General features: G+C 28.7%; 15 protein-coding genes and 1 long non-coding RNA gene across 23 annotated transcripts in view; 8 read left to right on the top strand and 8 right to left on the bottom strand.

Moving 5' to 3' along the window:
• Window positions 1-84246, top strand: part of LOC123306146 (laminin subunit alpha-1) — a 188129-nt gene extending 103883 nt beyond the window's left edge. Inside the window, exons 9-29 of the mRNA XM_044888045.1 lie at window positions 68343-68449; window positions 69529-69712; window positions 69786-70159; window positions 70221-70445; window positions 71276-71823; window positions 72295-72577; window positions 73287-73680; window positions 74058-74363; window positions 74481-75000; window positions 75600-75844; window positions 75908-76210; window positions 76911-77385; window positions 77615-77923; window positions 78005-78158; window positions 78342-78770; window positions 80611-81077; window positions 81350-81659; window positions 81756-82040; window positions 82114-82282; window positions 83613-83987; window positions 84051-84246. Coding sequence (XP_044743980.1) covers window positions 68343-68449; window positions 69529-69712; window positions 69786-70159; window positions 70221-70445; window positions 71276-71823; window positions 72295-72577; window positions 73287-73680; window positions 74058-74363; window positions 74481-75000; window positions 75600-75844; window positions 75908-76210; window positions 76911-77385; window positions 77615-77923; window positions 78005-78158; window positions 78342-78770; window positions 80611-81077; window positions 81350-81659; window positions 81756-82040; window positions 82114-82282; window positions 83613-83987; window positions 84051-84190 — 6602 coding nt within the window. The 3' untranslated portion in view covers window positions 84191-84246. The remainder of the gene's footprint in view (window positions 1-68342; window positions 68450-69528; window positions 69713-69785; window positions 70160-70220; window positions 70446-71275; window positions 71824-72294; window positions 72578-73286; window positions 73681-74057; window positions 74364-74480; window positions 75001-75599; window positions 75845-75907; window positions 76211-76910; window positions 77386-77614; window positions 77924-78004; window positions 78159-78341; window positions 78771-80610; window positions 81078-81349; window positions 81660-81755; window positions 82041-82113; window positions 82283-83612; window positions 83988-84050) is intronic.
• Window positions 84247-90848: 6602 nt separating this feature from the next.
• LOC123297625 (lysine--tRNA ligase) lies at window positions 90849-94128 on the top strand. Of its 2 annotated transcripts, none has more exons than XM_044879379.1 (3): window positions 90849-91062; window positions 91316-92912; window positions 93980-94128. In XM_044879379.1, exons 1-3 carry the CDS (start codon window positions 91028-91030, stop codon window positions 94067-94069), a joined length of 1722 nt encoding a protein of 573 aa, XP_044735314.1. In that variant the 5' UTR covers window positions 90849-91027; the 3' UTR covers window positions 94070-94128. The 2 variants fall into 2 exon arrangements, with proteins under 2 accessions (XP_044735314.1, XP_044735306.1); XM_044879371.1 differs by lacking the exon at window positions 90849-91062 and adding an exon at window positions 91084-91253.
• Window positions 94129-95942: 1814 nt separating this feature from the next.
• Window positions 95943-97021, bottom strand: LOC123305264 (deubiquitinase OTUD6B). Its single transcript, XM_044886930.1, has one exon. The coding sequence runs from the start codon at window positions 96875-96877 to the stop codon at window positions 96020-96022; it is 858 nt and encodes a 285-aa protein (XP_044742865.1). The 5' UTR covers window positions 96878-97021; the 3' UTR covers window positions 95943-96019.
• A 3376-nt stretch (window positions 97022-100397) lies between these two features.
• Window positions 100398-116026, bottom strand: LOC123294663 (cyclin-G-associated kinase). Its single transcript, XM_044876140.1, has 14 exons — window positions 115791-116026; window positions 115656-115714; window positions 113552-113726; window positions 111324-111986; window positions 110508-110814; window positions 110081-110426; window positions 106914-107279; window positions 106690-106847; window positions 105655-105854; window positions 105456-105580; window positions 103661-104174; window positions 102873-103315; window positions 102651-102812; window positions 100398-102114 (listed from the first exon to the last, which is right to left on the bottom strand). The coding sequence occupies exons 1-14, from the start codon at window positions 115921-115923 to the stop codon at window positions 102004-102006; spliced, it is 3762 nt and encodes a 1253-aa protein (XP_044732075.1). The 5' UTR covers window positions 115924-116026; the 3' UTR covers window positions 100398-102003.
• Window positions 116027-118140: 2114 nt separating this feature from the next.
• LOC123304996 (probable rRNA-processing protein EBP2 homolog) lies at window positions 118141-119435 on the bottom strand. The gene is made up of 3 exons (XM_044886620.1): window positions 119294-119435; window positions 119143-119229; window positions 118141-119081 (listed from the first exon to the last, which is right to left on the bottom strand). The coding sequence occupies exons 1-3, from the start codon at window positions 119351-119353 to the stop codon at window positions 118266-118268; spliced, it is 963 nt and encodes a 320-aa protein (XP_044742555.1). The 5' UTR covers window positions 119354-119435; the 3' UTR covers window positions 118141-118265.
• A 177-nt stretch (window positions 119436-119612) lies between these two features.
• On the top strand, window positions 119613-123654 carry LOC123306137 (ribosome biogenesis protein BRX1 homolog). The gene is made up of 3 exons (XM_044888034.1): window positions 119613-119858; window positions 119928-120826; window positions 123636-123654. The coding sequence occupies exons 1-3, from the start codon at window positions 119751-119753 to the stop codon at window positions 123652-123654; spliced, it is 1026 nt and encodes a 341-aa protein (XP_044743969.1). The 5' UTR covers window positions 119613-119750.
• A 963-nt stretch (window positions 123655-124617) lies between these two features.
• Window positions 124618-134243, bottom strand: LOC123298013 (choline transporter-like 1). 2 transcript variants are annotated; one of them, XM_044881037.1, is made up of 12 exons: window positions 134052-134243; window positions 133847-133989; window positions 133553-133789; window positions 133329-133495; window positions 130787-131016; window positions 128476-128643; window positions 128186-128324; window positions 127966-128098; window positions 127014-127154; window positions 126784-126946; window positions 126504-126725; window positions 124618-126035 (listed from the first exon to the last, which is right to left on the bottom strand). In XM_044881037.1, the coding sequence occupies exons 1-12, from the start codon at window positions 134163-134165 to the stop codon at window positions 125901-125903; spliced, it is 1992 nt and encodes a 663-aa protein (XP_044736972.1). In that variant the 5' UTR covers window positions 134166-134243; the 3' UTR covers window positions 124618-125900. The 2 variants fall into 2 exon arrangements, with proteins under 2 accessions (XP_044736972.1, XP_044736210.1); XM_044880275.1 differs by having other exon boundaries at window positions 124620-126035; window positions 127966-128110.
• A 3203-nt stretch (window positions 134244-137446) lies between these two features.
• On the bottom strand, window positions 137447-150132 carry LOC123302777 (solute carrier family 35 member E1 homolog). 4 transcript variants are annotated; one of them, XR_006536825.1, is made up of 7 exons: window positions 149702-150132; window positions 147234-147442; window positions 145394-145519; window positions 144623-144862; window positions 143021-143207; window positions 140717-140979; window positions 137447-138520 (listed from the first exon to the last, which is right to left on the bottom strand). XR_006536825.1 is itself a non-coding variant. In XM_044886330.1 (6 exons), exons 1-6 carry the CDS (start codon window positions 150060-150062, stop codon window positions 138495-138497), a joined length of 1149 nt encoding a protein of 382 aa, XP_044742265.1. In that variant the 5' UTR covers window positions 150063-150132; the 3' UTR covers window positions 137447-138494. The 4 variants fall into 4 exon arrangements, 3 of the variants coding, with proteins under 3 accessions (XP_044742265.1, XP_044742106.1, XP_044742392.1); XM_044886330.1 differs by lacking the exon at window positions 140717-140979; XM_044886171.1 differs by lacking the exon at window positions 140717-140979 and having other exon boundaries at window positions 137447-138157.
• A 2645-nt stretch (window positions 150133-152777) lies between these two features.
• LOC123296517 (coatomer subunit gamma) lies at window positions 152778-158160 on the top strand. 2 transcript variants are annotated; one of them, XM_044879086.1, is made up of 13 exons: window positions 152778-152907; window positions 152994-153124; window positions 153185-153579; window positions 153640-153775; window positions 154115-154263; window positions 154336-154438; window positions 154504-154789; window positions 155360-155790; window positions 155859-156020; window positions 156535-156563; window positions 156826-156985; window positions 157044-157218; window positions 157646-158160. In XM_044879086.1, the coding sequence occupies exons 1-13, from the start codon at window positions 152868-152870 to the stop codon at window positions 158110-158112; spliced, it is 2664 nt and encodes an 887-aa protein (XP_044735021.1). In that variant the 5' UTR covers window positions 152778-152867; the 3' UTR covers window positions 158113-158160. The 2 variants fall into 2 exon arrangements, with proteins under 2 accessions (XP_044735021.1, XP_044734358.1); XM_044878423.1 differs by lacking the exon at window positions 156535-156563 and having other exon boundaries at window positions 155859-156027; window positions 156813-156985.
• A 59-nt stretch (window positions 158161-158219) lies between these two features.
• Window positions 158220-161517, bottom strand: LOC123300992 (guanine nucleotide-binding protein-like 3 homolog). Its single transcript, XM_044884057.1, has 4 exons — window positions 161380-161517; window positions 160845-161324; window positions 159481-160457; window positions 158220-158488 (listed from the first exon to the last, which is right to left on the bottom strand). The coding sequence occupies exons 1-4, from the start codon at window positions 161396-161398 to the stop codon at window positions 158225-158227; spliced, it is 1740 nt and encodes a 579-aa protein (XP_044739992.1). The 5' UTR covers window positions 161399-161517; the 3' UTR covers window positions 158220-158224.
• A 1716-nt stretch (window positions 161518-163233) lies between these two features.
• LOC123301878 (methenyltetrahydrofolate synthase domain-containing protein) lies at window positions 163234-173279 on the top strand. Its single transcript, XM_044885095.1, has 7 exons — window positions 163234-163455; window positions 163525-163748; window positions 165056-165170; window positions 165246-165448; window positions 169522-169712; window positions 169772-170036; window positions 171666-173279. The coding sequence occupies exons 1-7, from the start codon at window positions 163374-163376 to the stop codon at window positions 172116-172118; spliced, it is 1533 nt and encodes a 510-aa protein (XP_044741030.1). The 5' UTR covers window positions 163234-163373; the 3' UTR covers window positions 172119-173279.
• A 4351-nt stretch (window positions 173280-177630) lies between these two features.
• Window positions 177631-181399, bottom strand: LOC123306129 (nitric oxide-associated protein 1). The gene is made up of 8 exons (XM_044888021.1): window positions 180734-181399; window positions 180195-180663; window positions 178872-179045; window positions 178689-178811; window positions 178418-178593; window positions 178199-178356; window positions 177882-178102; window positions 177631-177825 (listed from the first exon to the last, which is right to left on the bottom strand). The coding sequence occupies exons 1-8, from the start codon at window positions 181397-181399 to the stop codon at window positions 177647-177649; spliced, it is 2166 nt and encodes a 721-aa protein (XP_044743956.1). The 3' UTR covers window positions 177631-177646.
• Window positions 181400-181673: 274 nt separating this feature from the next.
• Window positions 181674-186712, top strand: LOC123306121 (glucoside xylosyltransferase 1). Its single transcript, XM_044888009.1, has 8 exons — window positions 181674-181732; window positions 181870-181998; window positions 182055-182253; window positions 182312-182443; window positions 182504-182693; window positions 184814-184963; window positions 185028-185200; window positions 186548-186712. The coding sequence occupies exons 1-8, from the start codon at window positions 181674-181676 to the stop codon at window positions 186710-186712; spliced, it is 1197 nt and encodes a 398-aa protein (XP_044743944.1).
• A 147-nt stretch (window positions 186713-186859) lies between these two features.
• On the bottom strand, window positions 186860-189200 carry LOC123305087. The gene is made up of 3 exons (XR_006536829.1): window positions 189030-189200; window positions 188328-188613; window positions 186860-187010 (listed from the first exon to the last, which is right to left on the bottom strand). It is a non-coding gene; the product is annotated as an uncharacterized LOC123305087 (long non-coding RNA).
• A 19-nt stretch (window positions 189201-189219) lies between these two features.
• LOC123295532 (endoplasmic reticulum transmembrane helix translocase) lies at window positions 189220-201400 on the top strand. Its single transcript, XM_044877294.1, has 9 exons — window positions 189220-189350; window positions 189590-189843; window positions 189917-190006; window positions 191801-194225; window positions 195375-195571; window positions 195633-195775; window positions 197225-197372; window positions 197442-197585; window positions 198225-201400. Exons 1-9 carry the CDS (start codon window positions 189281-189283, stop codon window positions 198330-198332), a joined length of 3579 nt encoding a protein of 1192 aa, XP_044733229.1. The 5' UTR covers window positions 189220-189280; the 3' UTR covers window positions 198333-201400.
• Window positions 201401-207312: 5912 nt separating this feature from the next.
• On the top strand, window positions 207313-236657 carry LOC123299505 (sodium-coupled monocarboxylate transporter 2). Of its 2 annotated transcripts, XM_044882146.1 has the most exons (11): window positions 207313-207362; window positions 226522-226778; window positions 228338-228497; window positions 231800-231865; window positions 231973-232024; window positions 232463-232530; window positions 233610-233764; window positions 233831-233971; window positions 234543-234761; window positions 234834-235017; window positions 236144-236657. In XM_044882146.1, exons 2-11 carry the CDS (start codon window positions 226537-226539, stop codon window positions 236609-236611), a joined length of 1755 nt encoding a protein of 584 aa, XP_044738081.1. In that variant the 5' UTR covers window positions 207313-207362; window positions 226522-226536; the 3' UTR covers window positions 236612-236657. The 2 variants fall into 2 exon arrangements, with proteins under 2 accessions (XP_044738081.1, XP_044738875.1); XM_044882940.1 differs by lacking the exon at window positions 207313-207362 and having other exon boundaries at window positions 226709-226778; window positions 228294-228497.
• The last annotated feature ends 7884 nt before the right edge of the window (window positions 236658-244541 follow it).

Genomic DNA, 244541 nt, shown 5'->3' with positions numbered 1-244541 from the left:
TTTAGTCATTTTTTAAACTTTAAAAAAATTTAAATTAATTCGATAACAGGTTATTTTTCCTGTCTTAATTCATAGAAAATCATTTAAATTATCGCATTATCATATTGTTTTTTATTTCTCTACTAATATTGTTGACGCATGAACGTCCTTAATCACTGAAAGATAATAATAATTCCCTGGATCCAAATTTTATATTAATCAAGTAAAAGAAGCAACTTCTTAAATATTCAGTGCCTAATTCAAAAATATATAATAATCAAAGATAAAAAACAAGTCAGATTCTGTATTCGTATGGTAAAAGAGTACATACATATTAACGCCTACACTCAATCAATGAAATATATATTGGAAAAGAATACATTTCTTTCACCCGTCTTATTCTACTGGTCTGGTTTTTGTATAAAGAAATATTACACGAACGAAAGATCTTCTATCGTGTGTCCACACATACACACACATAGCAAGGATACAAAGTTATTAGAGTAGTAGGCCTATTATATTAACTATATCTACCTTCTTGTAACCGCATATCACATCTGGAAACTTTATTATTAAACATTTGTTCTTGCTCATAATTCTGAACCAAATCGAATTGTATTCGTGCTTGATTTTAAATTATTGTCGGTAGACAATTGAACCATATTTGTAAATAATCAATTTTCAATACCTGATACTAGTTATTATTTATGAAACACGAGGTTTAGTCTTTTACAAAAGGACTATTGTAACAGGAAAGGAACTGGAATATTCTAACTATTCTAAAAGGAAAGGAATGGGAACTGCTATCCAAGCCTGACATATACTAAAAGAACTTTTCAGTAAATTCTGTTAGCTAGAACGTAATAAGAATCCGATAAAAGAGCTTACGATACCGATTAAAGGCGATTAAGAGAGACCAATACGATTTTGATACACCATTGATTACTCTATTCGGGGCTCCAAGGTCTTTTTTAAAGTGACTAGTGAACGAAATGAGTACATATTTGCTAGATTAATGTTGAAAAATATTGAAACATTGTTACTGAAACTATAGACATATTCAAAGTTTTTACCACCACAACCCATCAAATGTTATGCTAATCATTTGGAGACAATTAAGGCTTTGAATAATTAAGGACGCAATTAAACTGAAGAGTGAAGCTCAAGCTAAGCAAAGGCTCAAACAAATTAAAAATATACTGAAAATGGGTTTTTTAAACACGCTTTTATAAGCTTGATATGAATCTATATAACGGAATCATTGAACGTGATTTTAACCCATATGGATCCAAGTTGGACCCAGTTGGACCCAAAACATCGGATTGAATTGAAACCTTGCACACTTATTCAGGTCAGGGTCTCAAGGATTAGCGATTAACCAAAAAATCTTTGACGGTGGAAGCGCAAATAACATTCCATAATATTAATAAATTATATTTTAAAAATTTAAAAATCACGGTTTTGTGGGTAGCTGAACTAAACAGTTGAAAATAATGATAGTTTAAAAAAACTAAAAAACATGCTTTTAAAAACAAGAAACAATTTCTGCAAGTTAAAAAAAAATTTAGTTATTAAGAAAAAAATCATTTTATCGTGAAAAAACGTGGGATGCTAGATTTCAATTATTGTAAATATTTTATTGACAGATATTGGTAAAAGTAAAGTCTAAAAGCACCCCACGCTTTTTTTTGTGGATAAAATGATTTTATTTTCTTACAATTCAATTCACTCTTTTTTTAAAGCTACATGTTTTCAACTCCCTATCTTTTATAGTTTTTTTAGAAAATGTACACCAAATTGTTGTTCTCTCACCTAATTCGCGTTCACACGGAAAAACTATATTTACGAAAAAATCTTTCAAACAAAAGTTGTCTAATTTTTTATAGGAAATCACTTATAATTTTATACTTTTGTGCTGACTCTTACGGTTTACAAAATGGGTCTGTGGTAACCATTGCTGCTCATTTACGAACTCAAACTCACTTTTCTTCAGCACGCTATGAAAATTTCAGCTCTATATCTTTTTTCGTTTTTGAGTTATCGTGGTGACAGAAGGATGGGCGGAAGTGCATACGGAAATGCACTAACTAGATGATTTTATGAACACCTATACCAAAATTTTTCATGCAGCATCAATATTTCTAAGCTTTAGATACTTGGGACTAAAATTAGTTAGTATACATTAATGTATTGAGACATTTGCTTTTCTTATTTACTGTAAGGGCTTATAGAGCTTTTTATCTTATAACAGCAGCTTAATTTATTGAAACTGCTGAACTGAAATTGTTGGACAGAAGATACTTTTTAAAGAATCGTCGATATCATTTCAAGTCTGTTTGTTGTAGAATTCACACCTTCCTCCAACAAACCGCTCGCTGCTTCACTATTATTATTATTATTACTATTATGACTTGACATCTTTAGCCAAAGATTAGTTGAGTTGCATGTGTGTTTATTGCTTAAAGCTATCTTCATATACACCTAGAGGCGATCAATCAAAAAATTTATTAACTAGTTGTATAGAGAGAGGTAGTTGTTATTCTAGCGCATCGTTATCGTAACGTAAATATCGTAATTTATAAATCTTTAATATTTACTGCACAATATTTTTAATAAATTATATACGAGTATGGTATGGAAGGTATATCGTTAACAAACTACTTGACTATGGCAGAAATGACAAGGCAAATAAATATCGAATTTATGTTTCACTGTTATGTTATGTTATGCATATTATGTATAAACAAATTTCTAGGTTATAAAAGGTCATCATATTTGAAAAGAATTTTAAATGGACACTTTTGGAAAAAAAGGTGTGAATATGACAGTTTTTTTTGTTGATAAATATTGTTATTAAACTTGTACTTCAAAATTAGATAAACATTTTAATTTAGAATTTATCAGGTTTTTTTTGGTAGCCTAAAGCCTGTTATGTACAATTAATGCAATGAAGAAATGAAGATTTATCTTTTGAAATTGTTTATTACTTACCTAATAAGACTCACATTTTCTAAATACAAATTTTATAAAATATATACTAACTAGCTTAATACCTGCCCGCTTCGGTGGGATTAAAAGTAAAGACCACAGCGTTATAGCAATCACCTCCCTTGCTTCACTTACCCCCCTGCAATAACTCTTGATATTGGGATATTGATTGTTTTACACAGATAAAAGTATATGTACAGTTTTCAATTTTTTTAAATGCCAATTAGTCATAATTCATTGAATATATCAGGACAGATTTCCACGAATTGTATCTCGTTTACCATTTGAATTTTTCTAAGGTCATAAAATATATACTTCCCAGAATAGGAAGTTATTGTAATGGGTCCGATTTTCGAAATCGATATTTTCAGCATATGTATTTTTACGTTTCATGGTTAGGACAAGGCATTAACATTAATTTGGAGCAGAAGTTTGTGTGTGTGTATGTGTATGTACGTACGTTCGGGGGCATTTTTTTCTTGTACAATATCGTGTGAACGAAAACCACATCGACTTCGCTGATGTTTTAAGCGAAATTTACTGGCGATATGATCCGAAAAGAATTTCATAACATTCGGTCGAATCGTTTTCGAAAAAGGAGTCGAATAATTTATTTTTTTTATTTTTTTAATAACTTTTTATTATACTGGGATCTTCTTCGTGTGGACCTCGAGAGTCGCATCAGACCCACTGCACCCACGGCTTGTTTATTTTATATTTTAAGAACATTTTGTATTATCCACCATGATCAAACATAATATAAAAAACTCGTACACTGGCAATATTGCTAAATGTAGTAAAGTCGATATTAAGAATACCTTGATATTCATATTTCAGTCTGAAAATTTCAGTTCAGTTCAATCATCAATTTTGTGCAAAATCTTCCAATTCTAAAAAATATTTTAACAAAAGTGGTGTGAAGCTGATTAGTGCCTAGTTGAAAAAAAATCTCAGTCCTGGAATCAAGAAAAAATAATCAGATACTCTCATTGTGCTTAGTCGAAACATCTTTAATTTATCAAAAAATTTAAAAACGATTCAAAATATTAAATTATTTTTTAAATAAAATTTCCTTGTTTAAAAAATAATTATACTCAAAAACGTTAACTTGACATCATTTTGGCTATCAACTTCTAAGCCATCGTATATATTATTTCTCTAGAATGTTTTTTTTTCTGCCCACTCGTTATCTTTCTCTATATTTCTGTATGAAATTTCATAATTTACCCCTAATTTTCAAGCTTATCGTGCTGGCTACAAACATAAAATAGAATCACTTAATCTGAACCTATTGAACTATTGGATGATTTCTATCCAATAAAACTGTTTTATTTTCGTAGATTAACAGTTGATTTAAAATATAATACTTATTAAAAATATCTACAAATTAAATAAACATTTCTGGTCGTTGCGTTGGTTGAGTCATCATCAAACTCTTTATTATATCGTTTTATACCCAATAATTCAGATAAAAACTTAAAATTTGTTGAGAGATTAATTAATTTTAATGGTTTTTTATCTTTTAGAATATAATAAATTTAAGTATCTACCTAACGTAAATAAATAGAAATCTAAAATATGATTCGTATAATAAGTTCTATTAAAAACAAAAATTGTAATTTACAAGTGAAAATAAACAGTTAACTGAGTTAATTGTTGAATTACTCCGTAAAGACAGTACTGAATATCTGTGCTTGCCTTATTTTTTATAAATAATTTAATTTTACTTTTGTACTACACATAACTGTTTTCTTTTAAATTTTTCGAAGTATCTTATAAGTTAAAGCTACCTACAAGTTTTTAACTCTCTATTTTAGAAAATGAAAATTAGAAAGTTAAAAGAAAATTTAAAAATTTCAAGATAAAAAAATATTTTGAAGATAACATAATATTTTGAATATACGACTTAATTATTCAAAATTTTAAAAACCTTTATTAAATTACAAATTTTTTTTTAAATTATGGTGCTCTCAAGCCACATATCAAAAAACAATTTTCAAAACATAGAAAATTTTAAAATAAAATACTTACAACTTTTGCAAATAGTTTCTTAATCATGTTTCTGGAACACAAATCAGTTATTAGTCTTGTATGAGTAACCAAATTTCTTGTCATATTCATCGGTTTGTTAACGATTCAAGTTTGGTAGTTACGAAAAAGAAGAGCTTTGAATACAGAAACCCAGAATCTAAAAATAAATCACTTCATATTTGTTAAATTGTGAATATGGATGGAAATCAAAATTGTAGAAACAAAATTTTACGTTCTGGTTAAAATTATATAAAATAATTGTGGTCTTATTGTTTTTATATCATGTATATATGAAATATATCAAGGTGTACTAACTTTAATCCCAAGTATGTAACGCTTAAAACTATTGATGCTACAAAAAAATTTTGGTATAGGTGTTCTTGAAATCCATTTCCGGTTGGCCGTCCATCTATCTGTTTTTGGACATGATAACTCATAAACCAAAAAAGATATCGATTTCGATTGAGATCGAGTTAGTAAATTAGTATCATAAGTCAATTTGATCTTGGATCCGTAGATCCCATCCACTAAACCGTTAGAAATAGAACAAAACTTTAAATATACAAAATATTTCTTATAAAAAAAGAATCAACTTTTGTTCGAAACATTTTTTCTTAAACATCACAGTTTACCCGTGAAGGCGCAAATTATTCGCAAAATGTATATTATGTATTATGTGGGAATATCAGTTATATGTGTGTGTGGCATGTGTGTATGTGTGGCTATCTAAGAGTGGCATTTTTCTTTACTTGTATTAGATTAGATGTATTTTTATGTTTTGTAGAGTAAGACGTAGAACCTACCGTCAAAACTTTGAATCATTCTGCGTCTCTCAGCATTTGTATGGAACTGGAGATATTTAATAAGTATGCAAGTCGACTGATAACTATTTGTTAATATGGTTTTATTGTAAAATTAACTAAAAATTAAAATTTTTGTGCGAGAAAAGTAAAAAATTGTCGTTCTTCTGATTAACTGTGGCCTAAAGTATACTGTAACAATTATATGTTTTCATAAAATCGATGGAAGTGATTTTAAGTATGAGACTAACGAGAAAATGAGCCATGGAACCATGTAAGCGTGTGAACCTTGGAACATTAAAAAACTGTACCATGTTCCATAATCATGTACCATGGTTCTCACGCATTTTATTCGATAGTTTAGATTGCGTTTAAAATTTAGATTGCGCTATATTAATGCTATGCTTTAAAAAACACATCAATGTAAATTTTGATACTAGGTAAGGTACTACACCTTCCTTTATATAAAAATACAATTTAAAATATTTATGTTAAAAATGATTTAACTGTAATTTAATGTTGTTAAAATATCATAAATATCAAGAAATAAAATCGATGAAATAATTATTTACATATACATTGTAGGTATTTATTTATATAAATATATTATTTTATTTATAAACGTATAAATAAATATGTATGTATGTCTTCTTATTATAGATCACATAACAGACCGTGAGTTTATAATGATGGGAACTGTATATCAGGCATAGGTGAGGTTTTTTAAGTCGAAGTCACCATTGTTATAACTTTATTGTGTGCCATAAACTTTATTGTTTGTCTCTTTATCCAAGTCCGCATTGCTCATAGAGGTGGAAGCGAGACGGGTATACGACTCTTCTACCTATCTCAGTTTCTCTAATAGTAATGAGATAGGTAGAACAAAAATGTTGTCTCTGTCTTACTCGTATTTTTGGTTGTCACTGGTTTGGTTGTCACTGTCTTACTCGTATTTTAGATACAGAAGTATGAGGGACTTCTCTAAGCAACGTTTGCCAATGCCTGCTGTATATGATCCTTTTTGTCTGCCACTTACTTTATTGGATTGATAAAAGAGGGTTATATAGAACATCGATATCTTAAGCGCCGATAAAGTATCCATATTATGCAAATCGGGTGTTTCAATTTATTTTATTTAAGTTATTGTAGAGAGGAGCTATGAAAAACAAGGCCATTTTTCGACCATTTTGACAGTGATAAATTTCCTGCCATATTTTTGAACGTATTTGGTTGATGGCTTCCTTTTAATATGTATGGCAAGCAAATTCTTGAAAGAAATAAAAATCGAAAAACTCGGTCATAAATTTCACACTAAAACCTTGTTTCAAACTTTCTTTTATCAATCCTCCAAAAAATAGTAATTTCGCTCTATTTTCAACTCACTGTCTATAAGCAGAAAATGAACATTTATTAAGTCAAACATAAAACATGATAAAATGTTGCTTAAAGCTATTATCAATTATTGTTATTATTATATCCAAATACATTTAAATTTAGTTGAATTATGGTTTTGCATTAAGTCCCATTTACATCATACTATAAACTTGTATAAAGTCGATTCTTTGAAAAAATCACTTTTCTTGTATGTGCAACGATTGTGTCTTGTTCCTACTGTCCATGATCTAGTGTTCAGTGATAGGAAAAACTTCCGCAATTTTCAAATTTACTTCCAAACGGTCCAAGATGAATGGCTGAAATTTTTATGAGTTCAAGAGAACTATAACACGAATCTTTACGATATCATGCAGTCCCTTGGGATGAGGCAAAGTTACGTTCTTATAAATGGACCTAGAAGCCGAATGATGGCTCATTTTGTGTTTTTCAAGACAAATACAATTAAATAAAATTTGCTTTGCCTTTTTTCGTGGGCTTACAATAATTTAAATTATCCGGTTTTAGTAGTTTTTTATTACATTAAGCGTATGATGGTAATTACTGTAGTTTCCCTCCTTCTATTTAAAGAACATATATTTGGTTCCGAAGTTTCCCAGTGAGGAAGCTCGTAAAAAGGCCCGTAGTCCGTATTATCGTCTACTTGAATTCATAAAAATAGTCCCTTTATCTCGATCTCGAATTGTTTAGAAGTTATTTGAGGGTTGTCGAACTTTATCTCGCACAAGATCTGAATTTAGGGTCGACCTTCACCCATCTGTTTTCCAAATGAAAGTTATTTTTTATGAAATGTAAAATAATAACAAATATCTTTGTATGCCTTAAAAAAATATGATCAAGACTACTTTTAATAAAAATGCCAAACCTTGGAATGCTTGTGAATTTTATTTTTTGCCGGATATTTCGTGGGCAATCATATACCACCGTATTTTCAATAAAATTATCTGTATTAAGACATGCGAGTCAATTAGAAGCGATAGTTGACGAAGATCATCCGCTTTATGAAAAATTAATTAAAACTAAAACAACCTTGATAGCAATTAAAAAAAATTCAGTTCCTTACGCCTCCACCATCAATAAAATTCCTCTGCAGTAACGTTTCTAGTTCTTTTTAAAATAAAGGATAATATTTTGAATAAAACTGTATTAAGAAATTCGTGTTATTGATACTTAGTTATTCATAAAAATATTGACAATGATTATTGAACTCAATAACGATACTGTTTAAAAAATATATATTTTAATCTGATTTCATTAGATGAAAAAATGTATGGGTCATTCTATAAAAGTAGTAAGTATTTACCATACTAATATAATTATATAATTTAAGGCACTTTTTCAATGGTTTAAAAAAATTCATTGATAAAAAAATCAATGCTCGATTATTTTTGACAAGAATTCTCTGTAATTTAAGCTTTTGGGAATTAGCGAATTGTAGATTACATTTTCCGCTTTAAGGACCAACAAGAAACAAATGCATTCATGTTCAATAAACAAGTCAAGATTCAGCTATATTATTCATTACCCATTAACGATTTTGTGCCTATTTCTTTTTCATTCCTAGCTATCTCTACTTACCCCTAAAAACTTCTTTGATATCATGAGCGCTATTTCAAATATGACAAATGATAATCTGAAGATACAAGAAATTCTTGACTTAAATTAAGTCTGTTAATCGAGCTTCATATGAAAATATAACATTATTCATTAAGCCATCCTTTTCTATTTGTAGTTTCGGGTAAAGTTGGTATATACCACCTATCTTATTGGTGTATAAAACCGTATAAAATTATACTATTGGGCCATTTATTTTGCTACATTAAATAAGGGAACTATTTTAAAGACGTCACCCAGAAGGGCAGGAAAAAGCAATAGCTCTTTCATTAAGACTTCAAAAATTTAACCAAAAGCCATTCATTGTTTGTCAAATTTATTACCATCCGAATTGACTTTCTTATCATTTTTTGCCTTGGCGAATGCCTAGAATTATATTTTTTTCATTTTCAAAATTTACATATTCCTTATTTTACAACTTTAGATTTTATCAGTCCACCATCCTGCCCCCTGTCTCACTGGCTTGCAACCATTTTAAGTGATAAAAACTAACCGGTAAATTGGTTTAAAACTAGAAAGGAACTTAAGTAAAAGGTTGTTTTAAACTGTGGAATAGCCCACATACATTATATTTCTTTTATTACATACAATTCGTTTCATGTGCTCATAAATATTCTAAAATTATATTTAGAGCAGATAGATAATTTACATAAATATTATTTAAAATAAATCAGAACTTAGGAAGTGTGAAAAGGTTAACTTTGATGGGTCAACCAGCCATTCATAATAATATTTTACCATACAATACAGTATTACACAATGGAATATAATTACTATTAATTTTTATTTTTAGTATGTTCAATGTTTAGTTTAAAAGATATTACTTTTGTTGTAGACTTTTAAAAATTTTTTTGTAAATTATTTAAATTCTTAGTTTGAATACGGTTTGATAAGAAATTTCTATACAATAAATTATTATTTCCTGAATAATTTATCAATAAATATGTGCATAAAAAATTGTAGTTTATAATTAAATATTTTTAAATGTAATCTATAATTATTATTTTATACTGTTTTGTCCACCTTTCAATAATGCTTGTTTTCTTTTAACTATTTTGTTTTACTTAGGGACATTATGAAACATTGGGACAAAAAGAGCTAAACGCAAAAATACTGTTACTTATTTTTATACCATGTATATATGAAATATACATAGTATATTAAGTTTAGTCCAAGGTTGTAAGCTTAAAAATATTGATGCTATGAAAAAAATTTTGGTATAGGTGTTCATAGAATCACCTAATTAGTCCATTTCCGGTTGTCTGTCCATCTGTCCGTTTGTCTGTCAACACGATAACTCAAAAACGAAAAGAGATATCAAGCTGAAATTTTTATAGCGTACACAGGGGGTTAAAAATAAAGCCGAGTTCGTACATGAGCAATATAGGTCAATTGGGTCTGGGGTCCGTAAGACCCATCTTGTAAACCGTCAGAGATAGAACAAAAGTTTAAAAGTAAAAAATGTCCCTTGTAAAAAACTAAAGAACTTTTGTTTGAAATATTTTTTTGTAAGCATCACTGTTTACCCACGAGGGCGTTAATTAGGTGCTAATTTTATAGTATGTATAGGAATATCAGTTATGTGTGTGTTATCTTTTGTTATTTACGTAACGTCAAAAAAAAACTAACGATTGCGTCATCCACACTGTCTATACATGGTATTTTAACAATTATCTCAGTCAATTGTTTGTTTTCACTTGTTATTTCATAAAACTTCATCATCATCTCCAAAGATTTGATCCAAAAATGCAATGAGAAATTATTGTGCAAGAGAAATAGTAGAGAAAAATATCGGAATGATTGTATTGTAAACTAAACAAACTAAACTAAAAGCAATAGATTATTTATGAACACACTTCCGATCAAGTGATATTCTTCTCGTCACCTCCACCATTCAAATTTCTGGTTTTCGTAACTATTAATAACGAATTATTGTATTGTTATCAGATCTTAATCAATCTGAATAACTGATTATTCAGATTATTCAAATACCCGAAGGTGAATGAAGGAGATAAATTCGTGTGATTTTTTCTCTAGAAGCTTAGTTTTCGAATTAAAAATTCTTGAAAAATTAAAAATGCAATATTCGATTTTTTTAATTTTTCAATTATTCTCATAAATGTGTCATTTTTTCAATCTCTTAAGACAGAATTCGCTTAGCTAACGCAGCTGCGATTTTTTTTTTTCATATTATGTTGTTAATAAATTTGTTTTGAAAATTTCATTACTTGTGGGATAATATATACATAATATGTAAGAGACTCGATTATCACACTCCACTCGATTATGGATTAAAGGTCTACATTTTAAACTCAAAGATTTAATCATCGTATTTCAAATAAGGCTAAAGCTGAATTACAATTATAAAATGTTAAAAAATTTAAAAAAATATTTGGTAACAAAATTTATTTTTAAAAATATAGTAGTTTTTATGTTTTCTTATAATAGCTATAATATTTAAATTATTTTACACAATGACTATAATAGACAAATTTTGTGTAAAATGAATGTGAATTGTTTTCATAATTAATTAGTGTTTATTAAAAAACAAACATATACAAAAAATCTAAATTGTTTTCTTACTTATTATCATATGTAATTTTGTTCTATGTCCAATGTACAGTATATGATGTTCGACACCTTTTGGTGTCTTAAATAAATTGAAGTTTGTATGGAATTCGAAGCAAATCCTACAAGAAAAGTCCATGTGGGAGATCAGAGCACTTTCACAATATACAAGAAGTTATTAGGTGCAATTTTGTAAAATGTAAATTTCAAATCAATATTAATGTTGAGAATTGTCTAAAAAAAAAGGTGCCAACGACAAAACTGTAGAATACATTGTGGAGAATAAATTAAACAATTAATTTAGATAAAAGTGCCCAATATTGTTGAAGACAAAATAAAAAAAAAAGTTTCAGAATACCAAAGTGAAAATTATAAAACACACAAATTATTGTAGAAGATCAAAAAAGTTATGTAGAATATTCTTCTTCAATCCTTACATAGTTTATTGGCTCGACTCCAACGTTCGTGAAATATACATTACTTCACAAAACCAAAATCAACAGCTTAAAATTAAAATTGCTCGTATATAGAAAGGTTTATACCACTACCAAAATTTGCATTCCGTACCTAGTACAAGACGGAGTAGATGATGAAGACCACTAGGTTCTTCACCAGAGAATCCCATTGCTTAGATGCATTGCTTAACGCATGTACTCTGTCATACTCGGGATAGTTATATGCCTAGATGTAAATTTATGTAGATGTTTTTGTTATTTGTATAATGAAAAAATTGGCCTAATTTACTTTGGATACGTTGAATGGTTTATTTTTAAGTCTAATTTTCAAGAAGGTTATGTCAAAAAGAGATTATGACTTCAAACGGCTGAGCCGATTTACTTAAAACATAGCTAAGAACACTCTAGATCAAATTACCTCTCCAAGAAAAAGAACTAAATTGAATCATCAGTTTACGAGCGATGCCACAAACGAATCGATTAGATCTGTATTTAAGTCAGGGGTATCTTTAATCTACAGAAGTTATATCTCAATTCAGCACCCGTTTAGATCTCAATTATTTTGCCGACGATATCGACAACCTCGCATATCCTTAATTTTGAGAACTTAAGAACGTTGATTTTTCAACGAGTTTTCTTGTTGATTTATAAATAATTATAATGTTTGAAAACATAGGTACATTGTTTTCACATTGTGAAGAGAGTTAGTTATAGTATGATTTTATGTTTACATTACAGTTAAACATGTATTGAATATTGATGAGTTATTGACAGGCTATTTTATTAACTAACTATGGCTTAAGCTTATAGAGTATATTAGATACAGTACAATATGTCTCAAATAAAATGACCTCATTGTTGTTGTGAAGTTTATAAGTAGGTACTGATTGTTTTTATTATGTGTGAGTCATTTATCAATTTATATTAATTGTTTAAATAATTAATGTTTATATTAAAGTTATTGTTTAAATATCCTTTGACGTATACTTAAATATTATAACTTACAAGGACAAATACATAAATTATAATTTTATTTCTAAAACACCGACCTTATTCAACTGACCATATGTAAGTTAATTGGATTAGCTGTCTAAAAATAATTTATTTGATATTTTATATGCAAAATTCAACTAATTATTTCGTAGATGGCATTCTTATCACACTTTACATTAACTCTAATTGTAAAAAATACTGTAGCAAAATATTACCATTATTTATTTCTATCCTATTAAAAATATAAATGTGAAAAACGGAGCAGTTCAATATTAAGAGTATGCATAGTTATCGACTTCGCCAACAAAAGAATTGGGATCTAAATAGATGCTCAATTGAGATCCAAGTTCTGTAGATTATTTTGAAATGTATTTATAAGAACATACAACATTCTACAATAAATTTAAATAATATTAAATTAAAAATTTGAAGAAACGCTAGACATGAAATCAAGTCTGATCGATGCGTTTGTGGCATCGTAACTAGTAAACGGATGATTTAATTTGTTTTTCTTTCTTTTAAAAGTAAATTAATCGGGAGTGTTCGTAGCTATGTTTCAAGAAAATTGGCTCAGCCGTTTGGAGATTATATCCTCTCTTTTTTAGTTGTTATCGGGTACGAAGTTCTAAACTCGCACTTTAAACATAGCTAGGAACACTCTCGGTTAAATAACCTTTCAGACCAAACCGAATATACGATGTCATAGACAGAGACACAGATACACAAACACTTTAAACTTACAACACCCCTATTTTTAGTCGGGAGCTTGTTCTTTTCTGTTACAACAATGTTTGTTATTTAAAAATATATCTTCTTAAATTTGAACAGTCGAATTATTTACACAAAGCACATAACTTAAAATAAATTAATGCTCAAGATTTGACTTGGCTAATTTTTACCAGATCTTACATATCTTGTTCTTCTAAACAAATTTTTAGAAGAGTAAGATATGTTGAACTTAATAAATATAAAAACAGTGTATAACAATGTATAACATAAAGAAGACGAACTGATTAGCAAAATATCGACTAACGTATGTAAAAACTAACCAAGCCAAACTTTAATTTTTTTTCAAGTAATATATTCTTCAAGTTGTATCTGTTTTGTATAAATAATTCGACCGGTTAAATTTAAGATGTTATATTTTTAAATAGCAAGCATTGTTGTAGCAGAAAAAACAAGCAATTGTTTTTTAAAATTTTAGAATATTGTATTTTCTTATACATAAATTTCAGAATTATCAAACAAATTCAGCTGGAAACTAAATTTCATCTTTCTCGGTCATCTTGAATTGGGTTTGGTATTTATGAGCTATATGTCAATGAGTGATAAAAGTAAAGATTTTAAGAGTTCAAAAGTGGCTCCAAATGGTGCGTGTTGGCTGAGCACGCTGCCAAGTGGCTAGATTATCGTATTGGTTTGAAACGCGGAGTCATCTAAAAAACTAAATATAGCCCTGATGAAAGTACACTAACGTAATATAAATTAGGCTGTATTTTAATTTCATTGGATGCAAAATTGGATGTATGCCCAATTTTGAATATTACAATCCGTTATGTTTGGAATTCTGATGAAATGAAGTATGTTCTTTTGTTATACTAGTGTATACACTATTTACACTATGTTTAAGTAGACAAGTGAAATTTACAAAATTTAAACAACCTTCGACAAATGTTTCGGATACGGAACCCTAAATTCGCACTTGAAACATAGCTAAGAAAACTCTCCATTATATTGCCTTCCTCCTTACAGCCTTCTCCAAGCTGAACCGATTTGGAAGATAATCGCCTTTTTTTTAGTTTTTTCGGGTACGGAATACTAAACACTTGAAACGTAGCTAAGAATACTTTTCGTTAAATTTTCTTTCAAATAAAGCAAAAAAATCAAAATCGATTTACTATTAAGAAGCTGCGAATCCACAGACAGACATACATACACACATAGCGATCAAACTTATAATAACCCTCCTCTTGGTTCGGGGGTTAAAAAGGGCAGAATTATAATCGTTGAATAGCAATATATTTTTTTACTTTTACTGAGTGCATACATCTTCTTATTTCCAGAATTTCTTTAATGTCATTCATGCCAATCAATGTAAGTGATTAACCATACTATTTTTGAGACTTATTAGTGAAAATGTTATATATAATTCTAGCAAAAAATTGAACCAATTCCGCCTAGGTGCAAAGTTTTACTATGCATTTTCAATTAAAGGAAAATTACAGTTTTACTTCTTAGGCTCACAATTTTACGGCCAGTTATTAATTAATTATAGGTTTTCTTACACAATTATCAAAATTTCGATTAATCTAATTTTATCTTTTTTTTTTTCAGGTAAGTTGCCTCAGAAATAATTTATTTAACAATTATACGAATGTGGTAAGCTTTTTTAAGATAATATTAAAAATTATTAGTTGAGTGTAAGTATAATACTAGGATAGAAAAGCCATATCGACAATAAGTTATTGTCAATAGGCTATAAAAAAAAAATTAAATAATTCAAACAAGAATAAGCATTTCATATATTTAACAATATTTAATTCGTATCAAAAACAATTCAAGTCAAGAGTCAATTTGCCAAAAATTTTAATTGTTTTCAGTTGTTTTTTCTTGACTAATTATTGTAATGAGTTGTTTTTATCGAGGAATAAGGGTGGGCATCTTATCAATATTATTATTTATGCGTTTTTTAAAGTCATATTTTACTAAGCTATTGATAAAAATGTGTGATCCATGGTAAATGATGTGTATTCTCTTTCAGCGTCCAAGAACAGCTTCAGTTGCTATTTTTATTGACTTGAAATGAATGGTACTCCTTTTCCCGACTTATTATTCGCTTAATTATACTTGATAGCCCATAAAAACAAAAATATAATTTTAAAATTTAGTGCATACATATTAACACGTATAATGGTACATTTTGTTTCTATATTCAAGGTACTCGAAAACATTTTATTTTTTCGAAACTTAAACATCTCAAAATTTATGTTTAAAACGGGAATATAGTATAACAACTTACCCACCTATAACCAATAATTTACTTTGGACATGATTTGTAGATCAATATGCTATGCAGCTTGTAAAGAGACAGTCGGAAGATTTAAAATTTTTATTTTTTTCGACAAAAGATTGTATTTTTAAATTATTCGAAAACAAAGCCACATTGACAATCAGTCTTCAGGCTACTTTCTTTCTGATAAAATAATAATAATAAATAAATCTACAAAATAATTCAAAAGTACATAGATATGACATCTTACCCTTTTTCTTGCTTGGACAAGACTACTTTGTCTGGCCAGCTATTATATATGACAGTTCACGGTTGTCCATCTAATTTTCATTTATTTGTTACCTAATTCTACAAAAATGATCGAACAATTATAGATTTGTGCTCCGTTTAACTGAACTTATAAAATTTAACACCTGCATCTTTTGAAAATGAAATAGAAGAAACATAGGGAGCAAGAAAATAACTGTATAACGTTGACTCACTAACACTCAACCTAGACATCCAGTAAAAACATTTAATTTTAAGTTCTTTGTTAATGGTATCGTTACACGTTATAAGTACCTAACATAAGTCGTCGTCAGTTGATTATAACAATTTTTTTGTAATAAATAAGACGAGGTTTACTTTTATTGAAAGTAGAAAAAAAGAGCCTTTTAATTGTATAATTGGAATGTTAGTGGTATAGTAAAAGCATCGTGTGTATATCATGAAGGTTTGTCTTTACTTTTTACTCACTAAAGAAAAATATCGCAATCGGGGCGTATTTACTTAAGTCATTTGTTAATTTTAAGCATCTTTAAATCCAGTGCAATTAGCTTAAAACATTGGGATGCACTTATTCTGAATGTTTAGACGTATGAATTTCTTAAAATAAAAGTTTAAATCGTCGTTATTAAAAGCTGTTCTAGCATTAAAATTTAGAGAGTTTTACTTACCACCCGAGATTTGCTTGCTAAATATTGAGAAAAAAACTGTTAGAGCTTAATGGAAATGCATTTGGCTTTGGAAAGTAGACCAATTACATTCTTTTAATTTCAGATTTAAATAAATATAATAGGTTAAGATGTGATAACTAAAGTGATCGAGTTTAATGTACTTTGTGTCAATACGTCGCTTCGCGACAAAATTACTATTTACTAGACCGCACTCATATTGAAAGGAGAGTAATCTATCAGAATGCGTGTAGGCTGAGGACTGATTGCCAATGCGGCAATGCTGATTGTCGAAATTAGTTGGTTATAAAATGTTCAATCTAAATGAAACGATCAAAATTTATATACTTTCTGTGGTTAACATTAGTTAACTCATTAGAATGTGATGCAGAAAGACAGGATGATTTCATTCTGAAATATCGACTCTTTATGGCTAAAAAGTCATATGACTAGTGCTAAATGAAATTTTGAATAATATATATAAATATAAACATATACAAATTACAAGTTTCTAGAGCAAATTAACTTGAATTGGAAGCAAATAAAGTTTTATACAAAAATCAAAGCAGAATCAAATTTTCAGTAGAAACTTTTGTAAGATTTAGGCACAATCGTTCTATGTGGTTTGTTATAGACTTGAAGGACAAAAAATTTACACAATATTCGATAATTTCGTATAATTTCAGGTTTATAATTATTCAATTATTTTAAATGTTCTTTCATCTCTTACAATTAATGAATCCGAATTGACTTAAAGAATGATTTTGACGAATATAACCCTCCCTCTGTGCACAATTTTGCGCTCTAAGTTTTGTAATTGCTTATTTAAAAAAAACTTAAAACAGACAGTTTTGAGATTAAAACAGACCTACTATATTGTTCTTTTTCAACATAATATAGAGTCAACAAATAGCAAGCGCATTCCACTGTTTTTAATCAACTACTACTTAAGTTGATTACCCAGTAGGTACTCTGTATAGGCTATCAAGCCGTATATCTATCTTTCAAGAGAGAAAAGTGGTTATTTAAGATGCATCATATACCCACCTGGTTATATAAAATATAGGTATGTATCAATATTGCAAATATTTTTAGTGCCTACTAATAGTTTCTGATAAAATGTAGTTTTTATGTTTTTCAAATAAAAACTTGAGTCCCATTTTTTAAAAATTTTTAATGTTGAAGGTTTCAAATTTGGTACAAAATATCTCCTCATCTCAAGGTCCTAAGACTGGGGAGACTAACAAGTATAACATAAAAGCATGCAATTTTTAACCCCCGAACTTAAAAAAAGGGTGTTATAAGTTTGAGCGCTATGTGTGTGTGTCTGTCCGTCTGTCTATGGTATCGTAGCGCTTAAATGGCAGAACCGATTTTAAGTTTTGGTTTCGTTTGAAAGGTAATTTAATGGAGAATGTTCTTAGCTATGTTTTACATGCAAGTTTAGGGTTCCGTACCCGAAAAAATTGGCGATGATCTTAAAAATTGGCGATGATCTTAAAAATTGGTCCAGTTTAGAAAAAGCTTTAAGGAATATGTTAATTTAATGAAGAATCTTCTAAGATATGTTTCAAGTTTGAAATTAAAGGAATTATTTTCTACCTTTTGTTCAGCTAGTTACAAAAACGTGTTTTTTAGTTTTTTAGACTATTATTTATTTAAGACTATATTGTTTTTCTACATATATTGACTGTCTTTTCTAACAAAATTTTTGTCTATTTTTGCTTTCAGTAACCCTCAAATTCTGGTCTCACTCTAATAAACTTTGATTTGTTTTGCCTATATGTATCAGGCAAATATATTTTGGCTAACCTACTTTCTAAATGATCAATAATTTTATAAATTGCGATATTTCTTTCTCTTAAAGTACGTTGTTAATATGCATAAGTATTCATAAGAAAATATTTGTTTTACAAACAAATACGTATCTATAAAATTATATGTTAAAGATGCATATTAGACTTAACGTCATAGAGTATATTTAAGAAATGAATTAAAAGAGATGCATCCGTACCTTTATCCACGACTTTTACCCATACCTTTATCCACGATATTATATTATATTCTGTTGTCTATCTCATAGTTTAAACTTATAGTTATATTAAGAGTTATGTTTAGGGCAAGTTTAGGATTCCGTACCCGAAAATTTTGTCGGAAGTTTTTAAAATTTTGTAAATTTTACTTGTGTATTAAAATGTTTTCAAACGCCATTATCCAAGATACCTAATGGGCTATATTAATTTACACTTCTAGCGTAGAATTGCGGATCATCAATTTTAGCAAGGTTAATTCATACAAAATCGTTAAATTTTTTCAATCTGTGTTGCTAATTATTTACTTAAGTAATTGTAGTAAGAATTTGTTGATTGTAATATTAAAAAACATATAAATAAAAGATTATTATCAAAGAGATAATATTTCAAGATTGTTAATTGTTCAGATTTAAAGATATGTTTCTACATATTGTCTGAAGACTATAACATAACAAATAATTATTAGCATTAAAACGCATGGAGAACAAGAACAACAAAATGAAATAAATAAGTAATAATGCTACAAACATAAAAAAGACATTCTACAAGTCCAAGTATAAATAAATGTATAAAAGTACATACTCTGACACAATTATTATTAAAACATAATTACAACAACACATTATTACAATTTTAAAATGTAAATTATTATTGTTATTATTATTATTACTATTATTATTGCGAATATTTATGGAAATATTAATTCTCTTACATTTTTACTTAAGAGACTAATGTCTTTTGTTCAAAAACAGTGTCTAGTGTCTCACTAGATACCCGTCTCATTTAATTTTAATCCTATATTACCTGCAATCTTAATTTTTTAATATTTTTAATTCCTTTGGGGAAGTTAAAATTTCTTATATTTACGTATATTTTTCATAGTATTCCACGTCTAATTCAAAAAACCCCGTCCTATTATAGCTTACAGGCACGATAGGAAGAGGATAAGAGGAATTCATGATAAGAGGATCTGTTATAATTTTTATTTTAGATGAAGTTTTTCCCTTTCCCAAAGAAAAAAGCTTGTGCTTAGATGATAAGGATAGTTTGCCAAGTCAAATCTCATTTTCCATATTAATAAACAAGCTTTTGATAAATTTTAATCGATTTCTTGCCAAAAACTTTGGCACACTTCATAAAAAAATAAGAAAAAAGCAGTAGAGAATGAGAAAACTTTATTATTGCGAATGTGATATTTCTTTATTATAATGTATACCTGTCGTTCATAAGATGACGACTATACTCCTCATTTTCTAACCGTCTATCGAGACATTCACTGACTTACGTTAGAGTGGCACAAAACTTCGATTGAAATAATGCTATAAAATGTCAAAGTGGTAGCCTTTTAATTAGAACGTTGATTATCTGTAGAAAATAGAAAAATTAGAGCTCACATTTCCTACATTGCAAGAGCGTATTTGACAAAAATATAGGTTTTGTTAACATACCGTATTATGGAGCTTTATATCCAGGTTTCTATTTTAAGTGTCTGATAGAAGATTTGCTTCGAACTTTTTTGCTTTTAGAACTTTGGGAAGAATTAGTTTTGACTAAGGTAGATTGCAGAATAGAAAAATCATAGCAGACTTTACTGTACGAATGATTGATTGTAAGAATTGGTTTATACTGACTCAAGATAATGCGTTGTTGAGTAAAAAATCATAAGCTTTTTTCTCACTTCGTAAATTAATATCAACATTATATATATTTACGGTTTAAGGTTATTATTTACGGTAAGGTTATTTGTGAACACTTTTCTTATTAAAAATATCCATTGATTTAAATCTACGAGATTATATATACTCTTGTAAATTCTTTCTTCAACAGATGCATTTATCAGTCTTATATAAATGTATTTATTACAAATAAAATAATAAACATCGATAATATTGCGTCCATTAGACACGAAAGGCGTTTTCAATACATGAGATTAAGAGTTTTTACTCTTCAGATATAAATAATAAGTCAATCAAATACTTAATAATATAATCCATAAACAAATTTTTTTTGTAATGTCACACCACTGCATTCCAGTGACGTACATCAGTAATATTTATTTACAAATGGACTGTAAAATGAATATTGTACCTTCAACCATTTAATTTTTTTTTAAGTATAGATCCCTCGATGTATTAGCATTTAGCTTTTCCCGTACCTTCAGTTAAACAGTTGCAAACGATGAAATCAGACGGAAAAATGAACCGTCTTAAACAACTTTGCAAATTTAAACGTGAGCCAATAATATTCCTATCAAAAGTTACTCTGCAATATGAGCTGTAGTACCAGAAAAGTTTTTTCTCATTCATAATTATGAGCTTATTTTTTGCTCTGATGATCCAATTAGCCAAATATCGTCTGAATCAAAATAAAAGGCTGAAGTAACCAAGTTATGAGAAACATAAATACAGCTGTTATTTCCACATTTTGGTTGAGGTATTTCAATCGCTATACCATAAAACTAAGTCGCACAAAATTTGCTTCTTTCTTTTTAGGTACTCAATGCTAGATAGCATGAGACTCCGTAAATTTTCGAAATCTTCTTGCTACGGCCTGTACACAGTGCCGTGCTGTTTTCGAACTACTTTTTTCATACATGATATGTTTGACTTTTAAATGGTAGCCCTACATGCATTAAACTATTTTTATATGATTATATATTTCAATTGAATTTTGGTTTTGAACTGAACTTTCGTAAATTTAATACTTTTCGTAGAAATAGTTTATCGTTGGGTATTTAATCGTAAGAATAATTTACCCATTTTATGAAGTATCCACAGTCAAAATTGATGACATTTCACCAACTGTCACTCTTCCAAACATGTTTTATAAAAAATTGTTATTTGTTGAGTTGAATAATTAATTTAACTATTTATCTTTGCAGTTTTATGTCTTGAAAACTTCAGAAAACTCGGTTATATAGCCTTATTGGAATGTAGGGAGCACTTAGCGACATTTTACCTAAAGCTAAACATTTAGCTCACATTTCAGAAAATATGGTTTCTCGATTTTTTTAACATTATTTTCTATTAATTTGAAAAGTGTTAAAAGTTTAAAAAATAGATATAAATAAGTTGATTATTACTATTATATTTATTATGTGTATCAAAATTACGATTCTGCTAAATAATTCACATAAATTACGTCTGCCTTTCTGTGCCGAATACCGATGAATAACAATCATATTTTTAACAACGGAGCAGGATGAAGGTGTATACAATGCAAATCATATGTATCAAACAATATTATTTAAATACGGTGCAAAACCTGTTGAAACATCATAAGTTCCCTTTTAATTACAAAACATTATACAGTAGTTTTTTTCTATACAATTTTTCCTCTTCAATAAGCATTTAGAACTTTTGTGTTATTTGGTATTTTAATATCGTTATTTGTAATTAACATGTGGGTATGGTGATTAGAAGTCGAGTATTTCTTCGATTCCCACCCAGATTTATACATTTTTAACAACCGAGCTAAAAAAGGGTGTTGAAAGTTTGACCACCATGTATGTGTGTCTGTCTGTGTGTCGGTGGCATCGTTGCGCCTAAACGGATCAATCGATTTTGATATTTTTTGGTTTTGTTTCAAAGGTAATTTAATGGAGAGTATTCTTAGCAATGTTTCAAGTGCAAATTAAGGGTTCTGTCCAAAAAAAAAACAATAAATTGGCGATGATCTTCCAAATTGGCTGAGTTTGGAAAAGGTTTTAAGGGAAAATGCAATTTAATGGAGAGTGTTCTTAGTTTTGTTTCCAATGAGAGTTTAAGGGAAGTTATTTCCTGTATAAACTAAGTAAATTTTATTATATTATTATTAAACTCATACTTACTAACAATAGATAAATGAGGGATCGGAGGAACGTAAAGTTTACTAAATTAGTTTTGTCGTGTTAAGTGTCAAAATAACAAGGTATTAAGACAGTGTAGACTAATACCACCACGTGATAAATTACGGGTGTAGTAGAAGGCTCATTCTCGATAAGATATCAAGTATTGAGATTTAAAATTTCATACCGTTTATGAAAGCCTGTAAAATTTTAGTAGACATATGGCATCGTATATTTAAGACAGTTAGATGCATAATTGCATATCATTACTATTATTATTATTATTATTATTTTTATTATATACAACAGAAGAAATAAATGTTATTATCTGTGATAATCTTTGATATAATTCCTAACATACTTCCATCCACATCTTACGTAAAGAGAATTTGTAAAATTTTGAGAATGTCGTTTAACAATTGAGATATACCATAAAAATTTTCTCCTAAAATAATATACGTAGTGAACATAAGCTATATTGTCTGTACATAATGAACAAATGTACATATGAACATAGTGACCATATATTTTTGCGCTGGGCAATTTACAATAATTTTTCCGAAAATGCGAAAGATTGGGAATAAGCAAAATATACAAATCGGTTTTTTTTTTTCTCTAAAATGCATAGTTTTAAAAACACGGAAAATTGTTAAACGTTGATGTAGGTTAGGTTAGGTTGGGTTATATTCGCTGTCCACGAAGGACACACTTAGGCTATAAGGCCCATTGTGATACCATATATGTGTTTTACCACCTTTTCCGCTGATAATTTCATTTATCAGTTCCTCAGTTTCAGAGGCTGAGTGTACCTCCTTCATCCATATTCCATGCACCACACCAGCCCAACTATTAATTAAATTAATTTTTGTTGCGACGACGGGAATTGAACCCGCTAACCTATGCATACCGCGGACGGAACCAACTGAGCTACCAGGGCGGCACATTGAAGTAGATTTTTCAAAAAAAAATGAAATATAGGAAAAGTGCCTGCATACAAATTGATCAGAAATTTTACACCCCCTCTGGACTGACCTGTTTTTTCTCTTAAATGCATAGCCTTCAAGTAATATGGAAAAAATTGAGAAAAAACGTGGAAAATCGTTGAATTTTCCGAAATGACCCTTTTTTTTGCTGCACACATGAAAATTTTTATACCATGTATATATGAAATATACATAGTATATTAAGTTTAGTCCAAAGTTTGTAACGCCTAAAAATATTCATGCTTCACGAAAAAAATTTTGGTATAGGTGTTCATCACCTAATTAGTCCATTTCCGGTTGTCCGTCCGTCCGTCTGTCCGTCCGTCTGTGGACACGATAACTCAAAAACGAAAAGAGATATCAAGATGTTCTTTATAAAAAAATAAACAACTTTTGTTTGAAAATTTTTTTTGTAAACATCACTGTTTACCCACGAGGGCGCTTATTAGGTGCAAATTTTATAGTATGCATTAATATGGGAATATCAGTGTGTGTGTAGCTATTTAAAAGTGGATATCTTTTTTTATTAACGTGACGTCAAAAAACAAACGATTGCTTCATCAACACTGTCTATACATGGTATTTCAACAATTAACTCAGCCAATTGTTTGTTTTCACTTGTTATTATGTAGGTTCAGATCTTAAACTTGGCATAAGTGGCTTTGTTGTACTCAAAACTTCAGTTAATCACATTAAATTTCACCTGCCTTGCTGGTACTACAGTTACTAATCCTATAATCAATATTTATCCAACTACATGTACAACCTGTATGTTAAGGTAATACAATAATAATATTATTTATTTATATATGTAGATATTTTTAGCAGACATCCATCCATTTGTAAGATAACGCCGTGATGATAATGATTATTCGACCGTAATATTATTTACTTTTCATGTTATTTTTATTATAATATATTTTTTATTTCATCATATCTGGTATAATACATTTACGGTTCATTACACATGTATACATTTTTTGGGCTTTTTTTATTATGATTTCAATAATAAAAATTTAAATACTTTATCTGGCCATTTCGAAATGCATTTTGTGATTTACATGAAAGAAAATCATACACACAATACTTTATTGAAATGTTTTATTTACGAAAACCACTTTATAAATTAGAATCATGAAATCAAAACGATCCACATTTTAATTTTCCTAAGTGTGAAAAGACGGCAACAACTCGATTTTTTAATAAGTTTGAAAGATTCCAAAATTCTTTTTATACCATGCATATATGTAATATGCAAGGTATACTAAGTTTAGTCTCAAGTTTGTGACGCTTAAAAATATTGATGCTATGAACAAAATTTTGGTATAGGTGTTTATAAAATAACCTAATTAATCCATTTTCGGTCCATAAAATCACCTAATTAGTCCATTGTCCGTCTGTCTGTCAACACGATAACTCAAAAACGAAAAAGATATCAATCTGCAATTTTTACAGCGTACTCAGGATGTAAATAGTGAGGTCCAGTTCGTAAATGAGCAACATAGGTCAATTGGGTCTTGGATCCGTAGGACCCATCTTGTAAACCGTTAGAGATAGAACAAAAGTTTAAATGTAAAAATTATTCCTCATAAAAAAATAACCAACTTTTGTTTTGAAACATTTTTTCGTAAACATCGCTGTTTACCTGTGAGGGCGCAAATTACTCGTAAATTGTAGAGCAAGTATTATATGGGAATATCAGTTATGTATGTGTGACATGTATGTATGTGTAATGTGATAGAGTAATGAATACTCTCTATGCATGGTTTTTCAACAATTAACTCAGTCAATTGTTTGTTTTCACTTGTTTTTGTTTATTATTGAATTTAAAATTTGATTGAATCAAAAGGACAGAAAGTTGAAATCTGAATTATTCAATTTTCTTTTGCATTCATTCAATTATTTTCAACTACAATCAGAACCGGTTATAACGCAAAAATGAAAATGTCCTCACTGAATCTCACAGAAATAGAATAGCTATAGCGACTACTGCATGTATGCATACTCTTGTAACATATCGATAGTTTTTCAGTTAAGGTAGTACCAGCATGAAATCACTTTTCGACAGATTTGGCCGAATTTTTTTTCTCGGGTTTATAATAGCTTTATTTATGAATTCCTAAAATTTCATAATTTTTGACCGTTTAGATCGCGAGATATTTAAAGACAAAGTTCGCGATTTTGAGGATCATGTCCCATTTAAAGCATGTAAAATGTCCGGTCTCTCCAACTATTTTTTATGATATTATTATATATTGAAGAAAAAGTAGAAAAAAATGTTTATACAATACAATTCTAAAAAAAAAATTTAGAAATTAATTTTCACTTTCGAGATATTAATTTTGACGTAAATTGATCGAAATTGGGACGTTGGCATAATTATTTCCCATTTTAAACGGTCAAAATTTCTGAAACTTTGGGAATTAATAGTAAGCATTATTAAATTCTTAAATTTAATTTTTCGTTAAATTCTGTCGAAAAAAAAATTGTACCATTGCTTTAACATAGAAACTGCAAATACCATGCTGGAACTACGTTAAGCAAAACAACTATACATAATACTATTTTGAACCCTGTAATGACCTTTTGTTGATTCTTATTAACGTTATTTTAGGCATTATTTTGGCATATATCGTTTATATTGGCCAAATTGAAAAAAGTCAGCTATAACAAGCAAAATTTGCACATACTTTATACTTTCACCTTAATATAAAAATGTACATATCGCTAGCTAAAAATAACTAGCTTCACTGGGCTTAAAAGTGAAAACCAGCGCTTTATATCTTCCACCTCTGTTGATCTCACTAATCCCCCTTCCATAACACATATTCACAGTTTTCAATTTTTTTAAGTGTAATATAGTCATAATTCATTATATCTATAAATTATAGCTCATGTGTTATTCTGATGTATGAGCTATATAATTGTTAAGTTTCAATCAAATACATTCATTAGTTTTTGCGTGAAATCGCAACAAATAAACAAACAAACAAACAACCTGACTTTCACATTTACAATATAATAGAGATAGGGATAGGGAGATAGGGAAGAGATGATGACTTACCATGGACATTAGTTACGTGAAAATTAAATAAAAATTAATATTTTATATAAAATGAAAATAAGTGATTTATTAAAATTTGTAGATTTTTAGATAATAAAAATAACATCTTTCATTTTAAGTGCATTTTATGTAAAATAAAGTTTAAATAAAATACAGATGCTTTATAAAAATAAACTTAAATAGTTATTTTAGAAGCATGTTCAGCGTTCATTTAAAGTCTAAAGTTACTTGCAGAGTTTCTTCTCTATCCTGAGGTTGAAGCACTTAAGTAAAAAGAAGCCAAAATTTTTCCAGTGTTAGCTTACACAAATAAACAGCACGTTTAAGTCATAGTCCTAAGAATTAAAAAATCTTGCTGAACCGATTTGAAAATGCTCAAAAAATTTAAAAAAAAAATTAAAATCGAAGCATTAGTGAGGAGCCTAAAGGTGGCATTTGCTTAATGTAATTAACTTGAATGTGGGTGTTATTCCTGCCTTATAATTAATTAACTTTTCTAGAAATATTTTAATTTTTTTTCCTATTTATATATTTTCTTTTTTGCTAATTTTCAATTCCGTCATCCATAGTTCCCAACAACGCAAACAATGAATATGCTGTTTTCACAATCTATAAAAAATAACATCAAAATCAAATATTAAAGAAATAGGACTGAGCCTGGTCAAAGTTTTTTTTTATATACTTTTTATATATTTCTGAATAATATAATTACCTTATAAAAAACTTTATTGCCAAACCAACAGTACAGGTATATTTGAGACAGTATTATCATTTGGTACGGCAGTAAACCATACAATTTTAGATCAGTAATTGATTGAATCTAAAAACTTTCCGACTTTTTAAAATGATGGCAGACTTCCGAATTTACTTTTAAAATATTTCGTCTTCAAAGAGAAGAGTCCTTTGCTTTTGTTCAGTTGTTAAAAAGAAAAATTAATTTCATTTTTAAATTAATTTTCATTTTCGGTCTCTACAAGATAGAATATTTTAGACAAAAAACTGATTTTACAGACCTTTGATAATATAAAAGTGTTGGCACAAAGCACAAAAATACTGCCTGAGAATTGAGCTAGTAATGCATATTTGAATGTATTTTCAAAATCCTTTAAAAAACTGAAAAACGAAATATAATTAATTGCAATGACCTGCATTGCTTTTACCATTAAGGTTATAAAGGTGATTGTTAAAACAGGCTTGCAGCATATTTACATTTTTGGGGTATCGGACACAGAGATAATTGACAAAAATTATTGATAAAATTATTTTTGTATATATGTTATGTAATACAAATGCTTCTTATGAAATTTTTTCGATAAACGTTGTTGAGAAAGCAAAAAAAATAACACCATTGACTTTTTTTGAGAAATTTTTCAGAGAAAAAGCCAATGTTGCTCACATTTGAGTAAATTTTCATCAATAACCATCCTAGACTTCAAATTAAAAAATTTACATTGGAAACAGTCATTCCGTTACGATGCCTCAGATCGATACAAAACAGACAGACGTTTTACAATTTAACATCGTTTTTTTTTTTAATTAAAACCACTGCAAACTGTATACGAATGTATTAATCGAACTTACGAAAATATTAAATTATGATGTTTTATACACTTAACAATTTCCTCATGGATCTCTTTATCCAACTCTGGGTCAAATGCTTCAATTTTTCTAAGATTGGAATTCTTCAACCTTCTTCTTAAAGTTTCTTGATAAATATTTTGAAATGTATCAGATAAGACATCATATTGACAACAAGCAATTGCTAATAAACTGGCAATCGATAAATCTATGGATGAATTAACATATGCAATAATTGGGACACCTTAAAGAGAAAATTTGGTCATTTAATTATCAAAACTCAAGTTATTATATTTAAGTATTACTTAGGGCCTCCCAAATATAAGTTATCTCAAAAGCAGGTGAATGCTCTGTATTAAATGGAAACCATCCTGGATAAGGCAGTGCATGAACACGTTGTAAAATTGGCGTTAATCCTAACAATGTACAACTAAATGTCACACTAGAAAAATATCCATATGTAATTTTTTTTATACCAGATATATTTTTGGTGATTAAATTTAGCTGATCTTTTGTATGTCCGTTAAATAATTCGGATTCGAGTGTGTCTAACATTCGCGTCATCTAAAAAACACTTTAAGACTTTAAAAATTTATCCCTGTATTTTGTATTTGTTTACTTACTAAATTTGTATTATAGAGCAGGAAAAATGCCTTAGCTAAACAAGCTGTTTGTTCAACAAGCATGTTTAGATTATCTGCTATAATATTTGGATCGTCCACCATAAAAATATTCACACATTGTGATATAATAAAAGTATATCCAAAGAAAATTTGTATAAATATTCCATAACACCAATATATTTTACGCCATTGTGAATTTTTTGGTGGTAAACCTCCTACAGATTTCATGACAAATATAGTCAACCACATACTGTTTTTTATATCAGTTTTTTTCGGAGTTCCTAGAAAACAATTCCTTTTAGAGCCAATTAAACATATCGGCGTGGGTAGGTATATAACGTATTATTATATTAGGGATATGGCGAGATATATAGAATTTCGGAAATCAGTGAAGATTTATTTTGACTTTCCGGTTTTAAGCGTTTTTAAAGAAAAAACTAAAAAATTTACTTTATAAAATTCTAGAATACATTTTTGAAATATTTGGTTTTACCTTCAATAATTGTCATTTTTGGTAAAATATTTAAACTTATCTATAAATTCGAATTATTTTTTCTCAAAGAATGCTCGAACTCCGTTTTATCCCACTTGAAACATAATAAAGTTAATTTTATAATTAAAAAAAATGATTATTCAAATTTGTTCAAAAAAATCAATGCGGACTAGTCAATTATGGTTAATATATGCAAATTTGGTCATTAATCTTTAATTTGTAATAATCATGGTAATCATTTGGTAACATGAAAACAAGAACCAACTATGTATAGAAGACTTTGATTAAAGGGTTTGTCTTATTTAAACTGTCAGATAGTGGCAGAAAAAAAGTCAATTCTTTACGTCTTACTCAAAAGCAACAAAACAATGTATAAAATAATATTAAACATTAACATTTTCTTGAAAAAAAAAACAGAACAACAGAACAACTTTTTACAGTCTGCCATTCAATTGAATAACAGGTAAGAATGTTCAATACTATATATATTCAATAATAATTAGTGTATTGAATTATCTTGCCTTTTATTCAAATGAATGGCAGACTGGCTGTTTTTTTTACAAACAAATGCTAATGTTTAACTACGTAACATACGTTATGTATGTTATTTTATAAATTTGTCTGTTGCTTTCGGCTCTAAATATATATATATATATATATCCCCTACCATAGGCAGACTGTAAGAAATTGATAATTTATTTCTGTCACTATCTGACTTTGTATTACAGAGATAATAATAATATTGGCACTGGTATTGACATTATTTTGATTGATTTACCGTTTTTGTAACTATGTCTTATCGCCTTTGTGCTTACAATGCTCGCTTCTCATGCAGAAGGCCATCAAGTCGAAACGTATGCACTTCCAGTTATTTTTAATTCTACTACGTTAAATAACTTCGAGTTCTGATCTTTGGTAACTTCTGCTTGCTGTTCATGGACGGTTTTTGACATTTATTATAAAATTTGAAAAACATATTTTTGTGTCACAGAGTGTACATATTTTACTTATAATATATAATATTTTTATTATATTGATTAATAATTAGATGTCTATTTTCATTACTTGATGAACGAAAACTTATAAAATACAATTTTAATACCATTCCTTCATTGTGCTTGTTGTTCAATATAACACTATAACGAACGGAGCATAGTTCCTACCGGGTTTCCCACGTTACCTCTCGTTCAATATGTGCTTTGACCAACTGAGGGCAATTTTTTGAGTGAAAGTTCATTCGAATTACATCCAAAAAAATATCCAATAGTCTTGTGATTTTTTCTACCTACTCTTTGTTTTTCACTTACACAAATTTTTACGTTTTTGACACAATTGATATTTTGAAAGTTGATCGAAAAAATCACGAAGCCATTTTCTCGAAAATGTTGCACAGGCTGTGTATGGTGCAAGCTACTACATTCTTTATTTTTTGTATTATTTAAAAGTACCAAATTATACTTACTTTTCAATGAAATTTAAAAAAATTATCCAATTCAGCTGATAAAATATTCTGTTTATATTTTATTTAATTTCTATGATCTTTATAAGTTAGTTTGAAATAATTTATGTTAGTTAATATGTGTCTATAATTACTTTATAAATATTCAATGAAGCAAAAAAGTATGCAATATCGAAAGAAACCCAAAATGTCCCCGAGTAGTTAAAATACTCACTAGAGACGAGTTGCTCTAACCGTACCGCTTGATTTAATAATATTACCCTATTGATGTTTTATTCGTCAAAAGTTTTTTACAAAATTAACAGAAGTTACATAAAGTATAGGAAATTGTATAATAGGATGGTTATGTTTTAATAAGCTATTACTTTTTAAAATATGTATTTATTTTAAACAATAAAATTTGAGTTTGTCTATATTCTGGAGTAAACAATTTATTTGTAATAACAAATTTTTTTTTTTTTCTTGAATTCTTCAAAAGGTTTGCTTTTCACCCATATCTTAAATAGTATCCCGGTATAATGCATAGCATTGGTGGATACCCCAGCATTGCACTTACGTTGTAAAAGCACAAGTTTAAATCACTTAAGTTGCGTATACGACAAGTTCAAAATTCACTGGCAATGAAAATGGTAAAAATTTCAAAACTCCGCTTAGACGGATTTCATATAATTGAAGTTAAAACTTGTTAGGAATTACTTCAAAACAAATACATAACAACACAATTAATTTTATTCAATACGTTATTTTCTTAAATTTGCTATAGTTTGCTAATTGATTCTTTCTAGAACGTTTTCAAAATCGCTTTCTGCTCTGCACCAACCTGTATATAATATCATTTTCACGTTGTGTTATAAATGTCTATTTTATAAGGATTAATAATTTGATATGATTTATGTATTAATTTATTTATAAAAACATAAATTGAAACAAGGTTAAACATTTAGTATATATGTATTATATACATATAAAGAAATACCAGATGATTAGTTAAAAACTCACATATAAATTGCTTCCCAATTGCTCTCACAGTTTTACATATATTTTACGACCAATATTTGAAAACTATACATTCAATCGTTAAAATCGTGCCTACATGATGGTCCTTTACTTAATTCAAAAAAAAAAACAAAAAACAAAAAACAAAAACAAAAGGTGTCGTGAGAAACTGTGTTCTTTTCATTATAAATTTTGTACTACTCGTTTTATAGCCCCGAGATGTAGCATCCCCAAATTTTCGACCACAAATATTTGTTCTTTTTGAAATTTTTTTATTTGTCATTACCTGAATTTAATTTTGCGAGGATCACACGTCTCTTGTATGGTATTCTCAAAGACTAGTAGTCTCTTGTCAAAATTCATCCACATCAGTAGATAATTTTAATTTTTAATTTTAAGTAATTAAATTAAAAGTACATAAGTTATGTCGAAATGAACATAGTTAATTTTAAATAAATAGTGTTTGAAAATGAAAAATATCTCAAAAGGCCAACTTTCTTTTAAATTAACTTAATTTATTTTTGTTTAGTACGAACTGATATTTTTTTATCTATAATAAAGTAGTACTTTGGGAATTGTTGGAATGTCTGAGTTCCTCTCTCATTCCTCAATTGAATCGTAAAAACCATATAACCACAAATTAAAGAACTAGTCGAAATTCTACGCAATTTTGCCAGAAGTCCTATGTTTTTTAAAGAAATACCTCAATTTTGAATACGAAGCAAAAAGGAATAATGCCATGGTAGGAGAAATAGTTTACCTATGAAATAAAATTACGAAGGATATAAAACGGAGAATTCTCATAAAAAAAGACTAAACGAGTTACTTTTGCGGTCATATCATTTATTTATCAGCGGGTTTCATCTAAATAAAATATTGTTGGTATCTTGTTTGAATTTATGTACTACAAAGCAACCATATGTATAAGATATTTAAATTTTATATCTGTCAAAGATACTAATAATAATCAGATTATAGATAATTTAGATAAATTTTCATTTAACAATATGCAAATAATATTTTATCAATATATAGATATACTGGGTGTTCCAAACCACCCGTCCAGGCTGATTATTCTGAATAGTTTTCAAAAAAAATTGAAACGAAAAAACACGTATCAAATATTTTTTGAAACTCTATCTAACCATACCAAAAACACCCTCCACCCTCAACCCCTGTTAGGGGTAGGGGGTGTAACTTGAAAAAATCAAATGGTAACCCCCATTTTTTTCTGCAGATTTGAATTCTTCATAAGAAAAGACAAACATTTTGTCTAAGAAATTTTTCCCGATTTTCGGTAGATCACGCTACAATCGACAAAAATCGTTCTTTTAGATTTGGCATTAGAATTGCAGTTCAAGTGAAGGCGAGAAAAGTTTTTTGAGTCGAGAATAGTTATTTTCAATTTTGTTTTTGTTTTTTTGAAGAAAAGACTATTCTGTTTTGTTTTTCATATTTTATTATGATTTAGAAAAATTATTTTTGTAAAAATGTTTTTTTTTATTTTGGAAAGTCTGAAAAAAAATTAAATCTAAAATGATTCATATCTAATTCTTTCTAAGAGCTTTATTTAGTATCCTCCCAATTGTCTAGTGGTTTACCTCAATTACCGCAATTCGACATTTTCGCTTCTCTTTTATTTTCGTTGAATTTCTAACTTTTGTGTTGCTTTTGTTTTGTTTTTGTTTTGATTCTGTGTGTTTGTGTTTTTATTTTTTTTTACTTTTTCGTTTTGATTTTTGTCATTGAACGGAGCGGGCGCAATTCTTATGCCAAATCTAAAAGAACGATTTTTGTCGATTGTAGCGCGATCTACCGAAAATCGGGAAAAATTTCTTAGACAAAATGTTTGTCTTTTCTTCTGAAGAATCCAAATCTGCAGAAAAAAATAGGGGTTTCCATTTGATTTTTTCAAGTTACACCCCCTACCCCTAACAGGGGTTGAGGGTGGAGGGTGTTTTTGGTATGGTTAGATAGAGTTTCAAAAAATATTTGATACGTGTTTTTTCGTTTCAATTTTTTGTAAAAACTATTCAGAATAATCAGCCTGGACGGGTGGTTTGGAACACCCAGTATATACAATGTATATGTATATTATATTATTGGGTGTAACTTTATAACATAAATTTCATTATTTCAAAATCAATTCCATTCGATGACAAATAACGAATTTAATATAAAATGTATATTTATTTTATGTAAATAATTCTTTCATGTAATGCTGCACTTTGCTTTGTCATCTCAATTATCTTTTAACGAAAATTGTTCATTAAACACACGAGAATAGTCGTTTCATCCGAAACAAATCATAATTTTGAAAAACTGAGCAAAAACTATTTCTGAAATTTTCGAATATAAATAAATTTTTACTTTATCATGTAAAAGGGATATATAGCTTAAATAAAGTAATCATGCCAAAAATAATTTTCAGGTTTTCTTGTTTTCTGGATACCTGGTCCAATGTTTTAGAGATATAAATTTGGAGTTTATGAAATGTTTTAAGGTCTTTTGGATTTATTTTTCATAATATCTATGAATGTATCATTTTTCATGATATCTATGGGTGTATCACTTATTTTATATTGATTTTGGCCAAAATCGGGAGAGAGGACCATTAGTTTACAGGAGATCCAAAATTGAAAACTTTTAAACGGTGAAATTTGCAGAAAAATTTCTAAAAATAAACAAAAAACTTTTGTTTGGAAGTTTTTTTCACACAATCAATATTTTGAAATAGAAATATTCGACTTCATTCTATTTTTTTCTTTTTGCATACAGTATCTTATACGTCTAATATAAAACTATGTCGAGGAGAATTTCCACTATGGAATGGCTACTAATTACTATCATGGATACTGAAAATTTCAGATCTAACTAAAATGTATTCTTTTTAAATAGTTCCATTTAATATAAAAAATTTTGATTTAAGATCATTCCCCGAAGTTATCTTGAATTAATATATTATATTACTGATGTCCTTCAAAAAAAGCTAAAATGAATGAACGTTTTTAAATTTTCTTAAGATTAATTTAGAAAACTATAATATTCGCTAGACAAAAAAATGACAAATTGTTCCTACAAAGAAAATGTAAGGAGAACTCGTTTTCTGACAAAATATGATTCATTATAACGGGTCTGAGGATTTTTTGAGTCGGTGTCAGCCAAGGAAACAGCTCTGGCAGAACAGTTTGCTATATTAGCTTGGTGGACACCGACTCCAAAAATAACAATAATTTTAACTACATTATATTATCGTTATTTTTTACTTTTTAGTGCATATTAGTTTCTTTTGGAAAAGTTTTTCTTTTGAAGTCGGTTTTCTTTTTGTTAAAAGTTTTTATTTTTTTTATTTTGTGATTTTTAGTGAATCTAAAGTACTCTAACTTATTTGTCACTAAAAAAAGAATAATCGAAATTGGTTGGCATGATATTGAGTTATTCGTACTCTTGTCGTTCATACTTTATACAAACTTAAGACTTTTATGGCTTTCTCAAGGATGCCGTTGTCAGAACTGGACCAAAATGAAATGGGACCACATGGGAAGCTCCAGCTTTCAAATAAAGAATCATCAAAATCGGTTCACCAAGTCGAAAGTTTTGAGGTAGCACACATAAAAAAATACAGTCGAATTGATAACCTAATCTTTTTTGTCGGTTAAAAGACGCATAACGCGGCTAAAGATGTTTTCACTTCAAAAAAAAAAAAAAATTTAATACGAATATTGAATTCATTTTGCAATTTATACACAAAAGTATTAAATTTACATACGATAATGGTACAAATATTTATAACACAGAATATGCATCCACCCTGTAATCTGAGTATAAAATCTGTACATGCATATTAATATTTATGTCATATTTTATGCCAGTTGATAGAGGCGTTTAGTTGTGAAAACTCTAACATTTCATATTTATTTCTAAATTTTAATTCATATTTTTATGATTTAGTTTGTTGAATGAATTTTAATAATAACAAATTTCTTATCAATTCAAAACATTCTATTTTATTAGTTTGACCTAAATATTTTTCACTTTATAGTATTTTATTCTCAAAAAATAATTGAAAATTCTACAGCTGTATTTAGTGCGATGCAATATATTCTTTCTTGTCAATTAATAAAAAATATCAAATGTTTTAGTCTTTTTTAATAAAATTACGTATTTCCAATTTTTATACCATGCATATATATAATATGCAAGGTATACTAAGTTTAGTACCAAGTTTGTAACGCCTAAAAATATTGATGCTACGAACAAAATTTTGGTACAGGTGTTCATAAAAGCACATAATAATTTGTCCATTTCCGGTTGTCTTTCCGTCTGTCTGCCAACACGATAACTCAAAAACGAAAAAAGATATCAATCTGAAATTTTACAGCATACTCAGGACGTAAAAAGTGAGGTCGAGTTCGTAAATGAGCAACATAGGTGAATTGGGTCATGGGTTCGTAGGACCCACCTTGTAGAGATAGAACAAAAGTTTAAATGTAAAAAATATTCCTTATAAAAAATAACCAACTTTTGTTTGAAACATTTTTTCGTAAACACCACTGTTGACCCGCGAGGGTGCAAATTAGGCGTAAATTGTATAGTATGTATTACATGGGAATAGCATTTATGTATGTGTGGCATGTATGTATACTTAATTGCACAAAAAATGCACTTTTTACATATAATATTATATGTAATCTGTACATCTGTAGCATTTTTTGTGCACTTGAGATATGTGTAATGTGATAGAGTAATCAACACTGTCTATGTATGGTATTTCAACAATTATCTCAGTCAATTGTTTGTTTTCACTTGTTTTTAATGTTTTTTTTATAAAATAAAAATTAAAAATGTAATTTTGTCCATCTCAATATTTAAAACATACGTACTAAAATATTCACTGTATACAATTCCTTCCACCGACTTTGGAGAGAGGTTAGATGTCGACGTGACCTACGAAATATTATTTAACCGAATTCCTGATGGTCAATAATGATAGGATAACATGAGTATTAGTATGGCAAGTATACTTATTTCAAACTAAAAAAATTCGTACTAATCTTAGAACTATATGTAAGGATGTCTGTAATGGGTGTTATATAAGGTAACATATTTTTAATCCAAAATTTCAGATTGACCTCTCGATAAAGAAAATACTAACTTGAGTATTTAAAAACTGTTTTTTTACAATTCAAATGAGTCTAAATTTATCTATGACTATATTTAATTACATTTAGCTACAGTTTTGAAAGTTATTTTGTGAAACGTGAAAAAATAATTATTATAAATTTCTAAAATAATTTCTAAATAATTTTTTAACGTTCAAATTTTATTTTGCTTTAAATTTTCTCTTTTAACCTTTCGAATGATAATGTTTCTTTAAATATTACATTTAAACTTAAACAGAGTCAAATGAACCATTGGTTGAAAAATGAGCTTGATAATTCATAAAATACAAAAAAAAAGCTCTTTTGCCACGGTGTAGCGGTATCTGTGACGAGAAAATTTTAGTGATGGGCAGGTGGGAAAGGTTGTTAGAAGAAGAAAATTTTGGGTAAGGTTTTTAAAGTTAATTTCATTTCTAAAAATAAGAATAAAAAAGCTATAAATATTTTAAATTAATAATTTTTTTTAAAGCATTTTCTATTGCAAACTTTTTCTACGTTTTTTTTTTTATTATTTTCGTTGATTTCAGGTGAATATGATTTGAAGTTCGCTAATAAAACATATGTTGTAGTGTATAACAAAGTTTATGCCATTTTTCATTTGATATTAAACGATAATTAAAATAAATAATTAGTTACAGGTGAAGTGAACTGATTCTCATTTTCAAGATAGTTAGTTACAACATTAAAACACTTTAGTGTGTAAATCTTGTTCTTCAATAAATAAATCGCTGCAGGCACAAGACAATTAATTTTAATAGAATTAATATATTTATAACAAAAACAGATTAACAATGTTCAACCACAATAATATAACAAACATCCCATTCAACTTGTACGGATATTTAATGTGTGAGTGCTTATAAGTTATACACAATACATATACAGTGAAACCTATTTATATCAAATTTATAGATCGTCACCTTAACGATAATTACTACATCACTTTGAAACTGTTGGCAGAAACGACTAGTTTCCTTAATTTTTCCTCATTTGCGTTAATCTTATAGTCTTTTTTATTGTTTTTGCTAACTTATAACTTAAAGATACTTCAATTATAATGATTAAAGTAAACTGCAGAAGTGGTACAATTTAAAAAAACAAAATATTTTTAAAGAAACGATGAAATAAACGAATAAATAAGCCTTAAAAATTAAGCACATTTGAAAAAAAATTTTAAAAACGTTTGATTTGCAGTTCAATTTTGTATATTGCGTATATTTAACTGACCCTGTCCATGGGATTTAACATAAAAATGATAAAAATTTTTAGACTACATAGCCAACCCTTTCCTGGTAAGATAGAGAATTTAAAGAAAATTTAAAAAATCAGGCATTCATATGTTGAGTGTATCTTTTTGCAACAAATCATTTTTAGATTAGACAAGGTGTAAAGGCAGTGTGTTGACAATTCACTAGACAAGCTGTAGACAATTAATGTACTTTTATCCCCGCTATTAAAGAGACACTTTGTTTCAACATCTATGTAACGAAACGACCATGGGAAGTGCACAAAGATACCCTCAAAATGACTCGTTCATGTTAATATTATAAATGCAAAAGAAACTCTGTCTGTTTGTATCTTACGCAATCGCGCCTAAACTAATGAACTAATAAACAGTAGTCTTTGTATTTAAAATGGAAGTTGCCTTTATCCTTTTTTTAAAGAACCCAGATAACTAGAGACAGAAGAATATCATCAATTCCGCATAGAATTTTGACTAAAAACTATAAAGGATCAATTTTGTGGAAATTCGCTGTAGAATTATTGGATACCCCTGCAATAATAGTTGTCTTGGGCATTATACCATGTTTAAAGAAATATATCAAGGTACACTAAGTTTAGTCCGAAGTTTGTAGCGCTTAAAAATATTGATGCTATGAACAAAATTTTGGTATTGGTGTTAATAAAATCTACTTTCGGTTGTCCTTTCGTTTGTGCATCTGTCTGTGAAAACGATAACTCAAAAACGAAAAGTGATATCAAGCTGAAATTGTGTAGCGTGCTCAGGGCGTAAAAAGTGAGGTTATATTCGTAAATGAGGAACATGGGTCAAGGTTTAGGATCTATAGGACCCATCTTGTATACCGTTAGAGATAGCACAAAAGTATAAATGAAAAAGTATTCCTTATAAAAAAATTAACAACTTTTGTTTGAAATATTTTTTCGTAAACATCACTGTTTACCCGTGGGGACGCAATTTAGCTTAGAAACATAATATTATATGTATATACAGCTACTTATTGTTTATATTTTAGTTTTATATGTTACATATATTATGTATGTGTTTGTTTGTTTACCTTTCTTTACTCACATGACGTACAAAAACAAACTAATACGTAATCAACACTGTCTATACATGATATTTGAACAATCTCAGTTAATTTCTCAGTCAGTTTCAATCTCTCAGTCAATTATTTGTTTTCAGTATAGTTATGTATACTTTTACCAACAAAGCTATGATTTGCATACCTACATACTATGAGGTTCAACTATACATAGACATCCAGTCTAATAAATCCTATTATTTACTATGGTTAAATATACATTATGTTTAGTGGTATTTTATATTTTACACCCACCGTTTTTTTTTTTTCTAAATCTAAATAATGGTTTAGTTAGATAAATTATTGTATATCACTAGCCATATGTCACTATAATTTGTTTTAAAATAATTGCAATAATATATTTTAATATAAAACAAATGATCACTTTAATAGGTGTAGGAATTATATCCTATCTATATGCCTTCTAGTGGTGTAACTTTACAAATTTAATATAATCTGAAGTACCTACAATAAAATATAAAAGAAAACTTGAGATGATTTATTTATATATGAAATGAATATATGGAAAGTTGTTAATTTGGTTTTTGGCATTTATTCATATAGCTATTTAGCAGATATTTTGTTTTGTATGAAGTTTTATTTCATACAAAGACATTTATTAATTAACAGCAGAAGTCTACATACTGGTTTTCTAATTAACCAAATACTTCCTTGTAAAATCGAAATTTTATTTAAATATTATTAGTAGAACGGTAAAAAGACAACTAAAGTGCAAATATCATCGGTAGGATGAATAAAGTGGTTTGATACTAAAATTAAAACAAGTGAAAACAAACAATTGACTAAGTTAATTGTTGAAATACCATGTATAGACAGTGTTGATTACGTAATCGTTTTGTTTTTTTGCATCATGTAAGTAAAGAAAGATAGTCACTGTTACACACACACATGAGTATCATAAGTAATAAGAGTATCTTTCTTTTCAATGCCTCAGTGGATATAGTAATCAACAAACAAACACATACATAATATATGTAACGAATAAATTTAAAATATATACAATACCTTTATATATACTATATAATGTTTCTAACCTAATGTGAAACCTCACGGGCAAACAGTGATGTTTCAAACAAAAAATGTTTCAAACAAAAGTTGTTTATTTATTTATTTTTTTTTTTTTTTTTTTTGAAACAAAAAATCTATCTATCTCTAACGGTTTACAAGATCGGTCCTACTGACCCAGGACCCAATTGATATATTAAGCATAAGTTTAAATAATGCTTAAAAGTATAAAAATTAAATTTCAATATCAGCATTCAATTAATAATTAATTCTTATTAATCCCCAACAAATGCGATGAACAAGTAACAACCTCCAATCAACTTAAAATTTTGGCTTTGGAGACTTATCTTTACAAGTATACAATAGAATAAGTTTTCAAAAGAGTGATTAATACTTGTATAGAGTAAATAGTGGAATCGTCGGAAGATACTACACAAATTTTTCAATTTACACTTTTTTAAAGATATTCTGCAAAAACTTATATAAAGTGCTTAACTTATATAAAGAGGTGTCGTGGCAACCGATGCCAACTATGTCCTTTTTGCTATAATTTATGATTTTTAATTTCTTAAATTTAAATTAAAATTTAAAAAAATAACCTCAGAAAACCAATGAAAACCAATAAATAGATTATCTATTCTTAACATCTGTCAAAGTTCCGCATGAAGACCGAACTCCGTAACCATAAAATCATGGCCTCATGTAGAATACTATTAATTCAAAATAATAAACTGTGCTTTACAAAGGTGTTGGTTAGTCGTACGGTAGTCAAAAACGCACGGTAAGATCGATTGTATGGTCGTAGGGTAAAAAAAGGATCGGTATTGGAACCTTTTTTGTCCAGAAATATAGTTTGAAAAAAAAACTGTAGGACCGCAAATAATGCTGTTTTATTTTAAAAAATTAAGAATTATTTCTTTAAAAAAAAATTAAAAAAATGTATGTTATTTAATCAATTAGAAAGACAAAAATTAGAATATCCTTATATTTATTAAACAATTTTTTGCAAATATCATTTAGTAAAGGAAATACGGTTTAATTATATTACTGTAATTATTACTTACTTTAAAATTTACATATAAATACACTGAGTGATATAAAATATAAGACACATACAACTTTAAAAGAAGCTTAGTCTTAAAAAATAATTATGTTCAATACGTAGCCAAATTAGCACTAAATTGAATATAAAAATTCGAGCCCAAAAACATTTTACTTACAAACAAATGAAAACAAACAATTGACTGAGTTAATTGTTGAAATACCATGTATAGATAGTGTTGACCACACATACATATATGTCACACATATATAACTGATATACACATATATAACTGATATACCTACCCATATAATATAATACATACTATACAAATTGTGCATAATTTGCGCTCTCACGGGTAAACAGTGATGTTTACGAAAAAATATTTCAAACAAAAGTTATTTATTTTTTTATAAGGAATATTTTTTACGTTTAAACTTTTGTTCTATCTCTAACGGTTTATAAGATGGGTCCTACAGACCCAAGACCCAATTGACCGATGTTGCTCATTTACGACTTGACCTTTTTACGTCCTCAGCATGCTATAAAAATTTCAGCTAGATATCTCTTTTCATTTTTGAGTAATCGTGATGACAGACGGACAGAAAACCGGAAATGGACTAATTAAGTGATTCTATGAACAGCTATACCGAAATTGTTTTCGTAACATCAATATTTTTAAGCGTTACAAACTTGGGACTAAATTGAATATACTATGTAAATTTCATATATACATGGTATAAACATTGCTTTTGAGCAGGGTTAGTATAATGCTTGAAATGTTCAAATCGAAAAAAGGAACTAATTCAGAATTAATTTATAAATTAAATATTCTAGAATCATTTATCAAATTGTCCTAATTTCTTGATCATTAAGTGTATATCTAAATTTAACGTAATACAGGAAATATTACTGCGATAAAGTTATCGTTCGTTATGAATTTAAAACTGGAACAAAGTAATATTAAATATGGACTGTGACTGTGAAGATGACCCAAACATAAACATATCAAATCTAATATATTTTATTTGATGTTTTTTTAAATATTATTTAGTCAATATTTGTTTAAAAATTCTTTTCACTTTAAACTTAACTATTGAATTCTTTCTTTCTTCTTTATTTTATTTACACAACTTGTTTATAAAAAAACATTTCATAGATTTTTATCAATTTTTTAAAGTTCGATAATTTTTTTTGAAAGTTAAATGTAACGTTCATTGCATACAAAATTTTCAAAATATAACAACTTGACTGTGGAAACAAAATTTGATCACATTATCCAGCGTATCAGACCAAAATTAACAATAATTGAATATTATTAACAACTAACAAAAATCCACAGAATTAAATAATATGAACGATTGAAATCGACAGGAGTAGCTTTCTTTTAAGATATTTCCAGCATGGTATTTGCAGTTTTTATGCTTGAACTACTGTTAGACTCACTTTTCGGCAGAATTTAACGAATTTTTTTGACAGATTAAAAGTAATTCTTACTATTAAATCCCAAAGTCTCCGAAATTTTGACTATTAAAAACAAAAGATAATTAATGCCTCGAAAATATCTCAAAAATAAAACGACGCGGTGCCTTTTTTTTCAAAAACAATTCTTCTCTCCTACTTTTTTTCAATTCTGTTCAAGCTGTAAATACCTTGCAAGTGAAATTTACAAAATTTTAAAAACCCCCAACAAATTTTTCGGGTACGGAATCCTAAACTTGTATTTGAAACATATCTAAGAACACTCTCCATTAACCTGCCTATTTCCTTAAAGCTTTTTGCAAACTGAGCCGATTTGGAAGAGTATCACCAATTTTTAGTTTTTTCAGGTATGGAACCCTAAATTCGCACAAAATAACACTCACCATTAAATTAACTTTCAAAGAAACCCAAAAAATTAAAATAGGTTCATCCGTTTAGGCGATACGATGCCACAGACAGGCATACAGGCATACACTCATAGCAGTCAAACTTATAAAACCCCTTTATTTTTAGTTAAAAATAGAAACTATTTGAAAGCAGAATTATTTAAAAGTATAGATATCCTCTACATTATTAATCTAGCAAGTTTTTTCTGTCCTACCCTTATCTTCCTCATTCCTTTATCAAATTCCATAATTCAACCCTCATTTTCAAGCTTATTATGTGTAGATTCGAAGAAAAATATACTCAAGATCTAATGTATCATTTAGGAAAAAACACGCTAAACAAATAATTTGAACTAAAAATATCATAAATTTAAATGAATTTAAAAAGTTTATTAGGCAAACATATTATTTATTACAGGGGCTCTTCTAATACTCTAGGCATATAATTACTATTTTTAATACATTTTCTCCTAATATTAATTTAATAACTTTTGATTTGTTCACCACTTTTCTACGAAATTTGTTTTTGTTGTTTCTTGGCCGCGGGTTACGGTAATTATGAGAGCGGAATTCCGCACAGATGTACAATCAGGATTATTTTTCTGTTAAAGGATGTGCTTTAAGGATTAATTTTAATTTAAAAACAAGTGAAAACAAACAAAAGACTGAGTTAATTGTTGAAATACCATGCATAGACAGTGTTGATTACTCTATCACATTACACATACATGAATGTCACACATATATAACAGATATTCCCATCGAATACATACTGTAAAATTTACGCCTAATTTGCGCCCTCACGGGTAAACAGTGATGTTTATAAAAAAATGTTTCGAACAGAAGTTGGTTATTTTTTTATAAGGAATATTTTTTACATTTAAACTTTTGTTCTATCTCTAACGGTTTACAAGATGCGTCCTACGGACCCAAGACCCAATTGACCTATGTTTCTCATTTACGACCTCACTTTTTACGTCCTGAGTACGCTGTCAAAATTTCAACTTGATATCTTTTTTCGTTTTTGAGTTATCGTGTTCACAGACGGGCGGGCGAATAACCGGATAACCGGAAATGGACCATTTAGGTGATTTTATGAACATCTATACCAAAATTTTATTCGTAGCATCAATATTTTTCAGCGTTACAAACTTGGAACTAAACTTTGTATTCAAATTGTTCAAATCCATTTGAAAACCTATCTACCAAAAAAAGCAAATCAATAGGTCCTAAAATATCAAGTAAACGAACATGTTTTTAAATTATGCAATACTTTTAAATGACGTTGATCATTTATCTGTCCCCTTAAACATGAGTAAAACATCACGATAAGCATCATGTAGAATATGAGTAGATTTATTTAACTACATAATAAGTATTTTCTTTTTTATTGTTAACAAATAAATTATTTCTAATACATTTTGACGTATTAATGATAAATAGTACAATTTTATTTTTGAAGTTTTTTTTTCGCTATGTGTGTGCTTGCATTCATAGACCGAGAGCTGTTAACAATAAACATAATAGTCAATTTTTAAAACAAGGCAAAATATAATAATAATTATAATTTTAAACAATTGAAAATGGTTTTTCTAAACTATAAATTCAAACGCCGTCAACACATCGTTTTTAGCAACGACATCGTACGGAGAAATGATCGAATAACATGCAAAATGATAAATGGTTTATTTCTAAACTTGCTTTCTATATATTATAACATAATTTTCCATAGAAACAAGCAGAAAAATGTATCGTCATTCCGATTGACTCACTGTTTTATTAATAATTAATAATATAACTAACTATTTCTTATTAATAATTAATAATTCCATTTTATTAATTATTAATTTTTAATTTTTAAAAAAGTTATACTTAAATATACTTTAGATGAATTATTTGCTACACAGGGTCATTAAGTTCAATGTTCTACTGAGATCTGTATTAATACATATACCGTTTAACGCCTACAATTTTATTATCCATTTTTGAGATTTAGCAATAAATCTATTGAGTGAAAAATAAAGAAATGTTTAAAACAAAAGCGGTTTATTACAAAAAGTCAAACATTTTTAATCAAAGAACTTGTTGCTAAACCAAATTTTCGACAAAGCGTAATATACTTTTTATATAACAATATTCGTTTTTATACAGAAACAAAAAAGCCTTATGGACAAGAACTTACTTGGATTTACATCAACTTAAAACTCAAACGTTTATCTTTTTTTTAAATGAAAATCAGAAGGTAAATCGTTGAAAAATCGTATTTTAGCCAAAAACCACACTTATGATTAAATTTGAATTTGATTATTATTCAGTAGCTTTCAAAATAAACAATATACAGAATGTTCCATTTACATCTAGGCACATAAATATTACAAGTATGATAGAGTACATGCGTTAAGCAATACATCTAAGTAAGAGGTATTATAGGTGTTATATGAAATTTAAAAAGTTACTTGTATCGTGACTTATCTGTTGTGGTCCATCTATTCAACTAAGAAACTCCCACTCTCCACGCGTCTTACAACTATCTCAACGCATATCGAAGCTTCAACACATGTATATAATCCCTCTCACTTAGATGCATTGCTTAACGCATGTATTCTGTCATATTCGTGATATTTACAATCAAACATACTGTATATAAAACTTTAATATTATATAAAGAAATTAATTTACAAATACAAATACAAGTAGATTTGCTTATTACAATTTGACATTATTGATTTTTGATGGCTAGTATGTGACTTAAAATCGATTAGAACAACATGATTTTACTAGAGCAAAACCCATCCAAATTAGATAAGAAAAAGACAAACAACTAACTATTTCCAAACTTAGACACTAGAAAGAAAATAAGTATCAGATCTTGAACTATAATATTCTAGCAGATACAATAATGCATTCATCTATCCAAGATGATGGCATTTATATATTTATTATTAATAAAAATTTATAATGAAGAAGAATTAATATTATTTATTGCTTAAATCTATTATACACGATTAGCTTAAATTTTATACTCATTGTTCAAGTCACGATTTTTTTTTATTTTGTTCAATTCATATTATGTACACAAAAATATTTTAATGTCATATTATTGAGTATTTACTGACAAAAAAATAATTCAAACCTGTTGAAAACTCAAGGGTAAAGAATTGTTTTTTGTTCCGCCTGATAATTTTCTTTGCAGACAAAATATCACTAATTATACAGTATTTCATATTTAACATACTTAGGGAAAGCATACTGGTCTATAATGGCCCCCCTAAGAAAAACTAAAATTTATAGTCAAACTATTCGACATCAATCAATTTCTTTTGATACGTTCAAATTCTTAGAACTATTCAGTATTTCTCTAAAGAGATCGTTTAGACCGACGTTGAAAGAATACTGGGTAAAATGATCCCATTGCATTTTTTATCAAACAGTTCACATAAAATATTAACTGTTCTTTTACATTGCATCAACGATTAATATAAAAAGAAAAACCACTGATAAATTATTCTAAATCAATATATTCAACACCCGTTACATGACGGAGGATCATTTTATCTATTATAATTTTACACACAAAATAGAGATCATTTTAGCCTATATAAAGGGAATCATTTTATCCCTAACGACATATTTGAATATCCTCATAAAAACTGACCTTAAAATTTATTATACGCCTATAAAAATGTGTTATAATATTATTAAAAGTCAACAAAAGTCAAGAGTAAAACTGACACCCTGCAAAAACTAATGCAAAAAAAGAATTTTAAGTTGAAATTTGTCTTACCATAAGTCATAAGCAGTAAAATTAATATTTTTCCTACTACATAAATTAACTTATAACATTACCATAAATCTTTGTTGAACAATTTATCGATAAAAATACTAAAAGGCTTAAATGGTTAACTTAAAGCAACGAGGGATAATTTTGCCGTGAGGGATCATAATAGACCACTTTCCCCTACAATGTATATTACGCTAAACTTTCCCCGTTAGTCGATCTTTGGCACAAATATTTGCAGCTTTAATGATATAAACTTGATTATTATCTAATTCTTCGAACCTGCCCGACTTGGAAAAGATGCATTTGTATAAATAAAAAATTAAACGTAAATTACTTTTTACGTTTAAGCCCCTTTGTCGAGTTTACTCTCAAAACGCTTTCTGTTTTAACAGACTAATATATATTTCTATGGACAAAATTTTCTGGACTATAATTTGCACACTTTTACAACGGTACACTTTTTAGTCACTCAAGACAAAAGATAATTTTTTTGACGTAACTTGTTCTGAATTCAAGTTCCAATTATTTTCTCATTTTAATGAATTATATTACTTGTAAAAGTTAGGGAACATACTTTTTTCATACCTTGCATTAAAATACCATAATCTTGTGTGTACAGTAAAGATGTAAAATTAACTTATATATTTTTCTGATAATCAATCAAATGTCGCTTTTAAATATTTCAATAGTTAATCATGAATACATATTTTTTTTCTAAACTTTATAGTTTATTTAAATGATGATTTTCAAGTTTATGCACTCATATCTCATCTAATAATTATTAACATGCATTATAATAAATATTACTGTTACTTTATGATTTTTAACCTACAATATAACTACAATTTACAGTGTGATTATCATAAAATAATCTAGTCAATGAAAATAAATAAACCAACATTTTTTCCCAGCCATCCCTAGTTTTTAACCCCCGAACTAAAAGAAGTGGTGTTATAAATTTGATCGCTATGTTTGTGTGTCTGTCTGTATGTCTGCCTGTCTGTGGCATCGTAGCGCCTAAACGGATGAACCGATTATAATTTTTTTGGTTTCGTTTTAAAGGTTATTTACGGAGAGTGTTCTTAGCTATGTTTCAAGTGCGAGTTTAGAGTTCCGTACTCAAAAAAAAAAAATAAAAAAAGTGGCGACGATCTTCAATACTTTAAGGAAAAAGGTAATTTAATAGAGAGTGTTCTTATATATGTTTCAAATGCGAGTTTAGGGTTCCGTAACCGAAAAATTTGTCGAAGATTTTTTAAATTTTGTAAATTTCACTTGTAATTAGACCTGATACAAAATGTTTCTAGAGATGGATACTAAACAATGTCATGGAACCAATTGCTTTCTTGAATTCCGGGCATAAACTGGCTCGAAAGGGCGCTATTTTTAAACACTACAAAAAATTATTAAACTTATACTTTATATATTTTTAAATACCTATAATGTTATTTTTTATCTTGACTCTTTAAATATATATCTTAAAAGTTTTTTTAACAAAACATGAAAAGTTCTATAAGTTTTCTTTCCGAAACATTTTTCAAAAATTGTACCCAGTAAAAGGCATCATTTCTGAGCTGTAAAAATTGTTTTGTAGGCAAACCAAATTTCAAGTGAGTTGTTCATTCGGTTGGATCTAAAAACCCAAACCAATGCATTTTTTTACACATTATTTTATGCTCTATTCCGTCTATATCTAAACAGTAAAAATGGTTTTTTTTTCTCAAGAAAACCATTTCTTGTCACAAGTAAATGTCTTCTCGCCCCAAGAATGTATTCAGAAAAGAAGTGTTTTTGTATTGTTATTATTGTTATTGTTAATGTATTGTTATTCACAAGATTCGAAATTTGAAATTAGATTCAAAAGATCTCGAACGTTTTTACAATGTTTCATTATATTACTGTAGTTATATCTACCACATTTTAGGTCTAAGTTTTTACATTTTATGTACAAATAGAAATAGCACAACTTAAAATATTATGGACAACTTATAATAAATACATGTTTTAAAAAGGAATCGCCCATTTAGACATAAAAGCTGTAGCTCATTGTCCATAAAAATAAAACAAAATATAGATACCATGACCTTATAATAAATATCATAATTTATACATTTTATCATCAATTTTATTAGAAATAGATGTGATTTCCAGTATATAAAATTGCTTCTCTACTATTTTTATAGACTTTTAATAACATTTCGATTTAAAAAAATCGAATGTTGTTACATTAATGTCATGTTCAGTCACTTTATGGACAACATTTATATCAGTTGGTTACTTATAATAAGTATATGTTTGTGACTGACTATAAGAGAGATCTCATTTTACGTTACGTGGTCGTGGAGGCGGTCAAAACTCTTTAACAACTTTGTTCATTCTTTAATCTGAAACTATATACAACACGGTCAAAGAATTAGATGATGTACACTTGAATTTAAATAAATTGAAGCAATGTTTAAAATGGCTAGTCAACATTAATGAAATCTAGTTTAACTTCTGAAATCCAGAAAAAAAAAACTTAAAGCGTTTTACCTTGTGAATTATGTATGTATTAGTATTATTCTTTTCAAGTCAAAAGAAGCTGTTACTGGGCACTTAGAAAAGAGGGAGAGGATTTCAATGTTTATGTCACATAACTTCTATAATAAATTAGAGTGAACCAAAGTACAATAGTGAATGTTATACATTATTATCTTGTACCATGGATCACATATAAAAATATTAATAAAGTATTCATCGAGAACTGTTTAATATTAAAATAATCACAAAAATATATAGTGTGCTGGAATAATGATGCTAGCTTTAAGATAAGATGATAAGAAAAATGGCTCTGAAATAAACAATTTAAATTTTAATACATTGTAGAAAGCTTGCGTATAGTATTACCGAGGCTAGTATAAGTAATCTGTATATCGCACTGATGCCATTATACTTGATGGCAGAAATCGAAAAGCTGGGAGCTATAAAGATATTAGTTCACAAAGTCTACTCAAATTTTTCAGCTTTTCCAATACTATTTACATATCTTCTTCCATAAATTTAAATTAAACACATAAACTCAGTTAAAAAATATGTATTTAGTAGGAATACGAACAAAGACCATACATTGAAATATTTACAAAATATTTTCGCTGTCATAGCCCAACATTTTAATGGTATAAGTGGTCATACAGAAAATCTACGATAGAAAGGCGTACGCGTTCTCTTTTTTTTATGTAGAGCCCTCAATTTTAGACGTATCAGAATCACATTTTTATGGTATGTAAGTAACAGTATAAGAAACGAAAAGAAAAACCAATCGAAGAAAAAAGTGCCCATATAAAACCTTGAGTTTAAAATTTTAATATTTATATTGTAAAAGAATAGGGAAATAATACATTATAAATTAGTATATAACAAAATCAGGAAAAAATAACTCATGGTTTTCAAATAGTTTATATGATTGCGGTACTATTACGGTCCATCAGTTCAAAATGGATAATTCAGAAAGCTTTTGATCTGGTTCCTAAACTTCATATCTATATATATATATTTATATATTTTCTTGCTATACATTTGGATGAATAGACCTCTTTCATGAAAAACAGAAATGCTTTTTGTTAATTTTTTATGAAAATATAGGTCGAGTAGAGCCTGTACTCGAAAATTACGCATTTTTAACAATAAAAACACTATGAAAAAAATTGTAAAAAAGTAACAATATTTGAAATAGTTTAAAACAATTTTTTTTTGGCTACATCGCACACGTGTTCTGTGATGTCAATTCGAACAATGACAATAAAACAGTGTCAACAATCGTAATAATATATCATTATTATCAAGTTTAAATGACGTCCTAACGACATTCGTGTAACTTCGTGTGTTTCCGGATCGTTTTCGCCAATTTGAATTTTAATGATTTTCATTGTCTGTATTCTCGGTCATATGGCTCCAAAAAAAAACGGGGAAAAAAATTAACCCATTTATCAAGACAATTACTTTCATTTAAAAAAAAGGAAAAAAATGTTAATAAGGTCTATTGAATTATTTTGATTGAAGGTGTACATTGCACCTAGAGATAGATGAATTCATTATTACATTACATGCATATAAAAACGACTGTTATAGGTATACACTTCTTAAAGATAACCTGTCTAATATGTTGTCGTCCACCATACTGCCAGTGCCAACTGAATCTGAGATGTACTTTAGTTTGTTTTTATTTTTTTATTTATTTAATACATTTTATTTTAATACAAAGAGAATCACAAATACAAGAGGTCACACTAAAAGGGCATTCAATGTGAATTTTTAAATTCAATTACTTCCTGGTATAATCAATTTAGTTGTTACGTTTTCTAGAGCAACAACCTGCTGCTTCTTTCTATAAAGACTTTAAAATGGTTTTAAAAACATTTAATGAACACGACCTCGTAACCTCGTGTAAGATTTATGGTTTCTTTTCAACAAAAATATAAAATGTAGGTTTTCATTCAAAATTATTATGAATGAAATCTTATTAATCAAATATTAGTTCCTCTTGGATAATTTTGCTGATTTCCAGCTATTCATCAGAGGAGATTCAAATATCATTAGGATCAGTGCGTATTTAAAAAAAAAATTAAAATTTATATAAAATAAAAAAGTTCAAAAGTGAGCGTAGACGTAGGCTCAGACAGTTCAACAACATAGAAGAAGTTTGCAATTGGATCAACGATTTTCACATACTTGAACAGACAATTTTCTTTTTGCATTTTGAGTGACCAACCCGACAAAACGAATACCCGTTGTGCGGAAAAGTAAAATTTTTGAAGTGTCAGAAAATAAAATAATAAAATTTATCCTCTTATCTGCGTTTCCACCAAATTATTTATTGGGAAAAGTTTTTAGAGCATCATCATAAAATTAATTGCCTTCAAAAATGTCAAAAATTATTATAATATTAAAAAGTGTCTTATTTAATCTGAACCGCATACTAAAACTGTTATTTAAGATAAATTATTTTTGAACCAAAAATATTTTTGCATTTTGAAGAAAAAAAATACATATATTCTCGGATCATACGCCGAAAAAATTGAATTTCTTATCACAAATATTTTTTTTCTAATCTTAAGAAAATTTTTGTTTTTTGTTCTAGCCAAGAAAACCATTTTTCTGTATATACTAGCATATTATTGTCAACCCTATAGTAGGTCAGTTGGTGTAACCAATTCCGTTCGCGGTATGTCTAGGGTAGAGGGTTCGATTCCCGCCGCCACAACAAAAATTAATTTAATTAATAGTTGTGATGGATTGGTGTAGTGGATGGTATATGCATGAAGGAGGTGCACTCAGTCTCTAAAAATAATTGAGGAGCTGATAAATGAAATTATCAGCGGAAAAATGGTAAAACACATATATAGTATCAATAGATGGAAAAAAAGTTGAGTTTTAAAAAATACATAAAGCAGCTAAAAATTTTCCCTACATAAAATTTTAAATTAAATTAATTTAAAAATAAATATAAAAAAATTTTTTTTTTGAAATTTTTTTCAAGAATTATAATAATTAATAATTAAATACTATTTAATTAGTTTATAAAACATATTAATTATAACAATAATATATAATTAATTAAATCAATCAATAAGATAGATATATATATATATATATATTTAATGAAATTATTATTAAACTGTTTTTTTTTCAAAGGAGAACAACTTTTTTTTAATCTTTAAAGCTACCATTAAAACTTTTCTGTTAAAACAATCAAAATGATTCATTAATCGCAGCACGATTTATCAACATTCCGTACAATTAAATTTATTCCAAAAAAACTCACTCATGCACCGTGCGAATAGTCTGTGCAAATAAATAGAATCAGTAAATATCACCTTAAAACTGGTAACTTTTTTAACTTTCCACTATACTTTAGTTCTAAATATAGTATATAAATTATAAATTCTAAGTATAGTAGAATCTCATCCAAATCGAAATTTTCAATATATCTTAACGTTTCATGGTTAGGACAATGTATTAACATTACTTTTAGAATGAAATCTTTGTGTTTGTATTTGTCTTTGTGTGTCCAGGGACGGAATTTTTTACGATTTCTCGTAAATGAGAGGTAAAAGTTAATATTAAGAAAGTGCAAATTTTGATAGTTAGTTAAGTTGTAGAAAATCTCTTAAACAATGTTTTTGTTCCTAACTAATCATGGCTTATTGAGAAAAAGAGAAAATAAAAACAAAATACTATAGTAACTGAATTCATTACTGTCCTAGTGCGGAAATGATTTCATTATTACAATAGGGCGGTAATGAACTGTTTTCGCACGCATATTGAGTGAGAAAAGTACAATTCTTTCTCACAAGTACCTATAGATAAAATATTTTTCCAATGCCGAGCACTGATCTCAATAGTTGCATAGAAAACGCTTATTTAGCTTCTTAACTACGCTTATCTGTGGCAATAAAATAATTAATATTGAAATTTTTAGGAAGTTAGGGGAAATTAGTTTCTTCATCTGGGAAATTGAATATGTGGACCATAAGTACGCATTCAACAGAACTACTAGTTAAATTAATGCTAAAAGTCTTAGCTGTTTAGAAAACATATTAATTCATAGAAATACAAACGAATCATTTGATTTGTACAAATAAATATAGCTCAATACTTGACTAGTTTTATATAAGTATAATAAATAAATTAAATTATATACAAATTAATAATAGATCAATAATTTGTGATCTGCTTTGATCACCGTTATATTTGTTGATTCTTTTCTGTGTGTAATGTGCATGTATCTAGATAGATATTCAGGTCCTCGCAGCACAGTATATATGATATGGTAAAATAAAATGAGACTACTGGTTTTCATGTTGTTAATAATGCCTTTAGCAATTCAACTAATATTTTTATGCCTGGCTTAGAGATCAATTATCGAAAACGAAAATCTAAGAAATTTTAATTTTATCGATTATGTATATATTCTGATATTCACTATATTGTGTACCAAATAAGTTTTACGCTTTGTGTCATTTTAACACTTAAAATGCAGTGTTCGAAAACTACCATAGCAGTGATAAACAGTATGTTCCAGTACTCATTAACCACCTTTTAATCAAACTTTTCTGTCAAGGTAAATCGGATAAAAATATTTCAGGCAAAAAAAGGTTGAGGGAAGGGATCATTTCGTAAGCGCTTTGGATTGAACCTTGACCTTCAAGTTTACTTAAGAGACAGTCTATCACAACCCCTGGCCCCCCGTAAGGATACCTACGGTAATGTTTTAGATAAAACACACTTTATATTCAAATTAATTTTAAGGCATTATCATATATTTATTTTTCGAAAAAATATTAATGTTTGAATAAGAAACATATTTTTTATTTAAAGTGCTCTTACGTCTTACGAAAATGAGTTGAAATTCAATTAACCTTGGAGGTCAAGGTCTAATTCGAAGTGCCCATGAGATGTCTCTTTGATATGAAAAACTTTTACTTTAATTATTCTGAACCTGACTTACCTTAGAATAAAGATATCAATAAATTAAGGAATGCTAAGCCATATTGTATTCTAAGCATAAAATTTCTTAAAATTTTAATCTTATTCCTAATTCCTTTATCAAATCTCATGATTTACCCCGCATTTTCAAACTTATCGTGATGGCTAATGACGATAAATTGACTCACGGTTCGCAATGTATCACTTAGGTAACTTCGTTATGTAATTTGTATATGGTATCTGTAATAAAATTGCCTATAAATAAAAATAAATTAATTTACTCATTTATATATTATTTATCTAGCCTGTTTTTAACCACGTGCATACAAAGTAATATAGAACAAATATAAAATCATCTGATAAAAACTGGTGGGGTTTGTTTGAACTACTTTTATAAGACTTGACAAAAGAAAAGTTGGTGGAAAAGTAGATGAAAGTTTATGGATACATTAAAATAGATCATTTGAAAAACTACTTAACCAATTTTAAAAATTTTTTCACCTATAGAAACCTGCGATCATTTCAGTTAGCCCATCCACATGATTGCGAACATCTTTTTAAGAGCCTACTGTTATCACAAATTTAAACGTATAAAATGACCAAAATTTCATTTATAAAATATAAAAATTCATCGAAGACGAGAAAGATTTAGCAATAATGAATGGTGGTTTTTTTTCATAATAACTCATACTCCAACTTTACGGCAAACTAATAATATACTATGCACCCGCGACCCAGCTTAGAGTTTCGTCCTTCATATAAAAGCTGAACTTTAAGTTTTTTGTTTGGTACACCCAATTAACTTAAGTACACAGATGTTTTTAATATTAAATGATTATGTAATACATAAAAATATTTAGTATTTTCTTTACATTCATGTATCTATAAGATAAATTTTTTTTATCTTTATTTACGCCTTTGATGTTTCATATTTATTTCATTCTTTCAATCGTAATAAAATCAATTGGTGTGTAGTTGCGTTTTGTAGTTTTTTTAAAGTTTATTAATTTATTCACATGTGTGTGTATGTATGTTTTTTTTTTATAGATTATTATCAGTTGTTATACCTTGATCATTTTATGTTAATTGGAAAACCTACACACAATTTTGTGTTCATGCTACATCTTAAATTATCCAAAAATATTCGTCAAGTGTGAATTCAAATTGATTATATAGAATTTAGTAGTACCAGTACTCGAAAAAAAGATTAGACACTGTGGGAAGGAGCATCACTGCTGATCGAGTCCTGCAACTTAACCTAATCTAAAAGAAATTGTTTAATACACAGGGTAATTTTTTTGTAAATTTCCACCCTTATAATTCGAAAGCGGTATGGATCATTTTTAAGAGGAATGCAAATACAGTATTTAGTTTGTTTATACGGGGGAGCCTTAATACTGAAATAGGAACGACTTTTCTTTTTTTTTTAATGGAATATATATTTTTTTGTAGCAGTTGCTTATTATTTTCGCAAAAAAAAAGTGTTCTTCTCTACTATGCTGTGTGTATGTATCGACTTTGAAGAGTGAGACAACACATGCAAAAAAACATACCCTTAATAGTATCTCTTTCTTATACACATGACTTAATGTATACATATGTATGTACTTTCTCACACTCGTGGGATCCACTATGCGAAAGTATGATTCAAACGCACAGTATAATACGTACATATCGCCTATACTGTTTGAGTCAAAGAGATTATATATATAGAGGGAGCATTCGGAGTAATTCATGTTCCAAAATTAGGAAGAGATACAAAGGAAGTTACGGTAGAGTTATCTCTGTCATACGTCTATAATCACCACCCAGTGGAACAATGCTAGCTTTACAGAGGCTGCTTCTTTCTTAAATTAGCGCAACTTTTCAACATAGAAAGTATATGCATCGCACCGTCTAGTATTACTATGGTATTACTATGTCTATGGTTTGAGTTGAGTTGTTGCAAACATAACCTATGGAATTTCTAATTAATGATTTTATCAAAATTTATACGTGAATTATGTAATTATGTTTGATTTGATTAGTTTTTATGATGCTAAATGCTAAAACATATTAGTAAAGATAGGTAAATATAGATATATTATTTTGGTAAGGATCCCTAAAATAATATTCCTACACTATCTAAATATGCGTGTACTATGAATAAAATCGTAGGTATTTATCTCGTGTAACCTGAACAAGAATTGCCAAACGATAATGAGAAATTATCAGTATTTCAAAGAAAAACATATTTATATTAGAAACAAATGTTCAAATTTAAATTGAATTAATTAAATCTACTTTATATGTAATTTATATTCTGTTTATTTAAATTCAATGTTTACTTATGGCATCAAAGGTTTCAAATAAAACCGATTTTCCTGTGTTTTTTTATCTTAATTATTTGTTTTGAAATAAATTTTTCTTACATAAAACAGATTATTTATCCTATGATGATCATAGTTTTGTTTTTGTAACAAACGTATTAGTGTAATTTATCAAGGATCCTTTTGTGATTTTAACATTCTGTTCTGTAGTTTGATATAAATAATGTACTAATGTAGACTAAATATATATAAGGTTGTAGAGGATATTTAAAAAAATCATTCTTAGCCTAAAAATGTAAGTACCTGCCAAATGTTTCGTTTTCAAAATACAGAATGTTAAACTTTTAAAACACTAATATAATGGTAAGCAAATTATTATTTTGTCTTACTGAAAATGATAAAAAAGTGCATATTAAACTTAATATTTCATTTTCAAGTCAAAGACGTTGAATTTTCGAGATTACTACTGCGGAGTGTGAGGCAAAAACCTTTAAACTTTATTATCGTAAGTCACAAAAGTGAATCTTGAAAACGAAGCATTTTAGTAATTTAATTTTTGGGCTAAGAATTTTGGAGCCCCTTCCCTCAAACCCTTAGAAATTTAATGGTGTATTTATGAAACGTCGACCAACTCCGTACGCGGTATGCCTAGAGCAGTGGGTTCGATTCCTGCCGTGACAATACAAAAAGTAATTTAATTAGTAGTTGTGATGGGTTGTAGTGGATGGTATATGCATGAAGGAGTTGTATCCAGTCTTTGAATATAATTGAGAAGCTGATAAATGAAATTATCAGCTGAAAGGTGGTAAAACACATAATGGTATGACAATGAGCTTTATGACCTAAATGTGTCCCTCGTAGACAACCAATACAACTAAAACCTAACCAAACCTAACCTTTTATGAAACACTCTATATCAGTGCCGGATTAATCATTAATCGGATTAGGTAACTGCAATCAATCATTAATCGGATTAGACAGAGCCTGTAAGAAAAGTCAAAATAGAAAAAGGCTAATTTGTACGAGAAGGGCGCCACAAGGAGGTGCCCCGGAGAAAGACAAATTTTTATGAGAAAGGTAGCACATCAGGAGGCGCCGTCGGTGATTTATGAATACTGAAACAAAACGACGCCGTCTGATTTTTGTATTACCTAGAGCCCCGAAGAAGGCACTCAAGGGACGACTACTACAAAATCTATGGTTTCATTTACTAATAATTCGAAAACTATGCCCCTTTTATTCAATTATCGTTATTATTTAATAATAAGCCATTTTATATAATTCTAAAAAAAATTGACTTTGACGCTGCATATAATAAAAGATTCTAAACAAATGAAAAATTTTTATAAAATGATAAAATACATTTGTTTTGGTCATATCGCAATTAATATTTTTACTGATATTTTTTTGAGTGCTCATTAATTAAAAATTTATTGCTCATATAATTTTACCTGCGCTTCCACCAAATATACATAATTATCACATTTCTTCTTCACATATTGTTCACATATCTCAAATATCAACTTTTTGCAACATATTTGAATATCTAAGAATAAACGAGAAAAACTATCGGAGTCTGTTACTTCTATTTTCTGAGACTTTGAATGAAAGCATTCCGTGAATCATTTGATAAAATACTCAGAGAAATAATTTATTTTAATCGGATGGGTTTTATACCATAGAATATAATAATACCTTCTTAAATAATTCAACGAAGCACCAACTTCAAATAACCCTAATGCCATTAAAGTAACAAACATTCCAACATTGCTGATAAAAGTTTTATTAATTTTTTGTATAAGTGAGTGTGTTACAAACAATATGAATCGAAAATTTGTATCACTATCACTTATAAAAAAAAAAAAAACAATATTGAATTATCCGCAGATGATATTACTTTATGATAGTGATACGAAAAAAGGGTTGTTGTTACGATCTGATGCCAATATTGAAACGAAAAAGGGGTATCTAATTATTGAAACGTAGCGATTGCTGCCAATATTGATACAATGAGAAAATTTGTTTTAAAAATTGTAACGAGATTTATAGTTAGTTGATATTGGAACGTTATATTAGTGTGAAATGAACAAGTACTAATAAGAATGGTTGTTAACCGAGATATTCTCTCGAACTAGATTATTCTAGCCACGAGTTAACCGTACTCAATCTCATATATGTAACAAGTTCAATTCATTCATAAATGTTTACGTGGAAGCGTGAAAATTAATTAATCTGAAATATAAATCTGAATTAAGAGAAAATAATGAAATCAGTATTTAAATTTTTAATAAATTGGACTTTTATTCTTTGCTAATAAAAAAGATTAAATTCAATTTCGTAACCAATATTCTTTCACAATAATTCAAAAAAAATAGTCCATACAAAAGCAAATAACAGAATTATATATACAAGTGACTTGATTCGACAAATTGCATACCGCATTCAACAAGTTCAAAAATAATGAAGTAAAAAAAAAGCAAAAAATATTACAATGAATGCATACCCCAATTTGTCAAACCAAGCGACCGTTTTAGTTTATACAAAATGATATAGTCCCTATAAAGGAGAGTTAATCATATTTTAAAAGGATTAAAAAAATAATCCTAAGTTTACTTAATAAACTCTATAAAATATTAAAGATTAATGACATAGTCAAAAATACAAAATGATAGCGTCTCTATAAAGAGAGTTAACCATATATTAAACGGATTAGAAGAATCCAAAAGTTTATTTAATAAACTTTAAAAAAAAGAGAATAAATACATATTAATGACATCGTCAAATAATCTAAAATGATATCGTCTCTATAAAGAGAGTTAACCATATATTAAATGGATTAGAAGAATCCAAAAAGTTTATTTAATAAACTTTTAAAAAAAGAGAATAAATATATATAAATGACATAGTCTAAAAAAAATGAGTTAGTCATATTTAAAAGAAACAAAATGTTCCAAAAAAAAAATTAGCAAGGATGATTTATGCAACAACAAAAAAAAATAATTAGTTACAAATTTCTCATTTAGAAAAAATAATATAACAACAAAAGGTTCATGTTAAACTATATTCTGGAGTGTTAAATTCATCACACACCAAGAATACATGAACTTCCCAAAAAAGTTACATAAATCATTCCAATACTATATAAAATAACATTTTTATATCCTCTATCTAAGTTGCTTGCAATTCAATAAAATAATCTTAATTGATTGTCATTTAGCACTTAGATTGATTTAAAAGAACAAATATCAAACTTATTAAAGAAGTAAGATAAAGTTCAAAATGAAATTAAAATATTTAAAGTTTTTTTGAATATCTCACCACAACATTTTGAATTTGAATGTTAATTTAAACGACGTTTATACATATCCTTGTCGTTCGAAGAAAGATGTATATATAGTTTTCTTTATTCCATGTTGTTGAGTATTAGATTGATGTCATCCTTGGTTTTGTACACACTGCTTGACTGTATACAATGTATAGCTTTTATATATGAATTTAAATAGCTGTCTCTATAATTTATATGTTAGCTATGTATACATCTTTCCTTGTCCAACTATTACTTATTTTTTTCCTTTTTATGAAAAATTTATACATATAAAAATATTGTAAGTATTTTTAATATTTCAGAAATTAAAAATGAAAATAGAAAATATTAATATTTTTCATAACATATCATTATAAGGATTTTTTTTAAGAAAATTAATTTAACTTATATATATTTATCTGACATCTGTGCATCGGTAAAGTAATTATTCAACTAATGATTGGAGTCTTAGCTAAAAGTGATATTTCAATGTGTTTCACTCACCACCTCTAAAAAAAGTTCATCTTATAGCACTTCAGCACGTTTCAAGTGTGTGACATGTGTTCTAGATAATTCGTTAGTTTTTGGATCAATTAATTCTACACTAACTGGAGTTGTAAAACGGATGATTCTTTTAACATCGCTGAATCGAGGTGAAAATTTTCTGTCTTCGTCGATGTTTGATGCTGTAGGTGGTAGTCTAACCCGTACAAGTTGATTAACGTGGAATTTAACATCAGTTGGAGCTTGATGTTGTCGTGCTTTTCGCATTACAGTAGCTTTATGCAGTGCCTGCTGGACCATATCCACACTAGGAGGTTTTTCCATAGCCAAAATATCGGTGGTATTAAGTAATAAATCCAATGGTTGATTCCAAGTTCGCCCCAAAAAAACTGTTGCTGGTGAAGCTTTAATAATTGAGTGATATGTCGAATTGTAATTGAATATTATAAATGGCAATATTTTATTCCAGTCCTTATGTTTCATTTGGTATTGTTTGATTACGCAGGTTAAATTTATTTTTATATTCCTGTTTATTCTTTCTGTGATATTCCCTTGAGGACGGTAAGGCGAGGTATATCCAATGCGAATTCCATTTAATAATAAAAATTGTGTATATTTATTAGACTTGAAGCTTTTAGCATTATCGCTAATTAAAACGTTTGGAAATCCAAATACCATGAATAGTTGATGTAAAATTTTAATTACCACTGCTGACGTTGCTTTCCTAGTGGGGTAGGCCCAACAAAACTTGCTATAAGCATCTGTAATAACAAAAATATATTTGAAGCCATTATCTGCAGAAGGTATTAGGGGTCCAATAAAGTCTACGTATAATTTATTGTACACATTTTTTTCACTAATTGATGCATCAGGTGCTGAGATTTTATAGTTAATAGGTTTACAGGTAGCACAAACACTACACTTTTTAACATAATCTACAGTTTTTTTATATAAGTCAGGATATGAAAAACGTTTGGCGATTTCACGATAGGTTTTCGTGACGCCTGAATGACATCCAAATACTGAGGAATGAAAGTAATCTAATACATAGTCCAATAAAGAATCTGTGAGAACAATACGTTTATTTCTATTGCGCCCAACAAAACGAACTAATAAGCCATCGCGAATTGCAAAATTTTGTACATTTGAACCTGATTTAATTAATTGGTAAATGTGTCTACAATCTGGAGAAGCTTTTTGTTCCTTTTTTATAGATAAAAAACCTTTGGGGTCAGTTAATATCTGATTAAGAAGTGTAATTGGTTCTATGTTTTTTGATTGAATATTTTCCTCAATATTTGTTTCATTTTCACAAAATAATCTACTTAAACAATCGGCTACTACATTTTCTGTGCCTCTAATATGTTCTGTTGTAAAATTAAATTTCGAGATAGTTAATAACCATCTGGAAAGTTTATTAAAACGTTGTGGTGTATTAAATAAATACACCAAAGCGTTGCAATCAGTACGTAATATAAATTTTCGATCTAAAAGGTAGTCTTTAAATGTATTTAATGCATGTAAAACAGCCAATAATTCCAGTTGGTATACTGGGTATTTTGATTCTGCTGGATTAAGTTTTCGCGAACAGTATTCAATTGGATGTAGTTTGTTTTCAAATTTTTGCATTAGACAAGCACCTACACCTATAGAACTTGCATCTGTAGTTACTATGAAAGGATGTTTGTCATCAAAAATAGGAAATCGTAAAATTGGTGCCGTAGTGAGCACTGTTTTAAGTTTATTAATAGCATCCACATGTGTTTGCGTTATAATGAATTTAGCATCTTTCTTTTTTAAGGCATTTAAAGGTGCCACTATAGTACTAAAATTCTGTATATATCTAGCGAAGAAGGCTGCCATTCCAAGAAATGATTGTAATTCCTTAAGGTTTTTAGGAATAGGCATAGTTCTAATTGCTTCTACTTTTTCAGGATTAGGTATCCTACCTTCGGAAGAAATTACGTGTCCTAAGATTTTCAAACGTTGCATAAAAAATTTTGCTTTATTAGGATTAATAGTTAGATTAAGTTTTTTAAAACGCGCTAGTACTATTTGTAAATGTTTATGATGTTCTTGAATATTCTCCGAAAAAATAATAATATCATCATAATAGATTACCATAATTTTATTTATTAAGTCCGCAAATTCTTTTAGTAAGAGCCTACAAAGGGCTTGACTAGAGATACTGAGACCATACGGAATAACATTAAAGATAAATTGACCAAATTGTGTTATGATAGCCGTATAAGGTTTGCTGCTATCATCCAATGGCACTTGGTAGAATGCATTTGACATATCAATTAAACTATACACTGTGGCGTTTCCTAAGTTTGAAAATATATGATTAATTGATACATTACTTATTGGGTCAAAAACAATCTTTTTGTTCAAGAAACGATAGTCGGATACCATTCTAAATTCATTATTAGTTTTTTTTTTTACAAAAAATACCGGACTTGCCCAAGGAGATTGCGCTGGTTTAAGAATATCTAGATTTACCAGTTCATTAATATGATTTTTAAGTAATATTTCTTTATCAGGTGGTAGATAATACGGAGTCTTATGAATTGGTTCATTGTCTTTAATAAATATAGTGTATTCAAAATTACGCGCACGTCCCGGTGTTTTTGTTAAAACTATTTTATATTTATTTAATAATGCATTTAATTTATCTTGATTTAATTTATCTAAATTTATTTGAATTTCGCATATTGTATTAAAGGTAATCTTAGGTTCAGTATCAATGAATGGAATATTAAGATAACTAAAGTGATGAAATGATAATGAATTACTATTGTAATTCAATAAAATTCCACACTTATGTAGTGTTGGTATACCCAAAAGAATATCATATGGTAATGAATCAATGATGTAAAAATCTTGTTTCCAAGTTAGATGATCAATTTTAAAAGATAAATTAATTTTATTATGTATTTTTAAACTATTAGATCCTGGCAAAGATGCTGTTAAGGGTGAATTTATAATTTTAATTGCGAAAATTTTTTTAATTTTATTGTAGGCCTTTTTTGTAATAGCATTAATTGAACTACCTGAGTCTACTAATGCATGAAATTTAAAGTTACCGATGTTAATGTTTATAACAGGCAAATGTTTGGTGAGATTTTCTAGTTTTTTGAAATGTCAGATTCGGAATTGTGAATATCAGCTTGGGTAGTGATATTATTTACAAAAGGGTTAGTATTTTCAGTTTTTACTTTTTGATTTTTTAGTAAAGAACAAAATTTAATTGTATGCCCTGATTTTTTACAGTGAGTACAGTTATACTGACTTTTATACTTTAGTTTATCACCATTATTGGTGTTTAATTTTTGTGTGTTTTGTTGATTTGAAATAGAATTATGTAAATTTGATTTTTGATTTTTATAAAACTTCGATCTAGCTGTGATTTCAGAAATTTTTCTTCCTAACTCATTCAACTTTACTATTGAATCGGGTGGATCCATTAATTTTATTAATTCAAATGTTTGGGCGTTTACATGTGCAAAGATTATATTAATTATACTAGAATCAGTAGATTCAGGTTGTAAAAGTTTTGCGTATTTTGTAATATCAGTAATAAATGATGAGAAGGTTTCATCATCTTTTTGTCGTCTGTTAACAAAACGATCTTTTGCTATTGTTAATTGAGAAGCTGATAAATAGTTTTCAATTAAATCTTTTTTTTATAAAGTTCCAAGTTCTTGCTTGTTCTAAATAATTTGCCCAAAAATCTTTTGCATTTTTATGTATTTTAGTAAATAAAAATTTTAAAAGAAAATGTTCTGAAACGAGATTTAATTTTGCTAGATTGTCAGTTTCAAGAGTGAAGCTAACTATACTATCAGGGTAGAATAAGTTTAATACTGGTATGTCTTTGGTAATTATATTTAAGTCAATTTTTTGAAATTTGTCATCAATAGAATTTTTTAAAGTAATTTTGGTACTTAGCTCCGAAATTTGATTGGTGTTATGCAGTGTTGCTTCGGAAATTTGATTTAATACCACATTGGTTTCCTGGATCAAATTTGAGGTTCCTTCCAATTGTGCTCCTAAATTTGTCCATAATTCATCCAAAGTTTCTTTGTCCATTGTGATTTTAAATAGTTGTTTGAATCTATAATGAATGTCCCTTTGTTCTTCAGGAGAAAATCCATAAAATTCCTCAACACTATTATCTGAATCTGAGTTCATAAATCTGTGAACAATAGTCTAAATACCCTGTTAAGATTTAAGAAAAATTATGAAAGAAAATGTTACGAATTTCAGAGGTGTAAATCTTGTTTTGTCTGCTACCAATATTGATACGAAAAAAGGGTTGTTGTTACGATCTGATGCCAATATTGAAACGAAAAAGGGGTATCTAATTATTGAAACGTAGCGATTGCTGCCAATATTGATACAATGAGAAAATTTGTTTTAAAAATTGTAACGAGATTTATAGTTAGTTGATATTGGAACGTTATATTAGTGTGAAATGAACAAGTACTAATAAGAATGGTTGTTAACCGAGATATTCTCTCGAACTAGATTATTCTAGCCACGAGTTAACCGTACTCAATCTCATATATGTAACAAGTTCAATTCATTCATAAATGTTTACGTGGAAGCGTGAAAATTAATTAATCTGAAATATAAATCTGAATTAAGAGAAAATAATGAAATCAGTATTTAAATTTTTAATAAATTGGACTTTTATTCTTTGCTAATAAAAAAGATTAAATTCAATTTCGTAACCAATATTCTTTCACAATAATTCAAAAAAAATAGTCCATACAAAAGCAAATAACAGAATTATATATACAAGTGACTTGATTCGACAAATTGCATACCGCATTCAACAAGTTCAAAAATAATGAAGTAAAAAAAAAGCAAAAAATATTACAATGAATGCATACCCCAATTTGTCAAACCAAGCGACCGTTTTAGTTTATACAAAATGATATAGTCCCTATAAAGGAGAGTTAATCATATTTTAAAAGGATTAAAAAAATAATCCTAAGTTTACTTAATAAACTCTATAAAATATTAAAGATTAATGACATAGTCAAAAATACAAAATGATAGCGTCTCTATAAAGAGAGTTAACCATATATTAAACGGATTAGAAGAATCCAAAAGTTTATTTAATAAACTTTAAAAAAAAGAGAATAAATACATATTAATGACATCGTCAAATAATCTAAAATGATATCGTCTCTATAAAGAGAGTTAACCATATATTAAATGGATTAGAAGAATCCAAAAAGTTTATTTAATAAACTTTTAAAAAAAGAGAATAAATATATATAAATGACATAGTCTAAAAAAAATGAGTTAGTCATATTTAAAAGAAACAAAATGTTCCAAAAAAAAAATTAGCAAGGATGATTTATGCAACAACAAAAAAAAATAATTAGTTACAAATTTCTCATTTAGAAAAAATAATATAACAACAAAAGGTTCATGTTAAACTATATTCTGGAGTGTTAAATTCATCACACACCAAGAATACATGAACTTCCCAAAAAAGTTACATAAATCATTCCAATACTATATAAAATAACATTTTTATATCCTCTATCTAAGTTGCTTGCAATTCAATAAAATAATCTTAATTGATTGTCATTTAGCACTTAGGTTGATTTAAAAGAACAAATATCAAACTTATTAAAGAAGTAAGATAAAGTTCAAAATGAAATTAAAATATTTAAAGTTTTTTTGAATATCTCACCACAACATTTTGAATTTGAATGTTAATTTAAACGACGTTTATACATATCCTTGTCGTTCGAAGAAAGATGTATATATAGTTTTCTTTATTCCATGTTGTTGAGTATTAGATTGATGTCATCCTTGGTTTTGTACACACTGCTTGACTGTATACAATGTATAGCTTTTATATATGAATTTAAATAGCTGTCTCTATAATTTATATGTTAGCTATGTATACATCTTTCCTTGTCCAACTATTACTTATTTTTTTCCTTTTTATGAAAAATTTATACATATAAAAATATTGTAAGTATTTTTAATATTTCAGAAATTAAAAATGAAAATAGAAAATATTAATATTTTTCATAACATATCATTATAAGGATTTTTTTTAAGAAAATTAATTTAACTTATATATATTTATCTGACATCTGTGCATCGGTAAAGTAATTATTCAACTAATGATTGGAGTCTTAGCTAAAAGTGATATTTCAATGTGTTTCAATAGTTTGTATAATAAGATGTAACAATACACATGAATAAGAGTATAGTAATAAAGAATTAATATGGCTGGAGGCAAATGTATACATTAGTGCGAAAACCATTAAAGCATTATTGGTTGATATTATCTTTAAAATTCATCAGAAAATAACTACTTGTTATTGAAGTGTTTAACAACATCATCACAAAAACCTTAAAAAATTAAGTTATTTTAAATACTTATAAAATGCTTGTCACTTAAAATAACTTCGTTTACGACAACTTAACAATTTTTATTATAGTTTAACTTGAACCTATTTCTTACCATTTGTTTAAAGAAATTTGAAAATTAAACGTATTTAAACTCAAAATAACATCTCTGGGTTTTTAATTTTAGAAAGATTGGTAGGAAAGGGAAATCGCCTTGATATAAGTATCGTGAAATTTGGGTCGCATAATGTCAACGAATTAACTTATAAAGTATCCGGACTCCCGTGTCAGACTCTGGAGCATATCTAGAAGGATAATCGCCGATGAACTTTGTAAAGAAACCACATTTTCACGCCAGTCATTGAAAATACATCTAAGAATTACTAGACAGACTATCTCTCTTAAGGTTTGCGTCATGTTTGCGTTAATAACACCATGGATAGAAAATAGACATAAACTATTATGCTAATCATTAATTGTTCCATAAAATCAAATGGATCAAATTCCGACAATATTAACATAAATCTGAAAAATTACTTTTATCCGTATTATTTTTTGTACAGGGTTACTCAACAAGATCTTACCACTTTTATTGTAATGTCTAGGTATTAATTTTCTATCGTTACAGACGAAATGTGACAACCGAATTGTCTTTGGAAGAGAGAAAAAAATGGACGCTTAGAAGGTCAACCTGGAATGTTGTCATTTCCCTTCTATGTGTAAAGTTCAATTGAGTGGCCACATTTTGTCTGCAACGATAAAAAAATACAAATTATTTAGTATCGTATATAAACATCTGATTTTACAACCGCGTATATTAATTAGTTATTCAATTGAATGTGTAATATTTTTTGAGATTAATAATCGTATATTTCATCCAAAAGTAAAATTAATATAACGCCATTTACAGCGCAGCAGAACAATTTATATTTATAGAAATTTACATTCATTAGGCTTTTCAAAAACAATTTTCAATGAACTTTATTGGCACATTTTTTAATTCTTAAAATATGAAAATTTATTAAGTTAATAAGTTTGGTTATATATGGTTTTTTTCAGAGCGAACGTGATTCAAATTCGCTAGTAATGTATCTCAATATCGTACAAGTCATTACTCCAGAAGGTTTCTGGCAGAAGCTGTCCATAAAAACCGTAGACAAATCATACTTGACTGAAATCAAAATAAGATAAAATACGCTCCAATAATATACGCCCCAAAAACGTAAAAAAAACTTCCCAAGTCAATTATGACAATAATATTGTAAACAGTGTCTTGAATACACAGATTTTCAAAAAAATAAAAATTTTAAATTTTATGTTATAGGTAGTTTATAATTTTTTACTTCTGTTTTTACAGGTTGTGGGTGTAATTTACTTGGTTCAGAGCTGGCAACCTGTGACATTGTGACCGGAAAATGTCGTTGTAAAGCCCATGTTATTGGTCGAACGTGCGATCAATGTGAGGTAAATATTTTCCTTATTTTCAAATCAAATACAAAGTGAATTTTTCTAAATTTAAAAAACACAAATTGTTATTATAATTTTGTTAAAAATTAATATATTTTTATTGTAGAAGTGCTGGGCAATAATAAATTTTAAAAATATTTTATTCTTCCCTTTAATATTTTTGCTACTAAAAATATAAACCCTTTCAACCCTCCGTTGAAAGCGGCAAGGAGTGATAAAAATTTTTGAGCAATAGCTTCCAAAACTAGGGAATACAAGTTTTCTAATAAGCATGATAAGATTTTAGATAACGCCTTTTTTTATAAAGTTGGGGCCAGATAAAAATGCCTAAAATATGAAAAAAAAAAAACTGTTTTTTGAGATGATTTAAAAACGAAAAACAATATGTTAGGACTTACAAGAGGGCAGTTTCAGTTTTCAAGTAAAATTATAAAAATTTAAGTGCGATGATTATTTCCGTTATAATATAGTATTTTTAATCCAGAAGCGTCAATTTTGCTTGGAAAGCAATCATCTTGATCCAAAAAGCTCGTACGGAAACTTTTTTTAGCTCATTTTCAAGAAAAATAAACAAGTTTCAAGTGTTCTTAAAAAGTTTGATGTAAAATAATTTTTAAAATTTTGGCACGCTTCTATACTTTATATAAAATTTAGTGATAACTTTACTCACCCTTTCCACCCTCCTTGCATAGCGACGAGGTGTGATAAAAATTTTTGAGCAATAGATTCCAAAACTAGAAAATACAAGTTTTCAAATAAGCTAGTTGTTATAAATTCGATGATTTTTCGCAGAAATACAGCTGTATAAATTTTGTGTTAAAAAAATTTTCCTTTAATACTTTCGTTCAGTATATAACAAAATGTTAAAAATTTTGTTATTGTTTAAAAAATCCTTAGTTTTTGGAAAAAGAATCCTAATTCTTAAAATTCTATTTAAGCTTATTTTATGAAAAATTTATACTTCTGTACAGAAAAAAAAAACTAAACCATATTTAATACATAAAATTTTGACTTTTACGATTAATCTTGCGGCTTTCAAATGCTTACAGTTATTTATATTTTTGAATTTTATACAGCCTGGATTTTGGGGAATTAATTCCAATAATGGATGCGAACCATGCAATTGTGATTCAATTGGCAGTATAAATGGTACTTGTGATCAAGAAACAGGACAATGCTACTGTAAGCCAGGAGTCGGTGGAGCCAAATGTGATAACTGTTTAGATCGATATTATGAATTTTCAGAAAAAGGATGTAAAGGTATTATTTTTTAATATCTCTAAAAATGATATGTATTATATAACAAAAAATACAAACTCTTTAATAATTTCAGAATGTGAGTACTGTGAAAAACCAGGACATGTATGTGATCCTGATACAGGGCGATGTGTGTGTCCTCCATTCAGTCATGGTACCGATTGTAATAAATGTACACCCAACTCTTGGGGTTTCCAACCTCTTAGAGGATGTAAACCATGCCACTGTGATCACGTAGGATCATTGCGCTCTCAATGTGATCCCTTTATGGGACGTTGTTCTTGTCGTGAAGGATATACCGGTGACAAATGTAACAAATGTGCACCAGGTTATTATGGATTTCCAAGATGTAGACGATGTAACTGTAATATACAAGGTACATCCGAACATGCCTGCGATCGAAATACTGGTTTATGTTCGTGTAACGACCAAGGATTTTGTCATTGCAAAGTAAGTTTTTTGAAAGCTTCTAATTTTCAAATTGCCTTATACATATATTAATGTTTTTTAGTCAAATGTGGAAGGTAAAAAATGTGATACATGTAAAGATGGTACGTTTGGTTTAGAGAAAAGTAATGCTGAAGGATGTACGCAATGTTATTGCTTTGGACGAACAAGTCGTTGTACTCAAGCTGGTTTAACCTGGGGACAAATACGTTTACCACAAAGTCGAGTTATGAAAATTGAAAAAGTGTTGCCTTCTCGGCGTCCTGTGAATAATATTGCCTATATTTCAGTAAGTTCGATTTATAATATGAGCCTTAGGAATTTAATTCTCTTGTTTGAACATCTATAAGATTTTTAAATAAAGTCGTTTGTTGCGTAATGAAAAATATTGAATCATTGACAATTCTACACGATTGCTATAGAATTGTGTTGCTCATAAAATCACCTTATAGTTAGTTTATTTTCGGTTGTCCGTCTGTCTGCCTGTCTATGGAGACTCAAAAACGAGAAGAGCTATCAAACTGAAATTATAGCGTGCTCAGGACGTAAAAAATGAGGCTAAGTTCGTAAATGAGCAATATAGGTTAATTAGATTTTGGGTCCGTAGGACCCATCTTGTAAACCGTTAGAGATAGAATAAAAGTTTAAATATCAAAAATGTTCTTTATTAAAAAATTAGGAAATTTTGTTTGAAAAATTTTTTCGCAAACATCTCTGTTTACCCGTGATGGTACAAATTAGGTTAGAGCATTACACATGTTTGTATTATATCAAGTATACATTTATTGTATGTATGTCTTTGTTTATTAATATTTCCACTGAGGAAAGGAGAAGAAAGATATTCTTTTTACTTTGTGTGCAAGAGTGGATATCTTTCTTTACTTACATGATGTAAAAAGCAAACGATTGCGTTATCAACACTATCTATACATGGTAATACAACATCAGAGCTACGATGATATAATTAGCATTACCAACACACAATGTGTCTAAACAAACTGACTAGTGACCTGCTATCTTATTCTTGTGGATATCCCGTGTTGGATAACAAATATTTGATTGTCTTTGTCTCAAGAAACGTTTTGTAGAAGAAAAAAAATTAATGATATCTTTTTGCAGCATACGGTGTACAAAAAACCCAAATATCCAAGTCCATACTACTATCAAGCATACGAAAATAATTTGGAAACGAACACATTAAACATAGAATACTTAAATGAAACGAAAGGCCTACAAATAATACCAGGTCTTGATGGCAACATAACAATTGGAGCGTATGAACCATTTCAAAGTCCATTATATTGGAAATTACCAGATTCATTTTATGGCGATCACGTGGTTTCATATGGAGGTTACTTACAATTTAATACATACACAGAAAATAACAATAATTATCGTCAATTCTTTCCTCAAACAATCCTAAATTCGTATCCATTAATATTGATAAAGGGTAATGGAATTACATTAGCTCATTATCCATTATTACGTGGCAAGTATGAAGTAAGATTTCATGAATCATTATGGAACATATTTAATGGAATTGATGGATCTGAGTTGAATCGAATAAAGGACACGAAAGTATCCAGGAATTTGTTAATGATTGTTTTGCAAAATGTTCAAGAAATTTTAATACGAGCAACTGATGTTGAACTGTACACCAAGGCTGTGTAGGTAGTTAATTAGTTTGCAATTAAGGTAAAATTTCGGAATAGCTTGTCGTGACAGCAACCAGATACGCGACAAAGGAATGAGTCGAAATAGGTTGCTTTAAACAGTTTAAGATATAATTTTTTTGCTTTAAATAGTTTAAGATACGAACCGTAGAAAGAGATTCGTGAAACAGAAATTCTCAGAATGTGGTTTGAACTAGCATGAAATTTTTTTAACAGATCGCATTAGATGAATAATAGCTATCACTGGATAGCTATGGAAACTGGATATTCATTGTTTTTTCATATTCTCTCGACCCATATTATTTTACGATTCTAAAGTAACGCGTAACCGTTGCTATATACAGAACATTTGCATACAAATATATAAACCGTCTTGGCTTCCTATTTCAATCGTGCGTTCCCAATTTTTACCTTTATAATTCCAATTAAAACATTTTTATTAAAACTTATCTTTTTTGAATATAGTTTAGTAGATGTGACAATGGATACAGCAATTTTAGTATCGGGTCAGCCTCCACCGTTAGCTAAGGGTGTGGAATTATGCGATTGCCCTGAAAAGTATAATGCAAGTTCATGTCAAAATCCAAGTATTGGATTCTATCGTTATTACAATAACCATACAAATGTCGATGGTCAAATTATAATCGATGTTGGAGGGGATGATATTACAAAGATCATTGGAGATGTCATCCCTTGTAATTGCAATGGTCGTAGCAATACTTGTGATATTGAAACTGGATATTGTACGGTAAGTTTTTTTGGATAAATTATGGAAATACAAGCGTAGTAATTTAGTATATCCTTAATAATCACTTAAAAAAAAAAACAAATGAACAAATCTTGAACAAATTTATTTTAAACTTTTAAAATTAAAATTTATTTTAACGTTTTATCCGCTAACATATGTATATTTAAAGGAAAAGTAAGGGTGAACGGTTTCATTTCTTAATCGAGGAATTGAAACCGAAAAAATAGTTTGACCCAGAAATGGACCTGGCTGGATTTTCATGGGAACCGGTGGAAAATGTTTGTCTAAAAAGAACTCAACAAAATCATATTTATTCGAATTAAAGTTTTTTCGATTTACACCCATAAAACGAGATTGAAGTTCCCTATTTCCGAACCGTCACCGTTTTCGAGATATAAGAATTTAAAAACAAAAAATTGGGATTTTAGCTGAAAACTAGTTATTGACGAAAGTAAAGATTATTTTATAGGTCAGGACAAAAATTTAATTTGAATGCAAGCCTTAACGTTTTCGATGTATAAGCGATATACAAAGCGTTTTAAAAATACATTGCACCTGGGAAACCGACCGAAAACAAAAACTGGTGTAGCATTAACACAAATATTCTTACGGCATTAACACAAATATTCTTCTTCATTATAGAGGCTGAATTACTTCGATTTTCTCATAGGCCATCTTTTAACAATAGAAACTCTTTTGATTTTTACAGAATTGTAAAGAAAACACAGCGGGGCACCAATGTGAAACATGCGTGGAAGGTTATTATGGAAGTCCTGACCACATTGATGGATGTTTACCATGTCCTTGCCCATCTTCTAGTCATAATTTTGCACGCAGTTGTCAACAAGATGCCGTGAGTGGTATTTTCCGATGTGTTTGCAAAGAAGGTTACAAAGGTCACCGTTGTGAACAATGCAGTCTGGGATACTATCGCAATCCAGTGACTGGTGGTTGTGATTCATGCAATTGTGATATTTATGGACGTGCAAGTGAAGAATGTGATCAAGTCACAGGACAATGTAATTGTAAGCCTGGTTTTAATGGAACCGATTGTTCCAAATGTGAAGCGTATCGTCATGTGTTGGATAATCAACAATGTCGCCGTAAGTATGAATGAGATCATTAAGATCAATAACTCTTCTTTTTTTTTTATATGCATATTTCTGAACAAAATTTAACGTAAAATTCTATCTCTACTTTATCTAGACTAGTATTCATTTGTTTAGCCGAGATAATTTCATCTAAGTTTTTCTCACTGTTTAGAAGCAATGAGTCTATCGGCTCTGCGATGTTATTTTCCATACCTAGCTTTAAGAACCCGTCCATCTAAATGTTGCCCTCAATGCGTTTTGGCTAATTAACCAGCAGAGATTCACTTAACTCACTTTGTATTCATATCGATAACTCCTAATTCATTATGACATTTTCAATTTAACTGGACCTATAAATGGTGTAAAATAATATGAAAATTTATTTTCAGCCGTGGACGATTGTACAGCTCAATTACTAAACATAATTGACGAGATGAATTACGATTTAGACACAAACACTGAAGTAATCAAAGATGGTAAAATTCCAGCACCATATCCAAAATTAGAGGACTTGAATATGCGTACAACTCAATACATAAACGATTTATACCAAATAAAATCGAATATGCAAAATGTTATGAAATTTCCAAAAGAACCACTGAATAATGCGATCGATCAATTAAAAATTTACGACACACGATTGAATAAAATTGTTCGTGAATCACATAATGCATCGAATAAAGCTGGACGTATACGTAAAAAAACTGAAAAGTTATTTAATCACTTACGTCACATAAATCAATCGATTACCGAATCTGTAAATGTTTTAAATTATTTTATAAACAGTGATAAACATATTAATATTAAAAAAGCTGTGCGTAATGGTAAAAGAATATTGGAATATATCAACAATGTCGATTTTAATGACGAATTAAATGACGTCACTTTAGTTTTATACGATTGCAATGTACTTCTAAAGAAACTTTTAAAAATCACTGGTGATTTAAGTGAATATTATGAACGATTTAATGATATTAAACGTATCATTGATTATACAATTGATAAAATTGCTGAAACTGAACGATTAAATCAACATAATAAAGATAATTTCAAACAATTAAGAAGTATAAACGATCACATTTATGAAGAACAAACTAAATTTGAAAATACTATACCGGATCGTACAAATTTAGATCAACTGAACGATTTGAGTATGGATATTGATACGACACTGAAAGATTTGAAATTTAGTATCGATGAATTGAATGATTTAAAAAAACAGTTAGAATTAGATTTAGATGAAGACTTTAATATTACGGCAATACGTTCGCGATTGAATGAAGCCGTTAATTATTCGAAATTTTTAACAAATTTAGCTGATAGTTACGAAGAGTAAGTATTTTTAGTTGCAACCTAATACCCTATACCGAGCCACTGATTCTAGAAAAACTGGATTTTATATCAAGATATCCCCGATGATTTTTTTTATATAAAAAATGGAAAAACTAAGATCATCGATCTAGTTACATCTTAGTAGATGTACACTTGTTTATCTGTGTAGATCAGTGGAGATTTACTTTTTACCTTTTTTTATCAAAAGAAATCATCGAAGATATTCTGATATTATAATCCAGTTTTCCCGAGGCTCTCTTAGGCAAATTAATGGCAAGACTAAAGCGCACTTAATACCAAACCTATTATATAACTACTATGGACAATAATTCTGAATTTGTGTTGTTATCTACATAAAGAAGAAATATATCACGTTTAATTCTGCTTCTAAAATTAACATAATGTAATTTTTAATATTTCATTAAAAAACTTCACAATTTCGGAACCAAAACACTTCCTTGCGGAACCCCTTTCGTTAATTTTTTACTACCAGAATGAATGACAATAACTACGTACCTCTTTTACTTCTGAAAGTGAATTTATTGTTTCGTTTTAAATTGACAAAACAATTTCAAATCTTTATTTTATTCTTATTTTAGAAAATTCAAATCAACAAAAGACAAAGCCTTACGCTCGGTAGAAGCAAGTCAAGTTTATAAAAATATTAAAAATAATATAACAAGTGCTCAAGATAAAATTAAAGAAGCTTTGGATCACATTCGCTATGTAAATGAAACGCTTAATCCACAATTTGAAATATCCTTACTCGACAATGCATTAAACACTTTATCCAGATCGAATCGAATTAAACAAAAAGCAGAACAACAAAAGAATGCTGTTGAAAGTAAGTTCAAAAATATTATTCATAACGTACACAAACTTTTTAAAATCATCACTATTTTTTTAGATCTGTACAAACAACAATTACGTTTAAATTTTACACTGGACTCGGTAAAAGATGCATTGTGGACCACTGGTTTAAAGGATAATAATATTTCAAAAACATTAGCTGATTTTAATTCAAGTGTTACGAATTCCATGAAACGTGTTCTACAAGAAGCGACACAAGAATCGGCTGACATGAAAGATTTATATAATCAAGCGAAACAAATTCAAGACGACAAAGCTTATAAATTATTACCAGCATTAAACGATTTAAATGCAACTGAAGCTAATATATCAGTTACAGTTTCATCCTATGAAGAAAAATGTAAGCAACATACAATAGTTATTACACTACAAGAGTAGAAAGTTTAAGATTCCTGAATGGCGCGCAGTTCAGGCCTCCCAAATTTTCTGCCCGTGTGACGTATAGGTACTATTTTTCTTTATTTTCGGCCGAAAGTACAAACTTGCTGCTTCTAATGGGACGTAGAAAATCCCAGAAAGTACGTACTTTCGTGCGTGGATAAAGGAAAAAATTTTTTTTTATTATCTAAACTTTCAAAGCAACAAAGTCGGTAATGATTACCTGCTAAATTAGCTTTAAAAATGTATGTCTCTTGGATTTTTTAGAATTTATTAATTTTCAGGGTTCTCCAGAGTGTATTGTGGTTATTTTTCGTCTCCATTCAATAAACTTGACTCTAAAAAAAGTAGTTTTTAGAGTCAAGTCATTTATATAACGTAAAAATCTTACGTCAGGAAGTGGGAAATGAGTCAAACCTGACTCATCTGAGACTCATATCTTACGTAAATTATGACATTGCGTGATTCAATTTGACGTCATTCTGATGTCATATTTACGTCGTTGTCTTCACTGGGGTATGCCTGGTGTTACAGAAGTCAAATAGCCAATTTAGTTTAGAACTGACTATTTACAATGCTTGGGTAATCTTATCCCAAGCATTGTAAATAAAATCCCTTTAAAAGTCCTTGCTTGAATGAAATTAATTGTGTTTTTTTTACAGTGGCTGAAGCACAAACTCGTCGCGATACTTTAGACGCCCGATTAGAAAGCCTGCAAATAATGGCAAAGCATCAACGAGACATAATTAATCACTGGAATGATTCATTAATTGATAAATTGCAAAATTTAAAGAATAAAATTGACCAAGCTAGACGTTTAGCTAGCGAGGTTCGTATCCCATTGACAAGTCAAGATGAACAAAAATGTACCAGAGTATACCGACCATTCAGTGTACCCATGGGAAATTCGACATCTACTACAATTTCATTTGTATTTTCACGTGTTTCCGATGTGGAAAATTCTCCAATTATTTATTTTGGAAATACCAATAAACATTTTATATCAGTTGACATGATCAATAAAACGATACGATTAGCATGGAAATTAGGAGATGATACAGGAATTGTTATACATCCTGAAATTATAGAAAAATTAACGAAGAATTCTGGATACTATTATCGTGTTCAAGTGGAAAGGTAACATTTTTACCACATATTTTAAGAATCATCCAGAAAGCTCTAAAAGGGGTATTTCTCCCCATTTTTTAAGCATAATATGAAAGGCCATTTAATGTGAATTCACTCTAAACTTGAGGCACATACTTAACGGATGATACTTAAAACTCGAAATTCCATTAATTAGTGAATAATTGATAACATTCAATTAAATTTATTGAATAAATTTTTGCCTAATTTTTTCTCTTAGGATACGCAATATTGGAACTCTATCGGTTAATAAACGTTACTTATCGAATGGTACTACAGTTTCATCACAAGAGTGGAAACCATCTGAAACAAAAACAACAAATCCACGCTATACCATATTTAATTTTGGATCGGTGACCGATGTTTGGGTGGGCGGAACACCAAGCAAAGCACAAAAGATTCATCCCATTTTGTTAAAAGAACAAGGTTTAATGTTATCAATTTATGATTTAATTGTTAATGAGAATCCAATTGGTTTATGGAATTATCATGAAACCCAGAAAGGTGCATGTAAGAGTGACACATATTGGTAAGTTGATATATCTCGATTTTATTTTTCATCATAATTTTCACCGAAATGTAAGTAAAAAGTTCATTCTCTTTTCTTCAGGACATACTCTTTGAACGAATATCAATTTAATGGTGCTGGGTATGCTGTACGAGAAATGAAAAATCAATTTGCTTCAACCAGAATGAGTATTACTTTAACGTTCAAAACATTTGATGAAGATGCTTTACTTATTGCTGTAGTGAGCCCCAAAAATGTAAGAAAAATAATATTTATATGGATTCAATACCAAATTTTGAAATTTTTGGTAATTTTAGTCACACAATGTCACATTTGGTTAACCCCCCCCCCCCCCTCCACCTTAACAAGTGGCGTAATTAATGAATGGCCCCTATTAAGTTTCATCTAGTTATAATAATTTCGTTTTTTATATTTCCAGAATAGTTTTCTTTCAATATCTTTGGAAGAGGGTTACTTAATTTACTACGTGCAATATGTAGGTGAATCACAATTAAAAATACGTACAGATGAAAAGTACAACACTGGTAAATTAGTAAAAATTGAGGGTAGTCGTGAATTTAATCGGAAAAAACAGGAGAATGCAATATTACGAGTAAATGGTAAATTGTATAGAAATAAAACTGACATTCCTGTTAAGAAAAAAGAAGATTTACCAGATTTAAAAACAGCAAGATATTATTTGGGTGGTTTGTCGCCAACATTAGTGCGTAATATGAAATATATGGTTAGCACATTTAAACCGTATGATTCTTTCTTGGGATGTATGTTCGATATTGAAGTGGATCAAGTTTTAATTGACCCAGTGGATACAGAACATGATGGTGTAGATTATTCATGTTCAGAAAGAGTAAGTATCCCAATTAGCAATGCGATGAATCGAGTAATTTCCTTTAAATTTACCTTCAGTTCTATATTCAATAAGTGCAACAACTCCAGATTAAGTTCTGGTTTGTGTCCAACCATTGGAATCTATTTACTAAAGCGAAACTGTATATATAATATTTACAGGGTGGGTCATTTTAATCTATAATATCTCGTTTTGTAGTTAACCAATCAAAAAATAACTTGCACAAAAGTTGCACAGTTTGAAAGGGACATCATGTTCGGGCATCAGATTGGACTTAGTTCTTCGGATTTCTTTAATAGCCAATTTAGATCCTAAATAAGAATTTAATACTTTAGATTAGAAAGTTGATCGTCATAAAAAACTAACATTTTTCATCTAAACCATTATTTCGAAAATCGTCAGCTTTCGGAGGAAATGCGACTTAAAAATATGTCGTCATTGCATTTAATCGAAAGAAAACACCCAAACTGCGGAAAAATACTTTAACCAAAAGTTGTCAAGGGCAATAGAAGATATTCGCCTGTGTCCATGATTTTGATCTACAATTATCGATAAACTTTAAGCGAATTTTCTTTCGATTAAATGTAATAATGACATATTTTTAAGTCGCATTTCCTCCGAAAGTTGATTTTCGAAAAAATTGTTAAGATGAAAAATGTTATCTTTTTTATGAACTTTCTAATTTAAAGTATTATTATATCTCTTATCGTTTAGGATCTAAATAGGCTCGAAGATAGAAACTCGAAGAACTAAGTCCAATCTGATGTCAGAACATTATGCCCCCTATCAAACTCAACAATTTTTATTTAAGCTATTTTTTGATTGGTTAACTACAAAACGACCTGGTATTTATTATAGATTAAAATGACCCACCCTTGAAATTCGAAAAATAATGTAACCATCGATAAAAATGCTCCAGACGAAAAATATTGGGTGTGTAGGCGCTCATCTTACGCAGGTATTAAACGTGATCTAAGTTTTGAAGCTCACTCTACTCCATAACTGATAATCGATAGATGAACACTTTAAATTAGAAAGCTGTTATAGATTAAAAAAGAAAACATTTTTGTTCGAAACATTTTTCCGCAAACCGTACAGTTTAGGCAAAAACGGACTGAAAAGTTTTACCAAAAATTGTTCTTTCGTATAATTGTTTCTACGTAATCTAAGCACTCTTCGAAAAAAAATTTCCAATAAATGCAATAAGTGGTTCGTTTTTATTGAAAACGAATAATCAACAAACACATAAAAAGCTAGATTTTTGCCTATTTATAAAGGACAACTTTCTAATTTAAAGCGTTCATCTGTTTGTCAGTTATAAATTCGAGTGAGGTTTTAATTGAACCTAAAAACTTAGATTGGATTCGATGCCGGTATAAGATACCTTTGAAACTAATATTTTTCGTTTGAAGCATTTTCCTTGATTAAAGTTATCGAGTTTTAAGCATATGTCAACTTTAAAAAGACATCCTGTAAATGGTATATACCATATACAGGGGTCAAATATTATTTTTTGCTCGGAGCGGCTAAATAGCTAGATCGGGCCGTGCTTTAGCCAATATATAAAGTTCACTACAATCTAAATTCTGTAAACAACAAATTTCTACAATTCTACAATTCTACACACTATAAGTCTTGAAATAAAACATTTTATGATTGAGTTTAGAGATATAAAACTTTAAGACATTTCATTTTATCATTGAGTTTGTCTACTTGGCTGAAACTTAATTTTTTACCTGTTTTGTAATAGATAAAATATTCTTTTTTTAAAGACTACTGATCATGATATCTTCCTTCATTATTGCTTTAAACTTAAATATTATTTAATATTTCTTTTTAGACATTGAATCGAGTTGGCTTCTTGGGCCTAGGATACGTAAAGTTGGGTCTAAAAGCAACAAAGAAATTCGACTCCTTCAGTTTCATTTTTAATACACAAAATGAAAATGCATTATTAGCACTATTAACTTTAGTGAGTGAACAACAACCCAAAGAAATTTCATATATTCTAGTCAGAATGAAGTCAGGTCAAATTGAATGCGAAATTAAATTGGGAAAATCAACAAGTATATTATTATCTAATGAAAATTATAATGATGGATTTGCGCATGTATTTTCATTGAGCAAAGGACCAAAACATATGGAGTTACGTATGGATGATGTCCTGAAAGATCAATTAGGGCAAAAAATCCATGGACTTGGTGATATTGTTTATTTTGGAGGGTTCCCAGATAAATATTTAGGAAATACTGTCATTCATGAACAATCATTTGAAGGAACTATTTTGGATGTTACCATTAACGATGAGTAAGTATTTGTCAATCTTAAAATATTTCTGTAGAATTTCCAGATGGAATATGGGAAGAAGATGGAATTTAAAATTATTTTAATAGACTCGTTTTTAAGTTTTTATCAAATATTTGAGATTTTTCCAATGAGTTTGGCACATTTTCAAAGTATAATTTTTTTTAAATATTTACAAATTTGGTATATTTTTGAACATACACTGTCATTTCTTTCAAAATTTTATATTTTAGTAAATTAAAATATTTGTAATTTATGAATAAATATTTTTCTAGGCTAATTTTATTTAATTCTCCATTGGCCTTTGAACATGTCCGAATCGGACGAAACGGCCCTTCATACACACCAGCACTTACAATGGAAATGCCATCAAATACACCACCATTAAGTATGAGCTCATTGGACGATGGAGCTTGTAATAAAAATGTAAATTATTCTATTGAACCTGGGGCATTAAAATTTGGTGATGGTCCATATAGTCATGTTCAACATCCATTAAAAATTGCAGATTTTTGGCAAAAAAATTTTCGTTTAGAATTTGATTTCCGTACATTCTATCCGAATGGAATGTTATTTGTATCACCTGTAAGTAATTTCAAAAACTTGCTAAATATCAATTTCAGATACCTAGAGATTCTTCGTTTGATCTTAATTAAAATTGAATTTTTCTGTTTTCAATAGGGTCTTCAAAAAGGCAAACAAAGGCATCATATTTTATTGCAGATTAAAAATAGCACAGTACAACTATCAATCAAAGGCAGGAAAAAACGTGAATTCCATTTACCTATTAAAGTAAATGATGGAAAGTGGCATTCAGTTCAAATTCAAAGTACGGATAATCGATGGACACTAACTGTTGATGAAAAATCAACACATCCACAAAAACGACCAAAGAAATTAAATGTAGCAAATAAAATTTATATTGGTGCGTGGCCTGAATATGGAAATCGCTTACCAACCAGTCTTGTAAGTTAATTAAATTTAACCAAAATAATTTATTTCTAATTAAATTTTCACTTCTTACTAAAAATGAATTTAGGTTCAAGACTTGGAAACCTTTAAAGGATGTGTTCGCCGTTTAAAAGTGAATGGATTTCCACGCGATTTGACTAGTAATAAAACCAATGATGTTCTTCATAATACGGGAGAGTGTTTTCCACATATTGAAAGTGGTTCCTATTTTAATGGGGATGCATTTGCAATTTACAGTACGTATTTATTTATATCTTTTTATATTATCATTCTATTAAAATTTCTTTTATTAATCTTCCTACTAACAAACGACCTTGTACATATAGAAAGCTACATTAACAAAATCAAGAAGAGAAAAAAAGCAAAATATTAAAATAATGTAGCATAGAAAAAATGCTATTTCGAATTTAGACCATGGATATAGCGACAAAAATTACAACGAAACTATTTATTACCTGCCGCTTCCGATTTTTCAGTATATTATATAGTTTATTTTATTGTGCACCTTTTTAACTTTTTTTGGATAACGAATTTTTTTAATATTAAAAAAATTATTTTTCCTAATTTAAAATTTTACCACTTTAACTAGTTATTGACCTAACGTATGTGTGGTTCCTCAGACGTTGATATTAAGACTTACGCAGATACCCACCCGCTCTGCTGGGCAGTTTCAACTCTAAAAACAAAAACTACCATGTTATAGCCCTCACTTTCCTTGATCTCCCTTATGTTCATAATTTTATGGATTTTAATTTTTTGATGCGGTGCCCTAATTTTTTTGAAAATAAAATTAAGCTCGTGATACTCGCTGATAATGTAACTTTTTATATGTGAAATAATTTTAGGCTGTCTTGGTATAATTATGTTTAGAATAAGTATCGCTGTAAGTATTATAAAATATAAAGTACCAAAAAAATAATAATTTCACGGAAACATACTATCGGGATAAAAAGATAATGCTATGTGTTAATCCAGGTTATAAGCTATCTGTGCTCCAAGTTTCATCCAAATCCCCAAATCGGTTTAGTAGTTTTTAAGTGAAAAAATAACAAACATCCTCACAAACTTTCGCATTTATAATATTAAGTAGGATAAACTAATAGATTCACAGGAAACTTGATCTAGGAATATGAAATCAATACATTACATTTTATTCAGTTGGACGTTTCGTCTCTTTATTGAGACTTCTTCAGCCACTTCAAATCTTTGTCTTAACTAATTTTATCAATGAAGAAATGGAAATAAAAACATTTTTTATTTCTGCTATGTAACTGAGTGGTGTAAATAATTGGACATTGCGTCGATTATATAGAAAGTAGTTACGAAAGCCCTCTTAAATATTTGTTACGTTTACTGTTTAATACCTTATAGTATAATAATTTTACGAGACTCATCGAATTAATTATATGGCGCTCATCGAATTCGAAAAAATTCTCATTTGCCGAAAAGTAGCTTTTCAAACTCTGATACCCGAAGATACTACTCAAGAAGAAATATTTCTTGCATCTACGGCCTAGAAGTATTTTTCTCATACAAACATTAAATGTTATTTTCTTTTCTTTACAGGAAAAAATTTCCAATTATCTACCTCGTTAGAGTTTAGTCTTGAATTCAAAACAACCGAATTAAATGGAATTCTATTAACAACTGCCGGATCAAATAATCCACCAATGTTTTCATTAGAACTAAATAACGGACGTGTAATTTTGTCAGCTCAAGTCAATTATGAAAAGCCAATTCATGTAGAAGTAGCTTTACCATCTCCCTACGACATTTGTGATAATAAATGGCATAAAATACGTGGATTTTATTCGGAAAATGAGCCGATTATTGTAAAAATTGATGATATTGAATCAATGCCATCATATGTTTCCCTGGGTGAAGTCAATAATCAAATACGCATCAATTTTGAGAATGCTTTATATATTGGAGGACTACCAGGTGCGTAAAATACATATTTAATGCATTTTTTAAAATAACTATTCCAAATAAAATTTATTTTAGATGTTTTACCAAGCGGAACATTACAAACACGTGACAATTTCCATGGATGTATTAAAAATATAGCAATTGGAAACGAGAAACGTGATTGGACTGATATGGAAGAACTATACAATATTTTATTAAGTTCATGTCCAGTTTAGAAAATTATTCGAATTAAATATTTAAAACATCGAGCAAACTACAATCGATATTAGAGTTGAAGCGTAAATTATTTCATTTTTTATATGTAAAATTATTGTAATTTAAAAATTTTAATTGAATTACTTTTCTGATATCGCAAACATTTTATGCTTATTCATAAATACTGAACTCTGATAAACAATGTTTGTTACTTGTGGATCTTATCATTTTTATCCAATTGGTACAAATAAACAAAAACTCCTCTGCGACACTATTAGGCGTATATAGATTTACTTTTTTTTAAGGAATTACTTCACGATTGTACTTTACATTTGAAAAAATTTTCAAGATTTTATAGATTTAAACATTTTTGAATTTTTATAAATCAAAACAAAAATGTCATATTTCTTACATTTATAGCTTCAAGATGCATAACTGAATAAGAAATAGAATCTTCTCCTTTCTTCATTATCTACTTGTGAAGAAAAAAGTCGTAAATGGCATCTTAAATATAGGTATTGTCACTGTTCTCTTATTTGTATTTTTTGGGATTTAACTCATCGGAAATTATAACTAGAGGACGATTAGGAGTTTTTGAAATTATTCTATTGGAATCAATTGGAACACTCAATGCAAGATCCATTGTACTGAAGATCTCCTTGTAAAATATAACGCCATAGAAATAACGTACAAACTTAAGTAAATTTGAATTTATTGTTAATAAATTCTTACTTTTACATTTAAAAACATCGTATCCAGAATTTCATTAATTTTGGTTAAAGTTAAAGGTTATTATTATCAAAATATAACGCAATTTAAATTTTCTATTATCTACCAAAATTTTTCAATTTATATTAAAACAAAATTAAAACATAGTAAGCAAAGTAAAAATGTTAATGAAAAATATTTCAAGTACATTTTACTATTGTCGAATTAAAAAATGCATCTTGATTTCGGCACGTAATATGTGGTAACAGGGCCTATTGTTTAACTTTAACCTTTACTTGTGAAACCGGATCCTATAATATGTTTTTTGGATATTGTTTCAAAACATGTAACAATGAAACATTCGTCGGGAACATACCAAATTTATTTTTAAAATAATAATATTTGTTGCCATAATTTATTATATTTAATGAACGTATTGCGTAACGTATAACGAATATATTTTGTACATATTAGTTTTTAATAAAAAATGTAACTGCCATAAATGTAACGAATTTTATGTAATTAAATTATAAGAGATATTTGTATTTATGTATTATATTATTTATAAAAAGAAAATATCATTTTAATTATTTGGTTTGTGTTTTTATAAGTCTGTTATTTTTCAGTTGGAAATTAAAAGCTTAAATAAGGGGGAAATGAAAAATGGTATGTTCATCAGAAATTTAAGGAAAATTAAAAACAGATTTTATTACATATTCGAAAATATCTAAACTTAACTTTTTATTTATAAGGTTTCTCCGCTGAAGAAGTTGATTAAACGGCAGAAATAATATTTTTTTTCCAGAAAATTATATAAGTTTAAAACTTTTATCAGGCAAAAAAGAATCGAAGACAGAATAGATATACATCGAATCCAAAATCTGCAAAGAAAGTTTGGAAAAACTTATAGAATAGCTATTTTTCTTCATTCTCTGCACTTAATTTGGGACACTCTGACACTATTTTGAATAACTTTTGTATAACTGACACTATTTCAGAATAACTTTTGTATTAAAGTCTGTCAAGTTTGATCAGGTAACTATGATGAAATGGTTTCTATGGTTATATTTTTATGTTTGTAGAAATTAAGAAGGTTTTATGTGATACATAAAACGTTTTTGTAATATTCATTGCCTATAATATTTAAGTTAAGAGCTTGAATCTACTTGAGTGACATCTCTTAAATCGAGTGATAAGTTTATGGAGCTCACATGGTAAAAACTGTTCAAGTTTCCTATCTATGTTATAATTTATTGTCTATGATGCAGAGTGCAAATTATTTTTGACAGTCAGGAACTGTAAGATTAATAAACAATTTTTTTTTTTTTTTTTTGTTAATTACTGAAAGCTCTTTATAGTACAACTAATAAGCGGGGAAAGCCAACTAATAAGCATAGGAAAAGCGGGGAAACAGCACCGATTTTAATGAAACTTTTTGTAACGTGTTTAGAGAACCCCAAGAAACATTCAGCCAACTTCACCTAGTCAGAAGGGAGCATAGGACCCCAGCAGAAGGCATATATAGCCCAAAAACCTTTTTAAATGTTTATTTTGGCTTATATTTCCGAATCCGATGTCAGATTCCAAAAATCGTGCCATTTTTGACCCGAAATTCCACCTTTAACACAAAAACGGAAAAGTAAGTATTTATCGCCCAAACTGTTATCAAGGACGTATTTTTAGTCGCCGTGTAACCGGTCATCGAATTCGTAATCAGCGGCCAAATACTTCTTATATAGCCAAGTTTGGACCGTTTTTATGTCAAAAAAGCGAAATTCTTGGCAAAAAATTGCACGATTTTCGAAATACGTGAATCTTAGAATCCATTTACTTGATATCAAATTCGCAATCAGTTACCAAAAATACCTCCTAGATAATATTTTGGACGATAAATACTTAGTTTTCCGTTTCAGAAGAGATCATGAGAATTTATGCAGGTAATTTGTCGATATCTTTATTAATATCCTGGCTAGTTATTTAAACGTATGCATACTTTTGGTTCAGTCTATGTATAGATATCTAATCTTACTTATAGTAGAGATTAGTTGGAAAATTTGTCATACTTGTACATCATACATCATAAACTCATAATTCATTGAATTAAAAAATAAACAAAAAACAATTAATTTCGATCTACATTGAAGATTACTTGGCTATACCTAACACAAAACAATATTATTATTAATAATAATTTTAAAACTATTGAGTACTCCATTACTGCAGTGCTCTGCAAATTAGTGAATGATCGGTGAAGCGAAATGTGACTTTTTTGCAAAATGACAAAGGACCTATTTAAAAACTCATTCGAAGAAATGCTTAAAAAAATAGACGCTTATTTTAATAAAGTGGAAATTTCTGATAAACTTAAATGTGCTTTTAATGGTTTGAAAAATGTTGATGGTAAATATACTATAAACCATCTACCAGAATCCGATATCCAAAATCGTATAAAATATTACGGAGAAGTATTAATCATTCTAAAACAATACAATTATGAAGATACTGCTAGCGACACGTTAATTAACGGTTTGTTTCAAGATATTTTAATTAATTTAGGCCATGAACATTGTAATTTAGGACAACAATACTTTGAATGTGATGATCCAGATTCAGCATTTGAAAATTTCAGTAAATCAATTGAATATCTTCTTCAAATTGACCACGAATCCAATATAAATTTTATTACGGAATATAATGTTTACAAAATTTTATCTACAAGCTACGAGAAAAACGGAGTAATAAGACGAGACACAAAATCTTTTCAAAATGCTCGTTCGTATTATGAAAAAATTACAGAATTAATAAACGAACAACTTGACCATATGAAAATGATTACTTCCAAAGAAACAATTCAAGAAACAAAGAAACAAATTGAAACATTAAAAGAACAAAAACAAATCATTGAAAATTTGAAAGAAAGATGTAGACTGATGCAAGCATCTATTGCCTTATCGTGTGATATAAGAACAGTTCAAAGAATGCCGATTGTGAATAGGGAAAATACAATTAAAAAACACAAGCATACGACATTTTGTTGCTTGATTTAAATTCGCTTGATGAAAAAGGCCAAAACTGCAATTTTTTATAAAATTTACTCCTTTAACGTCTCCTGAGACCTTAAAGTTTTAGTCAAACGAGATGACTACAAACGAGATACATTAGATGACGATATGTAAACATTATAGCTATATATAAACTAACATAACGTCACCAACACCAAGTGCAAAAAACTAACTTTTGAATTTTGTCCTATACTACATACTGTTAACAATAAAGATTAAACAATAAAATCGCGATATTTAATATTACCCTTGTGGAAATAAATTTGTTCTGGAACTCGAGCAAAGAATACTTAGTTTGAAATTCAGAAAAAGAATGTGTGAAGTAAAACTATCTCTGAAAAAGTCAGAAAAATTCTAAAAAAATTATATAAATCATTAATCAATCATTTAATGGCAGAAAATGGCAATAGATAATGACATCTTTCGGAAGAAATATTCTGAGCACGGACGTATATATATACGTCCGTGATTCTGAGTTACTAAAAATATTTTCAGAAATGTAGTAACTTAATTAAAGTATAGTAGTAACTCTTTAGTGGTAAGAATATTTCTTCCGGAAGAGTCTCAATCTATTACCATTTTCAGTCATCAAATGATTAAAATTTATTTAATATTTTCAGACTTGTATTACATTATTGATATATATAATATGTCAAAAGTGGAGTAGTGAGTAGCCCAGTCAACTTAGATTACAGAGTACCTCGGTTCGTAACTATCGTTGCCCCGATTAATTTTTAATTAAATATATTATAATGCCGAGATAAAGTCATTTTTTTAGATAATTGTTATGAGAACCAAAAGCGACTAATAAGTAAGAGAGCAGGATATATTTTATGTTATTTTAATTCCCACCCTCTGATAGAAGAGTGATTTATGACATAAGTAGGGTAGTGGGACTAACATTAATTTTTTTTTTAATAAATAACATGTTCTCCTATGACAACAAGAATAAATAGCATGTACAACAAAAAAGGCAAATAAAATAAGTATTTTTTTAAATATTTTGTAACAGGCGAATATGTTATAAAATAATAATGACATGTTCTCCTATTAAAAAGTTTCAAAATTTAGCATAACCAAGCCATTTTTTTACATACTTTTAACATTTTGTAACAGGAGAACATAATTTTAAAGAGTGAGATATATTTATGATTATTTAAATTCCCTCCTGACAGAATAGTGATTTATGACATATGTATAATTTATATCATTTGCAAGAGGGCGGGATAATTTTTAAACTATAATAAAATAGTGGAGAATTTTTAACATCAGAAAAAATTCATTTAGTTTAAAAGTAAAAATGTTACCCACACCAGGATACGAACCAGCGTCACTAGTTTTCATAGGCAATAAGCGCTATACCTACACAGCCACCCGGCTTATTAATAACTATATAATTAACTTAATTAATAACTTATTAATAACTATATAATTACCTTTACTAAATAATTTATTAATTGATAATTTTGTTCTGAAAGAAAAAATAGTTATTAAAAATAATTTTAGTATTTTGAATGTTATATTTAAATTTTTGAAGTACCGATACCTAAAAATCTATGGAGGCGTTGTTATATAAATTGTTATTTTAGTGATTAGGTACAAAGTACGAATCCAGCAGAGGCCTCTAATTTTTCTTACTTTGAATTTATTATCATATGTAACTCTTGTTGTAATTACGAGTTGGGTGGGTTGAGTTTGGCGACTCTAGAGGAGTTTGTTGGGCTCTGATATTTTTGTCCCTTGCGTTCTAAAATGTGACACCATTAAAGAAAACGGAGATATAAACGATATCCACCCAATATTTTTTTGTGCAAAGATATTATTATATAAAGAAAGTCAAATGAATAATGTGCAGTAAAATTAAATAATATGTATTAAATTTAAATCTAACAAGTGAAAAGAAACAATTGACTTAGTTAATTGTTGAAATACCATGCATAGTCAGTGTTGATTTCTTTATCACATAACACATACAAAAATGTATAGACAGTGTTAATGCGCAATCGTTTGTTTTTTTGACGTCACGTAAATAACAAAAGATATTCACTTTTAAATAAACACACACACACACACTGATATACACTTATATTAATACATACTATAAAATTTGCACCTAATTAACGCCCTCGTGGGTAAACAGTGATGTTTACAAAAAAATGTTTCAAACAAAAGTTTTTTATTTTTTTATAAGGAACATTTTTTACATTTAAACTTTTATTCTATCTCTAACGGTTTACAAGATGGGTCCTACGGACCCAAGACCCAATTGACCTATGATGCTCATTTACGAACTTGACCTCACTTTTTACGTCCTGAGTACGCTGTAAAAATTTCAGCTCGATATCTTTTTTCGTTTTTGAGTTATCGTGACCACCACTGAAATATAGAGATACTGGAACGCTCACTGCCTATAGCGCCCTACGAGTGGTAAGCGAGGACGGTGCAGCATGATTCGGGCGGGTATACATGTTTCTTTCTAACTCTTCTGCTCATGCGCATTGATAAAGAAAGCATGTGACATACAGTCAACTAAGACTGTACGAGAAAGACATGTATACCCGTCATTTCCTTTCTCTGTCTCCTCGCTCCTAGCGAGCTAGAGAGCGTTCCAGTATCTCTATATTTCAGTGGTGACCACAGACGGACGGACGGACGGACGGACGGACAACCGGAAATGGACTAATTAGGTGATTTTATGAACAGCTATGACAAAATTTTTTTCCTAGCATCATTATTTTTAAGCGTTACAAACTTGGGACAAAACTTAATATACTATATATATTTCATATATGCATGGTATAATAACATTTCATTAAATTATTTTATTAATTCAACTAAAATTTATCCTGTCCCGAGACGCTCATTGTCTTCGAGTAACTGTCATTGCCAATTTGAAGAAAACAAAATTCCTAAGCTCGTAAACGAAACGTGGTGATTGGTAAAAACTATATTGTAAAATAATATACGATTTATACTATTTTTACAGTATTTATTTAATATTTTAAATTACGAACAATTTTAAAACCTATAGTACTAAATTTGTAGCTTTGTGAACAAATTATTTATTTATTTTATTTAATTTAAGAAATGGCAGATGAAAGTGGTGAAAAAATATCAAAAAGGTAAATTTTCATCTAAGCATAAGGCTTAATTAAGGAAGGCACTTTATAACCACGTGAGAATTTTTGAAATTATTTAAACTACCTACTCAAAATCGCATAAACATGTTACAAAAGTTAATAAAATTGCCGGTAATTAATATAAGTTCAGAAATTCGAAAAATTTCAGCATGTTCTATTAGTTTAAGTAAAAGGTTAGCCTTATTTTTGAGGTTAGCATTAAACATTTTTGTAATTATATAAAATTGCATTCCAGTGAATTAAAACGTCGTTTAAAGGCTGAGCAAAAAGCCAAAGAAAAAGCAGAGAAAGCAGCAGCTGCCCCACCAAAACCTGAATCCAAAAAACAAAATGAAGAAGAGATAAGTCCAAATGAATTCTTTAGATTACGAACATTAGCTGTGGAGCAATTAAAAGCCGCTGGTGGTGAGGAACATCCATATCCACATAAATTCCATGTTTCAATATCGTTAGAAGAATTTATTGAAAAGTATTCAATACTAAATGAAGGCGAAATTCTTGAAGATGAAACTGTAAGTGTTGCTGGGCGAGTACATGCAATTCGAGAATCTGGTGCAAAATTAATTTTCTACGATTTACGTGGAGAAGGTGTTAAATTACAAGTAATGGCAAACGCACGCTTATACGAAAGTGAAGCACTTTTCGAATCGGATTTATCAAAATTGCGTCGTGGAGATATTATTGGTTGTATAGGGAATCCGGGTAAAACTAAAAAAGGAGAATTGTCAATAATGCCCAAAAGAATTAAACTATTATCACCGTGTTTACATATGCTACCACATTTACATTTCGGATTAAAAGATAAGGAAACACGATTTCGACAAAGATATTTAGATTTAATTCTGAATGATAAAACACGTAAAACTTTTCAAATTCGAGCTAAAATTATTGCATATATACGTAAATTTCTAGATCAACTTGGATTTCTTGAAGTAGAAACTCCAATGATGAATATGATTGCTGGTGGAGCATCTGCTAAACCTTTTGTTACACATCACAATGAGTTGCATTTAGATCTTTTTATGAGAATTGCACCAGAGTTATACCATAAAATGTTAGTTGTTGGTGGTTTTGATCGTGTTTACGAAATTGGAAGACAGTTTCGTAATGAAGGTATCGATTTAACGCATAATCCAGAATTTACCACTTGTGAATTTTATATGGCTTACGCGGATTATAACGATTTAATGACAATCACGGAAGAGATGGTTTCTGGAATGGTCAAAAGTATTCATAATTCATATCAAGTGAAATATCATCCAGATGGTCCTGATGGGGAAGAAATTGTCGTCGATTATTCACCACCATTTAAACGTGTACCCATGATTCAAACATTAGAAAAAGAACTAGGTGTAACGTTTCCACCGGCCGATAAATTAAATACTCCCGAAGCGAATAAATTTTTAGATGAACTTTGCGTAAAAAATAACGTTGAATGTCCTTCACCAAGGACTACAGCTCGATTATTAGATAAATTAGTTGGTGAATACATAGAAGAAAAATGTATTAATCCAACATTTATTACAGAACATCCACAAATTATGAGCCCCTTAGCTAAATGGCATAGATCAAAAATTGGGCTAACGGAACGATTTGAAATGTTTGTACTGAAAAAAGAAGTTTGTAATGCATATACAGAATTGAACGATCCTGTAGTTCAAAAGGAACGGTTTGAACAACAGGCAAAAGATAAAGCTGCTGGTGATGATGAAGCACAAATGGTGGATGACAATTTTGTTACAGCTTTAGAATACGGTTTACCTCCAACTGCTGGATGGGGTATAGGAGTTGATCGACTCACTATGTTTTTAACTGATTCAAATAATATTAAGGTATTTTTTTATTTTACAACTATAATGTTAATGAGATTTCCTTACAATCATATACATATAGCTAGCCTCTTATGAATAGGAAAATTTTGTAACACATTGTGCGTCTATTTTCATTTTCTGTAATTATCTCAACAAAAAAAAAAAAAAACGCATTTCGTTGCAGTTTTTTATTTTTATAGTCAATTCGTTTTTTTTTTTTTTTGTTTTTTTTTTTGGACAAAAATTTTTTTTGCGGAAATGAAGAAATTAAGAATTTTGAATAACTTGTAAATAGATTTGTCTTAAGTTTCCCGTTCTTGTCAAGATTTGAAAACTTCCCTTTAAATAAATGAAATACATAAATGGCCCAACCTCTTGCTTTTACTCATTTTCCGTGAAAGTACGTTCGTTTTGAGAAATAAAGAGCTGCTTAGCTCTTTTGAAAAAATTGTAGTTCCACAGATTTAGATATTGCTACCCGATTTTGCCCTGGATGCTTGTAATGATAACTGAATTCTAATTGTGTTTAACGAACGTGATCAGTTTGACACCAAAAATCTTGTTGAAAAAGATGTCTTACCTCTACTCCAGTAAATATGTACGAAAAGTATTCGAGGCGATATACCTAAATGCCGTACTGAAATAAATCACGTAGGGCTTCGTAAATTGACGGGAGAAAATTTTTTAAACTTCTGATACACCGAAGTTATCGGATTTATTTCTTTATGACATTTATGTAATTCTCTTCAAATATTTATGCAGAATTAGTATCCAGCAACGCCGTATATATTTGCTGGTGCAGGGGTAAGACATCAAGGGGTGTTAAATTCATATTCTCCTCAACTGTACCGCGCAAAACTGACGCGATGGTGCTTAAACTTACTTTTAGATATAGGAGCATCTTTTTCAACATGATTCACCGTGGGTCATTTCACCCAAAAAATTTTAGCATGGTAGTCTAAAATCTTATGTATATGAATCTTAAAATTTGTTTCTGTTCCGAAATTAAACTTTCCTATATGTACTCGATAAATTTACATTTTTAAATATAGTTAATTTGCATTAATGTATTTGTTTTCAAATTACAGGAAGTATTATTATTCCCTGCAATGAAACCAGATGATCCTAATAAACCTCAAGAAGAAGATTCTACAAAACCAGTGAATGGAGCTGCATAATATTTACGATATATTTTAAAAAACGAATTAGTGATCTGTTTTTATTAAATAATGTTTCAAATTGTTACAGTAACAACAGTAATTTATTAAAATATTCAATTATTTCTAAAAACTTGCAAAAAATATTTCTGCCAGAATAAACCCTGGCACACCTACTCCATATTGTACCTATCGTTAAATAGTATTGATTCATATGCGAAATTTCGAAATCCGTGTAAGTGCAGTTAAGTGTCACGAGTTCCAGGACTAGAAATTGTATTTTTTTTGTCACAAATTCATATATAAATGAAAGAATTCATCAAAAGTATATTTTTTTAATTATTAATAAACAAGTGAAAACAAACAATTGACTGAGTTAATTGTTGAAATACCATGTATAGATTGTGTTGATGATGCAATCGTTTGTTTTTTTACGTCACGTAAGTAAAGAAAGATATCCACTCTTAGAGAGCCACACACACACATAACTGATATTCCCATATAATACATACTATAAAATTTGCGCCCTCGTGATTAAACAGTAATCCCTACTATGCTCTCTGCCACTGCACAAAATTACGTCTAGCAGAATTTTTAAATCCAATTATCCGATTTGAATGACTTACAAACTGAAAGTTACATTTTTGGTTTAGAATAAACAGACGTAAAGACTAATTAGACGATTTTACTAACGCCTATACAAAATTATGTTTCTATAATAAATATTTCTAAGCCTTACAAACTTTAGACTAAATTTAATATACTCCTGACTTATATTCTGAACCAAATTCAACGCCGCTAGAGGAGATATTTATTTAACGTAATACTATCCTGTATTTTTAAATAATGATATTATTTATAAATATAGGCAATATTATTAAATAAATAATAAAATCATTGTGTGAAAATAATATAATGAAACGATATAGAAGTTATAATATTTCTGTGAGAGGAATTAACGAACATATGTACTATCTATCAAAAGTAAAATGGAAAGAAGTGCTCATTAAATAAAAATAAGAGATCATAACACTATAGATTGAATATTTCGAAAACGGCTGTGTTTGGTGTACAAGCAAAGAGCCCAGCCGTTGTAATCCTTTTTTTTTTATAGAATTTTTTAAAAGAAAACTGCGTTACGTAACAAAATAAAGTAAATCTTATTTCTAGGAAAAAGAGTAGCACGTTTAAAATAAATAATGACACTTTTTAATCGACTTCAAACAAAAAAGGAGAAGGTTATGAATTCGACTGTATTTTTTTTTTTTTTTTTTTTGTTTATTACCTCAGAACTGACTGGGTAAACCGATTTTGATGATTCTTTATCTATTTGATAGCTAGTGCTTCCCGTGTGGTCCCGTTTCATTTTGGTGAAGTTCTGATAACGTCATCCATGAGAAAACCATAAAAGTCTTAAATTTGCATTAAGTATGCACGACAATAGGACGAATAACTCAATATCACGCCAACCGATTTCGATGATTCTTTTTTAGTGGAAAATTAGTGTACTTCAGATTCATTAAAAATCACAAAATAAAAAAACTAGAAAACCGACTTCAAAAGAAAAACTTTTCCAAAACAAATTAATATGCACTAAAAAGTAAAGAAATAACGATAATATAATGTAGTTAAAATTATTGTTATTTTTGGAGTCGGAGTCAGTAAAGCTAATGTAGCAAAGCTCTATCATAGTTGTTTCCTTGGCTGACACCTACTCCAAAAATAACAATAATTTTAACTACATTATATTATCGTTATTTCTTTACTTTTTAGTGCATATTAATTTGTTTTCTAAAAGTTTTTTTTTGAAGTCGGTTTTCTTTTTGTTAAAAGTTTTATTATAATCAAAATATTAATTGACACTGTAAACGACAAAATATTTATTTGTTTTAAATTTTAAAACAATGATATTGCATTTTATTAATCCTTAAACATTATATCTATATTACACATATCGTACAGAACATTTATTTAAAAATCATCTTGTGCTTCTTCAACCACGGCTGCTTTTGTAGAATTATAATGTTCACCAAGTCCATACATATGTCTATGATACGTTAAAACTAATGGAGTAGACTTTGTAAATTGATCACCCAATATGGTAGGAGGACCAGTCGCTTGTAAAATATGTATTTGGCATTTAAGTATTTCAGATAAGGCAGTTAATTCAAGTTGTCCACCCCAAGCTTTAGTGGTTTCAATACGATTGCAATAATCATCAAAACCAATGTCAGACATTATATCACCATCTTCCGTAATCATAAACGGTATCATATCATTTTTATGTTCACGCATGTATTTTGCGGTATCCCGACGTAAACTAGCAACTCCTGGAGTACTTAAACCATTTATTTCTAATTGATGATTAACTGCTTGATACAAGCAATCGCCATCTGATGGGATTGTATGTAATTGCAAACCCTTAGAATCTAAAATTTTTTTTATCGCTAAAGACTCTACATTTCTAGGGCCTGCTTCATTTTCAATTTCTTGTTCAGCAATACGTCGTTGATTTTCTAATTCATGTTGAGTTTTCTTATTTCGTCGACGTTGTGCTTTAGATATTTTTTCGCACTGTTGCGGAACTTCTTCAACTTCTTTCTCGGAGCATTCTTTATTTGTATTATTATCAATAGTTAAATCTTTTAATTGATCTAACTCTATTTGCTGTTGAGCTTTTAAATCTGCTTCCAATTGAGCTATTTTTTCAGCAGTTTCTTTTTTCTTTTTTTTATCGGCAGTTTTTTTAATCGATTGTATTTTAGCTTGTAAATCTTTACGTTCTTTTCGATGTTTCTGTAATAAATCTTCAGAAGTAATAGTACTCATTTTCTAACCAATATTTCTAACTCTACTTGTTGATTTAAATGTTATAAAATTATCATATTCAAATATTTATCCAAAAATATGAAAGTTTAGAAGGTAAGGATCTCGCCGGCTTTTATTCTAAATTTTGTATTAAAATTATTTTTACTAGTAAATACTTTCAAATATTGACAATTCACATTTTTTACTTTGATACTTTAAAAACCAGTGACCTCCATCTAGTCGATGTAATTTCAAGCAGTGAAAATAAATGTCTCACAGACTGTATTAAATATAGACTGATCATAATACAGTTGCTATAGCTCATAGTGATAATACCATAGAACTGTATAGAGACATAGGAAATGTAATAAGTGAATTCTTGACCAGGTGAAAAAAGATAGAAATTGTAGACGTTCTTCACTGTCTCTCTTGCAGCCAATAATAATTACATCTACAAGCAAGCGCGCAGATGAAAACACATGTTGTGTATATAATGAAACCATTGTACTTATTTTATTGCGATTTCCATAGAATATTATACATAGAGAACGCGAGGGATCTGTTAGCCTGTAAGTGGATGCGATATGATTAATGAGAGAGAAGACTGTCAATGAGTTTCCCCGTATCCTTGCCATAATAATATGAACATATATACTTATTATATGTATTAGCTTAGATCATATATTTTAAAAATTTTCAAAGTGTATTAGTAAGTATAAGTATATGTATTAGACAAGGGCACAGAGGAACTTATTAGCAGTATTCTCTCTCGCTTCGCATATCGCATTCACTTACAGGCTAGCGTTCTCTATCTTCATATCTCTGTGACGATTTCATACGAAGTATAAATTTGTTAAATATGCGCTTGGGCAGTTTCGTTTTTTTAAATTATATCTACTCATTTAGAAGCGCTAGTTTATTGGATTTTAACGCTAAGATGTCAGCGCCACGAGTAAAAAAAATGTAAACTATTCTCTTTACACTCAGCTGATTATTTCAATGATTAAAAAGGCAGAAGATATATGCTTTATTATACATTTTAATGTGCACCATGCTATATTTGCTCCCCGCGTCTTTAAGATAATTTTCAATCACAGTGGTGTATATACCATAGAACTCTATAGACATAGAAAATGTAATAAGTGAATTATTAGCAGTGAGAGAGGTAAAAAGAGAGAAATTGAAAGAAGACAAGAAGAGGGAAATTGTAGGCGTATAAGAGAGACGAAGACAGCTTTGCGCGCCTACTCTACATTATGCCTTTGTTCTTAAGTTATTTCAACGAATCTATGTGATTGTTTTCGTAGTATCTCTGCCTGTCGGATTCTTTACTTCTCGAATTTTGAATTACGCTATAACTTGAAAACATATTAAAATCGAATAACAACATTTGGGTTTTGTACATTATTTTCATGTGCAGAAGACACTTCTGTAATACACAAGCCTTAACATAACATTTTTATGACCTTCTACATTTCTCTAAGACCATCACCTGCGAGGATGGAGTTCTATAGTCTATTTACCAAATTTCATTTGGGTTTTGTCTTTTTGTTGTCGATCAAAATGTTTCTTATACTACAACTGAAAAATAAAGCCGTAACAAAAAAAAATCTCGTGGGTATTAGAGCACCATCACTAAAGTTATACTTACCTCTCATAATATATTTCTTATATTAAAATGTTTTTTATTGAAATGGGATTTCTTTCTTTTCGTTAGAAAGCCTTAAAACCACAATTTTTTAATATTAAAAAGAGGGAAGGAGACCTGAAATGTTGACATCCCAAAAGGCCTTCCTTGACGCTAAACCAACCTGCATGCCAATTTTCAATCCTCTAGCTCAGTTTAGAGACTGTACAGATTTTCAAATACATAAAAACTGCGAAAAAACTTAATATTTCGACATAAAAAGGAGCTGGAAAGTTGACAAAAAAACAAACAATGCGAAATGCATAATTTCGTGGTCAGATTGAAATCGGTGCTAAAATTTAAAAAACGATATTATTACTATTGATAACTGGTAAGGGATCAGATGGTCTAAATTAGAACTACTTAAAAAGTTGTAAGTACAGGTATTGCCATCTGGTAATCGAAATTGTAACTACTGAATTCGGGTCTTCTTCTTATTTTAATATGTACGAATTATTATCGCCAGTTAGCGAGTTTCAACTCCCACTTATCAATAAAATATAATCCTTAAGTGATTTGTAGAATTAGAAATTGGGAAACGGATGAGAAAAAGAGAAGAAAATAATTATTCGATGAGAAAAAACATTCACTTTTTAAATTTTAGCAGATTTCTATAAGAAATATTCGAACAAAAAAAAAATTGTTTTAATTATAACCATTTCTTTATTTCAACACATAATTTACATTTGCACGTAAATTAATTGTAATTTTTACATATTACTGACTAATATTGCGTATATTTATAGTTTTTTTAATGAATAATAAACAGAATGAAGCTAAAATTGAAAAATATATTTTAATTATTTTTAAATAATACTTACAATTTAGTACAATCTCTCTTCCGATCAAATTGTAAATGTAAAATGTTTTTTTTTTTTATTTGTACATTTCCTACATAAAATTATTTGCTTTATCAAGGAATTTTTGAACTCCAAGTTGAGCATTGCGATATTATTGTAAATTCCTTGATAATTTACATTCAAAGAAAGGTTTTATCACATTAAAAAATGTGTATTTATTCGAAATATCACATGATTGAAGTGAAACATCTGTAGTTCATTTACTTGAATTTGCTTTTAAAATTAAAATGAATTATTTAATTTTTTGTATTAAAATAGCAAATAGTTTTTAAAATATTTTGCTTAGTTTTAAAACCTAATTTTCTACTGTTTATCCTAGAGAGTAGATAAAGAGTTGCAAAATTGGATTCAGCACTAAATAAAATATTGGAAGTTTTAGTTTTTGTAGACGCAGAGCGTTACTTCCTACCGATACATATCTAAAAGTTGTTAGTTTTATCGATCATTTGCTACCTCCGTTATTACGATTTTTTTATAAACATTATTTAAGTATTTAAAAAAGTTAGAAGTGTATGCATAAGTGATATTTAAGATGGAAATTAAACTTAAATATTTCTTAAAACTTAGGCCGGAAGCATACGAGCGTCTATAACACTTCGGAAAATAGAAAAGGGACATTTTTTAAGATAAGGTCTAAACAGAAAAAACACGTGTCAGTGACGGCTGTTGCTTTCAACAATGATTTTTAACGCTTACGTATTCTCGATCTTAGATGTTAGCCACATCAGCCATCCGTGTAAAAATAATTTTTAAAGAAATTAAAAGTTATTATTTATAAAAATTTATAGAAAAGTTTTTTACTAACAGAAATTTCACTTCAAAAAACAAAAAATAATGTATTTATCATGGTATAATTAAATTTAAATATATATTTATTATAAACAAAATAAATCGTAATACAATAAAATAAAATACTTTTTCTTCTATAAAAAAATTTAAACATTTTTAACTTACATATAAATAAAATTATTATAAATTATAATATCTAGAGGGCAAAAAATAAAACGAATTCGTCTTAGTTCAACAAATGTATTTAATTAAAATAATCAGAGTGACGATCGAAATGATTTTACGTTATAATTTTACGATAAATGGAAACGTTCTTGCAATTTTTGAACAATTTAAAATAAAAGTAATCTTTATTGTAATTTTAGATATAGACTGGCAACATTATGCCCTTCAGAATGTTGATAACTTGAAAGGTCGGATGACAAACCGCAACCTTGGAACATAGACCATACAATTTTAGAACTTTACATCAAACCACGTGTGATGTACGCCAAATTGATATTAAAAAAATAAAAAGCAATGTAAAATTGGCATACATATATTGTGGATCCTTAATTCCTGCTGGCTTAAATCAATAATAAAATAATTAATTACCTTTTAAATAGAAGCTCATTAAGCGATGTCTTAGAAAATTTAATTTTACTCCATGAAATAAAGTATTACATTAAGTTTAAAATAATTATATATAGAAACGTTTAAGTTCTGTAGACCATTAAAAATAAAAGAGTTATACATAAAATAATCATAGTTTCCATTATCTTAGAAGTATTTAGTATTTTTCGGTTTATCAAATCGATTGCCACTCTATATGTAAAGTTGCAATAAGAACTTGAAACTTTTTTTAATATATCCCAAGGAATAACAAACCGTGTTTATTCAATTTTAATATCAACTATATTATTATTACCCAAAATTGAATTGTTTTCTGTACATTTTTCGTAATTCAAAAAGTCATGTACGTTTTTTTTTTAAATATTTGGTGGCGAAATTTTTATAAGCTAAGTTTCGAATTAATATATAAATACCGTTGCATTTCAATTGTGTGCTAAAAAAATTGTCTTTGCTCTCCTGGGCGAACTATATTCTAATAATGCAAACTATACACTTCTAAACTTAAAATTAAATGAAAATAAATAAAGTAAAAACAAAATTGGCACTGAAATGTTTCGTAATTTTCAACGGTATTCGAATATTCTCAAAAATTTGTTCGAAAGCCAATCTGTGCTAAATAAAAATATAGGCGACGTGTAGGACATTTAATTTAATTCTAATTGACATTCTTAAAAATTTCGTTTGCATAAAATAGTATACTTTTAAGAAAAAACGTTAGGAGTATGTTAACAATGTTCTATTTAGGTAGACAACCGTCACTTGTGGATTTGAATACGCACATTGATTGATCTTTTAGTCACTGCTGTGTCCTGATAATACACTTCCCTTAAAATTATCGTACAATTAATTAAAATTTAGCTGAAACTGAAAATTTCACCAGTGACATTTCAATCTTATCTACTTATTGCTCTTCATTTAATAATAATATTTTTAAGCAGTTGAATTATTGTTTAAAATAAACTTGTATTAACAGCAAAGTAGTGAAAGAAGTCCTGTACAAACTGACTTTCGAGACGAATTTCAAACATTTAGCTGAATAGAGTAGCACACCGATAAACTATATTTGAACTTTATTAAAACAATTTTATAAATAATTTAATTAAATATTATTGGAATGCACAATGAAGTCAAATATTTTCTTGTTTTAAGTAGACGTTGAGATGTATTATTTGAGCTAAAACTTGGTATTTTTAAACGAATTAACTCGCAAACATATTTTGTTGTGATGCATCATTTTCAAAATCACTCCATGCATTATTTAATTCCATAAAAATCAATTTTGCTAAATTTTCATTTTCAGTATCCATTTGCTATAATCAAAATACAAAATATATAAATAACTTCAAAGTTACGAAAAAAAAATTTTTTTTATCAAGTAATAGCACATTTACGTTTTCAGTATTCTTACAAGATTCACGGATTTGACAATTCCTTAAGTATATGGAATTTGAAGTTTCAAAGTTCAATGAAGGTTCACAACCATTTAGAAAAGAACACTAGAGAAGAAAATAAAAGAAGATGGGAAGGTCTGGAAGGGATTCAACGAAATAATTAACTATGTCTATATCTTATGTCTTATCAGTTATGAAATGGAGTCGACTTGTCAATAACTCATTGAGTTTAGGCCAAAAATTGGCATTCCATCGTATGCACTCCTTCGAATCTAACAACTTTCTGTTTTTGTAGGTTATAAAATGAGACATAACACGAATTTATAACTCATCTACACTCACTACCCGATGACCTTCGATATAGTCCGTAAGTCTACATTTTCGGCGAAAATATATCATGTTGACATGTTAGAATAAAGTTAAAGAAAATATTATAATTAAATAAAGATACTTACTTTATCAGGATGCACTGCCAAACATGCTTTCCTATATGCTTTTTTCACATCCGCCGGTGTTACCAACTGATGCATTTCACATTTTTTCCATTTACAATCTTCCCAAACGACAGTGTGCATTGAACATAATAAAGCTCGAATATTATGAGTTTTTCCTTCCGTCTAAAAAATAATTATTTCAAGTCAATAAATTCCATAGTCATTAAAATAATAAACATTTACCCATTCAAGTATCTTTAATTTCTCAGGATCCATGTCTTTAACCAATTCTTCTTTTCTCATATCATTTATAGTACGTGGTGAATTTTCGCGTTTTGATGCAAATTGATATCCCTGCGAGCCAAGTAAATCACCAAAAACATCACCGCTTTTTGGTTTTGTTCCAGCATTTTTGTTATTTTCATTAGCATTGGCATTTTTATTACCACCAAAAGCGGTATCAAAATGTGATCGACTGTAATCAGGTCGATTTGGGCCCGTTGAGTCTTGTGGTGAACGAGTCGTTGAATGTTGAGGTGATGTTGCATTACTACCTTTTTGTGGTGAGTATGTACCTCCAGGTCCAGGGAATCCAGGTTGATGTGCAGGACTTGGTCCTGCAGTTGGATTTGGACTTACTTGATTCGATGAAGACCATGAGTTATTTAAAGAACTACTCAAATTGCCTGATAAAATAGACGAGATAAATATATGTAATATTAGTCAAATTTATTGAAAATAGGAATAATTATATGGATTAATTACGGGCTGATTTTATTTTACTGGAATTCCTCTGGAATTTTCAAAATAATCAGGAGGAAATGTGAAATTAAAATTTGGATATGTGGCGGAAGTAGTAGCGATTTTTCAGCACTTTAATATACTTTCAGAATTTAAAACTCTGTTCTTTTTTTAATAATAAACTTGGAATTTAATCTTAGAGAGCTCTTGGGTCATTAGCAAATTCAAAATTGATAAAAAGAGAGCAGTTTTTTTTCCATAAACTGAAGATTTTTTACAATAAAACTTACCTAAATCAGCAAATGGATCCTTCTGTTTTGGCGGAATTTCAACATTCTTTTGCTGTGCATTATATAAATTATTCATACTGCCTTTATTCACAGTATTGGGTGCACTCATAAATGAATCCCAACCACCTAATAAACTGTCAAGTGTGGATCCACCACCCCCTTGTGGCTGACCAGTCTGCTGTTGTGTTTGGGGTATCGTTGCAGTATTACCAAATGGATCAAATAAGTCATTCTGTTTAGTTGTACTACTAATGAGATCAGGTTGAGATTGTATTGATGGTGCATTATTTGTTGTAGCAGCCGTTGAAGAAGGTATAAATGATGAAAATGTATCACTTATTGTGCTTGCAAAACCACCTAAGAGATCAAAACTCGTTTGTTTTAAACTGTTTAATGTATGAGTATTGTTTGTTTGTGCTGTTGCAGATGGCGGCGGTGATGTTTGATCCAAACTTAAGTTTAATAAATCAACAGTTTCTTCTTTTGTTTCAACTGGAGATGATTGTTCTGGAACCTATAAAATTTGTTTGTTTTAATCTTAAGTAAATATAAATTACTTCATTTACTAAGGGAATACAATTTCGAAGCCTGTGGATTATGCTTTACTCTCTCACAAATTTAGTACAGGTTCTTAGTAGGAATACTTTCCAATTTGAAAATTCAGATGTAGGGTTATCCCGACTTCGAAAATTGACTTCAATGAACATTTTAATAAATATTACCCTCTCTAAAAACATATCGACGATTTAAACCCTAAGCTTTCAGAGGCCGTTCTCTCTGAATGCGTTATCGGCCAGTTTCACTGTAAATCTTATATAGATGCAGTTTCCTATTCAGGTATCACAATGAGCCTTATGACCTTGTGTGTTTTACCGGGACAGTCACTGCAAATAAATCTAATTTATAAGATGTCAAAAATATTAGCTTGGAATAGAGCCTGAGTCGTGAGTTTAATGTATTATTGTGAAATTTTTCACAGACAGCAAGACTCAAACACGTTCTTTGTGGATTTGGTTACCGAAACTTTTTTTTGAACTTTGAGAAAATGTTCCTCTCAATTTCTTATTAAAAAATTTCAATGGGCTCAATGATCGATCGTTCAATGTTTATACGTTTTTTATAATTATATTTAACTATCTGTTACATTATAGTTACAGTTATATGTTCACATCATAGTATACACATAATTAGATAAGTTTTTAAAGTTTCCACCCCGTTATTTCGAAACAGATTAGAAATTCAATAAACGGTAATGGAACGGTATAAGAATGAATCGAATTTGTTTATACGTTCCTACTCATTTTCAAGGTCAAATAGAGGTTAACTTTGTTTTCTTAAATGAAAACACATTTGCTTACATATTCTTGTTCTTTGCCTAAAATAGGCAAGACTTTTTGGTACCTAATTTTTATTCTTAATGTGGATAAAAACCATAGTATAAGTACAGAGATAAAAATTGTTCAGGCAAACGTTTTATTTTTGCGAGGTATTTGCGAGAATAAATTTAAATGGATTAAAACTCTTTAAAATATCACCTGGTATAGTTTGAGTCAAGAATATTTGTTATACATATTACAGAAATACAAAATACATATTATGTATCTTTGAGTATATTGGATATTTTGTTCAGAAAGTTGAGGAAAAAGTTTTTCCAAAGTTTCAAAAAAATCCATTTGAAATCAAAACTTGTACAGAACGGGATATCTGACTATTTAGATAGATACCTCACTGCTAGTGAGGATTATAATTCAATTCACTACCAGTGGTAATATTAAATTTAAAATTAGTGACTTACATTTGACGAACTAGTGTTTTCATTGATCCGATCTGATTGAATTGTTAATGGAGGGCTAGGTTTGGCTGGTCGTGGTGGTGGTGGCTTTTGTGGCATTTCCTTTTGCACCGGCGACGGTCTGCTAACTGTGTGCATAAAATGGAAAAAAGCATTATACAAAGAAAATGATTTATTTACTTACAAAGTTATAATTATTTACCAAAGTTATCTACACATTCATCTTGTTCAATTTGCGAACTAAATAATACCGTTGGTGTTCTTTGTTTGGTGTCGTTTGTCCATGGTGCAGGTCTAGCAGGTCTACGTTCACCATCACACACAGATACATCCAAAAGTACATGAAAATTACCACCAAAGTGCTCTTGTTGGTGTGACTCTGTCATATCATCTAATTCTGACCTTAAAATGTTAAAGATACAATTTTACAAAATGAAATAAACTGATTTATTTATTATTTTATGTTTTATTTACTAGAATTTTTATATAATTTTAAACGTCGTTATTACTAATAAAGATCGGAATTTTTTTTAAAGTTTTTTTTTTGTTTTTTGTTAAACTTTAAATAAAAGCATGATGTTTTTATCTTAGATGGAACCTTAAATGTTACGATTCTACGTTTATTTAATTATACAAGAGTCAATTGTAAAAGAAGTTAACTTTATTCTTAGTCTATAAACAACAATTTTTGCCATAGTGTCATACGTAATATTTTTGACAAATTTACCTGTGTACACTTAACTGAAGATCATTATTTGTTTATAATTTCTTGATAACAATTATTTTCTACTTTTTAGTATTTAGTATTTTAGTTTTTTTTTCATGCATTATCATCCAGTTCTTATCTTTGTTTAAAATTAAATTTCTAGCTCATTGGAAAGTTTATAATAAATTAGAAAATTTGACCCGAATAGACATAAAAACGTGGTAACGTGGTAATAATTAAATTCACTATTAATTTGTTTTGCATAAAATAATTCTATTAAACAGGTGTCACATAAGTACGGGACAATAACTTTCTAGAAAAGCAATTTTTTTTAAATATGTTTTAAATAAAAATTTTAAAGGTCTAAAACCTAAATGGAGATCCCTTTTTTTTATTACCTGCTCGTGTTGAAAATTTACATTTTATTTAAAAGCATACCGGGAATTTTCTAGCGAAAAGTTAGTTTACTGATTAGATAATAATACAATTTTTATTAAAAGGCCTTATTTAATTAATAAACAACCTATTTACTTGTCATAATTAATTGTAGTTTCATGCGGCTCTATAAATCCTGTATGAAATTGTATACTACATATTTTGATTCCAGCAGGTCGTCCCAGCGAATGGCGTGCATGATATATAATAATACTGACATCACCACAAACTGTAGCCTCCAACGGTAATACCACCTACAATTGAATACATAAAAATTAACAGATTTATTATAATTCGTATAGTCTGTAACTAAAACTAACCTTTCCTTCGGCTATATTAAATACACGCATACGTTCATACTCTTTTAACGTAGATAAGACACAACGTTCACCACTATAAATTTCAACATACGGTCTACAACCATCACGTACTTTTGTAAATAATGGTACTGGTTGTAATGTAATCGAGACTAAAAGTATAGGTTTATAATGAGGTTTTAAAAATTGTGTTGTCGTTGATTGGTTGATAATTGTTGTAAGATAATAGAGGTAACGTAATTCAGCTGCTCTCATATTTGGTGGTTGTCGTTTAACGGCAAATAATTGTAATGCATCTTCTGGTACATTAAATAACCCTGCATACAATAATAATGCACATGCTATTGTAGCTGAGGTTGCTTTTCCATCCTGAAACAATGTAAGCCTGGTATAAAACTCAATTGATTTACACATGCAAAGATATAACTAAAGAAATTCGAAGCTTTGGTGGCGTACTTTTATGGTCACTCAGACAGCATTCTGAAAAATTTTAATTTTGTTTATACACAACGCTGAAAACCATATATTAAATTTGTAAGTTAATAAAAAGCATACGTTCCTCCCGTATATATTCTAAAATTTGCCCATTTGTTACTCCATCACTCGAGCTTCACTGATTTTACATGATTCTCAGGTACGCTATCTGGTCAGGTTTTACTATACATTTGGTTAAAAGGATAACGTAATTTGCAATGATCCAATCTTTTATACATTATGGATCATAAAATATATATTTTTATATTGTTGCGTTCACAAAGATTACATATATTGTAACGTTGTAGTGAGAAGTTAGTGTGTAATTTGAAATTATTTATTTTGCGTCCTCCTGGGTGTCTGAAGTGGGAAGTTGTAAAGAGAGTCAAATTCGGCTAAGAAAGATCAAGACAGTGTGGTAAAAGTTGCGAAAATAGAGATTGATAATGGAAAAGTGAATCGATTTATTGTACCAAAGATTATTTCTATTTTATTCGAATTCGAGCGAATTAGCTAGTTTTATATTAAATATTCATTTTTTTTCTATTTCCACCAAATTCATGCGAAACAGTTTTTTGTGTTTCTTACCTTTTTATAAATAAAACATATCGATAATATCGAGAGAGCATTAACAACTCTAAATGTTTACAACCTATTAGTTTAAACCTATTATCTCTTTTCATTTTAAAATAAAGCGGATATAAATATTAATTTTGGTATCATACGTAAAAAACTCGTGAGCAGCAGAGCTCCATCACTAAGGTCATTTCTCCTTCGTAAGATGCTTCTTCTTATTTAATGTTTTCTATTGAAACAACATTTTTGTCTTTTTATGATTTTCAACACATGAAATATTTACATAAAATGGTTGGAAAAATCGGAATGTCGACACTAGCAAAAGGACTTGGTTAAATAAATAAATCTAAATTTTAGACATTGTGAGGTTGCACAAAGTTTAAAACCCGCTAAAGTCCATGATTTTTCGACATAAAAAGGGGAAATGGAAGTTGGAAAATTGACAATTCTCTTTAAATAGCTGAAATCTACCTCCACTGTGATAATACCAACCCGTCTAGTAATTAAACATACATACCACATTTTAGAACATTTTAACTAAAGGGAAAGGGCCGCTGTAGATTCCAAAATTAGTGGGGAGAAAATGGCTATATAATAATAGGTTGGCTGATAAGTCCCCGGTCTGACACATAGATGGCGTCGCTAGTATTAAATGCATATTATTTTTATATAGTACCAACCTTCAAATGATTCGTGTCAAAATTTGACGTCTGTAAGTCAATTAGTTTGTGAGATAGAGCGTCTTTTGTGAAGCAACTTTTGTTATTGTGAAAAAAATGGAAAAAAAGGAATTTCGTGTTTTGATAAAATACTGTTTTCTGAAGGGAAAAAATACAGTGGAAGCAAAAACTTGGCTTGATAATGAGTTTCCGGACTCTGTATTTTTTCCCTTCAGCTAACAGTATTTTATCAAAACACGAAATTCCATTTTTTCCATTTTTTTCACAATAACAAAAGTTGCTTCACAAAAGACGCTCTATCTCACAAACTAATTGACTTACAGACGTCAAATTTTGACACGAATCATTTGAAGGTTGGTACTATATAAAAATAATATGCATTTAATACTAGCGACGCCATCTATGTGTCAGACCGGGGACTTATCAGCCAACCTGTTAGGTATACATATATTACAAATCTCTAAAACATCCTAAATAGTGTTCTAGTGATTATAAAACGGATTTATAACACACCCCCAGTCCTCTCCGTTGACGTTTGATACAGTGAATAAGTTTATATTTTCGGAAAAAATATTTTTAATACCCTTCACAGACTTCAATAAAAAATGTTAGACAATTTAAATTTAAATATTTTGTATTTTAGCATCGTCTGTCTGTAGCATCGTAGCCCCTAAACGAATGAACCGATTTTTATTTTGCTTTTTATTATTTCAAAATGATTTTATCAGGAGTGTTCAGGTTAGAGTGATTCGCAGATAAAACAGCATTTTTCGGCGTTTAATGTAGTGTTGAAAATTTGCATGTAGGTTTAGCTCCTAAAAAGTACCTATTGGGGCTGTCATGTACTCCGCACATTCACCCTCCGTTTATATCGAAACACAATGTTTTTTTATATGCTTAATGGTTTTATTACTAAAATATAAAATTAAAATAATTATAATTACAAAGATTTCCTGTCTTGCTGAGGTTTATAAAGTTTGTAAATTTCATTTGTTAATGATGATTCTTATCGAAATAGCGTTACTGCAATGGCTATCGCATTCACATTTACTCTACTATAAAACTTAATGGTGGTAACAATAACTGAATAATGTCCAAATCCTCCGATTTTCCAAATCCGATTTTGAAGGTCGTCGCCCCTGTTTTAATTGTTTCGGTTAAAGAACCCTAAACTCGCACTTAGCTAAGAACATTCTCCATTAAATTACCTTTCAAACAAAACAAAAAATATCAAAATCCGTTTACGAGCTATGATGCCACATACACACACACACATACAAAGCGATCAAACATATAACATTCCTCTTTTTGGTTCTGGGATAAAAATTAAATTTATTTGAATATTTTTATTTTTATTGGAGACAAAAAAAAATAAAATTATTTGCAAAAAATACTTGTTACGTTTCCATCACCTAAAAAGTTGCTAATGACTTTACTTACCAAACAGTGAATAACACAAACATTTCGTTCATCAGCGGCAATATATTGATAAATATCTTCACAAATTTGATACAAAGCATTCAATGTTGGTGCTTTACAATTATGTGAATATGCAAATGCACAATCTATAACGCGCACACCCGGACCAAAACGTGTTGCTTGATAACTTTTACCAGATAAATTGTATATAGAATATTTTCCATTTGGATGACGTGTTTCTAAGAATACCTTCACATCTTCAATATGATTTGTTTTATATGCCGATTCAAGACCTTCGGAAGGAAATGGCATTACAATTATTTTTGATGTTATATAACTTATATCTAAATCCGTTCGAGCAATTGATCTATGGAGAAAACAGACATAGAAAATAAATTCATCAAATAAATAAAATCAAATTCATTAAATTTTAAATAAAAAAACTTACTGTTGCATAGTTTGCATAACTTTCGATGACGTATCTTTTAAGTTCTTAAGAAAACTACCAGCGCCACCTTTAATTGATGAAAACAAACCACCCCCACCACCTGCGGCTGGTGGTACAACTGGGCGGTTTGGTATTTGAGCCATACCACCAGTATTTATCGGACTTTGCTGTGGTAACTGAACGGGTGCGGGTCTTGGAGGAGGTGCATTAACCGGTGGAGTTGGTCTTTGTGGTGGTTCATTTGGCTTTGGAGGTGCTGGTCTAGCTGGTGGAGGTCGTTGTGGCGGTGCATTATTTAAATTATGTACTAAAATAAAATTTATAAACAAAATTATTATTTAAATTTTATAGATCATATTATCATCGTATAAACCTATCTAGACATAAGCTTAATTTTAGAGTATATAGTAATGAAATCATTTTAATTGATTTAAAAAATGTAAATATGTAGTTAAATTTGACAAAACAGCGCAGCAATATCTCTATTGCAGATAAAAACAAGATGCAGAACTAACAAAATATATTCTTAAACAGAAACCGGCACGTTTTGATAGGAGAATGGCTTTCAGCCAATGGTCTTAAAACCCATTGGAACAAGGTTATTTAATAACTCTCATGGATACGAACAATTTTAATGATCGAATTACAGTCGGCCAAAAGCATCAGTTAAAGTTCAAAATACTAGAATATTTTTTTAGTTTTCAATCTCCTCGATTTTCTTAAAACGAAATTTTGGGGCGTTGAATCGCATATAGTAGCTAAAAGGTTAACTATTGCATCATCGAGATCTATTTTCACGATTGTGTAAATACTTACTCGGACTATTATGATTGCTATTATTAATATTTCCTGCGCTATCTAAACGTTTACCATCCAATTTTAATGGTTCTTTTAAGTTATAGTTTCGTGCTTCAGCAATAGCTGCTAAACGTTCTAAAATTGCAGGAACTGTTAGTCGTTGTTCCGGATTTACTTGCAAACATCCACGAATAATGTCATGAAAACATGAATATTTCGCATCTCCTGCAGGTATCGTATAATTTGCATTAAGTATAGCTAATTTAGCACCATCTTCAAATGGATGTTGCATATAACACAACATATATAAAACACATCCTAATGCCCACACATCACTTGCACACGTAATCGGTCGATTATCCCATGTATCAACCATTTCTGGTGCACGGTACATGGGTGTGGTAAAACGTGCCATTAATTCTTCTAAATTTGTTCGTTGTGACATTGACCAACTATTTTGAGGACAATATACTTCGACTGTGGCTGAACCAAAATCACATAGTTTGATCATACCATCAGCACCAATTAACAAATTTTCAACTTTCAAATCACGATGTGTTATTGGTGGTGCTTGATTGTGCATATGGGCAACAGCTCGACATGTTTGATAGAATATTCGACAAATTACATCAACTTCTAATGGTGTGGTACGATTCCGAAGTACATCTATTAACGATCCACCTATTTTTCAAACAAATTATTATAAATAAATGAAAAAAAAACTTAATTGAAACTTTTTTAGATTACTAAATAATTTGATCTTTTACTCCCGCTTGTTAACAAGGTTAGGTTAGGTTAGGTTAGGTTAAAGTGGCTGTCCTGGGGTGGGACACACTAAGATCATAGGGCTTGTTAACATAGTGCTGTAATTTTTAGAAAAATTGCCGAGCAGTTTCCAATATTACGTTTACATAATATACAAATAGTATATTCGGTTTCTTGGGTTGCACGACGTAGCCACGGAAAAAAAAAAAGATATGAATAATTTGATACGTTAGTACGATATCGTAATTATTCGAGAACAGATGGTGTTGCCACCGACAAGCATATAGTAGAAACCTAATTCACTAATACATGCAGGACAATATTACATAAACAAAAAAATATTGGATTACAAGATTACAATAGGGGATCGGACTAAATTTTTGTTATCACTTCAGATGAAGAATTCTCACCGTCTCTTTGAAAATATTATTGTTGTTCAGTAATAAAGGGTGTGCAAATTACTATTTCATGTATATTTTTGCATCATTATCTACGATTGTAGAGTTGTATGTAAAATGAAAATTGAATAATTTTGAAACGGTAAATTGCATCGTAAACTTTTTTTTTACTAATAAAATTTTAATTCGCTGAAAAAATCATCAATAGCAAGTTAACAATGAGCGTCTTTACTCGTTAAACCAAGTGAAATTTTCTTTTTATAAAATAGTTTTCTTTAAAAAAATTTCTATTGTTATAATATACTTGTTTTGAATTTTATGCAGAATATTTGTAAAAAACGTGAAAACAAACAATTGACTGAGTTAATTGATGAAATACCATGTATAGACAGTTTTGATGACGCAATCGTTTGTTTTTTGACGTCACGTAAATAAAGAAAGATTTCCACTCTTAAATAGCCACATACTCAAAATTGATATTCCCATATTAATACATACTACAAAATTTTCACCTTATTAGCGCCCTCGTGGGTAAACAGTGATGTTTACAAGAAAATGTTTCAAACAAAAGTTGTTTATATTTTTATAAGGAAGCTTTTTTACATTTAAACATTTGTTCTATCTCTAACGGTTTACACCCCAATTGGCCTATGTTGCTCATTTACGAACTCGACCTCACTTTTTACGTCTTAAGCACACTATAAAAATTTCAGCTTGATATCTCTTTTCGTTTTTGAGTAATCGTGATGACAGACGGACAGACGACAGACAGACATACGGAAATGGACTAATTAGGTGATTCTATGAACACTTAAACCAAATTTTTTTTGTAGCATCAGTATTTTTAAGCGTTACAAACTTGGGACTAAACTTTTTATACCATGTATATTTCATATACATGGTATAAAAAGTCTATAAAAGGAGTAAGAATTATAAGTTGCGTGACCTAATTATAGGTATTTTTACAAAAATATGACGGAAAGTGATTTGAGAAGAGGAGGTATGCTTAGTTTTAACGGTATGATTTTTTATGGACAGTCCCTTAAAGTTTAATGTTTTACTTCCCCTATCATATTGACTCACCTGTACATAATTCGGTGAGTACAAGATACTCAGATTGACCATGCGTAGACTGACTTTTATCTATATACGATCCAGATATGAATCTTATAATATTTGGATGACCACTTAATTTTTTTAATATTTGAATTTCACGGCGTATATTTTCATTCGCTTCATTATCAGCACCAAGTAGTCGCTAAAATATTTTATCTAAGTAAAAAATATAAAAGTGTAAACCTTTTCAAAAAAAATAAATTAATTAAAAATAATAATAATTGTATGTTTAAACCATACAACCGTGGACAAAGTATTCCTAGAATAAGATAAATAAACTTTTATTCAAATTAAATTATCAACCGATGTTATAGTTATCCGAAGGGATAACCCACGGATATAGTAATTATAGTAGGGATGTAGTATAAAGTGCTAGTTTAGACGAGGGGGGGGGGTGTATCACTCAGGAGAGAAGCAATGTGCCTACTTTTGATTGGCTGCGGCTGCGGGAAATTCAAATAGAATGATATTAAATGGGTCGCAAATTCTGCGTGTGTTGTAGATTAGTCCGACCAAAAAATCTTTTTTTTAATCTTCTTTTTAAATTAATTTTATATTTTAAAAATTCTATAATACGTTGAAATTTAGTATTGAAAATTAGTCGACGTATTTTCGAAACCTTCTTAAGAATTATATTAGTTAACTTATAATAGTCGTAACTCGTAACACAAGGATTGAAGCATAGATATGTATGATATCTGTGGATTGAAGATTGAATATTCACTAAATTGAATAGAATATTGGTTACGTTTAGGTTACTTATATCGTTGAAAAAATTGTTCAGTTTAAGCACTTTTTCTTAAAAATCATCCTAGTAAATTTTACAAATTTTACTTTTCTTTTAAATATAAGATTATTTATTTATGTTGTCCACATACGTCAACCATGTGTCAAACATGTTTCCATGCTTACAAACGAATCAAAAACACTTAAAGAAGGCTTTGAGCATACTTTCAGCATGCGAATAGTTAACAGCCAATAGAAAATAGGTACAATGATACCCTACCTCTTCCTCCTGAGTGAGACTCACCCCACTCGGTTATACTCCATCCCTTTTAAAATATTCCTATATCCATGGGATAACCACTCGACAAAATATGTTGTCAGTTAGCTCTAGAGTTTTCGCCACTTAATAATTCAAATATTTTATTAATATTCTGATTATTCAGAAGTTTGAACATTCTAATTCGCATTTTGCGTAAGGAAGTTTTTCAACTTTTACCTGAGCTAGTTCTATTGTTTTTCTGGCAGTCGAAAAAGATAATAGATACCATGTGTGCAGACGTACGCCGACAACATCAAACACTTTTGTATCACGTTAAAGATTAAACGTCAAAATTAAGATTAAAACAAATATTTTATTTACTGCATTATGTGACTAGAATATAAATACGACGCTCACCCCAAAGAAAAAGATAAGCTGAATTTGCGGTCTACATCGTTCTCTCACTATTTCAATTGATGTAGACATTGCATGCAATTACAATTTTCTCATTTTGATGAATTATTTTATTTTTAAACTGCTAGAAAACGGATGTCACAGTTCACTAACTGTTCTTGAGTTAAAAGAATAGTAGTAATAAAATTCCTTGTTCTAGATCGGTATATTTTTACGAACGACGCATAGAAATGAAAAATTAATACATTAACAAACATTTTTTCTTTATTTAAATATACTGAAAAGTATTGAATTAAATTAAAAATTGCTTTGCAGTAATGTTAAATCTTATGTTGGTTTCGACTGCTTAGAATTATAAATTTTGAAGTGCGCCATCGCGTATGTTGTCTATATTATTGTTCTATATGGCGTAATATCTGACAGTACTTTTTGTATACAACGTGATACAAGATACAATTGTTAACAAAATGTTACAAATTAAAAATTTATTGTTTATAAAGTTTACTTCACTATCAATGAATAGAAATGAACTGTTTGAAATGCCAGAAATAAACTTATATTAATTAATTAAGAATATTAGCATTGCTAAACCACATAAAATATTTGAAAATTATCATAAAATCTTGTTATTTTGTTATCTAATTAAAAATTTCAATAAACAAATTTAAAAACCTTTAATGCAAATTCGGCTCCTTTACTATTTTGGGCAATGAAAACAAATGCAAAACCACCTAAAAAATTAAACAAAAGAAAACAGATGTTTTATCATAATGAAAATTAATATGGGGGCGTAAAACAGACACATACCCTCAGCGATCACTCTTTTTATACGAAATTTTTCATCCCCTATTTCAACAATTTGTCCGACGAATTCATTATCAACAGCCCCATTATTGGTTGAACCAAAATATCCCATCGCCGATTTAAATAAATCACTCATTTTGTCGTGTTTTTTTATTTATTTAATTACATATATTTTCTAAAATAAAATTACGATATCATTATTTTTATAAATTTACTACTATCTTCTGTCATAAGTGTCAAATTCTACAATCGACTTAACATTTTATTTAGATACTTTTGTTTTTTGGGTAAAATTGATTTTTCTAACATTTAGGGTCATTTTAGATTTTACTTTTGCATGTTGGCGATTGGTCAATGTTGACATTTACTTCCATATATAAAAAAAAAACTATGTGGAGTATTGAGAGGTATATTCGATTGTCAAACTAATAGACCTTTTCATTTAAAAAGTGATTACCTTTTGTTTCGGAGTTTTTTTAAAAACGAATGTGATAAAATGAATAACAAATATCTTGCACAGATTATAGTTTTTATTTATGTAATAAATTATAATCTGTGAATATCTTGTATAGTTGTCCAACTTAATACTGTCTGTACGAAAAATAATGAATTGAAATGAAAAGGTCTATGGAAGAATCGTATTTAACTTTTGATTTGAAAGAAAATGTTTAGCTTCATTTCGACGTAAAATCCTTACGTTGATTATCACTAACCAATCAGAAGCCAGCATTTGTTACGTTGCGCCATTTGTTTAAATTCACGAACTTAAAATTGTAAAATGCTTCGACTGTGAAATTGGGGAGATTATAAATAAAACACAAAAAGTAAACAAATTAGCCAATCATATGTCTTACGTTTTGACGGTCGGGAAGATAAAAAACCTAATTCTGATTGCCCAATTTGCTTACGTCTTATGTTTTTTTATGTGATGGTCATCAATAGTCATATACTGCGTTTTCGAATAAGAATTTCGTATAAGAAATTCTTATAATTTGTTCTAAGCCTATAACGTCTATTATACCTATCGCTTTTTTCCTTTCATATACTGATTATAAAGATTTTGACTGCATGCCTACATAAGTAAACAAAAAAACAAAAGTTTTTTCATAATGAATTCATATATTTAAATACTGTAACGACGTAATAAGAATTCTGTATTGAATAATGTATAATTGTTTAATTCACACATGGTGGCCAGGATTCGTTGAAAATTTTAAGCTTTTAATTAGGACAGCGGTTGCCCAGATAGACATTTATTCGTTGTACGAGTACCAATATGATGTGTAATTTTTCTCATTCCAAATAACAATTAAAATACGACTTGATAGATTTCATTTCGTTAATGATCATATATAATTTCGTATTAAAATGATATAATATCGTTTATTTCAAAAGTCCGCCTGTTCATCGTCACGAAAAAGTTGAAGACTTGAATTCAAAAAAATTATATAGCTGCGTTTGAAAACATATTTAGTGTAATTCAGAAAAACGCACTGTTCTATCTATAAAATGAAAATCAAGACAAAAAGCCAGCACATAAATTCCCAATGATTTATGTAGACAACATTATCACGTTGTGTTTTAAAAAAATTTTACGCGTAATACTCCCAGGAATTTTTGTAATCCTATTTTGGAACTACGTTCCTTATCGCACGTTATCATTCTGATTTGGTTGGGAGGTAAAACCAAAAAAAGTGCAACAAAAAATGACACCAAAAACCGACATAGGTTACCTAGGAAAACTAAAGCTTTTTCATTAGATTTTTATAATCTAACAAATTTGTTTTTTTTTTGGTCAAAACTTTATGTTTCGTTAATTTAAAAAAAAAAAAAAAAAAAAATTGACTTTTGAAAGTTATCAGAAGTTAAAGAACAGAAATAATTTAAAGTAAGTACAAGGAAATTTGTATGTTATGTCATAATAAATATCCTGATCAAACCAAACGTAATATTGGATTCACTACTAAATTAAAAGAATAACTTTTTACAACTAATATTACAATTAATCCATACAGTAAAAACTAAAAGTACATACATACAAAATTAAATTTTTTAAAGAATCAAACAAGTGTGTGACTTCTAAAATTAATACCTTAAATTTTCAGAAAAATACCTTGTAAATAAAAAAAGCGCTATATTTATAAAGTATCAAGGTTCGAAAGGAATATAGTTTCTACAGGGTATCCCACGACACCTTTCGTTTTTTTTTTTTTTTAAATGAACTGGTTTAAAGAAATAAATATTAAATTTGTAAAATATGTTTTTATTTACTAAATATTTACAAAAATAAACCTTAAATAATGCAAAATAACACTCACTAAGACTAAGTATCATTTAGAAATATGAAACACAAAGATTTAGTGTTCGAATCTCGGTAGTTATGTTTTCTAGAAATACGAAACACAAAGATTCAGTGTTCTAACCTCGTTAGTTATGTTTTTTTTTTTTCGATTATAAAAAATACTAAATTTTACAAAATTATTTTTTTCCCTTACTTTTCATTTTTTGTCGTCTATTTTTTCCTGGTCGCTTAGCAGGACCACCTTTACTTTTAAATGATTTATTAGCTCCTCGTTTTAGATTAGGTTTACCCGGCATTTTATAATCACTAACATCTGCCGAACTATCTTTAGTATTCAACTTACTACCTTTCTTCTTACCCCCAAAACCAAATTTAGCCATTTTACGTTTTTCTTTCTCTATTGCTTTCTTTGATTTAACAATACCATTCTGTGGTTTACCACCTTTATTGTCATTCAAAAAGCTTAAATCTTTTTTAATTCCTTTTCTGTATTTCTTAACTTGATCTAACATTTCTTTTTTATCAGCAGCTTTTTGAAGTTTTGCCTGAATTTGTAAAGTTTTACCCATTTTTCGTTGTGCCCGTAACTGTTTAACGCGTTCACTTCGTTGAGCATCTGCTTGTTTTTTAACTAGATTCTCACGGATTTTTTGCATTTGTTCGTCAGTTTTAGCCATCTCTGCAAAGAAATCATCCGGTCGTTTGGTTTTAATTCCTAATTTTTTTAATTTCGCTATTCCTTCCAACACTGCAGATTGAGCTTGTCGGTGAAATAACATTTCTCGTTTAAAATCATTTAAAACTGGATCATCTACCGGTTTGATTTGGGGTAATTTTTTATTGTTTTTAATTTGATTCGCTCTTTTGTCTTCCTGTTCTTGTAATTGTACGGCCATTTCTGGAGCAAGAGGGGCTGGTGTATTTATGAGATCCAAGGTTTCGATCCATGGCAGATTTAGCTTAAAATCACTAACTTTCCGTTTTAATCCGGCCTGAAAAAAAAATTAACAATTCAAACCTAAATTACCTCATGAAACACAATCGAATACATACCACATTATTCGTATATTTCTTGATTTCTTTTTCAACCACTTCATTTAAACCAGGTTTTAACAAGCCTTTTGAAAAAGCTGTTTGAAGCTAAGAAAAAAAATTGAAAATTAATAAAATTATCTAGTAATAAAAACTACTTAAAATTAAATACCTCTTCGTCAGAGTCTTCGAATTCCGATTCACTCTTCATTTCGAAATCCGTCATTTTCATAAATTTAACTGAATCCACGTGGGTTTAGGTTAAATTTATTTACAAATTTGTTTTGGAATATTTTGGTAGCTTTTATGTTGGTAGCTTTTATTCTCTTATTCATACTTCATAGTGTGCGTTCAATGCGATATAAGAAGAACTCGGCAACTGAATCTGCACTGAAAAAATATAATTTTTTAAATATTTAGATTTAATGTGATGATTTTGTAAAGAATTCACGCGATAATATTTGTACCTGAATCCACGCGAAAATATTTTCCCTTTTTCTATTTAATGTTAAAAAATTTTAGAAAAAAGTAGTCCTGCTTGTATAACGTTCTGTGAACTCTCCCAATATTCTAGATATATATCTTGCATTTTAACCTAAACACGTGGTGGATGAATCTTCTTGACAATCATGGCTAAAGGAAAACTACAAAAACGAAAACTTTCTGAAGTGGAAAAAGAACCAGAACCAGAATTACCTCCAGCTACTAGATCTTCAGATGAACCTCCACCAAAAAGAGTAAGTTTTCTCCTATTTTATTATATTTAATTACATGTGTCCAAAATTCATGTATCGGTATGTTTTTAGTTGAAATGGGTAAACAAACAAAGAGTATTAGTCTTTGCCTCGCGAGGAATTAACCACCGTGATAGACATTTAATGGAAGATATAAAGAAATTGATGCCTCATCATCGACCGGAACCTAAAATTGAACGCACTAAAAATTTATTTGTCGTAAATGAAATGTGTGAAATGCGAAATTGTAATAAAGCAATTATGTTTGAAGGACGTAAAAAACGAGATCTATACATGTGGATATCAAACGTTCCACATGGTCCCAGTGCAAAATTCCTTGTAGAAAACATTTATACAATGGCTGAATTAAAATTAACCGGTAATTGTTTACGTGGTTCCCGGCCACTTTTATCCTTTGACACTAACTTTAATGAAAATCCCGAGTATGTGTTATTAAAAGAAATTTTCACGCAAATTTTTGGTGTACCAAATCATCATCCCAAGAGTCAACCGTTTTTCGATCATGTTTACACATTTTCGGTTTTAGACAATCGAATATGGTTTAGAAATTTTCAAATTTTATCCGAAGATGGTGCTCTGGCTGAAATTGGACCGCGTTTCGTGTTGAATCCAGTTAAAATATTTAACGGTAGTTTTGGAGGAGAAACTTTATGGGAAAATTCACATTATATAACACCAGCCAAATATCGCCAAATGATATTAAAAAAAGCGAATAATAAGTATATGAATCGTATTACTCAAAAAGTACAAGCGGAGGCAACAAAACCAAAAGTTAGTTACAACTTAACGCCACTAAACGATATATTTGCTGGGGATCCTCTAAAAACAGCTAAGAAAATTAAAATTCAAGAAAAATTAGAAAGTGAAGCGACAGTTAATACGAATTCACCATCAGTTAGAAAAGTGAAAAAGAAAATTAATACAAAATTGGTTGAAAAACAAAATAAAATCAAAAAGAAATTTAATAAAAATAAAAAAATGAAGAAACTTAAGGTTAAAAAGAATATTACAACTTGATATTTGTATAATTTTTATTTTTCTTATTGAAATTATAAAATATAAATAGTAAATAATGGTGTATTTTGTTAATAAAAAAAACATTAAAAATTAGTTTTGTATATTATTTTTAATATTGTATGTAAATAAATAATCTTATTTCGTGTTAGTTGAAAGGCTGAGCCCGGCTTAGTTCAATATTAATTGCAATAGAAAACAATATCGAGAGCTAACTAACTAATAAGTCATCGCTTTATCGTTCTTTATGATTATTTAAGAGCTCACATCCTTTTTTCCCCTTTATAGTTTAAAATAATTAGTAAGCTTACAATTTTTTAAACACATTATACAGGATGGTATAGTAACAGCAGAAACTCGTCAAATAATAGATAAAATAATGTTAGTTCTTTAATACAATAGACCTTTTTCACATTTTTTTTGTCTTTTTTTTTTTTTAAATGAAAGTAAATGTCCTGATAAATAGGCTAATTTTTTTCCCCAATTTTTTTGGAGCCATATGACCGAGAAAACAGACAATGAAAATCATTAAAATTCAAATTAGCGAAAAAGATCCGGAAACTCACGAAGTTACACGAAGGTTGGTTTGACGTCATTTAAATTTGATAATAAAGATATATTAATAGGACTGTTGACATTATTTTACTGTCATTGCTTGTTGGATTGACATAACAGATTACGTGTGCGGTGGAGCAAAAAAAAATCGATTTAAATTATTTCAAATAATGTGACTTTTTTACAATTTTTTTCATAGTGTTTTTATTGTTAAAAATGCGTAATTTTCAAGTTACAGGCTCTACTCGACCTTTTTTTCATAAAAAATTAACAAAAAGCATTTCTGTTTTTCATGAAAAAGGTCTATTATAAAAATCGTCTTTTTTTAAGAAACAATGGTACGTCCCTTAACGTTTGCTGGGTGTCAAATTTTCTAAGAGTCAATTTTCACAGTATTTTCTCAAGAAAAATTTAATATCCTGTATCTATCTAGAAGCTGCCTTATTCTAGACTATAAGTGTATTGAGAAAAATCTATTTCAACGTTATGTATCATTTTATGAAGCTCTGCTACTATAAATTAAACCACACTGTATATTGAAATGTAATTGAAGAAAAAGTTTTCAAAAATTTTCAGTTTTATCTGTTAAACTTTTTCCCTGTAAATACAAACGCTAAATATCAGTTCTTCGTCTCTTTATGTTCAGTAGAGGAAAAAACTAATACCAGTCGTTAGTATATATTCACATTAATGTTTGGAAAACTACTCTGTAGATTCCTCAAAAATTTAATTAGTCAAAAAAAAACCGCATTAAAATCAATGAAATAGATTTGTCTCTTACACCTACCGTACTAGAAATAGGGTCTCATATTTTTCAGGAAAACAGTCACGTTAGAAAGGCGTACAATTTCGACCGAATTTAATGTGATAATAACCATTTTAAATATAGTCCAAGATAATTAATGGTCGTAGTCAGATGATACTTCGCTGCATTCGCACTTTATAAAAGCGGCCGCGCTCTCTGTTTTAGCCCCCCCCCCCCCCCCGTACATTGATAACTTATCTTTTTCTTACAGAAAAAGCATTAAAGTTTCTACCATGACTTTGAAGCCGTCATAGCTATTGTTTTTTTTACTAATAATAATAGAGAGTCGTAAGATATCTGACAACATTGTTTCTACAACTTTAAGCTAAGTTAAATTTTACGCCTTTCTAACGATACTGCCTCAAGTACTACTGTACTAGTTAGAAAAGTGAATCCCCATTTCATAGACATATACGTAAGATTTAAGAGAGAAATTGACAAAAATATTGAGTTTTTAAAACATAGAATTCCAAAGCTAGTATGCAATTTTACTGGAATGTAACTTATAAGTATTATGTGACGGAAACTTTTACGTCATGGGCTCTGGCATTATGCTATTAATTAATTAGGCTCTATCAATTCAATATTTATTATACGAATCAGTCATTAAACATTTCCTAATCAAATTACAAAAGAAATACCTTGCATAATTTCTTTTACTAAATATAAAATTTTAAATGTAAATATTCGGATTTCAATATTCCTAAATTTTCAAGAATAGAAATTGTATTTTATTCATTTATTCATACTTTTTTTGCAAAAAAAAGAAAGGGAAAATTATTGCACAAAAAATTGTAAGCCTATCCAGTAAAAGTGAACATTATATCAATATCAACAAAATTTGATCAGAAATTTTATTTTCACAAAAAAATTGATTTAAATTCAAATTGACGTATTGGCAATAAAATAAAACACAAGAGATAAACGTAATCTATGTTTGAAAAAATTTTGGAAAATCACAATATGTTTTAAAATATTAAGATAAGCTCATTTTATCCCCTCCTTAACGGCGGTAACTTCTATTCCGATAACATTAGGAGACTTTTGCTGTATAATCTTGGACAGCCTAAGAAAACTTGTTGACAATTTTGAAGGTTTATTAAATTTTAGTGTTTTGTTATTAAAACTTCGATTTCACTAGGCGAAAGTCAGACATAAATCTTGGCACGAATTCCTTTTTTTTTGCTTCGGTTTAAATCTTGAATGTTAATTATTAGAAGCGTACAATCTCAATCGTATACAGTCTGCAATTCTTTCCGATAGCTATTTTTAAATATAGACACGCATTGTTGTGTATATTTGCATGAAATGCCTACGTAAGCTTTTGTTTATAAGTATGTTTTAAAAGTACCTTTATAATAATAATATTTGTTTTCATTTTATAGAACACATTTTATGGATTAAAATTATTAGAAGTTTTTCCATTATGCTTCATATTTTAATTATATATCCTTAAAAGTTAGAAATGCATCTTGAAGTAAGTAATCGTAAAAATATTTATATATTTAACTAGAATATTATCAAAATTTTGAGCTTTTTATTGACAAAGTTGTAAAAAATATTTTATACTTTCTTGTTTTATGCGTTATAAAAACTGGCATTCATGAGGTAAATTGGAAGATCATAAATAAAAGGACAAAACTGAATGTATAAGTTAATCTAGGAGTTTCTGTTCTACTACACGAATTTTATTTAGCATAAAAAACGTTTAGCTAACAAGAACTTGATTAATTTCAACATGTAACTTTGTGCCATGCGATTACTCTAATTCTCACACTTTGAAATTTTAAGCAAAATTAAATTTAATTATTTCAAAATATTACAAATAAATATTCTATGGTTTTTGTTCAACATTTTGTTCATCGGTCTTCTTATAACTCCTAGTTTTCCATATTTTGTCATAGGAGTAGAGTACTCCGCATATAATTGGCGATAGAGTTCTAAAAATTCTAAATCCGATCTTGTTTATTAGTTAGTACCAAAAATTTTAGGCTGAAATTGAGAGTAAAAATAAATTATTATGAATGAAACGAAGACGAAATCGTTCTCTTTTCGTTGTAAATAATTAAAACTAAAAAAATAGCGCACCTTAAAAACTAATTAATACTTTTTATATTGTACTACTAAAAGAAAAATTTGTTTAAAAATAATAATAATTTGTGCATGAAAATAATTTCTCTATAAAATCTACTAAATTTTGGTTTAGAACAAAAACAATTTATATAGACAATTTCAATTCTATAAAATCTAATAAATTTTCTAACAACTAATTTTCCTATTAAAAAAAAAAATTAGTTACATAAACATATAATTAATTCATTTGAAAACGTGCATATAAAATTACTTATGGAAAACCAATGTATATAGATACCTAAAATATATTTTTGTTATTGTCTTTTGCAAATAAATGTAAACAAAATTCATTCCATTTACAAAACAGCAAGTTTAGAAATTATAAAACTATATCGATTGTGTAGTGTACAATAGACATTATATAATTGATTTTTGTAAACCTCATTTGGACGATTATAGTTCGAATTATACATAAAAAAATATAAGGGTTAACGTCATTAGTAATTTTAACTTCAATAAACATTAAATGATATAGCACTTAGTTTGATGTCTCGAATCTAGAGGCTTTACCTTGTGTATAAGTCTGTGATACATTTATATCTAATGTACACGTTTTTTTTAGATGTATTTTAATGTATTATCTCCAAGAAACCTTAGGCAAACAAAAGAAATTGTGAAATTGTTATTTCTAGTGCTAGCCTATCTCGTCGGCTTCAAGAAAATACTTCTATATAAGTACAAACGACTATATTTATGACAGTAATGATCTTAAATATGAGATCTGTAAATTACATAAGCTTTAAATTACATTCAACTATTGAAAATATTTTGTGTATGAGTCAGTCTTATGCTAGATGTGCCTAGTTTGATCGGTACTTGGAGGTCCTAAAACTATAGACACGTTATAGTAGGTAGGGTATATTTACATAACTTCAGAGCTATGTTCTTTTGAATCTAAAGTGATAAAAACAGAATTGAGGTAATTGCTTATGTTTACGTAAAACGCAATAGATCAAGATAACTTTAAACTCAAAAAAAAAAATTAGAAGATTTGAAACAAAATTTATAGAAAAAGTCTATGATTTCATATTTCGTTTCCAGTTTTTATAAGATACATATATCGAAAAGATATAGTTTAAAACAGTCTTTGTTTATGAAATTGTTTATTTTAGCTTTTTGGTGTTTTATTTTGGATTTCAAAAGTTTTGTTCATAAATATAAAAGTTTAAATTAAAAATAAGATACTAAGGTACACAAAATATTAAGAAATATGTGTATTGTATGTGATGCACCCACAGAATTTAATTCTAATGTCTAATGATTTTCAATACAACTCGCATATGCATAAAAAATCACACCCAAACAGTGAACAGGTACAAACAAATTGTGACCACGTTTCTAAACGTTACATATAAAATAATTTTGTAAATGGAATGAAAAATAAAAATATCTAGTTCATTTTAACAAATTGTAAAGATTGTCCGCGGCTGTATAGCGTATTTTGCAATTTATTGTAAAAATTGCATGTTTTTTGTTCATAGTAAAAATTTTTATATCGTGTGCAAATCAAAATCTTTTTAATCATTTGCCTCTCTGATTGGTTCTAATTCTGTTTGCTGCCTCTTTTGCCGATCTGCACTACCATTTGTTGATTCCACTTGCATGCTATCACCATTTTGACAACGGCACAAGTATAATGAATCCAATACCATCTGTAATAGAAATACATTTATATTAAAAAAAATTATGTCGCAAATAAGTAACACCTACAGTTAGCCATAGGTGATATCATTAGCAAGCAGATTTTCCTCTGTTAGTTTTGTTATTTGTTAAGATGTTTTTTTTTTTTTTAAATTCCACTATTAGCTTACTTTGCCAGGACTATTTCAGTTGGTCACCTAAAAGCCAAATTCGAGTACAAAATCGCGGGTGACAGTTACATTAAGTTGGTGGATGCCTTAAAAAATAATAAAAGTCACAGATTCTTGACGAACGAGAAATTTTACTTTGAGGAATTTATCCACGATTAACATTATTTTAAATTAATTCTTCGTCTTTGGAGTTTTTTTTTTTTATTAATTCTATTGATTACACTGGTTTATATTCTGAGAAAATCTGCCGATTTGCAACTTTTTGAATGACGTGTAAATAAAATAATATAAAAATTAAATAGTACTTACTTCGTACAGAGACAGAATGCAATGTGCAATAAAGAATGCAAAAATACATGTCACAAGAGTGGGAGCTGCATAAAACGTAAGTTTTTCATTTCGTTTAAAGAAATATAATCCGACAGTTCCAGTAATCGCAGTAACAAAACATTTGCCTAAGAATAAAATAAAATCGCCAACACTATTAATTGTTGCCACTGTTAACGCATTTGCAGACAGAACTTCGAATGCCTATTAAAAAGATTAAAATTATAAAATTTTTAATTAAAAAGTATCATAATATTATTACCGTAGCAGCGGCCGAACAAAACGGTACACCATCTATAGCAATAACAGTATACGCATTATGATTTAAATATCGAATAAAACGTTCTAAACAATAAAAACAACAAATACAACATCGTAAAAAGCATTTCGCTATCTCACTTCCAGCATCATTATGTTTTTGTAACCTAAATTGTAAAAAAAATGTAATTATTTACTCTCAAATATATTTAATTAACGTTCAGAGAAACTTACTTTGCATATAAATACGTTAAAATCAATCGTGGAATTTTGAAAAGCGTAATTAGAAATGAACCTTTTGCAACTGATCCCAAATGGTATTTCATTAACTTGCAAACAGCGTAAGATACATGATCACTATTTTTGTATCGATTCCTAAAAATACACAAAGTAATGGATTCAAAATTTCGAGTTAATTTTATTGCTTTAAGAAGTTTGTTAATAATTTTAGTAGAAGCTTTTAATTTTTTTAAACATGAAAATTTTTATATCCAATGATATTGAGAGTTAGAAAATTTTAAATTAAGTTTATTTTTTCCTGTTGCCATATTTTGTTATTAAATACTGTTTAAAGTGATCACTGAATTATTACAAAGAAATTAAAAAAAAAAAAGAAGCATATTCTAGTCCTGTTTAGTCTGTAGCCTCTTTAAATTTCTTAATACATTTTTGTTTAAATATGGATAATTTTAATCATCTAACAATTTAATGAATTCCGATGTATTATTGCATCCACGTTCAAACGTGTTCTGAGCGGTTTTTTAGCTCCGTCGTTGTTAAAGTTGAAATAAAAAATTTGAAGAACTATCATTTTCTGAGTTAAAAAGCTCCAGGAATTTTTCATTTTTCATGGTACTTCAATATTACCCTTAATTTTCATTGCATAAAACTATTAAAAAGGTATAATTTGGATACCCTGTAATTTGAGTTCACAGTTTTTAAGTTTTTTACAATATTTTTCTTCTTTTATTTAAGCTTCAGGTTACACTTGGATAATGAAGGTGATGGTAAATTTTGTGGACTAAGAAAATAATATGTTACTTATGGCTAAAATTTAAAAAAAATGATTTATCCAATATAACCTTAGCTCAGAAATAAAGACAGGCTGGAAAACCTTTAAAAAAACCCATGAATTTGGAAAACAAGCTATTGAGACACAGTTGAAAATATTATGTTAGAAAAATACCTATAAAACCAATGTGCCACAGCTCCAGCAATAACCATTGATTGACAAGCCATTATAAACTCTGCAGTCCAAATAAGGCCAATAAAATAAACCCACCACATATATTTAACCCATGTTGGATCAGCGAACTTCACTAAAGTATAAGCTGTTAATTAACATTTATTTATTAAAATAGGAAGAAATTTTAAGATAGGAAAAAGATATTTGGAACATTATTTACTTTTAAATTCATTTGCTGCAATATTTCCAGTAGGAGTAACACCGCTGACAGTTGGTTTAGTGACAGGGAACGAACCAAATGTATCACTATATGGGTTTAACTGGTCAATATTCATGTAATTTGATGTTGCTAAACATAACTGTAAATTTTTTTAATGTAACATTTATACTTCGTTATATTTTCAACAAAAAAAGAATAAAGGAACATGGATTAAGTCTGGAAATAAGGGGAAATGGAAATAAATAACATACAGAAGAAAACAAAGAAAAAAACAATAAAATTAAACTCACAACGACTAATAACCAAAATCCAAAGAATATTAAAAGCACAACAAATGTAATTAATGGTTGTAAAAACAATCCTGGAACGGCTCCTAAACATTTTGCTGTTTCCTTGAATAGTTCAGCTAGCACATCAACTCGTTTACACATTGCCAACATTAATAATAATAAAATGATCTGGAAATTAAATAAAAGTAATGCCCATAAATAACAAATATGCATTTTTTCTAAAAACAGACGTGGCCATGTAATAAGCCCCACTTACTGTATGTACTTACTGTAAATGGTATAATTTATTAAAAATTATTACTATAAATTTAAAGTTAATGCCATAATAAAAATTATTCTTTAATTAAAAAATTTCTAAGAATACAAGTGATATTTATAAAATTAAAAGAAAACTCGACAAATAAAATTTTTCTTTGTAGCTCTCTCCAAACTGAACCAATTTTCTTGAAATATATCTTAGAACACTCTTCATTAAATTACCTTTCAAAAATGAAAATCGGCTCATCCATATAGGAATTACGATGCCACAGACAGGCAGACAGACAGAGACACACAGACATACACACACATAGTGGTCAAACTTATAACATCTCTCTTTTTCGTTGGGGATTAAAAATTTACCGTAAAATATCGACAGCGAGGTAAAAGCGGACTATTCTTACGTCTCCATCATTTCCCTAAATATTAAGATAGCTGTAGAACTCTTAATTGACTGTAGAACACTTCCTGATTGAGGTTATCAAGAACGAAACGAAAAAGCTCTTTACCAAATTTTTATATAAGACCTTATTTTCGATAAATTGTTATTGGAAAAATTAAAAAATCCATCTATTCAAAGAGCATTGAAATTAAGTGAACTTATTAGGCAAACACTTGTTTCTATAGAGGAGATTACCAAAAAACTGTAAAATAATTTAATTGCTAAACTGTCAATAACTTGAAAACGAGACGAGAGCTTTACGAAAAAGTCACAAAGGACCTTTTACCTGAAATGACTCAAAAAACGTAGGGTAGATTTACTTGGTTCAAAAACTTCTCGATTTTTAATTAATTGACAGTTTAACAATTAAATTATTTTATAGTTTTTGGCAGAACTCTCCATATAAACAAGCCTACTTTCAGTGCTCTGTGAATGGGTAGATTTTTAATTTTTTCAATGACAATATATCGGAAATTAGGTCTCAGATCGAATACTTAGAACTTCGGGATGTTTCTTTTCAAAGTATCCAGATTTGGAGTTTTTTTGGAATAGAAAGGAGTAACTGTTTGTTTAGATAGTCTGATTTCTTATTGTTCATTGACTAATGTAGTGGATTCCTTGGTAAAATATTTTTTTTTACGGTTACTTTGGTTGCTTTATTGGATTTTATAGTAGCCATTTAGCTTAATATCTTGCTTTTTAGCTTGCGTCTTTATATACATACTTGGCATTAAGGAATATATTTACCCAATTTTTAAGTGTATTAGACTTCGTACAGAATGTTCAATAAATATCGCATCTCTTTCCAATATCCTAAATAAAAGGTTTTAGAGGACTATTGCAAAAGTTGTTTGATTCAACGAAAGAAATCTGATGGTAGCCTTAACTTTGACCTTGATCTACAGGTTATTGTAAAATTTTGATATTTTGTTCGAAATATTTTTGGATACCGAATGGATTCGGTAAAAACTTTATGTAAATTTCGACTTATAATTATTTCGGATATCATTTTCCTCGAAAGATCTTAATTTCTTAAATCAGAAAGGAGGTCAGAAATTTTTTTTTTAATTCTGTATAAACTCTGATACTTTTTAAAATTAATAAGGTGAATTGGGAGCTTTGATATTTGATATAGATACCTTTTATTTTATTATTTTATTGTTGATTCTTATCAAGACTTGAATACGTGGTAAAAATTTGATGCGTGTATCCACTTTGTTCACATTTTTTAATGATAACTTGTCCTGTCAATTAGGAGCTAACTTACTTTTTAGTGATAATAATAATAATAATAATAAAACATAAGAGGAGTGCCGCAAATGGGTCCCTAGCACCTAGAACAAAGGATCCTCTATGCCCCCCTTGAGAACAACCTGTCACCCGAAGGCGAAACGTTTGCGGGGACTTTTTAGTGAGTAACAAAGAAAAAAATTTTGTATCATACTTACGGTACAAACATTTTTTCTTTTTAGTCTCTCTCTCTCTCTCTCTCTCTCTCTCTCTCTCTCCCCCTCTCTCTCTCTCTCAATAACTGTATTGTCCTAATGCGGTCATTATAGGACATTCTAATTGTCGCATCTTATATTCTAAATAAATTTAAAGTTTACTTACCGTTATCACAGTGGCAATTATAGAATAGGTCAAAAATGCTGATTCATTTCGAACAGATTCTAGCAACATTCGACCTTCTGGTGTTACATCTAACTTTCCCTTAATTTCAAAATATGTGTACCATAAAAATCCAGTGCCACCAATACTTGTAACACATACTAAAATCATTATAATCACCGATACTAACGTAGCTAATAAATGTAATATCGATACAGTGAATAAGGCCATAACTAAAAAAAATTTTTAATCAATTCGACTTATTATTGAAATTTTTCAATTTAATCTACAATGAGAGATGTGAAAATCTTTCTAAAAATAACAAGAAAAATCTACGCAGTAGTAGCAAATTTTTCTAAATTTTCTTTCAATTATGTTATCTTTAAAATCAATTTTGGTTAGAATAAAAAACAAGAAGACATCGAGTAGGGTATACTACGGTATTTAAACACTCCTTATAACAAAGTTAACTATCAGAAAGAAGTAAGCAGCACTAATGATAGACAAAGTCGGTGAAAGTGCATAGAAAATTCTGGACACTCAAAACCTTATCCGCGAACCTTTGTAAAATATTGAAAAGAAAATTTCTAGGGATAATTTTTTGAGGATTGAATGATTAAGTAGGTATGAGCATAATTATTGAAATAAAAACAAAATTTGCCATAGCTAAAGCATTTGAAAAGAATGAAGCAGGGGAGTGATACAAAAAAACAATTTGAATAATTTCTCAGTGAATGTTTACTTATCCAAATATCATTTTTCTGTCATGGCAATGTCGTTTGATTTACACCACGGATCTAGTAATTATAGTAGGGATGTAGTATATTGTCCTACTTTAGACGAGGGGGATGTATCACTCAGGGGGGAATGTGCCTACTTTTGATTGGCTGCGGCTCTCATTTGCGGGAAATTCAAATAGAACGATAATATTACGTGTGTTTTAGATTTTGATATTTCTATATCCATGGTTTTAGATTGCCTCAAGCAATATGCCTGCTTTTGATTGGCTGCGGCTGTTCGCACTCTCAATTGCGGGAAAATTTAAATGGGTAACGAATTCTGCGTGTGTTAAATGTATTTTTTTAAATACAATTTAGAAATTAATTGCAAATATAATATTTTTAACTAATTACCCTTGGATGAAGGAATATACCTTTAATATTCCTATGACCGACTAATTACCTAAAGAATATATCGTAAATAATTCGTAAAATAATAAAAATAAAACTTCACTTATTTAAATTAAGATTAGGTTCACGGGTAAATAATTAAATACATAAATAAGTAATAATTTCCCCAAATAAATTTTTACATTAATTTCATATTTTAAAAATTCTATAATACGTTGAAATTTAGTATTGAAAATTAATCGAAGTATTTTCGAGATATTCTTAAGCCTTCTTTTGAATGTCATTAGTTAACTTATAATAGTTGTAACATTAGGATTGAAGATTGAATATTCACTTAATTGAATAGAATATTGTTGCGTTTAAGTTACTTATATCGTTGAAAAAATTGTTTTAAAACAAGCATAAATACTTCACGTATTTATTTTTCTTTACAAATTTTACTTTTCTTTTGAATATAAGATTATTTATTTATGTTGTCCACACACGTCAACCATATGTCAAACATGTTTCCTTTGAAGAAGAAGGCTTTGAGCATACTTTCAGCATGCACCTAGTTAACAGCCAATAAAAAGTAGGCACAATGATACCCTGCCTCTTCCCCCTGAGTGAGACTCGCCCCACTCGGTTATACTCCACCCCTTTTAAAATATTCCTATATTCATGATTTACACACATCTCATCTTCTACTCCGATATTGATAATGTAAAGATTTCACGGTTTATTTATTTATTTATTTTTTATACAAATGATAAAGACTATAAAACTGAGACTGCGTTTTCGTGTATTTTGGGGCAGGAGGTACTATTAAAGACAAGCCTTTGTATAGATAATAATTCCAACTCTTTTTAAAATCCATTTTAAATTAAAGGTAAAGTGATTGACTCATATGGCACTTATCAAACATTTTAAATTTTGTATTGACATAAATAGCGATTAAATTTAAGAAATATTTTTAATCGTTTTATTTCGAATTAAACTAAATTATCGGGGTAGACTAGAAATAAATTTGAAAAAATCCCAACAATTGATGTGAAATTTTATCATCAAGTTGTGTCCGGAATGGAAACCGCTCTAGTTAAAAGAATTCTATGAGAATTAACCTATGTGACGTAAAAATTAAATTATTTCTTCTAGAATAATAACTTCAAAAACAAACTTTCGCCACTGTGTGGAAGTTGAATTGTTTTTACTCAACTGTTCTGCTTTGGCTAGCTTGGTTATGTAACGAAAATCACATGTTTTCTTAGTTTTAGAACAAGTTCTTATGAGTTTATTTTTCGAATTTTTTATCTATTTGTTACATCATTTAAATGGAAAATATGGCACCTCACATAAAATGGTATGGCACTACATAAATCTTTAATTCTCACAGCTCTCATAAATAAATAAAAATTAATATTAAAAAAAATATTTACTTAAAGCAAAGACAGATAAAAATAATAATTCTTTCCATGTATTGTACAAGTCACCTAAAATTTGTTCTAAAGTATCCCAGCTATTTAAAAGACCATAAAAATCACGGAGAACTGATTCAGCAATTTCTTTAACTGGCTTTGGAACGCACCGATTTAAAACTGGAATACTATTAAAAAAATTTTTTTAAAGAGAACTCCTTATCAGTCTTGTAGATATAATTTACCTTTCATAAACAGGTAATTTAGGACATGGTCCCATTGTTGATGTTAAGGCATCTTTTTGTATGGGTGTCAATTTATCTAATTCATTAAAATTAAAATCATATCTACATAAATTAGTTCCAGTTTCCTTATAAAATGACCTCAAATCTTCTAATGTATTCAAGTTGCGTGTGGGACATTGTTTAACACAAATTTTAATTGTTTTGCGCAGCTCACGAATATCCATAAAAAATAGAACACTAAAATTTAATTTATTAGCTATTTATCGTTAAAATTGCAAAGTTTGGAAAACATACGATTTATCAGTCATATCTAAACCGGTTGGTTTCATCTGACCAATTTTTGAATTCTTTGTTCCACAAGTATTTCCAAATGAGTCATACCCATTAATTAATCGTTGAGGACTTCCATAAACAAAGGCAAATGCAGCAATTAAAATCTAAACAAAGAAAAATTAAAATTAAAACAAAATCTCTTTAAAAAATAGTCATTAACACTAACCATTAAAAACCAAAAACCGATAAAAAGGCATAACCACAATACATCGGTACATCCTCGCACTGTAGGAGCTTCTTGACTATTTTCGGCCTCCACTTTTGAGACACAACAACCCATTTTTAAGCAATTTTTTGCACTTTTTACCTGATTTTCTTTAAACAATTAAAATATCATTTTTGACATTTACTACTTAATTTGAATATTTCAAACTTCATACAACACTAAAAACAAAACAAGGTGTTGCATATTTAATTAACAGGGATTTTTTACTTAAAATTAAATACACTAAATTTTATAAAGACTAGTTAGCATTAACAATTATTTTTTATAAAGGCTGAAAACATTATTATATACTTGAGCTATTTTATCGAGGCCAATTTTTTGAATTTTAAAGTGTGCTTTCGAGCCTAATAGTACAATTTAATTGATTCGAATTTATATTTTTTCTAAATATAAGTTATTTTAAATAAAAATTAAAATATTCAATTACTTAAATTAAACTGTTGTGCTTTATAAACGTACTTTGTTTTTTAAATGTTGACTTCGATAAAATTTGGGTAAAATAACTCAAGTATATGTCAAATAAGAGAGACCATACTACACTAATTGAATTTTAACTAAATTTTTATTTCAAGATTTAGTCTAAAATATATTATCTCATTTACTTCGCTTATATATCTTATCCTGGTTTATTAAGTTCTGAAAATTTAACATTGAAATTCAGAAAGTTGATTGAATTTAAATTTTGTAACAAGACCATAGGCATTATAGGAACAAAGACTCGAGAGCTACATTCTTTTATGTTTTGGAAACATTCAAAAAAAGCCACAGAGATGTTTCAGATAATCAAAACGGAATTCTGCTCACAGTTTTGCCAGAGTAAACTATATTTTGTAATAGTATAAGTAAATGCCACTTATGCAGGCATTAATTGGTTTTAGTAACCACCATTAATAACTTTTTACCTAATGTGATTATTGTTTTGAGTGAAAAGACCTAGATTTAGATTTCGAGGGAGAAGTTAAAAAATGTTACCTAGAGAATTTTAGATTTCACCCCCAGCCAACCCAACTTTGAAATTTCAAATAGCAACCCCTACCTTGTTATACAATCATTTGAAAGGACATACAATTCTCTCTTCAACCATGATAAAAAAAATGAAATCGATCGATTGGTTTTTAAGATAGATTTCCATAGAAGAACGAATTTTTGTAAAAATTTTGAAGAGAATATATTTTCAGAAAACTGACCTTGAATTAAATTTATTTTCGAATCATATCTAATTTCTAACATAAATAAAATTTTTACTGATAAAAAGTCATAATCATATTTTTAGTGGTGACTAATGCTTGAAATTCTAACTAGAATGAGTATACTAACTAATTTATTAATAAAGGTTATTCTAGGGAAAGATAAAATTACGATACGGATAAAAGTTTTTACAAAACAATATGCCAGGGTTTAAAAGAAGGCAGAAGACTGTTTAAGTTTTCGAATATGTTATGAAATAAATTTCAGTGCCATGATTATTTCAAAATATACAGGATTTTAAATCCAAAGCGCCAATTTTGCTTGGAAAGCGAATGTCTTGGCCCAAAAGCTCGTACCGGAATTTTTTATAGAGCATTTTGTAAAATAATTTTTTAAATTTTGGTAAAAGGGGTTAAACAATTTTTGAGCAATAAATTCCAAAACTAGAAATGAAAAATTTTCAAATGAGCTACTGCGATTCCATTTTCGATGATTTTTCGCGATACAACTGTTTAAGTTTTTAGTAAAATTTTGTGTTTAAAAAATTTCCCTTCCTTGAATACTTTGGTTGAGTATGATTATCATCCAATATCACAAAAATGAAATATTTTGAGCTAATGTTTATATGAACATTTTTTCTTATTTTTATGATAAGAATCGCTGATGGAATCCAAAAAAACATTCACTATATTTTTTATCGAAACTTGATCATCTCGTATATCTCGAAAACGAAAAGGCTATAATCAATATAGGTGAACTTATTTTTTGACAAGGAATCACGACTTAGGTAAACTTTTTAGAAATATTAATGGGAACAGAATTAGCAATATAATGATCTTGTTTTTTAAGCAATATTTGTAGAAATTGTAATTTAGTCAAAGATAGTATTTTTTCATTTCCCTAATCTCTAAGGAATCTCTGATACATACTCGCAAAACTACCATCACAGCTTGAACGGCCCTGTAGAAATAGTTCTCAATAATTCTCTGGCAAATTTTTATCCTAAAATTAAAAAAAAAAAAAAAAAAAACTGAAAGCTTCACGTAAATTTTATGAAACTAGTTTTCATTTCTGTTAATTTTAATTAAAAATTGTTTTTTTTTTCGTCCAGTTGCGTTTATTTTAATAGCCACTATAAAAATTCTAGTAACTAAGAAAACATGTTGGCGCAGCTTTTATTTAGTACATCGCAATCAGAAGTAGAATGTACAAATATTTAAAACGAATGTTTTGTATTTTTATCAGAAATCTCTTTTGGCTCAGGTTTATGCTCGAAAATCGATTGCATTGAGTTTTTAAAAATACCTATAATACTTTTGATAGCGATAATACCTTACGTTATGGATTCTAGATTTTTATTAATTGAATCATAAAAATTTTTTAATAAGCATATCAAAATTTACTATAAAAATATGTATTTATATTTTAACAATTGTTTTGAATTTATATGTACAGATATTATCAAATATTTACATTTTATTCATTTATAAAATGATAGTCAAATAATGCACATTAGTATAGTTAAAACTATTATCTTAAATATTTGTTTTACTTATCAGCCACTGCACACACGAATTCACATATTAAATTTTATTTGCTGAGCTGTTTATATACAATTCAATTGATCGTGTGAGCAGCAGTTAATTTTATTATATAAATATTAACAGCATTGTCTAAATCAACTGTTAATTTAATTATTTATAATATGTTAATCCAATTTTCATGTAATTAAATTTTATCATTTTCTATGTTAAAAATTTAAATATACAAAAATAATTTCCAAGTAAAAGAATAGAACTGAGATATATTTGCTATTGTGAGAAACGCTTAAGCATGTCTGTTACTATTGGTAACATAATTTTTACTTCTCCAGTTATTAATGCAGTATTTAGATGTTAAGTATTGCAAAACATATTTTCATAATTTATAAACCTCCTGTAATTTTACTAAAATCCGCAGGAATTTTTTCAAAACTAATCATTGCTCTTTATTAAAAAATTCTTTGCATAATGGATACTTTTATATTTAAGATCTATGATTATTCTAGACTAATACAGTTTATGTAATGCATTAACGTATAACATATTTATGTTAGAAGTTAGGTTATTTTATAAAAGTTATATAATTAACTTGAAAATAACGTAACATTGAAAACAACGTGTTGATCCGTTGTGTTACTACAACACACCAATAAAATTTAACTTCTTGTTCTGGGATATAAATGTTATGCAATACTTCAACATTCACTTATTCAACTTTCGCATATGATGTCATGGTAAAATACTAACTCATTAGACTGAAGTCTCATTAGTTATATCACTTATTTCTGTAAATATGCTTGATTGAACAAAGTAACGCACTTTCGTTCTACAAAATATCAAAAGTTTATTTAGCCTAAATTTACAACAGGGTAGTTGACTGATTTTTTAAATTTTTAATTTAGCGGTCATATTTTAAACATGAATAAGCAAAAATTAATCACAAATTTGTAGTAAAATTATAGGTAAAGCTTTCTGACATAACTTTTAAGCAATCAAATTTAGGGGTATTAAAAAGTTTTATTATCATTTGTAATGAAAATATTGCTATTGAAAAATTGCGTGTATAAATAAATTGCTTCAGTTTGGATTTTATGACATATTCTAATTTTTTTTATCATAACGAATATAAACACGAACCTGTATTTCTCAAGTGGACACATTATCACATAAACTTTCGAGATGATATAGCGGCGCGGCTTGTAGATTTATTCATCCTTATAAATTACTTTAAGCAGTAAATATTAATTTATTGAAATGTTTAAAATCATTGCATAATTTTATGATGTATCCATTTAGAAATTGCAATCTTGTAGCATTCTATAAATATAAATAAAAGGAGGATTTAAATAAAGAATATTTTCTGTTAAAAATTGTAAATAATTAAAAGTACTATGTAAAAATTATCAGAATGAAATTCCATGAGTATAAAAAAATAAATTTTATTTACAACATCGCCCAATAAAATAATTTCGTTTTTACAAAACTATTTGTTTCTACATCTTTAATAGTCAACTACTCTATTGTTTAATTTAATAATTGGATCCACAATCCTAAAATCGTTTATTGTATTTTAAACATAGGCGTAGTCGGGGCGTTTGATTAAGTCTTTCTAATTCTTGTGTATCTCTGTTTATTCTTTTATGAATTTCAACTTTCACAACACGTGATTACGCCTTTCGCCTATAATTTTAAAATAAATATTAAGCATTATACATATATCAAAATAATGGGAATTGAGATCATTTTATTCATCTAATGGTAAATAAATTTAACTACTTCCCATTCTTTCGAAATTGAATCCACGTGTAATTTCATTTGATAGTAAAATTTAAATCGTATACACAAAGATGGGATCAAATGAACGTCATAGTTTGCATTCGTTAAAACTATTGAATTTCAACGTTTTTTATTTAATAAAAATTTTTTTTTAACTTTATTTCTGTAGTTTTGCTTGTAAAATAGAATTGACTTTTATTTTGAAAAATAATAATCCCCTGTTTTGATTCGGCCGTATAATATTATCGATATTTTAATATGCTAATTTTACCATCCGAACAATTAGCAGCCTGGTTACAAATTATATATTTCACAAACACATTTTTATGAATAAAAGCCATTTCAACTGTATCATTTGGCAATAGTTGATAGCAAACTTATATCGTATCTTAATAATCAAAAAAACATTCCATAATTACAAAATACACGAATGTGTGAATCATAAAATTTCCACCATCTTAAAGGACCTCATTTTTAATTAAACCAAAAAAAATTTCTTTACTATACTTATTTAAAAAAATAAATATCAATAATTATAGCTTAAATTATTTTAAAAAAGTGTTAAAGACTTTGAACAATAAGATTCATTTTGCGCTACACTATAGGTCATGAAGGTTATAAAGAAGGAGAACGATCGCTATGTACTAAAGCATTAGCGCACCTGTCCCTGAAAATTTGTAGAATTTATAGTTCATTTTCAGCCACCAGCCGCGCTGTGTTAATGATACAACTTAGCGATCCCAGCGCCTCACTTATTTTTTCAAAATATTGGGGACAATATTTTCTATTGCGATCGTTTTCCTTCTTTATAACCTTCATGCTATAGGCTGTCATATCATTTAACGATTAAACGATGGTCTTGGATTTAGTTAACATCATTTAGGAATTTAAAAGATCTATAATTAAAATTCCAGCAATACATTTGAATAATGCAGGTACTCAATTAAGAAAATTATTTCAATATATGTATTCAAATTTTACACGAGGTTGGCACGTTTTAATTAACTAATAATTTAAATCTCACTCATAAAATCACTTCCGTATCTTAAATTCTTTTTCGACTAGAAAATCAAATATATATTTCTTTACAATGAAGTTTTTCTTTATACAAAACTATAAAAAGTTTTATTTTTGTGAAATTATTTCGTTAAATGACGTTTTTAAACTTGATTAATTAATTAAAAATAAGCATAAATAAATTGTCAACCTTGAAGATAAAACTGTAATATTACAAATTCATGTTAATTTAAATAATATTCAAATAATATGTAATCTATTTTTAAAATCTCAAAAAATTTATATCTCATAACACGCTCAGACTGGTTTCACATTGGTGGGTGGCATAGTTACGCTACTGAATTGTACATGAAATAATAAAATCACTTTATTCATCTGCCTTTGATAATGATGAATATATTATTAAACGAGGAACCAATTAAATTAAGATAAGATTTATTTCATTAGACGATGCGGTTTTTTGCATTAGGTTCTAAAAGGTATTTATAAAGTTTGTGAGAAAGGCAAATTATGGGGAGATAATTTTCCTCGTTTTTGCATTAAACAATGCAATTTTTCGGATGCAAAAAATGATTATTCCATCAAATATACCAAATGGACTAAAAATGGTAACTCAGGGGTTTTGAGGGTCGCGGTTCCTCGGAATGCCTGGGGACCTGGCCATCCTGATTTCAAAAGCAGAACTTAAAATATATAATAAAATGCTTGTAATGATTATGAAACGAAAAGATATCAAATTAAATTTTTTTTAATTCATTTCTTATCATTATTTACTATGCTATATGTAAAAACAATGCATTTTTTAATGCACAAACGAGGAAAATTATGTCTTCATAATTTGCAATGTTCACAAAGTTTATAAATACCTTCTAGAACCTAATGCAAAAAACCGCATCACGATTCATCTTACTTTAGAAATTGTCGCGGTAAAATGATAAATTTCCTCGTCTAATACTAAAAATTACTCTCCAACATATAAAAGTTTTTGATGTAAATAATTATCTACGATAGTGTCGTTGACGAATATATACTTGGCTCCCCAATATAAAACCAATCTTATTATAATTATTTAAAAAAGCGTACTCATCAAAAAACGTTAACACTTCATTATCTTCGGGTCTAGTAGTTCACACTTTGTTTCATTTACAATGTTTTATAAGCAACCTTTAATGAGTGAAACATTTTTAAATATCCACTTCAAAAAAATAACCACTACTGTTTGTTGGTGCTTTCATTGTCTCCATCTGCTGTTTCATCATTTCTTTCCAATTTCGTATAAACAAGTTATTATCAAGATAAAAAATCCATGTACCCAGACAACCAGTTCAAATGTTCAAATTATAATTCTAAAGTCATATAACAAAAAAAAAATTGAAACATATTATTTGAATACTTGCTAAAAAAATTAAATAAAGCTTAAAAATACTGATTTAAAATTTTTTAAATATCTTATAAGATAGATAAATCGGATCTATATAATTTTTCTATTTAATTCGATACTATAATACATATTTTACACAGACATTACTAAAAATTTAATAATATTAAAAAATATTTTTAATTGTTTTACAATAATTGTTTTTTAATTGTTTTTTAGTTAAAATAATATATTAAAAATATACAGTAAAACTTCTTTTAACTTAACAATCTTCCACAAAACTGTTGAACTGTGTATTATAATAATATATTTTAGACATCTCTGATGAGTATATTTCCCCCTAATTAAAAGTACTTTTATACATAATAAATTAAGGCCGAAAAAATACCCCTCCTAATTTTGCATTTTAATTAACGTATTTCGTTATTGGAATTACTTTTTTCCTGTTTTTTTTTTAAAGCCTGTTTACTTGTCTTTCATGACTAAACGAACCAATATTGATGAAATTTGGTATGGGGATATCTTGAACCGAGAAGATAAACGTAGTCTGCTTTATTTTCGGAAAATCAATTCCAAAAAGTCTGAAAAGTTTTATATTATCGCGTATTCATTAAATTACAAAACAACATTTGCAATGAAATCGAGCTAATATCTGAAATTTTAAGAAAGATTACGAAAATTTTTTGGAAAGAGCAAAATGTTGTGAAGCATAGAATGGCAACCACTTTCGAGGTATAATTTTCTACTAAATCAAAAATGCTGTCTACTAGTATATGTATGACGTCTTATTTATCAAATTGGGATGCTATGAATATAAAAAACAAGCTTCAATTCGTATTTAACAAATTACAAATAAAATTCGTAACAATTTTATGCGCTTGTTTCATTTTATAAATATATTAATTATTGCATTAAAACAATTATTGCTTAATATTAGAAAATATAGAGTTTTTTAAAAGTGACAAAATTAAACGATTATATGATTTGTTACGAAAAAAACAATTAAATTATGTAAAAGAAAAAATATAAAAATTCTTAACTTTTACTTTAGCAATTTATCCTTAGCTTTAGCAATTTAATTAGTGGGATATGGACAATACCGTTTAATCACTTTTAGAAAACTAATCGAAATAATAGTTCTAAATTAACGGATTAATAAACAAAATTTTAATAACAATTTATGAGTATGTCCTCTTTTTGGTAAGAGAAATTTAACTATTATTTTAAAATAGAGTAATTGCTAACTTTAATTTAATTGAAACCATAAAATTCTTTTGAATTTTTTTTTTTGTCTTAGCTAAAAGTTTTTGTCTTATCAAATTTTGACATTTAACAATAATTTCTATGCTTAAAAATTCATTTCTTCAATCAAAACCACATACATCAAAATTTGTTTCAAAGCATGTAAATTCCAAAAAAAATATTCACAAATTGAATTCTTTTTCATTTTTGAACAATAAAATTATGGGCTTGTAAAAAGTTTTTAGTTCGATTTTGATTTTCGACCAAAATGGATATAATGCCCAAATTCGCTTCAAAGCATATACATTCCAAAAAATATTTCCATAAATTAACTTATGTGCTTTTTTTCAAGGGAACGGTTATTCTTAACATTTACCCAAAATGTTATTACATTCTACAGAAAAGTGGGTTTACGGACGCACTTCCTTGAATACGCTATTTATTCAGAAGCACGCAAGTTAGCAAATACTCTAATGAAAATAGATACTTCTTCTTTAATAATATCCGTTAGCAAACTATTTAAACATACTGTTTCTAAGTAATTTGCATTACTAAATGAAACAAATAGGAACAGTACCTTGAAAATTTGTTTAAAAAAAATTTCTAAATAATTACGTCGTATTGTTCGAAATAAATAATAATTAAAATAACTTTAGTTACAAATTCAACTAAATAAAAATGTTTTATAAACATTCATTATACAAACAATAATTTACTATTACTGCCTGAAAAATTGTATACAAAATTACTTGAATGGTTTGCACTACCATTTAATGTAGCATTCGCATATCCATTCTGCTGTTGATTATGAACATTACTGCTGTTTCTGTGGTCGTTATTATTGATGTAGCCATTGGATGGTAGTATTGAGTAACCAGTATTCTTTTGCCAATTTTGTTGACTAAATGGTAATAATGTTTTTGTTTTTTCTACTTTTCTTTGATCATATTTGGCCTAAAAATAAAATAAAATAAAACTTAATTACAATTCTTGCAGTACAGTGTATAAATATCACTAAAAAAAACAAAAATAAACGAGTGACAAAAGTAAATAAGATAGTTAATTGTTTAATTACTCTACATATACTAGGATTCAAATTTCCTAATAGTTAGTAAGAATAATATATACATGAGTAGTTTTATCGAGGCAAATATTTAAAAAAACCAAAGTACATTTTTAAAGAGCACAGTTTAATGTAAGTAGTTCGATTTTTTAATTCTGATTTAAAATAATTTATATTTAGCAAAAATATAAATTCGAGTCAATTTAATTGTACTATTAGGCTCGAAAACACACTTTAAAATTCAAAAAATTGGCCTCGATAAAACAACTCAACATAATAAGTATTTTGTTTAAATTAGATTTTTGAATTGAAGTTGTGCAAATCAAAAACTTTATTACTTTAATAAGATAAGATTCATGTTGTTCGTACGCAATGCCACTTTTTAAGTAGAAATCGGTGCTAAAATTTCAGTCATAAGAAGTAATTAGATCACTTTATAAACACTGCTACTAAAATTACATTCAATATTTCTTAGCGTTACTAACTTCAGACTAAATTTCATTTATCCTTATGTATCATTTATATATAGAATTTAATAATAGTGTTTCATTTTAAATGAATCATGTACTTTTCTTCTAAAGTTTACATTATTGAAAAAATGTTATAAAGGTTCATCGTTTGATGAAGGGGGAAATATATTACGCATATCAGTTTTTGAACTAGTGAAGGCGTTCAAGGTGGAATGAAGGTCAATTTATTGAAAAAATTAATACGTGTAATATGTTTCCCCCTTTAAATGAATCAATTTTTATACGAAAATTTTTAGCATGAAACATAAATTTTTAAATATATCTCTGTCTGTATAAATTTCTTTTTAAATTACTACTATGAACGTTTTTGTCTGAAATATTATAAAAGTAGTAAATGAATATTTACGACTATTTCTCATATTAAATTTAATATCTACTAGCATTTAAAACACAATTACAGTAAACTCGATTATCAGCAAATAGCAATTAGGTTACTAGAGCCTGTTCTTTTATTTTTCTGTTATTTCTAGGGGAAAAAAAGCCAGTTAATTAAACTTTTTGAGAAAAAAGTAAAAAAATAAACGACTAAACTTTTATATTTAGAAAAACATTATTTGCTAAAACATTGTGTGCGTTTTGCGCCATTACGAAGACAGCCTAATATAAAAAAATTTATTTTAATGTAATTATTTTTGTTTGTTTACTAATTAATTCATTTACTTTTTTTGATTATTTTATAGATTACCCTAAAATTTCGATTACTCGCGGTTGACGTGCCATCTAATTCGACGGATAAATTGAAAGTTTATAATAAAAAAATATACTAAAATACAAACTTTTTGATAACATAAAACTCCAAAAACTGCTGTGATCATTCCAAAAATATTCAACCATGTAACTGGATTACCCAGAACCAACAATGATACTGATATCACAAATATTCGTTTACTATTACTTGCTACAGCATACGTTAATGGTGTTACTAATGAAATTACACTGAACGCGATTATATTTTGTAACCAATTTAAAACACCGTCAGTTAATAATAAAGCAATTACTTTATATTCTCCTGAAGTCTGTAATTAATTTAATGATTTAATCATTAAAAACAAGATAACTTTGATAATTTTAATGTACAATGAATTTTTAACCATTAAAAAAAAATGATGGTTTTAATGTACAATGAATTTAATAAGATAGTTTAAAAAAAAGATTGACCATATACCTATAAATACAAGAAAACGAGTACGCTCACAAATTAATCTCGTTGACTAGTCAGCAAATACTCGACGAATACTCGGACTTCTCTCACACTTATTGTACTGTTTTAGTGGAATATTATCGGAAGCTAATACTTTGAACCAAGCATCGATACAGGCTTATTTACCCGGTAATTTTTCATAGGAAGGGTACGCCGCTTTGACTAGTTTATTTATTATAATAATATTAATCGTAATATATGGAACAAACTGAAAGGTTCCGAGGTCGAGTACTTAACGCATAGATTTGTAAGTCCTTGTAAGTGTGCCGTCCTAGTTCAAAACTCGTCACAAAACATTCCCAAGACAGGTGCGAATTTTTTAAAATTAATTATTAAATATACTAACCAAAGCAGGATCTTTAATGACGTTGCCAGCATCAATAAATAACCAAACTGGTATAAACAAAAAAAGCGATATCCGACCTAATAAATGAAGTAATCGTAAATGATGTATCCCAGTATCGTGTAACACCTAAAATTATAATATTTATATTAAATAAAACAAATTATTTATTTTAACAAATTATTTATACATAACAAATTGTTTATTTTAAAATTTTAAAAATTATCCTAGATCAATGAAGGTGAAGGTGTAATGGAAGTGTGCAAAACCTTAAAAACCGCGAAAAAGCATGAATTTGTAGTATAAAAAGGGCATCGATGTGCTGGAAAATTAACACATCCTTGTACATTCTTGACACTAACCGAGTCTACGTACGAATTTTCAAGACTCTAGCTCAACTTGAAGAGGTTGTACAAATGTACTCATTTGAACTAAAAAGATTCGATTTTCTTTAAAAAAATTTGAAAATGTACAGTAAGTATATAGTTTTTTTATATGAGGAACGTCTTCATGGTTAAACAGAAGTCAACTTAGTTTTTTTAAATGGAACTACTAATATTTTGTAACAGGGTGCTACAAAATATATACCTACGCTCCAACCGTCTAATTAGTACCTTACAGGATTGAGAAATGTAATTTAATGAATTCGATTATTATTATCTGAATGTGATTCTTTTTAAATTAATATTAATTAAATTATAATATATTATATGACAAGGGATAAAAAAACCGATTTCAGAAGAGGGCTGATATTATCCGAAATATCGTATTTCATCGCGCATTGATTGTGTCCAATGCCTACTGAGCCAATCGAAATTAGCAAATTTCAGACTACTTGATTGCAAAAACTTCATTACTTCATTCACTTGCAAAAACCGACATAAATTTCAGTACAAAAAACACACCAATCTACAAATAACTAATATACATAAAACTCATGATGGTGTGTGTAGGAATTTTTATATAGTTAGATATAATTAACCATAACAGTAGAATATCTCACTACAGAAAACTATATTGCTTTAAAAAATTAGCGACGGACAACATTTCTCCCAAAGGAACAATCAATTAAGATTAGCAAATTCATACTGATAATGATGATTTTGTAGTTGAAATACATATTTATAATACAAAATTATTAATCCAATAACACAGGTAAAAATTATAAAATTTTGTATTATCTTCAAAAAACTATAGACTAAGCGTACTAACTGAAGAAGTAGTCAATTTACAAAATAATTCGTTACAGAGGAAACTCAGCAGGAAAAGGTTGATAAAGGGGGTTACAAATGTTGGATGAAAAATCCAACAGCTGAATGTTTGTCGGTGAAAAGGGGTTGCAAACGGATTTTTGCGATTTGCGTTATAAATACTCGTCCTTCCCAAAAAGTTAAATATAATAGTTCTACAGTAAAACAACTACGACAGTAAAAAAATCTAGAACTTTTATTTTTATCATTTTGTAACATAGCATCAAAACTTTCGAGTAAAACGCAAAAAACTGTTTTTTTGGTTTTTAATTTTTTATTCCGCGAAAAAAATGCAATCGTTATGTAATTTGGTATATTTGAATCTATTTGAATTCCTGGAATTATTGAACCTGGATTTTTTTTTTTTCTAAGTTAAGTAGTTTCTGAGAAATTGGTAAAAAAGCCCTCTTTTAAAGTCGCTCAAAAAAGTTTTTTTTAACGATAGGCAATTTCTGTGACGGTCATTTTCTTCGTAAAGTCATAATAAAAAAATAAAAATATATTACTGTATGTAAAAAACCTGCTGAGTTTGTCCTGTAACGATTTTTGTTTCTTTAAAAAATTAATACGCTTACACTACTATGAAAGCTTACCTTTTTTGAAAAAATATTTTGTAATGAGAAGCCCATAGTCGACGCGAGAGCACTTAGTAATCCAATTAAATCAAAACTTATTTCTGTTAAAGATGCAATTGCTACACCAGTTATAATTGGTATTAAACTTAAATATACTTTTAAAGTTTGTTTTTCGCCCATAATGATGCGTGACAATACAACTGTAAATAACGGCATCGTAGCTTTCACTAAAATGACAAGAAAAAAACTAATTAGAGTCAATTGGATTTTGAAAAAAGACCTCACTTCAATTTTTAGCTTTTTATATACACTCTGTGTTACAAAAAATGTACGTGTTTAGCATTATAACTATTATATCTATAACATTATATGTGAATTACATGTACTGTTATAGCAATATCACTTAGAATGTTATAGCAATATCACTTAGAACTTTTGCGTTTATTTTGACTTAGAGTGTACATTTGTTTGAGGAGGTGCAATCTCATTTCAAAATCATTTACATTTACAATAAAAATTTTGATATACTATCGCAACATCATCGGATAAGAATGCTATGAACATACGAATATCATTTAAAGTGAACATGTAAATCACATTTTTATTTTCGAATAGAAATGGAAAAAATTGTATTAAAACAAATAAACAATTTTTAACAAATAAAAAGGCTTTAGAATCAAACAATCTGTAATTACTCTTCAGAACTTTATAAAAGATGTTCAAAGATGATTTTAAGATTTTGAAAATATCAAAAATTTAATTTATTTGCATTGAATTTCATTTGTTTGCAATAAATTTAATTTTCAGCTTTTTAAATATCCTTTCTGGAGTTTTTCCCAACATTTAACTGTTAATAACTCAAAGATGGTGAAATTTAGGAAAATATCACAAGGAGCCTTTTTGACGTAAAAGGCATTATTTGGTTCAAAAAATTGAAATTTGACTGTTTGTGTGGAAAGGGAGGGATACACAAAAATTGGACCAATACGGTTTCTGGCAACCCGCGGAATATTAGTCTATAAGCTTTTCTGAACTGAACAAGAATCAATTGACAAAATTCGATCCTCGATTTTTGCACACTAAACTCTATCTAGCGCCTGCTTTAATTTATTAAGCAAAATACACAGATTTTAACAAGTAAAGTACTTAAAACAAGTGAACATATGTTACACATTTTGTTTAAAAATTATGAAAAAAATGTTAAAAAACTTAATGAGGTGTTTTTAACAAGTTAGATGTTTTTAATAAAAAAAAAGTGACTGTAAAATTTCAAAATTATGTTTTAACACTTCACAATCAAATATTTAAATTTTCAATGAATTCGAAGGCCCAAGAACTTCTGCTATTTAATCTTATGTTTAATCCGCCCCTATGAATGAAAATAACACTATTTGGTAAATTATGCATAATTTTTTCTTCCAATATTAATATTATGTTGAAGTTAATCGGAATTTGGAGAAAGGAACAAACAGTTTGATTTTTTGTTTCTACCGTTAACTTCAACTTTGAATCAAAATTAATTGGCCAAAGAATACAACTAATTAAACTAATAACCTTCAATCTTCATATTCTTTTAACTCAATTTGTCTAACAAGTAAAATTTACAAAATTTTAAAAACCCCGAAAAATTTTTCGAGTACGGAATCCTAAATTCGTACTTGAAACGTATCTAAGAATATTCCCCCATTGAATTACCTGTAAAAAAATCCAAATCGGTTTATCCGTTTTGGGCGTTACGAAGCCACAGACAGACACACATATTGGTCAAACTTATAACACCCTTTTTTTTTGGGTTCGGGAGTTAAAAATGAACTAGGCCAGTTATTGTAATAAACCGTCTTATTAGTTAATGTAGGCAATTGCGACAAACTTTATTTTAACTGGACTTTTATTTCTTTATTTCAAAAAATATAGCAACAGAAATTTTGAAAACTTTTTGAAAATACTATGCTACCTTTATATAAAAAATTTTTACAATTGTAAACTTGTTAATGTAAGTTAAAAGTGAAAACAATAACGTATTATGTATTTTAAAGTTTAGTAAATTGATAATCGTTGGAGAATTATTATCTACTAATTATTATAAGAAATATTTTTATGTATTATAAAAAAATATAATATTTGTATTTAACTGAATTTTATCTGTTATGTTTACAATATAAATATACGACATCAAATAATAGTTATCCAAAATTTTCTGATATTAAAACTCCTACAGATGTAATTTTTGTTTTATGTTGATTTCTAATTAATTTTGAAGACATTAACTTTTGATCTCTCCAAAAAATAAACGAAATTATATTAAAAAATTTCAAAACTTTTTGTTCAGTTAATAAGATCTTTTTAACTCTAATTTAGTCAGAAGATACATTTTGTTTCGCTTAGCAAGACCAAATAGCCAGAGATCAAAAAATCTTTCATCTTCAGTTATTTAAATTATAAAAATCGCGTATCAATCAGCGAGGGTTAAAATAATAATAACTTACCCGTATGTGCATAAGAAACAGGTACTTTCCATAAACTTAAATGACTAAATGCAGATGCAAAAAATTTACCAAATGCTAATGGTATTATTAATTTAAAAAAATAACTCCACGATATATCCACATACTTCCTAACACCCCACAAACTTAAAAATGGACCACTATAAACAGTGATTGATAATAATTGTACCATTGTAACAGTAATTGGATATGGAAAATCGCTAAGTAACATTTTACCAATAACATTGTTTGTACCGCTAACTAAATACCATAATATACACAATGATAATATTGTTATGACTTCTCTTGTCTGTTTTCGATCCGCCATGCTGGCACTTGAACGACTGTCAAGCGAGAGTGACATTATTTTGACACGTTGTGTGTTGACTTTTTGTGCAAAAAAAATTATATTTTTAAAGTTGATGATAATAACTTTATACGAAAATTTTCATTCAACATTGTTATTTTATGTATTATTTAAACAACAAATAATTATTTTTGATTCCATTCCTTTATCGATTGTTACAAATTTTTTTCCATATGTTTTAAAAATTTAAATAAGTATTTTCATATTTCTTTGAAAAAACGTCTTGATCAAAATTTTATCACTAATTTCACAAATTTTTCATTAAAATTTTTAAAACAATCATTTTAAATTTGATAACGAATTAAAGCCAAAATAATTAAACAGGTAAAAATTTTTCACAATTTCCGCGCTGACACGTTTAAAATGGTTTAAATGTAAAAGGAACTTTCACAAGAATAATATCTAATTTACATGTTACGTTATCTCTACCCTCCATAGTTACGTTGAAAGAAAGACGTTTATTTTACATACGCAAAAGAACTTGATTATATTTTGCGTCATAAGTATGTACATAATGTGTAAAGGCCGTGTTTGATGAGATGCATAATTATCAAATATTGACAGTGAAGCTAGTTCATAGACATCTAACATTTACTTAATATATCTTTGAGATTTGTAAAGACCAGGTGTTAGCTGGAAACTAGTCGAGCATATTGAAACTGAAAAATTTGAAACTCAAAATGCTTCTAATTTTTCAGTTTCAATATGCTCGACTAGTTTCCAGCTAACACCTGGTCTTTGAAAATCAGCTCAAAGATATATTAAGTAAATGTTAGATATCCATGAACCAGCTTCACTAAACATCACTGTTACACGTGAGGGCGCAAATAGGCACAATTTATATAATATGTATTATATGGAATTATCAGTTATGTGTGTGTGTCATGTACGTATGTGTGGCTATCTAAGAGTGGGCATCTTTCTTTACATGACGTAAAAAAAGAAACGATTGCGTAATCAACAGTGTCTATACATAGTATTTTAACAATTAACACATTCAATTGGTTGTTTTCACTTTTTTTTTTTAATTTACAAGGGTATTTGAAAAAGAAATTAAAGTTTGTGTATTCAGTTGTTTATTGTAAACTTTGTTTTTTCCATACTATTTATTTTAGAGCACTGCGCTAGCTTAAATTGTAAAAGAAACTAGTGAAAACAAACAATTGTCTGAGTTAATTGTTGAAATACCATCCATAGGCAGTGTTGATTACTCTATCACATTATCCAATTATCCATACATACATGTCACGCATGCATAACCGATATCTCCAAATAATACATACTATACACTTTACGCCTAATTTGAGCCCTCACGGGTAAACAATGATGTTTACGAAAAAATGTTTTAAACAAAAGTTGTTTATTTGTTTATAGGGAATTTTTTTTACATTTAAACTTTTGTTTTATCTTTAACGGTTTACAAGACTCACTTGACCTATGTTGCTCATTTACGAAATCGACCTCACTTTTTACGTCCTGAGTACGCTCTAAGAATTTCAGCTTGATATCTTTTTTTGTTTTTGAGTTATCGTGTTGACAGACAGAGGGACAGACAACAGTAAATGGACTAAGTAGATAATTTTATAAACACCAAAATTTTGTTCATAACATCAATATTTTTGAGCGTTACAAACTTGGGACTAAACTTAGTATACCTTGCATATTACATAATATGCATGGTATACAAATTATAACAAACAATTGACAACAATGAGTTAATTGTTGAAATGCTATGTCGACAGTGTTGATTCCATAATCGTTTGTTTTTTCACGTCATGTAAGTAAAAAAAAGATGACTGATATTCCCATATAATACATACTATATCGTTTTTATATAATTTTTATTTTTAAACTTTTGTTATCATAACGGCTACAAGATGTTCTATCTCTAATGTCTACAAGGCCCAATTGACTTGTTGCTCATTTTCTAATTCGACCTCTTTTTTTACGTACTGAGCACGCTCGGGAGAGACAATCGAGAATGGACTAGTTATCGACTGTATTCGCTCCGAGCGTGAATTTCGTTTCCATGACAACGATACACTACTTTAATTATAGAATTAATGGATGCATATATAATTGTGTGGATTGCATTGAAAACTTACATTTAAAATTTAATATTCTTGTTTCACAAATTTAAATAAATAATTACGATAATTAACATTTGAAAAATAATATTTGTACAATTTGATTTCTTATTTTCACAATTTTTAATGCATTAAGTTTAATTAATTAGTGTTTTTCAATCATTTTAATTTGACAGTTTCTATATCATTAACATGTAAAGAATTGCAAATTAGTCATAACAGCCCACTTTATCTCCAAAATTTTTCACTTAAAGCGCTGGCATCGATTTTATTATCCCTACCATGACTACGCACACAACGAATACAAATTTTTGGTTAATTATAATTTAGAAATTTATTTGACCGGTTATTAACCAAATAACTTACCGGTAAACGTCTCGAATCACTAGTCATAATTTTTGTTTATATTGGACAAGGACAAAAGGGAACTCACTGGCAGTCTTCTTTCTCGCTTCGCATATCGCAAGTTTTGGGCCCTGGCGTTCTCTATGTATATAAACTCTTTGGTTAATACTTATCAATAATGTGTTTAGAATGTATTCATTTAAAAATGTTTCTACATTTATACGTATACGTTATTACAAACATTCCATTAGTCTAAACATAGCTCTATTCGTACATTGATGATAGGTTGGGATTCGGATGTTCGCAGCTGACGTGTTTACTAAAAAGTTGTCATAATTTATTGAATAAAGTGCTAAGTTAAGTTTTAAAAATGAGTTCTTTTCGACGAGATAAAAAGGAGGACGAAGACGGTAATTCACTGAAGTTTACTAGCCTACAATTTTTAAATAATTATTTGTTTGTTACTGTTATTTACTTATCCGGTAAATTTTTTCAGGTGGTGGGAATCCGTATTTAAATATTGAAAAAACAACTGTATTACAAGAAGCAAGAACTTTTAATGAAACTCCTGTAAATCCCCGAAAATGCACACAAATTTTAACAAAAATTTTATATCTTTTAAACCAGGTATGTTTTTAATTGCTTTTGATGATTTGTACAAATTTACATCAAATTTTGTAAAAATAGGGTGAGCAGCTAGGGTCGACAGAAGCCACAGAAGCTTTCTTTGCAATGACCAAATTGTTCCAATCTCGAGATGTGATTCTACGTCGAATGGTATATTTAGGCATCAAAGAGCTAAGCTCGGTAGCCGATGATGTGATCATTGTTACATCGAGCTTAACCAAAGATATGACTGGCAAAGAAGATCAGTACCGTGCAGCTGCTATTCGAGCTTTGTGTAGTATTACAGATGTGACTATGCTTCAAGCTATTGAACGGTATATGAAACAAGCAATAGTAGATCGTAATTCTGCCGTGAGTTCAGCTGCACTTGTTAGTTCATTACATTTGACAAGAATTGCAAACGATGTTGTTAAAAGATGGGTCAACGAAGCTCAAGAAGCTGTTAATAGTGATAGGTAAGTTTGTATTTGTACAGTCAAAATTTCATGAATCGTAATTGAGGTTTGCATTCCTAGTGTTATGGTTCAGTATCACGCTTTGGGTGTTTTGTATCATATTCGAAAATCAGATCGATTAGCTGTTACAAAGCTAGCTGCAAAATTAACAAGAATGTCTTTAACATTAAAATCTCCGTATGCAGTTTGTATGTTGGTAAGTTTTTATAGAATTTATCATGTACAAGGTTTAAGTATTTACTTATAATAGACAATTTACGACTTCAAATATCTCATATGTCAAGTATTAGTTATCAAATTTTATAAGCTCTTCCTAGTAAAATTTAAAAAGAAAATTAATTTAGAATTTCAATAATATTTGAGGCTATCGGCAATATAAATCGTACAAAAAGTGTGTTCCAATATTCAAAGAAGTAGCTTTTATTCAAGTTTTCATTTTTAAACATGTATTTTGATGTATATAAACCGCATTGCCGATTTTAAATTAGTCATTAGAATATTTAAAAATTTGTTGATTTTATTTTTAATTTTTTAGATTCGTATTGTGTGCAAATTAATCGATGAAGAAGAGATGATTAACCATCCACACGAATCCCCATTATTTGATTTTGTAGAAGACAGTCTGCGGCATAAATCTGAAATGGTGACCTACGAAGCAGCCCAAGGCATTGTCAATTTGAAACGGTAAACAATTGTTTCTTATTGTGACTTAATTTAATAATTTTTTAAATTAAATCTTTTCATTTTTTTTTTCAGAACAACACATCGCGAACTTGGACCTGCTTTAAGTATATTACAAGTATTTTGCGCATCTCCAAAAGCAGTATTACGTTTTGGTGCCGCTAGAACGTTAAATAAAGTAAAATGTTTTTGTTAATTTAAATGTAACTAATGCATATTAATTATTCAAAAATTATATTTTAGATTGCGATGATACATCCTACAGCGATTGGAGTTTGTAATATTGATTTAGAAAATTTGATTACGGATTCAAATCGATCAATTGCTACTTTAGCAATAACAACACTTTTAAAAACTGGTACAGAGTCATCAGTGGATCGATTAATGAAACAAATATCATCATTCGTATCAGAAATCAGTGATGAATTCAAAGTTGTTGTCGTGCAAGCAATTAAAGCATTGTGCTTTAAATTTCCTCGCAAACATTTGATTTTAATGAGTTTCTTATCTGGAATGCTACGTGATGAAGGTTAGTTTTTTTTTTTTTTTTTTATTTAGAATAATTTGGTGCCATTAAAGTCATTAACAAATATAATTACAATACATACAAAAAAAAAATCATTTCTGAGAGTAAAAAAAAAAAGGAATACAAATATTTCCTTCAAAAAAACGAACATACAAAGGACGATAAGGAAGATTAGATAGGAAAATGGTTTTCTGTGAAACTTTTTCTGACCCATCCTAAAATGTTCTTTGGATCATTCTGAGTTGTTTTTGAGCTACGGGCTATCAAAGCTATGAATATATTAATTATTTTTTTAGTATATGTACTTTTACTTTTTCTTGACACAGTCAAGATTTATAATTTTGTTTAATGGAATAGATATGGAATTTAGCAACAGGCAAGGATATACCTACTTGACGACATAAAACTATTTTGGTCCATAGAGTTTATATTTTTGTTATTATGTGTAAAACAAACAAACTGGATCATAAACAAAGACAAACAAACTTACTGTTATTCAAGTTTTACATTGTTAATGTCTAAGAGTTAATAAAGTAATTGTTTCTAAATGAGAGGTTCTTATTTTCTTTACAGGTGGTTTGGAGTATAAAGCTTCCATTGCCGATACTATAATTATAATTATTGAAGAAAATCCCGAAGCTAAAGAAATTGGTTTGGCACATTTATGTGAATTCATTGAAGATTGTGAACATTTTTCATTAGCTGTTCGCATACTTCATTTATTGGGTAAAGAAGGTCCACGAACAAAAACTCCTTCACGATACATACGTTTTATATATAATCGTGTAATACTGGAATGCGCAAGTGTACGAGCAGCAGCAGTTGCTTCACTTGCACAATTTGGTGCTGCATGCCCTGATTTACGTCATAATATTTGTGTACTTTTATCTCGCTGTCAAATGGATACTGACAATGAAGTACGCGATCGTGCTACATACTATACAAGTATTTTAAAAAGTGGGGATAAACAATTGATTAATGATTATATTATTGATAGTCCACAGGTTTGTACTATCTTTTTTTTATATGCATTAGCTAAAAGTTTTTCTCTCAAAATATTAATTTTTTTAAGATGTCAATACCAGCTTTAGAACGGGCATTAAAAGAATATTTGGATAATCCAACTGATGTGCCATTTGATTTAAATTCAGTACCACTAGCTCCAGTTGGATCTGTTATCGATACAACAACACAATCTGGCATTCTTCAAACTACGGCCGAAGAAACACCACTTGTTACAGGTATAATGAAATCGAATTTAGTACTATAATAGAATACAGTTCGTTCCAGAAGTATTTAGACATCCTTTAATGAGAACTATTTTTTAGATTAAGTAAAATACAAAAAAATATTTCAAACAAAAGATGTTATATTTAAAGTAATGCAACTTAAAAAGTTCTTGAATTTGACAACTTTAAATTAGAAAGATTTTCGATATACAAAACTAACATTTTTGCTATGAAATATATTTTCATATATGAATATCATTTATTCATATTTCAGATAAATGTTTCAAACAAAAAATTTTAGTTATTTGTAAAAAACTTTCAAATTTAAAATTTCCAATTATCTTTTAGCAGTTACGAACTCAAGTAGATTTTTGAGGACTCTGAAAGTCGTAGTCAAATTCAAGATCTTTTTGAGATTTTCTACTATAAGTCCAACTTTTCTTATTCTAAACATTTGATTATGATGGCTAAGGACTTGTAGGATATACTGTACATATTAAAGTTTGTTTTAACAAATAGAAAGGAACGAAAAAATTACACAGTACTGAGTAATTTTCTCCCGGCTACTGTGCAATTTTTCGCTTCTTTCTATTTGTTATAATGTAAATCGTAATGTACGTTAATCTAATATAGTGCACATACATTCTTTTCTCTAAATATGTAGTAATGTCTTACCATAGCAAAAGTTATTAAAAACTTGAATATGTGGTCTTGAAGTGAAAACAATTACCCTCGTGAAAAAATTATTGATAACATTATTTCTAAGTCTATGAACTAAAACATTGATTTATTTACAGAGAAATTACGTAGTCGAGAAGAAATGTACATGGAAAAATTATCAAATATACCAGAAATTCAACAATTAGGACCGTTATTTAAAAGTTCAGCTGTTGTTGAACTTACCGAATCTGAAACTGAATATACCGTGCGGTGTATCAAACATTCCTATCCAAGTCATCTTGTATTACAGGTATTTTTCATGAAAATTATATTAAATTTAGATAAGTAACTATTGAAATTTTTTTCAGTTTGATTGTTTAAATACATTAAATGATCAATTATTGGAAAATGTACGAGTACAATTAGAACCACCAGAAGGTTTTGTTATACTTAAAGAAATACCATGCGAAAAGCTACCATACAATGAAACTGGAAGTGTATTTATTATTTTAAGATATCCAGATAGTATTAAACTCAGTGTGGGTATGTATTATTTAATTATTTCGTCTTATTTTTATATGAATACTGTACCGGCGAACTTCGTACCGCCTAACAATCAACGAATGTCATGCTCGCTGCGCAATTTTAACTTAAAACAAAGACTATCGCATCTCGTTAAGTTGAAAATTGGTTGATAAAATTAATTTTACAAGTAAGGAATTTTCGCCATTTTTTAAACAGCTGTAACTGTAATATTGAATATGGGTATAGGCAACAAAATTGCTAAATAAAATTGCCTTATAGCATCTATTTATTCACAATTGAATCTAGCCCTGAATATAAAAAAATAATACATATACATATTAAGATAATTGGTGTACTGGTATACCTGTATTTCATTTAAAAATACAAATACCTCGATAAAATAATTTAAGTATCTTTTTAAATAACAGTTTCATTATTCCAACAGGAACATTCGGAGCAACATTAAAATTCGTTGTAAAAGACTGCGATCCAACCACAGGTATTCCAGACTCTGATGAAGGTTATGATGATGAATACATGTTAGAAGATTTAGATTTAACACTCGGTGATCAAATTGAAAAACGACAACGCGATTTTGATTATTCATGGGACAGTGATCCAAAGGAATATATCGAATTACAGGATACATTCTCATTAAGTGCATTTAACACGTTAGAGGAGGCTGTAAAAAGTTTAATACAATTCTTGGGATTCAGGCCACATAATCGTACAGAAAAAGTTCCTGAAGGTAAAACAACACATACGCTTTGTTGTTCGGGTGTATTTCGAGGCAATTTACAATCGTTGGTGAAAGCAAAATTAGCACTTGGAGAAGGGGGTATCACTATGCAACTTACAATTCGGTCTATGGATGAAGATCTTGCTGAACTTATTATGTCTGCTGTGGGTTAATTTAAGTAAAATGTACAGTGTGTGTCAGAAAAAAAAATTATAAAGTTATATTACTTTTATTTACACAAATTTATTATTAAATAAAAAATAAATATAAATATGCTCATTTTCTTTATTGGAAGTCAGTTTTAAAATCATAATTATCATTACTGGTACTTATTGAAAATGATTCTAAACCTTTCGATAAAATTGTGGCCACTTTATCACGGCGATTACGATCTTTCTTGAATTTTTTGAATTGCGTTTTTTTCACAGCATTTAATTTTTGATTTCCAGCTAATTCCATTACAGGATCAATTTTCTTCTTTCTTGGTTCTTTTTTCTTACCTTTTTTTGTTTTTTTCTCTATTTGTTCTGTTACAATATTTTCAGTTAACTGTTAATAAAAAAGAAAACCAGTTATTTAATTAAATTTGGAATCTGGAAGTGCCCCTTAAAGTGTGCGAAAAATTTATGGAATGATTCCTTTCTACTAAATTTTTTAATTTTTTTTTTTTTTGGAATCCTAACGAGTTCTTGGTAGTTATTTCAAAATAACTGTTGTACACAGGAATTCGATTCCCTAGGTTTCGCCATAAAATTCGTATATACACTTTCTATTATTCGGATAATAATTCCTTACAACAATCTTTCCCGCTTCTGCACCATTTTGTAAACTAGAATTTGAATTTCAGTTACCCGACTGAACAAAATCCAACCTATTTATAATGTTAATTATAATTAACGAACAAAAAGTATTCGGACTTAATTTTCATTACTTATACCAAAGCAACTCTAAACATACTCGAATTCAATAACTTACTCAGTAGTTTCCGTTAACTGATCCTATTCAATTCAAGTTTATGATAGGCAATTACAGCCAACAATAACTCGTGAGAAGTCAACCTATACCAAGCATTTTCTCATTTCTTTCATATTTTAATAAATTCGTTATTTTAAAAAAATATAAGCTAATTAGTAATTATGAATGACCGTAATTTTATATAAAAAGCCTATTTTAAATACAACAGAATATTTTGAGCGTTATTTTATAAAATCTTGAAATGTCAAAAATTCGTAACTAAAAATTAGGTGAACAAGATTTAGTGATTAGAAATGTTTTTGCGGGGAAATAATTCTATAAAAGTAGCACATTTTTGGAAAACTCCAACTTGATGGATATTTTGATACGAAGCGGAACATGCGTATAATTATTTTGTGCAAAATTAGAAGATTCTGTTTTTTAATTCAAAAGTATGCAATCTCGAAAACAAGTCGTGTTCGGGGAAAATTATTTTAGATAGTTTAATAAATATGAGGTCAATAGAAGCGTGGTAACTTTTGAAATGACCCAGAAAATAATTTCCTTACAAAAAATTTTATTCTTACCAAATTATTTTCGTCCATTTCATTATCTTCATCCATAGTTTCAACATTGGGCCCATCAATTAAAATTGATTCTTGTTTCTTATGTTCTTCTTCTAAAGTATTCAACGTATCCGTTTCCATTTGTTCAAAATTATCTAAATCGAATTCTTTAGCAATTTCAGATACAATTTTTGAACTAATATGTACATTTTCAGACGGTTCTTCTGGTGGTAATGTGTAATACTTAATTTTACCACGATTCCAATCATCTAGTAAACTTCGTGCAGCCATTTCACTATCTGGAATTCCACCCTTTTTAAATTTACCCATTCGGGCCGCTTTTAAACTGAAAAATTCTTGTGGCGTTGAATAGTCAACAATATCATACAATTCCATCATCAATTTCTTATTTGCTCTTTGTAAAATAGCTGTGGCAGGTGTTATTGGATCTTTTAAACTTTCAATGCGCATTGCATTTTTTAAGGCGGCACTGTTGTCAGTTGAAGAATTGTTGGATGCGAACACTACACCTGGTGAATCCAAAAGTTTGATTTTTGAATCTAATTGTACTTCTTGCATAGCTTTTGTTACACCTGGAGTTGAACCTACATTACAAGCTCGTGACCGTTTTAAACTATTAATTATTGAACTTTTACCAACGTTTGGCAGGCCTACTACACCTACACGAATCGATGTTTTAATGCCTTTATTACGACAGTAATTTCCTAAAACTGACATTAATAATTCGGCACCTACGCATGTGGAATTTTGCATTGCTTCAGCAGTTTTCATGTGAGACATTTTCTTTCTACCTAGTTTTCGAGTTTGTTGTTGTGTCGATGCTTTAAATGCGATTGTTGGTAACTGTTTACGTAAATATTTAATCCATTTATCAAGAATTTCACGTGGAATTAAATCAGCTTTGTTCAATATTAAAACAACTCGTTTATTACCACCTGATTGATGGACAGCTTCTTCAACTTGGGAACACCTAGACCCTATAAACAAATGTAATTTTAACAGTATGAAAAAATTTATTCACTAAAAAAAGAATTTAAATAATAGTCTAAGATCCGGCATAAGATATTAAACTAAATAAGTTCTTTCAGAATAATTAATATTAAATATCGAGGGTGGCGTACGCAATATTAATTCTGTATTGAACTATTTCACCAAATTTTTTTATGTTCTACAAAATTTGTTAAATATCGGTTCATATCTAAATTTAAAAAAGCCTTCCTTGTAAATTATACTCATTATTACTAACTTTATTAGTTTACAAGAAAAATTTTGGTGTCACAAATGAAACCTCGGTCTTTAATTAATTTTATCAACTTCCCCTTTCGGAAACAGCTTGTTTAAACTAATACAATTAAATAATTTACCTAGAGGGTCTCTGGCGTCTAATACCTCCAACACAACATCAGCATTTTCAACAACTTTCTTAAATTCTTTATAAAATGTACGAAGTGAATTTTCTTGCTTTTTAGCGTTACCGTTATATTTCATGGTATCTGATTCAATATTGGTTGGCGTTAAGGCATCGTGAATTTTATTCCTAGTTTCAGCATTTTGAATCAAAGATTCTAAATTTCGAGTTGGTGTTTTTTTCGTATTTTGTTGTCGTTCAAGACGAGCTTGCTCACGTCGTTTTTGTTTTTCTTCTTCATTCTTCTTTTTTAATGCTTCAACTTCTTTAAGAATATCTTCTTTAAATGGGCATATATTAGGTATTTGAATTAATTTCGATTTTTTTGTTTTGTTTGGATTTTTCTTTGCCTCTTTCCGTACTTTACGACCATGTTCTCGAACTTTTTTTTCGATTTTATACCGCAATCGTGCCGGCTGTCTTTTTGATTTCTTTTCTGTAAAATTAGACAATTAGAAAAGTAATTAAATAAAATAATTTTAAAAACATACTTAAACAAAATTTCGCCATTGTAAACACGTGTTATTTATTGTATTTACAGGTTAAAAATTTGAAAGACAAGTGAATTTCATAAATGTTTTACTAATTACATCTAGCGGATTATAATTCAACTATTCTATTATATAAATGAAAATGTTCGATGACGTACTCTCCCAAACTAAAGCGAACATTAATAAGATCGAAGCTTTTTTATTATAGATTTCAATTGATCTAAAAAGTGTTTGTTAAATACTCCCATTCTAGCTTGTACTTTCTGAGTATATGGTCGACATTTAATGTACCATAGGGTTCAAAATAACAAATAAAAGTTGAGTTTTGTGCGGGCGCCCAAAAAAGAAAGCATATATATTTGTTCTCTAGTTAGTAGGAGATAGCAAATATATTATCAGTATTTATCCCACACTAAATTCGACGACGCATATTGCTATTTTGAATAAGAATATTGTGTATCGAGATCGACTATCGCTATAGCAATACACGTGGCGTTAAAACAGGTTGATGTAAATCACATATAATCTGCATTGTTATTTAGGGTGGGTGGGGATGCCTTTTCTGGTATTCTAAATTTTATATATAATAATAAATTAGAAATATGGAAAAATTTTCAGCTTGCATATTTATATTCTTTTGGATATATACAGGTACTTAAGCCCTTTACAATGATTGGAAACATAACAATTATATTTTTGTGTTTACTTATTTTCTACAACACATTTTTTATTGAGTCCGTAATATTAACTACACAATAGAGTATTCCACCATTTTTGAAAAAGTACTTCAAAATGTTGATTTTGTTAATAAAAAGCCACCAAAAATTTATTTCGGAAAAATACACACGCTTTCTTGCCAAAAACTTAAATTTTAAACCTTTTTTAAACTGTCAAAAACGCGGGCATCCTATTTGATGACGTAATATGGGTATCACTATACGGAATAACACAAATAAGTTTGACAGATATATTCATAGACATCTGATTATAATAAATATAAATACTTATTATCTATGTATATATTATACCCAGCTGTCTACACTGAACTAACTGATGGTCTGTGTCTCATACCGCTATGACAACGCAGCAGGGTTTACCCGCGTTTTAGGTCACGTGATATACAGTTTAAAAATTATGATTTTTAATTTGAATATTTTAAATGAAGAAAGTGCTTTTATGACTCGAAATCAGAATATTTAAGTATATTTTTACATAAATTTTAACTTTTTTTAAATTTCATTATTTATTTTTGACTAACGATAATACCCTATTGACGTCACAAAATTAAGTAAAATGTTCAAGCCGTCGAGCACCTGCATTATAAATTCAAATTCATCAAAATTATACATTTGTTTTAATTTATAGGTATTATATGGGTATTATTCTAATATATTAGTTTTATAAATACGCTTATTTTTTTGAATTTACTAACAATAGTTTAAAAAACTTATTTTGAAATAAACATTTTATATTTAAAATTAACAGAACTTTAAATTGATTAAAAAAATTATAGGTATATATTTTATAAATTTGGACTATTCTACAACTTTTAAACCAATCGTATTTTTTAATAGGTGTATATTTCAACAAATTAAGAATTTAAAAAAAAAAATTAAGTTTGAAATTATCAGTTTATAAAATTGATAAAAAGTTATATAACTTCAATGGTACCGCCTTATCTGTAAAAGATAAATTTGGAATAATTAATTAATAAAGTAAAATGAGTATGGCATTGGCATTTTTAAATTATGTATCTAGTTTAGATGCATGAAGACAACCAACTCACTTATTATCCTTATTTAGGGAGTTTTAACACATACATTTTTAGTTGGCAAAAGTACAAAAACAGTAAAAAATAGTAATAAAGTCGTAAAGTAAATAAAAATACTGTGCTATTTATGACACAGTTTTTGGTTGAGTAGGTGTAAAAACAACATTGAAACAAAATCTGAGAAAAGTTTGAGAAAAGCGAATTTTATACGAAAATAATCAAAATGAGTAATAGCGAACCAAGTGAACCTGCAGAAACAACTTCTGGTGAAAATAAAATACCTACCGCAGCGGCATTTGTCTTGCGTAAGTATCAGTAAATAAAAAATTTAATCAAATTGAATTGTCACTGAATTGTTTTTAAATGTAATATAGCTGAAGAATTAACAAAGGATTCGATTCGTACAAGTGTTTGGCAACAGCTAGAAAAAGCAAACTTAGTAAATTTTCCTTTACCATGTTGGGGTCGAATTCCAAATTTCAAAGGATGTGAACAAGCCAACAGTAAATTAATAGAACTTGATGTATTTAAAAACGCCAAAGTGGTTAAGGTGAATCCGGACAAGCCACAGGAACCTGTTCGAGTTTCTGTATTAGAGGTTAATTTTTACATTTTTTTATCCTTACGAATAATTTTTATTCACTTTCATAGACTTATATAAGTCATTTTAGTGAATAGACTAAATTTACCAAGTTTTACTTATGTCTATTACACTTTCAATTTCTTTTAATGCATGCATTTGTAAAGAGTAGCCACAATTTACCTGTTTGTCGAAACACAGAACACGCATTATCTCAGTGATGCAGGTCTTTGAAATCTAAAATAATTTAATACTCTAATCATTTGGTTCAAGAAAGGGGTTACATGGAGAGTCATTTTACGAGGAAATAATCTAAATACAAAATAAATTTGAAAAAATTTCCTACAATTTATGCCCAGACCATTTTTTTTATAAATTAGTTTCGGTGTACGATTGCCGCAAAGTGTAACCATCCCTTCGGTAGAAAAATATATGTTGTAAATAGCAACGGGTAGATTGATGAAATCTAAGCAAAAAGTGTCGTTTAAGTATATTTCGTAAACAGTCAATACTTTACGATCTCCTACAAGTACAATTATCCTTTGACGATTTAAATTCGGAGTATTTAACGTTAAATAACTCAAAAATTTGTCGTTTTTTGAAAAAAGGAATTTGTACACTTTTTGAAGTATTATAAAAAACCTTGAAAGAGATAAAAGTTTCAAGTCATTTGCACGAAAATTTACGGAGTTATAATGAAAAGAAAGTTTCTCGTACAATTTTTTTATGTTTTATTCAGCACAAGAACTGATAAAATCACGGGAACTAAAATAGGGGTAATAAAAAGACGATTAAAATAATGGGCATAATGGGTTACAAGCGTTATATTATTTGCTGCTGGAAACATACTGCTATTGTACGGTATGGCGGCTATTTGGAAATATTGGAAAAGTATGGGATATTGATTTTTCTGTAGGACAGAAACGAAATGATTTAGTTTAAAAAAATTTAAATGTAGCGAATAAAATAACGCTTATGACATATTATTTTAGTCATTCTTTATTTACGCCCCAACAACTAATCCTACGACCATCATTATCCTTTCAATAATCACTTAATTCGGCTAACTCCCTACTTCAAGTCTATAAAGGAAAAGTTTAAAGGCATAATACCAATTTTTTTTATAAACACAATAAACTTATGTAAACAAAAAAAAGTTTCAAGTAATTCTAATTGTCCAAAAATGGTCTTGTCAGAGCAAATTTCGATTGATTTCCGTGGTGGCTTGCTTCAATTTTATAGTTTACAATTGCTTTAAAAGAATAAAGATAGTATCCCAAAATTTTCGATATAATTGTCAATAATAATTCGAAATTCTACTTTAGAATCATAAAAGTTTATACGTTCCAATACCTCGGCTCCGAGAAGGATTGTTAAGTTTAGTAGTGCTAGAAGAAGGCTGTACTAACAACGATATTAAGAATGCTGTTCGCCCTAAAGGTTAGTTCGTATAATTTAATTTAACAAAATTTTATCCAACAAATTATAGAAGTTTGGTTTTAATTTCTGAAATAGGAATTCAAGCATGTGGAAAACCAATTGACTTGAGTGCCAAAATAAATATCGATTTGGTTGTATTGGGTAGTGTAGCTGTATCAAAAGAAGGGCATAGAATTGGTAAAGGTGAAGGCTTTGCTGATTTAGAATTTGCAATGATGATGCATATGAAAGCTGTGAATCAAGATACCATTGTTGTTACCACAGTTCACGACAATCAAGTAAGAATAATTAATTTTATTATACATTATTTTCTTTTCGTAGCGAAGATCTATATTTTTCTACGCATTCATGTTATGAATGTTTAACATGAGTTAAGCTGTAAATGTATACAACTAGAATTTTGCGTGTATTTTAGAATGCGCATCACCTGTTTGAAATACTGAATCCAAATTCCTAAAGACTCTCTCCTACAATTATCCTTTAGAATCGTCTTATTAGCCTGCTTTTTGTGCACAATTTAAACCTACTTTCCTAACTAAAATTCCATGACCCGTATAACTTAAAATTATCAAAATTATATTATATCCTTTTCTTAATATCATTAATGAATTTTTTTTTTATTTTTTTTTTAAAGTTTTTTTTTTTTTTTTTTTTTTTTGTATATTATTTAAAATCAGAAACCTTTCAGAAGGAGGAAATAATTATTTATATTGTTTAATCAATGTTTATGCAACTTATATACAAAAAACAGCTTTCCGTGATTTTTTCCACAAACATTTTTTATATATTAATTGTAGAACTAATTGTTACTTGCTACTAATTGAACTGCGTGAAAAATTATTTCTCAGTCAATTGAAGTTGAAATTAATATATTCCAATTTCTCTGATTGGAATCATATTGTTTTATTTGCACCAAATCTTTAGTTGGCCACAAAAAATTTAATGTTTGTTATGTATCACAAAATATATGTTATCACTTCACATCACACTAGAGAAAAAATACTTGATGTTATAAAAAATTAAGAGGCGAATTTTATCGATTTCTTCTTTTAAGAATAAATACTTTGAATGCTTTCCATAGGTGCAAGATACCATCGATCGTTGTATATAAATATTTTAAAACAGGAAAAAACAATTGATCCACGAATTATAAATGTTCATAACGCTATCGATCAAATAATAAATTAAATTGATAATTATCCTGATTGCTAGTTCTCTCTAAACGAGCTGATGAATTTCGTGCCAGTTAATCTGCGTGCCCTTAAAACCATCAACTCGTTACTTCAGAGGATGCAGCAAAATTACATAATTTAAGAATAGTTTACATATCTTTAACAGTGGAAGCATAATAGAGAACTTACATTAATTTTTTTACCACAAATTCATATATAAATGAAAGAATGATTCACCTAAAGTATATTTAAGTAATTTTTTTTTAAATCAATAATTCCATTTTGTAATTAATTATTAATAAAAAAAAGAGTTATATTTTTGAATAAAAAAAAACGGTAGTGACGTATTTACATCCGTGGAGGCTGTGAGCCAATGGAAATTACGCTAAATTTACATTTTTCAGTTTGTTTCTATGGAAAATTACGTTTCACAATAAATTCACATTTTTCGGCTTGTTTCTATGGAAAATTGCATTATAATATAGTGAAAGCCAGTTGAGAGACAAGCCATTTATCATTCTGCATGTTATTTTATCATTTCTCCATGCGGTGGCGTTGCTAAAACGATGTGTTGACGTCACTGGCGTTTGAATTTATAGATTAGAAAAACCATTTTCAATCGTAAATTAACATGAAAAATCTATTTAAAAATTTTTTTTATTTTTTAATAAACTTTCGAAAAAAAATATCATTTTGTGTTCGCGTACATAAGCGCGTATATACGTTCGTACGTACACAAACACACACATATCTTCTCAAAATTAGTGTTAATGCCTTGTCCTAACCATGAAACGTAAAAAAATGTTGAAAATTTCTATTTCGAAAATCGAACCCATTACAATAACTTCCTATAGTGGGAAGTTAAAAATTATATTTTGCTCTTGCAAAACAGCATTCGGAGCAGCTACAGCATGTAGCTACAAAAAAAATGGACGTCATTGCTCAACTGCCTGCGCTGTATGTAGTAGAAGTGACTTCGAAAAGCATCGATCACTTGAAGATGACGAAATCTTGGAATCTCAAAAATTATAGTTAATCCGATTCTCTACCAAAAGTGTCTCTACACCTTTTTTCAGGAGTATTGCCATTTTCGTGATATAGCGGTTCAAAGAATTGAACAAATTATTTTTTTCGTAATACATTTTTGAACCGTTATACGAGTAAAAATACGAGGACTTATTTTTGATGAACCAGCTTCTTCTTCTTGGCGCTGTCTTTTCACAGCATCAATGCTACTCTTTCGAGTATAATTTTTTCGACATTACACATGAATGTTTACAGATGTCTGGTCTTTCAGGTACTCCGAAAATTCACCACCTCTTTCAATGTTTACGACTAACAGTATTTTGTAGAGTATGAGACCTTTGAAACGAGGCAGGTATACGAGCATCACCATGCTGACAATTGAATGGAAGACAGATGTTACTCAGGCCATGCTACTAAATAAATATAGGGACGAAGTTCTTGACGTTGATTTATATTCTAAAAATTTTAAAATTTGTATGTATAAGATATAGGGACTCATATTTTTACTCGTATAACGGTTCAAAAATGTATATAAACTTGCATATTACGAATAAAATAATTTTTTCAATTCTTTGAACCGTTATATAGAGACACATTTTGTAGCAAATTGAATGATCTACAATGTTTGTCTGAACTATTTTTGCTGTTAAACTCACCGTTTTGCTGAAAAACGCGAAAAACTTATTTTTGCAAACTTCCCCCCTCAATAAAATTTTTTGCACAAGGGAGATTGATGGGGATTTTTCACAATTCATTTATAATAGTATTCTGAACATTCGTACCAATTTTTAGCTCTATGGGAATTTTTGTAACCTTCAAAATGCAATTTGACTGGATAATAAATTCAAATTCTTTTTCAGTAGTTCCAATCTAGACCACCTTATTGCTTAAAATTTATCAATTCTATAAAATAATTAGTGTCCGACCGAAGCTTCGGCTTCGGCCACCTTCGGCCAAAAAAAAACACCTTCGGTCAAACATTCGACTTCGGCCTGAATTCAAGCCGAAGCCGAAGCTTTGGCCGAAAGTTCCTAGCAAACGTCGGAATTGAACGAATTGTTCTAAATGTTATTATTTTGAAATAAATTTCAAGGTAATTTTTTTAATCATCTTTAGATTGACTTCTAGATCAACTTCTAGAGATCAACTTTAATATTAAAGTTTTAAAATCGTGTTTTTAAACCTTCGACTTCGGCTCGGCTTCGGCTTCGGCCAAAAATCGACTTTCGGTCGGACACTAAAAATAATTCAAAAAAATTATTAATATTATTATGAATTATTATGTTATTGTGATAATTATAATAATTATAATTAATATTTTATTTAATAATATAATTTTAATGCAAATAATACTTCAATTTTTTGTTATGTAGCAAAAAAAAATTTTTCTAGATAAAAAGGATATATATTGTTTAATCAATATAAATAATTATTTACTCCATCTAAAAGATTTCCGATTTTAAATAATATAAAAAAAGAATAATAAAAATCGGAGCTGTTCTCGAGGACTACCGAAAAATGCCTCTTATAAATTGATTGATGCGGCTATAAAAAATAATTACATTATCAATTCGCCGCTACTTTGCATGATAAAATGATTTGAATAGCAGTGTGAATTTCTCTAATTGTAATCTAAATCAATTTAAAAATAACATCAAACCACGAATTTAGCTTTTTAAAATTGTTTCACTACGATAAGCATAATTACTCTTTTTTATTATTATGTTTTATATTGTTGAATTATTATTGTTATAGTATATAACAATCCCATCCCGATATAATATAACAATTCCACTTGAATAGCTGGGAAATTTCAACTTTCAAAACAAGGACTACCGCGCTAAAGCCTACACTTGCCTTGCCCTCACTTATCACTCCTTGTGTTCATAATTTCACGGGCTTTAATTTTCTGGTTCTCGAAATCGTAATTCTTTTTCTAAACAGAGTGTCTCTTTTTTAAGTTGACATATGCTTGAAACTCGATATAGTTTCAAAGGCACACGTCGTTTGAACCTTTGTTTAATGCTTTGGTCTACTTTGTACATTTTTCTAAAAATCTATTACATGTATTTCAGTATTATTTAATTCCAAAAGTCTTATCCGGGTGGATAGGGTAGTCTTTTGGACAACAAATAAAAAATTCTATTTTTTAGGTTTTTGATAAATTACCACACGAATTATTTAAAGCTCACGATGTACCTGTTGATATAATTGTAACTCCAACTCAAGTGATAACAATTGAAAAACGACTACCCAAACCCACTGGCGTTATATGGAATTTGCTATCTCAACGTCGTTTAAATTTGATGCCAATTTTACAAAAACTTCGTGAACTTGATCAAGAGTTAGTATTTTGAAATTTAATTTGATCATTTTATATATTAATTTTGCCACTTCTTTTAGAGCCGGCAAAGACGTGACTTTAAAAGAGGAAGATAGTGATGCGGAAACACAACGACGTTATAAGCCACAATATCATCTGAATAGAAGACATCGATATCGTCGTCGGTCACAACCAAATCGGCAAGTATCTGAGTCCCAAGACGAAGGTGCTGCGGGAGAAGGAGCACGACCTCAACGACCAAAAAAAAAAAATCTACGTCCAAGGCGTAAACGTGTAACCAAAAAAGATGGATCCGGTGAGCTAGCTGAAAATGGTGTTGATGAGGTTTGTAACTATAAAAATTAACACCCTGAAATTAGTACCATGTATTTAAAATAAGTCTCTTCTTAAAGCTCAGACACTCGGGATTTAGTATCAGTAAAATAAAATTAGTAAATTTAATAGGTGTTTTTAAAGAATTTACTTGTCGATTTTAGTTTTAAGGAACAATTAGTAACACAAGTTACTAAAAAATATTTTTTTTACTTTTAACTTTGAGAAACTTTTTCAAGTCGCCCCAAAATGTTCTTGAAATCATCTAATCAAAAGCTCTCGCGGCCACAAACGCTTTTACACGCTTATATTAGCTTCACTTGTATGTATGTTTGTATATAACCATGCATAGGACATCATCAGTTATATACATTTATTATACTACCGATACTATATACGGGAGATAAAAGCTACAAATATATTATAGTTATAGTATATGACTACCGCGCGTGTGTGTGTGTTTCTGCATGGTTGTATTTTGTTGTATTGTCTTGTTAGTTGGTATGTTGTCTGTTGTATCATTATTAAATAATATAGTAATCATATACTATAAATACAATATATGTGTAGCTTTAATCGCTCGTAGTTCGAAAACTACCAGTTAAAAATGATCCTGAGAGCTTTTGATCGGAACGATTCAAAGAACATTTTGGAGGTTGTTTGAAAAAGTTTCACAGAAAGTCATTTACCTAGTCATGTACTATAACTGTAATATATAGGTGGCTTTGATAGCCCTGTAGCCGAAAACTACTCGTTAAAAAATTTTGTGGCCGTGAGAGCTTTTGATCAGAACGATCCGAAGAGCGTTTTGGGGGCGGTTTGAAAAAGTTTCACAGAAACTTTATGTGCTGTATGTATATATAAATTATGGCTCATTTGTTATTCTGATGTATGAGCGTTATTATTGTCAAGTTTCATTCAAATCCATTCCTTAGTTTTTGCATGAAAGCGTAACAAACACACAAACAAACAAACATTCTTACTTTCACTTTTTATACCATGCATATATGTAATATGCAAGGTATACTAAGTTTAGTCCCAAGTTTGTAACGCTTAAAAATATTGATGCTATGAACAAAATTTTGGTGTAAGTGTTTCTGTGGGCACGATAACTCAAAAGCGAATAAGATATCGAGCTGAAATTTTTACAGCGTACTCAGGACGTAAAAAGTGAGGTCGAGTTCGTAAATGAGCAACATAGGTCAATTGGGTCGTGACCTATGGGTCCGTAGGACCCATCTTGTAAACCGTTAGCGATAGAACAAAAGTAAAATGTATAAAATGTTCCTTATCAAAAAATAAACAACTTTTGTTTGAAACATTTTTTCGTAAACATCACTGTTTACCCGTGAGGGCGTAAATTGTATAGTATGCATTATATAAATTGTATATGTATTTGCAATGTTACAGAGTAATCAACACTATTTATGCATGGTATTTCAACAATTAACTCAGTCAATTGTTTGTTTTCACTTGTTTTTCTTTATTACCTGACAGTCTGATAAATTCAGTCAAATTATGTTTTTGGTAAAATTTAGGCACAATTGTAGCTAATTTCGATTTACAATATAATAAAAGCTATTGTTACACACGTACAATGATGACAAAATGGTTTTCCACATTTTATTTTTATTTTTACAGAAAAATGAAGCCAATGGTGGTACTGATCCATCAAATAATAAACGAGCTACATCAAAACGCCGCAACAATGAGCGTAGAAATTATCGCAAACAGAAGAATACCTTCGATTTTTCCTTACGTGTTGGCAACATTGATCGCAATGTTCGTGTACGTGATTTGAAGGCTGCACTAGCGGAACGTGGTGTCAAACCAAATGAAATTACATGGCGAGGTTATAAAGGATTTTGTGTATTACATTTTGCAAAACCATCATCAAAGAATGTTACTAAAACTAACGCATTAAATTCATCTGCACCTACTGCTGGTGGAGGCGGTGATAATTCAATTGGTGTTGATAACATTATTGAAAGTTTACAAGATCTAAAATTATCGGCAAATTCGGAGAAAAGTTTAGTGATTGAACCAGCAAAACCTATATCTAGAATTGAAACAACTGATGTAACATCGGTTTAATATTATTCATATTACTGAATAATAATTATAATTATTAATCACTTTTTTAATTAATGTTTTTGCAAATAGCGCAGTCATTCTAAACAAAGTTTAAGCGTTCTCTAAAGTTGAAAGTGAAAAAAAAAAATTATAATAATAATGCCAATTTTTATCGCTCCTTTTGATTGAAAATAAAAGCATTCATGAATTTAAAAATCACATCACAAGTAAAATTTATTTCTGATATGTTGCTTTATATTTAGCAGAAATTTTGCTAAAAAGCAACATTCGCTTTCCTAGTTTTACTATTGACTGCTAGTTTTGACTCGATCAAGTTTTTTGAAATGATGAGTGCTACGGGGCAAACTTTCAGTTTGAATATCTATTAATTATTATCAAATGGGAATACTATGACAAATAACTGATAATAGGAATTTATCCCCCAAAACTCAAGATAATGAAAAAAGCAATTTGCTTGATTGTATTAATATTGCAGTTTTTAATCTTTTTAGGAGGGAAGACAATAAGTCAATAATAAAATTTTTTTTTTTTGCAAATTTAATCTTGGAGGAATGTTTAGAATTACAGTGCTATAAATGTTTGTTACAATCGTTTCAATATGTGGCGAAAAAAATTATGGGTTACTTTCGGTTGTTTCAGTTTCTACTTTCTACTAATAGATAATTTCTGTGCAGAAAAATTCCAAAAGAATATTAAATTTCATTAAATATTAAAATAATTTTTTTCCACTTGATATTATTTTTAAAAATTTTAAGGATGTACTTGAGTACTTCTCTCTTCACAGTGCCAACAATGTAAATCAACGATTGAATTAAAAATTCGCAAGTTGCAAACAAAAAGAAAGAAAGTTTTCTAATTTAATTTTCCCCCCAAATATCAACTAAGACAGATAAATACAACCATGTAACTCAATTTTTGGGGCTTTAAAAATAGCTAAGAGAGTAGAAACTTTAATGGAAATATTGCTTTCTACGAAACTAATAGTGAATGAGTTTTGTTTATTATAGCATGATAAAAGAACGTTTATCACAGTACGGTATTAAAATTATAGAAATATATCACCATTTTTAAAGTGGATATTAACGTATTTTCTTAAAGAAAATTATGTTGAAAACATTAGTCTTGTTTTCCTAAAACTTAATCAAACGTTTATAAACTCTTAGCTACGGAAATTTTATCCCCAAATAACGAACTATAAGGGTAATAATAATATGGTACAACTTTATTTCTGATATAAGTCTTATTCACAAATAAAGCTTGCGAGTTTTTTTTTTAAATTATTTAATGAATATTAATTGATAACGAAACAGTATGGGAAATTAATTTTCTTTAATTTTTTCATTAAACTTGGTAAGAAACGAAACGTTTTAGTACGATACATCAATTACTTTAAACTATGCTTATTATTCTTGTATTCAATTTTGAATTACACAGCGAATTGTAATTTTTTTTTTCTTTTTTTTAATTATAATTTTTCTTATAATTGATTATTTTTTACAAATTTGAGCTCGATTATTATCGTAACTAATTTAAAAATATAGTACAAATAATTTAATAATTTTTTATTAATGAATATATTTAAGTACAAATTAAAATATTTAGATATATTTTTATTATTATCATCATCAATATCACGAACTTAGGATGGGAATGCTATTACATTATTATAGATATGAGCAACTGGTGTCCATTTTTAAAAAATACTCTCCTTGAAAATATTTAATAGTTATTAATTAGTTCATGTTAAATAATAGTTATTAATGCTACAAGTGGGATAACTAGCAAATAATCTGACAGTCGTGGTGTTGCGGCATGAGCGTAAGGTTATGAGACATTCTTATGAAGACGAGTGTGGTAGATGTCGCTACGAGCCGTAGGCGAGTTGCGACAACCACACGAGTCTTCATAAGAATGTCTCATAACCTTAGAGCGAATGCCGTAATCACGACTGTCATATTTGCTAGTTATTCCGCAAGTAGCATTCAATACTTTTTACAACAATCGCTCGGGAAGTTGACTTTGAGAGAAATTTATCAATTTGAGAAATGATTTATTTACTTATTTTAAATTTAAATTTTATTGCATACAAATTTTTATTGCTCGTTCATTTTAATTTCAATTTTTAATTTTGTTTTTTTGTATGTAACACTCGCGTTTGACACAATCAGTGTGGTAACTTTAATAAATGAGGGTTAAGATTGATTACTTATTTTTTTTTAGTACAGATGGCGTGTCAGTAGTACATACAATTATGTAGTCTATAACCGAACATGTGCGTTTATGAAACACCTATAACCGAACATGTGCGTTTATGAAACACATATAGTTAAGTATGCGATTATTGTGTATTTTGAAGGTGACATACAGCGCTCGAAAAGTCTACTTCCCGAGTGGGCGTTGTAAAAATATTTGAATAATATATATGTCAATTAACGTTTCTATAGTGTGCTAATTTTTAGTTATCAATTTTTATTATGGTCGCTAGAATCTTTTTAATAAGAAATATGGCAAATAGTAGTCTTTTTTTTCAAAATGTCCAACGAGTTTTGAGACAAACCGTATCCCTCTCTGTAAAATTAAAAATATTTTTTTGAACGCGAAACATTTCTTCCTAGTAAATCACCATATCATTAATTGGCTTTTTTCAGTTCCTGATTCCTATCGAAAGTGGATTATTAATACTTTATTCTCTCTAGAAAGATGTTTCTTATAAAATAACTAAAAATTTTTTGTTGAAACAAGAATACATCCAACAGAAATTGATAATATAATCGATTTCTGCTCAATTATTACGATTTTCGAAAAATGTTTAATATCTCTTAGCAGCTATGAAAACGAATCTAACTAATCTTCTTCCTTATGGTTTGGAGCTCTACTTTGTGGAACATGTTTTTGATTTAATCTTCTTCCGTTTGAAACCAGAAGCTGAAAAGTCATAGACGATTTACTAATTTTAAGTTTCAAATTTAACGAAATTTTTAGAATTTGGAAGAGGTGTAGAAATGGTCTACAGCCTGTATATGATATTTATTTAATGGCGTTGCAAGTATTTGTTTATTTTGACTCGTGATTAAAAACTTACTTTAACCCTAGCTTATTCGATAAAATTTTAAAACAATTAAACTGATGCCAGAAAATTATACGGTGCAAAATATAACAGTAAATAAAAAATATCATTTTAATATATCCTTTATGGTTTCTCACCTAAGTTCGTATACATTTACGAAAAATTAAGCGATTGTAACAAATTTAATAATTATAATTGAAAATTCAAAAATAAAATTATTTTCTAATTAATTATAAATAATACCTTATTAAATAAATAAAATAAAACTAATTACATTTAAAGTTAATTATTGTGTTTAACCGTATTTTTTTACAAATAACAATATTTAAAATATTCAAAACAATATGCTAATTAAGAATAATTTATATTTTTTATTCAAATAACAGTGCTATTTACAGTCAAAGGGCTTATTCATCAATAATGGTATCAATTCTTATTCGAAACCATTGATAAATAAACATATATCAATAATGGTCTTCAGATACTTCAGAATGATTGAAAATTACTGCAGTCTGATTATGTGATTAGTTGGATAATAATAAGATAATCATGAAAATGAGCTCATATACAAGACGTTTGAAAATATACGGTAAATAAACTTTTCAAGGTTGTAGGGGACATCAAAACAAAAAAATTAAGCTCAAAAATTAATTAAATTCCTTACAAAAACATTACAAAAAACATTAATAAACGTATACCCAAATTTTTCATTTTCGAGATATTCATCATAAAGTTTTGGAACATATATCTTAAAACTTTACGATCCTGTATGTTGAAAACGAAGGTTATATTTGTATGACCTTTTTTGTTATTTTTGCATAAATATTCTCAATAAATTAATTTTTTAAACAACAATACGATAATGTGAGCAAATTATTTTTTTGAGAATCCTTGCTCAAAATAGTAATTTACTCAGCATTATCTTTTTTATTTGTAAACTCTATATCTCGGAAACAGAGCGTTTTTTAACTACATTTTTGGGCTTAAAAGGACGGAAAAGGAAGGATGTGATGTCCCAACAACCTCTAAAATTTTTTTTTACTTTGACGGAATATTTTACATTTAAATTATATTTTAAAAATCAGACGTCGACTATCTTTTCGTGCTTACATTTTACCAGTTCTTAATGGTACCCGTAATCACTCCCAGTTTAATCAACAAAGCTGATACCGAATCTTCTCTTAAAAGATCTTCAATCAAGGCAATAATCTCTAATCATCGATCATCTCACCGAGGTAATTTTAATATCAAGTAATTGTTATCTATTTCAGATAAGCGGTCAACATTTTTTGAGTAAATCTCATTAATGCGTCTCGCTTACATTATCTGTCACGCAGGTCTCGATGTTTATTGATCTCATCACTTGTTTGAATAAGTTCTAATAATATATAAATTTTAACGGTCTAAAATTTGCATAAATTTTGCATGTGGTTTCATTTCAATTGCTTCAAGATTTGAATTTTGTATTAACTTAGATACAGGTTGCGACTAAAAATATTTGAACGAATAATTTCGATTTTGCTTAATTGCGTATAAAAGCTATAACGCACAGTGTACGTAGACATTATAAATAAAATTAAGATTCTCATATACATAAAAATGTTCCAGATTGGTAATTACAATTTTCTCTTAGTTATTGTATCTCTAAAGGTACGTTAACATTTCTTTGAAAACTGTTATTGTTTAGCAGAACAAACACTTAACTACCTTAATGAGACGATAATGATAGTAAATTAACAAAACATTTTCGCAACTTGTATTATATATTTTTTGTATAGGTTGTTAACAATAAGACTGCTATATGTATATATAAAGATACTATTTTGTACCTACCTGTACGCATGCGTTTAAGCTTTAATTAATTTTTTTTTTACATATAACTTTTCAAAATTACGATGCCATTTTGTCAATTTCATGTTAGCAAAAGTTGTATATTTATAAAATAAATAAATGAAAAACTTTTTTTTTTGTATTCGGTTATAAACGTTCCTTATTTATAAGCCTAGTTCAAAATGGGAGATTGAAAAAATATCCAAAAGTAACTACGTTAAAGGAGCGTTAAAGGAAATGAACCAGGGTTGTAATAGATGACGGAGCGAGGTGCGAATTATATAATGCTTTCTAAACTAATTAAAATTTAGGAAAATTGATAGAATTTAATTTAAAAAAATTAATTTCAATTATATTAATTAATTCCAAGACATTATTAAGTTTTTTTCTTTCTTTTTCTGATAAATACAAAAAAGTGTTCTCCATCTGATTCTTACAAGTAATTTAAAAATACTTACTAAACTTTAAAAAAATGATTTACTTAACATTTTCATATTTTGTTAAATCATTTTTTTAATGATGATCGTGTTCGAACTTTGGTTTTCTTTTATCGGTGCAAGAAACTCATTCCCGAAAAATTTAATTATGGTTGAATTTAAGTAAAAAGACTTTTTAATTTTAACAATTATTTTTATTCACGTATAAAAAATTTACTAGATCCGTAAGCAGGGCTACCACGAATTTTTTTCCCACGAAGATTCACAGCATACGGCAGTAATGATGGTTCACGTACATGTATACCACGCCCTTCAGGCGTCCATGCTTGCAGTTTACATTGTACATCGGGACCTGGAGTAATGGCAATCCATCCTAAAAAAAGAAACATATATATAAATCATTATTTTAAAAAAATAATTAAAACTTACCGGCGGATGAAAGAATAATATCTGCGGACGAAATTTTATAATCTTTTCCTACCACGTTTAAAATTTCACCACTAGTTAAACTCGTCCATTTCATTAATCGATCACCAGTCGCTTGAGGTACTAAAAACAATTCTGAACCAATTAATTGTTTATATAAATCGTCGGCGTCTTTTGTGTCGCATATTGTTATAGGTAACGAATTTGAAGTGAAAATAGTAAATCTGCAAACGATGTAACATCAAGGTTAGTAGTTTTTTACATCTTAAAGCCGATTTTGATTAAATCGAACAACAATTTTTCCATACTATTTTACATACCGTAATGGAAGACTAGAGCACGAACTTTCAATAACATCTAACCGTGCAAGACCGGCAATAAAAATGGTTTGTTTTGGCTTAAGACTAAATGTTTGTGGAGCAATAATTTGTTTCGGTAACGTTAACATTATTTCTTCCGTCGTCAATAGATGTAAAAACTGAGAAAAAATATAATTAATTTTCAATATAAGACCCTTTGATTGTCTATCAAAACAATACCTGATCTGGTTGTAAAACACCTGGTGTATCAAAACACCATTTACTTTTTACATACTCCTCACTTTTTTCATTTAATGTTTTTAGTCCTGTACCTGCGTTTGGATTCATACCTACCGTAAAGGGGTCAGTGTTCAAGTCAATAGGTTCTTCGGGCGTAAATGTTCTATCAATGTGGCCTAAAAAATTTTTTTAGGAATTTCAATTACAATAAACTATAGTTGACTCAAGGTGTGTTTGATAGGTAGAACACTTAAAAATTAATAAAACTCACCAATTAAAGAAGCGTACATGGGATTTTTAGTTTCACGCAAACGAGATTTTCGTAGTGCATTTTCAGCATTCAAATTATTTCGATTTGCTACTAGGCGTTTTGTTCGCGCATATAATCTCCAACCTAAGAAAAAATGATTACTTTTATAATTATCCGAATCTAGAAAAGATAAAAAAAAGTTACCTGAAGGTCTTAATATGGGAAATTTTAATAAATTTAGTGTAGTTCCTGGCCATTGACTAACCGTAGCTCTTTGTATAAGATCTACAGCTTGTATCTTACAATAATCAGATTGTAATAATGCATTAAATAAAGATGATTTGCCAACATTTGTGCAGCCGACTAAATATACATCACCTGAAAAGGTAAATTAAGAAAATTATTTATTTATCTGCTATGGTTTTCAGTTTAAATACATGCGGTCGAAATCTCTCCTCCGATTTTGCTAAAAATGTTACAAATAAAGGTGTTTCTCTAAAAGCAAGGAACAATTGTCTCATTATCTTATATATGTAAATATTTCATACATTTAGAGAAAGGTTTTGCGATTTATATTTGAGACAAATTAAAACCAAACTATATAAGTGAAAAAAAACAATTGACTGAGTTAATTGTTGAAATATCACATACCTCAAGATAGTGTCGATTATGCAATCGTTTGTTTGTTTTAATCGTTTGTCATGTAAGTAAAGAAAGATAGTCACTTTTCCACACAAAGTCATAAGAGTATCTTTCTCCTCACTTCCTCAATGTACATAGTAATAAACAAAAACGTACATATGTAAAAAACATGCAAATTTGATACAATACAATACATGTATATAGGTATACATACTATATTTGTTCTAACCTAATTTGAGCCCTCACGGGTAAACAGTGATGTTTACGAAAAAATGTTTCAAACAAAAGTTGTTCATTTGTTTATAGGGAATTTTTTTTTATGTATAATTTTTCTTCTATCTGTAAGGGTTTACAAGATGGGTCCTACGGACTCAAGACCAAATTGATCTATGTTGCTCATTTAAGAACTCGACCTCACTTTTTACGTCCTGAGCACGCTATAAAAATTTCAGTTTAATATCTCGTTTTGTTTTTATAGTTATCGTATTGACAGACAGACAGGCGGACAGCCGGAAATGGACTCTTTAGGTGATTTTATGAACACCTATAACAAAATTTTGTTCGTAGCATCAATATTTTTAAGCTTTACAAACTTTGAACTAAACTTAGTATACCTTGATATATTTCATATATACATGGCATACAAAAAGAACAATCAAAATGAATCTTGGCAGAACCAGCAACTATAGCTCTGCCTTATGTGATTAATAATTGTTCTTTGAAGGGAAACAAAAATCGTCAACAAAATAAAAAATTTAGCTTGGAAGTATGTCAAATTGTACGAAAGAGATTCACCCAAAATAGCTAAATTTGGGTAGATTTGGTAGTTAGATATAAATGAATTTCTAACTCTTCGCTGTGATTCTAATTGACTATATTAAGTACCTTTATATTCCCAAATACTATGTAATTTAGTAATAAGCTCCTCAATTCCATAGCCAGTTTTTGCTGAAATTAAAGCTGTATGTTTAATATTAGCTTTTGAAATTCCAGTTTCATTAATAACTTTCTCCAAAACAAATTTAATATGATTTAAATATCCTCTAGAATCTTGAGGCAATAAATCCACTTTATTTCCAACGACAATTACAGGTCGTTTACTACCAATAATATCGATAATATTAGGCCAAATTGAACATGGAAAATCTAATAAATCAACCATTAAAATTACTAAAGCATATTTCGATTTGATAGTACTTAAAATTTTTGGATACTCGTCTGGTGATATCCGAACTTGTAAGGTTGTGTTATAATTTTTTAAGAAATGACATCGTTGACAAATAATTGATGCTAATTCTTTCTTTGATACATTTTCAAATATTTCGCTTGGAATATATCCGGGTATTGATGTATCCTAATATTTTGAAAATTTTTAATAGGTGTAAGTAAGTTATCAATTAAAATTTTCCCATAATAAGGTTTACCTTACAATGAAGCAGTGATCCACATCCACCGCATGGCACTTGACTTACTGCCAAATTTGGGTTTGGTGTTCCGTAATTCATTTTCCAGCTATCAGTTTCGCCAGTATCTAATTCTTCTGAATACAATTCATAGTCCGACATCCAATTTGCAGGAACTTTTTCAATATGTTCATCGCTTTGTTCACTAATTTCATCTTTTTCTACTTTTAAATCGTTCGATGTTATTTCGAAATTAGTGGTCGATTGTTTTAGGTCGTAAGGAAATTTTGTAACATTTGGCTCTGGAATTTCTTTATTATTAACGACTTCTTCCTTCAATTTAGAGTCATTATTATCCATATAATACTTTAAGGATGCAGGTAAAGGCGTTAGATGTTTTAATTGAAATGTGAGTTCATTTTCTTGTTTTGAAAGTATATTTTCAATAATTTTATGTTTGCGATACGAGTGACTAAACTTTTTCCTATCAATGATTGTATTATAACTAATTTTATTTTCAACTTTATCCAATAACTTATCAAGTTCTGTACTTATTTTTATTTGCTGTAAATATTTTTCCTCAAGTTTTGTATTTGATTGTAGTTTAACACATGTGAAAATTTTATTAAATGATTTTGGAAATTTTTGTTTATGCATTCGAATTAAATGCTTACTTATATGATACATTTTTATTTAATTAATAAAATTCGCTTAGTTAAAAAATAAAAATAATTATATTCACATGATGCTGTGTACTTTCAAAAGTTAACCAATATTTTTTTGGGGTTAATTATTTGGATAGGTTTAGTTTTGAAATAAAATAAAGTATTTATAAATTAATTTAAATGATTCTTTAGGTTGGAAAATGAGACAATTGGGTGAAATTGATTGACGGTCAGTCAATGGTTTTATGTTAAAATAAGTTACAAGTTTTCCAATTTCAAATGTCAATTACTTTTAAATGCTAATTAAAAATAAGTTAACATTTTTCATAAAAGCATCGTGGGATGAATTATCAATGTTTTATAAAGCAAATTACTTTTTCTTTATAAAATAAACAGTTAAATTCATTTTAAATGAAAATTTCCATAATTTACTATAAAAATAAAATGTCTTGACAGCATTTGATGGCATTTTAGAAAAATGAAAATTTTAACAAGACTCCAATATTTAGTTTTTACCATAGTGATATTAATTATCTTGTTATTGTTGTACAATAATAAACTAACTGATAATCCAGAAAGTTTAAAAGTGATATCACTGCCTCGAAATATTCAACAAGCAAGGTAATTTTCTATAATGAAAATATCATTAAAGTACTAACAATCTTTATATATTTTAGTAAAAATGAAATTTTCACAACTGTTGATCAAGAAATTTCACTATCTGTTAATAAAGAAATTTTCTTAGCAGTAGTTGCGTGTGGAGATCGAGTCTCAGAAACGTTGACTTTACTTAAGTCTGCTCTAATATTTACAACTTCTCCTCTTCATTTTCTAATAGTTACTGAAAATAATTTAAGGGATAGCTTTTATGAAAAGGTAAAACCAAACGTCTAAGTGAATAATGTTCAATCGTAATTAGATCTTTTAATTTTAGCTTAAAGAGTGGCAAAATGTTACAAATGGTGCTTTTAAGTTCCAAATAAAACCTCTTACATTCCCAAAGGGTATGGAAGATGAATGGAAAAAGTTATTTAAACCATGTGCATCTCAAAGATTGTTTTTACCCGTAAGTAAAAGAAATAATTTATTAATTAATGCAATAGTTTTTAATTTGTCTAATTTTTAGTCAGTACTACCGGATATTGATGCTGTGATTTACGTAGATACGGACACAGTATTTTTAGCACCAGTCGATTATGTTTGGGATCATTTTTATAAAATGAATAGTTCTCAATTAGCAGCTTTAGCACCAGAACATGAAGATGCAAATGGATGGTATAATCGTTTTGCACGCCATCCTTATTATGGAAAATATGGTAATAAACAAGTGTGTATGATAACTATAGCGTAGTTAATAGTTTAAATATTCTTTGTGAACTGAAACTTAATGAGATAACAAAAAAGTTTCCAATGGCAATAACAGTTGTTTATTTGTAACTTCTTGTATTTGAAGCCTTCTTTTACACCTTACCTTACTATTTGTGTGCACTATCGGACATAATTATACCATCCCACCGCTGCCACCAATTATGTTGTGTACCAAAAGGCCTTTGCTGCCACCACAAGATCTTAATATTTGAAAAAGAAAGACTTTGAGAATTCTTGGGGATAAATACGAAGTCTTACAAATTAAACACTGATATACTGATATTTCGTATGATATTTATTTTATTCGGAGTCTTTAAAATATGTTATATTAAATTAATCACTTGTATTTTTTTTACAAATTAAGTTGCACTTGAATCTCTAAGTTGTAATAATTACTGTAGGTATGATTCTGATCAATTTCCAATGTCTTTAAATACAAAACTTTTAGGTCAAAATATTAAATATTGTGACGTAAAAATTAATATATTAAATATTAATTTTGCTGACAAGTAAATATAATCAGAGCCATCCATGCTGCTATCACACATTAGACCTCAATTCAATTATTATGATTGTTATAAGTAACTTAATAATAATAATAACCAATATAAATTAGCTGACTAGCTTAATGAACTAATATTTCAAATTAGGTTATTTAAAATATTATTACTTAATAATAATATGAATGATTTAGTGTGTTAGAACCACGTTTTTAAGGATAACGCCGTCTAGGTCCTAACAATATATGAAATATAACATAGGATATTAAGTTTAGTCCCAAGTTTGTAACGCTTAAAAATATTGATTCTACGAACAAAATTCTGGTATAAGTGTTTATAAAATCACCTAATTAGTCCATTTTCGGTTGTCTGTCCGTCTGTCAACACGATAACTAAAAAACGAAAAATTATTTTTACAGCGTGTTCGGGACATAAAAAGTGAGGTCGAGTTCGTAAATGGACAACATAGGTCAATTGGGTCTTGGGTCCGTGGGACCCATCTTATAATCCATTAGAGATAGAAGAAAAGTTTAAATGTAAAAAATTTTCCTTATAAAAAAATAAACAACTTTCGTTTGAAACATTTTTTCGTAAACATCACTGTTTATCCGTGAGAGTGCAAATTATACGCAAATTATATAGTGTGTATTATATATGGGAATATCAGTTATGTATGTGTGACATGTATGTATGTGTAATGTGACAGTGTAATCAACATAGTCTATACATGGTATTTCAACAATTAACTCAGTCAATTGTTTGCTTTAACTTGTTTTTTAAACAAATATATACCTATGTTCAAAGGTGTCGCCAGCCAAAGGGCAAGTTGTACCAGATCCAGCATAAGAACAAGTGAAAATAAACAATTGACTGAGTTGATGATTGAAATACCCTGTATAGACAATGTTCAATATCAGTGCATGGATTATTTTTTGATAAATTTCTTTTATAGTTTCGGAGGAAAAGAACACCAAATTTTTGCCCTAATTTGTGCCCCACAGGAAAAAAATGATATTTACGAAAAAATGTTTCAAGCAAATGTTGTTTATTTTTTTATGAGGAACATTTTTTAACATTTAAACTATTGTTCTATCTCAGTGGAAGTAACAATTTATATTCAATCTTTTTCTAATCGCAGCATAATTGTGTAATAAAAAAGATATAAAATTACTTCTCTTTTTTATTGAAAAAAAATTTATTTAACCCACTTTTACGGTAAAAGAAAGGACTATATTTCCATCACTATATTAATATTAATGTTATTTCTCACTGTTACAAACTGTGGACTGTTATAATAATTAGAATATCCTCACATATATTATACATGCTCAGGGGATAAAAACTGTCTATAGAAACCGGGTAGGAAACATTCTGAATCCTGTATCGTTTTGTGAATTAAATAAAATTTTAGTTTTATTTAAAAAAAAAAGTCTTTTGAATTGGTTATGAGGTCCTTTGGCTTTTGAAGATAGATCCAGGTCTTAAATTCTTAGCCAATATGAAAATCCACCTCTGCTAGGTAAAAAATACATTTGATATACTTTTACTCAATAAGTTTTTGTTTTTAGGTGTGAACTCAGGTGTAATGTTAATGAATTTAACTCGAATGCGAAGATTCAATTGGACGAAATATGTGATACCTATTTATAAAAAATATAAGTTAAATATTACTTGGGGTGATCAAGATATAATAAACATTATATTTCATTATTATCCTGGTAATTTTCAAAATATTCTGATCCTGGTTGATATCAATTTCAATGATATCTAATTGTGTTTCAGATAAACTGTATGTATATCCATGTAGATTTAATTACCGTCCAGACCATTGTATGTACATGAGTATATGTAAAAGTGCCGAAAAAGAAGGTGTTGTTGTGTTACATGGATCTCGTGGATTTTTCCATTCATCAAGACAACCTATTTTCCGTTCAATTTATCGATCCTTTGAAGAGGTGAGCCTTATTAAAAATAATAATGACTGCTGGTTACGAAAATACAGCAGGTGATGATAAATAGGCACCAGTATTGATAGTTTTTAGATAATTTGTTAATTAGAACACTATAAGAATATTTAGAAGCATACTATAAGAATTTGACAACAACCAATGAGAGACTCAATAAAAGTGACATTTTCGTATCAAGCTCTTTTCTTAAAAAACTCTGAGAAAAAAACAGTTTTATTACAAAGACAACTATTTGATTATAAATAAACCAAATTCGAAAAAGCACATTCTTAGAATAATACAATCGACAATGGGTATTTTATTAAAAATAATATTGATTTATATTTTTGCCAGTGTAACGCTAAGATCTCACTTTAAAGCCTAATAGTCTTTAAGAACCACTATATACCACTATATAATTGGTTTTTTGCTGTTTACATAATTGATCGTTCTCTATTTCTATGCTATAGAGGTATTGGGCACAAGAGTGGACAATTTCTTTAGGATATTGCTTAGTACGTTTTCTATGTGTGTGGTCGAATGTAAATAATAGTGCTATTACATTGTTGCGAGACTATTGCCCTGATGGTAGTACGCTTAGTGTCAAATAATTATACTGGAAATTGTAAATTAATGTATTTTAGAGAATGTTATGATATCCACACAACGTAGTGTGTGTTAGTAAAGAAACATAAATAATAAATAAAAAGTGAAAACAAATAATTGACTGAGTTAATTGTTGAAATACTCTGTATAGAAAGTGTTTAATATTAGAACTTGCATTATTTTTTTTATAAATTAAAAGAGTTTAAAAAAACAACAAAATTGATTTTCGAAAGTATTTTCTAGAATTTATTTTTGTTTTTCGAGAATATTTCACAAGACCACTACAGGAAACTACCTGTAAATTTTGAACTCCCTATTTTTTATAGTTTTGAACAAATTGGATACCAAATTTTTATCCTGATTTGCGGCCTCACGGATAAACAGTGATGTTTACGAAAAAATGTTTCAAACAAAAGTTGTTTATTTTTTGTTAAGGAACATTTTTTAAATTTTAACTTTTGTTCTATCATTTGTTCGTACAACGGTTTACAAGATGGATCCAACGAACCCAAGACCCAATTACCCTATGTTGCTCATTTACGAACTTAATCTCACTTTTTACGTCCTGAGCATGCTATAAAAATTTCAGCTTAATATCTCTTTTCGTTTTTTGAAGTTATCGTGCTTCCAGGCAGACAGACTATCTTTTTTTTATTTTCATGTACATGATATTTTAACAATTAACACAGTTAATGGTTTCTTTTCACTTTTTTTTTTTAAACTATACAATTTTTTGCTTTTAATTTTTAGTATGAAATGGGATCAGACAAATACATCAATTTTCGATTGCCATTAGAATCATATATATTAGCTGAAAGTGATTCAACTTGTGGTCAAATAAAAAATGCATTTTTAATGAATGTAAAAAAATCAATTCCAGCCGATGATGATGAGAACGATGAAAATAAACTATGATTAAGTATTTTATTTGTGATTTTCTTTTAAGCTGATTTACATTTTTTTACAATTTTATTTAATAAAAAATTTTAATAAAAAAATCCAATTTTAATTTGTAAATACGATATTTTTACTTAATTGTATTAAATATTTTTGAGGAAGAAAAGTATTTTTATGAAAAATTATGTATGTGCAATTTATTCAATTTGTATTACCTCTCACGACAGTTTTGCTCTACCACTTGAATAGTTAGATAGAAGATCTATATGGCGTAAAATAAAATTTGTGATGTAAAGCAGCGCCTCAGAATGAGTTCCTGAAATTAAATAAAACCATTCAACGCATGCTATATGTTCATTAGGTCATATTTGGTGGCGCTAGTATATTTCTCAAGTATATCTCAAATTCCATTCCAATACATGGGATACTCTATCTATATTTAATGATAATTTGTTATGATTTTGCATGTATTTACAGTTTCTGTTACTATTACGTAAATTACTAGGAATAACTTATATGTATATTTATCGCATATATATGTCTCTGCGAGTGCAAAGAGCATTTAAACAAGTGAAAACAAACAATTGACTGAGTTAATTGTTGAAATACCATGCATAGTCAGTGTTGATTTCTTTATCACATAAAACATACAAACATCTGACACATACATAAATGATAATCAAGTATAGTACATATTATAAAATTTCCGCCTAATTGGCACCCTAACGGGTAAACAGTGATGTTTACGAAAAAATGTCTCAAACAAAAGTTGTTTAATTTTTGATAAGGAACATTTTTTACATTTAAAATTTTTGTTCTATCTCTAACGGTTTACAAGATTGGTCCTACGGACCCAAAACCCAATTGACCTATGATGCTCATTTACGAACTTGACCTCACTTTTACGTCCTGAATACGCTGTAAAAATTTCAGCTCGTTATCTTTTTCCGTTTTTGAGTTATCGTGTCCACAGACGGACGGACGGACAACCGGAAATGGACTAATTAGGTGATTTTATGAACACCTATGACAAAATTTTTTTCCTAGCATCATTATTTTTAAGCGTTACAAACTTGGGACTAAACTTAATATACTATGTATATTTCATATATGCATGGTATAAAAATGACGACCGCTGAATCGAGTACGGTGTACATTGGTTGCGATTAGCTCAAATAGACCTCTATGAAGTTGAAGTGATCGCTCCGGTAGATTAATAATAATAACAGATTAACGCGACCTAGCAAGTGAATTGATAACCAACGTGACGTGGCATATGCACAAATGCTCAAAACTCTTAATACTTATTGCAAGCACAGACTTATATGCATATACAGGGTGGACCATTTCAAAATATGCATCTGAATATCTCGCCAGAGGCACCACCTATTAAAAAATGCCCTGAACAAAAATTGTAGAGTTTGATGGGGGGGGGGGTAGGCATCATGGTCTGACATCAGATTTTACATAGTTCTTCGAGTTGCTTTAATAGTCAATTTAGATTCTAACCGATAAAAGAATAACACTTTAAATTAGAAATTTGATCATCATAAAAAACTATCAATTTTTGTTTAAAACATTTTTTTCGAAAAATGTTAGCTTTCGAAGAAAATGCAACTTAAATGCGAATTACCTTTTCGCTTTTGAAGTTTTCTTTCATAAAAAAGTTCAACCTTTCCCGATGATAAAAATTACATAAATTACAAGGAAACCATAATTACTGAGAGTTTTTTTTTTTAGTATACAATTTATTGAATCTCAATTCAACACTTTCAATCCGTTACCCCGTAGTTTATGAAAACATACCAAATTTTAACAAAAAAAATTTCGCGTTTGGTTTTGAGTTACAAAAAAAAATCGCCTAGGACCACTCTCAAACGTAGCAATTTACCACTAGTATAGGACTCCCGCTCACGCACCTAATAAACAGAGAAAATATAAATGCGACGTTTATCAGTGTTCTTTGAAGCAACTAATATACAATGAGCGCTCAGTTCATTTACTGGGCGCAAAAAAAGTTGCTAGTTCCTGTATATATGATAATATGATAATCTATTATGTCTACGTAGCTATTTCTACAGCATACCGGGTGACGGACTCAACAAAATATGTTACAACCTAATAACATTTTGTAAAAAAAATGTTTTATGAGAAAAGATATGAAAAAAGCTATTTCTTTTTTTTAAAATTTTTATTAGTAATCAAACTTGTAATAGAATCATTTATAGGTAAGGCATCTTTAAAACATGTTTGGCTGTGTTTCAAATTAAACTGTAACCATTCTTCTAACTGATTCCTGTTGGATCTAGATAGAATATCTTCCGAATCGAAATACCTGGATACTGTTGTCAGTGGCCAAAAATATTGAAACTTAAATATTACACGAATACTAAATTATAGTTTTGCAAACTTGGAGTTGTTTAACGAAATATAAAATACTTGGAATAAAATTGAATATTTTGATTTCAATTTTTCAATATCGGTGTAAATAACTCCAAATGGAATTTATTATGGATTTTGTATTTTATTTCTTGGTTAATAATTATTTTATATAAATCTAGCATTAGCAAATAATATTTATAGAAAATGATTAAAAATGAAATTGAATTGGATCTCACAGAAAGCACAGAAAGTGAACAAAGCCACGTACTACAAAGTATGAAAATTATTTATCCATATATCCATATTTTATCTCATTTTAGACTACGCATGAATAATTTAAGTAAGAGTGAAAGGGAGCGCTGAGTTGTCAACTTTTCTGATTTTAAATGCCAAGTAACATTTGAGTCTTTGCTATGTGTTCGATTTCATTATTATTGTGATAATTTTTTATTTTATAAATTACATGCATATTAATATTTATTTATTTTTAATTTTTTTCAAATAAAATGGCAGGAACTTCTAGCATCGATGATCTTGTCCATTCCGTACAATTATATAGCAATAGAAAATTAATATTTCATGGTTATGTATTTCCATTCGTTATTTTATATTTATCTTGGGTCTATGTATGGATCTTTTTATACGGATTTTGGGAACATTATGAGGGTGGAATGGTCGGTATTGCCGCCATAGGTTGTTTACAAATTTTATCATGCCTTTTTTGTCATTGGTCAGTACATGTTCATTGTGTTTTTGCCTGTAATCGTGTAAGTATTTGAATTTTGGGGTTTTTGTACCAAAAGTTCAATTTATCATTGATTTCGGCAATTTTTTTTTTAGGAAAAGGATCCTCAAAAAGCAGAAGTTGTTAAAGTTATACCTACTTCTAACAATGGATCTACGGAATTGGTGCGGCTCTACAGTACCAAGGTGTGTACCGTCTTAGGTGTGTCCTCAAAAAATCCAATCAAACTTGGTTAAATGAGACCTCATTAAGAAAAAAGTTTATTACTGAAAATACGTTTGAAGTCGTAAAATTTTTCACTAACTAGAGAAAAAGGATATTGAGAAAATTAGATATCGATTAAAAATTTATTTATAACACTTAGCGTGAAAGCTAAAAGTATTCTGTGATAGTTCTATGTCTATTCAAAATTCCAAACTAGCGAATAATTGCTTATTATAAAATACCAACATGGCTCATATACTCCAAAATAATTATCAAAATTTCATTTTCAAAATTAAATATCTTCAAAACTAAACTAGGTATCGATCAATTTTATTTATATCCTTCGTCAAATCTGTTAGATTTATAACGAACTAGAATTTAAAATTTTTGGAAATTATATTCGCCCGTTCATTTCTTGCGCATACTAAGAGAAAAAATAAAAATCATTGGCTACATCTATCCATCCTTCTCACAGAGACGAGGCTGTCTTAAGATCTTTCGATACCGTAGGTTAGGTTAGGTTAGGTTATATTGGCTGCCCATGAAGGACTTAGGCTATAGAGAAGCCCATTGTGATACCATATGTGTTTTATCACCTTTCCGCTGATAATTTCATTTACCAGCTCCTCAATTTCAGAGACTGAGTGCACCTCCTGCATGCATATACCATGCACTACGCCAGTCCATCACAACTATTAATTAAATTAATTTTATTGCGACAGCGGGAATCGAACCCGCTACCCTATGCATACCGCGGGCGGAATTGGTTACGCCTTAACCAACTGAGCTAATAGGGCGACGATACCATAAGAAGACGATATTAAAAATTAAAAAATTTATTTATTAATTAATCACCCTTTTTTACGAATTTTGTGAAAAATTCACATCAATTCTCTGTACAGTTTATGAGAAATTAACTATAAAAGTGTTTTTACTAAAAAAGAGATATATGACGTATAAAATTTTAAATTTTAAATCATTTTCATTTTCACTCTTTATCCAAAAATGCACGTTCTTTACCATTCTAAGTCTAAAATTTTTGCTTTTATTTTTGAGTATATATTGGTTTTTCATTTGTATGCACAGTTTTGTTTAAATTATTAAATAATGAAACTGAGAAAGTTCTGAATTTTGATATCATTATAAAGCTTAAAACTTTAAGGAATAATGATGAAATTATTTTATATAAATGATAACATTTCTAAAAGCACTTATTGACTAAAAACTAACATTTATTACTTTTCCACACACCACCTTGTAAAAAAGGCTGTTTTTAATAATTAATTTCTCTTAAACCGTATAGAGAATTGACTTGAAATTTTTAATCATTCATTAATTTACACACCAAATTTCAGATTTTTGGTAACACTATCGTTTTTGTGAAACGCCTTAAAATTAACAACTACATGATAATTTCAAGTAGATGATACCTTATTATTATTCATTATTCTTTAATTTGTCAAAAAATTGTTAACTAACGGCTGTTCCTATGCTTATTAAAAACTCTGGTTTTCTATCTAATAGAAATTGTGATTTCTTTATGTTTCAATCTCGCATAATGAAAATATGATAGTAGTCCACAAGACGTATCAGTAATAGTTTTATTCTTAACTATACATTTTTTGTTGGGAAAATTTTGTGCAAGTTTCACATATAAGGTAATCAAAAATTATGACTAGCGCGTACCGGGAGCTATTGCATTATACAAGTTTTTTAAGGAGTTATTTTGAAATTTCTGAGTCAAATCTCTGATTGAAATCTTATTTTATTTTTAGGATCAAAAAGGAGGTTCATCAATATGGTTCATATTTCAAAAAACCAAATATTTTTGGTGTGACGAGAAAAAGACCTTCCGAGGCTTGGAATTTCCAGTTGAGAAATCATTTGGCTCATACATGGAGTGGAAAGGGTATCAAGAAGATATCGATATCGCTTTTGCTGAGCAACAATATGGTAAAAATTTCCTTGACATGGTTATACCAGAATTTCGAGATTTATTTAAAGAACGGGCCACCGCACCATTTTTTGTATTTCAAGTATTTTGTGTAGCACTTTGGTGCTTAGATAAATACTGGTATTATTCAATTTTTACGCTGGTTATGTTAATTTTATTCGAATGCACATTAGTTCAACAACAGTTACGCAATATGGCTGAAATTCGAAAAATGGGTAATAAACCGTATAATATCAATGTGTATCGAAATCGTCGTTGGCGATTTATATCAACGGATCAATTGATACCGGGTGATTTGGTATCAATTGTTCGATCGCAAACCGATAATCTTGTACCATGTGATTTACTTTTATTACGTGGAAGTTGTATTATTGACGAAAGTATGCTCACAGGTGAATCAGTTCCACAAATGAAAGAACCGGTCGAACAACATGATCCTAATAAGATACTCGAACCAGAAATGGATGGGAAATTGCATATGCTATTTGGGGGTACTAGGGTTGTTCAACATTCGCCTCCCAATAAACTAGCGACAGGTATTCGTGCACCGGATAATGGTTGTTTAGCGTATGTATTACGTACTGGATTTAATACATCCCAAGGAAAATTGTTGCGTACAATTTTATTTGGTGTTAAACGAGTCACTGCAAATAATTTAGAAACATTTGGTTTTATATTATTTTTATTAATATTCGCAATTGCGGCAGCTGTATACGTTTGGGTCAAAGGTTGTGAAGACCCAAATCGCAATCGTTATAAATTATTTTTAGAATGTACATTAATATTAACGTCGGTTATACCGCCAGAATTACCGATTGAATTATCTTTGGCTGTAAATACATCACTATTAGCGTTATCAAAATTATCTGTATTTTGTACGGAACCATTTCGAATACCATTCGCTGGAAAAGTGGAAATTTGCTGCTTTGATAAAACTGGCACATTGACCAGTGATAATCTCGTTGTGGAAGGTATTGCTGGTTTACCAAATCAACCAAAATCAGTAATGCCGATGAGTTCAGCACCACAAGAAAGTATTCAAGTATTAGCAACATGCCATTCGTTAGTACAATTGGATGATGGATTAGTGGGTGATCCCTTAGAGAAATCGACGTTATTAGCAGCAGATTGGACTTTGACAAAATCTGAGGCTGTTATCCCGAAAAAGGGTAAATCACCTGGTTTAAAAATATTTCAAAGGTTTCATTTTTCTTCGGCTCTAAAACGTATGAGTGTGGTTGCGGGATATAATGTTCAAGGAACAAGTGATACAGAGTATATTGTTACTGTTAAAGGAGCTCCTGAGGTACTTAAAGACATGTATGTAAATGTTCCTAAAAATTACGACGATATTTATTTGGAATATGCTCGACGTGGTGCACGTGTATTAGCATTAGGTTACCGTGTTATCGGACAATTATCATCACAGGAAATACGAAATTTATCACGTGAAAAATTAGAAACTGATTTGAAATTTGCTGGATTTGTTATAATATCTTGTCCCTTGAAATTAGATTCAAAAGCAGTGATTAATGAAATTTCAAATGCATCACATAGTATTGTTATGATCACGGGTGATAATCCATTAACAGCTTGTTATGTTGCTAAAACGCTTAAAATGACAAATAAAGAACATACATTAATCTTAAGGAAAGATAAAGATGAATGGATTTGGGAAAGTATAGATCAAAGTAAAACATTTCAGCTAAATACAAAAAAAAACGATGTAAAAGAACTTATCAAAAATTACGATTTATGTATTACTGGTGATGCTTTAAATTTCTTACGTTACAACGAGCAATCATTTTTACGTAGGATTTTGCCACATGTTAAAGTGTTTGCACGATTTGCACCTAAACAAAAAGAGTACGTGGTAGTTACACTTAAAGCGTTAGGTTATTGTACATTGATGTGTGGAGATGGTACAAATGATGTAGGTGCTTTAAAACATGCTGACGTTGGTGTTGCAATCTTATCAAATGTAATGGAACGATTACCAGAAGTGAAAGAGAAAAAAGCAAAACCAAATGAAAAAACATTAGAGAAACGTGCAACCAGAGAGAGTGCTGTTGAAACGTTACGACACCGTGGTGGTAATAATGTTAGGGAACGTGCAATGAATCCACAAATGAATATACAAAAGTTAATGAAAGAATTGGAGGACCAAGATCAGGCACAGATTGTTAAATTGGGTGACGCTAGTATTGCAGCACCTTTTACTAGTAAACTTTCATCAATACAATGCAGTGAGTATTAGCATTATTATATTCCATGTACTTCTCAAAAAACATTTTTACAATCTTGTTTATTATCGGCTTGCATTTAAACCGCGCTGTTGCACAGGCGGGTAGCAATAGAATAAAAAGGGTTTGCACCGTTATAATTAGTGGAAACGTTCAGGGAACCTTTTTTAGTTCATAATCAAATCAATATAGTATTTAATGAAAATTATTGGGGAGGAAAGCCTATAAATGCCTTATAACGAATTTTTAATTTTGTCTGCTTGCTGCAGTTTTAACTAAAGAGTCCTGAAAAATACCTTGGCACTCTTAAAAATTCTTGATATGCTCAGAAAACTTTCTTTAGTTTAGAATTAATCAAATAAAAACAAAATCATTAGGGAGGAAAATCATTAAGTTGGTTTTTCCACTCCCATCTCCATGGTTCCCGATATTCCATACTTAGAGTCCCTATAAATGGAATTTTCACCACTTTAGAGACTTGAACTTTTTTAAAATTTATTGTTATTTTAGTATAATAACTCCTCATAAAAATTTATTGTTTTCCATAATATTTGGGTTTTTTCAAATCTATAATGATGTACAGGGAGAATCGTATATTCATAAGAGGAGAATAAATTTGTCTGTTAGAATTGTCTGCTAGCTTCCGTTCACTTTGGAAAACTTAAATACGTTAATTAATTAGAGAATTTTGGGACTCTGGGAAAACAGAAAAAATTTTCAAACTAAAAATGTTGGATTCAAAAGCATATTTAGGACATGTTGAATTTGTCATCTAAAAGTATGTAACCTTACTAGTTACATATAACCTTACCCTGTATAAAAGTATATAACCTTACTAGTTACGAATACGAGATATAATAAGAATTTAAATTAGGAAGTTATTTTCATAAAAAGCAAAACCTTTTATTTGAAATATTTGTACGAGAGACAAATAGTTACGACAGTAACTATTTTAAAAGATATTGATAATCGGAGGCGAAAAATGTTTCCAACAAACTTTGTTAGTTTTTTATAAAAAAAAAAGTACTTGTTTTCGTTAAGATAACCCCCCCCTCCCCCGCTGTGTCTCTTACTAGTATCAGAAATTGAGTAATAAATTATTCTTTTAAGTATAGTTAGTTTATTTATAAGAGATCTTTGTATTTTTTCCAGTTTGTCATATAATTAAACAAGGACGTTGTACATTAGTGACCACATTACAAATGTTTAAAATTTTAGCATTAAATGCTTTGATATTGGCCTACAGTCAATCTGTATTATATTTAGATGGAATCAAATTTAGTGATACGCAAGCTACTTTACAAGGGCTTTTGTTAGCAGCTTGCTTTTTATTCATTTCACGATCGAAGGTTTGTTCTTTATCTATTAATTTTAATTTTACTCTATTTACACAATATTTTTAATTTTTAGCCGCTGGAAACACTATCAAAGCAGAGGCCATTACCCAACATATTTAATTTCTATACAATTATTACAGTATTATCACAGTTTGCGGTGCATTTTTGTTGTTTAATATTTTTAGTACAAGAAGCATATAGTCGAATGCCAGCTAAGTTAGTAATTAATTTTTTTTAAAATCATATACTCTAAAGAATAACTATTTTTAATTTTTATCAGGAGTGTTATTAAAATTTTTTTATCAGGAGTACGAATCTTTTTTAAAACAACTTTTAATGGTTACCAAGTACGGAGGTAATAAAAAAAATGAAAATAATATCACACATTATGGAGCTAGATTTCGTCTCTTCTTATCAAAGTCAGATATTTACATAAGGATTCTTAAGGCACGCCTGGATAACATTTTCACTCGCGAATTTGAATTAAAAAATTCCAATAAGCGAAACTTATATAACAATCCCTTCTACTACACTAATTGGGTTTACAGTTTTATCCCATACACCTTTTTGGCTAATCGAAAGTTTTCCAAATACAGGCATGCCCGATTTTTTGACTTCGTAAACTAATTCGCAAAGTTGTCCATCGCTTGTGGTTATATTAATACATAACCTTTATCAAACGTATATATTTTTTTTTAAATAATTTTTTATACCGAGTTGCTCGCTATTTACACAATATTTACTTTACACAATATGTATGGTATATTGCGAACGTATATTTGGCATTAAATTATTTGTACAAATCTTTAGCCCACGACGGGCTAAATTTTATGTTAGTCCTTGCGACTAAATTTTTATGATGTTAAAAAAATTTAATAATTGTCCGAAAATATACACTAAGACGTTTATACGTTTAAATATATGACGAAGAGTTGACCAAAATAGTCCATAATAGGTGTGGTTTATGAAAAACTACTTGCTCGTACCTTTTGGAGAGACGCCTTCATAATGAGATAAAGAAGAACGCGTCAAACGAAATGTCATCTAAAGAGACGGAGGCATGACGATTTCTAGGTTATACCTATTTTTTAGTGTAATTATAAATTAATAGATAATTAGTGGTAGATCGGGTAAACAATTTTAAGAAATTTTCTGTTTAGAATTTTAATATATCGTTATCTATCAGGGTGGGGCATAAAAGTGTTTTTTGGTCGGGAAGTATTGGATCAAGAAGAATTTTCGCCGTCCAAAACTCTAGAATAATGCATTTTTGAGTATGGTTGTTTTTCTTTGGAGTGAGGAGTCAGTGACTTGTACCGAAGTCACCAACTTGCCATTCCAAACAAAACAAGCACACACGATTAAACGATGTTCTAGCGTTCGCGATTAACTGTAATTATAAAAATTCTCTAATTGTCAAATTTTTTCGATTAAAAAACACCCCCATTTGATTTTTATACCCCACTCTGTATATAAACTATGTGCGATTATTCTTTATGTTCAAGTCTGTATTAAAGTCGTTTATATTAATAAAATTATCTATTTGTAACACTGGAAAGAAATAGTAGAATATGCCACTCCTGAAATTACGGAAATATCTATATTATTGTAAAATACTTCATACTTTTACACTTAAATTTACTCCAATATTTTTTGTTTGTGTAGTAAAAACTCAACGGTAGTGGATATGGTTTCCCAGGTATTAGATAAAACAGACGATGAAAATGAAGAGTTTGAATCAAACATTTTAAACAGCACTGTTTATATCATTTCAATGGCATTACAAATTTCAACATTTGCCGTTAATTATCGAGTAAGTAGAGAATTAAAAAAAATTAAATAAAAATCCAAGTTTTTAATAATTATTAATTATTTATTAAAGGGTGAACCATTTATGGAAAGTTTACGAAAAAACAAGGCGCTTTTGTACAGCATAGTTGGTGCTTCAGGTGCTGTTTTGTTATTAGCTTTAGGAGTATTACCAGAGGTAGCAGATCAATTTGAAATAGTACATATACCAGCAGATGTAAGAATTCTACATTTACAGTACATTTTTATATAGTTCGAAGTTCTATTATTTACTCTAGCTTCACGTGTGACTTACTCTAGCTCAATGTGTGATTTGAGAACTCTCCAAATTAGACCAATAACGTGGCTGTATTTCACGGCGAGAAGCATGACAAATTCAAGTCACAGACATTAAACTATTGTGATATTGATCAGAATGTATTTAACCGTAATGTTCGTTTAATATAGAAAACATGGTGGAAAAATTCCCCTTTCAACATTCGCCTAATTGTATGTGATAAGTTTTTCTTGAAAAACTAAAATTAGAAAAATGTACCTACAAAAATAAATTTTAGTACGAAAATGTTCGTACTTTCGCGAAACCACCGAAGTATGATACAACGAATCTCGCACTAAATACAGTCAGCTTATATCTAAATCTAGAAATTTATTTGTATCTCAATTTAATATAAATAATAGAATAATAGCAGTACTGGATTATTACAGTAATAAAGCCGATTGGTAGCATGCTAATAACTTGTATTAAACTGTGACTTAGGTAAATTACTTTATTACTTTATGTTTTGTTTGATCAATTCGAATTATAATTCAAGAATGTTGTTGGTGAAAATTAACATTACTTTTTTTATTTTTTTAGTTTCGTGCAACATTGGTTGGAGTGTTATTTGCTGATTTCTTCTTTTCGTATTTAATAGATCGAATATGTTTGTTTTTATTAGGAGAAGGTCGATTGCGGATACATTAATGTATTTAAAAATTCAAAAATAATATATTAAAATATAATTTATATTATGAACGTAAAGTCATTCGTCATTCACAAAACATAGGCACACGATTATCAAACAATTGTGCCTTAATGTGAATACATTTGAGTGTATGGGAAAAACTATTATTTCAGGGCATAATAAATATAAAAAAAACTTATTGTTTTAATGTAAGTTTGTTTATTGAAAATACAATGAACAAATGTTTGTTGTGAAATAAACGAGACATAATAATGAATTTTGTAAAAAATTTTTTTATTTTGTTTCAAAATGTATGGTATTAAACGAAACTTGTCTATCTTCTTACAGACTTCAGTTATACATTATACTCGAACATACGCCGATTGAGCATTAGACTGAAAATATTTTTTAAATGTGTATTTACTGCTAAATGAACATGTATTTTTTCCGATTGATAACAATGAAATTAGTTCGCAAAATTACTTAGCTAGAAATTTAACTTTTGAAAAAAATAGAATCAAAATTAGATAATTATCTCCTTATTTATAATTACTACACTTACTTGTATAAGTATGATAACACCAAGTCAGTGTTCACTAGTTTGAAAAAAATACTTGCGAATCGCTTGAGTTAGCACCTTAGGCAAGAATAAATGTTACCAAAAATCATACTAAGTTTGGTTTATATTTCATGATTTATTGATAGTATTTGGCCTAAAGACACTGTAATCGGGTTTGTATCAGAATATGACGAATTAAAACTGTGAGAAATAAATCATATTTAGTCAAATACTCTATTTGGAATTTAATTTCCCTTAGATATTGTACTCCGAATTGTGTTTTTTAAATACGACCGTTTAAATAAAATTTTAAAAACACTCATATATTAAAAATTTTATCGCATTTGTTCCATCATTTTCATCCTATTTTGAACATTTGCATTAGTACGGGTTTTTTCCACAAACGTTTTCAACATAACAAGCTTTGACCAATTTTAATACAAAAATACATGCATTTATTAACGCTTTATGGGGGACAACTAATTTTTTTTTTTTAATTTGGCGAAAATTTGTTATTTTTCAAAGTTTTGTACAAATTTTATAATTTTATTAAATGATTGTTTTAATTCATATGTGTTGAGGGACCATAAAACATTTACGAAATTTTTTAAGTTTCTATAATCAAGCTTTATATCTTCACAAATACCTTATGCTCCGATTATTACGTGTAACAAAAGTCTGTAGAAAAATATACACGTATTATATACCAGATCACTGAATGTAATTTAAATATAATTTTTGTTAAAATAGTATTTTTTCTTCTACATAATATCCATCGAGTTTTGCTGTAATGTAAAAATTTTTTACTTATTTGCAATATCAGAATATTTATTTTCTATCAAAAACTTTTTGCCACATATTGGAAAAACATTTTTTAATTAACTGTTTTGTGTGTGTTTCATTGATTAATCTTACGACTAAAATTCAAAAAATGACAATATACATAGTCTTTTGAAAATGTTATCGAGCACACACACCATTTACAAGATTTTTTGTAGGTAAAACAGTTGGTGGACTATAAATAATTCAGCCGGGCAGTAATTTTTACAGAAATGAAAATGTATTTTAATGGGCACCGGGACTATACACGAAGAATCTGACTTATTGTTGCAAAAATATGGACGAGGTCTATAAAATGACGTACAATTTGTGGCAGTGAGTTTTTAACACTGACACAAGCAATACTTCTACAAAAGAAGTGTATATTTATCGATGTTATCTAGACGTGATACTGGTTGGCCACGACAATTTTGCAGCCACTACACGTCGTAATAAATCGACAAACTACAGAACCCTTAGTAAAAAAAGACATTTTAAAGAAATACATGTTATGTAATTGTGTTTACGATAAGAAATCATTACAAGAAAACTCATAGTTTCCGAATTAGTTATATTTTTAAAATAAACAAATGGGACATAACAGTTTGTTTATTGCAGCAAAATATTGAAGAAAAATTATTACAGTAAATTTTGTACTAGAATTTTTAATGTTTTCCTTCTTATTCTATAGATCTAAGTCTATAATCAAAGAAATTATTAGAACAGTCATATTATAAAAAAGAAATTAAGAATTTAGTTCACATCTTCAATGAACAACGAGCAAAAACATAAAAAATATTTTATTGTTTGTTTTTAGGTTAAGGGGTCTACATTTAAATATCAATTGAATTTCTTTGGTCGAAGACACAGATCTTTAAATTTTCGAGTATTTGCTTCATTAAATATATGTCATTAAAATTGCATATTTCAAATTGGACAAAGTAAACAGGTGACTAAAAATGTCGCTTATAAGCGCCTTATATCCGATAAAAGGCATAAAACAGCATTTTTCTTGGTTGGTTTGAAACATGCAAATTAAGCGAGATTGTTTGTGAAATAAATGAAAAATATAGTATTAATTTTTTCAATCAGTTTATTTTAGTTCCTAATTTTCGAATAAATATGGTTGAATAAAAACCGTAAAATAAACGGATTACTGAATTAAACAAATTAACAAAAAATATCACTAATTGTGATCAGTTACCAAAATTTTGAATGAAATGTAAAACAATCGTTAAATAATTGACAATATATACGATTACAAAAATTGGATCGCATGTGAACTTTTTTTATAAATATTATTTATAGACCACTTAATAAAATCAGTTAAGTAAAAAACATGTTGCATCCAATTCTATATTTTTTTATCAAAAACTTTTATTTAGTCAAAATAATTGAATAGATTAACTAGACTGATAATTGATGAAAATGAATTTAATTGATGTAGTCTTACAGCCCACTTTTTTATTAATTTAATAAATTCTCAAAAATACAACTTTTTTGGTAGGTAATATCTTGAAAGATTGAAGCATTCGAAACTCATCCGCATTTCGGACAAAAGACCGTTAATATGCCCATAGATTTGGACGCAACTTTTTTTGTAGTTGATTCTTATTATCTGGTGTATTAAAAAATAATTTTAGGTTTTATCAAAAACTACATAAAATGTTATATAAATAAAATATTTTATGTATCTGCAATATAAATGTTGAAAAATTTACCATATTTGGTAAAAAGTAAATTAATATTTGAGAGTTTAAAAAAAAATGTATTATTACATTCCACAAATAAATAACTGCTTAATACGTCTCTTATAATTGTTAATAATTTTAAGTTGTATTTTTTTAATTCATCCATAAATTACTAAGAATATATGAAGGGTAATTTTCTTATCTTTCATCACACATGATGGATTTAGGATGGATAATTGACTAGTTTTGGTATTTTTAAAATGAGCTCATAACAAAAGAATGCCAAATTCTTATTTAACGAGGCGATAGTTCTTACACAGAGGGATTTATATTTTAAAAAATAAGTTCTACTAAGAGGTACCTCTGTGTCACAAAAAATGCACATGTTTTACCATTCTAACTGTTAAAGCTTATAACATATTATATGTGAATTACATGTACTGCTATAGCAATATCACTTAGAATGGCTCAAATTTTGCTTTTATTTTGACTTGGAGTGTACATATTTAGGACATCATGCCAGAAGGGCGTGCCGATCTTGTTAAGAAGTACGTTGTGTTAAATTTTTGTGTGTAGCTAAAATATGTACTGAGATATAGAATGTTATTCTTGGGGCATATGTATTTTATGAAATAATTTTCTTACACCATAAAGGCATATATTATTGAATCGTAAATTTTGAAAAATTTACAGATTTTCTCGAAAATGGACTTTCCTTTTTTTCTATACATATAAGCAGTTATATAAAAAAATAAGTTATATAAATTTTATAAGCCAAAATGTATCAATTTTCCTTTCCAAAATGATAAAAAACACTTTTTTTTTAATAAACTTAGAAAAGGTCCCATAGGGCACCGCGAAGATTTCAATAATGGGGGAAGGGAAGATCTGTTTTCTCAATTTTCATTGAAATACCGATTTAATTAAGAATATGATGATTTAATCAAGTTTATATGGTTATAAAAAATAGGATATCACTGTGTGCGAGTAAAATATTAACAAATTTTGATTGAACAATGTCAATATATTGATAATGTTATTATTGAAAAATTATATGACACAAATTATTATTATTACAGCATATTAATTACAGAAATATGTAAATTAAACGATTGCGGTTCGCAGAAATTAATATCTAAGTGCTAAGTGGCAGATTTTAACTCTCCGATGTTTCAAAAGGCACCATTTTTCAACGATTTCACGAAGATAAATTTCATCTACTTTATCCTTCGAAGAATAAAGCAACATCAATACATTTGAACGATCATTCCCCATTGTGGTCCACAAATAATTTAAAACTAATTTTAATTTTCTAAAAAACGTTCGCAAGAAGCTGATGTTACAGGAGCAATCAAAAGGAAACAAACGAGGTTGCGCGCTAAGAAAATCGCATTATTCAACTTAAACACTGCTTTCGAAATATCGTCGAAATTTGTACATTTTTTACATGAGTTAAGGAGAATTTACATCCCAGAAAGCAAATATTTTGGTTCTTCTTTAAAGTATTTGGGCTTTAATTGCACAATGGATTTGATTGATTCAATTGTTACATTGAATATGCCATCTGAAATTTTTTTAACTGTTTAGACGCTTATTTTAAATTATTAATTCCACAAAATAAGTGGGTGAGTAAATGAATCTCTGAAAATTATTAATTATATAAAACAGTGAATTTAACATCGCCGATCTTAATATATTCTCGGAGATTTCCATTAAAAAAGACCGTCGATTTGCCGAATTATATCTTTACATTTTCTCGAGATAATATAATAACTTTCTTCTATTTAATTCGATGATCTGTTAATTAATCAGCATTTCCGATTTTTTGTAAAATTTCCGAATATTTTTTAAATTGCTTGAATTTATTAATAAAATATCCTCGAATTATTGACTCAAATTTTCTATGGGGGGGGGGGTATGTTTAGCTCAATTTAAAAATTTGCAAAACTTCAATCGACTGTTCTGAATTGAATAGTTGTGCTGTTAGATTTCGCACTGTTAGATTCGCAGAGAAAATTAACAAAGACAACAACACAATATTCAAACAGCTGACAGAGAAACACAATAACAGAGCATGATATTCAAATTAGTAAATAATATTTATTAAATGGCAATTATTATGTTGTAAATACGAGCCAGGATATTATTTGTGTATGACATTAATAATCATGCTTCGTCATTGATTATCCTTCTCAATCATCTTAAAGAGGTTGTTCTCACTCTGTTGTCAATTTAGTTAGTATATTTTCAAAGGTTGCGCTTTGGCGAATTCGTCCTTATATGGAGCTCACGATATACTTAATATTTTCCATGTCGTTAAACAGCACAAACTCCTCTTTATTTATATGATAATGAGTGTATGCTTTATATAACTTTATGAGTATTAGCTGTTGAAATGTATTCTAAAGGTGAAATCAAATCAGAATGCTTGGCAATGAGGGACGTAACAGGCCTATTAAGTTTAATCGTGAGATGCCTTTTCTTAGAAATTCATTAAAATTTAATAATATAAGATTAATAAAAGTATTTTGTATTTAATAAAAAAAAACGGGAATTTTTTTCACCATCATGAGGTATTAACCATGAAGGTTATAAAGAAGGAGAACGATCGCTACGTGTTAAAGCATTAGCGCGTCTGTTCTTGAAAATTTGTAGAATTTATAGTTCATTTTCAGCCACCAGCCGCGCTGTCATCAAGAAGTAGTATCTGCGAAGTTAGCTGTTTATGAGTACAAGTAGATGAAGTTAGTTGCATAATGTACAAATTGATATATCATTTCAAATTAGCGCACAACAGCCCGCTTTTATTGATACTACTTAGTGGTCGCAGCGCTTCACTTATTTTATCCATATTTCGGGGACAATATTTTCTATAGCGATCGTTCTCCTTCTTATAACCTTCATGGTATTAACAATCAAAATAAGTTTAACTAACGTTCTGGACGTATACCGAGTATACAAAAAATAGATACTTTTTTATATATCTCGAAAACTATATATGAAAAACAACGTATTGAAATATTAATTTTTGGCGAATTTTTTGGTACCCGATTTGTTGAAAGGGTAAGCAAAAAAAAAAATTTGAATTTTTGTGTTTGTGTGTGTGTGTGTATTGAGTATATTATATATTTGTGGGTATTCAGAAAGTTCAAGACCCCCTCTGAATTTTAGAAAGATAAAATTTGTAGTATTTCTTGAGCTTCACCTTGAAAATGAAGGTCAGTTCAAGGCCAAGTCGATATTTTAAATGGAATTCTTAAATGATTGAATGATTAAATGAATTCACTATAAAAGTATTAGAATAAAATTGCTGAATGATTTTCATAACTTTGCATTGACATACAAAAAGAAGATACTACCTCATATTAAAAAATCGATTTGACCTTGAAATGATCTTCATGGTCAAGGTTAATGCTAAATCCAAAGACATCATTAAATTACACGAGCGAAATCATATAATTTTGGCTCTAATCATATTTTTGTAATTATTTTCTAAAATTCAAAAGGAGTCTCGAACTTTCGAACACTCTGTATGTATAGATACAATGTCTGTACATATTGTCACTTTTATGGAGTCTATAACGAGTGAATTGCCTTAATCACAATTTCGAACAGTGTATGAATGCACCATTCATTGGCCGTCGCTCCGACCTGAACTCTAAGCTGAAACTTAAAATGAATGGCTCATTAAGTTCCGGCGATTTATCATAGTGATTAGCTGAAATTTTTTTGTGATTTTGGAAATATAATTAGAATAATGCTGTGTTATGAGGATACGATTTCATCCGTTCATCGCTCTTGAATTAAACTAGGATTAAATTTAATTGAATTTTAATTTTAAATTTAAATTAAACGTGACATAAACTACCTATACTGAAGTGGGATTATCTCAGAAAAGGAAAAACTGAGATGGCTGCCAATTATAATCTATAATCGCTTCTAGTAAATGAGTCTAATCTATAAATATCTGTTTCTGTCTTCCTCACTTTTTTCTGTTTATTTCATACTGCTGTAATACAGATAGCATACTTTAGTACTTAATTAAAGTTTTTGGGTAAAAATTTAAATCATATAATCGAACTATTTCAATACCAATAATAACCGAATAATTACAAGTATGAAATCGGAAGCTTGGCGCGTCGCAATAAAAGAAAAAAATTATATAAAGGTTTAATTTTAGTACTGGTGAACCTTAAGGCATTTAGACAAACGCATAGTGACACATATGTTTACCAATGCACAATCATTTTAAAGGTCTTTTAGAGTTCTCATATTTAAGTTTACTCCCGGTATACAGTATGAATTAAAAATTGGCATACAAATTGTTTGATTTATATTTTTAATTATTTATAAAATGTTTTCATTAAAACTTTTTAATCTAATTCATCCAAAATATACATGACGTTTAAAACATCCGTAAATATTTGATTTAGGTACATTACTTATCTATTATTTTGCAATTATGTATACTATTTATACCATGTATATGAAATATACCAAGGTATACTAAGTTTAGTCCGAATTTTGTAACGCTTAAAAACATTGATGCTATGAACAAAATTTTGGTGTAGGTGTTCATAAAATCACCTAATTAGTTCATTTCCGGTTGTCTGTCGCCTGTCCGTTTGTCATTACGATAACTCATAAAAGAAAAGAGATATCAAGCTGAAATTTTTATAGCGTGCGTAAATGAGCAACATAGGTCAATTGTGTCTTGTGTCCGTAGGACCAATCTTGTAAACCGTTAGTGATAGAATAAAAGTTGAAATGTAAAAAATGTTCCGTATAAAAAATAAACAACTTTTGTTTTAAACATTTTTTCGTAAATATCATTGTTTACCCGTGAGAGCGCAAATTGTATTGTTGTATTATATGGGAATATCGGTTGTTTATGTGTGACATATGTGCATGTGTGATGACAGAGTAATCAACACTGTCTATACATGGTATTTCAACAATTAACTCAGTCAATTGTTTTAAATAATAAAATATGTGTATTTCTTAATTTTATAATTTTATTATTACACACGGGTTAAAAAAAATTGTGTTAATAAAAACCTTATTTAACAAAATAGCTCTTCAATATTTCACGTAAGTATCCCCAAGTGATGTTTTAAGTGTTCAGAAGTATTTCCAAACCCGAAAATAAAGGAAATTTTCACAAAATCTACAGATAAGAGTTAGATTCTTATAAAAGACTAATTGTGATCACATGCTTATCAAATCGATAGTGGCCAATTAGCAGACTAGTAAATATTCTCCGTAGTTAATTTTAAGCCTTTTGAAGTTTCTCCTAAACTGGAAGTCTTAAACATTTTCCCAAAATCTACAAAGGGCGTTTTTGTATTGATTCTGGCCATATGCTAGTTACGGCGGCAATAGAGGAAGGCAAATAAACAGGCCCATAAGTATTAACTGGTTCCAAGAGTACAGAAGTCTCTCCAAAGCTAGACGTTGTGCTTGCTCATTTTGGCAAGAATGGTTGGACTCAATTTGACCATACTTTCATAATTTTATATTATTTTGTTGTTTTCACGGCCGATCAGTCTACAGTACAGTATATTAACACTACGTTATACTTTTTATTATAGAAGTAAAGAGCCAGCAAGTGAGGGGCGGCCGCATCGCATTGTAATCGCATGCATGTCTATTGATGACGTTTTTCTCGGTTTAATAAAACATCGTGTTGTCAAGAAATTGTCAACACAAGTGTTCTGTTTAGTTAGTAATTGACACTTAATCGAGCGGGTTTGGTGATTGTCTTTGTTGAATAATTGTTAGTACGAAGTGATTGATTAAAGTGTATTATTGCTATAACATATTGTTAAAATCAATACTTTTTAATTAATAAAAAACTAAACAAAATAATTAAATACTATACAAACATAACCTAATTTTAACACATTTTATTTAAGTCAAAAAATTTTGTAAATAAATTTATGCATACAAATATTTGGACCTGATTAGTTTATTTCATAAAAGTAAGTATCAAAAGTGAAAGTTTCATATATAGTTTATATTTAATTATGTAATTAATTTTTGTAATTTAAAAAGAATTTTTGGTTGTTTTACCGCATAACCCGGAATTTTAATTCGATTAATCGTTTTTTTCGAAATTGGAATTACCTACTTAAAATACATTACAATATTTTTGACATTCAAACAAGAGCCCGCGTTTTTTTTTTAAATTTCAAATTTATTATTTGTAATTACCTTTATTATAATTTACGCATATTATTAAAGATTTTATAAATATACCAACAGACTTTCGATTTTTAAATCGAATGATAAAATAATGATAAATTTTAAAAAGGTATTAAAATAAGTTGGTTTTTCGAAGGTTGGGGGTAAAAAAAATCCAAAAGGTTACTAATCCAGTTTTTGAAAGAAACAAGTTTTACTGTTTTATAAAAATAGGCGTTGGAATTTTTATCAAATTTTAGCAATTTTACAATTTAAAAAAATGCAATATAGGTAAAATATTAAAAAATTGCTTTTTATTAGGTAAAAAATTTGAGACCAGTTTTTTAATAACAAAAGAATTAGAGACAAATAGCAAATGTTTTATCTAGAGCTAGACTCATATGAATATCAATTTTTATTAATAAAAATAATTATAAATTTATCTTTTTTTCTTTTATTACTTGTAAATTTATCATTTTTTAAATTTCTTTTTATTCAAAACAATAATTTGCATACAATATAAAAATCACATAATCAGCATTCATTCTACCCACTGTTTTATTGAACTAAAAATGAAAATATAATGAGTTAACAAGTTTATTTAATTTTTTACAATTTTTTTTTATTTTACATATTATATGTTTATCAAGCTTTTCCAATAATGTTGTAACCATAATAATTAATAAATATTATTATCGAGTGAATTTTATTTTTGTAATGACAAAAGAATATTACATTGATAAAAATACTGTGCTATTAAATACTTGGCTTGTTAGTATACCTTGTTACAAATTTATAACCAACAATGTACTACGTTTAATTGGTTTTTATTTATTTGAAAGTTTGTAAGGTTATTATTTCCGGGTGATTTAATAGTAAGACACAGGAATATATTTTGACCTTTTAAAAAATAAAAAATTTATAATAAAATTAATACAAATTAAAAACGTATTTAGTTTCATTTCACCTCTTCTATGCATGTATTATATTTCATAAATTTTTAAATTCATGTTTTTAATTTTTCTTCTTAAAATAACGCAGAAGGATTAAAGCTTTCACTATTACTTGAAATGTATTTTTAAAAGAGCTAATTTTTATTAAATTGAAGTTAATAATTTTTATTTTCCGAGTTGACGTATTTCTAAAAAGAAATGTTTTTTGTGTTTTCACAATGAGCCGAGATGTTCCATTTGTTTACTAAAACTTGCGGTACCAAGCGATGGGAAGGGGATAAAAAAAATTTGGCAAAACTTGGTGCAGTTGTTCTTAGTTTTTATTAATCTACCACGGGAAGTCGCATACCCCTTATAACCTAATTAGCTAATTTGTTTAAACAATTGCCAGATATGTGAGATATCTACACACAAAATAAAATAAAAACTAAAACCCCGAAGACTACAAAATCAGGCTCTTAAAAGTATGATAAACAAGAAAAGATTTTCATCTGAAATTGTTATGATAAGTAAAATCGTCATTGCAGTCGGGGGCCTCTTTTCCGTCTTGTGGAAAACTGTTTGATTTCAGATAAAAATATTTTCTTGTTTTCATACTTTTAAGAGTGTGATTTTGTAGTCGTCGGGGTTTTAGCTTTTGAAATTTATTTTATTTAAACTACATATTTTGATGTTATAATTCGTGATAAAGTATAACAATATATGTATATATATGAAAAGTGCTAGTTACGCATTTTTATTTGATATCTAACACAGTATTATGAAATAAAAATTTGTTTTTAGTTCAGAACTGCATGTCTTTTAGAGGAAGCCATATTCAATTTACGAATGACGTCACAAAGCCTATAAACGGCGGACGATCAAGACGCTTTTAACGATACCTCATTTGTCAAATTATGATAAATAGTTTAGAAGCTTGGAGGAAACAGACGAAAGTACATATATTTTAAACTATTTTGCGTTTATAATTAGAGGCGTAATAAGTAGTTTTCAAACGCCCTTTCATTTGATACCTAACACGCTATCATTTAATCGAAATTTGTTTTTCGATCATAACTTTACATCCTCCATATTTAATGTAATGTGACGCCAGACAGTCTATAAACAGCGGACAATCAAGACGCTTTTAACGGAACCTCATTTGCCAAATTTTGATAAGTAGTTTAGAAGCTAAGTGGGAAGAGATGAACATACATTCATACCGGTCAAACCCATAATCCTCGCCATACAATGAAGCCGGAATGAATAATCAATAAAATTCAATTTTCTAATATAAATCAACGATTTGAGACTCCAACTCATTTATGAGACTGGAACATTTAGTGTGTGAATTAGCAGAAAACTTAAAATTAGAAGATATATGTTTTTGCTTTTCTTTCTTAATTATTGACTTATGGTTTGATCTAAACTAACGGCAATATTATTATTTATTTAACAGTTGTACAAAATTAAATATACATTTTTTTTTTCAAATAAGTCCACTTATTACTCAGTTAAATTCGAAATAAAACACGTGCATACATTCAATGTTTGAATAAAAGTGTGTTTACATTATCAAAGAAAAAGGACAAAGTTCTTTGTCCAATTCGTTTGATGGAATTATGGAATTAGTACAAGTTGGATAGCATTTGATGGCAGTATATTATTCCATTTGCAATACTTTAATTTTATTCATATATTTTACTTAAATTAACTAATTAATCTTTAAATATAGGTATATACAGTGATAATGATTTTTGTTTTTAAGATTTTTAATAAGTATAGAATATTAAAGTTTTCTTCTACATCTTTCTAATAGGGCATAATCCTGATGTCGAATTGGCCATATTACCCATAAAAATGTAAAACTAGACTTGATACTATGACAAAATTTGAAAGTGAAATTAAAATTGATAAAAAAACGAAGAAATTGGAACTTAACTTTTCTATTCGTATAGTGAGAATTCTTCACCTGAAGTGATAAAAAAAATTTAATCTGATTCCCTATTATGAATATGAGTAAAATGACTCTGAAGAACAAAGTCAATCTCTATTCTCTATTCTCTATAAATGCCAAAGTAAGCATGTTTGTTTGTTTGTTTGTTTGTTACGCTTTCACGCTAAAACTAGGGAATGGTTTTTAATGAAACTGACAGTTTCTGCGCGGAGATGGAAAAAAAATTTTAATAGTAATGTAAAATTGGAAAAGTGGGATGTTCTCTATACGCATTCTTTAAATTAGCTGATTTAAAACATATCGACCACCCCACGTTTTGAATTTTACCTTAGAATTAAAATTATTATCAACTTTTAGTGCAATTAAGTGTGTTTAAAAAAAATATAATTTATATATAAATATGGTCTAAGATAAAGATTGTGCACTGTTTGGGTAACAAAGAATGAAATAAAATTTTTTTAACGTGGATGGGCCCTAACCACTATACTATCTCATGGTTGAGATTACTATTAATATAATATTATTAAAGTAATAAAGATAAGATTATCGATCGTTTATTATGGTGATTATGGTAAGGATACTAGGATAAAGTTATTTTAATTATTGTATTGTCATCGGACCTTCATACGTGCGCAAATCTTCAAGTTAATCAGACAATTAGAAGTAGGTTAAAATTGACTTGTAAGATTTTATTACATTAGCAGATACCGGCCCGCTTTGCTGTTCAATTCAACTTTAAAAAAATTACCTTGTTGTAGCCCTAACCTTCCTTGACCTCAATATCCTTCTGTTTATTCAATATTTTATGAATTTTAATTTTTTGGTGTGAAAATTTAGCCCATGATACTCGCTGATAATGTAACTCTCTACAGGTGAAATAATTTTTAAAAACGGTTAAGTGTTCAATCGGTTAATTAAAAAATGACGAATATCAACTTCGATGCAAATCACCCCCAAAATAACTTTCTACCCCTTTTTAACTGCGTTAGGCAATTAGTTTCAATAAAGTACGAAACATATCTTCCATCACATCTATTAAAGAACATTTATGCAAAATTTGAAGTAGATTAGATCAAGAAATCACGCTGTCTCATACAAACAGATTGCCCTCGTTTTTCACTCCCTTAAAGGTAGAATTTCTGAAAATCCTTTCTTATCGAATTCCTACGTCATAAAGAGAACACACCCTTCAAGTTTCAGGTCTCTACGACAGCAGTTTAGGCTGTGCGATTATCTGTCAGTCAGTCATTCAGGACAAATCATTTTATATGTATAGATAGATAAATTAGTTAGTTATTAAGTCACAGTGATTAGTTAGTTATTAAGTCACACTTATAAGGAATTAAACTATATTACAATTTGCTTAAAAAAGACATTTTTTTGAGTACTTAATATTCATAAATGCTTTTTAATGTAGTTTAAAGTGGTAAGGTAAAAATCGCACAATTTTATGCTCCACCTGTTTATACATTTTTCTAAAATTTAAAAAAAAATGAGAGCTTGGTTCTGAATTAAACAACAATTAAGTTAATACAAAAATTTCTGATTAACCAAGTTAGATTTTTTGCATAGTATTGTAAAAAAATTTGTCTTGTTTATTATGACGATCTTATTTTAATAATCTTATATTTTTTTAGTAATGACGTCTTAAGTGTAATAAAAAAAAAAAAATTTAAATATAATAATTATTGATACAATTTAATGAAGCCTCAATATCATTTTTAATTAAAACAAGTGAAAACAAACAATTGATTGAGTTAATTGTTGAAATACCATGTATAGAAAGTGTTGGATATCAATGCTTGCATTATTATACCCTGTATATATGTAATATATCAAGGTATTCTAAGTTTAGTCCCAAGTTTGTAACGCTTAGAAATATTGATGCTACGAACAAAATTTGGGTATGGGTCTGTTTGTCTGCCCGCCTGTGAACACAATAACTCAAAAACCAAAAGAGATATCAAGCTGAAATTTTTATATACGCAGGACTAGGTAATTTGATACAAAAAGTATCTATAAAAATCAGGAAAATTTAACGATTGGAAGTTAACCTATAGAAAGTTACAGTGTCAGCGAGTATCATGGGCAAAAAATTAAAATCCATAAAATTGTGAACAAAAGTGAGGATAAGTTAGGGCTATAACGTAATAGTCTTTGTTTTTAAAGGAGGAATTGCCCCGAAAAGCGTTCGGATACCTGCTAGTATGATTCAAAATGTATAATTATTTGACCAGGCAAGGCACCAGGCTGAAGACTTTGTGTAATGCTCTGTGATTAGGTTATATTTACATTCTGTATATTTTTCCTACTATTTTGATGACTATGACTTCAAATTGATAAAATGCTACTACATTTTCCAAGGTCGTTTGTAGTAATTTTATAAATTTTTATCAATTATTTGTAACAAATAAAATTGTTTACGTTTAATACACGCCTTAATATTTAGAGTACAAGTGTTTTGATTTTAAATTTGTAAACAATTTTTAATTAATCGTTAAAAGTTCATTCTAAAAATAATATAATTTATATTTATTATGTTAATAAATTGAAGTTACGTAATTTTTTGCATGTTTTGATAATCTGTGCCATAAAAGGCTAACAAGGTTTAATTTAATAAAAGATTGTCTAATCCATTTGATAAAATAATTATGTACTTGAAAATTAATCTTATGGTGATTTAGCAAAACCCACTGTGTATTCAGAACTTATACCTATGATTTTAATACCTTGTATGAAAGGTCCTTTGGGCTCTTAATGTCTTGAAAAATATAAACAATTATATTTTTCAAAGAGCGTTTGAGTATTACGGGATTTTCGAGGAAGGATTTAAAAGCTAAAAAATGGATAATAATTTATTTAAATTTTCTATTTTCTAGAAATTTTTTTAAAATGATTATTTTTCGGATGTATATATACTCCTCTGTGTCAAAAAAACGAACGGATTTACATATATACTCAGCGTAAATCCGTCCGTTTTTTGTAGCTCAGAGGGTACATACAATTGACGTTAGAGTTGTATAGACTGAGTGTTAAACGATTTTAAACGTGCCAACATCTGAGGTAATTGCTTAGATCCAATCATTGTAGATTCGTAAGAAAAAATGTAAAGTGATACGTGATAAGTATTTTTTTAAGTCAAAAAGCGAAAAAGCTCAGTGAAATCAGTTTTTTTGAAATCATTTATGTAAAACATTTTGTGAATTTGACATTCAATGTATGTGTTTTTGATTAATGTCCCTATATTCAATGTATATTTTTTTGATAAATGTTCTATATCCTTTTGATAAATGTATTTTTTTTTTTAAATATCCCTAGCTGACCTAAGCAATTACCTCGGATGTTGCCACATTTCTCATTGTAGCATATGGAAAGATAGGAGATGCTTAGTCTATATAAAAATATAAAGTCAATGGTATATACACATGATATTAAAATATATATTACGAAAATTGTAGTAACAAATCTTTAAAATTAACGATGCTACAATATTTAACGTTAAAATGATTAATTACATAATTAACAAGTTAATTACATAAAACGTAAATACGTGATAATTAATTACATTACCATAATTTTTGTTGTTTTTTTTTTTTTAAATCTTAAAAATGAATAGTGGTTGCTCAAAGAAATTTTTTGAAAAGGTCATTGTACCATTGTTAATGGCTGTATAGCAGTAGCTAAAGCCAGTTTTAAATAAAAAAAAAAAAAAAAAAAAAAAGGTCCTTGTAAAATCAGTGATTCTTTTAGCATTTTCAGTGGATTTGTAGGGGTCTTGAGCTGTTATTGGCTGAGCAGTTGAAAAATAAATCCTTCATGTTGGCTACTAGAAATATGCCCGTTCGACTAAATCGACTCTTGGAGCCTTTTAAAAGACCATAACTCGTTATGTTCTAATGAACCCATGCTTCTTTCCATTTACCTAAAGACTTTTCTCAAATTTTTCACGGTTTAAGTAAAGGTTGACTGTTTTTATAGATTTTGTTATAAGTGTAATGTATATATTATGTTTTAAAGATGTTTTATACCATGTCAGACTCATCCGGTGGACCAATCCATCAATGTGTGGACTCCTCTGATAAGTATATGTATGTGAATACCTGAGAAAATTATTTTCTTTAAGTTTATACAATCTATTGCATTAAAATAAATCTTGGCCATGCTTTGCTTAAAATGAATTAATCGGAAAATTAAATAATATATTTATAAAATTATTATGATCATTGTGTTTATATACATTTCATGGAAAATTCACTCAGTAACAGAATTTATAGGATACGATACCGCGTCAACATAACTAAATAAACTAATACTGAAGCGACGCTTCGATATACTCACTTCACAATAGTTGTTTACAGAAATTAATCATTTGGTCGGTGCCCAAATTTTATAACATGTTTTAAAAAATTATATGGTAGCAATGCATAATAAATATTGTATTCGTTAATAAACTTGATATATTCGTATTCAAGGCCACTTTAGAAAACTTTTTATATGGTTCCGTTACAAATATGTTTGGAAAACAATTAGTGATAATAAATGATAATAAATATTTATTTATAGGATATAGCTACGGAATATTTTACTATCGTGTTTTTAAACCTGATTTATGCTTATATACCAAGAGCCGAGAATTTTGCGGAGGCGGTATGGAGGTGCTGTTACCCTCCGCCTTAATGACTCGAAACAATTAATCGTATTTTGTAAGTCTGTAGGTTTTTATTTTTAAAATTATATAATTTCTACTAGTGATGGGACGAATGTTTATTTGCAATATTTACGAATGCGAGTGCGAATAATAACTTTCAAATGAAGCGCTCACAAATTCTAATGTATTAACTTAATTAATCCTTATATATTTCTCCAGCATGTTCTTTTCCGTCCGTACCTTATCTTTTTTAATCCTTTAACAAATTCCATGATTCACCCTACATTTTCAAGCTTATCATGTTGGCTTCTGAAAAAAATATACTCACGGACTAAAACTGTACCGCTTAGGAAAAACACAGGCTAATCAAATGATAGTATGTATAATTTTGACGAAAAAATATTATATATCTATCTATACTTTAAATAAGTGTATTAGGCAAACATGATTCCAATGTAACAGTTTGTATAGATGTTTTCCTAATATTAAAGACATACATCATTAAGAAATGAACCAGCAACCGTAAAGATATTTCAAATGAAACTATTTTTAAAACATGTTCTCCTAATATTCATTTAATAACTTTTGATATTTTTTACCACTTTTCGAAATTTGTTATTGTTTTTTAGTCACGAATCATGGGTTACAGTAGCAAGGAACCGGAATTCGGCACGGGTCGAGTTAGTGCATATAATTGCATTTGTCCAACATTCGAAACAGTGGTTAAAAAGTGATCTAACAAGTGAAAACAAACAATTGACTGAGTTAATTGTTGAAATACCATGCATAAATAGTGTTGATTACTCTATCACGTATTCACATTGCACATACATATACAATTTATATAATACATACTATACAATTTACGCCTAATTTTCGCACTCACGGGTAAACAATGATGTTTACAAAAAAATGTTTCAAAGAAAAGTTGTTCATATTTTGATAAGGAACATTTTTTTCATTTAAACTTTTGTTCTATCTCTAATGGTTTACAAGATGGGTCCTACGGACCCATAGGTCAAGACTTAATTGACCAATGTTGCTCATTTACGAACTCGACCTCACCTTTTACGTCCTGAGTACGCTGTAAAAATTTCAGCTTGATATCTTTTTCATTTTTGAGTTATCGTGTCCACAGACGGACGGACGGACGCACGGACAACCGGAAATGGACTAATTAGATGATTATATAAACACCTATACCAAAATTTTTTTCGTAGCATCAATATTTTTAAGCGTTACAAACTTGGGACTAAACTTAATATACTATGTATATTTCATATTATATTTCATATATATACATGGTACAAAAATGTGAGTAAAGTACATATTATTAGTGAAGCTTGGGGCTATTTTGCAATTTTGATACAAAAAGATGATGATTTTTTGTCAAAAACATTCGCATCTATTTTTGCGAATGAATATGCGAATGCTAATATTCGTCCCATCAATAATTTCTATATCTTTGGTAAATACAAAATAAGGATTCTGTTTAAATTCGTGGTACTATATTCAAATAATCAAATTTAATATCTTCTCTAATTCACAAAATCAATACCTAAGAAATATGTTTCTAAACTTATTGGCGTTTTTCGGTATCAATTTTAGCGTTTCGATTCTGGTTTTATTCGAGTCGACATGAAAATTAACATATAAATCTCTGCCACACACTCCAGTTTTCGCCAGCCTTTCTACTTTCGGTTCGTATGTTTGTAACTCGCTAATATCATACCATGCATAAGACATAATCAGTTATTCTTAGAACAAGCAACAAGCATGTTTTTTAGTTTTTTAAACTATATTCTTATTAATCTTTTGGATACGAGTTTTTACATTTACAAATTTTATATTTCTACATTCACTGCAAGCGAAACAATTTTTAATAAAAATTTTCAAATAAACATATATCCTTACAACAACTTAACAATATGCCCATAAACTGAAAAATGACTGCTGTACTAAAATAACATCGTTAGGTTATTATAAGGACTGTTGGATCTTTAAATGAGGCTAGGTGAGTCCCAGTCAATACTACATGAACCGTTTGGAGCTGTTTGAGCACTGCGAGAGTCCTGTTCCGTTATACCTTCGAAACCTCTCTGATTGCGCCCTGACAATATCTGCCTAGAAGTACTAAAAAGTACTTTTCTCCCTCCAATTCTTTTTTGGGATAAATTTTTTTCGATCTATTTTTTCCTAAATCCGTTGGCAAAATGTACTCCCGGATACTTACCGATTGTTTCTATGATCTCCTTTCCCTATATACTCTCTGCCTTATCGTCGCCTTATGTTCTACATTCTTCAAATTTCTAATTGCAGTATTTTCGGTAGCAGCTATTTTATAAACAGATAATAACTAAATACTAATTTATGCTAAAATATTTACAAAGATTTTTGCATTCTGTGAAAGATATGGAAATAATAGGGACAATTTAATTAATTTAATTCATATAATTAAAATCGTATTGTAAAGTTCATGAAGTCAATAGAAATATTGAGTGCTTCTAAATTAAAATCAATTAATGAATATTGAAACATGAGCGTATAATTTATATATAATAATATTTAAAGAAAAAACTCAATTCAAAAATTAACAAGTGAAAACTAACAATTGACTGAGTTAATTGTTGAAATACTCTGTATAGACAGCGTTGATTACTCTGTCATATTACACGCATACATACATGTCAAACATTTTGCGCATAATTTGCGCTCTCGGGAAAACAGTGATGTTGAAAAAATGTTTCAAAGAAAAGTTGTTTATTTTTTTATAAGAAACCTTTTTATATTAAACTTTTGTTCTTTCTCTGTCGGCTTACAAGATGGGTCCCACGGATCCAAGACCCAATTGACATATGTTGCTCATTTACGAACTGGGCCTCACTTTTTACGTTCTAAGCACGCTATAAAAATTTCAGCTTTATATCTCTTTTCGTTTTTGAGTAATCGTGATGACAGACGGACAGACAACCGGAAATGGATTTAATTAGATGATTTTATGAACATTTATACCAAAATTTTGTTCATAGTATTAATATTTTTAAGCGTTACAAACTTGGGACTAATCTTAGTATACCTTGGTATATTTCATATACATGGTATAAAAAGTAAAAAATAGTTTTTCAATTAATAACTTTACATCTGCGTTTAGTTCAAATATGAAAAATGAAGTAAAGCTCAAGTTACATATTATTGTAGTTTTGTAATTCACAAGACATCTTGTATAATTTATTTAAATGTTAACTAAGGAATTAAATAAATAAATGAGTGCACATCATATTCTTGCTCGGTACCAATTTGGTTTGAACGAATTGTAAAAGCAATTATTTATTTATTTGTGAGCATTTGTGAGTGAATAATTTCTTTGTGAGCAATTTCTAACAAGATCGTATACCGTTTTTACCAATTTCCAAAACCGCAAAAAAGTTATAAATTCATAACGTATTTCTTTTAGGCAGACAATCGGGAATAACTGCTGCCTCCGAAATTACAAAATCAGAATTTTTCAAGTAATTAAAGAATGCATTTAGGAGCATAAAATGTGTAAAATTATTAATATACCTAAATTAAAAACGTTAATTAAAATTTAATTAGCCTCCAAAAAATTCCTGGATCCGCGCTTGAATTAATCTTGAAGATCAATGTACAAACGTGAAAATAAACATCTGACTGTTAATTTTTGTATTACAGTAACTTTGGTAAAAGTAGAAAAAATTTGAAATGTGATAATGTTTGAATAATGGTGGGCCAACGAATTGTTAGAAATAAAAAATACTCTGTTATTAAGTCACCTAAAAATGGATACGAGTTTTGGCGCTTTTTTAATTTTTCATTCCGTTTGTAAAGATTTGGGTGTAAACTTTTTTTTAAAATAAAGCTTGTATTTTTTTCTCAATAAATAATGATGAAAAAAGAATAGAAACTTTTTTCCCTATTATTGTCTTGAAATCTTTAACTGTATACAAAAATTTTCATGTATCTTTCGTAACTTTTTTTGCAAACGCAAATTTTGTAATAGTATTTAGTTCTAACAGAATCCAGCATGAAAATTTATTGTTTAGATGAAAAATGTTAGTTTTTTCATGAGGATCAACTTTCTAATTTAAAGTGTTATTCTATCTCTTACCGTTTAGAATCTAAAGTGGCTATTAAAGAAACCCGAAGAACTAGTTCCAAAACGATGTCAGAATATGATGTCCCCCATCAAACTTTTGGCTAAGTTATTTTTTGATTGGTTAACTACAAAACCAGTTATAATTAGTCATTATTGATAAAAATAACCCATTTTTTGTTTTGTTTTACTTTAATGCTGCTTTTCATGTTTTTATTTTAAATCATTCGAAATCGAGATATTAGGGCAAAAGTTGAAAAAAACACTTTTTTGGCTATCTCTACAGGGAATGTGTGAGGACAAAATCGGTTAAAATTGCTTTTTTATAATCTTAAAAATATGTAGGTAATAAAGAAGATTGTAGTTTTTTTCTCCTCACAAACGTTATAGCTCCCCTTAAGATACAAAAATGTATTACCAAAATATATTGTTTTTTTTCAATTCTCGAATTTCAAACCGCTTTATCTTTAAATCGACCTAACAATTAACTTCACCGAAATGAATACTTACATGCTTCTCAATTAACTTGCAGCTTTTATATTTTAGAATTTCGTAATCGACCTTTACTTATTAAAAATACATAAAATAAGAATTTCAAAAATATGTCTATGTCTATCATCAATTAAAAATAATTCTATTATTATTATGTCTAAATAATTAAACAAAAGTTCAGTTTTTTCAGAATACCTTTTATATGTATTATCTATTATATTTAAAGTATAATTATATAAAGGGAAATATTTGATTTTTTGTATATTTGTTTTTGTAAGAGATAAACTCAAAAACTACTAAACCGATTTTAAAAATTATTTCACCCGTAGAAAAAAAAAATTTAATGTTCCTCAATAAAAAATTAAATTTTATGAAATTGTGAACAAAAGGAGGACTAAGTGAGGTCAAGGGAAGTGCAGGCTATAACGCGATAGCCTTTGTTTTTAACGTCCAAATTTCTTTAGCGAAGCGGGTGATTAAGTCCTGGTGTTTCATATAGTTAAAGTTTAACTGTTAAACGATATAAGTAGGTAGTAATTACATACAAGGTGGGCCATTTTAATCTATTATGGCTAATTGCTCGTTTTGTAGTTAACCAATCAAAAGTTTTATAAAAAAATTGTCAATGGCAATAAAGAAAAGACATTCGTCTATGATTTTGACATGAAATTCTAGTTTCAAGACCATCTGACCTTGATGTTCAAATGATTACCTGGGCTTAAAAGTTATTAAAACAGGCGAATGACCTTTATTGTTCCTGCATAACTTTTGTCTAAAAATTTTTTCTGAAGCTAGCCTATTTTTCTTTAATAATGCAATAATGACATAAGTATTTTTAAGTCGCATTTCCTACGAAAGCTAACGATTTCCGAAAAAATGTTTTAAATAAAAAATTTAATTTTGAGAATCAACCTTCTAATTTAAAGTGTTATTCTATCTCTTATCTTTTAGGACCTAAAGTTGCTATTAAAGCAACCCGGAGAACTAGGTCCAATCTGATGCCAGAAAATGATGCCCCCATCAAACTCTGCAACTTTTGTGATTGCAAGTTATTTGTTTATTGGCTAACTACAAAACGAGTTATTAAGGTGGTTGTCTTTTTACAATATTGTAAAAATAGTGTACTACATCTTACAGCAGTGGTATGTACGTATAGATATGCTTAGCACACTCAAATAAGTATTAATTTTAACATGCTTTTAACTCAACTGTCCATTTATCACGTATTCTGAATGATAATAGCATGATAATAAACATCTGTAATCACTACATAGTATAAAACAAAGTCGCTTTCTCTGTCCCTATGTCCCTTTGTATGCTTAAATCTTTGAAACTACGCAACGGATTTTGATGCGGTTTTTTTTAATAGATAGAGTGATTTAAGAGGAAGGTTTATATGTATAATAACATCCATTAAATAGTGGAGAAGTACTGCTGTTTTTGAGGTTTCTAATGTGATGTCGTAAATAATTACATCATTATACGGTAGCAATAGTAGTTCATACATGACACTGTTTTACGCAGAGGTGAAGCCAGAGCGGGCCGCTATGTTTTTATATACAACGTTCAGAGTTTTTCTGTAGTGAATTTAGTATCAGCATTGCACACGTGCGAAGCCTCTCTTACACTACTTATACTCTAAATATAATTGTTTCTGTTATACAAAAAATTTATATAACTTCGAGTGACTATATCTCAAGAATGAAGCGGTCAATAGTTTTGGTTTTTTTTTAATCTCGCATGCACAAATTCATGAATGTTTAGTTAGTTTTTTTTAGAATTAAAAAACTTGTTAAAAACACAACAAAACGCAACCTTTCCTATGCTCTCCATGTTAATTATCCGAAATTAATTGTATTTAACTCGAGTTAGAGACGGTCAATCGACTTCAAATTTTTTTGGTTAATGTATTATTATATTCTTAACAAGTATTACAAATTTAGAATTTTCTGTCGATATGCCCATAGCAAGACAACAACCTTAAGCCATAATAGATTAAAATGGACCACTGTATATATTTATAAAGCCATATTATTTTACAATTATTTTAATTGTTAGACAAATTACACGTTAAGCATACACACTTATTATCAGAATGGAAATTTTATTAATTAAACAAATTTAAAAAAAAAGTTTTTCTTTACCATATTATAAATTATTTAACAAGACGAAATTGTAAGATTTCATAAAAATGTATATGTTATAGTCAAAACTATTAATCGGTCAAAAATACTTTTAACTCGCAAAATCAGTCAAAAGTACTCATGACCGCAGGCTTTCGACAATAGTACTTTTACTGAAATTAAAAGTACTTTTGAAGCTGGTCAAAAGTGGTTTTGACTAACTGATTCAATTAAAGTTAATAATCATTAACAAAACTATAACGTAATTGTCTTTTTTCGTTATTTTACTGTCAATTTTTTATGTACTTGTTACATTTTCTTTGTATTACTTATAATACCCAATCTTTGTGATAAACCATTTCGCAATATTTAATAAATAAATAGTTTTATTGTCATTCCAAATAATTAAAAGTAAATTTGGCTGACTCTCTAACGAGGCTACTTACCAACATAAATCAGCTAATCCCACTGGGATTATCGAATGAACGCAATCGCAGGATTAATGAAACCGCAGACCGTTGCTAATTCGACCTCATTGAAGGCGCAGTCAACATGTGCGTCAGTCAGCATAAATGCAATCACAGGGTTAATCAAAAAGAAAAAAAACCCGCATCCCCATGCTAAGTCGACACCATTAAAGACAATCAGTGGATCAGTAAGTGAACGTAATCACAGGGTTAATGAAAAAGTCTAAAAACCCGCAGAACTTCGCTTACTTGACCCCATTAAAGGCATAGCCAATCCGTGGTTCAGTGAGTGAACGCGGTCGCAGAATTAATGCAAGTTATTGTTCTACCGAGTTGTTTTAACCGGATTTGTAATGTCCTAGTTGTTTTGACTTGAGTTATTAAATACCGAGTTATTCATGACGGTTCCCTTCTAGTGATTAAAACTAGTTTTGACCAGAAGCGTCAGTGAAAATCACTTTTGACCGCAAATTTTCAGTCAACAGCACTATTAGTCAAAGATTTTCAGCCAAAACTACTATTGACCAACCTGTGCAGTCAAAAGTACTTTTGCCTGTTTTTTTCAATTAATAGTCATTTTGACTGTGACATATATAACTTCTGAATATTATTAATGATTTTAAGGTTAAACTAATATTGGCATCCTTGAGCATAAATTTCACTATATAATAATTAATAAAGAAGTTTTTATATGCTGTATACATATAACATATGATTACATCAAAGTATACTAAGTTTAGTCCGAAGTCTTTAATGCTAAAAAATGTTGATGTTACGAATAAAATTTTGGGATAGGGGTTCATAAAATCTTCCAAGATTTCCGGTTGTCCGTCTGTTTGTGGACTCAGGACGTAAAAAGTGAAGTCGAGTTCGTAAATGAGCAACATAGGTCAATCGGGTCTTGTAAACCATTAGAGATAGAACAAAAGTTTAAATGTAAAAAATGATTCTTGTAAAAAAATAAACAACTTTTGTTTGAAACATTTTTCCGTTATCACTGTTTACCCGTGAAGGTGCAAATTAGGACAAAACTCTGGAGTCTATTTTTTTTCTCCAAAACCATAAAAGATAGGCAGTTGAAAATTTGTAGAGAGTTTGAACTAGTGGTCTGGTGAAAAACGAAAAAATATTCTAGAAAGTACTACTCAAAAAAAAAAACAAAAAAAAACAAAAAGGCTGCAAAAAAATTATGATGGTTTTTTTACTAACTTATTAAAAAAAATGCAAGTACTGACATTAAACACTCTCTATACAGGATATTTCAAAAATTAACTCAGTCAATTGTTTTCACTTGTTATTGATAAATTTTAAGCAAAAAGACATTGATACTACGCACTTAAGAAGATAATTAAACATATAAATTTATCTCAATATTTTTATTAATTTTTACACATAAACAAGCCAATGATATCTCAAATTATTATTCCCTTCATTTACGCACCTCGTAGAATGGGAAATTTTTTTTGGAGTTAAAAGTTTTATACATACAAATTCTTTTTAACGTACATGAAGATTCAAAAATTCATAAAAAACTATTTCTCTGAGAAATTTTTTTGAATTATGTATTTTATATGTAAAGATTCCCTTCAAAAGATATAGGTTCTAAGAATCATATCCACAAAGAACAAAAAAAAACTCTGTTTTGTACAAGCTTGTGTGAAAATTACTAATGACCTCAAGCAGTCAATGTGGCAATGAATCAAGCTTAAATTTAAAACAGAAGTGATCTTTGGAATAATATTAAATAGTGATCTATTTATTTATTAAGATTTGAATAGTATATAGTTGTAAATTACTTTGGTTTCTTAATATCCATCTATTTATTCAACGCTTACTGAAACCTAGTTTAAGACTGTTCTCGTAGTTATATTTTAAAGCACCGGTTGTCGTATGGCTAAATGATTTTCCAAAAAGTATCTATATGGACTATGGAGTGTATAAATAGTAATCTTTATGAGGTAAATAGTAAAATGTACATTTTAGTTAGGAAAAAATATTTTTTCTACTTTTTATTTTAGTTCTTCGCAAATTTTATAGTTAAGTTCATTGTGTTAAATCAAAGCTTTTTTTTTTAATTATTCTAAAACCTTTGTTTTAAAAGTAGACAATTTTATCTAATTGATTAATCTATAATAAAATTTGAACTATATGATTAATAATCTATAATAAAAATTGCTGAGTTTTAAGGTTGAGTTTGGGCCATTTAGTTTGACGTAAGTAAAAATATAACTGATAAAATTTACCATATTTTTGATTATAATAAATTAACTCAATTCAAAAATTTTACTATTTTTAGTAAAAAGTTCAATTTTTTTTAAATTTTACTTACTAAAACTTACACGGGGTAGATTGTTTTTTATAGCAATTCCTTTTTATTTGGTACACTAAAGTATAGCGAAATTTACCCCTGTTTATCGGATCTATTATATTGAAAAAATTTGCCGCCATGGTATTTTTAAACTCAAAATTTTTTTACAGATTTTAGACAGTAACGTCAGTTTTGTGAAATAATTCGACTTCTATCTTTTTTGTATAGAAATATCTGAAGAGTACTGCCGAGCAATCATTTTTTTGAATGTTTGTGAACGTAAAAATCTATGTTTACATAAGTAAAGAAAATGTTCAAATTGAAAATTCTTGCTTTAATTTGATGTGAATTTCATCCCTATATCGATCAATGAAAACTTCCCTTCATGCAATTATATGTATAACTAGCTTTTGCTCACGGCTTCGCGCGTGATGATGATTCATTTCAATGGATTCCATAAATGATTCATTTAGTGAATCATTGATTCATTTAAAAAACCTAACTTTACCTCGCTCTATATACTACTCACAATATAGACAATGTCAACTTTGAAGACCCATATGCTATCCTTCAACCCGCTTGCCCTCGCTTAGCCCGTCCCCAAAACCACAACTTTACTCACATCCCATTGTTAAGAATGAAATAAAAAAATGATATAATATACTTTTGTTTTGAACCATATCATTTTAGCTCCTTGAAGAATGCATTTTTTTGAAAATAGTCATACTGTAAACTTTTCTTTTGAACCATGAACTTATATAACCTTTTTTACATTTCAAACTTCAAAATTGACCAAGTTTCATACAAACTTTCAACTCCTATTTAAACCTCTTAGGGGATGAATTTCCAAAAATCTTACGTTATTTAAGAAACGTGTGTACAAAATTTCATGCTTCTACACCCAGCGGTTTCAGCTGTGCGTTGACTGATCAGTCAGTCAGTCAGTTTCTTCTTTTATCTTTATAGATTAAATAACTTTTAATCAGGAAAACTTCCTATCTATAACACGATAGATGTAAGTTTCGTACATTGGTTCGATGGGTGAAGAACCAGTTCAGAAATGCCAACTTTTTGTAGGTACCCTCTACAGAAGGCTTTTACCCAGGATCCTATGAGGAAGTTTGGCAATCTATTTATTATACGTTAGTTCGATGGGTGAAAATATTGATCTTAAAATGGGGTTGACAAAGCCTTTTTATATGTGCTAATGATCAACTAACGTTACTTAAAATTTTAGTTAGTTCGATTATATAGTTATAGCCAGTGCTAGATTTAGACTTAGGCCAGTGAGGTCTGAGTCTAGGGTGGCAACATTTGAGGGGCGCTCAAATGAAAAATTTATTAACATTTAAAAGACTGAATCAAAATATTAAATCGATATTATATTGAAGTATTTACTTAAAACTTGTTTATTTTGACTTTGAAAACCGTTATCGAAATCCGTTGATGTAAGTATATATATTATACCATCAAATCCGCTATAGGCTATAACAAATGGTATTGTGCTATAGCTGAATGGGGTCTAGTCATCGGGCGTCGCGTACTTTGTACTGCGCACCAGGCTGTCTAAGTGATTGGAAACATATTTTTAATCACTTTCAATTGATTAAAAAATTGAAAACAAAAGACAGCTTGATGCGCAATAGAAAGTACGCAACGACCGAGAGTACTAGCCCTCGCTCAGATAGGCGGCTTTTTTCATGCTCCATTCCACTCGAGTTTTACGTCCATATTGACGTAATTGATCTTGAGTTATAGACTTTATTTGATTATTGTTAACTTAAAATTATTGTTTAATCAATGAGTAGTATAAATTAACATATTATAAAAAATTCCACACAGTCTATGAGTGTCAAGGTCATTCATTACTCATGAGACAGAATTTTTTTTAAATTAAATATTATTTTTATTGTTTTTAGACAAGCGACCAAAGTATGGAAACGTTAGAAAATGGATTTGAAGTAAAGAAACATACATTTGATACAATTGATTATTGCGTTTTTGCATTAATGTTAATTGGATCAGCTGTAGTTGGTATCTATTATGGATTTGGTTTTGGACGAAGAAAACCATTACGACAAAGTGAAGATGAACATTTACATATACAAACTGATGACTATTTATTAGGAAATAAAACTTTGTCACCATTACCAGTTGCATTGTCACTGATATCAAGGTTAGTTTAATCAATTAAAAAATATTTTTTTATTCTAACATTATGTAGAAATAGTGAATTTAACAAATCATAATATCATATAGTATTTTCATATAAACTTCCTTGTTGTTAAATTTATACATATATTAAGTTTTTTCATTAATATTCATGAATTTCTTAATTTTTTTAATATTCTGTTCTTTTATTGAAATAATACTAGACGAAAACTAATCTATTTAAGGAAATAAAAAAAAAATCAATTATATAAAAGTGAAGATTATAGTTTTTTAACTACTCATTCGCGACTTCAAAATACTGACCAGATTTCTACTGATTTAGATATGAATATACAAGTATGGTTTTAATATAAAAAAATGTAAAGTGAAAGTGTTTTTTCTCATCTCCGGGCAGAAAGTGCCGACTTTCTGCCCGCTATGCAAAACGAAGTTGTCGCTTTCCGCCTCCGTCGAGGAGAAAAATAATAAAAATTCTTATTATTATTATTTATAATTAGAAAAAAATTATCCAATCTGGATTAAACTCTAATCCCAACATGCTCTTGGGCTATTATGATTTTGATCAAGTGGCAAAAGTAATGGTACAAATAAATTTGCAAGCCTTGATTTCACTATTTTTTATATATATTTCTTTGTCAATATATTTGCACCGGTTAAAACATTCTAAGTGTACCCGTCACATGTAAATAAACCAAAGAGATCATATAACATAGAGGCTTAAAAGCATAAGAAACGCAATAAGTGAATTATTGACCGCTAAAAAAGGGACCGTTTTCCCTCTTTGTCTCGCAGCCTGACAAAGCACGAATATTAATATTTTGAATTATTGTATAAACACGAGCATGTCTGTCTGTGTATTTCATAAAGGTAATATAAGACAGACGAAGGTAGCTATTCCTACGCGTACTTTTTTTAGGTCTCTCTCTATAACGATCAACCGTTTGGATGTCCACATTAAGGTTCTATGATTACTTCTATGAAATAAACAGAAATGAACTTTTCATAAAAAATATAAACAATAAACTATTCTGACCTAGATGTTAAAAGCGAACTTAAATAAATTTTTTTTAAATAAAAAATAAATAAACTTTTCATTGTTGTGGTTATAACACATAGAATGTTTTAAATGGCGCGTTTTTAATGCGACGAGGTACACATAAGTCCTATGGTACAATTTTTAATGAAAAAAGCAATTCATTCTTTATGCCTAGCTAGAAGTATGTGTCCGCGATTTAACTAATTTTCTATGTATTTTTTTTATTAATAAAATAAGTTTTTCCATTTCTAGTTTATCTAGAATTTTTAAATGAGTTGCCAGAAAATATTTTCGGATTATGAGATGCTGTTAAAAGAATATAATAAAGATACATTTAATTTGTTACAAATCTAAAGATTTTTAAATTAAATTAATAAATCCTTTACAATGTGTTATTCGCTTTTAATGAATCTGAATAAATTATATAGTTTTAGCAGTATCATTTCAAATCCTACCTAATGTTTGTAAATACTATTATTGTAGAAAACTAGATATGGAGAAATTTGAAACGAATTTTTTGACAACAGTTATATATCGGCTGTGACAATATTGGGAACACCGGCAGAAATATACAATTATGGTACACAATATTGGTTATTATTTATATCAATATGGGTGATGGGTGTTGTTGTTGCTGAAGTTTACCTGCCAGTATTTAGAAAACTTGATGTGAAATCATCCTATGAGGTTTGTATTCAATGTTTTTATTTTCTTTTATAAAAAGTTCATTTCTGTGTAATTTATACACTTAAAAGCAACTAAGACAGTCGTTATTAATATCCGTCTACAAAATATGCCAACTGTGACAACGGAGTGATTTTCTTCGCATTGAAAAATGAGATTTCAGATAAATCATCCTACTCTATGACAACTTTCATTTCTTATAGTTTGCTGACGATTTTAAAGCCTTAGAGATTAGTGACTTATTAAACTTACTTCCGATTATGAAGTTCGATTTGATTGTATTATGTTATTATAAAGTATTAGATGATTACTGAAATTACAGATAGGATTGATATTAAAGGTTTGTGTTTAAAATACTTGACATCGTTATTAAAAACTAAACCTTTTGAAAATATCACTAGTTAAAGTTTATAATTCCTCTCTACTTCTCTCATTACCTTGCTTGAATTTTCATACATCAAATGATTCAACGTATGTTGTTAAGTCTTAGTTGCCTTCCCAATTGTCGTTCACATTCTACGTTATGGCTATTCTAATTTAATAATTATTAGGAAACTTAGGTACCATTCTCTTAAGTAGATGTTTAATTTTTTATCTCATTTTCTTGTAGCTTAGGTTGGACTAAAATAAGTTGTAGCAGCTGCTCCATTGTGATACCTTACTTTCCGCTACCCCTAATTTATTGAGCCCCTCGTATATTTTGAGAAACCTATACATTAAGCTTTATTATTCGTGTGTCATCTGGTACGATAGAATGAACTCATAACCACGATGTACCGCGAATAAACGTCGGTAACTTGTGCCTCGTCCAACTGATCGGCTTTTAATTAATAATTTCCAATCTTTGGATTTATTAATATAAATTTGTAGCTAATGTAGAAATTTTCGAATATTCATGTAAAATTAAATGAATTCAATAGCTTTACTGAATTCAATGCAATTTATTCTTCCAAAGGGTTACATTTATCTTCCAGGGACTAAATAATTTTTACTACATAAAATATCTAAAAGAATTTAAAACAAATAAATATAAGAATATAAAGAAAATTTTCAACCCACTTTTATATATTTAAAATATTTTAAAAATTGATTACTTATTAACATAAATAAAAAATGTAGAGTCATTCAGGTCAAGTGTGAGTATTTGATACTGTTAAGCTTTGTAAAGTAATGAAGGTTAGGGATAGGTATTATAAAGAATGCATATAAAAACCCGGTCTTTTTAATCAGAAAGTACTCGTCCATCAGAAAAGGAGGAGATATGCGATTTGTTGCAATAAATTTCTTTTTTAGTTGTTATCACGGAGTCATCGTCATGGTGGAAGCTAGAATCACGCATATTCGAGAAGGAATTTTTTGTTAGGATTGACGAGTCAGTGGATTCGGTATAGTTCAATCAGAGATTCAATATCAAACCAAATGGTTCTGTTTCCATCCTAGACACAATCATATTCCGGGCAATGTTCTTCGGACAGAAATTTCAGTAATGAAAAATGTAGGCTTTTTCATTATTGAGCCAAATCTTATTAACCTATCGTAAGATTGTGTATTAGCGGGGATTGTGTATTTCCATTGGTGTTGAATCTCCGGCTTAACTATATGCTGTCCCGAAGTCACAGATCGCAGCCTTAGACAAAACAACTACTCTCGAATATGCGTCATTCTAGCGTCCATGATGATAATGGCTCCATGATAAAAACTGTAAAAGTAATTTTTCAAGTTAAGAAATGTATTGTAACAAACTGAATACCCCTCCATTTTCTAATAGCCGAATCCTAAGAGGGAATACAAAAATTTGAATAACCCAGGTCCAAAATAATCAATTTCGACTTTTCGAGTTATAAAAGTCCTAGAAGGAATTCGAATTATTGTAAGAGGTGATTGTTTATTTTGGTGTCTTATAATGCTGGTTCACATTTTTTCCTTATGTGTTATTTCTATAGTTTTAGCAAGTTATAAATTAGGTTATATTATTCTATGGTTATAAAAAAAATATTTCCAATTTGAAATGATTATGTGCGACTTTTGAATTTAACATTTCTAAATTTTTAGAAATTAATAATAAACACATAAATTAATATACGCGTGTCAACAATACAAAATCCCACATATGGCTTTTGAATTAAATATTATTTTATAATAGTTATCGAGATAAGATAAAGTATATTGTATACTATTGATAACCCTTATGCATACTATTTAAATTTTTTTAAATATCTAATTATTACTTCAATGGCCTTTGTAATTATAGACTTAAAATATTATTATTAAATCATTTAAATATTAATTGAAATCCATTGCTGGATTCCAGTTTCTAGCGTTGAAAAATATAAATGGAAACTAGAAATATGGAGTGTAGAGTAAAAGGAGAACCATCTCTGTATATAAAAAGTGTCTGTCGTAAAGCATTAAATAAAAATAGCGCTGTTGTATCAAAAGTGTACATTTAAAAACATGTGCTCAAAGTAATAAGAGTAGGATAGAGAACTAAACAAGTTATTAGAGTAGGATAGAGAAACTTACATCAAACACCCTTTTGCTACATAAGCGCCATTATAGCCACTTTATTTAATGCTATTTTGTGGACACTTTTTTGGTCAAACAGTCATAAGAGATGATTCTCCTTTTACTCTACACTCCATAACTAGAAATAACCATTTTCGTAATTCTTTTTAAATGTAGGCAATATGTATATTTTAAAAGTTTTAATGTTTGCCTATACAAAATATTATCAACACATTTTTTATATCATATACCTATAAATTCATTCGATACTATTAGACTCAAATTAATAGATATGAAAAATAAATTTGAATATTATAGGTCATGGATTACTCTATTCAAATTTTTTTTATTTTAACCTCTGTTTCATTACAATGACCAGTGCCATTTTTTATTTGGAAATATTTTCGGTCGCCTTACCTCCTTCAACTTATTTTATTTGTGACCACTTTCTAAGATAAATTTCTATGTCAATGTCTTTTTTCCTGTTACATCACAACTCCTTGTTGAAAACAACCTATTATCACTATATCCCAAGATATTTTTCAACTTCAGAAGCTACTTCTCACATTAGCTTATCTGGTGAGGCATGCATGTTGACCATAGTATCACAAATACACTTTTTGTTTTATTTCTTCGGCCCTTTTCAATGTCAGATGTCTAACCATTTATACGACTTATACACTGAATCTCCACTGCTTCCAAGATCAAAAGCATTCTTTTAATCCGCGGAAAAGTAATATCTTTTTTATTTGATAAAATTTTTAAATTATACCATTTTTAATTAATTGTTTTTATTGCAGTATTTGGAATTCCGATTTCATCGTTACATTCGGACATTTGTATCGATATTATTCGTATTGGATGAGGTAAATAATATATTAATTCATATGAAATAATTCATTATCATAATTATAATAATCACATTAATTTTTACATTCATTTAATTTTTTTATTTTAATTGCTTTCTTTATAGATAATGTTTTTACCCATGCTTGTTTATGTTCCATCATTAGCTTTTGAGCAAGGTATGTTTTTATTTATTTTTTAACATAATAATCCACGAGACAATTTTCTGTTCGAAAAACGATTCATCAAATACGTGAGTCATTTTGTTTGTGCGAGTAACTGTAGCCTAATTCAAACATAAAGGCAGCTCTCAAAGAAATAGGTATATTTTTAAAATCTGAATTTGGTCGAATGATATGATATTAGCTTAATCTGCTGAAGGAAGGTATATTCTTCAATTTAATAGCACCCAGATTCATCGATTTGCGACTTTAAGTGCTATTTAAAAATATTTTTTATTCAGCTTCACTACAAGTTAAAATGCAATTTATGCCAAAATATTTTAGCTGACAAAAACGATAATTACTCACACTAACCAAATGACGCACATACAAAAAATTGCTCAAAATTTAAGATTTGATTTTGAAAAATTAATTTTGTCTTATTTTCATTTTTAGTAACTGGAGTGAATTTACATATTGTATCATGGGTTGTAACCGCTATTTGTGTCTTCTATACTTTTGTGGTATGTATTTTTTCAATATTCGATAAATAATGTGATAAACTAATTAAAATGATGTTTTTTTGTGTAATTATTTTTTCTATAAACGAACGATTTCTTTTAAAAGAGCAAAAAAAAAAAATAGAAAACAAAGATATTTACGAATAAATGTTTCTAACAAAAATTATTTATTTTCTCAAAAATTTTTTTTACATTTAATTTTGGAATTCTTACGGTTTACAAGATGGGGACATTTTTTACGTACGCTATAAAAATTTCAGATCGAAATCCCTTTTCACGTGGAATATTGTTTTTATACTTGTATATATATTGTAGACAATAAAAATAATTATAAAATATTTCATATTAATTCTAATTGATCTTAATCACTTCAAATTGCATTTATATCAGAAGGACCAAATATTTATTAATTACATGCGATACTTAAGGTATTTCTAACGACATGAAACTCAAAGTAGTTTTGCACGACATATTCCAAAGTTGTAGTTTCCAACAACATAAAGTTGTATTGACGCATTGAGAATCTCCGGCAGCTGCTATAAATTTTCAAGGTTGTCGATGTTTAACACGTAAAGGATAGGATTCCGTACTATTCAGAAGACATTATTGAACATTTTTAGTTCGCGTTTTTGCTATAAAAGTAACTTTGCAAACAAAACTAGACACATGTATATAAACAAATTAGAGATGCTTCGAGCCTAAATAAGATGTAACTTACCGTTTAGTTTACGAAAAACAAAACAAAAATACTACTTCTTGACGAATATTTAACATGCGTTGTTGTGCTGACAGATTTACTACACTAATATAACTATTATTTAGAAAACTGTATTTTTTCTCTTTCTAAGATATCGTGTTCTCTCTCACTCCGATAGAAATAACTTATTCAAAATTGCATGACAACCCTTGAGATTTTAACGAATATTAAAATAAAAAACACTCTCAATCTCCTTTTAACATACCCTTAGACAAATTTATTAACTCATTAAAGTGAATCTGTTAATTAAATTATTCGGTATTAATATTATTCGGTTTATTTTAGTTTAAAAAGTCAAATAAATATTCCAATTTATTATTTACAGGGCGGTATAAAGGCAGTTGTCTGGACGGACACATGGCAAATATTTATAATGATCATATCTGCTATAGCTATTGCATTATTTGGAACAATCGCCATTGGTGGATTTGAAGAGATGTGGCATCGAGCATCGGAAGGTGGACGGCTAATATTTTTCAAGTAACTACTTTTAATTATTTTTTCATATATTTTCAATATTTATAATTTTATGTTTTGATTTTTTAGCACGGATCCCAGTTTAACAGAACGCCAAACTATATGGAGTGTATTAATTGGAGGTTTTACATTTTGGACGTCGTACAATGCAGTCAATCAAACAATGGTTCAACGTTATATGTCGTTACCCACTTTGAGACAATCCAAAAAGTAAATAAAATTATAACGTTACATGTTGTAAGATGCAGAAAAAATTTATGGCCTGAATTTTTTTGGCTCATTTAAACGACATGCTTAAGCATTCGCTATTTTCAATTCGTATAGATCCAACTTCTTTGGCTCAGAATATTTCCTTTTACATTTAAATATTTTCCGCTGCGCTGACCTCTGTCGTTTCTGACACAACTTGGCCGTTATAATTAGAATTCTTTAAAATAATTATTTATATTTAAGCAGCAAATCATTTTAGGTAAAAGTGGTATAGTAGTTTTTGCAAATAACTTTAACGAATCATAATTAATTGTCGTTCCGTATGGCCGTAGAGCTGCATCATTGCAAAATACAAGAAGGTCAAGGTAACGCAGAACGGAAGCTTCTAGAAAACAGCAAAAACTATATCATATTCGATTGAAGATTAGATTTTGAATATCACATTTATTAGACTACCAATTTTTCTTTGATACAAAGCTATATTCGAAAAATTTTTGAGTCAAAGAATCTGTTGATTATAAATTTTTCTCTACAATCCCAAAATCGAGTTTTATTAAGTTTTTATTTTCAGGGCAGTAATTATGTTTGCAATTGGAGTCAGTTTCTTCGTAACAACTTGTTCCTATACGGGGCTAGTGATTTATGCAGCTTATTGGAAATGTGATCCCATTATTTCTGGATTATGCAAAACTGACGATCAAATGTTACCAGCGTTTGTTATGCATTTTCTTGGACACATACCTGGTATATCTGGTTTATTTATTGCTGCTATTTTTGGTGCTGGTTTAAGGTCAGTTTTATTTCGAAAAACCAATCCTCCTTATAGATAAATTGTACTAATAAAATGTGCTTTCGTTTTCAGTTCCTTGTCTGTGATTTTAAATTCAACTGCAATTGTTTTATTGGAAGATATTCTAAAAAGTTTATGCAAATATCAATTATCCGATCGTACAGCAAAAATATTTGCAAAATCTGTTATTCTTGTCCTGGGTATTCATACGGTCTTAGGAGTTTATATTGTGCGAAATTTAGGAGGAGTTTTATCGGTAATTCAAAGCTTACTACATTTACATCCTGTGTGTATTTATTTTTTAATTTTTGAAATATTCAAATTTTAAATGATAATTTGATTTCCACATATCCGATTTTCTGTATGTCTAATCTTCTGTATGCTTGAAAGCATATCTGTACGTCTTTCACTTCAAAATAATTAATTTTTTTCGAGCAGAAAAGAGGAGTTAATATACTCGGAACCATTTTTACTAGAACAAGAGAAAGAAATAGCAAATACAAAATAATACCTACTTATTTTTCAAAAATTTGAAACAATCATATTTTAAAAAGTCTTATCGAAAGTCCATGATGGATCTATAATGAGGCACACTACTTTATTATGGAAAAAATAGCATTTTTGTAGTCATTCGTCAATTTTGACGACATTATCAGGGACGCTATTAAAAAACTAAGTAAACAGAAGTCAAATCTATAAAAATGTAAATATTTTACTTTAAATAAAAAGTTAACATAAAATGAAAAACTAGGACACTATTTGCTATAAAAACCTAGGGCATCATAAAGTCAATCTGACGCTGTTGAAAATCAATATGTCTTGAAGTTACTGAGAGTTGTTTCGCATCTCCGCGTAAAATATGGACAAAACATGGTTAATGAAAATGTATTCGGTCTAAATCGCAAAAATCCTTTCCATATAAATTTTCTATCATATTTTTTCAACGTATCTTATTGTCAATAATTCTCTTTTAACATATACAGTAGATAAAAAAAACCGTCGAAAAACACGGAAAACGAAAAAGTGAATTTCTTTAAATTCGACATTTAAACCTCTATTAAAACTTTCATTTCTTTATTACCAAACTTATAACTTAATCCTCAAAAAGGCAGACAAAAAAAATCGTGGAAATTTCACTTCATTAATTATGAGCTCATGGTCTAATAGTAACGAAATCTGAAGAAAACATAAACAACACTATTTTAAAAATCAAGTAAATTATTCAAGAGATTATAATACGTATAACAGTTATTAAAATTCTGTACACACAGGATATTTCAAATAATTTGTTGAGTTAAATAATCGTCTGAAGACAATTATTCGGCTCAATGTATCCTTATTTTTTTTATTAGAATCTCATTTTCAAAAATGACATTTTTTAGGTGGCGACAAGTTTAAATGCAATTGCTGCTGGAACAACATTTGGTCTATTCTCGCTTGGAATGTTAATACCATTTGCTAATACAAAAGGTGCTGTCGCTGGTGGTATAACATCTGCATTATTTTCAGGGATAATTTCAATTGGCACGCAGTATTTTCAATCACAAGGGCTTGTTGTGCCACATACAAAATTACCAGTCAGTATTGAAGGATGTTCTAACTCTACATTTCCAATTTATCCAATGTACAGTGAAGATGAAATATCCGTGCCAATAATATTCCGTTTATCATATTTATGGGTATCACCAATAGGTTTTTTAACTGTTATGATTGTAGGTTCAGTTGTAAGTCTTATCACACGATCTAAATCTGATGAATATGTGAATCCGGATTATTTATCACCAGTTATACATCGATTTATACCAAAACGTATGCGAGATTTAGGTTGTGAAGAAGACATATCGTCATAATTCTAGAATTTTAAATGAAAACAACTACTTTATTATGTTGATGCAATTAGACGAATTTATTTTTTTAAATGAAATTTTAGATGTAAAAAATGAATAATAATAATTTAACGAATTTGTTTAGTAAGATATTATATATTTAATTATTTAATTGGTGCAAATATTCATTAGAGACGTGTTTTTTACATGTTTATGAATTTTAATACAACGATTCTGATTAGTGTTCTAGTCGTAAATAGCAAATATTATCTTTCTTTTTAAATAATTTGTGAACAGTGGAAATAGTTTATAATGGTTAAAGGTCAGATTTACAAACCAACAAACTCTATGCAAATTGGCAAATCCACGTCCAGAGGAGCAGCTACCCTATCTTTTCATACGGTAAACTGCGAAAGTACTCGAAACTGTTGCATTTGCAAAAATTACGTGACAAGATCACTTGAACGAAGATTTATTCGCTTCGTTCGTGCTTTCTTGAGCATGCTTCCAAGGTTAATTGACAACTTTTCACATTCGTTTCACAATTAAATTTCAAACAATTGTTAATTAAGCGATAAATTTCGACATTTAGAGATCTTAAGTTGTCTTTATTAAACAAAAGAAATATAATTATTATTATATTATATTATTATTATTATTGTAAAAAGTATTATCAATCACAATGATAAAAGTGAAAAATAATCATAACAAAGGGAAATATTTTGAAATTTTTTCTGAATCAGGTTATTTTTACATTTTTGGACTTTCCACTTTTAATCAAATTTATTCGCATTCAAATCATTAACTTCACATGAAAAATGTTTCTTTACAAATTTTTCATAAGAGTTTCAACAGAGTCAAACTTTCCATGAAAGTGTTTCATTATAAACTTGCTATCTTAATAATTTAACATAAAAAACAAGATTTTACTTCTCATACATGTGCACTAATTTAATATATTGTATTGGTATATGAGTATGTATGGCCGGATTAATCATGTTGAGGCCCCTAGTCCTAATTATTGGGATGTCTTTGAAGCCGTTTGAAGATCAGCTCTTTTTAAGTTGATGAAAGGATGTGAGTGAGATGAATGGAATTGAGACGCGGGTGTTTTAATTATAACTTTATTCTTGTTAAATGCAGTTTTGGCACGGGTGTTTTAATTTAATGCAATAAAAAATAATAAACGAAATAAAATAGTTTTGTAAAATATTAACTTTTCTTACTATTTTGGATACAAATAAAAATTAAATCATTGAAGATTCAAACCCTTTCTTTTGTGTGCGCACGGGTTCTCTAGCTGATGCGGTGCTCCTAGGCAGTTACCTACTCTGCTTCCTTCTAAAATTTATACTTAAAATCTTTTGTTTCAAGCCTTTATGCCTCTCTTTCGTCAAAGCTATCAAATCTGCCATCGAGGACAATCAAGAATTTAGTGTGCTTCCGTTACATAACCAAGATAACTATTTTTTAATGCCATTATAAACGAACCTCACTGTTAGCACAAGAGTCGATTTTTGAAAACTCTACCTGATAACAACAAAATTTAATTTAATTTCATAGTAGTTTTAAGTAATTTAAGAGGTGCGGGTTTTTATACGTCTTCGAAGTGGATTAACAGAGAATATGTTTGAAGCTAGCTTAAACATTTTATATTCTTTTTAGAAATTAGCAACATTGTGTTTTAGTAGAAAAAAGTTTAATCTAATTTTTGTGGAAAAAAAAAAACTAGATATGGAACGAAAATTTCAAAAAGAAAAATTTGTGGATAAGCTACCATTGTAGATTTTATAATTAACTATATTATTCTTAAATAATTTAAGCATATTTTTGCATTAAATATTACAGTAACGATTGTCAAACCTTTTTTAACAAATAAAATCTATTATTTCAGAGTTTTTTGGTCCACTTCCAGAGCTTATAAAATACAATAAAATATATTTAATATAGACAGAGATTTCATTTAAATTTTGTCAGGGGGAATTTTAAAATTGGCCAATGGTCCGCTGGTCCAGACCATTTTAGTTTAATTATGATTCATTTTTGTTTCGACAGCATTCATGTTGACGAAGATAGAAAATATTGGTTATTAATTCAATTTCTTCTATTTTTTGTTTGTGTGTATTCTGGAAATGTCTATTATATAACATTTTCATAGAACACAGCTGAGAAATTGGTAGGTTAATGTTAGGGAAACATTTCTCCCTCAAAAAAAAAAAAAAATATATATCCAGGCCATGTACTTTTATCGTTAGCGTGTAATTAATTTTTGCTGGCTATGACTAGAACACAACAACTTTTAATAGTTTTAGTTTATAATCCATTAGTATTAATTGGGCTTATAATTTACTTAACACTAAAAAGACCAACTGGGATCAATTAACTAAATAACGGTAACTGTCCAATCATAGAAATTTTATCATATCCTTAGAATTAGATCGTTTTTCGTCTAAAAAAAGAATTATCTAAGTATTCAACACAGAATGTTTGTAAAAACAATTATTTTATACTCAGTGTCGATTTTTGGTCTGATTTTAGCCTGAAAATAAAAACAACATTAATTTAAATTTGATAATGGAAGTTACAAATTAAGGCAAATGATACAGTTGATTATCGTCTTTTTGGTAGAAATATTTCTTCATTTCAAAAACTTAAAAATCTCCAAAAATAATGTGATTTATGTGTCAAATCTATAACTACACTCGACAAAAATAAACCAGACTGTTTTTTCGTAAGAAATACACAATAATTGCACTCATGAAACTTTGATTCTTTTGAGCTGTAATCTAAGACTACAGCTTGAAGGTATAGTTTTGGACTATTATAATATATTATTGTACCAAAAGTGTTGTTAAAACTAAGATTGTTTGAAAAAAAAATTGTTCTGTAAGCGCTTAGCTCTTTCAATGACAATTGTTTAGAAAACTCCTTCTCCTCTTCCATTTAATGTGTGTTTAACTATCGTATATATGTTTATTGTCAAAATAAGAATCTTTGTAAGCGACGATTAAATATTCCCTAAAATTCGAATATCTTCAAATATCTCTTAAAATTATCAAAATTAGAAAAAAAAAATGTATAGATTTTGAATTGAAGAATGTAAAATTGTCCACGAAAATTATTCTTACAGAAGTTTTATATTTTTCTCAACAAGTTTTATTGTTTTGTCTAAAATTAAACCTCATTCGTAATCGCTTACAAATATGTTTGTATCTCGAGAACACAAAATTATAATGTTTTTAGACAGCCAATTTGAGGAGAGGAGATAACTTTTTATTCAAAGAGGATCATAGTTTTCATTAAAAGAGCGCAAAATGCGCAATGCGCCAGAACAAACATTAAATTTTTTTTCAAATAGTCCTGAAGGTATGTGGTTTTCCACTAAACGAATAGTTGAGTTTATGTTGAAAAACAAAAACCAAACTGAAACTGTAATGGCCATTACATTGCCATTCTTCAAAAAGTTTGTGAAAAGTTTCAGTTTTGTTTTTTTCTACACGAGTTTCTGTTTTGTTTTTGTTTGTCCGTTTAGTGGAAAATCGGCTTTACAATTGTCAATTGTAACACTTCAGATTGAAGTATGAAATCTTTAACTTCGCTTCTAATGACCCATGGTAAAGGTCAAAATGACCAAGTACAATGTACATGTATTTTTATTAAAAAAAAGTGACGTTCTTTTTTGTTGAGTGTATTTAAAAAAATTTATTGAAAATTTATTGTAGGAATGATTTTATAGAAATTTATTTTCTCCAGTGTTGTAACAGATCACTTTCTCAATACTTTTGATTGAGTGCAACTTCTTTGGAGTTGATAGGATGCGGTAAATTTTTTATTATAGAAAAATTCAAGCAACTTCAATCAATTTTGATTTTATAGTAAATATTTTTAATTTGTCAAAAATTTGTGTGTTTAAGTACAAGATCCGAATTAGGGTCGACCTTCACACATCTTTATGAAATGTAAAATACTAACAAATATTCCTGTAATGGGTTACCCAAAAAATATGATCAAGACTACTTTTAATAAAAATATCAAAACTTGGAAAGTTTGTTAACTTTAAAGAAAAACTATAAAATCATTATTCAAATTAAGATGAACATTTCTGTGGGCTGTATCATGCATTTTGTTAAAATCATCTTTACTTAGACATGTGAGTCAATGAATTAAGAGATGCACGTAATTATTATTATCAACTTGTATTTATGCGATCATAGTAACCGAAAAAAGGCAGACAACTCAGCTACTGCATATTCTTTATGGCCTTTACTTTCAAGAATTTCAAAATTCGTTAAATATGAAGGTAATGAAAAATTTCAAACAATTGACTCTTGATATTTACACTAAAAGTAGTCTCGACCACATTTTTTTAGGCAACCCATTGCAGGGATATTTCTTAACATATTTTATATTTCACAAAAAATAATATTATTTCGGTAAGCAAATGAAGTGAAGGTCGATTCTAATTCAGATCTTTTCATATTTGTTAGTAATTTTTTGATAATAAATTGAAACTTGAAAATAAAAATTGTTCATGTCGGATATAAAACTCTAGATCAGGCACAACACTGGTTTTTACTATACAGGCTGTGAAAAAACTAATCTATTATTAGAAAATTAAAAGAATGAGGTTCTAATCAATGCTCCTCACTCTACTTTTTTTATTCATCGCCACTATTTTCTGTTTGTAAATTGTTTTAATGTATTTTTTTCTCTAATTCAATGTCAATAGGTTTGGATTAATCTTCAGATAATTAAAAAAATTTAAGTAATGCTCATGAATATAGAATGAATTGGAGCTAACAAATTTGAAAATCGATGTTCATTTAACATTTTAATTAACTGCTCTTGTAATAACTACTGAAATATTATGATATCATACCACGAAAAACAATTGTAAGTATCGGATTTTTAAAACTTTTCGCTCCCTAATCAATAGTAACTATTTACAAATTGATTTATATTTAAATCAATGAGAAATAAATAAGTGGTTTTTTTGAGAAAGAAAAACAGGGTGGCGATCGATCTGGAAAACATTAATAAGCAAAAAATGTCAGTAAATTTTGGAAATGTCAGAAGGTTTCCCTTGATCAGGGAAATTAATAAACTTAATTTCTAAATCGATTTATTTAGGCAACAATTTTAGGCGGAAAATCTCGATTTCGAATTTTGTATATCTCAGTAAATGATTTTTATCAAAATAAAAGTCAAATAAAGTATATCTGTATTTTTATACTATGTATCTTGTGGTCAATAAAAATTTATATACATCAGATATATTTGGTGGCGCTAAGCATATTAAAAAATGTGTATTTTTCAACCATCAAATATATCTGATATATAAGGAAATGCCGGTTTTTTTTGTTCGAAAGATACATATGAAATATATCAAGGTATACTAAGTTTAGTCCCAAGTTTGTAACGCTTAAAAATATTGATGACACAAACAAAACAAAATTTTGGTATTGGTGTTCATAAAATCTAAAAATCTTCTTTCTGTCCGTCTGTAAATCTTGTAAATCCTTCGAAATAGAACAATGTATGTATGTGTTTGTTTGTGATAAGAAAAATACTGTTATTACATTGTGTGTAAGCGTGGCTATCTTTCTTTACTTAACACAATCAACTTAAAAACTTACTTAATCAATTGTTTGTTTTCTCATAAAAATGAACCGCCAAAAATAATCAGAAAATTTTTTAACAAATCATAGAATAGTCAAGGTATTATTTAATAACAAAAATTCGATCGTCACACTTAAATATGTTTATTGTTTCTACCTGAAATAGAGCAAAAAATATTTTTATGCTTATATTTTCATTTTTATATTTTATCACTGAAGTTTTAAATCCACTCCTACATAAAAACAGTATTTGTAAACAATTTTAATGATAATTATATTGAAAATTTTTGAAACTGTACTTTGAGAATGTATCATTCCGAAAAAAAAAGATTCTAACCTCATTAGGTAATAAATAAAATATTTTTGTTAACATGTGCTATTTTTTCAATTTCCCTTTATAATACATGTAAAATAAGTTTATATGTAAAACGTTACCCGAAGTTAAGACCACGTAAAAATTATAAAGGTAGGTATTTTTCTTGGATTCTCAAAAAGATTTCAACGGTTTTAACTTTTTTTTTCTAAAATATTAATAAATTGTTATGACAATTACAACCAAATTTTTAAAATATTGCCAAAAATTATTTTCCTTCAAAATAAATTTTATTGAAACTACTTTAATGGTATAATTCTAAATTGAAAATTAATTTATGTTCAGAGGTTTTTTTCGTTGGCATTGTTTTTGAGTTATTGATAGCTGATGAAGTAATCTGGTAGTAAATTGAAACTACTGAAAACGGTTACACTTTCTGTTTTAATTATTCCAGTTATCAATCAATAGTGTCTAGTTTCTTATCAACACAATCTGATAATAATAAAAAGGTGAAAAAAGTATACAAATTTTTAGATAAGATGTTTTTCACCTTATTTATCTTTGGAAATTAAATTGTAGTTTCCGATTCGAAAAAAAGCGGCTCTAGCTTTTTTGAAGTATTTCGATAACTTACAAACAATAGGAAAAATTAAAAAAGTTATTCTTAATAGAATGTGAACGATTTCCAATATAAAATTTATCTTCCAAAGCCGCAACTCAGTTATTTTATTTAAAGGTGCTTTATCTGACGTTGAGTGATTGAATATTTAAAATAGTGAGTGAGACAGAGAAGTCTATGATTTTAAAAACGCTGCAAAACAAAAACTCATTTGTATTCATAACTAAAATTAGTTAAAGTAAGTAAGTAAAGTAAGACTTTTTACCCGAAAAGAAAAGAACTAAGAGAGATATCAATTGTATCAGGATAACCGATCACTAGCAGTTGAAGCACAAAACTGAGATAGAACCATAGATGAAAGCTTTTGTGCGCTTGAATGGGCATCATCTGTTTTATGTAATTAACAAAATTTGTAAGTTGTTTTTAACAACTTATATTTAATATAAGTTGTTAAAAACAAAATTTATTTAAATAATTCACCTGAAAATACAATTTATGTAATTTTCTTAAATACCTACTTTTTTGTGTATTTAAAGGAGCCAAGAAGGTACAAAATTTATTTAATAAAATTGATAGATTTTCAAAATTGCATACCCTCTGCCCCACTCTGCACAAGCGATAGGAAAAGTTAAAAAAGAGATTTCTAGAAAATGAGAACTAGTTCTCAGCACAAAATCCACCTCCCAAAACTGTTTCTAAGCGATTATATTAATGGGTGCTTATCTAAAATCGAATAGGTATTTGTATATCTAACTAACGTTTGAAAAATTAAAAAAGGGATTCCTAAAAAAATGAAAACTAGTTCCCAATTTAATTATTTGAGACATTATACGAACACTTTAATACCGGAGCTGTGATAGAGTTAGAAGGAACGATAATATTATCATTCAATTAACTGGCAAACTATAATAGTAATGACTGCCGCGATCAAGAAAAACAAAATCCAATTGCTAACGAGATTGACTTTTTTTTAAAGACATCAAGAATATACACAACCCATACATTTGGTGGTCAGTTAATTGAATCAGTACCCGCAGTTATTTACGTTTCTACGCTATAACGCTATTTTCAGAAATTGGTCTAGAATACGAAGCCCAGTGGATTCGGTTACTTTTTAGTCTTATCAACTAATGCGGAAAATTTGGTATTCATTCACCACAATTAGCTAATTGTTAATTTTGAGTACTAAAATAATTAATAAAACAAAAATTTTTGACGTGCGATTATTCAAATAAACTTAAGAATTTTTTAAATTTTATTTCCGGATTCGGTCGGATAGTGAAAACAGGCTTAGTTATATTTTGAGATATAATACAAAATTGGACACAAAGAGCGATTTGTCAGAAACTATGCATCCAATCGATACATTTTTGTGTTTTTGTTTCAAAATTACCTTATATACCG

The sequence above is a fragment of the Chrysoperla carnea genome, chromosome 1 (genome assembly GCF_905475395.1).
Source record: "Chrysoperla carnea chromosome 1, inChrCarn1.1, whole genome shotgun sequence".
NCBI classification, from domain to species: Eukaryota; Metazoa; Arthropoda; class Insecta; order Neuroptera; family Chrysopidae; genus Chrysoperla; species Chrysoperla carnea.
Note: the sequence above shows the minus strand (reverse complement) of the source record. Positions and strands in the feature narration are given on the sequence as shown.

Coding starts and splice junctions, on each gene's coding strand:
- LOC123297625 (XM_044879371.1), top strand. CDS start 91,165: ATGTTACAAAAGTTAATAAAATTGCCGGTAATTAATATAAGTTCAGAA. Junction 91,254..91,315: donor TCTATTAGTTTAAGTAAAAG/GTTAGCCTTATT, acceptor ATTGCATTCCAG/TGAATTAAAACGTCGTTTAA. Junction 92,913..93,979: donor CTGATTCAAATAATATTAAG/GTATTTTTTTAT, acceptor TTCAAATTACAG/GAAGTATTATTATTCCCTGC.
- LOC123305264 (XM_044886930.1), bottom strand. CDS start 96,877: ATGAGTACTATTACTTCTGAAGATTTATTACAGAAACATCGAAAAGAA.
- LOC123294663 (XM_044876140.1), bottom strand. CDS start 115,923: ATGAGTGATTTATTTAAATCGGCGATGGGATATTTTGGTTCAACCAAT. Junction 111,987..113,551: donor ACTCACCGAATTATGTACAG/GTGAGTCAATAT, acceptor TTTGAAAAATAG/GTGGATCGTTAATAGATGTA. Junction 105,855..106,689: donor ACTACAATTAATTATGACAA/GTAAATAGGTTG, acceptor TAACATTTTAAG/GTCAGAATTAGATGATATGA.
- LOC123304996 (XM_044886620.1), bottom strand. CDS start 119,353: ATGAAAATGACGGATTTCGAAATGAAGAGTGAATCGGAATTCGAAGAC. Junction 119,230..119,293: donor TCGAAGACTCTGACGAAGAG/GTATTTAATTTT, acceptor TTTTTTTCTTAG/CTTCAAACAGCTTTTTCAAA. Junction 119,082..119,142: donor AGAAATATACGAATAATGTG/GTATGTATTCGA, acceptor TTTTTTTTTCAG/GCCGGATTAAAACGGAAAGT.
- LOC123306137 (XM_044888034.1), top strand. CDS start 119,751: ATGGCTAAAGGAAAACTACAAAAACGAAAACTTTCTGAAGTGGAAAAA. Junction 119,859..119,927: donor ATGAACCTCCACCAAAAAGA/GTAAGTTTTCTC, acceptor GTATGTTTTTAG/TTGAAATGGGTAAACAAACA.
- LOC123298013 (XM_044880275.1), bottom strand. CDS start 134,165: ATGGGTTGTTGTGTCTCAAAAGTGGAGGCCGAAAATAGTCAAGAAGCT. Junction 128,325..128,475: donor GATTTTGGTTATTAGTCGTT/GTGAGTTTAATT, acceptor AAAAATTTACAG/TTATGTTTAGCAACATCAAA. Junction 126,726..126,783: donor TTTGTTCGGCCGCTGCTACG/GTAATAATATTA, acceptor TCTTTTTAATAG/GCATTCGAAGTTCTGTCTGC.
- LOC123302777 (XM_044886171.1), bottom strand. CDS start 150,062: ATGTCACTCTCGCTTGACAGTCGTTCAAGTGCCAGCATGGCGGATCGA. Junction 145,520..147,233: donor AAAATATTTTTTCAAAAAAG/GTAAGCTTTCAT, acceptor TTATAATTTTAG/GTGTTACACGATACTGGGAT. Junction 143,208..144,622: donor GAGTTTTATGTTATCAAAAA/GTTTGTATTTTA, acceptor TTTTATTTTTAG/GCCAAATATGATCAAAGAAA.
- LOC123296517 (XM_044879086.1), top strand. CDS start 152,868: ATGAGTTCTTTTCGACGAGATAAAAAGGAGGACGAAGACG. Junction 153,125..153,184: donor TTTTATATCTTTTAAACCAG/GTATGTTTTTAA, acceptor TTGTAAAAATAG/GGTGAGCAGCTAGGGTCGAC. Junction 155,791..155,858: donor ATATTATTGATAGTCCACAG/GTTTGTACTATC, acceptor AATTTTTTTAAG/ATGTCAATACCAGCTTTAGA.
- LOC123300992 (XM_044884057.1), bottom strand. Junction 160,458..160,844: donor AGACGCCAGAGACCCTCTAG/GTAAATTATTTA, acceptor ATTTGTTTATAG/GGTCTAGGTGTTCCCAAGTT. Junction 158,489..159,480: donor AAATGGACGAAAATAATTTG/GTAAGAATAAAA, acceptor TTTTATTAACAG/TTAACTGAAAATATTGTAAC.
- LOC123301878 (XM_044885095.1), top strand. CDS start 163,374: ATGAGTAATAGCGAACCAAGTGAACCTGCAGAAACAACTTCTGGTGAA. Junction 165,171..165,245: donor GAATGCTGTTCGCCCTAAAG/GTTAGTTCGTAT, acceptor TTTCTGAAATAG/GAATTCAAGCATGTGGAAAA. Junction 170,037..171,665: donor CTGAAAATGGTGTTGATGAG/GTTTGTAACTAT, acceptor TTATTTTTACAG/AAAAATGAAGCCAATGGTGG.
- LOC123306129 (XM_044888021.1), bottom strand. CDS start 181,399: ATGTATCATATAAGTAAGCATTTAATTCGAATGCATAAACAAAAATTT. Junction 179,046..180,194: donor TAGTATTTGGGAATATAAAG/GTACTTAATATA, acceptor TTACCTTTTCAG/GTGATGTATATTTAGTCGGC. Junction 177,826..177,881: donor TATTATTCTTTCATCCGCCG/GTAAGTTTTAAT, acceptor TTCTTTTTTTAG/GATGGATTGCCATTACTCCA.
- LOC123306121 (XM_044888009.1), top strand. CDS start 181,674: ATGCTAATTAAAAATAAGTTAACATTTTTCATAAAAGCATCGTGGGAT. Junction 181,999..182,054: donor CGAAATATTCAACAAGCAAG/GTAATTTTCTAT, acceptor TATATATTTTAG/TAAAAATGAAATTTTCACAA. Junction 182,444..182,503: donor CTCAAAGATTGTTTTTACCC/GTAAGTAAAAGA, acceptor TCTAATTTTTAG/TCAGTACTACCGGATATTGA.
- LOC123295532 (XM_044877294.1), top strand. CDS start 189,281: ATGATTAAAAATGAAATTGAATTGGATCTCACAGAAAGCACAGAAAGT. Junction 195,776..197,224: donor TATAGTCGAATGCCAGCTAA/GTTAGTAATTAA, acceptor TTGTTTGTGTAG/TAAAAACTCAACGGTAGTGG. Junction 197,373..197,441: donor CATTTGCCGTTAATTATCGA/GTAAGTAGAGAA, acceptor TATTTATTAAAG/GGTGAACCATTTATGGAAAG.
- LOC123299505 (XM_044882146.1), top strand. CDS start 226,537: ATGGAAACGTTAGAAAATGGATTTGAAGTAAAGAAACATACATTTGAT. Junction 232,531..233,609: donor GTGTCTTCTATACTTTTGTG/GTATGTATTTTT, acceptor TATTATTTACAG/GGCGGTATAAAGGCAGTTGT. Junction 233,765..233,830: donor GGACGGCTAATATTTTTCAA/GTAACTACTTTT, acceptor TTGATTTTTTAG/CACGGATCCCAGTTTAACAG.